Below are 288358 nucleotides of genomic sequence, written 5' to 3' on the forward strand. Positions count from 1 at the left end.
CCGGCCCTCTCCCAGCCCCGCAGGCTCCTCTCCGCCGGGCGCTCCTCGCTCCACGGGCCGGCGCTGGGCTCCGGGCTCCCCGGGAGCGGCGCGGGGCCGCGGTGCTTGGCGGCGGCCAGGGCCTGGCGGTGCTCGCTCAGTCGGAAGTTGCGGTCGGGGCCCTCCCGGGCTGCGTCCAGGCCCGCGGGCTCGGAGCCGTCGGGCCGCAGCAGCTCCTCCAGGAGCCAGGCCGAGGAGCCCCGGCGCGGCGGGACCGGGGCGCCGGGCGCGGGCGCCAGCAGGAGGCAGCGGCCGCGCTGGGCGGGCGCCGCGGCGGCGGACTCGGGCCCGTGCAGCAGGAGCCGGTCGGCGCCCAGGGCCCGCACGGTGATCTGCGCCGTGGACGTGTAGTGCGGCGGCAGCGGCGGCTTGCAGGACCCGCCGGGCGGGCCGGCGGCGGCGGCGGCGGCGGCGGCGGAGGAGGGCGCGGCGGCCCCGGACACCATTTCGAAGCAGGAGAAGGCGGGCATCTTGGCGGCGGGGGCGGCGGCGGCTTCCCGGGGCGCGGCGGCCGCGGCGGGCTGGCACTCACCGGTCTCGGGCTCGGGCGCGCCGCTGGCGGGCCCCGGGGGCTGCACGGAGACCCTGAAGGGGGCGGCGGCGGGCGGCGGAGCGGGCGCGGCGGCCGTGGGACCCGGGCCCCCGGCTGGGTAGTGGGTGCAGACGCTGCTGTAGAGCTGCATGTCCCTGCCCGCCGCGCGGCCCCTTATAGGCGCGGAGAGCCCGGGTGCGGGGGACACACCCTCCAGGCCCGGGGGAGGGGGCCGGTCGGGCGCGATGACCCAGTGCCCCTAGAATAGAAATTATCCAAGGGCCGCCGGACGCCCGCGCGCGAAGAGCCGCAAATAGCGACCGGGTCCCCGCCAAATTCCTGCTGCGCCACAGCGCGCGGTGGGGGCGGGGAGGGAACGCGCGCCCGACCCCTGCCGGTGTGCTGGGCCAGCAGACTCGGGGCGCCGCGCCCGCTGCCGCTGCTCCGGGCCCGGCGGCCGCTGGGGACTCGGAGGAAGCCGCCCGCCCCGCAGGAGCGCGTCCCGCCCGCGAAGAGCCGTGCAGGGCGCGCGGAGGGGCGGGGAGGCGGGGCCGCGGTTGTTTACCTCAGGCCGCGCGGCCGCGTCACGTGGGCCCGCTGGAATGTGTGGCTGGTCAGGGCGCCCATTCAGCCCCGCAGGCTCGCCCCGCCCCCGCCCAAGCCCCGCCCACGCTTAAGCCCCGCCCCCTTCGGGCGTTGTCTAGGACTGGGACCCAGGCGCTAGCGACGGCACGCGGGCGGGGCGCCCCGGGGAGAGCGCGGAGGCTCGGGCGCCTGCGCAGTCAAGGAATTCCTGGCCCCAGCCTGCGGGACTCCGCGGCCGCTTCCTGTTTCTCAGCCACAGGTGTCCGCGCCGCGCTCTTGCACGCAGCTGCAGGGTCTTGTGGCAGGTTGGGCGCTGCTTGGGACGAGGTAGAACGCTTTGCAAGCTTGAGTCTCTAAGGAAGCTTTCGGGCGCCGTATGGAGGTCGCAGCGCGGCCTTAAAACCTGCCTGACCCACCGTTCCCATTTGCCACTGCTGTCTTCTTTTCCGTTAAGATCAGAAGGTTAAAAGTCCTGTGACACCACCCATTGTCCCCAGCACCTTGCTGCCCTGCTAAACCGAAACTTTTGCACCCCCTAATCTATGTGACTGGCATATATATGTCTGGGGAGGAAGCAAGCCTTTCAAATGGCCTTTAGAAATACCAAGAGTCTAAGGACCTCCGGCCTTTTGAAATTAGGCGCGGCTGTAACCTTATGTCCTTGGCAATGTAGAGGGCGTCATGCTGCACGCCAAGGCCGGGTAACACAGTTCTACCCAACTGCATTAATTGCACCTTACTTGTAAGGGAAAGCCAGACTATTCATATGATCAACCATGTATCGGCTATAGAGAATCGAGCAGCTTTTGCGACATTCCGAGCGGTGATCAAATGCTAAATTAGCAGGTCTTATCCTAACACCATGTTAGAGATGGAGAAATAGCTGTAGGTTATGGTATACACCTTTCTCCACCCTTCAGCTGAAATGTCAATTCCACGAATAAAAAGAGTTTGTCTTGTCCCCTATTATAGTTACATCTCCTAGCACAGTGCCTGGCACACATAGTTGGAGGTAACTACTATTTACTGAATGAATTAATGGAAAATGAATTCCCAAGGTTTCTCAGACAGTGGTAGGGAAGCCAGAATGATGAATCCCAGTCTCCGGATCCTAACCAGGGCTTCTAATTTTCCATGAGGGGTGGGGTGTGACTAGCAGGATCCCACAGGTAGCCCCTTGCGTAGGTCACTCCAACCTGTTAGGTAAGTCAACTCAGAAGATAAAACAACTGTCATTTCAACTTCTGGTGATTACCCTATTGGGAGCTTGTTAGCTCCCTTGGCTCACTAGAAAAGGAAAATTAGATTTCATCACTACTCATTTTGGGTATCTATTGCTCTCTGATTAAGCACTGAAACTGAACTCTTCCTTTAGTCTTTCTGTACCTGGTGTTCTGAAATAGAAGACAAGACAATTAAACAATAAAATAATCCTCAAATAATATTTACTGAGTATCCATTGTGTGCCCAGCAGAGCTAGCATAACAGAAGCCTGGAGGGAGATAAAGAAACTATTAATATTTAAAATCTAAAGCAAGAAGGCATTTTAACAGGTTGGGGTCATCACAGAAAAAAATTAGCATTAGAGGCACAGAGGACAGACCAGGTCTGATGTAACAAATGGGTAACAGACAGGTATACACAGAAATGTGAAGATTCAAAACTTGAACATACATTAAGGCTTCCCGCGCTTTTAAATTGTGTGGGGGACGTGGACTAGGTAAAACTGCACATTCACTATGCGAACCAGTGCCCACCCTATATCGTAATCTGAAGGGTCTTCCTGGGGGAAATGGTAATTCTGGAACTCAAAGCAATGTGTCGCCAGCCTTGGACATGGGAGTTGTCTCCTGCCCTTGGAGTCTAAAAGAAGACAAGGCTTTACACGCGATCGCAAAGAGATTAGAATGAGAAAGCGCAAGAGAGGAAATCTGATTCTTTCATGCTCCGTCTGAAAAGAGTTACTTATGATTCCATTCTGGAAAATCATCTGTCCAGCATATTTTGGTGGTGTGCAGAAATTTGGCAGAAGTTTAGAAAAATAGGATTCTAAACCAAAGTTGCAGAGTTATTGAATAGGCTAGAAAAACGGGGAATTCAGCAGTTATCAACCAAACAGTAAGGGCAAGACAACCAATGTTTAAAATAAAAGGGATGGCCCTGACTGGTTTTGCTCAGTGGATAGAGCGTCAGCCTGCAGACTGAAAGGTCCCAGGTTCGATTCCAGTCAAGGGCATGTACCTTGGTTTCGGGCACATCCCCAGTGGGGGGTGTGCAGGAGGCAGCTGATCAATGTTTCTCTCTCATCTCTCTTATCAATGTTTCTAACTCTCTATCCCTCTCCCTTCCTCTCTGTAAAGAATCAATAAAATATATATTTTAAAACAAATTAAACAAAAAGAATGGCCTGGCCAGTGTGGGCCAGTGGTTGAGCATCCACCCAGGAACTAAGAGGTCACTGGTTTGATTTCTAGTCAGGGCAGATGCCTGGGTTGCAGGCTCAATCCCCAGAGAAACAATGAAGTTTCTCTCTCATCAATGTTTTCTATCTTTCTATCCCTAGCCCTTCCCCTCTCTCTAAAACATATTTTTTTAAAAGGACAAGGTATTTAATGTATGAATATTTATTGAGTACCTGCTATGCTCCCAGCATACTGTCAATTATAGAAAATTCAGAAGCAGATTCTGTCCTGCAGCCCAGATAGCAGAAACCTAAGACATCTTTATAAAAGAATACCAGCCCGGCCAGTGTGACTCAGTGGTTGAGCATCAATCTATGAACCAGGAGGTCACGGTTTGATTCCTGGTCAGGACACATGCAGGCTCAATCCCCAGTGGGGGCTGTGCAGGAGGCAGCTGACCAATGATTCTCTCTCATCATTGATGTTTCTATCTCTCTTTTCCTCTCTGAAATCAATAAAAATATATTTTAAAATAGGACTAATCCTGGTATGTTTTTTTTGAAGTTACATTTATCTAAAGACCACTTTTTCTTAGTTACCATCCCTTTAAAGATACTAAAATTCCCAACCTCCTCACCTCCCCCCAAAATAAAACTTTTTTTAAAAAATATATTTTATTGATTTTTTACAGAGAGGAAGGGAGAGAGATAGAGAGTTAGAAACATCAATGGGAGAGAAACATCGATCAGCCGCCTCCTGCACATCTCCCACTGGGGATGTGCCCGCAGCCCAGGTACATGCCCTTGACTGGAATCGAACCTGGGACCCCTCAGTCCGCAGGCCGACGCTCTATCCACTGAGCCAAACCGGTTTCGGCAATAAAACTTTTAAAAATGAAAACATTTATCCATTTTTTCACTCATTAAAGAATCATTTTTATATAAACCTAATATGAAAAACAATATTGAAAAAGAAGTATGGAGAACTCATACTTCCCAATTTCAAAAGTTACTACAAAGCTACAGTCATCAAGACCATGTAATACTGGCATAAAGATAAACACATAGGTCAGTGGGATAGAATTGAGAGCCCAGAAATTAATCCGTATGGTTATGGTCAGTTGACTTTGACGGGGTGCTAAGACAATTCAGTGGGGAAAGAAAAGTCTTTTTAGTGAATGGTGCTGGGGCAACTATATATCTGCATACAAAAGAATGACGTAGACCTCCCTTCACAATTTTTACAAAAACTAACTCAAAATGAGCTAAAACTATCGAATCCTTATTAGAAATTAGAGACAGAAATCTCAGTGCCCATGGATTAGGCGACAATTTCTTAGGTGTGACACCAAAAGCACAAATGACAAGAGAAAAAAAGTAGATAAGTTGGACTTGACTAAAATTAAAAACTTGGTGCTTCAAAGGACACTAAAGTGAAAAGACAAATTGAACATTGAGAGACTATATTAAAAATTGTATTTATGTTAAGGGACTTTGAAATATATAAAGAATTTATTAAGAAATATTACAGTTAAACAATAAAAAGACAACCCAATTTATAAAATGGACAAATAATTTGAATTGACATTTCTCCAAAGAAAATATACAAATAGCCAATAAGCACATGAGAAGATAGTCAACATCATTAGTCATTAGGGAAATGCAAATCAAAACTCACAGTGAGATACACTTCACACCCTATAGAATGTCTATAATAAAAAAAAAAAAGACAGACAATAGCCAAGTGCTGATGAAAATGAAGAGAAATTAAAAGCCTTGGACATTGCTGTGGGATTTTGAAATGATACAGATACTTCATAAAACAATTTGGCAGTTTCTCTATGATCCAGCAATTCTACTCATAGGTATATAACCAAGAGATATTGAAACAATGTCCACACAAAAACTCATACATCAGTGTTCATAGTAGCATTATTCATAATAGCCAAAAAGTGGAAACAAACAGGCTACCTTTCAACTGATGAATGAATAAACAAATATGTGATATATCTACGCAATGAAATATTGTTTAGCCATAAAAAGAATGAGGCACTGACACATTCTACATGGGTGAACTTTGAAAACAGCCTAAGTGAAAGGAAGCAGAAGCTTACTAAAAACAAATTATTTATACCAGATGAAAGGGATATTTGAAGAGCTGGGCTAGTGAGATGCTTTTTAAATTTATAATGTAATTACTTAAACTTTTTGTATAATCATAATAATATAAAAATTATTTGACATTCTGTTCAGCAAACATTGAGTATAACTATGCCAAAAGCATATCAGAATGTGCTCCAGCTTAAACATATATACAACCAACCAAATTTAAATATATATTGTGGAAAAAGGATTCTGAAAAGGGCCTCAAACATAGACTCTCAATAAATATTTTCTGAATTTTATCAAGTAAAATTGAAATATAAGTAATAAAGACAAAAATCTTGGGAAGTATTGTGGATTGATTGCTATTTAGTCTACTAAATTCACAATTTTAAGTGAACAAAATAAATAAATAAAGGCCACCACATTATGCAAACAATTCAATATTCTTTCTCGGGTACATTTATCACACTGCTGACATGCCACTGACTGAAAGTGAAATTTCCAGGCAGCAGTGAAAGCTCCTCTTAGTTATTTAAATCTTATGGTTCTTCTGAAATTGTAGTCATCAGTATCACTGAAAATCCTATTATCTAAATGTCTCTTAATTCCAGGAAATCTAAATTAATTTATGATAACTAGATCAAATAACCAGTAGGTTTTTTGCTTTTTGTAGGAAAAAGAAAAAAAAAAAAAGATAGGACAAAGAATGGAGAAAAGGCTGGGAAATAATGTGTAATCATTGACTCCTAAATTTAGGCTTAGAAAATGTTCAGATCCTTTTGATGACTACCCCAACAGTGATTAGATTATGGTTCAAGTTCCTGCTTAGATGATGGCAGTTTTCTTTTTAGGGGTTTAATGAGAGTAAGGAATTAAAGTTAGGGCTGTTATTCATTGGGAGGTTCAGATGACATAATCTGAACAGAATAATCCATTCCCATGCACAATTTTGAATCATTCTAGCATGAAGGGCAGGAGCCTGAAAACCTCATGTGCTCTGAATTCCGCTCATCAGATTTGTATTATATTGAAAAAAGAGTGTGGGTAGACCAGAAACATTTTGTTCTCTGTTACCTGCTTCTGGTTGCCTTAACCAATGTGATGGATGATCAGGTCTACTAATAATAACTAGGGCTGCTCCTTGCAAAGGAGAAATCGAAATATAGTCTACCGCCCCCGCTATGATTTAAGTGTTTGTGTCTCCCCAAAATTTATGTATTGAAATCCTAACCTTCAAAGATGATGGTATTAAGAGGTGGGGGCTTTGAGAAGTGCTTATGTCACAGGGGTGGGGCCCTCATGAATGGAATAGGTCTCTAGCCCCTCCCACCAGGTGAGATCACAAGGAGATGTCTGCAACCCCGAAGGGGGCTTCCACCAAACCCAACCATGCTGGCACCCTGATCTTGGACTTGCAGCCTCCAGAACTGTGACAGATAAATTCCCGTGGTTTATAAGCTTCCTGGTCGGTGATATGTTGTTACAGCAGCCATATGGACTAAAACAGCCCCTGTTTGTAAAGTAGGAAAATCAAAACACACCACAGCACACACAGTCTGGCTCTCACATTAAGTAACAGGGCAGTCAATATAGTAATCTGTTGCCATGGGTGATTCTCACATAATTCAGTTGTCTGTATGCCAACATTTTAAATATCCACAATCTTCAAACATTGACATAGTAGTTAAATATCTTCAAATAAGTAAACATAACAACACAGTTACGCCTCCTAGAGACATACAGGGTGCGAGGAGGCACTTCACACCCCTCTCCCTCTATATGGGTTGAAGGCCATTTAGTCACCCTTAATGACTAAAGTGTAAAATTGCCCAGCCATTATATAAGTATTTTGCCAAGACTTAAGAACAGAGAAAGATGGGAAATAGATATTAAGTTACTTCAAAGTCACTTTTTATTTTTTAAATGTGTTTTGTAAAATATTAAAGCAATGCAAACATAAAAATAAAAGTGAAATTTCCTTTCATCTCATTTCCGCATCTCTCACTCCAGAGGTAAACACTGTTAACAATTTATTATAAATAGTTCTAGAATTTTTATAAACATATACATTATATATTTCCTATGCATATGTGTGTGTAAAAATTTTATAATATTATGCTGTGCATCTTTTCTTTGACCTATGCTTTTTTCCTTTACTAGTATATACTGAAAATTTTTGATGTCACAGTATATAGCTCAACCTCATTATTTCAATTTCTACAAAAGAATTTCAAAGAATGGATGTGTGATAATATATTTTAGTGATATTTTGATTGCTTAAACTTCACCACTAGTCAAGCAATGTCGCAGAATGCATCTTTGCACACATATTTTCACCTTTATCTGCGGGTACCCAAGACACTTTCTTCCAAACATTTTAGAAGGTGATCTATGAAAAAGCTTACCAACTTGAGGAAGTTTTGAATGCCAATGAACCTGATTTGTTTTGGAAATATTGTATTTACAAATATCAGGGTGTCCCCCCCAAAAAATGTGTACACTAACAGCCAATAGCTATAGATTCTATTACATTTTCAAATTGAAATGTACACTGCCTTTAAGGTATGTATACATTTTTTGGAACACCCTGTATTTAATGTCTTTTAATTAATTTATTTATTTATTTTGCTGACACCTACTCATTTCTCTATCATACCCATGAAAATCTAGCATCTCTTATATTTGGCATATGAATCTTACAATTTACTAAATAAGCTAGAATCAGGAGCTATGGATTCTACTCTCAACTTCAAAACTAAATGATTGCCTTTGAACAAATCTTTACATCTCCCTTCCCTTAATTGCTTCATCTGTAAAATGTGTTCAATGATCATTATGATTCTTTCAAATTTTTATTGGTTGATTAATTTTAGAGAGAGAAAGGACGAGAGAGAGAGAGATCGATTAGTTGTTCCACCTATCTACACAATCATTGATTCTTGTATATGCCCTGATCGGGGATCGAACCTACAACCTTGGTGCATTGGGACTATGCTCAACCATCCAGGGCATACAATTCCTTTCAAAACTTAAAATTATATGGCTTTATGCCATAGGAGGAAAGATGCAAAAAAGCCTTTAAAAACTTACAGTATAAATGTAATTAACTTTATTAAAATTTAATAATTAAATTAAAATTTGTAATAGCCTTCCCCCAAAATACAGTTTCTTAGACCATTTCAACACAAATGCCTGAATAGAAATACCGGAGCTGGGCTCAAAGAGTGAGTAGCAAATCCATAACAGACTTGGAGATCTCCAGAGGTGCCCTTCTGGCCTGACCGACATGGCTCAGTGGTTGAGCGTCCACCTATTATCCACCTATTATCACGACTGGATTCCCAGTCAGGGCATATACCCGGGTTGTGGGCTTGATCTTGGTGGGGGATGTGCAGGGGGCAGCCGATCAATGATTCTCTCTCATCATTGATGTTTCTATCTCTCTCTCCCTCTCCCTTCCTCTCTGAAATCAATAAAAAATATATTTTTTTAAAAAAGAGGTGCCCTTCTATCCACCCAGCCACAATTCCAAAAAAGATAAGGTGATTAGATAAGAGTAAGTTTCTCAGATGAAACACAGAAAACATATATAGAAAGAAGGGGCCTGAAGAAAACTAGGCTGAGGTTAAGTGAGAGGTTAAAAGCCACAATTTTGTTAACAGTTTCTGTTTAATATCATGGTTGCTAAATAAGTTAATATTCATAAGGTTACTCAAGTTGAATAAAACAGCACACATGGTTTTAAGAGTTACTGACTATAGAGGGCAGGTTTCATGTCTTTCACTGCCCAGAGTCTTTTTAAACACCCTTTCCTCCATGAAAAGTCCTCCCTTCCTAGCTAAAATCCTCGATTCATTCTCCCAGCCTCCCTTGACATGAGGTCCAGGATTTGACCTAGGCTCCAGGCATCACACACACCCACAGGCCCACGACTTAAATTCTGGAGGAGGTAACAGGAGCAAGCAAGGGCAGAGTGAAGCCGTCTTCTGCCAGGGTCCCCAGCATGCCCTGCAAGCTGTGATGTTCGGTGGGAGCGCTGGCGGGGGTTGCTATCTTCCCTGGAAAAGCCACCCATAACAATGTAGATGATTCCAGCTCAACTCTGACTCTCCTCAGGTATTCTCTAAACCTCTAAGGCTATTTAATGTATTTTTAAACTACTGCAAAAGCTGTTGTTTGCAACTAAGAACACAGGGACACCATACCTAGAGTCTGTTTGCTCTAGTAAAGTTTTATTAAGGCGATAACGGTTCATTTGGTCCTAAAGGATAGAAGTTTGGTCTGAGACCATGAAGACCCTGTTCCGGATGTGAAATACGGTGGAAGCGGGGGAGGAAGGGGGCTTGCTGTGGGAAAGTGGCCGCTGCAGACACGGAGTAGTGACAGGGGCCGCCAGTGTAAGACTTTGCAACCTAAACAAGCCTAGATACATGTTTGTGATTTGGAGAGCAACAATGAGTCATTGTAGAGATTTTCTTAAATGTGAAGAGATTAGAGAGGATTTTAGCAGCAAAGACATGCACATTTCCACGACTGAGTTTAAACACTTAACTTCAGTGGTCTTAATAGTATCATTTCATTAGAATTCCAGAAAGCTACAGCTAGAAGGAAATTAAAAAAAATAATCATAATAATAATTGGGGGGGGGGGGAATAAAGAGGATGTTGGGAAGAAAAGTAAAAGAAAGAAAAAGAATTTTTAGAAGTTCAGATATAGGCTGTTGTGCTGTGCAATCAGAGCTGCGTGTAAAATTATCATGACCAAACTGATTATTTGACTGTGTTAATAACATGTATCATCAAATGATTGTTTCAACTCTATAACTGATGCTTATGATATTACTAGGATGCCTACAGTCTGGTTTACTGATCTTATATACATACTGTCCATGCATGATGACTCACTATGGATGGAAAAGATAAAAGGCATACAGGAGAAAGTGCATTTTGTATGCAAAATTTAATCCATCTGTTCTGAGGATGGGTTCTCAATCACCTATATGTCTGTATCTCTCTCTCTCTCTCATCTATCTATTATCTATCTATCTATCTATCTATCTATCTATCTATCTATCTATCTATCTATCTATCTATCTATCTTGGCATATATAACTTTCATAAGTGTTACACTCCCAGATATATACTGAGATTTTTGGGGGGCGGGGGGGGTGGAGGTGTGAAGAAGTAAAACATGGACATACACTTTTTACCCTTACAACTATTAATGATGCAACTACAGCTGTTCTTGTTGACGAGGTAGGACACAACTCAGGAGGACTTCTATCTGCAGCCTGTACCAAGGATCCTTTCCCGCCCATTTATAACAGTAAATTGGGATGAATGAAACAAGAGAGTATATGAATAACGTTTAATTCACTCTAATTTACATTTTAAAAGAAATAATTCCTAAGTTAAAGCAATGTAATGGCATTAACAGGTGATTTACCGTGCGTCAGTGTGCATCGTCGGGCAGTTGAGAACCGCTTTGCACTCCACTCACTCTGACTGAGGAATCGTAAAGATTCACTCAAGAAAACGCATGACAAATACAGTGGGAAAAGATCTGAGAAGAGAAGTGCATTGCAATTCCCCGAAATACATAGATCTATTGCTGTGTAACAAATGACCCCAAAACATAATAATGGTTTGCACCAACACTTATTGGGCCTTACAGTGTATATAGATCAGAAATTCACAAGAGAAACAAAAGAAAGACAGCAATAACAAATAAAAAAATAGATCATAAATCCAGAAATAGCTTGGCTTAGTGGTTCACGAGGTCAGAGTCAGATGTCAGTGGGGGCTGTGGTCATCTGAAGATGGGGATTGGAGGCTCTGCTTCTCAGTAGGCTCACTACAGGCGTGGCAAATTGTTGCTGGCTGTTGCCACATGAGCTTTTCCCAATAGGCTTCTGCATGTCTTTATGACATGGTGGCTTGTGTCCCCCAGAACAAGGAATCCAAAGAGAAGCAAAGCAAACACTTCAGTGGCCTTTATGACATAGCCTTGATGTCACTCACCATTACCTTTACTCTCTGTGGGTCGCATGGATCAGCCCTTGACTGAATGTGACAGTAAACGAGAGACTGAATGCCATTTGGTAAGAATTATTGGGGGCCATCTTGTCGTCTACACACTATAAAAATAAAGGAGACAACATTAGGAAGGGAGCAGTCATTTTCCTTTAAGGAATGAGAGATGACAGAATCTTTAAGACTGGTATATTGAGGCTATTAGGAAGAGTGGAGACATAATTATAAAGAAAATGTATCAGGAATCTAGGACCTTGATCTGGGTAGAAGAGAAAGGATGATGGCCCCAGTAAAGCCTAGCTCCTTTAAATATATCTTAGGAAAGTAGACTGGAGGAGAAATAGCCGAAGGGCAGTAATGTAGGATTTGTATTAGGCTCTTGCTCAGAGCTTAGAGCCCAAAGGGACCCTTCACATCTCCTAGAGATGCTTTCTTTATGTCATTAAGCTCATTTCCTTAAAATAGAAAGAGAACCAGGGGCTCAAGGAGATACTATTTAATAGTAAAACTTGTGAACACATCTTCATGGTTGTGGCACAGGATGAAGAGCAGTAACTGGACTGGCCCCACATCACTATTTCTTGTACAGGTCTGCACTGTTACCTAGCTGAGTTCTCTATAAACAAGAACAAGAATCCTATGAACTACCCGGGCCACCACTACAATGAAGACAGGGAGGGCAGAAACTAATTACTATTGAGCACTTAACATGTGCCGGCACCAGGCTAGGTGTTTACTACACACTGATCATTTAATACAATTCTCCACATTTCACAAAAGTGAAACTGAGGCTTAATGTAGTTACAAGTGGCAGGGTCTGCTAATGTTCCCCAATATCCATGTTTCCCTTTTATGCTAGAACTTCCATTGTTTTTAGCTGAGTGCATGGCTGGCTACCTCAAGGCTACAATTCTCCCTTGCAGCTAAGTATGGCCAAGTGATTCAGTAATCATCAATGGAATGTACCTAAAATTGATACGTGCAACTTGTAAGTCATGCCTTTGAAAGGAGTGCCTTCCACTGCCCTATATTTTCCCCATTCCCAGCAGGCAGGAGCATAGGTGTAGTGTTGAGTCAACTTCTACAATGCAGATAAGACAGTACCTCATGGCACAGCAAAACGCAAGTCATCAGGTGATTACTGAAGCTGCCTGCCAGCACAGACTGCCTACCAGCTTGGACTTTTAAGTGCAAGAGAAATAAAGCAATGTATTTTATGTAAGCCACTGTTATTGTGATCTCTGCTGAAGTGATTAAACCAGTATTTTAATATGTTAATTTGTCAGAGGTCATCCAGCAGCAAGTGGTAAACTTGAAAGATCCTCACTTTCCAGCTTCCACTCTATCACCTCCCGTCACAGACGTTGACAAGGAAGATTCCTTATTAAAGGAGAATGTTATTTTTGTTCTCGATGCACTTGTGTATTCTAAGAGTTAAATTATCTGTTCCAATATTTTTTTGAAAATGGAGTTCATTCTAACAATTTTGTTCTTATTCAGTGAAGAGCCAAAACTATGGTTCCCCCAATGTTGAGCACAATCTATCTCCATTATGATGAATGTAATACATTTAAAAGTTGGGTTTTGCTTATGTTCTATCTTGAGGTTCTGACTCATTTTCTTTGGAACATATGGCTATTTGAGGGATGTTAAATTTACATTGTTTTCCAACTCAGTGTTCTTTGAGCTTGTTATTCCTGTACCTTATACAGATGCTGACCATCTTGCCATCTTTATATAGATCTTCCTATTCAGACTAAAAATAGAAATACGTACAGCTAAAATTAAGCCAATATCTATTGGTAAGGTCATAGTGATTGGTAATAAAATACTGAAATAGTTCCATATTCTTTGGTAAACAGCCAACACCTTATGGCCCCTGACGTCTCCCAGCGGTTCTAGCACCTGTGGTCCCTCCTTTAGCATCCCTGCACATCCTCAGCAGCCAGGGATCTGCTGAGGAAGCTTTCACCTCTATGGCCTGTGCTTGTATGTTCCAGAAGCATGTCCAGCTAGGGCTTGCAAAGTAGCTTAATGATAGTTTATACGTATCGCTGTTAATTTCAGCAGTGCCTTTGAGAAACCTATCAGTATAAATGTGCTATCCTTCTGATGGTTTTACATCTTTTCAAAAACTTTACCTATACTTCCATAATTCAAGGCCCACATTTGTAACATTCTTTCAAGGCCTTTCTACTAAATTCCCACTTACCGCAGTAAGTACACACACACACACACACACACACACACACACACACACACACACACACAATTTTAAGCTAAAACTGTGCTGTGGGGAAATTAAATTAAATGTAATTCAAACTTTTTATTCAAAACTACTCTGCAATTTAACCACTTCCCCAAATAATTCTATATTCTCCAAGTGAAAGGTATCTTGTTTACTCTGTCAGACTATGTTCTCTAAAGCTGGGGTCCACATTTTACATAGAGCTTCTCTTGCCCTGGTAATTATGGAACAAAGCCTTGTTTAAGTAAATGAAAATGTTTTTCCTTTCCATTTTCTCACAGTCATAACATAACATACGTAGCTTTGATTGTCAGCTACAGTAATCATGCTTGAAAAATATATTGGAAAGTGGATGATAAAAAACATTTATAATACTGTCTGGCGTGTTAGCAATACAATAAATACTTGCAATCATGAGTATTGTTGTTATCACTATTATTATCAGTCTGCAAGTATCGTCCTGTTACCCTCCTCTGCTTAAGATCCTGTGTGGCTCCCCATTGCTTTTCTTAACACAGTTTAGTGGGCTTGGTGGTCAGGCTTTTGGCTTCCTTTTCTGCCCTCATCTCCCAACACTCATGGTTTGCTTCCCCTTTGTGTTCATCATAGGGAACTGTGTTAAGTCCCCTACCTGGACTCTGTCTCTCTAATCTCTAGGCTTGGACACATATTGCTCCCTTTGCTTGAACACTTCACCTGGGTAACTATTATTCATCCATAAGGTCTCAATTTAGATGATGCTTCTCCCATGCAAGTCTGAGTTCAGTGCCTCTTCCCTATGCATTCATACTACCCTGTGCCCCATTGCACTAATGTACTTTGTGGTTATTTACACATTTCCTGGCTTACTAGCTTTGTAAAGGTAAGGACATAATAGGGCCCCTTTCCCCATTGAATATCCATTTAGACTATTAATACTATGATTGTTGATTAAATCAATGTTTAAAGAGGAACATGAGCTTTCCTCATAAAAATAACATATTCTTTCAGTTTGAGGAATTCACATACATCTAAAAAGACTAAAATCAAAACAGAAATCTGTATTTATATTTAATTACTATGTGTAAACATATGCATGCCTCTGCATCTTAGACTGCAGCCTATGTTCTAATTTCATGGCCTATAAAATAAGGAAATGATATTTACTCAACTGTAATGACTCTGAGGATTGTGGAACAAAAACGAGATGATAAATACTGTTATTATAATTAATTTTAGTACTAGGTTAATAGGCATCTAGTTATATAAATTTTATGTCCTTTCTCCAATTAAGCACATCTTCAACAAATATTTTTAAGATTAAAAAATACCCAAAGTAGCCGGGCCAGTGTGGCTCAGTGGTTGGGCATCAGCCCATGAACCAGGGGATGGCAGTTCAATTCCGGTCTGGGCATATGCCCCAGTTTTGGGCTCAATCCCAAGGAGGGGGCATGCAGGAGGCCCCTCTCATCACTGATGTTTCTATCTCTCTCTCTCTCTCCCTTCCTCTCTGAAATCAATAAAAACTTATTTTTTAAAATGCCCAAAATATGACTGAATTATATTATATTTAAAAAATGATCCAGCCATAGTTGGTGTGGCTCAGTGGACAGAATGTCGATCTGCAGACCAAAGGGTCTCTAGGTTTGATTTCGCTTAAGGACACTTACCTTGGTTGCAGGCTCCTCCCTGCCCCCGCCCTGGTCAGGGTTCATGCAGGAGGCAACCAGTCTATGTGTTTCTCTCACATCGATGTTCCTTTCTGTCTTTCCCTCTCTCTTCCACTCTCCCTAAAAAATCAATGGAAAAAACATCCTCGGGTGAGGATTAACAAAAACAAAAACAAAAGATCCATATGTAATTTACCTCTTTCCTAAATGTTATGATTATAATATCCTTAATTAATTTTTGGTGTAGGTTTTTTTTTAAAAAAAAACCAAGAACCTGTAATCAAATCTATCTTGTCATAAGAGAGAGACATATTCATATGTACATTTAGAACTAAAAGGAACAAATGTATCTTAAACCTTAAAATAAATTCTAATAATTACCATAATTAATTACAGTATATTATGTTTAATTAGGAATTTTTGAATTAACTCATATATACCATACATAGAATTAGATTTCTACTCTAGAATGGTAAATATTATTGCAAATTCTTGATGAAAACAGTGTTACAAGCACTCAAATAATGACTTAGCTCAAAATTAAAGCTTGAAAAGGAGAAAGGGGCCCTCAGCCTTCTAAAAAACATTTGAACCAATATTTGGAACCTTTCCCAAGCAGAAATTGAATAAATTCCTTGTTACAAATAGAGAAGCGTGTTGCCTTTAGACAATGTTTCACACTTTGGTCTGAGATTACATTTTCTGAAGGAAGCTATGGTTTAGAGCAGGCAAACTGACCAGAACCACTTTCTGTTTACCTCTTTTAGGGGGGGGGGAAATAGGTATGGGAATGAATTAGTAGACTTCCTGCTTGAAAAAAATGTGAAGGGCTGCAAGTAAAGATGCTGGAGTTAGATGAAGGAAGAGGAGTCAGGTCTGCAGATGTAGCCTCAAACTGGATTGAAGACATGGAGTTTCCAGGAAGAAGGTGTGGACAAAAGAATAAGTGACTAAGTCAAAAGATAACCCACAGGATGGGAGAAAACATTTGCAAATCACATATCTAATAAGGGACTTATCCAGAATGTGCAAAGAACTCTTAAACTCAACAACAAAAAGACAACACATTTTTTTTTAAATAGGCCAAGGAGTTTAATAAACATTTATCCAAAGGAAATATAGGAGTGGTTAATAAACACCTGAAAAGATATCAACCTCCTTGGTCTTTAGGGAAATGTAAGTGAAAACCACAGTTAGATAAAACTTCTCATTGCCCGACAGTCTTTAATAAAAATAAACACATCTAGAGAGACAGAAAGCAGATTGGGCCTGGGATCCTGGAATGAAGGGGAATGAGGAAGTGGGAGTGACTGCTAATGAGTAGAAGGTTTCCTTTGGGATGATGAAAATATTCTAAAATTAAATGATGGTGGTGGATGCATAACTCTAAATATATTTTTAAACATTGAATGTATGCTTTAAGCTGGTGAACTTGTGAATTTATACCTCAATAAAGCTGCTACAAAAGAATGAATTACTAGGCATATTATCAACATTAAGTTTTTATCCTCTTTACTTTTCTTTTTCAAAATGTGTTCATTCCTTTAATTGTTCATATTTCTTGAATAAAATATATTGTTGTAGGTGGCGGGAACAGCACTGGGTGTTGTTAGACCAGTGGGGTCATGCTGAACCTGGGTTCAGCAACCTTGGTTCTTGAGTTCTGTCCAGGAAAGAATTCAGAGCCAGTGCTCCAACTATAAAAGAACATTTATTTATAAAATCACAGAGGTAGAAATAGTAAATCCTAGAAGAAATGGGCTTAGGAAACAAGTTATAGAGGCCAAGGAAGGGACCTTGGAGCTTGGGAGTGAGGAAGCTAATGGTAACAAGCCTGGTTGTGGGGGGTGGAAGGGGGGGGGAGGAAAGAGAAAGAGAAAGGCTCAGGCAAAGGGAAAGGGAAAGGGAAAGGGAAAGGGAAAGGGAAAGGGAAAGGGAAGGGAAAGGGAAAGGGAAAGGGAAAGGGAAAGGCTCAGGCAAAGGCAAAGGGAAAGGGAAAGGGAAAGGGAAAGGGAAAGGGAAAGGGAAAGGGAAAGGGAAAGGGAAAGGGAAGAGGCTCAGGCAAAGGCAAAGGGAAAGGGAAAGGCTCAGGCAAAGGCAAAGGCAAAGGGAAAGGGAAAGGGAAAGGGAAAGGGAAAGGGAAAGGGAAAGGGAAAGGGAAAGGGAAAGGGAAAGGGAAAGGGAAAGGGAAAGGGAAAGGGAAAGGGAAAGGAAAGGCTCAGGCGTGCTCCCAGAAGGGAGAGTATGCTGAGTCCTCCATCCTAAGGGTTTTAAGGGTGGAGATTTTAGGGGAGGTCCCAGGGGAAGATCTGAATAGAATATTCAGCAGTTTTCCAGGCGTGTTCTTTTAGGGTCTAGGTCTCCACTGATTGATTGGCCGCCCAATCTCCAGAGAGAATTTTGAGTAATTCCCCAAGTATGGAGAAGTTATTCTTATGATCATTTCATAAGACTCCCTAATGTACACTGGATTAAACTTGCTTGCACTTCAAAACTTCCGTTGTCCCTTTGTAAATCTTCCTAATGTAAGGATTTGCCACTCATTAAAATAACTTCTGGTTAACATTTTTGGATTGCTAAGCCTATTTTTTTTTTTTAAGTCTGATCTCCACTTCCCATTTCAGACACTCACGCTCCTCCTGAGCTAAGCGTAGAACACAAAAGAACACCAGGATAAGGAAACTGCACAATCTCAAAATAGTTGGTGGAAAATAGCAACTTCTCTTTTTCTAGAGGGCTGTGTTTAACTGTACCTTTCCTTTTTCTTTCTCTTATTTTTTTTTTCCAGAGAGAAATTTCCTCTATCTCTGGTTTTTGAAGCAAGATCAGAGCCTCAAAAACTATCACTTATTTGGACATTTCCTCAGAAGAGGATTAGCTTGGGGAACAGTTTGGATGGTTACAAATGAGTTAGAGAAATAAAAGATGAGTCAATTGCTAAAACTGCGTTCCCTTCACTGCAACCTGGATACTGGATTTCTCTGCAGCTTGGCAACCATCAGCACACATTGATTAGTTTAATGGATTCTTTCTGAGTATGATAGTAAAAACATAGGCGGAAAGTTCTTAGTATATCAATAAAGTCTATCCATCATTATTTGATATGTGCATAAAAGACTAGACTCAGGAAGCAAGATTTTAAACACATACCAATTTTTGCATTACTGAAAAACCTTGTAGGAAGAAGGGCACTCTTGGTTGGATCTCTGTTTACTCAATAATACACCAAAATCAAATGACCTTTATTTTAAAAACAAACAAATTTTTTAACTTCAAGGGGGCATAAAGGCGAGGGAGTCCACCTCTTCTCAAGCCACTACTTGAGAACTTATCTGATTACCTTCACCTCACAAAATATTTTTAACAATACTTTTGAATAAAACCACATAGTAATGACTAATATTGATCCTGTAGTGCAGTCCAGACACTATTTAGGGATTTTTTATGGATTTGTCCGTTTCAACCTCACAGTCATTTTATGAGATAGGCATTATCATTTTCACCGTTTTACAGATGAGGAAATCAAGGCAGAATATACAGTGACAGGGTAGAAACTTGAACCCAAGGCAGTCCCACTCCCGAGCAAACACTCTGCTGCTGAACCTACTGCCTTTTAGGTCCAAAGTCTTTCCTGGGGAAAAAGGAAATTCCATTTGGTTCCATGAATCAATCTTTGTGATGAAGACCAATCTATTTAGTGCTGATTCTGAAGTTCTTTTTGTGCATTTATTTATTTATTTATTTTAGTGAAATTCTAGGACCAGATCAACCATGACTTGGTTTTGTATTTGTCTACATTTTTCAAAGTTTCAAAATACCAAATTCCATACACTGAAATAGATAGGTATCACTTTTGTAATTAGAGAACAAAACAATAAATCATTAAAAAGAAATAGACTATAGAAGGGCGAGTAAGCAACTATCTTCATAGCAGTTCTGAGGAACAGTTGAAATCCAAACTTTGGAAGAAGATTTTCATTACCACCAAGACCAATGTTATGGTAAGTATAATTTACAAAGTGCTTTTACATGCATTTTCCAGTGAATGTTAGCAATTAAGAAAGGCCCAGTTCCTCCCCTCAGGTTTCCACCTAAATGCTGGCCTCCTTGATAGATAAGAGAGGTGTGAGAAATCCAGGAAGCCAGTCCCAATTTTCATCCATATTCATTAATTTGTTCAGCAAATACTGAGCATCTATTATATTTCAGATAAATACCAAGTACTTTGAATATACAAGAGGATAGAATAGACATGGTCTCTGTGCTCCGGAAACCTAAAGTCTAGTGGAAGAGATAGGAGAAAAAGTAAACATATAAAATAATGAAAACATTTAGTCCATGCTATGGGGGGGTTCAAGTCCCCCAAGCCAAAAACCACCAGGAGTACATTTGTGTTGAACTAGTTATTTTATTGCTAATTGCAGTGAGGAGAACACACACCACATGGAACTGGGGGCATCTCCGCGACAGGGTGTTAGGGTGAGCCTGGTTGGGTGATTTGGGGGAGGACCCAAGGGAGTGGGGGTTTGCTCCATGTTGGACACTGCCAGAAAGGAGGAGGGGCAATTCTATGATCCGCACAGAAGCAACAGTCACTCATTTAGGACCAGATGGAAAAGTTCGGTGCTTTGGGGCTTGTGCGTGGCCTGGTTTTGCCTGCGCTTAGACAAAATGATGAAGTGGCCTCACTTTGACTCATTTTATCATAGTCTCAGAGTGATCTTGTCTGAGTTTGATATTTTTTTATAAATATATTTTATTTGATTTCAGAGAGGAAGAGAGAGATAGAAACATCAATGATGAAAAAGAATCATCCATCAGCTGCCTCCTGTGCACCCCCTACTGGGAATTGAGCCCACAATTTGGGCATGTGCCCTGACTGGGAAATTGAACCGTTTTCCTCCTGGTTTATAGGTCAATACTCAACCACTAAGCCACACTGACTGGGCTGAGTTTGATTTCTGTGAAATTATTTATGTCTCAGAGCAAATAACATAGTCGAGTTGTGAATGCCAGCACAACTTCTGAATATCAGTGGCTTCTCTCTTTTTTCTTTTCTCAGGGGAAACAAAGAAAAGATTGCAACAGCAAACAACAGGAGATAAATCTATATTTATTGGGGGTATTCAGAGGTTGCTATTATCTTCCTCAGAACTGTAGCATGAGGAATGTATAGAGGGGCTTCTAAAAAGACACGGTAGTCAGTGATACAATTGGGTATCTCTTCAGGTCTTGTAGAAAGAGGCAATGTGTGTGTGTGTGTGTGTGTGTGTGTGTGTGTGTGTGTGTGCACATGTGTTGAAAGATCTGGGCTAGGTGATTTGAAAGTCCTTTTAGCTCAGCTAGTCTGTGGTATTCTCTTCTGGGCCCTTGACAAGACAACACAGGCCTCTTCAGTGACCAAGTTGTGGCACTGTATAACTAATCAATAAGCCGTTTTAAGGATCATCTATTAAAGCTCCCAGTAATCCAGGCCTAATTAAACAGAGGCATGCCAGTAGTATGACTGCCTATGATGACTGCTGTGATAGTGACTGGAGTTTAAATGATGCCGTTGAAGACAGTAAAAAAAATGCAATGAGGTATGTTTTATTTTTTCAATCCCCTACCCTACTTAAGCTCACTGCTCCCTCAGCTTTTTCTTTTTTTTTTTATGAGAAAAACTATAACAAGATGTTTGTGTGCCGTGAATGCTGCCTTGACTGCCATGGCAACAACTTGTCCTTAGTCACGTGTTCGATGTCTAGATTATACATTTATTAGTTTTTAAAATAATGCTTAAAATGATGGGTCTATCTCTAAAGTAGCAACTTTAGACATAGAATTCTTGCTCTGAGAAACACAAAATTAAAAGTTAGTGAGAAATGAGGAAATGAGGATGCTTATGAAGAAAAGCTGTGTCTTTCACCAAAAACAGGAGGTTTACCAACATCTGTTGGCAGATACACTTTCCATCGCCACCACACAAATGTCTAAAGCATACAGACAAATGGGAAGCAACTGGCCTGTGAGTCTGGAAACCCTGCTTCCACACTGTAGCTCAGCTACTAAGCATGTGACTAAATGCTGTGTGACTCAGCTTCCCTGTCTGGACAGTGAGGAGGCTGGTCTAGAGATAGCTAAGGTCGACACTCACCACTGAGCCATACTGGCTGGGCTGAGCCGAGCTGAGTTTGATATTCTCTGAAATATCGAGCTTCATGCTTCTGTGATTAGGGGTTTTCCTTTGTGAGGCTGTTCTCTAAGGACCTCTTCTTTGTATTTCTTCATAGACACAGCAGCATGGCTAAGAGTTCAGGCTCGGAATGTAAACAAACCTGAGTCCGAACCTGGCTCTGCCCACTTGCTACGTGCCCTTGGGAAGGTTCCTTCCTTGTGAAATGGATCTTATAATAGTAACCGCGTCATAGGATTGTTGGAAGATTGACATGAGTTTAATATTAGCATCTGCCTCATATGCTGTGTGGATTATATAAGACAATACACATAAAACTTACTTAGTATTATACTTGACCCATCAGAAACAAAGGGTAAACATTGACAAATATCAATAACTCTAAAACATTTAGAGCATCCTTCAGGCATAGTCTGACAGCCATGTAGAATTAAAAATATACAAACAAAAAAGCTTTAGGATAAAATAATAATGTCTTGAGTTACAGAGCATTTGCAAAATTGTGGTGCATATTCACATTCCTGGGACTATCTTGAAACAATTTAGCATCCATTTCCTAAAGCTAGCTGATTTGTACCTCTAAACCCACCATTGGGATGGCTCAGGCCTGGATTTCAGGGTCAAATGGTTTTCTGCGTAGCCATTTAATAAAATTGCTCTGTGTTGTATCCAAGGTCCACGCCTTTTCAAGCTAAATCGCCTCTGGTAAGTGAAGGTTTACCTGCCAGGCTTGCCAGTTTTTACCCGATATCTTAATCTTACTGAATATTTTTCTAAAAGCAGCCTTCGGTCTGCATCACGCTCCTGCACTAAGTTAGCTGCACACATGGATGAAGTCATATCTGTTTTGATCTCAGTTGTATATTTCCTGTCAATCAGTTATAATAGCACTCTATGTTAAACTCATATTAATATCATGATTGATCCCTCTGAATTTAATTTAAGAAGACAATTTAAAAATATACATGTGTATATATTATTTATCAAGTCACAAAATTATAACTAATCATTAAAAATTCAAAAATTGTAGTGTTAAAGAAAAATTGATTCATGACACTTGTTAGAGATGGTAAGGCAGACTGTTTTTCAAGGAGGGGGTTACTACGATGGGACTTGATAGTAGGGGAGACTCCACTCCAACAAAGACAAGGGGAGATTTATATGCAAGGAGCAGGCTGGACGGAAAATTAGTAAGAGGGAATGTCTAGGGTAAGGGTGATTCTTTTTTTTAAAATATATTTTATTGATTTTTTACAAGAGGAAGGGAGAGGGACAGAGAGTTAGAAACATCAATGAGAGAGAAACATCGATCAGCTCCCTCCTGCACACCCTGCAACCAAGGTACCTGCCCTTGACCAGAATCAAATCTGGGACCTTTCAGTCTGCAGGCTGACACTCTATCCACTGAACCAAACCGGTTACGGCAAGGGTGATTCTTACTAGACCCAACAGAATTCTGAGTGAAGACAGGACAGAATGATAAGATATTGAGGGTTGTGCATGAAGAATTTGATCTGATAAACAAGGGTGGGCACTTTTAAAAAAAACTAACTTTAGCCCAGCTGGTGTGGCTCAGTGGTTGAGCATCAACCCTGGAACTAAGAGGTCACAGGTTCTATTTCTGGTCAGGGCACATGCCCTAGTTGTGGCTCAATGTGCAGTAGAGGGTGTGCAGGAGGCCGCCCATCAATGATTCTCTCTCATCATTGATGTTTCTCTCTCTCTCTCCCTTCCTCTCAGAAATCAATAAAAATATATATTTTAAAAATAAAATAAAATAAATAAAAAATTAACTTTAGCAGGGTTCTAATTCAAACTGGATTCTTCAAGGACAGGGAGGAAAACCCAAGACCAGGTTTAGGTGAACAGAGGCTTAGAGGAGGCCTGATTAAATTTAAGCCAAGGAGAAGACCTTTGTCAGTAGAAGTAAACATTCTAAAGTAACAGACTCCCATAACCCCACCCAGGGGCAAAGTCTCTATTAATGTAGTGCACAGTCTTCTGAATTTGCTCTATGCCTATTCTAACTTCATTTGGATAAAGATTAAAAACTGCTACTGCAAAGGGATTGAGTGACTATAAAAACACAGAGGCTTATTTTACTCTCACCTAAAAATGCTAATGTGAGAAAAGACTATCTGCTGCATGATTCCAATTATATGACATTCTAGAAAAGGCAGAACTATGGGAACGGAAAGAAGGTCAGTGGTTGTCAGGGGTTGGAGGGGATGGACAGGGGAAAGGATGAAGAGGTGAAGTCCAGGGCATTTTTAGGGAAATGAAACTATTCTGTACATATTGTAGTGGTGTATATATATATGTCATACATTTGTCAAAAGTCTTAGAATTTACAAAACAGAAAATGCACTCAAATGTATCCTGTGGACTTTAGTTAATGATAACCATCCACTGTAACAAATGCACAACACTAATGTTAATAACAGATGTTAATAACAGATTGTCAGGGTGTTATTGGGAATTCTCTATACTTTCTATTTAAATTTTCTGTAAACTTAAAACTGTTCAAGAAAACAAAATCTTTTATTTTTTTTAAATGCTAAGGTGAGAATTCCAACCTATTAGGGATATTCTGCTCCATATGGTCATTCAAGGACCCATGTTTCTTCAAAGTCATGGCTGTGCCACCCTCATGATAAACTAGTAGTCATTGTCTGCCTAGTTAGAGAGAGGTCACCATCAAGTTCAGATCCCAATTGGTGGGAAAGAAGAAGAGAAAGTTGAGGAGTGTGCCCACTGTCAAGAACCCTAGACCTACACTACTCCAAGCCATATTCTGTTAAAGAAATTAGTCAGTTGACTACACCTAACTGCAGGGAAAGCTGAAAAATATCTACAAAGGTGCCCAGGAAGAAGGTTAGAATAGTTATGGTGAACAGCCAGCCATACACAAATACACACACATATTCATATTTTATATTTTATTATGTATTATATATAACTAGGGGCCCAGTGCATGAATTCATGCACCTTGAAAGGAACTGTGGGCTGCAAGGCTGCAGTGGGCACAGAAGCAGGTCTATCCCATCCTCTGCACCACCACCCAGCCCCTCCAGCCGTGGCCCCTGGTCCCCTGTCTGCCAGTCCCCTGTCTGCCTGCAGCCCTGGTCCCACTGCCACCGTTCCCATGCACTGACAGTGCGGAGTGACTGGGGCCGGTGCCAGCAGCGGGTGGGAGCGGCGGCTGCTGCCCTGATCGCCCCTCAGGAGTGGGGTGGGGGGAGGTTGAAGAAGCCCCCAGGGGTGATTGGGACAGGCAGCTGCTGCTCACACCTTCTGACAGCACTGAGTGGTCTGGACCAGTGCCAGGTGCCAGCAGTAGGTGTGAGTGGAGGCTCTGGTGCCAGCTGTGGGTGCATGTGGGGCTGGCGCTGGCAATGGGTGCGAGAGCCGGACAGGACCGCAGCTCATGGGAGCAAAGAATTTTCAGTAACCATCAGAGGCTCGCTCCGATGACAGTGACTGGCACCCCGCCTTGGTCTGGCACCCCCGCTTACCTGCTCCACCAACCCGCCACAGCCGACATCTGCCATGTTCCATGCTCTGCCACCTGCTGCCAACGCCCGTCATGTTCCATGAGTGCCCCCTGGTGGTCAGCACACATCATAGTGACTGATTGTTCGGTTGTTCTGCTGTTTGGTCTATTTGCATATTAGGATTTTATATAGAGAGAGATTGTATGTTATATTATTTTTATTTACAAAAATATAGGATAATGCCAGAGAAGATACTATTTTGCAACTGGTTTTTCAAGTTTAGAATTTAACTGGGACATATTTATACCCTTTTCAGCTACCTAATTCTCTTTTTGTTTGTTGCTCCTGTTTTTTAATATATTTTTATTGGTTTCAGAGAGGAAGGGAAGAGGGAGAGAGAGAAACATTAATGATCAGAGAGAATCATCGATCAGCTGCCTCCTGCACATCCCACACTGGGGATCGAGCCTGCAACCTGGGCATGAGTCCTGACTGGGAATCGAACCGTGACCTCTTGATTCAGAGATCAATGCTCAACCACTGAGCCACACCAGCTGGACAGCTAGCTAATTCTTTATGATGGCTATATGTGATTTCACTTACAGACTGCCATAATGTATTTACTGATCCCTAAACTTTTAACCTATCATGAACTTTATCTTGTTCCAAATTTTTTTCTATTTCACTTCTCCAGACTCGTCCACACCTTTAATTACATGTTCTCAGGCTGTCCTGTACTTCTTCTTTTAGTGGGATTAAATAACACTTAATTAAATAAATTTAAAAGTTTGTCCCTTTTTTGCAATTTTAAATTGAAGTGTAAAAAATCACGAATAGGGTGACTTGTTTAATATCTATGTGCTCTTTGGGCGCATAAACTTTGTGAGAGTCCTCCATCAATGCTGGACTGCAGCTGTCTTGTTCACTAATATGTCCCCAGAACCCAGCACTACACCTGCTATAAAGTCGACCCTCCATAATTGTATGTCCATTGAATGGTGAGTGTATGAATGACTCAATTTCAAAAATGTTGCAGACTTCTCAGTGTGTTTCTAGGATAATTCATAAAGCAGAGTTGCTTAGTCAAATTCATAAGCATCTTGTATGTTTATAGATCTTGCCAAATTGCCTTGCAAAGAGTTTGTACCAGTTCATACTCCCATCAATAAAGAAGGGGAGGGAGTATTTTCCCACACTTTCAAAAAATGTGGAGATTTGACAATAAAAACACATAAGAGCAGAGAGGAGTTATATCATATGAATTTATTACATCTTTATCATTGTGCGGGATGAGAAATGCTATTTTTGCTCTTGGGGACTTTTTTTTACATTTTTAAAATCTTTATTGTTGGAAGTGTTACAGATGTCCCCTTCTACCCCCTTTGGGGGACATTTTTCAGAGATAAAAGAGAGCCTCTTTTAAATGAAAGATTTAAGTGTATTGAACTTTGTGAAATTTCTAAACATTACTTGACCTTTGACCCAGCTCAAATATGTATTCATATGTCTATGGTATGCTATTGCAATTGCTCAATTTTTTTCCTCAAAAAATAAGATTAAGTATTTTAAATATTTAAAACTGCTTATTGAAATATAATATAATATAGAAAACGTGCATATCATAAGTTTTCAAGTCAGTGGAATTTCACAAACTAAATACACTCATGTAACTAGCATTCAGATAAAAAAAAACCTGAACACTATCAGCACCCCAGAAGCCCATTGAATAGCAGTATTCATCTAATTATGTCAGTAAATTGACTGTATGCACAGTAGTAATAGTATTAATATGCTTTTTATATTAATATATTTAAAATACATTTGTATCTACCTACATATATTATTGGATAGGGGTTCATACTGAAGTTTTCTCCTGAATTTCTTTCATTGTTACACTGTGTATTTTAAAGATAGGTCAATAGAGACAAATAGATCTATCACGTCATGCATGGTTAAAATTAAAGTCACTGATTACCCTGCACATTCCTAGAGTTTTCCAGGTAATGAGTGCTGAAAGCCAACCACGCAAGTCGTGGAAACAGCTGAGGACTCTATGTGACATGCGGTGACGCAGGATGATTCCGGTCCATGGGCTATCATTAGAGCAAGCAAATGTTAGACATATAAACAGACTATTAAATGATCCCCTTGGAAGAGGACGGAGAAAAGGAAAAGTGAATCAGAGTCCCTGGCACTTTCTCTCTCCAAACTGTACTAGTCACAATCCAAATGTAGTGTCAGCTGGTGTCCCCGTAGCTTTGGTTCTTGGAATCTGCGTGTCTTCGGCTTGGTACTTGGGCAGAATTCTTATGGGCTGAGTCACCCTCTGAGTGAACTCAGGGTCACTGCTCTTCAACTCTGATTGCTATCCTCTCAGGCTTTTAAAAAGTGCCAGAAATGACAGGGCATTTTATGATTTTTGTTTGAGTGGTAGTTATCTTACATTTGAAGGCCCAAGTATGAAAGATAAGCATCTGTTAGCAGTATAAGTGGAATCAAAACAAAAGCTAATACCACTCTCCAATAAAAATAAAACCAATTATATAACAACAACAAATTTAGAAAATAACTGTCCTAAATGTGCAAATGATTACACACAAATTTGATTTTCATTTGGCAAACCTCATCAGTATTCAAAATATATCAGTAATTTAGAGAAATGTCCTATGAATAAAATTCAATAAAGTAATATTATATTAATGAAATCAATATGTTTGAGGTATAACTTTAAGAAGATAACTTCTTATGTGACCGCATTTTTGCTTTTATATTTTTTCATTTAATCCTTAGAATGATGCAATGAACTCGTCACTATTATTATTGTTATTTTATAGTGGGGGACACAAGTGTCACAGAGAGGACTTGCTCTCAATTCCACACCTGGTAGGGGGTAAGGAGACCAGAACTCAGGTCTGTTTGTCTCCCAAGGTTGTTCTCCTAAATATTTGGTTCTATAACATGATTACATAGTCTTTCAGCTCAATTATTCTACAGCCTTTGGCCCTAAAAAGATGTCAAAGACAATTGTGGACTTAGGAGCCACTTACCCCACCACTTTCACTATTTGTTATGTCACAGGCACAAGGCACAACACTTTTCATGGATGTTCCTATTTAGTTCTACGTAGACCAGTTTCCAGATGAGGCTTAGAGTGGTTGAGAAGCTTGCCCAGGTCAAGCAGGTAAGGGGTGTGACAGTGGGGTTTGAACCCAGAATGTCAGTCTGACCCCAGACCATACAGCTTCTAAAAATGGATTTTTATGCAGATGAAGTGCTTCCCTCAAATCAGGCCCCATCTTTCTACTTAAATGATACAGCTTTAGGATAATCTGAAAGGCCAGGTTTCATTTCAGATCCTCACACACCTTAGCATTAGAAGCCGGAGGATTACTGCACAGCGGCCGGCCGACGCTTGCCCTTCTCTACCCACACAGTGAAGGGTCTCGTGCTGTGCTTCTGACCCACTGGAGCTCTGTGGGCTCTGCATCACCCACCGGGGCCCTGGGTGCACACCTGGCTCACAGTCTGTTCTTGGGGAATGGGGCCCAAAGATGAAGCTGGGACAAGTTCTCTAAGTCAACCCAGGGCCATTTGGGCAGAGAAATCCAGGGTCCTGAGTACTTTGGAGCATGATCTAGGACAGCAGGTCTCAACCTGTGGGTCGTGACCCCTTTGGGGGTCGAACGACCCTTTCACAGGGGTCGCCTAAGACCATCGGAAAACACATATATAACTACATATTGTTTTTGTGATTAATCACTATGCTTTAATTATGTTCAATTTGTAACAATGATATTGGGGGTCACCACAACATGAGGAACTATATTAAAGGGTCGCGGCATTAGGAAGGTTGAGGCAGGGATGGCATGTCTCTGGCCCCATCTCTTCTCCTAGAGCCTGCAGCTGGAGGAGATCAGAGGAAATCCCCCCACATATAGGACCCCTCCTGCTGGGGCCTGTGGGCAGGAGGCACTGCTGGTTCTCAGAGCCACTTACAAAGAAGCATCCTTCAAAGAGCCCACATTGACTTTTAAAATAGATTCCAGTCACTTAACCTTATCTGAGTTCTAAAACATTAAAGGCCTCCCAGTGCATAGCAATAGCTCCTTATTTTCTTGCCATTGCAATTTTCTACCTCCTCACACTAGGCCAAGCCCCACCAACCATACATCCCCCCCAAGAACCCAGTTCCATTCCTCTGGCCTCCCATCCTCTCTTCTTCCTTCCCTCTTTCCTTTTGCCCCTTCCTGCCTTCTTTTTTCTTTCCGCTTCCCTTTTCACTCCCAGCTACTTAATATGTAAACTCATTTAGCTTTTCTTAAGAAACATTTCTTCCTCCTTTTCCAGGTCAGGTCCCACTCATTTCCAGATTTTACATCACGGATGTAAAAGAGAGGATCACTTGGAGATAATGGTGGGGGTGGGGAGGGGATATGAAAAGAAAGTGAGTGGACAAAGATCAAATTCCCTGGGATAAGAGGTTGAGTGAGGCACAGAGTTAATACGGAAAGAAAGACCAACTCTCTTGACTGGGACCTAAAAAAAGAAACCTGAAAATGAGACTCAGGTATGTTGGAACTAAATTGAATATATTTTGTTTGTTTGTTGGAGGGGGAAACCCCTAAAGTGTACACTGAAAATCTGACTTGCAACATTAAAATTCAAGTAGATCATTAAAAGATGTATAATGAGTTTCAGGTAATGTTATTTTTTACAGCTCAATTTGAACTCTTGCCAACTGTATGTTTTAAAAAAAACATCAGAAAAATAATTTTTGAAAGCCAAATGTACCCCTAATTCTTCAGAATGCAACACCTGGACAACCAATGTACCTATTACCAGCTACACAACGGGGAGAGAAGAGCGGTGACTAGAGGACAGTAAGATATTTTAAGAGAGACAAACCACATTCACATAACTTTTATTGTAGTACATTGTTATAATTGTTCTATTTTATTGTTGCTTATTGTTATTAATCTTTTACTGTGCCTAATTTATAAATTGAACTTTATCATAGGTATGTAGGTATAAGAAAAAAAACATAGTAACTATAGGGTTCAGTACCATCTGTGCTTTCAGGCATCCAATGAGGAGACTACTATAAAGTGGCTTAAATCATTTTTTTTTTAATTCTCACTCACATAAGAGTTCCAGGTTTGCGGGGAGGGGAGGAAGGACACAGCTTCAGTCTTCATGAAGTCATTGAAGGACTTGGGCTGATGGTGGTTCTAACAATTAAACCCCAAGGTCACCCCAAGTATGGTTCCCAGTCAGTTAGAAGGGAGAAGAGCTTGGACAGCAGGGCAAATGTCACTGCAGCCCCATTGCACCAGTGAGAACTTAGTCACATGGCCGGAGTTAGCTGTAGGAAAGGCTGCTCAACGAAGCCTAAGAAAAAGGGGAGGCGAGGTTAGGTCAGTGTATGTCTCTACTCTTGTGTCACCATGTAGAGTTCTAAGTGCTGCAGAGCAATGGTTTTTAAGGGGTTCTCCTAGGCCAGGAACCTATCTAAAAGTACAGGTTCTTTCTTCTGACTTTACACATGAATGCTATACATCTTCAGAGAACTTCATTTTAAAATAAAGATGAGTTCCACTTTTATAAACTATAAGATTGCTGAAAGTTAATATTTATAAGTCAGTATAACATAGTAGTTATACTTGGTCAAAAACACTTGGGTGTGAATCTTCACTCTGCCACTCACTAACCACGTTACTTTGGACCTCAGTTTACTCATCGCATATAGTAAGCGGTCAATAAATGATAGCTTGGCTGATATTATTATAAGGAAAATTAACATAATGTTAGAGCTTGCCAAAGGAAGTCCTCAGTAAACCATGCTATGAAATGCATGGCAATGATGCAAAAGCTCCCACTGCAAATATTTACTTGCAGATAATTGGAATTTTCACAATTTTCAGGTGAATTTGTTGTTAAGCCATGATCAGAATTTGGAGTTACTGTGATGTTTACTTTCTGGTTATCTTCCTTCTGAATATAAAATAGTGTAGTGTAGCGTCATCAGAATGAGTGCTGTTGTGGGTTGTTTGGGTAACTCTAGAGTAAGTAGTAATGGAAATTTCCATCAGATATTTTGGGCCATAACTTTGTAATAACTAAACCTTGGGACATGAATGCATTGTGGTTCAAATATAAATTATCCCTACACTTCTTTCTAAGCTGTTTCGGCAGTTTTGAGAACATATCCCACTAAAAGTGAGATTAGGTGAGCTTTGAGGTCTTTGTGCCACTCAAGTCGACCAGTCAAAAGAGTTTTAAAACGTGAAAAGAATTATATTCAAGACTACTCAGAATCTTTGGGTTTTTTTGAAAAGTAATATATATATATTTTTTTATTGCTTAAAGTATTACAAAGGGTATTACATATGTGTCCATTTTATCCCCCCGCCCTAGACAGTCCCCTAGCCTCCCCTACCCCCCAATGTCTTATGTCCACTGGTTATGCTTCTATGCATGCATACAAGTCCTTTAGTTGATCTCTTACCCCCCTACCTCCTGCCCCGCAACCCTCCCCGGCCTTCCTGCTGCAGTTTGACAATCTGTTTGAGGCAGCTCTGCCTCTGTATCTATTATTGTTCAAAAGTTTATAATGGTCTCTATTATCCATGAATGAGTGAGAAAAGTAATATTTTTTTAACTATTAACAAATCTTAGAGCACAAAATGTAAAAACTATGCAGTAATTGTCCTCTAAATTTGGTACTAGGCCTATCTTTTTAAGTGTTATACTTAATTTGGGGCTTTGTACTTAAAAGGAGACTTGGAGAGAGTTTAAAGGAAAGCCATGAAAATGATTAAAAGCTTGGGAAACAAAGGCCCATGAGGAAAGGCTAAAGAGACTGTTCTTTCTGCCAACAACACAGAGCTTGAGCCCAAATTTGAGAAAAGATTTCAACTGAAGGACAACTATTGTCTCTAATTTACCATACAGAAAGAATTTAAGTTAAATGTGAAATATCCTGACACTAGAAAGGCAAAAGAAAGGCCATAAGGCCATAGAAAACCCCTGTGCAAAGGGTTTTTCAATTTACTTGATATTATGGCTTCTCCAAAATTCTGGTGTATCAATACTTTAAACCACTTTGGTTTAAAAAATTATATTATGTAATAAATAGTGTGATGCTACTAGCCAACACAGCATATGTTTCTTTAGTATATTTTGTTTTTGTGAGGATAGAGGTTATATTTTCAATTGCCAGACAAGTGAGTTTGGGCCTACCTAGCGATTAGAAATGTATACAACATCCTCTGGAAATTTCTTTCAGTCTCATGATCCTAGGATCATTTCTGTTTCTGTAAGCAAATAGCTAGTGTTAAGTTACAAATGGTGAGATACAAGTTGTGTTTAAGATCTCAATCAGACCTTGATGATCTGGATGAATAATAAACCTCTTGGTAAATCAGAAAATATGACTCAATAATTGTAATAACATTATTGATGAAGGTAGGAATCCAGTTCTGTTGATGTGTAGACCAATTCATTAAGTATTAGAAGATTTAATGTTCCTAACTACAGCCTTGCTTCACTGATAATTCTAGAAATGTGTGTGTGTGGGGGGGGGGTGGGATTATAGAGAATTTTGCTTATTCTATATAAGGCTTAATTGTGAAGACTTATAACTCAAATGCATTTACATGGCATTTTTAATAATTGAGAAAAATTGGTTAAGATCAGGATGTCATAAGCAAAGATGTACTGTTACCTATAGATCTCTTTTAAAATATTTTTATTGATTGATTTGAGAGAAAGAGAGAGAGAAATTTCAATTTGGTATATCAGGATGACACTCTTACAAACTGAGCTACCAGCCAGTGCTATAGAGTTCCTTATGTGATATTTATTTTGACCACGGACACTCTCAAGAACTTTGTAAACTGACTCAGGTACAGATGATAAGCTGTATAAATATGCCCACCAGAGTTAGGAACTATGTATACTGAATATTTGCTTAGTATTAGGAAGGTTTAAAATGAAAGTTTGCAAGACACATCCTCTATCCTCACAAAAACAAAATATACTAAAGAAACATATGCTGTGTTGGCTAGTAGCATCACACTATTTATTACATAATATAATTTTTTAAACCAAAGTGGTTTAAAGTATTGATACACCAGAATTTTGGAGAAGCCATAATATCAAGTAAATTTAAGATTTTTGATTTTAAATATTGGTTTGACAGCAACTTAAGTATATTTGCCAAACTTGATTAACCTAAATCTAATAATGAAAAAACAAGTAAAGAAGGTGGAATATTGTTCAAGATTAATGGGGGAAAAGGGAAAAGTTATTTTTTGAAGGCAAGGAAATTGCTCTAAATTAAGAGCTAAAGGAGAATAACCAAATGTAATGTACAGATCTTGGTTAGAACCCAGATTAGGAAAACAAAAAGCCCAGCTATAAGACATTTTTTGAAACAATTGAGGAAATTTTATACAGTTCATTTTCTTAAATGTGATCACCCTATTGTGATTAATTATCTAAAAGAATGCCTTATTCTTATGTGAATCTTCCTCCCTCTCTCTCACTTTATATGATATGTGTATGTGTGTGTATATGTATGAATAACCACCTGAAGACTTTTTATTTTGCTAAACATGAAACAAAGAATTTCATTGATGAAACAAGTCCAAAACATTCCAGATATATATTTGTATGTATATGTACATAGATAGGTAGATTAAGCAAATGTGACAAAATATTAAAAAGTGGTACATTTAAGTGAAGGATATATATGTTTATTGTCCCATTCTTTCAACCTTTCTGTAGATGGTTTTTTAAAATTTTATTTTTATTGATTTCAGAGAGGAAGAGAGATAGGAACATCACTGAGAGAGGATTATTGATCAGCTGCCTCCTGCATGCCCCCTACTGGGGACCGAAACCCAGGCATGTGCCCTGACGGAATCGAATTCTGACCTCCTGGTTCATAAGTCAATGCTCAACCACTGAGCTACACTGGATGGGCAGGGTTTTTTTTTGTTTTTTTTTCCAAAATAAAAATAGTGGGGAGAAGCATGGAATTGCTTTAAAACAGTGCAGTTAACAAACCGTAGTATTTGAAATAAGAGAAGTGAACTTTTGGTGGTCGTTATTTTCTTGTAGCCTCTCAATTTAATGATTGCCATTAAAGAAGTATTTGCTTTAGCCCAACCAACATGGTTCAGTGGTTGAGCATCAATCTATGAACCAGGAGATCACAGTTTGATTACCAGTCAGGGCATTTGCCCAGGTTGCGGGCTCGATCCCCAGGAGGGGGTGTGCAGAAGGCAGCCAATCAATGATTCTCTCTCATCATTGATGTTTCTATCTCTCTCTCTCTCTCCCTCTCCCTGCCTCTCTGAAATCAGTAAAAAATTTTAAAAAAAATACAAAAAAACAAAACAGAAGTATTTGCTTTAGCCCTGGCTGGTGGTTAGAGCATCAGCCCATTACCTAAGGGTCTCAGGCTCAATTCCCAGTCAAGGGCACATACCTGGTTGCAGGTTGATCCCTGGCTTGGATCAGGGTGCGTATGAGAGGCAATCGATTGAAGTTTCTCTTTCACAACGATGTTTCTTTCTCTCTCTCTTCCTCCCCCTCCCTTCCACTCTCTCTAAAAATCAATAAAAATATACTCCGGTGAGGATTAACAAAAAAATAAATAAATAAAATAAGGTCTAAATTAGTATATAAACAAAGAAGTAGTTGCTATAAATATAAAAAATTACACAGCTGAGTAATTAAGTGCTGTAGAAATTAAATACAAAACAATAAGTACTAAATTATTTCATAATATATGTATGTCATCATTATGTGGTCTATATCAAACTTATACAGAGCTGTCAATCAATTATATCTTAATAAAATTGGAAAAAGTAAGTACTATAGAAATTAAAATGTATAACCATTGTCTTGTGATTCACAATTCTCTTTATCATTGAGTTTTCAGAAATTCCGCCTGTTTGCCTTTGTAATCATATCTAATAGTGAAAAAAAAGTGAATAACAGCATAATTATAAAAATGCTTTGAATTCCTATTTTTCAAGATGTTAGACTATAGATCAGTGATGGCGAACCTTTTGAGCTCGGCATGTCAGCATTTTGAAAAACCCTAACTTAACTCTGGTGCCCACTATTTTTATTTTAAATTTTCATATAGAAATTTTTTGATATTTGCAACCATAGTAAGAAAAATATTTATATTTTTGATATTTATTTTATATATTTAAATGCCATTTAACAAAGAAAAATCAACCAAAAAAATGAGTTTGCGTGTCACCTCTGACAAGCGTGTCATAGGTTCGCAATCACTGCTATAGACCATAGACTATAATTTTTTTTAATAACCTTAATTGTGCATGGAATTTATTTAAGAAGATTATCTATTGAGTTGATTCTATTAATCCAAACTGTCACAATTTTTAAATATCTTTATGTTCTGATTTTGTGAAGTATAACTAATTGATGAAACTAGCAAATTCAATTGAATTTGCCAGCATCAGCCTTGGTCTATTACAATCTTCCCTATGTTCATTTGTGATCTGCCCAATTAGTTGTAACTTGCATATTTGATATTTATATGAGAAAATCCTTCTGGAATGCTACAAGCGTGTTTTGCTTTGTTGATTGAATTCTTTGTTGAATGCCTTGCAAAAAAGGATTCAGCTGGATCATAAAGGGCTACACCCAGTAAATGCTTCAGAAACACAGGTTGGACAGAGCATTTTGTTTTCTGCTCAGTAGTTGCCTGAGTCATCAGATGACTTGTTGAATCTTGAGAGCCTGCTTCAGTAGAACTGGTTTGAGGCATGAATCAGAGCAACTGTGGTGTGCTTATTTCACATCAGGCTCAATAAATGGGTTGCTGACTTTTCCCTTGTAATATTCATGTTACAAGATTTCTTATGAAGCAGTTATTATTGAAATAATTGTCAAATTATTTTGTGTTATACTAAAGGTTTTAAACATTTTGAGGCATGCAATCTATTCTTACAATGAGAGGCAAGACATTCTACAGTGGCATGGGAGTGTTCTGTTTTCTGCAAGGCAAGTTCAAAGGTCTCAGATTAATCATCAAAGAGAAACCTAGTAATTATAATGTATTTTCTTTCTGGGTAAAATCAAGGTTTGTGACATGGATACATTTGTAGCTAATCATTTGTTACATAATATATGTAATATATGATAATATGTGGCCAAATATGTAACAAATGATATGGATCAGAACAATTTTGCACAGAAATATGTTCAGAAAGGGCCACTCTTGCCCACATCAGGTTTTGTTATTGCATTGAAAGGTTGCAAGGAATCGGTTCATTCATTGATCATTTCCCCACAAGAGTCAATTTCACAGTAGTTGATTAAGAACAACTCGGAGTCACAGCACATATATTTCCCCAAATGTAATGTACATCCCCTGTCATGTTTTATCCAATGCTAGGGGCCCAGTGCACGAATTTGTGCACCTTGAAAGGACCTGTGGTCCACAAGGCTGCAGTGGGCACAGGGACAGGTCTCAGCCCATCCTCTGCGTCCCTCCTGGCCCCACCCACCATGTCCCCCCCATTCCCACTGCGGCCCCTGGGCCCCTATCTGCCAGCAGTCCCACTCCCGCCACCTGCCACCGCTGCTCCCACATGCTGATAGTGCCAGCCCCACTTGCACCCACTGATGGCGCAGAGTGACTGGGGCTGGCGCCATCAGTGACTGCTGCCCTGATCGCCCCTCGGGAGCAGGGGGAGGTGGAGAACCCCTGAGGGGCAATCGTGGCCAGCAGCTACTGCTCGCACCTGCTGACAGTGCCGAGCATTTGGGGCCAGCACTGGGCATCAGCAGCAGGTGCAAGCACCAGGTGGGACTGCGACACACGGGAGCAAAGAATTTTCAGTAACCACCAGAGCTCACCCTGATGACAGCAACTGGCACTCTGCCTTGGTCTGGTGCCCCCACTCACCTGCTCCACCATCCTGCCATGGCCAATGCCTGCCCTGTTCTGTGCTCTGCCGCCTGCTGCTGACACCCACCATGCTCCGCGCACACCCTCTGGTGGTCAGCGCACATCATAGCAACCAGTTTTTTGGTTGTTTGGTTGTTCCACCGTTCGATCTATTTGCATATTAGGGTTTTATATATATAGATTATCTTTATCACAGAATCTTATACACTACCTTGTATATAGGAAGGACTCAATAAATGTTATTGATTATTAATTATTAGGAGGAGAAGGAATGAGAATGTGAAAGACAATAGAATTCCAAGTAAAATGTGTTGCCTGGACAACTAAGACGAAGTTAGAGCAGGATAAAATCACCTCGGAACCACTTTCATTTCATTCTGATTACTTATGAACAAGTGAAACACCCCTTCCATCTCTTGCTCCCTTCACTTTGAAGTTTGTATCCTGTGAAAGCAGTTGGCTACTGAGTTTCTGAGGCTGCAGGAAATGCTCAGAAATGACTCAATGGCAATCCAAAGGGAGCCACTGGAAGCCCTCTGGAGGAAATGTTTTATCTATGTTCTTAAAAACAGTTGTTTTCCATTTAATCAGAATTCTAAACTATGTTTTGAAAACTCTGAGCTGGATTTCTAACGTAAAAACTTGCTAAAGGCATTATTGCCCCCACTCGAGTCACCTGATCCTGAAGCATTTTCTGAGTGTCAGCCCTGGCCCTTCTGTCTAGTTTTCTTGTGGAGTCAGGGATGAATCCAGAAGGAAGATGTAAATGAATAGAAAGTTTCTTTTTCCTCTTCACACCGATTCTTCCACCTCCCATCTGGTTTTGCAAGAGGCCTTTTTCTGTGTCCTCAGACAGTCTCCCCACACTACCATAATTGGCCCCAGACAACCCACTAAAACCTCAAGTAACCACACACATTTTAAATGTTATTTTTTTTTAACAATACCTGCCACTTGGATTAACTTTATGATATCAGAGGCAACATCCTATCTAATAATAGAGAAACATGGTAATTAATCATTACTTCGCTACAATTCCCATTGACTAATCAGGGTGATATGCAAATTAACTGCCAACCAAGATGGCGGCCAGCAGCCAGGCAGCTGAAGCGAACATGAGGCTTGCTTGCTTCAGTAATGGAGGAAGCCAAGGTTCCCCACCTGCCGCTGCCGGCCTCTGAGTTGAAGTCTAAGAAACAATGTTGCAATTATAGAAACTAAACAATCCCCAGAGACCTGCTTTCAGCCAGCTGGGCCTCAGAGCTGGAGTTGCAACAGTGTTTCAATTATAGAACCCAAACAAACCCAGATACCTGCTTTCAGCAGCTGAGGTCTCAGAGCTGGAGCTGAGCCTCAGAGCTAAAGCTGGCTCTCAGCTCCAGTGACAGCCATAGAAGGTGAATAAATCCCAGAATAAAAAAAAGAAAAGAAAAAAAGAAGAGGTTGGGAGCTTCAGTCACCTGCCAGCCTGAAAATGGCCCTCAGCCCCTCACCCAGACTGGCCAGGCACCCCAGTGGGGACCCCCACAATGAAGGAGGTGTGACCAGCTGCAAACAGCCATCATCCCCTCATCCAGGCTGGCCAGGCACCCAAGTGGGACCCCCACCCTGAAGGGGGTGTGACCAGCTGCAAACAGCCATCATCCCCTCATCCAGGCTGGCCAGGCACCCAAGTGGGACCCACACCCTGATCCGGGACACTCTTCAGGGCAAACGAGCCGGCCCCAACCCATGCACCAGGCCTCTATGCTATATAGTAAAAGGGTAATATGCAAACTGACCCTAACAGCAGAAAGACTGGGAATGACTGGTCACTGTGACACACACTGACCACCAGGCGGCAGACTCTCAATGCAGGGGCTGCCCTCTGGTGGTCAGGGTGCTCTCACATGGGAGAAGCTCTGCTCAGCCACAAGCCAGGCTGATGGCTGCCAGTACAGCGGTGGTGGTGGGAGCCTCTCCTGCCTCCTCAGAAGCACTAAGGATATCTGACTGCAGTTTAGGCCTGCTCCCTGCTAGCAAGTGGACATCCCCCAAGGGCTGCTGGGCTGCCAGAGAGATGTCTGATTGCCATCTTAGGCCTATTCCCCCGGGGCGTGGGCCTAAGCCAGCAGGTGGTCATCCCCTGAGGGGTCCTAGACTGCGAGAGGGCACAGGCCAGGCTGAGGAACTCCCCTCCCCCCGAGTGCACAAATTTTTGTGCACCGGGCCTCTAGTCCTATCTAATAATAGACAAACATGGTAATTAACTGTACCTCTGACACACTTCCCATTGGCTAATCAGGGCAATATGCAAATTAACTGCCAACCAAGATGGCAGCCAGTAGCCAGGCAGCTGAAGCGAACAGGAGGCTTGGTTGCCCCAGTGATGGAGGAAACCAAGGTTCCCCGCCTGCCGCCGCCTGGCACTGAGCTCCTGAAGCAACAGCTCCAAAAGATACAATGTTTCAATTATAGAAGCTAAAAGATGGCGGTTAATTTGCATACGCAGGCTCCAAGAAGTGGAACAAAGCCAAACAGCCCCAAAACTGCAGAGCAGCGAGGCCTCACCACCTGGGATCAGCAGAGCCAGGAGGCCTCAGGGTCCCGGGATCAGTGGAGCCGAGAGGCATCCCGGCCCTGGGATCAGCAGAGCCGAGAGGCGTCCTGGCCCTGGGATCAGCGGAGCTGCGAGGCCTCCCAGCCCCGGCATCAGCGGAGCAGAGAGGCCTCCTGACCTTGGGATCAGAGGAGCCGCGATACCTCCCAGCCCCGGGATCAGTGGAGCCACAAGGCCTCCTGGCCCCTGGAACAGCGTCATGGGGGCAGCGCCACAACCCCTTGATCGGCCCTGCTCTGTGCGTGACAAGAGGCGGCACCCCAACCCCCGATCGGCCCTGCTCTGTGGGTGACAGGGGGCGGCACTCCAACCCCCTGATCGGCCTTGCTCTGCGTGACAGGGGCAGCACCCCAACCCTCTGATTGGTTCTGCTCTGTGAGTGACAGGAGGCGGTGCCCAACCACCCCCCCCCCATCAGCCCTGCTCTGTGTGTGACAGGGTGGGGGTGCCACAACCTCCTGATCCGCCCTGCCCTGAGCATGACAGGGGGCTGCACCCCAACACCCCCCATCGGCCCTGCTCTGTTCCTGACAGGGGGCAGCACCCCAACCCCCTGATCGGCCGGCTCTGTGTGTGACAGGGGAAGGCGCCCCAACCCCCTGATCTGCCCTGCTCTGTGCGTGACAGGGGGTGGCGCCACAACTTCCCCATCAGCCCTGCCTTGAGTGTGACAGGGAGCAGTGCCCCAACCCCCCAATCGGCACTACCCTGAGCATGACTGGGGGTGGCATCACAAACTCCCAATCCGCCCTGCTCTGTGCATGACAGGGGGCGGTGCCCAAACTCCCCAATAGGCCCTGCTCTGAGCCCAACCAGGGGCTGCAGGACAAGCACCTTGGGATTGGGCCTGCCCTCTGCCACCCAGGAGTGGGCGTAAGCCAGCAGGTCGTTATCCCCCGAGGGGTCCCAGACTGTGAGAGGGCACAAGTGGGGCTGAGGGACATGCCCTCCTGCTAGTGCACAAATTTTTGTGCACCGGGCCTGTAGTCTAATCTAATAAAAGAGAAACATGCAAATTGACTGCACCTCTGCTACACCCCAAGCCATGCCCACCAGCCAATCAGAGTGACTATATGCAAATTAACCCAACCAAGATGGCGGCCAGCAGCCATGGAGCTGGAGCAAGCAGGAGGCTTGGTTGCCATGGTGATGGAGGAAGCCAAGTTTCCCGCCTGCCCTGGCTGGCTGTGACCTCCACTCAAGGCAACAAAGTTTCAGTTATAGAAGATAAATAAATCCCAGATACCTGCTTCCAGCCAGCCTCCACTGGGAGCTTGGGTGGCTGGGGGCTGTAGCCAGCCTGCAAACAGCCATCAGCCACTCACCCAGGCTGGCCACACCCTCATGGGGTGAGGGTACTTGCTGGGGGACTTGGCCAGCCTGCAAACAGCCATCAGCCCCTCACCCAGACTGCCCAGGCACCCCAGCAAGACCCCCCACCCTGAAGGGGGTGTGGCCATCCTGAAAATGGCCCTTAGCCCCTCACCCAGGCTGGCCAGGCACCCCAGCAGGGACCCTACCCTGAAGGGGCTATTGCCAGCCTAAAAACAGCCATCAGCCCATCACCCAGGCTGGCCAGACACCCCAGCAGGACCCCCACCCTGATCCAGGACACCCTTCAGGGCAATCCAGCCAGCCCCAACCCGTGCACCAGGCCTCTATCCTATATAATAAAAGGGTAATATGCAAATTGACCCTAACAGCAAAATGACTGAGAATGACTGGTCACTATGACACACACTGACCACCAGGGGGCAGATGCTCAATGCAGGAGATGCCTCCTGGTTGTCAGTGCATTCCCACAGGGGGAGCTCTGCTCAGCCACAAGCCAGGCTGATGGCTGCCAGTACAGCGGTGGTGGTGGGATCCTCTCCTGTCTCCTCATCAGAGCTAAAGATATCCGACTGCAGCTTAGGCCTGCTCCCCGCTGGCAAGTGGACACTCCCTAAGGGCTCCCGGGCTGCCAGAGGGATGTCTGACTGCCAGCTTAGGCCCAATCCCCTGGAGAGTGGGCCTAAGCCAGCAGGTGGTCATCCCCCGAGGGGTCCCACACTGCGAGAGGGCACAGGCCAGGCTGAGGGACCCCCCCGCCCAGTGCACAAATTTTTGTGCACTGGGCCTCTAGTTTTACACATAAATGTAAAGTTCATCAATGTAAACACATCAAGTTCCCAGAGCACCTCCAGATAATTATTAGAACCATGCTGTTCCTCTCTTATTCTAGGACCATTCAGAGAATAATAATACTCCCATTTTAAAAAATGTATCATTTCCAAGCACTGGCGTATAGTGGATGCTACAGTGTCCTGCTGAGATCCTGCCCACCATTTCAGGACTGAGTCATTTCTGGACAGTGTCCTTGGTGGAAGAAAGAGAGACCTGCCCTGGAAAGATAGTTCAGTTGGTTAGAGTGTCATCTCAATATGCTAAGGTTGCAGGTTTGAACCCTGGTCAGGACACATAAATAAGTGAAACAACAAATTGATCTCTCTCTCTCTCTCTCTCTCTCTCTCTATCTCCTTCTTCTTCCCTTTCTGCAATCTATACTAATAATAGAGGCATATGCAAATTGTCTGGGATGCTGTCACAATAACAGTAATGACCAGCAGGCTGCTTAGGGCAATAAGGCCGGCAGTGGGGTTAGTGAGGGACGACCCAATGACTGAACATCAGGCTGTGTGGGGCGACCAGGTCAGCAGAAGGGGCAGTTGGGGGCGACCAGGCTGGCAGGGGGAGAAGTTAAGTGTCAATCAGGCCAGCAGGGGAGCGGTTAGGGGCAATCAGGCAGGCAGGCAGGTGAGCGGTTAGGAGCCAGTGGTCTTGGATTGTGAGAGGGATGTCCGACTGCCGGTTTAGGCCCAATCCCTGTGGGCCTCAACCAGCAGTCGGACATCCCCTGAGGAGTCCCAGATTGGAGAGGGTGCAGGCTGGGCTGAGGAACACCACCCCCCATGCATGAATTTCATGCACCAGGCCTCTAGTTAATGAATGATAGATAGATAGATAGATAGATAGATAGATAGATAGATAGATAGATAGATACTAAGAGTTCAGGCTCCGATGCCAGGCTGTCTGCATTTGAATCCAATTTTCCTCATCTGTAAAATGGGAATACTACTAGTAAGTCTTGACCAGATAGGGTTGTTGTGAAGATTAAGGGTCTCTATATGTAGAGCACTTAGAATCTTGTCCAATAACATTATTTGTCATTTTTGTTTCCCCCAAAATGTAAAGATCTTAACACTTTTGTAATTAAAAAGGAAAAGTAAATACAAAGTATCTTTAACTAAAAATTTGGCACACACAACAAAAATTACCTGTAATCCCAGAGATCACTGTCACTACCTTCCACTCTTTTTTTCTGTCTTATGCATACATATGGTTATCTTTTTCCAAAACTGGAATTAAATATACATATTACTGTGTAGCCTCATTTACTTTAACTCTGTGATATGTGAAAGGTTAAAGTCGGTGGTGTGCGGGTAGGCTAAATAGCAATCTTAAATGATGAATAAAGAAAAATTGAATTTATTTAAAGAAAAGGACATGGGGACAGAGTTATCCAAAGGGAAGGGCTACACAGCACTGAGCCAAGGAGTATGAGGTTGATGATGGCAGCTCCTGGGAGCTGGCGTCTTGTTCTTTTCTGCAGCTCCTGTGGGAAGCTTTTGTCGTAGGTGGGTTTGGGGGGCGTGGCTGGTGGGCTTGGGCTGTGGGGTTGGGTCAACAGGAATGCAGATGTGCAATCAGGTGCTTCTTGGCAGTTTTAGCTTCTTATATGGTTTGATTTCCTGTCCGACGAGTCTTCCTTGGTCTTTGTTGCCCTGTGGCAGGGCAGCTTACAAAATGGCCATTAGGAATTATATTGCCCTGTAAGTCCTAACAGTATGAATGGTTTTTCACTGTAACAAAATCATTGTAATACCTATATGTTATTCATGGGCAAGAGGTATAATGCAACTTCATTTTTTAAAACAATTGGGATTCTAGTTTTTCAATCTTATAAAAATATGGATATAAACATCCAATGGTGTATGCATTTCTATAGGATATATTTTTCACATCTTTTTCTCTATATTCTATAAAATATAGAGGATATATTTTTTGTTTACTCTTTCTCCCAGGCTGTATCTGATAACTCAAGATTTGTCAATTTATAGATTTATGGTGGGTTCTTTTTCTCTAATTGTATTACTTGTCGTTTGCCCGTAATAAAGGTGATGTCACTTTTCTGCCACAAATGTGGCCTCAAACGTTTTTCCCTTTATTGATGTGTTAATTCTCTGCTCAGTGAGTTTACTGTGTCCACAAACCTCAGAGGTGATGGCATACTTGCTTTTTCAACCCACTATACCACTATTGAAGTTTTTAGCTAAGGAACTGAGGCTGTAGATGATTTTCTATGTCCTCTAATTAAGTAAGTGCTTTCTAAAACACAATTCTCTGTGATGAACCCTACAGCTATAAAACATTCTAGCTTAAGGGATTCTTGCAGATCTTATCAAAAGCTTCTTACTAGAGGCCCCTGGGATTCAGACAAAAGATAAATTATCTCTATCATTTCTCCTTTGTCCATACTTATTTACCATCTCAAAGAACTGCTTTAAATTATTAAGACCTGATTTTCCCTTATCTTTGCTTCAAGAGGTCAAATGCCCCTTTCCCATTTCACAAAGTGGAGTTATCTCTGAGGATGTGACTATGTGTGTGTGTGTGTATGTGTGTGTGTATTTGATGTAACAAGTGGCATAAAACATTTGCATTTCTTAAGTACTTGGAAATACATATTTTAAACAATAAAAATATATTAATATGCCATGATCTTGTCACATGATCTGGCTCCAAACTCAAAAGGCAGCTAGACTAGTTCCTCTTCAAGTTTGTCTATTGAGGAACCTGGACTAGTTCTGTTCCCTGGGTCATAGAGAAGCTGATAAACTCACACAAAGCTGTGAGTGATTCAGTATTAGGGACAATGTGTCAGAAAGCACGTCTTCATACAAATGATGAATTGCTCATACTGGAAACTGGGCCACTGGCCAGAGTAGGAGGTATTTCCAAGTTTCACGTCAGTCATTAATTCAATAAGCATTTATTGATTACCTTTTATGGCACTCTACTAACTGTTGGGGATACCCAGAAGCCCTCGCATTCAAGGACCTTGTGATTTAGTAGTGTTAGAGTAGGTAGCTAGCTAAACATGAGCCTGATGAAGGGACAGATAGGAAAAAGAAATATTAATATTAAACATAACTGAGGGGACAAACAGGGAAAGTAAATACCAACCTTAAACATAACCGTCAGCTGATAACCAGATGGCTGACTGTGGTTTCAAGTTCCTGATACGGTCGAGGGCAGTTACACATGAGGAGCATGAGGCCTAGAGCAGCGGTTCTCAACCTGTGGGTCACGACCCCTTTGGTGGTCGAACGACCCTTTCACAGGGGTCGCCTAAGACCATCCTGCATATCAGATATTTATATTATGATTCATAACAGCAGCAACATTACAGTTATAAAGTAGCAACGAACATAATTTTATGGTTGGGTCACAACATGAGGAACTGTATTTAAAGGGCCAGAAGGGTTGAGAACCACTGGCCTAGAGGCTAACAAATAGGGTAATGATCACCATATGACCTAACACTGGGGACTCTAGATGTAAAAGGGCAAAAATGATAAAAAGAACATGCATAGGGCCTCAAAACATGAATAGCCCAGGCATATGACTGCCCACTCCTGGCAGAGATGTTCATATTCGATGGACAGGAACACAGGTAGGGGTAGGGGGGAGGTTAGGGGGTTAAGGAGCCAGGAGGTGGTGGGAAATTTGAGCAAGCATAAAACCCTGCTCATAATCGAGAGGGGCACTCAGTTCCCTCTGAGTCCCCCTCTTGGAAATCTCCCAAGTGTATTTTTCCTTTGCCAATAAACCGCTGTCTGCTTTGCCATCTGTGTCTATGGTCTGAAATTTTTTTTTCCACAAGACAAGAACCGAGGTCCTCAGAACACTACTGCTGTTCTGGTGACAGTAGGGCAGACAGCAAAAAGACAATTATATACATTATAATAGGGGAAAAAAACAGGTAAAAAATAGGCCTAAGATATGGGATGTCAAGATAAGAGAAGCTCAAGAATCAAAATTTTTGTAAATTGAATTTATGGCAGTGACATTGGTTAATAAAAATTATATAGGCTCTAGATATCTCATATAATAAAGAGGTGATAGGCAAATTGACCATCACACCCTCACAGGATGGCTACCTACAACCAGGCCAGCAGGGGGGGTTAGTGAGGGACGACCAAACTACTGAACAGCAGGCTGCGTGGAGCAACCAGGCCAGCGGAAGGACCGTGAGGGGTGACCAGGCTGGCAGGGGAAGCAGTTAGGGGTGACCAGGCCAGCAGAGGGGATAGTTGGGGGTGACCAGGCTGGCAGTGGGGGCAGTAAGAGGCAACCAGGCTAGTGGGGGGGGGCAGTTAGGGGTGATTAGGCTGGCAGGGGGGACCCCCCCACACACAAATTTTGTGCACTGGGCCTCTAGTAAATTCTATAATACATCATTGGTATATATATATATATTTTTTTAAATATGTTTTATTGATTTTTTACAGAGAGGAAGGGAGAGAGATAGAGAGTTAGAAACATCGATGAGAGAGAAACATCGATCAGCTGCCTCCTGCACATCTCCTACTAGGGATGTGCCCGAAACCCAGGTACATGCCCTTGACCGGAATCGAACCTGGGACCTTTCAGTCCGCAGGCCGACGCTCTATCCACTGAGCCAAACCGGTTTCGGCATCATTGGTATATTGTATTAGGCATTTACCACCCCAAATCAAGTCTCCATCCCCATTTATCACTGCTTTACCCTTTTCCACCTCCCCCACTCCACCCCTCTGGAATTACCATACTGTTGTCTATGTTCTTGAGTCTGTTTTCTCTTTGCTTAATACCTTCACACTTCTCACCTGGCCCCCAACCCCCACCCCTCTGACAGCTGTCAGTCTGTAACCTGGGCATGTGCCCTGACGGGAAATCAAACCGTGACCTCCTGGTTCATAGATTGATGCTCAACCACTGAGCCATGCTGGCCAGACTGTTTTCAATTCTCTTGGGTAAATACCTAGGAGTAGAATTGCTGGGTTATATGGTAAATCTATATTTAACTATTTGAAAAACTGCCATACTGATTTTCCAAAGAAGTTATACCATTTTACATCCCCACCAGCCATGTCTAATTTCTCCACATTCTCAGCAACACTCGCTATTATTTATCTTTTTAAATATAATTATCCTAGTGTGTGTGATGTGATGTCTCATTGTGGTTTTAATTTGCATTTCCCTAATGACTAATGGTGTTGAGCTTCTTTTTATGTGCCTATTGGCCATCTCTATACCTTGGGATAAATGTCTATTCAAACACTTTTCCACTTTTTAAATTGGGCTATTTGTCTTTTTTAATTTTTTTTAGATTTTTAAAATTTATTTTTAGAGAGAGAGATAAAGAGAAAGAGAAAGAGTTAGAAACATTATTGTAAGAGCAAAACATTGACTGGCTGCCTCCTGCATGTGTGCTACCTGGGATCAAGCCCACAACCTGGGCGTGTGCTTAGACCTGGAATTGAACTGGAAACCTTTTAGCACATAGGACGATGCTCAACCAACTGAGCCACACCAGCCAGGTCTGGGCTATTTGCCTTTTAATTGTTGAGTTGTAAGAGTTCTTTATATATTCTGGATACCAAACCTATGATTTGAAAATATTCTCCCCCGTCTGTGGGTCTTCTGAGCTCTTTTGAAAGAACCCTTGCATGTGACCCCCTCTCCCTCTGCACATTGATGTAACTGAGGCCGCATGGCTATGGCCATCTTGCCACTGGCCTGAGCATGAGCTGAGAGAACTGCAGAGACAGGGAGTTGGGGCTACTGAATGGAGCCAGTCCCGGGGAGAACTTTGTATTTTATCTCTCAATTCCTAAATTCATGAGCCATTGTATTTATTTGTTATTTAATTGTGATGGTCAGTTACCTGCTACTGAAAGTTTCCTAAATGACACAGGTACCAGGTACCAAATCCAGCAGAAGTCTTGGTCATTTCTCCTCCTTCAGTCAAACCATGGACTGTAGGAAATAACCTTCAACAACAACATCTGCCTCAAATGTCTCTACAGCTTACGTGTGTATATCCACAGAATGACTAGAAGGATACTTACCAAATATTAACAATACTGTTGTTATATTTGGACGGTAAAATAATGGGTGGTTTTTATTTCCTTTCTTGAACTTTTCTATATTTCACAAATTTTCTATGATAAATACAAGTCACTATTGTCCTCAAAAAAGTTTGTTTTTTAAATGTTCTATTAAGTTTGATGTGGGAGACCAGAAAATAACAACAGTGTCTGAGAGTTTATTCATACACTACAAGAGTTGTGAGTAGTGTCACCTCATAGACAGGGAGAAGAAGATGTCTTCTCAGAGGCAGTGCTGTAGACGTTGCTATTGCCTTGCTAGTTACTAGTAAGTGTTAGTTTAATAAACTTTTACCTCTGCGTCCAGTTTTCTGAGATAAAATCTGTATTTTAGTGGTCTTTGGGCAGATCAACAGGGGAAAGACTGAGTAGGTAATTTACCTCCCCAGTCAGGGAATCACTCTGACTGAACGGTCTCTTAATAAAGCGCAGTGTCCTAGCCAACCTCTACTTCCTTTCCTTTGGCACAAAGGAAGTGCTCAGCTGTTTTGTTCTCAAAAACCTCAAGTTGTATCAGTTAGCCAGCATCCTGAACGTGGCCTTGCTGGTTTGTGTAGTGATACTGAATGAATTACAAAAGGAAAAAAGAAAGAGAACGCCGAAAAAAGGCAAGCCAAACCAGGTAAGGAGTGGAGAGAAGTGATCACAGTAAGGGGTCCAGAGCACCCATGGGTGCATTTCATTCTTATTTAGAAACTAGTGAGCGCAGACGCCACTCAACACCTACTCGATCTTTACTTTTCAGAAGAGAACACCTCTGCTTTAGGAATCGAAACACCTAATTAGTCTCACCAAAACTGTGTTCTGTGGATCTTTCTCAGTCCCTTTTCTCACAAGGATTTAGTAACAAAAGTTCTAGTTAGATAACACGTTCCCAAGGCTTCGCTCTTAGAGTCAGGTGATCTAAGTGCTGTACCTGCCCCCTGGGCGGCAGTGGGACCTCTGAGGGAGATAGATGCATAGATCCTTCTGGCAAAGTGCCTGCTCAGTGAGCCTTGGCACCAAACACTAAAAAAAGAAGAAAGAAAGAAAGAAAGAAAGAAAGAAAGAAAGAAAGAAAGAAAGAAAGGAAGAAAAGAAAGAAAGAAAGAAAAACACATTTCTTGCCAAGTCACAGGGAAAAAGACAGCACATCAGTTGATCTGGGTATACATAAAATATTCTATTCTATTTTTATTTTTTAATGACTCACAGGTACATTTAGATAGTGACATTGTATACTTTGGTTGCTGCTGCTTCCCAGAACCATGCAGCAGGGGCCACTCCAGAAAACTGGCCAGCGTCAGAGCAGGGGTACTTCAAGGCTAACTTACCTCAGTGACCCCAAAGTTTACAACCACCACCACTGTGCTGTGTGAAATGACCTCCGTGGTCTTTTGCTGCCTTCTCCAAGCCTGGGCTTGTAAGAAGCTTTAATAAATGCTTGCTCTGATTTTTTTCTGCTCATATCCTTTTAATTGAATTATTTAATAACTAGTGACCCAGAGCACAAATTCATGCACATTGAAAGGAAATTAATTAGAAGAAATATCTTAATATCGTTATTCGCCTTTTCTCTATAATAGAAGTGTCAACCAAATTCACAATCGACAATGACAGATTAAAACACACGCTTGCTTTTGGCACCAGAGAGCTTTATATGTATTGTGCATGTGCGAGTCAACTTAGCCTTCTATATATAGAGAATAAACTTGCTTATATTAGACCTGCTTTCTGATTTAGCTAAACTTTTTCCAGCCCAGTGAAGCACCCCAACTTCTCTTTCAGGAAATTGTCAGCAACATAGCAGTAAATAGCAACATGAAGCAATTATTGTAGATCACGCAGGGAGAACAAAGGATAACATATTTAACTGGAGCAGTGTTTGACTATATTCTGCGCAGTGAGAAAACCTGAAGCCCTTTTCAAGGCCCACCATTTCTTACTTCTTTTCAGTTGGATGAAATTTCTAAGCTTTCTGAATCTCTGTTTTACGGCTAATGAAAAGAATATAGGATTCCACTGAGTCTCCTATCTACCACTCCAGGACTTCTGTGAGGATGAAATGAGATGAGGCACGGGAAAACTCTTCACAGACATTTGGTTAAAGTGTAAACTGTTTGCACCTGGCTCCCAACTCTGTGGCAGCACAACTGAGCAGCAGCGGCAGGCACAGTGGGCTGGGATGAGCACTAGCTGCAGGGTGCCCGGCCCAGCCTGGCTCGGGCTCCTCCCTGGCCGCCTGCCGCTTGGCACACTGCTACATCCCCTGAGGGGTCCCGGATTGTCAGAGGGAGGGCGCAGGCCAGGCTGAGGGATCCGCCCTCCCACCCCCACCTCCAGACCTCTATAAATCAGAGGTTCCTGCAACCCCCAAATAATTTGCTAAAGCAGTTCACAAAACTCAGAACCACAATTTACTTACCAGATTTCTGATTTATTATGGAAGAATATAACAGCCAGATGGAATAGATAGGGCAAAGTACCGGGAAAGGGATGTGGAGGCCCCATGCCCTCTTCACAAGCACCATCCTCCCGGCATCTCCACAGGTCCACCAACACGGACGGTCTATAAGCCTTTTTCTGGGTATTTATGAAGGCTTCATTACATAGGTGTGATGGATAAGGTCAATTGAACCAAAAATGAATTTCTAAAATCAAAATATTGAGGCCTCAACTCTACCCTATCCATGCTAAACCCCTTCCTTTTTAACAAAGTCCCTTAATCCAACCACTGCTCCACCATGCAATAGCCAGATCCACATTGCTATGACAATCCCCTATGTTCCTTGATCTCTCTGTCTTGATTTCTTATTCCTACTGATCTGCCGGCCACCTTTCACTCCCTCCTAAAAAGTCACTGCCATGATAATCTACTCCTTACCCAGCCAGTTTCTTCTCAATATTTCCAGTTAATCCAGCCCGCATCCCCATTCATAGAGCAGCATTGACAGTTCTGATATTTTATTTTATTTTATTAATATATTTTATTGATTTTTTTTTACAGAGAAGAGGGAGAAGGAAAGGGATAGAGAGTTTGAGACATCAATGAGAGAGAAACATCGATTCAGCTGCTTACTGCACATTCCCTACTGGGGATGTGCCCGCAACCAAGGTACATGCCCTTGACCGGAATCGAACCTGGGACCCTTCAGTCTGTAGGCCGACGTTCTATCCACTGAGCCAAACCGGTCAGGACTGATATTTTATTTCTGACCCTGTTGGAAGTTGTGGGACAGTGTGTATAAAGCCTACAGTAGTGTACAGTGATGTCCTGAGCCTTCACATTCACTTACTCAATGACTCACCCAAAGCAATTTTCAGTCCTGTAAACTCCATTTATAGTAAGTGCCCCATAAAGATACACCAATTCCTGTCTTTTAACTGTATTTCAGTGCTTTTTTTCTATGTTTAGATATGTTTACATGAACAAGTACAGGATGGGGCCAAAGTAGGTTTGCAGTTGTTCATATGAAAAATAATTCAATAATTAATAAATAGTAACACAGGAATAAACTGTTTCATGGACTCACAACTGTAAACCTACTTTGGCCCTAGGCTGTACTTACCATTGTGTTACAGTTGCCTGCAGTATTCAGCACAGTAACAAGCTGTACAGGCTTATGTCCTAGGAAAAATAGGCTCTTCCATATAGCCTAGGACGGTGTATAGCAGGTTACACATTCTAGGTTTGTGTAAGTGCATTCTGTGAGTTACACACAATGGAATCTCCTAACAACACATTTCTCAGAATGTATCCCCATCATTACTCAATACATGACTATCAAGGCTAATGGCCCTTTGTCAGAAAGGCAAGTCCTTGGAGTGGAGAAGCCAGTAGTTGCACTTCATCCCTTCACCTAACCCAGCACTTCAGCCACATTGAGGCAGGATAGAAAGAAGTTAGAAAAACCCTGGCCTGGCAACTCAGGTTGCAGGTTCGATCCCCAGTCAGGGCACATATAGGGATCAACCAATCCTATATAATAAAAGCCTAATAAGCAAATTGTCCTCTCAACCGGGAGTTCAACCAGGGGGCAGGGCCAGGAAGGGAGGTGCCCTGGTCAGCAGCTGGTAGCTGCTAGGGACCCTACCCATGCACGAATTTCATGCACTGGACCTCTAGTGAATGTATAAAAAAGTTAAACAACAAATGGATATTATGCATTCTCTCTTTCTCTAAAATATTGGAGGAGGAGGAGGAAGAGGATGAGAAGGAGGAGGAGGAAGAGGAAAAGGGGAAGGGGAGGGGGAAGGGAAAGGGGAAGGGGAAGGGGAAGGGGAAGGGGAAGGGGAAGGAGAAGAGGATGGGGAAGGGAAAGGGGAATGAGTTAGGAGAAAATCTGGACAAGTGGAATGAGGAAGTAGGACTGACATCCTCTCACTGAAGCATAGTAACAATCCCTCTTTTGGGAAAACTGCTGTTTGAAATTGCTGTTTTAAAGTTCTCTGCTATTTCTTGCTAGTCCCTTGTTCCATAAGTCAACTCTGTTATTTTTAGATGGTCTCTTATTCTGTAAAAATAGCTTTGTTTTTTTAGCTTGAATAATAGAAAAGATAAACTTAATTGTCTGACCTTGCAAGCTAGCCATCTAACATAAAGCGCTGATATGCTGATACTGATAATATTCCCATGCGAGGTGCCTGTATAGATATGTACTCAAGGTTACAGGTGTCTGTATAAATATGATATGTACTCAAGGTTACAAGTTGTCTGTATAGATTTGACAGGTGTTTGTTAGATATGATATATACCCAAGGTTACAAGCTGTCTGCAAAAATAACTTACACAAAGATCTATAAGGATATAAAAAGGGAATACTCCTTCCTGTGTTTGTTCAGAATTTGACAGAGATATTCTGCTCTGAACCCACACGCAATAAATGACTCCTAATTAATTGGCTTGTTAAGGCATCTTGTATCTAGCTCGCTGATTGACAATACAACATCACCAGAGCCCCACTTCCAGGAATGATCAAAGGGAAAGAGTTAATTGCAGGAGGCTCCTGCGTGGTCCTGAGAGTCCACAACAACAACACCCTCTCCCAACCAGAAGGCGGAGTCAGAATTTGACACCACAGTTTGGAGTCCATCCCCTCAACCACACCCTTGGAAACAAACTTCCAATAACTAACTGCCCAGGAGTGCAACTCAGTCTCAAGTTGGCCCCCATCCACCCTGACAGACGCATGCTGTACTTTTTGCTTCTTTCATAGCGGTGCCCGCGCCCTGGCCTCTCTTTTCCTCTACTTGACTAACTTGCTTTATTCTCACTCAGATTCATCCTTGAAATATCTTTTCTGGCTGAGTCAAGGACCTGCAGGTCACCTGACACCCAAAAGGCCCCAGAGAAGAAGCCCTCTGGTGGCAACAAGATCATTTACATACATTTAGAGATGGGAGTTAGGAGGTCTATAGGAAAAGCACACTTCTGTGTGTCTCCTCCATTCTCAAAACTACCCGGTAGTACTTCACTTCTAACACAAGTTGTGTGGGTTTGCTATGCATCAAGCCATTCTGCAACACCAGCTATGTGTCCCATTGTTTAACTCGATTCTTACACTATGCATCAGAGCCCAGGTTAAGAGCTCAGCCCCACAGGACCACTCCCCTTCAAATGCCAATCTTAAGACCAGGCTGTCACCTGGGCTTCTGACCAACCAACCCACTATAAATCAGAGGTTCCTGCAACCCCCAAATAATTTGCTAAAGCAGTTCACAAAACTCAGAATAACAATTTACTTACTAGATTTCTGATTTATTATAGAAGGATATAACAGTCAGATGGAATAGATAGGGCAAAGTATGGGGAAAGGGATGTGGAGGCCCCATGCCCTCTTCACAAGCACCATCCTCTCAGCATCTCCACAGGTTCACCAACAAGCCTTTTTTTCTGGGTATTTTATGAAGGTTTCATTACATAGGCATGATGGATTAATTCCCTGGCCTTGGTGATTAATTGGACCTCCAGACCCTCTCTGCTCCCTGGAAGTGAGGGGGTGGAGCTGAAACTTCCAGCCTTCTAATCTTGATTTGTTCCCCTGGCAACCAGCCCCCATCCTTGGGGCTTTCCAAAGTCACCTCATTAATAAGCACTGGTGTGGTTGAAAGGGGTTTGTTATGGATAACTAAAGGAACCTTTATTTTTCTTATCACTTAGGAAATTCCATGGGTTTTAGAAATTAGCAAAAAACAGGTGAAGACCAAAATATATATATTGACAATACTTGACAATATCTTGGAGGGTCAGAGGGGCAGTCTGTGGCCAAGGAAGAGAGAAAGCAGCACAAGCTAAGCCCATGATCTTGAATACATTCGTCTCATTAGCTTATTCACCGAGCTAAGCAGTCTGAAAAGACAAAATTAAAACAAAACTACACGCCCAGGTCAGGTAGCTCAGTTGGTTGCAGCGTCGTCCTCATACAAAAGGTTGTAGGTTCGATCCCAAGGGCACATGCTGGAAGCAACCAATGAGTGCTAAAGAAGTAAAACAACAAATCAATCTTTCTCTCTTTCCCTTTTGTTCTCTTTCTAAAAAACAAAAAGGATAAAAATAAAAAACTACAAACTGTTTCAAGCTTTGGAAGCTGAAGAATTATTCAAAGCAATCAAAATCCTATATAATAAAAGCCCAGCGACCATAACAGCATAATGACTGGAAGGACCACTCAACCAGTCACTATGAGGTGCATTGACCACCTCTCAGCCTCTCCCTCTGGCCCGCAGGCTCCAATTGCAGCATGGTGAACGGGAAACCATGGGGAACCGGGTGGGTGGTGGCAGGGTGGGGTGGGAGTGGGGACTGGAAAGTGGTGGAACAGTTGACCTCTTGGTCCCTCTCCCTGGCCCGCAGGCTCTGATCGCAGCATGGCGAATGAGAAAACACAGGGAACAAGGTGGGTGGTGGCAGGGTGGGACTGGGGACTGGTGAGAGCAGAAGATGGCCCTGATTGCAGGCTAGGCCTAGGGACCTTACCAGCACATGATTTCGTGCGCTGGGTCTCTAGTACAGTAATAAAAAGGGCAGTGTGATGTCAATATAGGGAGGGGTACAATTAAAATGCATTAAGACACAATAGGAAACACTAGTCTAGGCCAGTGGTTGGCAAACTGAGGCTCACGAGCCACATGCAGCTCTTTGGCCCCTTGAGTGTGGCTCTTCCACAAAATACCACATGCGGGTGCACACATACAGTGCAATTGAAATTTCGTGGCCCATGTGCAGAAGTTGGTTTTCGGCCTGGGCGAGTCTATTTTGAAGAAGTGGCATTAGAAGAAGTGGGGGTACGTTCGCTGAGGTCAACCCCTCAGATTGAGGACGTTTTTAGCAAAAGCCAGCTTAGGAGTACCCTAATTAAGTTAATAACAATGTACCTACCTATATATAGTTTAAGTTTAAAATATTTGGCTCTCAAAAGAAATTTCAGTTGTTGTACTGTTGATATTTGGCTCTGTTGACTAATGAGTTTACCGACCACTGGTCTAGGCTTGTTGCAGGTGAAAGGGACTGTGCCAATGCATCATTCAAAGAGAAATGAGCCGAATAAGGGAATCTTCTCTTGGTGTGCCAATAGTTCAGACTTAGTTAAAACTTTCTTCCCAGGTAATAGTATAACAAAAAGTAACAAAGAAGCATGTTCAATTGTTACTTGAGCACTTACTTGCCTGCAGTACAAACCCCTTGGCCTTAGTCCTTCTATTAGAGTCTGTAGCTTTCATAGTCACCTAGGAAAAAGAACATTAGAAATGTAATATTTTGTTTTAAAATGAATGACAAAGAGGTTCCAGAAAAGTGTGGAACCATGTAGGTATTTTTTTTCCTACTATTCTAAGCAAAAATTTTAAACCTTATCAATTAAACAGTTTTGAGCACCTCTTCTGTGCCAAATGCAATGTCTGCTCCACTTATACGAAGAAAAATAAGGCCCTTTCCTCAAGACAATTATGACTTGGTGGGATGGAGATACACAAGCACAACTAAGGATAATGCAGCCTGGTGTGCCACAACCGGGGGAGGCGCTTTACCAGGACCACAGCATACCCAGCCTTTGCTCATGCTGCTTCTGAAATGGATTCTTTCCTCTCCATTTATCCAGATCATATTCAGGCTTCCAGTCCTGGCTCAGCTTTTGCATGAAATATTCACTGGGTATTCACTGGGTTGTCTCCCTTTTCCTTACGTTCTTCACATTTCTAATATCATTTGAAGTTTTCATTACAAAAATATAGCTCTTTATGATAGATTGTTTTGTAAGAACCTGTCATTTTACATGCATTTGTTTTGTCTTCTCGACTAATGCATGTTTCCAGAAGACCAAACCATTTGATAACATTATAATAACCTGGTTATTAATTAACTAGAGGCCCAGTGCACCAAATTCGTGCACAGGTAGGGTCCCTAGTAGCTGCCAGTGGCCAGCTGGGGCCTCCCCTCCCTGGCTACTGGCTGCTGCTGGGGCCTTCCTTTGTTCGGTGCTGCCCCCTGGTGGTCAGTGCACGTGATAGAGAGTGATCAAATTCCCAGTTGTTCGAACTCCTGAGGGGACACTTTGCATATTAGGCTTTTATATGTATAGATAACTGGAAAGGAACAAAGGGAAGCTGCAATTTAGATGCATGCCCAGTAAAGTCTGGGTGATGTGGGAAAGTGCGTTTATGTCAGTCACACTGGGAACAAGCCATTGGCTAGAATAGGCGAGGCCACTGCAAGCAAGGGAAGATTTGATACTTAAACTCCTAACAAAGGGAGTTCTCTCTCTTGGCTCTCTTGCTCCCTTGGGACCCTTGTTGCAAGGGGTGTGCTCTCACGCTCTGCACTTACCCACATGGCCCACACAATGGAATAATGGACTACAACTTGCCTGATGCCATGCCAGACTTAACTCTACCACGGAATGGAAACTCTGGACACTGACCTTGCTTTTGGCTCTGCTGAATCCCCAGCTGCACATTTTCCAGGCCTGGTTTATGGGAAATGGCACTTTGGAAACTGAGGGATATAATTTCATGCAAATAAAAATCACTCATTTTTCTTTGTGAGTCTTAGAAAATTCTTTTTCTCAAGATAGCACAAGAACCTAACCCCCAGCTCCCGGTGGGGGAAGGGGTACCCCACTCCCACTAGCATCAGAGAAGTTCCACCTGTGCAGTTTCTCCAATAACACTTGCATTTGTATTCTGTCCTGTGCCTAATTTAACACTAAACACTTATTGTGTGATTGGGTCTGTCATTCTCATTTGGTTATCTTGCTTCTAAAATCCTAATTGTTAAGTTGTCCCACGGATCAAACAGGGTCAACTTATCACACTATTGTAATTTATTTTTTTCACATATAGATTCAGTAAGTTGCTGCCTTAAATTTCTAGCCTATATATGATAATTCAAATACATACCACCTAAGACGTTCTATGAGGAACACGTGGTTTTTACATTGTTTTTACATTAATACTGTTGACATAAGAAATGTTCAAACCTGTAGAGAATTTTTATACAGGAGCAAGATATCAAATGCTCTGCAAAATAAGTTTTGCAGCTTCTTTTATGCATTTGAAATTAAGGAGAAGTTACATGGTGGTGGGGAAAAGCAAGTTGGAGATTAGATGACTGGAGAGTTAAGAAGATGTGCTTTCTTGAGAGTGGTTATTTCAAAGGTGTGTTTCTAGAACCACAGAAACAATGGACAGGGCTTGCTGAAGGCAAAGATAAACCTTTTACTAAACAGTTATATGCCTGGGTCATGACTACCTACTATGACCTGCCCAGTTAGGAATTTCTGATCAAACCACTCTGTGAGGTTACTTTACAAAGAACCCCCCCCCCCGCCCCCCATCCACGATACAATAAATATCAAGTATCTATACTTAATGCGCCAAGCATGTTTTGTTGTAAAATAAAGCCTGCATTTGGTTACAGGTAAGGAATCACAGTTAGAAACTAGTTGCACTATTTTCTTTACTTTTATTAACCCTTGTGCTTTAAAGCACTTTGCAGTGAATTCTAAGAATGGCTTTCTTCTGTTGGCCTGTTCCTGGGTTATATTCCTATTTCACTTTTCTCCTCAGGTCCTCTTCAGCTGTGACTAGACTTTCAGTATCATCTCCTCACAGAAGGATGAGTGGTAACTGACTTAGAAGACATGACAAAGCTAAATCTCAAGCTAGGAGAGGGAAAAACCCAAGAAGCAAAATGGCTGTGATTGAGAGCCTTCAAAAAGTTCAGGAGTTGGCAGAGCAGAGGAGGTGGGAGTGAAGAGGAGAATACTGAACATTCATTTCAGAAGCAGTTAGACCTCCGGATCTTCTGTGCTAGGCCATACAGATGGGACATTGGCACTTCCATACTTTGTCATAAACTAGAGATTAATTCTTGGGGAGGGTAAAAGAATGTCTAAACCAGGGGACTCCAGGCATAGTTGGGGGTAGTTTTTGTACTAAAAAAAAAAGAGAGAGAGAGAGAGACTGCCATAGTGCAGTGAAGGCCTGGGGAAGAGGCAAGGTAGAGAGGAGAGGGTCAATGGGGGGGGGGGGGAAATGGGGAGACATCTATAATATCTTACCTAATAATAGACAAACATGTAAATTAACTGTCCCTCTGCTACACTGACAAGCCAATCAGGAGAGTATGCAAATTAACCCAACAAATATGGCTGTTAATTTGCATATGTAGGGGCGATGTGGTGGAGTGAAGACTGAAGATTCCATCCGCAGCTGCAAAGACTGAAGGCTCCATCTGGAGCCACAAAGATTGAAGGCTCCATCCAGAGCCGCAAAGACTGAAGGCTCCGTCCGGAGCCAAGGCCTGGGTCCCGGGTGCCAGCAGCCAGAGGAAGGGAAGGCCTATTGCATGAATCTCTTCATGCAACAGGCCTCTAGTCCTATATAATAAAAGCCTAATATGCTAAGTGTCCAGTCATCTGTTTGTCCATTCAACCAATCAAAGCGTAATATGCTAATGATATGCTAAGGCTGCTCAACCGCTTGCTATGACGTGCACTGACCACCAGGGGGCTGACGCTCTGATCGGTAGGTTAGCTTGCTTCCAGGGTCCAGTTGATCAGGACTGAATGAGATGGGATGGACATGCCCTGGAGCCCTCCTGTGGACCCTCTCTGGCTGGCCAACCTCCCGCATCCCTTCCTGACCCCAATTGTGCACCTGTGGGGTCCCTCAGCCTGGCCTGTGCCCTCTCGCAATCTCAGACCCCTCAGGGAATATCAGAGAGCTGGTTTTGGCTCGATCCCACTCAATACAGGAACTTCCCCCTGGTGGTCAGTGCACTCCCACATGGGGAGCACCACTCAGCCAGAAGCCTGGCTCATGGCTGGCAAGAGCAGTGGTGGTGGCAGGCGCCTCTCCCACCTCCACGGCAGTGCTAAGGATGTCCAACTGACTGCTTAGGCCCAAAGCAGGCCTAAGCCATCAGTCTGACATCCCCCAAAGGGTCCTGGACTGCGAGAGGGCACAGGCCGGGCTGAGGGACCTCCCTCCCCGAGTGCATGAATTTTGTGCACCAGGCCTTTAGTTTTCAACAATGAAAAAATAAAAAAGACTGTCTACACATTTACTGTATAGATTAACTAAACCTCTACACAGTAAATGTTTGCACCTCCAGCACTTCCTTGCAGCTTGGCTCTTAGAGTGCAGGCTGCTGGACTTAGAGAGACTCATTTGTGCTATCCTAAGCAAATCACTCCATTCAATTGAACTTTCCTTGAGCTTAATTTTCTCATGTAAAGAATGAAGATAATATTATTGTGCAAAGTAGAGTTAATAGTGTACATGAGAGAAGCATTTTCTGGACCTTCAGGACCTGTGCAGATTTCAGATATCATCATTGTCGGTTTCATCATTGTTACTATCTCCATCATGGTCTCGTAATTTATGAGGTTGTTTCAGAAGGATGATATGAAGGAAAGGATATGGTAGGTCATACTAGTGTTCACTAATGTTAGCTTCCTCTTCTTCCCAAGCACTTGAAAGAGTAGACTTTCTAGCTCCCTTTGGAGTGGTGAAGCCACGTGACTTCCCGATCAATGTAGTAAGTGGAAGCATATTTCATTGATGGTGTGATTCTTTCTCCTTCTTCATCTTGGCAAAGTGGGTCAAGAGGTCTTTTGCTGCTGCTACAAGACAAAGCCTCTATCATCTGGATGCCTACAGAGTTGTGTGGAGCAGAGCTTCCTGGCAACTATGTGAGACTTGTAGTGTAAGTGAGAAACTGACTTTTGTTGTATTGAGATTTGGGATCATTGATTACTTTCAGCATACCCTGACATGACTAATACACTGTGATGGACCAAAGGATAAAAATATCCTAGTTCCAGCAATGGCCTAACTACTCATAGACCCTTGAATGGGTGAACTAAAGTATACCATCTCTAAGGTCCCTTCAGCCTCAAAAACTCTGATGTTACAACAACACAAAATGATCCCATTCAAGTGACAAACAAATATTGTCCTTCGCTTAAAGGATGAAATAAAAATGCAGCTATATCAAACCACTTTAAGAGAATGAATTAAGCTAGAATAACCGTTAGAATCAAGACAATATTTTTCAATTTTTTTATACATATACTTGCCCTTTAAAGAGAGTGTGTTAGACATAGTTGCATTAAACATAATCAATGATTCGTGGTCATTATTGTGCCAGGCGAGCACAGCCAAGGATTCGGTGAGCCTGAAGAAGGGTGGCGAAGGATGTAGAAAAGACAGACAAAGAGAATAAGCTGGATCTAGGTGGATCTCCTGTGCCTGGCTGAGGCCACAGAGAGAGATCCAGAGGCAAGCTGAGCCTTTATTTTATAGCCAGAGGTAAACAAGGTAGTGGTCACCATAGTTATAATGTTCTTGTGGTTTCACTTGTTTTGGCAGCACTTGCTGCATCTCCCTCAGCCCATTAGCTACCCAGGGAACTAGGGAGCATCATAAGGTCAAGCCTAATTATGCTAAGAGGGATGTGCCCTCTAAGCTGGGACTTGTTTGTGGCTTTGCCAACAGGCCAGTCTGAGGCTTAATCCTACAATATGAAACCACTCCCTACAATTATTATGAAACTCGGCTATTTTACAGTGATGTTCTCAGATCATCTTTGTTCCTCCCAATGGCCTGACTTTTTGTTTTGGACTTTTGTCTTTCTATGCCCTTATGCCAACTTTCCATTGCTGTCAACGTGCTGTTCATTCTCAGAAGCCCATCTCCCCACTTGTATTGGCTGTAGAGAAAGAAAGCAGATTTCAAACTCTGTTAGAATTACAGTCAACCCTTGATTTCACAAACCCCAATTTAACAGACTTCCGTCTTTAATGGACAAAATTTCCAGTCTATAACTCATATGTGAAAATTAGCACCCTGTTAATTTTAAAGTGCTTTTAACCAAGATTTGCTTATAATTAAATTAACAGGTTATATTTTGTCATTAATTCACTGTTATTTTTAATCAGTTTTAGCAACAAGGCCATATGTTGGAAAAAACACTGCAGTAATTTTGCTGACATAAATATTACATATCTACAACTATAGCCCGTTTATTGAAATGCATCATTGCTCATAAACAATGTTTGGCGAATGATTAGCAGGTAATCACACTACATAACCACATGCACTAAGCCGTGCCCAGCTGTGTGCATTTGTTTACTCTCAGGGACTGGTGAATGCACACATTTACTAGACTTATTCAGTATAAATATAAAGTTACAGTAATACATATAGAAACCTTCTCTGTGAAATTAAATTTTTCATACATACTTAATTTTAATTATACAAATGTGTCTGCAAAAGTAAAAAGAGGTAAACTAATTTGTCAATTTTTTGACATACCTATTTGGAAAACCTAGTTTATTATATAACAGACTTTTGGCTTTCATGGACACCCCCTCACCTGAATTAGTCCATTATATTGAGGCTTTCCTATAAAATAATGCTTAGGATATCTAGGGTCCAGGTAAGAGGTTAAAACACTTTCCTAAGATTAAAACAAATAGAGTTTAGCCATGAACTATGTAGCCTCTATGGGTACATATCTTCTTGCTTAATTTCTTGTTCTCACAAGTTTTGCACAAAGGTGAATATCCCTGATAATTGGGCTCTGGTTAGACAGCATGGTAATGTACTTAATTTGGTACAGCAGCCCCACCAATACAGATTCATAATTAAGTTGCTAATAAGTACCTGATAACTTTAAAATACTTCGTAGGTCATTGCCAAAACTAACATTGTGGAAAGAACTGAAGCAATTTGTTTCTCATGACAGTTTGCTGAGGCAATGCAGTATAATGATTAAGTGTGTAGGCTCTGGCACAATAGCATGTTCTGAACCCAGTTTTATCCCTTGCCATCTGTGTGAACTTGGACACGTAAGTCAATTTCTTGGTATCTGCATTTTCTCACTTGTCTAGGAATTTGTCCATTTCATCCAAATTGTCCAGCTTGTTGGCATATAGATGTTCTTAGTATTTTCATACACTCTTTTTATTTCTGTGGTGCCAATTGTTACTTCTCCACTTTCATTTCTGATTTTATTTATTTGGGTCCTTGCTCTTTGTTTCTTGATGAGTCTGGCTAACAGTTTATCATTCTTGTTTATCTTTTTAAAGAACCAGCTCTTAATTTCAATTATATTTTGTATTGTTGTTTTAGTCTCTATGTCATTTATTTCTGCTCTAATCTTTATTATTTCCTTCCTTCTACTTACTCTGGGCTTTTCTTATTGTTCTCTTTCTAATTCTTTAAGTTGGAGGGGTTGGTATTTTATTATTAATTTTTCTTGTTTTTTGAGGTAAGCCTGTAGTGTTATGAACTTCCCTCTCAGGACTGTTTTTACTGTGTCCCAGAGATTTTGGGTTGTTGTGTGTTCATTTATATTTGTTTCCAGGAAGTTTTGATTTCTTTCTTGATCTCATTGGTAACCCATTCATTGTTTAATAACATGATATTTAGACTCCATGTGTTTAAGTGTTTGAGGTGTTTTTACTGTACTTTATTTCTAATTTCATTCCATTGTGGTCTGAGAAAATGCTTGATTTGATTTCAATTTCCTTAAACTTGTAGATACTTGTTTTGTGTCCTAACATATGGTCTCTCTTTGAGAATGACCCATGTGCATTTGAGAAAAATGTTTATTCTGCAGTTCCTTCAGGACTTCAGCTCCTGTCTGTGGGAACCTGGCTAGCCCTTTCGCATCTCTGCACTTCCTACTAGCCTCTATACCAGTGATGGCAAACCTATGACACACGTGTCAGAGGTGACCCGCGAACTCATTTTTTTGGTTGATATTTCTTTGTTAAATGGCATTTAAATATATAAAATAAATATAAAAAATATAAATCTTTGTTTTACTATGGTTGCAAATATCAAAAAATTTCTATATGTGACATGGCACCAGATTAACTTAGGGTTTTTCAAAATGCTGACACACCAAGCTCAAAAGGTTTGCCATCACTGCTCTATACGGTCTCAACTTTCTATATTGTCCATGGTTATCAGTCCTCTCCAACTAGTCTTTAGTTGATTTTTCAGGGTGGTTTTTCTGTATTTTAGTTGTATTTCCAGTTTGGTCCTGAGAGAGTGTCAGTTTAGCTTCCACTTACTCTACTACCATTTTTAATCTCCATTTTCTTATTTTTAAATTGCAGTTAACCAGTTAAATGAGTAATGTGTTAAATGCTTATAAAAGTTTCTGGCACACAGTAAGAATTCATTCAATAATATTAGATTTGTTAATAGTTATTTTCTCAGATCCTATAATATATTTATTGTATTAGGGTTCTCCAGAGAAACAGAACCAATAAGATATATAGAAAGATTTATTATTAGAGATTGGCTCATGTGATAATGGAGGCTGAAAAGTCCCACAATTTGCCATTTTTGACCTAGAGGCCCAAGAAACTTACCCTTGCTTCAGTTTTTTGTTTTATACAGGCTCTCAACAAATTAGATGATGCTCACCCTCATTGGTGAGATTTTCCTTATTCAGGCTACCTATTCAATGCTAATTTCATTCAGAAATATTCTCACAGATACACCCAAAATAATGTTTCACTAGCTATCTGGGCATCCCTTAGCCCAGTTAAGTTGACATATAAAATTAACCATCACATGTATTATTATCCTATATAATATGCAAATCAACCAAATGGCAGAACAACTGGTCACTATGACGTGCACTGACCACCAGGGAGCAGACGCTTAATGCAGGAGCTGCCCCCTGGTGGTCAGTCCACTCCCACAGGGGGAGTGGCACAGAGCCAGAAGCCAGGCTCATGGCTGGCTAGCGCAGCGGGGGTGGCAGGAGCCTCTCCTGCCTCTGCTGCAGGTGGGCTATAAGAAGCGAGGGGTCCCAGACTGCGAGAGTCCGGGACTGCAAGCAGGCAGACATCCCCTGAGGAGTCCTGGACTGCGAGAGGGCACAGGCTGGGCTGAGGAAACCCAGTGCACGATTTTCATACACTGGGCCTGTAGTTGATAATAAGATAACCAAAGCTGCCAGAGTATAATGGTATCCTCTGATTAATTTATTAATTGTCCATTGGGCACTGTGTTTCAGGATTTGCCAGAGAAATAGAACCAATGGGATTGTTTTAGATAGATAAGAGAGAGGTTTATTATAAGGAATTGGTTCAGATGATTATAAAGGCTGGAAAGTCCCAAATCTGTGGTGTGGATGGGCAGGCTGAGACCCAAGGGACCACTGGTGCTGCAGTTATAATCTGAAGGTCATCAGGCTAGAGAGAGAGCCAAAATTGCAGTTCAAGTCTGAAGGCCATTTGCTGCAGAGTTTCCTCTTGCCTGGGTGAGAACAGCCTTTAATTCCCCATCAGCACCCACTCTATAGCATAACCAATGAATTACATTTATGCACCTCATACTGATGCACAAATAGGAAGGTGGTCCCATCCTATATAATAAAGAGGTAATATGCAAATTGACCATCATGCCCTTGCACAAGATGGCCACCTCCATGTGGGCACAAGATGGCCACCACAAGATAGCTGGCAGGGGAAAGCAGTTGTGGGCGATCAGGCCAGCAGGGGAGGACAGTTAGGGGCGACGAGGCCAGCAGGGGAGGGTAGTTGGGGGTGACCAGGCTGGCAGGGGAGCAGTTAGGCATCAATCAATCTGGCAGGGGAGTGGTTAGTGGGCATTCAGGCTGGCAGGCAGGAGTGGTTAGAGGCAATTGGGCAGGCAGGCAGACAGGTGAGCGGTTGGGAGCCAGCAGTCCCAGATTGTGAGAGGGATATCCAACTGCCAGTTTAGGCCCGATCCCTGTGGGGTCCCAAATTGGAGAGGGTACAGGCTGGGCTGAGGGACATCCTCCCTCCCCCCAATGCATGAGTTTCGTGCACCAAGCATCTAGTAAAATAATAATAGAGCTGAAAAGTTTGATTCTCTAATGATGTAGTTGTTCTAACAGCATAGCACAAAGGTTGCAAAAACCAATATCAGTGGTTGAAATGACAGCTGTAACCTGGGTGTGGTTGAGAATGACACTGAGGAGCTCCTAGAAGTGGTTCCTGGAGAATTAACTAATGAGGAGTTGTTGGAATTGGAACAGGAATGCATGAGGCAGATAGTAAGAAGCTAGGGAAATTCCTTGACAAATGGAATAAGAGAAACTGAGACAAAATAATTAAACAATGCCAAAGAATTTGAGCAATTTAGTCAGCTAATAAATCACAAGGTTTTATCTTCCCTAACCAAATAAACTTAGGGGCAAATGATTTACACATTTCAGACCATCCTGGGACAGATTGGTCTTAGTTCCCATCCCTCTTTGATGATGTTCTTTGAAAATAAAATTAACCAGTAAAAAACACTGAACCCTCTATAGGCACATTTTGATAAATCAACATATCAAAGGACACACTTGAACAGCTAATAAATATTCTGTAAAGACCCTCCCCTGAGACCTTCCCTAGGATTCCTGACAGCTAAAGAAAGTTAAAAAGCCTCAACACAAGGACCTACAGTGCCTAGAGCACACCTATACCTTGTATCTCTGCTCTCTTTCTCCTAAACTCTAAGAGTCCTCATAAGACTTGCAATCAGGGGAGTGGCAGGCAGCGGCAGCTCATCCCAGGCCTACCCCCTGAACCTATCTTCCAGGCCCCCTTTTTATCTGACTTTCCAGTGAGCTAACAAAAGCCCCACCTTGGCTCACTTCTGTCACTGTGACTTACTTCTCAGTGAGCCAATGCAGCCCCACCTAGGCTCTCTCCTGTTGCTTCTTCTACCCTAAGCCCTTTCCTTGTTTCATTGTCTCCAGCTTTAATAAAAGACTCTCAAAATCACCTGGATTCAAGTTGGGAAATCTTCCCTGCATGAAGTCAAGAAACCACACACGACCAGCCAGCCCAAGGCAGACCCAGACTGGGCCCAGTCCCTGTCTAGTAACAAACATAGTTGAAGAAAAGTCAAGAGAAAAGGAAACTGAAGGAGAAGAAAAAAGAACTCCCAAGAAAATTCATAGTGAAGGGTTTAGCAGCAACTTTGGTGTTCTTAACAAGGTCTTTAAAAAGTTTGAAAACATGGACCCCCAATACAGAAAGCTTTTCATTAACAGAGAGAAGTATTCATGGTATAGTGCAGTGATGGTGAACCTATGACACGCATGTCAGAGGTGACACGTGAACTCATTTTTTTGGTTTATTTTTCTTTGTTAAATGGCATTTAAATATATAAAATAAATATCAAAATATAAGTCTTTGTTTTACTATGGTTGCAAATATCAAAAAATTTCTATATTTGACACAGCACCAGTTAAGTTAGGGTTTTTCAAAATGCTGACACGCCGAGCTCAAAAGGTTCGCCATCACTGGTATAGTATCTGCTTACAAGCACATCTGTGAGAAGAAGAAGGAGGAGGAGGAGGAGGAGGAGGAGGAGGAGGAGGAGGAGGAGGAGGAGGAGGAGAAGGGGAAGGGGAAGGGGAAGGGGAAGGGGAAGGGGAAGGGGAAGGGGAAGGAGAAAAGGAAGGAAGGAAGGAAGGAAGGAAGGAAGGAAGGAAGGAAGGAAGGAAGGAAGGAAGGAAGGAAGGAAGGACTCAAGCAAATCATGTGAACATATTTCTGAAGAGTGACACCTCCTCAAGGCCTCAGGCAGGTCTGTGAGGAGGTAATCCAGAAGAAGGCATTGTTATCATAGGACATGATAGCTTCATGAGGGTTACTACCCTTGAATACTTTCCAGTGGGAAAAAATATGGATGTGAAAGATCACAGTGATGTTGACCACCTTCACCCTGTGTAGGCTTAGGCTAATGTGTGTATTTGTGTCCTTGTTTGTAACAACAACAACAAAAACATTACAAACAATTTTTAATGGGAAGAAAGCTCATAGAATGAAAATATAAAGAAAGGTAATATTTATGTACATCTTTAGAAGGTCTTTGTGTTTTAAGCTAAGTGATATTACAAGACTCAAAAGTTTTTAAAAAATTAAGAAGTTTATAATTATAGTAAGCTAAGGTTAATTTATTATTGAAAAAATAATTTTTAAATAAGTTTAGTAAAACCTAAGTGTACAGTGTGTATATAATCTATAGTAGTGTATGATAATGTCTTTGGCCTTCATATTCACTTCCAACTCACTCACTGACTCACCCAATACAATTTCCAGTCCTGCCAGTTCCATTTTTGGTAAATGTCCTCCCCATACAAGTGTACCATTTTTTAAAAAATCTTGTAACAGTATTTATACTATACCTTTTCTATGTTTAAATGTGTTTAGATACACAAATACTTACCATTGTGTTACAAATGCCTACAGTATGCACTACAGAAACATGCTGCACAGGTTTGCAGCCTAGGAATGTTACAGGCACCTCTCACAGACACCAGGCAGCCCCTGAGTCAGAGGGAAAGGGCCGTCCCCACCTCAATTCTTGTCTTCTCATATAAATGAATTCAAATGGTGGATCCAGATGATTGTGTTGCGATAAAGCCAATTTTATTTAAAAAAAAAAAAACTGAAGCATGCACATTTATTAAAGAAGCAAGGCAAGCAAATTTATCATCTGGCATAACATGCGGATGGGGTCTTTTGGCTAATCTGGGGAGCAAGTGGAGTGGGGGTGTAGCCAGCATTTAAATACTTTTCTGTCTATACATTTAAAATTCCTTTGCTAGATATCCTGGTACAGGTTAACTCTGAAGGTCTCTCTCCCTCTTACTTTGTTATGGCTTTTTCAGAATTTATGAGAAGCACATGGCAATTAAATCTCGAGACTGCTGGCTTCTCTGTTTAAACAGTAGGAGGAGACTGTACTCTTCCTTCCCTCTCCTCCCTCCTCTCTGCTTCCTTTTCATTAGTTTTAGGGTGGTTTATGCTATGTATCCTCTAGTTGCATTAAGATTCCTCTTCCTTCCCCCCTTTCTCCCTCTCTCCTGCTGCCTTTGGAGAGACAGTAACCATTTGCTGTCAAGTGTCCTTGGCTGGGGGAAGGTAGGGGCTTTCTATATACAAGCTGGCTGCAGTCTGCCAAACTGACCTTGTTTAATTTTCTTATCTCAGTTTCCCTTATTTTCCTGCCCTGGAATTTTTCCTAGCTTCTTACTATCTTATAACAGGAGCAATAGACTATACCATATAGCCAATCTGTGTACTAGGCTACACCATCTAGGTTTGTGTAATGACATCCCCATAACAGTGAAATTGACTAATGATGCCTTTTTTCAGAGTATGTTTCTGTCTTTAAGCGGTGCTATGACTGTATAGCATTCAACTGATTGGAAGAGGCCTACTCACATTATAGAGGGTTATCTGCTTTACTCAAAATTCACCAATTCAAAAGTTAATCTTGCTTTCTTTTCCACCATCATGGTGCATGAGGTTGACTCTTCTTAACCATGTCTCCTCACAAGACTTTCAGGATCAAGAGGTTCCTGGAGAATTTGGCTGAATAGGTCAGTTGGTTAGACCTTCTTCCCTGTATGCCAGGGCTGCGGGTTTGATCCTCAGTTAGGGCACTTACAAGAATGAACCAGTGGCCCTGGCCAGTGTTGCTCAGTGGCTAGAGTGTTGGCTCATGCACTGAAGGATCATAGATTTGATTCCTGATCAAAGGCATGTACTTGAGTTGCAGGTTTGATCCCCAACCCCAGTTGGGTCTTATTCAGGAGACAACCAATCGATATGTCTCTCACATCAATGTATCTCTCTCTCTCCCTTCTTCCTCCTCCTCCTTCCCTCCCTCCACTCTCTCTAAAAATCAATGGAAAAAATATTGTTGGGTGAGGATTTAAAAAAATGTTTTTTAAAGGAATCAACCAATGAATGCATAAATAGATGGAACAACAAGTAATCATTTTTCTCCAAAATCAATCAATCAATAATAATAAAAAAAAGAAGAAACAAGGCCAGCCTGTGTGGCTCAGTGATTGAACTTTGACCTATGAACCAGGAGGTCATGATTTGATCCTCAGTCAGGGCAGATGCCTGGATTGTGGGCTCAGTCCTGATGGGGGATGTGCAGGAGGCAGCTGATCAATGATTCTCTCTCATCTTTGATGTTTCTCTCTCTCTATCTCTCCCTTTCTCTCTGGAATCAATAAAAATATATTTTTTTAAAAAAATGAAACAAAAGCAGAGTCAGCCCTTTCCCCAATGGATTTGGATGAAAACTGGTAATAAAATCAGGTAGAACCGGAAGAGGAGACATTGGAGAAGAAGCAAGCTGGGTCAGGAATCACACGTGAACTGTCTCACATATGAATGCAGTGTCTGGGTTGCCCGCATCCCTGAAAAAGATCACTACTATCTGGACAATTGGATGTGTTTTATTTGTAAATTATTGGAAGAATGATTTTTATCTTTGTTAATATTTTTCTGCAGTAGTAGGTTAGTTCAGTAATAAGTAAGGCCTTTTAAAAATAAATAAAAGTTAATCTGATCCAAAAACACTCCCATAGAAACATCCAGACTAAAGTTTGCCTACATGTCTGGGCACCATGGTCCAGCCTAGTTGACACATAATATTAACCATCCCAGTCACATATAACTTCCTAACTAGGCAAATCTCTTCATCCATTGGTGGCTTGAAACTAGATCCAGAATAACCTGATGGGAAATTCTTACTTGGACTCCTTCTTCTCACTTCACTGATGGAAGATTCCTTCTTCATAAAGAATGTGACAGCAGAGTATTAAGGTCTGAAATATCTGCCTCTTCCCTGAAAGGCATGGTTTCCCAAAGCATCAAGTATTGACAGCTTGGATTAATCTCTCAGTCTCCCTTCTAGTAAACACACAGAATTTTCTTTCCTAGTTCTCTAGTTCTAACTACTGAGGCCCACAGCTCTTTAGGAAAAGCTATTTTAAGAACTTATTTAGGGTTAGTCATTGACTCACTTGATAATTACTTATTGAAGACCTACTATGTGGGTAACATGAGTGGGGCTGGGGATACACAAATAAGACAGATACAGATTTTGTACATCGAAGTCAGTTATTATGGAAGCTTTTATTATTTTTTCTGGCTTGTAAGGAAACTGACCTAATTGGCCAAACACAATTCTTAGGTTTCTTTGGGTTGATGTTGTATCCTTTAAAGAAGTTTGAAGATGAAGATGAGCTATTTCCCCACAATCTTGCTCTCAGCTTATAATGATAGCAAGTCTCAGACATTTATTTTAAGAAGCACTCATTAGCAAGCAGGCCCCAGTTTATGCAACCTATTCAGTGAGGTAGACAAGATCCCACCTCTCTGTCTTTTCAGGTGTTCTAACTGCCACCAGGGGTGAGAGGTTCTTTTAAAGCAGATGTAATAACATTTCAGAAGCCAGATCCTAGTTCTTTTCAGAAGGCATCAGGCAACTATAAAGCAAAAGCTGAACAGAGGAGTGGTAGGGGGTCAAGTCCCAAGCTCTGTCCCTCAGGGTTTAAGTTACACCCTTTATGGGAATTTTTACTGTCTCTGCAATGGTAGGAGGATTTCTGAGCTATTTTAGCTGACCTACATATCTTTTTAAAAATATATTTTTAAGTTGGTTTTTAGAGAGAGAGGAAGGGAGAGGGATAGAGAGAGAAAAACGTTGATGAGAGGGAAACATCATCTATCGGCTGCCTCCTGCATGCCCCCTGCTGGGGATCGAGCCTGCAACCTGGGCATGTGCCCTCCCTGGGAATGGAACCAGGGACCTCTTGGTTCATGGGTTGATGCTCAAGCACTGATCCACACTGGCCAGGTTGATTTACATGTATTGAACAGTTTTAAATGTATCCATTCGAGTCCACTTCTAATATCTAGTTAACAGGCCACTACATTCACCAATAAAAACACATGGCTAATATTCAGTATATTAACTGGCACAGTGTGGCTTGTTGATCTAGAACAGGGGTGGGCAAACTTTTTGACTCGAGGGCCACAATGGGTTCTTAAACTGGACCTGAGGGCCGGAACAAAAGCATGGATGGAGTGTTTGTGTGAACTAATATAAATTCAAAGTAAACATCATTACATAAAAGGGTACGGTCTTTTTTCTTTTTTAGTTTTATTCATTTCAAACAGGCCAGATCTGGCCCGCGGGCCATAGTTTGCCCACAGCTGATCTAGAACCATTAACAGCAGAGATTGGAGTAAGTAGTCTCTTCTGTGTTTGGACTTTCTGATTTGAGCAGTGGTGGGTGGGCCATCCCTGGACTGTGTGATCCTGATCAGCACCTTGGCTATATGCCTGGTCCTAGTATAACCTCTGGAACATATGCATAATAATGCTCAGTGTACACTGAGGGAACCCCAAGTAAATAAACATAATACTATTAAGCCTGGTTTTCACACTACCATATTCTCCCATGTGCAGCATTCCCCATTAGTTCTCAAAATTGCTAACGTAGAATATTTTTGTGTCACATTTCCAGGATAGGATGTGAAGCTGAAGGACAACGAAAGCTGCCTAATATCACAGCTACAGAATATTAAAGAGAGAGCTGAGCTTACTGCCCAGGCAAAGCCTGAGTTGGTGATTCTTTGTGGTGATTCTTTGTTGGTGATTCTTCGCCTCTAGGTCTCATCCTCTGCAGGCAGGTCTAAGTGTTGTCTTTATCAATTCGTTTACATCAGGCTACAGGATAATTCTCACGCTAACCAAAATCACACGTTTGCTGTCTAGATCAAGACTTACTTGGGAATCTGTGTACCTGAGAATTTGAATTAGTTATTGACAAACTGCCTTGTGACACTGGAAAAAGAACAAAGAGAACCAGATGGTCCTATGTGAGCACTTTGTGCAAGTTATGGAAAAGCTTGAGACATCTCTATGGTCTGATGAAATGGAAACTCCCTGAAAAGGTTTTTGTCTGATAAGTTCTTTTTTTTTAATGTTTTATTTTTCACCCTCACCTGAGAATATGAGAGAGAGAAATATCAATTGGTTGCCTCCCATACACACCCCAATTGGGGATCAAGCCCCAAACTCAGGGTATGTGCCCTGATGGGAATCGAACCAGTGACCTTTCAGGGCATAGGACAATATCCAACCAACCACACTGGCCAGGGCTGATTAATTCTTATTATCTACCTTATTTCACTGATTGTAAGATTCACTTTTTAACATTATTGAATGAAATCTTAGATTGCATGAAATATGGTAATTGCCCTTCTATTATTGTCAGGGCTGTACTTTTCCTGAGCCACCTCACCATGCACTGAAATGTATGTGTAACAGATTTCCCAGGTCATATTCCGTGCATGAAGATCCACTCCGGTCACTTGAACAGACCTGGAAAGGTTCCAAATTTCCCTCAGCAGCAGGTTCACAAGTCTTCCCTTGGGTGGACTCACTTCTGCATATAGCTAAGCTGTACCACTTTCTTCCCATTTTTACTATCTCCCTTTTAAAGATCTAAAATTTAATTCCAAAGAGATGAAACCCCCTTTTACAGCATGCAAAGACATTTGGCAGTAAGACCCAAATTCTACTAGCACATCAAGGGTGCTCCTGGCCAAATTCCCTGTTGAGCTTATCTTGATTTTCAGCTTTAGCCAAGTGACAAACACTTGTAGGTGGACTTTTCTTTTTTTTACAAGAATGGATATGTAATCTCATTGCAGCAAAATGTAAGACATTAAAATGATCTAATCTCAGGAGTTTTTCCATAAAGGATTTAGTAATGTGATATTGCCCTGGCTAAGGGCCTTGCTATCTCCTTTTCCAACCCTTTATTTCAGAATGTTGGTTATGGATAAAGTATGACATAAAACAAGTTTACATAACAGAGCCTGCACCACATAATCATAGATTACAGCTGGTGATAAAAGAAAAATAAGCACTTTACATATGACGACTCTAAAAAGAATTTAAATTACAAACCTAAACTGAAACCTCTTGGCTTTTATTAGACTATAGAACTGATAATATCCAACTGGACTATATAAATTACTATGTTTAGAGTCAGCACTTGACTCTTAATCAAATCTTCATGCTATTTAATCTAAGATGTTATCATTTTTAATAATTGGTAGGTGATATTTTCATATAAACACACATTATATATACATGAGTGTGTGTTTCAGAGAAGCATTTGAAATTTTAAAATTGTGCTCTAAGTCCTGTTAATTTACCCAGTAAAAAATATTTTAGCTTCTGAAATATTCAAAATTTTAAAAATAGAAAATTTCCAACAATGTATTCCTTAGTTGAGGTTTAGAAGGGAGGAACATGGTCCTTGAAGGCCTGGTTAGTATTGTCTCCCAGTATGCTGCGTGCTTTTCTCACAGTATAGAGTACTCCTCCCATCCACCCTGAAAGGTTCATTGTCCAGTTTTTACTGGTGAGAAAAGAGAAGCTCAGAGATGTTAGCCCAAAGTTCTAAAGCAGCGGTTTTCAACTGGTGTGCCACCACAATTTTTAAAACATGTAATACCTGACTATTTAGTCAGGGCTCTGACCTGTTTATCCTTAGATTGGCAAATAAAAAAATGGCAACAGCCAGCAATAGCCATCCAGTGTGAATGAATCAAAATTATACCCATTTTTTGTCAGATTGACAAAAAGTATATTTATTTAGTGTGCTGCAGAATTTTAGTAATTAGTTTATATATGCCATGAGATGAAAAAGGTTGAAAATTGCTGTTCTAGAGCAAGTAAGTTTCAAACCAGTTGTGGTTTTTTAAAAATATTAACTCCAAAGCTCATGAGGCTACCACTAAAAACCACCAATTTATTCAACATGTCATACAAGAAGCTTGGATTTACTCTGACAAATGCTTTGGCAATGCCAACCCCACTTTTTATAGTTGACAATATGATCTGAAATGAACAATTTTATAAGGAATATACCTGAGCAATAAATGTAGGTAACTGACAAGAAGAGAAGAATTATGGAGTTAATACTTTCAAAAACAGGTATGCCCTGACTCCCCTCTCCTTCCCCGCCCCCGCCTTCTCTCTCTCTCTCTCTCTCTCTCTCTCTCTCTCTCTCTCTCTCTCTCCCTCCCTCCCTCTCTCCCTGCACTTTCCCCCTCCTCTCCTTCCCTATCGCATGTTTTCCTTGCTTTTCTTTCTTTCTCCTAAGCTCCAAAGGCCCTTCTTTTGCCTCTGTAACTTGTTTTCTGAGCCCACAAACCACACTGGCTCACTGTTTCTACTTCTGTAAATAAACTTTTGCAAAACAACAAACAAAACAATCATCCTTATTACGTGGTCTCCTAGACACTGACATCTGACCTTCTTGATATACTATAGCAAGGTTTCAAACAAAGAGGTTTTGTTCAGTACCTGTTTTTGTGGGATGGTGTAGCTATGCAGTCCATACCAGTCAACAAACACCGCACAGTGCTGACCAATGACTCATGAAATCTACTGTGAGATCTCCCTGCTCAGTTTCAAAATATTCATTTAGCATTGCATTAGTAAAATAGCCAACAGCTTATCACAGTCTTTTCACTATCTTGGCATAATTCTAAACAGATCAGATTTTTAATTTTAGCTTGGAATTTTACTCTTTAAGTTTAAAATTTTATCTGCATTGTGGTATAAAAAAAGCACTTAAGGAAAGACAATGCCTGGCTGGTGTGCTGAGTGGTTGAGCATAGACCTATGAACCAAGAAATCACTGTTCGATTCCTGGTCAGGGCACATGCCTGGGGTTGGGGCTAGATCCCCATTAGGAGGCATGCACGAGGCAGCCAGTCAATGATTCTCTTTCATCATGATGTCTCTCTCTCTCTCTCTCTCTCTCTCTCTCTCTCTCTCTCTCTCTTCCTTTCTCTCTGAAGTCAATAAAAATATACTTTTAAAAAAGAAAATAATGTATTATAGGTATATACATTTCCTTTTTAAAAATATGTTTTTTAAAAATATATTTTTAAATTTATTTCAGAGAGAAAGGGAGAGGGTGAGAGAGAGAGAAACATCAATGATGAGAGAGAATTATTGATTGGCTGCCTCCTACATGCCCTCTACTGGGGATCCAGCCCACAACCCAGGCATCAAACCAGAACTGAACCTGGGACACTTCAGTTCACAAGACAACACTCTATCCACTGAGCCAAACCAGCTAGGGCTTAAATATACTTCCTGATTAAATAATAAAATGTTCTGAAGTAAACTTAGAAGTTAGATTTCAAAAATAAAAAACCTCTGGAGTAGAAGTAACTTCTCCTCTGTTCATCTCTTTAAAGGAAAATAATCTTTCAGAAAAGATTATTTAGGCATTGGTTATGGTTTTTGTTTGCTATTTGTGGCTCTTTCTCTCTGTATGTAAATGTGAGTGGTGATTATTGCTACAATGATTTCCTTTATCTACTTTGGGCTTCTCATATCAAAATAACTTCTTTTTCACATAGTTATTATAAGGAAGAGAATAAAATACTTTGTTTTCCTATAGACAATATACTGAAATGGAAATGTAGTATACTTAGTTCTAAAACCAGGCAATGATATATTGATGATATTAGGATCAATGTCTCCTATTAACTGTCAGTGAGTGACACATAATTTAAAACAAAGATACTAGCTCCCCTGGTGTGGTTCAGTGATTGGGCTCCATCTATGAACCAGGTGGTCACAGTTGGATTCCGGTGGGGACACATGCCTGGGTTGGGGCTCAGTCCCCAGTGGAGCATGCAGGAGTCAGCCAATCAACGATTCTCTCTCATCATTGATGTTTCTATCTCTTCCTCTCCCTTACTCTCTGAAATCAATAAAAATAAATAAAAAATGAAACAAAGCCTGGACAATAGTTTTCCTTTTTAAAATTTTCTCTTATTGTAGAAACAGTAAAAAAATGAATTACACACCACACGGTACTGCTTAAAGCCTAACATCTTAGTTCCAACCTTCATTTTTAGGAATGTAGGCCTATTTAATCTTTGCAAATAAATTTTTTGTCCACAGACACTTACGTCTGTGGTCAAGTGGCAAGTGTAGGCAATTCAGCAGACCTCCTGCTTCCTTCTTGTGCTGGCCTTGCTCTGAGAGCCCAGGGCTCCTTCGGGCTTGCGCATCCTTACTAGATGGGTGCACTGTTTTCCACCCTCCCTGAGGGTGACCTTCAGCCTAGGGCAGAGGCCCGGAAAGCAAGGGCCACGGAACTACAGGTGGAGAAAGACAGCAGGAATCCAACCGCCTCACTCCTAAGTGCGCGGGCCTCGCAGCAGGCAGCGCGCAGGGCCTTGGGGGAAGAGAAGGCACGGAGAGCTGAAGGAGGTGAGATTGCAGAGTCCAGCTCCTGGCGCTGTTTCAGCGCCGGCCGGGCTCCTGGGCGTCCAAGGAAGACAGCGCCTCGTTGGAAAGCCCCGAGTGTGGCCGGCAGTGGAAGCGGCACGGAGGCGACTCCAACGGCCTCCCAGCCGCACCCTCCACGCACCGCCGCGTCGCCAGCCCAACAATTCCCGAGCCCCTCGGTTCCCTAGGAGTCGCCATGGCAACGGACGCAGGTTCTGGACTCCCGGACCCACCGGTGGGAATCTCGCAGGAGGCGCACCACCGAGCGGCAAACTCCCAGGCTCCGATGGAGAACTGGGAGGACCCGTCCGAGAGCGAGAAGTGCTGGAGGAGCCTGGAAAACCTCGAGTTCGCGATTGAACAATGCCAGCTCGTCCCCAGGTGACGGCGCGGGCTGCAGCGCCCGCGCGGCGCCTCCTTCCCTCCGCCGGGTCCCGCCCGCCGCCCCGCGGCCCCTGCTCCGCCAACGCCCCGCCCGCGCTGCACGCCTTCGGGCTGTGTTTTGATTTCTTAAATCTATTACTGTACACCAAGGGCGCGGGCTGTGGAGCCAGACTGCCTGGCTTCAGCCCGGACGACCCCTTACAGGGCCCTTGAGTTGGGCCGATTACTTCTCTGAGCCTCGACCACCCCATGGGAACACCGCCATGATGATGATCAATAGGGCCCGCTTTCTGGTTCCTGGCGAACATGTAATGAGTCCACCTGGTTAACGTGTTTAAAAGAGCACCATATACATAGCACCATCTGTTATTCTTTGATCCTTTTTCTAGTTTTTATCCTTCACACTTCTTTGCCTCCTCTCCTCCAGTTTTGTTTATTTGGATAATGCAGAGCTGATGTTGCTGGGGAAAATATATATTTTTTTAAATCTTTAAAATTGGCAGGTGGCCAGCCATAGGTTAGCCTCTGTGGGAATACTTAAAGTTCTCTAAGACAAGGGCTACATGGTGCCAGATGGCCTAGCCCCTCTCACTAAAGGAGAGAGAGAGAGAGAGAGAGAGAGAGAGAGAGAGAGAGAGAGAGAGAACGCCACAGGTCAGTCTTCCCAGCTCAGCTGTATTAGTGGGTGCGCTTGTTAAGATGAATCAGGCTACACACAGGACCTGGTTTATTGGTGGTTGCGAAAGGCACAAATAGGTGGCAGTGCGTGGTAAGCACCCTGGGCACACAGAGTCTAACCTGTTCCAGCTGTTTACTGACAGGAATGACTTCCTGCCCTGGACTCCCTGGCATTCTGTGGTGGGTAGTTCTCCCACAGAGGCACCGGCTGGGCTCAGTGAACAGACGGACAATGCCAGGTGCTCAGTGAGTGCATGTTGCCTGAACAAAGGAACCACTGAGACCCATGTTCATTTCTCTTCACTCACAGTGCTAGGGACACGGTGCTAGTGCCTGGTATGAGCGTGTGAGGGAGCTAGGCTCCAGTACTGACTGCAATCCTGGGATTAAGGCAGAGTTAGGCACTGGGAGACCGCAGTCTACCCGTGGACAAAAGACCTGCCTTTGTGAAGTTTACAGGAAACCAATGGCAAACAAGCAAACTATATAATAAGTAAGTTAGATAATAGTGGTAACTACTAAAGAAGAAACAGCAGGAGAGAGCAGAGGGAATTATGTGTAGAGTGTAACCTTAGATACGTGGTCAAGGAAGATTTGGCTGAGATGAGAATGAGGTGAAGACTGCTGGCTTGAAAGGGAACCATGCGGCTATATTGGGACTGAGTGTTCCCGACAGAGTACAGGAAGTGGAAAGGAGTGGGCCTGGTATTCCAGGACCATCAAGGAGGTCAGTGTGGCTGGAGCAGAGTGAGAGGGGAGAGCAGTGGAGATGAGGTCAGAGGTAAGAGGATGGTACCAGATTACTAGGTGTGGAACCTAGATTACTGAAAGGACTTCAGCTTTGACTTTGAATGAGATGATTCTGTTTTCAGTCGGGAGCTCTCTGTGTCCCACCAGTTGCTGGTGGAAATGGGCTTCTTGTGATGTCAGGAGAAAAGGAATTTTCTGAGACTTGCACAGGACAATGGGTGGTATTTATTTGCATGGAATTAAATCCCTGAGTTTCCAAGGTCCACTCTCCCTCCGTCCCACCATGGAAGAAGTCCAGAGCGAGGATTAGAACTGTTGCCCAGAGTTTCTGTTCCATATTTGCACAGTCCAGTCTAGCATCAGGCTACCTGAGCTTGTGTTCCCAGCTATAGCCCATTCCATGTGGGGTTTCTAGGGCCACATGGCTATTGAGGGAACATGGGCAAGTGCAAGGAAACTGGAGCAAAGCCAGAGGAACAAGAGAGGGCCAAGAGAGAGCACATTTTTTTTTTTTTTGTCTGAGTAGTTTAACTTCCTCAAATTCCATGTGCTTGCAGTGGCTCCACCCCTTCTAGTCAATTATCTTTCTTCCAGGCTAGACTGACAGGCAAGTATTTTCCCTACCTCACCCCAACTTTACTGCTTGTGTGTTCATCTTTCCTTTGTTGGGCCCCTCCCCCCAGGGATCTGCAGGGCATGGAGCAGGGGTTTCCTGGGGAGTGCAAAGTTGCAGCTTCCTAGTAAAGCTGCCCTGATGGTCATGCTTATAATATCTGGCCCTTCTTTTGCTTCTTTCCTATCTACACTAATAGAAGAGAAACATGCAAATTGGTGTCACTCCACTATACCCACCAGGCAATCAGAGCAACTATGCAAATTAGCCCAACAAAGATGGCTGTTAATTTGCAGCAGAGAAGCCAAGCCTCACTGCGACCACAGCGGACCAAGGGCCTGGGTCCCGGGTGCTGGAGGAAAACCGATGCCGGCAGCCAGGGGAAAGAAGGCCTATTGCGCGAATCTTGGTGCAACGGGCTTCTAGTCAATACTAACAAGCCAATTATAACAGTAACAATACAATGTGTTTTTGCAATACTACCAAGCAATTCTCCAAATTCTCAGTGGATTCTGACTGGGTATTCTACAGTTTAACTCATTTCTGACACTGGCTACCTGAAGGTAACATCAGATCCCAGAGGTTAGGGCAGTGATGGCGAACCTTTTGAGCTCGGCGTGTCAGCATTTTGAAAAACCCTAACTTAACTCTGGTGCCGTGTCACATATAGAAATTTTTTGATATTTGCAACCATAGTAAAACAAAGACTTATATTTTTGATATTTATTTTATATATTTAAATGACATTTAAAAAAGAAAAATCAACCAAAAAAATGAGTCCACATGTCACCTCTGACACTTGTGTCATAGGTTCGCCATCACTGGGTTAGGGGCTCAGTCCCACAGGGCTGCCTTCCTTCTTCTTCTTCAGATGCCAATTGCAAGACCAGGTTGTCATCTATGCTTCTTACCACCAGCTATAAATTGGAAGTTTCCAAAACCCCTTCCACAGGTTTGATTAACGTGCTAGAACAGCTCACATAAATCAGGAAACAAGTTTTCTTACTAGGTTATTTGCTTACTACAAAGAATATTAAAGGATACTTATGAATAGCCAGATGAAGAGACACATAGGACAAGGTCCAGAAGGTTCTCTGGCACAGGAGCTTCTGTCTCCATGGAGTTTGAGGTGTACCAACTTCTTTGTGCATGGATACGTTCTTTTTTTTTAATTTTTCAAAAATATATTTTTATTGATTTCAGAGAGAAAGGGAGAGGGAGAGAGAGAAAGATGAGAAAGATTCATCGATTGGCTGCCTCCTGCACGCCCCCTACTGGAGATTGAACCCACAACCTGGGCATGTGCCCTTGACGGAAATTGAACCTAGAACCCTTCTGTCCACAGGCCAATGCTCTATTTTCTGAGCCAAACTGTTTAGGGCAGTGGTCGGCAAACTGCGGCTCACGAGCCACATGCGGCTCTTTGGCCCCTTGAGTGTGGCTCTTCCACAAAATACCACGTGCGGGCACGCACATACAGTGCGATTGAAACTTCGTGGCCCATGCCCAGAAGTCGGTATTTTGTGGAAGAGCCACACTCAAGGGGCCAAAGAGCCGCATGTGGCTTGTGAGCCGCAGTTTGCTGACCACAGGTTAATGCATAGATATGTTCTTGTTCATCAACCTGTAAGCTCTCTAAGCTCTCTAAACCTCATACATTAGGGATTTTATGGATGCTTCATTATGTAGGCAAGATTGAGTAAATCATTCTCTTTTGGTGATTAATTCATCCTCTACCTCCTTTCTGGTGGGAGTGGGGAGTGGGGTTGAAAGGTCCAACCTTCTAATAGTGGCTGGTTCCTCTGATAATTGCCTCCATCCTTAAGGCCTTTCTAAAAGTCACCTCACTAACAGACTCGGGTGTTGTTGAAAAGAGTTTGTTATGATTGGCAAAAAGCCCCGTTCACCTTTTTCCATGCTGAAGCTATTTAGGAACTGAGGACCAAAGACAAATATTATAACAAAATATGTCCCCATTGCTCTGTTGTTTAGGAAATTACAAGGGTTTTGGGAGCTGTGAGGCACAAAGACCAAAACATCTATTTATTTTAAATCACGCTATCACAGATGGGAGGTCATGAGGGGATTGGAGCAGAGAAATTACATAATCTGACTAATCTTTCCTTTTTTAAAAAAAGCATATGTTTTGATTACTTTTAGAGAGAGAGGAAGGGAGAGAGAAACATTGATTGGTTGCCTCCTATAGGCTCCCTACGAGGGATCAAGCCCGCAACCCAGGCATGTGCCCTGACTGGGAATTGAACTGTGACCTCTCAGGCAGGACTCAGTGCCTGATGCACAGCCACCAGGGTGATGTACTAATTAGAGATGTACTAATCTCTCAGTAGGATTTCTCTGGTTGCTGCTTTGATTATAATGAGGATACGGGCTGAAATGGGGAAACAGGGGATGGAGGGGAGGAAATAATATTTATTGACTCTTTTAGGATCTTGGCTGAACATCCTCCACTACCTATACCCCATAATAAAAGGCAGATTAACAGGAGAAAAACAGAAGTTTAATAACATATATATTTCCTGTATTCATGGAAGATGCCTAGCAAAACTAAGTAATTCCCTGAAATAGCTAAAGCCACCACCTTAAATGCCATTTCCACACCCAATTTAGCACACTTGTTACCTAACCCAAGTTTGTGTGCCTGATGCTTCAAAAACCAAAACTCAGCCCAGCCCAGCTAAAGACAAAAGGTGTTATGGGGGTTGGGGGCTGGGGGGGAGTGGTGGGGGGTGGGGGTGGGGGGAGGCTGGAGGGGATCAATGAGGGAAAAAGGGGGACATATGTAATACCTTCAACAATAAAGAATTATTTACAAAAAAGGAAAATAATCGATCTTATAACTCTAGCCAAAGGCCCAGATTAATGAATTAATGTAAACATAAAAGAAAAATTTCAACACTTTGTTTCAGGGTCTAGCTTTGGCGGTCCCCTGTAGAATGTATGTTATCAATTAATGTATTGAATAATAATAACAGTAATAATGGATAGTAATCAAAATTTTAGAAGACTTAAAAAAGGTGTAATGGGAGGTTAGCAGGGAAAGTGTAATACACTGAGGTTTGTCTTGCAGATTTAGGTCAGTGCCTTCTCCATTGATAAGGCCCTCTTCCTATGATCTAGTCATTCTTCTCTTCCTGGTACAGAGGAGACCCTTAAACTGGAGATTTCCTTTATATATGTAAATTTATTTTACAAAAGGGCAACCTCTGCTGTTTTCAGAGCTTCTCCTGTGTATGCAATTAATTAGCTCAAAATAATTAGCTAAAAAAAAGCATATTTTGGTGCCATCCACTACTCTTCTAAAGTTCAAAAAAGAGGTCTAGACTGGCTATATCAACTTGGGAATAATATCAACTTGGGAAGGGTCCTGGGTTCAATTTCTGTCAAGGACACATACCTGGGTTGCGGGCTCGATCCCCAGTAGGGGGTGTGCAGGAGGCAGCCAATAAATGATTTTCTCTCACCATTGATGTTTCTATCTCTCTCTCCCTCTCCCTTCCTCTCTGAAATAAATAAAAATAAGAAAAGGCCAAAACTCAGAACACCAGAGTGTGGAGTAAGGAACGATTTACTGATTGAGAAAGTGCCAACTGAGAACATGGGAGACTTAATAGTACCTCAACTCCATCTTGCTCATTGGACTGCGTTAAGGGCCTTTTAAGGGGTTGGAGGAATACATGTGCGGAAGTGCTGGTGGGGCAAGTTTTTTGTTAAAGGGGCGTCAGCACTGGATCTCCCTGCACCATGAACCCTTCACTTCGGAAAGGGTTCTGGTGTTCAGGTTCTGGTTTGTGCCTGGCCTTTCTTTTCGGGGAGCGGTTCCTGGTGCAGCAGCTGGAGGTCAAAGTTCTCTCCTCTGCACAAGCTTTGGTTTTGGTTGGTCTGTTGTCTCTGAAAAGTAACTCAGTATCTTGTTAAACAGATAGGACCATTTTGAGCTGGTTCTGTGATTACACTGATGCCATTTTCTTTGACTCATTCATTAATGAGTATTTATTAGGCTAGAAGTTTCTAGGATTCCATGAGAAGTGTCATGTCAGTCTATTAGTAAATATTCATTGATCTGTTTTCAATAATAAGCACATTAATTTTGTATCTAGTTTATTAAAAAATGATAATCATTATTTTTCCAAGACTGTATTTTATGCATAACAGCCAAGCTATTATTTAGAAATTAAATCACTGAGATTATAAATAAAAACTGTGTAGGAAGCACTTACTAAATTTGTTGTGATGTGGGTTTTAATTCTAGGCAGCAGGGTTGTCATCTATAATTAGAGACATTAGGATTTAATGGGAAACTGAAAAATGACGCTTCATGTTTCACTTAGATTCTGAATGAGCCATATCTTTCTGAATCAATCATATAGTAAGTTAGGACTCAAGGGACCTTAGAGCTACAGATTTGTTCTCACTAGGTATGGAGATTAGGAACCTGTCACTCCAGGCTTATAATGTTAGATGACTTATTTACTCTCTTTGAGCCTCAGTTTCCTTAACTTCAAAACAAGAAAGTTAATATCTCTCTTAAATTGGGAGGATAAACTGCGGGGAAAATGTGTGCATTGATGCATATATCTTAACAAAGCATATTGAACAAGTTAAGTACTCAATAAATAGGCACTAATATTATTTTAGATGCTTGAGGAGGTATCTGTAAAATTTTTGGACTTAACTTTAAAATATTGTATTGTAGCATTATAGTATTACAGCACCAGAAGGAATAACTGAAAACATTGTTTCACATTTTAAATCATATCCTGAAAATATTTGGGGAGTTTTTTGTACTTATATTGTTTTCAAGCTTTTTTGAGATGTCCTTCCTATCTAATAAAAGAGAAACATGGTAATTGGCATATGACCGCTACCCTTCCCATTGGCTAATCAGGGCGATATGCAAATTAACTGCCAGCCAAGATGGCGCCCGGCAACCAGGCAGCTTGAAACTAACATGAGGCTTGCTTGCTTCGGTGACGGAGACTCCAACGTTCCCCGCCTGCCGCTGCAGGCCTCTGAGCTGCAACTCTAAGCAACTATGTAACAAATATAGAAGCTAAACAAAACCCCAGAAACCGGCTTTAGTCCCAGGCTTCAGCCAGCAGAATCGAAACATTGTAAACAAAGGCCAGAAACCTACTTTCAGCAGCGGAGGCCTAAGAGCTGGAGCCAAGCCTCAAAGCTAAAGCTGGCCCAGAATAAAAAAAGAAAAAAGAAAAAAAGGAGCGGTTGGCAGCTTCAGTCACCCCCAGCCTGAAAACAGCCCTCAGCCCCTCACCCAGACTGGCCAGGCACACCAGTGGGGACCCCCACCCTGATCCAGGACACCCTTCAGGGCAAACCAGCCGGCACCCACCCATGCACCAGCCCTCTACCCTATATAGTAAAAGGGTAATATGCCTCCCAGCACCGGGATCAGAGGAGCTGAGAGGCCTCCCGGCACCAGGATCAGCATGACAGGGGGCAGCGCCCAAACCCCCTGATCGCCCTGCGGCTCTGTGTGTGACAGGGGGTGGGGCCACAACCTCCCTATCCATCCTGCTCTGTTCATGACAGGGGAAGGTGCCCCAACCTTCTGATCAGCCCTGCTCTGTGCCTGATAGGGGGGAGCTCCACACCCCCCTGATCACCCTGCAGCTCTGTGTGTGACAGGGTGCGGCCCACCCCCCCAATCGGCCCTGCCCTGAGTGTGAGAGTGGCAGCACCCCAACCTCTGATCGGCCCTGCTCTGTGGGTGATAGAGGGAGGTGCCCCAACCCCCTGATGGGCCCTGCTCTGTGCGTGACAGGGGGTGGCGCCATAACCTCCCCATCAACCCTGCCTTGAGTGTGACAGGGGACGGTGCCCCAACCCCCCAATCGGCCCTACCCTGAGCGTGACTGGGGGTGGCATCGCAACCTCCTGATCCGCCCTGCTCTGTGCATGACAGGGGGTGGCGCCCCAACTCCCCAATCGGCCCTGCTCTGAGCCCGACCAGGGGCTGCACCTAGGGATTGGGCCTGCCCTCTGCCACCCGGGAGCAGGCCTAAGCCAGCAGGACGTTATCTCCCGAGGGGTCCCAGACTGCGAGAGGGCACAGGCCAGGCTGAGGGACCCCCCCCTTCCCCCCGAGTGCACACATTTTTGTGCACCGGGCCTCTAGTAATTGATATATTAGATTATATATTTGTAACATTAACTACCCACATTTCATGTACCTACTGCCCACAACAGATTTTTTGCTTATAAAGAACAGGAAAGAAAGAACACACACATTCAAGCTTAATAAAAACTGAAGTTGAGTGAGGCCTCCTAGGGGCATGGCCACTTGAATCTCCGTTTCCAGTGAATTTTCTTTCTCCTGAACTCATGCAAGTCCCCATGAGACTTGCACCCAGGGCAGCAATGGACAGCCACAACTCATCCGGGCTGGTCCCCGGACCTGTCTCCAAGCCCCTTTCCCTGACTTTCTAGTGAGTTGACAGCAGCCCCGCCTTGGCTCACTTTTCCCCAGAACGTTTCTAGAGCCAAAGCCGCCCCACCGAGGCGCTCTCTCCTTGCTGCTTCTCTCCTAAGCCCTTGCTTGTTTCACTGTCCCCAACTTTAATAAACATACTGTCAAAAACAAACAAGTTGAATGGTAAAAAGGTGCTGTTTGGCACCGCGGAGGCAGAGGGTTGCATTCATAGGCAGGAAGGTGAATCGCAGAGCTCTGTCAAAGGCGCAGCACTTGGATAAAAGGAAGCAGGTAAAGCTGAGGGGGCTGTTTGTTGGGACACGCATTGCCCAGCAGTGGCACCCCCGCCCACGTTTATTATAGTGATGCAGCAGCACTCAGGGCCCAGAGAGGAGGCAAAACCTCACCGGTATTTGAACACAGAACATCTCCTTTTCTATACTAAACTTTAACGAGGATCTTTGACTAGTAAAAGGAAGTAAAGGGTGAGGGTGGACGGGAGGGGGTCAAAGGGGGAAAAAAGGGACATCTGTAATACTTTCAACAATAAATAATTATTAAAAGTAATAAATATTTATTGGGGCTGAAGATAATAGAATTTACCTCATAGGTCTGGAATGAGGATAAAAGGCATGCAGACATGAGAATGTTCAGAGCAGTGTGCAGCATCGGATTCCAGTTTTATTGACTACTTTTTTTATGAAACTAATGAAACAGATGTACTTGAAGTTTATGTAGTGAAACTGGAGGATAGTCAAGATCAGATATTAAGTGAAAGAAGGCAGTTAGAATGGATCCCATTTTTGAGTGTTTGTATATGTGCATGCACACGTACATGTGCATATATATGTATACATGTAACTTGTTTTTCTTCTTGATCCTTTTAACATTTTTTCTTAAAAAAACTTTTTTTTAAAGACATGGAAGACACATCTCAGTGCAAGAACACGAGCACCTTCCAGCCCACCTTTTGTTGGTTGGTGAGGACTTTTCTGGAGTCTTCCCTGAGCAGCAGGGCTCCAAGCTATAGTCATTTTGATGTGACATGGAAGGCAGTGCAGGCTGCTCCATCTAAAAATAGGCAGAAGGAGTAAACAAAAACAACAAAAAACAACAACAAATAAATAAATAAAAGTAAGATGGTAAAAGAAGACTTACGCAGTATTGTAGTTGCAAATGCAGAATGTAGTTGTGACCCCAAAAGGCTGACATTAAGACCTCTTGAAAGAGTGTTACCGAGCAGAGGACCTAGCCCTGAGTGGGTCTGTCTACAGGGCTGGTAGTGTGTGGGTTCCTGACTTTGTGCAGAAAAAACTTCACAACATGAGTCCGGGTGACTATGAGAGAAAGTTTATTAAAACTGGGGACAGCAAAACAAGGAATTGTTTAGCATGGAGCAAGCAACAGGAGAGTCTAGGCAGGGCTGCCCTGCCTCCCTGGGCAGTCTTAGGGACAGATTCAGGGGATTAGCCTGGGACGAGCTGCCGCTGATCATTGTTCGCCTCTTTGCAAGTCTCGTGGGGATTCTCAGAGGGAGGAGATGTGTGCCTGTGAGGGAAGAAGAGAGGGAAGAGGGAAAAGGGAAGGGCGTGGGCTGCTCCCCAAAGGGAGAGCACTTGCTGGGTACTTTGTCTTGAGGCTTTTATCTCTTTCCAGCTGGTGGGGATCTTATGGGAGGTCTTAGGGGAGGGTTTCAGCAGAATATTCATCGGTTTTCTAGGTGTGTTTCTTCTGGATCGTGGTCTCCACTGATTGGTCAGTGTCCGGGCAGGGGGTGATTAGTCCTTGCAGCTGGTCCTGGTGTCACATGCCAGGTTTTGCTGCTTTTCTGGGCCTGGAGCTGAAATACAACTGAGGCCCAGATGCTCTCTCTAGGAAGGTGACCTTCTGTGTCTGCTATAAGTTGCTCTGCCAGTTTGTTCCTATAGTTTGAAAAAAAAATTAAAAACATATATACCTTCTGTATACATGGACAATACCCAGGAAAACTAATTCCCGAAAATAGTCCAAGTCAACACCTTCAATTCCATTTACGGCTAAAGACTAAAGAAGATGTTGGGGGAAGCAGGGAGCCAATTTTGGGAGGTAATTAGGTGTGGTTGTTATGCAGATTTGAGCCTGAGCCTTTTTTATTGGTGAGTTTCTAGATATTGAATCACCCTGTTCTACTTGGTACCTAGAGATACCCTTGCAGATGGAGATTGTCTTATAAATGCAAATGTCCCTTGCAAAAGGGCCACTTCTGCTCAGTTAGCAGAGCTCCCCCTGTGCCTGCTGTTTCTTAAAAACAACCAGCGCAAGATAATGCCCAAGAGCTATGCCCAAGAGTTATATTTTGGGGGCAGCACGTTCTGCTCCCCTTCAGCATGGAAATGATTGGAGGCATTCCAGAGCCTCTCCTGGGTTCCAAACATTGTTTCCCTGACGTTGCTGTCTACCAGTCACCCACGTGCCCCTTGGTAACAGGAAGCACTCACTCCAGTCCTTAGAGCGACCACTTTCTCTGCCTTTGGTTACGTGTTTCTGGGAGGGAGCATTCTCCCCTTGAGAATGAAGACCTCCGAGCTAGCAGATCACAAAGATGTTGGGACAGAAAGCAACAATTCCAGGAGTAGGTTATGAGGTGTATTGGCAAGAGAAGTCACTTCCACTTCTGCTCTTTGATTCCTAGACCTATAATGTGGGTCCAGGAATCAACCTGCTACCAGGTGGCTGGGTACCCTCCCCCTCCTCTCCTCCCCTTCTCCCCCTCCCAGCGCACACACACACACCTCACTGGTTAATACTACCATATTGGGGACTTAGTAGGGACTCAGCACTGATCTTTGCTGTTGACTAATTAGACACTTAATGCTTGCCTCAGCCAGGCCTGCCTTGGAAAGGGGAAGACCATGTTGTTGAGCTCCATCCCTGACACCATAGACGCTTTGTTTTGCAGAAGAAAAATGTCATCTCCTCACTGTGCACACAACTCTGGAGAATGGCTGCAGAAAGCACCGCCAGGGTTTTGCATTCTTGGCATGGCCAGAAAGAATGCGCAGAGACACTCAGGGCCCAAGATTTCCTCTCCCAACAGCACTGTGTTATTGAGAAAAACACAGGCCCCTGCAATGAATTAAACCAAATCTAAAATACAGTTTTCTGTGGAAAAACACTAGAAATTTTCACTGACATTAAGAGGTACATTACTGATGCTCCCTCCCTGCCCAGATGATACTGGTGATGAGGTCTAGCATCAGTACGTATATAGGTGTCCCCCAAAATGTATACGTTCTACAACAGCTGATAGCTCAATTTTGAAAATGAAATGTATTTTAATAAACACTGCCTTTATAAGCATTCAAAATGTGTGTATACATATTTGGGTAATATATATATATATATATATATTTCGCACCTAAGGATATATTTTTATTGATTTTTACAGAGAGAGTTGAGTCAATGGCTAAACAGAGTTAACAGTCAAAATTATTTCCATCTTTTTATTTTTATTTTTTTAAATATATTTTATTGATTTTTTACAGAGAGGAAGGGAGAGGGATAGAGAGTTAGAAACATCGATGAGAGAGAAACATCGATCAGCTGCCTCCTGCACACTCCCTACTGGGGATGTGCCCGCAACCAAGGTACATGCCCTTGACCGGAATCGAACCTGGGACCCTTCAGTCCCCAGGCCGACGCTCTATCCACAGAGCCAAACCAGTTACAGCTATTTCCATCTTTTTAAAAACAACTCATCTATGCCCTGGCATTGCCCCACTGGCTGTACCCTCTAGATGACCGTGGCAGTTCTTGGCATCATTTCCACATGTGGCAATGTCCAGAGTCACACAGGAAACCTCTTCCCTCTTATCCCTGTGTAGGACAGAAGCGCAGACACCCTGTCTTCGGAGGTGGCACTGAAAGTCTGATAATTCTACTGGGCGTTTATTGATTTATTTTTTAGCCGACATTTTATTTTATTTTTTAATACATTTTTATTGATTTCAGAGAGGAAGGGAGAGTGAGAGAGAGATAGAAACATCAATGATGAGAGAGAATCATTGATTGGCTGCCTCCTGCATGCCCCACACTGGGGATCAAGCCCACAACAAGATATGTGCCCTGACCAGAAATCAAAACCTGGCCTCCTGATTCATAAGCTGACGCTCAACTACTGAGCCACACTGGCAGGGCTAGCTGACATTTTAGAAACGGATAGCTGTGGTAAGTTTGATCAGCCTCTAAAAGAGAGGTTGCACCCAGAATATTGGCCTTCTGGTTACTGTCTGAGGTGCCTGTTGTTAAAGCTCTGTAGGATGAGTGTTCAAATGCTTGCTCCTGCCCTGCTCAGATATTTTAAGAATTGAGTTTGAAAATCAAATACAGTACAGTTACATGATCATTGCAAAGAAGCAGCTCTCAAAGTTTGGGTTTCAGGACCTCTTTATGGTCTTATAAATTATTAGGGACCTCAAAGAGCCTTAATTTAGGTTCTCTCTATTCAGTAATCATATTACACATCTAAAAGGAGAAATTTATTTAAAATAATGATGTCAATTCTGTGTTAATATAAGTATTTTTAAAGGAAAACATGTATTTTTCAAAACAAGACTTTAATGAAACTGGTGTCACTTTTTTTTGAAACATTTTTGCAAGTCTTTTCAATATCTGGCTTAAGGAAAGATAGCTGAATCCTCATTCAGTCCGCCATGCAGTCGCATAACCTGTAGCCTGGGAAACTCCACTCATCACTGTGAGAGAATGAAAATGGAAGAAGCAAAGAAAATCTTAATGTTTTTATGATAATAATTTTGACCTTGTGGATTCTCTGAGTGTCTTGGAGCCCCAGGGGTCCTCAAACCACAGAATCACTGTCTTACAGTATTTTCACTTGATATTCCTGTGCATAATTTATAATGGCTTCAAGTGGTAGCACACACAAAACAGTAGATGGTATACTAAAAGGGGGCTTATAAATCGAAATGGTTATCGGTGGAAGTGGAGTTCTTAGAGTGCCACAAATAAAATAATGTCCTGAGGCTGCCACAAGAGGATGGGGTTTCATGTAAAGCTCTACTGATGATGTGAAGTTAAGGGGGTTCCCCTTCAAGGTCCTATCTCAGCCCCTCTCACCATGGAGGAAGTCCAACTGTGTCTTTAGCAGGGCGGGAATAAAGGCCACTGCCCATAGTTTCTGCTCCATATTAAAGTCCAGTCCAGTGCAGCATCCTGTGGGTGGAGTCCGCATGGCCCTGGGTCATGTGGCTGCATAAGGCCACATGGCTATGGAGGAAGCATGGGTGAACACATGGGCAAGTGCAGGTCACAGAGCAAGCAAGAACAAGAACAAAGGCAAGAGAGAGAGAACTCTTTGTCTGGAGATTTTAACTAGTTTTTATGCACTTCTGATGGGCTCCAGCCAATTCATTGTTCCTCAGGCTAGGCTGACAAACAAGCACCTTTTGGATCCCTTTCCCCAGTGACCTGCAGGGAGTGGACCGGGGTTCCCCTGGGGAGCCTGAAGCCACAGCTTCCTGGTGAAGCTGCCCAGACGGCCATGCTTATAATGTCTAGCCTCCCCTTTGCTCTCTTCCTATTATAAATATTAATAAATTAGCTAAGTATGATTATAACAATATCTCAGAAAATGGAAATGAGTTTCAGTGGAGCAAAATGCTACAGTCCAGAAAATTGGGTAATCCAACAGAGTCTTGATGAAAACCTCAAATTATCAACAGATAATTCAGAGGTTTCCTCACTTTATCAACCCTTTTGAATCTTTAAAACATAATACGATTTACACAAAAATATACTCACTAATATATATTTTAAGAAAATATCTACTACATAAAACACATTTAATATTCTTTTTTTTTCAGACTTAACATATCAGATGATTTGAAAGTTGGCTTTTTCAGCACAGACCATGCTACTCAAACGGATTCCAGTGAAATTTTGCCATTAAAAGAGCTATGCTCATCTACACAAAAACTAGTGAAGGTAATCTGGATTAATTTGAAACTTCTGGGATGATTTTTAAAAGAATTCATTGCCTTTAGGTCTCTTTCCTTGACAGAATTGAAATGATCAAAATTTAAAAATATTAGCATCTTTTACAAACTGAGTTAGATGACAACTGTGCTTTTAAAAATTATCGATATGAACCACAACTTATATTTATGTCATATTCATGTTGTGCATATATATATATATTGTTTAATGAGATGTTTTGTTACTCTCTCTGGAATTCTTTTTACATCCGTGAACATTTGCTATGTATAATACTTTTTAAAAATTGTAAAAGGCAGAGAACAATATAATGAATAACTGTGTTACCCAACATACAGTTTTATCAAGTAGTTCCTTTGGACCCATTTTTTGGGGGGACCTTTTTTGATTGTAAGGAAATAAAGCATTTGCCCTAGCGGGTTTGGCTCAGTGGATAGAGCATCAGCCTGCAGACTGAAGGGTCCCGGGTTCCATTCCAGCCAAGGGCACATGCCTGGGAGGTTGTGGGCTCGGTCCCCAGTGTGGGGCCTGCAGGAGGCAGCCGATTAATGATTCTCTCTCATCATTGATGTTTCTATCTCTCGCTCTCTCTCCCTTCCTCTCTTAAATCAATAAAAATATATTAAAAACCAACAAACAAACAAAAAGAAATAAAACATTTCATATATATCAGACATCAAGAGTTAATATTAAAATCGCTAGTCAATAAAACTGTCACATGGGGTAGCATACTACTACTATAAATACTCTTATGTATTTTGTTTCTGTTTTTTCACTTAACAATAGAACTTGAAAATCATTGCATATTTCACAAGTACATCATATTATAAAATGCATAATTTATTTAGCTATTCCCCTATTGATGGACATTTTTTAAAAATATATTTTTATTGATTTCAGAGAGATGAAGGGAGAGAGAGATAGGAACATCAATGATGAGAGAGAATCACTAATCGGCTGCCTCCCTGGCATGTGCCTTTGACTGGAATCGAACCGGGGACTCTTCAGCCTACAGGCTGATGCTCTACCCACTGATCCAAACCAGCTAGGGCATGGACATTTTAAAAACTATGTTTTCATTGATTTCAGAGAGGAAGAGATAAGGAGAGATAGAAGTATCAATGATGAGAGAGAATCATTGATCGGCTATCTCCTGCACACCCCACACTGGGGATTGGGCCGGCAATCCCGTCATATGCCCTGACCGGGCAAACCATGACCTCCTGGTTCATAGGTATCGATGCTCAACCACTAAGCCATGCTGGCCAGACATGTGGTGTAAATTCTTAAAAGTGGAATTTCTGAGTCAGAGGATGTATGCATTAGTCGTTGTAAGGATATTGCCAAACTGTCCTGCATAAAGATTGCACCTATTTGCACTCCCACTAGTAATTTCTGAGGCTGTCCCTTTTCCTATGTAATGCCAATTTGTTGTCTTTTTTAATGCCTTCAGGAAAGTTTATAACTGTATTCTTTTGCAACTAGGGATGTCCAAACGACTAAGTTCTGATCAATAGAATTGAGATGGAAATGTTGTGTGGCAGCTTTTGGACACCTTCTTAAAGACACAGTTCACATGCACTGTCTGCCACTTTACTTCTTCCTCCTCCTCCTGCCCACCCCCTTCCTTTTCATTCTCCAGCATCTTCGAGTTGTTGGTTGTGTTTTGGTCATATTGTATCTGAGTTTATCGTCTCTATGGGAGTCTGTGGTTCAGCAGCAGTTTGACTGACCACACCCGGATCCCTGTGCCTCCTTTCTTCAGAACAAGTAGTCTATAAGGGCTGTTTGTTTGTTTTTTAACTTATTTCCTAATTAAATTTATTATTCAGGAGAGCACACCTGGGCTGATTTTTAAGACAAAATCATCTCAACTTGTTCCTGCAATTTAAGGAGTTTCTTAAGACTTCACTTGCTCTAGGATATATTTTTAACGATTCCTCAGCATAGTACCCTTTATAACAGCTGTGGGGAATCTTTTTACTGGCATGGACCATTTGGATATTTATAACATCATTTGCAGGTCATACAAAATTATCAACTTAAAAATTAGCCTGCTGTATTTGGCCGAGCATCTCATTAACTCACCCCTAGTGCCTTGGCCGGGCCAGACCACATGCTGTGTAAGTTGACAGCATGATATAAAGAGAAAGGAATATGAGTCAGTGTCTGTCCAAATCTGGGCCTCCCACTTACTGGCCACATAAAGTTAGACTAGTTAGTCACCTAACCTCTCGAAGCCTTGGTATCCTCACCTGTAAAATGACCCCTTGCACAGAGTATGAGGATGCTTAAATGAGATTCTTCCCAAGATGCTAGTACCAGGTGTCAGATTCCAAAGTGAGTGTGAGTTAGACCCCGTTTGTAGAGGTTACAAAGGAAGTGTTGCACATAAGATCAGTGACTCTTAGCTCTTGAATCAGATCAAGGGCAATAAAAAGGGGGATCAGGAGGTGAAGAGGAAAACTTGTTGAGGTGGTTTCCTAAGAAACCACTATTGCTGTGGCCTTTGTGGGGGAGAGGGTAACAGAGGTGATCTTCCTCAGCTGAGAGCGAGTAAGACAGGCTTCAACGGAACTTGAAGTGTTTGCTGCTATTGTGCTTGCTCCGTGTGTAAGGAGTTAAAGTGGGCTGTGACAACAAGATGGCATGGCTAAGTTGCGATCAGTCTACACTTCAGAGTGGTTGAGGTGAGGGATGTGTGACTATTTTCCATGGACCATATGTGGTCTATGAGAGAGAGAGAGAGAGAGAGAGAGAGAGAGAGAGAGAGAGAGAGAGAGAGGGAGAGGTTAGCTAATGTGGGGTCATTCTGGGTCCTATCCAGAGGGGTGATCTAGAAGGACAGAGGACAGCCAATAGCAGGGAGAGGGGAAAGGAGAACTCCAGATTCATAGGAGCTGAAGAAGGATTAGCAATGATTACCAGAGTAGAGAAGCATTTGCTTAGGTCAACCTGCATCCACAGGAGAGAGGGTCCTGGCCATGGGAATCTCTAGAGAAGCTATGTCAGTGCCCAAGGGAAGGAAAGTTAGTTCCCCCTACCTGCCAGTCCTGGTGACCTGCCAGCCACCCCACCAGGGAGGAGTAGCCCTGCTTCTTTATTCCTTCTGCCTTGTCCATGTTGGAGACACAGCAGCTGAGTGTGGGAGGAGAGGTGAGGGAGAGCTCAAGAGTGAATCACACTCTTTTCCTCGAAGACAGGCAGCTGCCAATGACTGTCTTTAGCTTGGAGTACAGGGAGAAGCCTTCTCTGTGAGTGAAGTTGAAGTGGTCATGTTAACTCATAGTGGTCATATCCCAAAAGCTACTTTGAGGCTGTGATTTGGGTGATGGTAGGACTTTCTATTCCTAAGGATGAACAAACAGTCATGGAATTGCCTAAAGTTTTCATTCAGGGGCAGATGACCTAGGAATATATTTTAAATGGACTGTGGAAAACAAAAATACATTGTGTTTTGGTGATCACATATCATAATTAGCCCTAGCCGGTTTTGCCCAGTGGTAAGAGCATCATCCGCCCCCCCTTCCCTCAGTCACATACCTGGGTTACAGGTTCAATCCCTGGCCCCATCAGGGCAGGAGGCAACCAATCGATGTTTCTCTTTGTGTGTCTCTCCTCTTTCCACTCTCTCTAAAAACGAAATCAATGGAAACAATATCCTCAGGTGAGGATTAACAATAAAAAACCCAAACAACACCAACAACAAAACCCAAATGGAAACTAATCAATATACTGGATATATATTTAAGTGGTTGGCTAGTGGATTCATAACAAATGTGGATTTTGCCCATCTTTTCTGATCCAAAAATCACACCTTGAGAATTATACCTTTGGGTTATAACAGAGGATTATTGCACTTTATTCTGTATGAGAGTAAATTACTAGTGTTACCTAGTGAGATAAGGAGGCCTTGGTTTTAGTCTTTTTATTTTTCTGTTAATCCTCACCCAAGGATGTTTTTCCATTGATTTTTTAGAGAGAGTGAAAGAGAAAGACAGGGAGAGAGAAACATGGATGTGAGGGAGACACATCGATTGGTTGCCTCCCACAAGTGCCCAGAACAGGACCAGAGCCAGGGATTGAGCCTGCAACTGAGGACCCTTCAGTCCGCAGCTCTATCCACTGAGCAAAACTGGCTAGGGTGGTGCTCGTCTTCTTGAAGGAAAGATTTCAATCAAGGGACAAAGTATAGAAAAGCAAGCATGAATTTACTGACCAGAGCAAAAAATATACTTAAGACAGTGAAAGAAGGAAGGGCATAGAAGAAGCTTCGGGAGAGCCTAGGCTGGGCTGCCTTGACTCGCTGGGAAGTCTGAGAAAAGGGGGCCTTGGAGACAGGTTCAGGGGGCTAGCGTGGGATGAGCTGCTGCTGCCCATTGCTCCCCTGATTTCAAGTCTTGTTGGGTCCCTTGGAGTTTAGGAGATACATGCCTGTAGGAGAAGGAGAGGGAGAAGGAATGGCACAGAGTGTTCCCCCTGAGAGAGAGCACACTGGGACCTTCATTTTCAGGGGTCTTAAAGGCTGAGCTTTTAGGGGAGGCCCTAGGGATGGGGCAATAGAATATTCGTCAGCTTTATGCTGTTGTATCAGTAGGAAATTTATTCTCTTAATTTGTTTGTCCTTGGGTGTGGTTGGCAGATGGCACTTAATTGGGTTTCTGTTATTGAGTTTTCCTGAATAGGGTGATTTAACCCTCTGGTTGGGAAGAAGTATCCTTGGTTTAGGGAAGATAGGATTTACTAGGTGGCTGCAAACTGCTGTTTAATTATCTTAGTTTCCCTATTCCACTTGTCCCAGAATTTTCCTAGTCTCTTATTATGTTATAACACTAGGAACCTCTTCTCCCTTATTCCATTAGTAGATTAATTGGAATTCCCAATATAAAGAGTATTTGACAGATAATCTTAAAAGGCAGGACAATCCCCTGACCAGGTACCCAGGTTGTATGCCCAGAACCAGGCATGGCGTCACAATCCTTTACTCCCTACAATAATTATGTTTTTCTATTTTTAGATTATTAGATCCCTTCAGGTAGATTTTGGGTTCCTGAAACAATTGCTTCAGTTGAAGTTTGAGGACCGTATTAAAGAGGAGTCTTTCAATCTCTTTGCTGTTCTACATGACAGGATCCTAACAGTCGAAAGACATTATCAACAGGTAGAATTTCTCTAATTTCCTTTGTGTGTTTTTTTGTTGTTGTTTGTTTCATTAGTGATGGTATCTTTCATTGTTATCCTAATAGAGCTGGTTAAATTATTTGATTAATCAGAAAATAAGTAGTTTATGGATTAGTGACTCTAGATTTTTTTTACAAGAGTTTGTCTGATTCAAAAAGTAGAAGGAGCAAAAGAGGATATGAATTGATAATAGATTTTACTACTTTTAAAAAATATGTTTTTATTGATTTTTAGAGAGAAAGGAAGGGAGAGAGATAGATAGAAACATCATGAGATGAGACACATCATCATTCAGCTGCCTCCTGCACGCCCCCTACTGGGCATAGAGTCTGCATCCCTGACATGTGCTCTGACAGGGAACCAAACCCATGACCTCTTGCTTCCTAGTTCAAGACTCAACTGCTGACCCATACTGGCTGGACAGATTTCACTACTTTTAAAAGCAGTTATAGGAAAACACGAAAAAGACTTTGATATGTAAAATGAAATAAAATCTTCAAATTATCCAGAGGTACGCTATTGCTTTTGGTTAAGTGTAAGTAAAAATGGAATGTGCTATAAGAGCTATAGCATAAAAGAAATAATAATAAAATGAAGTTCTTAAGAGACTGTGATGATCTGAATGATTTTATACTGAGCTCCTCCCTAGTAGGTGTAAGAGTTGTTTTTGGAAATACATAATGGTGCTCCCTGTACTTATTTCTGGTTTGCAGAATGAAGAATTAATAAGAAAATGTTGCCATCAGCAGTTGGCAGATGCCATAGCTGTAGTCCGAGGAATGTACAAGGTAGGTCTTAGGGCGGTCCTGGGCAAGACCAGCTTTATATCTTGGAAGTGCATATAGTGGGGCTCACTTTGACTTCCCAGTCTGAGTTATGTCAATGTGAAAAAGTTCAAACCTGTAGATAGTTTTTATAAGGGTTTATTTGAGCAAAACTGATGACATATGCCAGGGAAGTAAGATCTCAAATGCTCTGCAGCAAAACAGTTTTGCAACTTCATTGCATTTATTGGAGGTGAGAAAAAGCAAGGTGGGGATTGGATTGCAGGATAGTTAACAAGATTATGTGCTTTCTTGAGGATGATTAAAGTTTACTTCAAAGGTGTGTTAACCTAAATGCACAGAAACAATGGACAGAGCTTGCTTAAGTTATAAAAGCCTGGGGCATGACTACCCGCTATGACCTGCCCAGTTAGGAATTTATGATTAGATCACCCTGTGAGGTTACTTTCCGTGAAACCCCTTTTGTTGTCCAGTTTTTACCTTTAAAGATCTGTTTTCTCAATTTTCAGGCTCTGGAAGAGGGATTAGGCCTAAGATTGTTCATGTTCACATTAAATTTAACAAAACAACGCTTTATGGTAGCAGGTAAAACTTTTCAGAGACTGGAGAAATCCAATCTGTTATCCCAAGTGCCTGGACAGGTGATGAGTAATCCAGATTATGTGGTGAGCACGCAGTTGGACAGAAGCAGGTCAGATGGTCTTAAGAGAGAGTTCATTGGGCCATAGCAAATCCCAGTGAACAGTCTCTGACTCTTGATGGAGTAACTTTTCTAACGACAAGGACACTCACTGTCTGCCAGACTGCTTCACGCCCTGACGTAATGGAAAAATCATAATTTTCAATGATCACTTTTTAGGTTTAGTAAAGACCTTGTACCTCTTATGGTAGTTATTAATCTTTTCTTTCATTTCAATAGGATTCTATAAAGAAACATTTATTTGCAGCAAATTGTGCATTTCTCATAGCACAACACATTTGTGTTTAATTGTATAATGGCTTGTTATAAATCTCTGTTCTGTGCCAGACTGTAAGCCTTATGAGGGCCAGATGTGGTCTGTCTTACTCACTGCTATGCCCTGCCTCTTAGCAGTGTGCCTGGTATGTAATTAGCAATCAGCTCAAAATGGCATATAGGCCTTGATTGCCCAATTTGCCCTCTGGTCTCATACTCTTATGGGACTTCCATATGTACATGTGTAATAAACTGGCTATTTTCTCTTAAATAACTTAAGAAGAATTGCAAATGAATGGACGGTTGCCTATATTTGTGGCAGATGCTGGTCACTCAGCAGTCATTTTCCCTCCTCCATTTATTTACTTATTTATTTATTTATGTATTTATTTATTTATGTATTTATGTATGTATGTATGTATGTATGTATGTATTTAAATCTTTATTGTTGAAAATAATACATATGTCTCCCCTTTCCCCCCGTTGATCCCTACCCCCACCCCACCCCCAACCCCCTCCCAGGCCTTCACCACTCTATTGTCTGTGTCCCTGGGTTATGCATATATGCATATCAGTTCTTTGCATATATGATCACCTTTATCCCCCCTCTCCTCCTTCCCCTCCCTTCCCTTTGAGATTCTGCACTCTGAATCTCCTTTTTTTTTTTTTAAATTAGCAGAAGCCCTTCTTACTGTACAAGACAAAATGCTAGATCATTTCTTTCTCATCTTCCTTTTCAGCTATGGTACACTCATGGACAAAGTCAGGTGTCCGTGGACCTGAAGGTAAGTTGGCTGTGACATTTGGGAGCAGGTTGTTTTCTCTAGTTAAAGGAGACTCATGGGAGGAAATACCCTTCCTTTTCCTTTGTGTGACCTTGTTACATCTCCTTCTGATGCTTGGAATTGATGCAGCCAACCTAAAACCAAGGACTGAGACATTCACACCAACAAGCAATTTCTTAAATACATTTGTGGGATAGATGACTCCTTTGGGTGTGCTAAGGACGGCAGAGTGGAAGACTGCTCTGTCAACATTCTCTGAGCCTATGCCCAACCGTGTTTCCAAAGACGGTCTCGACACTATCTTCCCGCACCTGCTCTTCTGCAATGCTACCTGGCTCCTCCCCCACCAGAGGTGGAGCATAACCCCCTCCCCAGAATCCCGCTGGACCCAGTGACTTGTCCTAAGCACAGAACGTGGAGGAAGTGAGGCTGCACGACTTGGGAGGCCAGGTTGCAAGAAGCCTTGCAATGTATTCGTATACCTTTGGAATGTTTGCTCTCCGGATTCCCCTTTCTGATTCCAGCAGCCATGGTGTGAGAATCTCTAGCTATTTTGAGGGTCTACATGGGGGTGCTGGGTGCACAGGCCCAGCTGAGTCCAGCCTTTAAGTCATCCAGTCTCCAACCATTCATTTTTCCCATCCAGACATTATGAAGCAGAGAGAAGCCACCTGTGGTGCCTGCCCTAATCCCCTGACCCACAGTGTTCATGAACATACTAAATAATTGTTTAAGCTGATAGGTTTGGGGAGATGTGTTATGCAGCAATAAATAGATAGTTGGAACAGTATCCTTACATTCACATCAACATGCAGTGTCTTAAGTACATTTGTTGGATAGATTATTCTCTAATGGTTCTGGCAGAACAGTTACAGCATTGTGGTTGACAGCATGATGTAAGTTTTAGAAAAAGGACTCTGAAGTCAGACCACGTGGGTTCAAATCCTGACCTTGCACTTAATTGCTATGTGACCTCAGGCAAAGTATTGACTCTGTCTACCTCAGTTTCCTTATCTGTCAAATGAGGATCACAAAAGTACCTGCCTGATAGGCCTGTTCTGAGGATGAAATGAATTGATCTTTGGGGAGCACTTAAAGAGTGCCTGGCACATCATATTCCATTATTAGCATTTGTTAAATAAACACTTCCACATATTCATAGCACTCCTTGGTGTTGGGATCTTTTTCTGTCCCTTAATTATTCTATCTTAGTTTTTAAGTGTGTAGCTTTCTGTCTCTTGACTGCAGATTTCAGATATGATAAAGTGCCCTTAAGACATCTGTCATTATTATCACATTTTATTATCGACCCTTATGATATTGACACTTTGGGAGCCAAAAAGGTCAAATGTCAGCAATTTCATAAAAGTGATGACAGCAAGCATACTTACTTTATATCTACTCTTACAGGGAATGACTACAGTGTTTCAACATTATGCATAATACTTGCTGTAGATACTCCCTGGCTATTTCTTTTGCGAAGAGACTTTTAAAGAAAATCATGACTACATTTCTGTTTTATGAAATGTGAGTTTTATGCATCTACTAAGAGGCCATATGATTTTTTTCCTTAACCTATTTATAATTAATACTGTGGTGAAATGAATTTATTTTTTTTAATGTTAAATCAACCTTTCTTGGTATAAGCCCAACTTAGTCATAATATGTCTTTTTTATTAATTTTTAAAATTGATTTTAGAGAGAGAGAAAAAAGGAGAGGGAGAGAGAGAGAGAAACATCAGTTTGGTGTTCCACTTATTTATGCATTCATTGGTTGATAATTCTATGTTCCCTGACTCCAAAACCTTGGTGTATGGGGACAATGCTCTAACCAACTGAGCTACCTGGCCAGGGCTTTAAACACACACACACACACACACACACACACACACACACACACACACACTTTGAGTTTAATGTGTTAGTATTTTGCTTAGGATATTTTAAATCTACATTTATTAGTGAGGTCACTTCACTTTCAACCCCCCCCACACACACACACACCCGCCCGTCTTTATTGGGTTTGTTGTCAGGGTTCTGACAGCTTCACAAAATGAGTTGGGGATGTTATGCCCATTTTGTTCTTTGGGAGTATTTGTGTAAGATTAGAAATTTTTCTGCCAGAGGAGCCAGCTGGGCCTGGATAGATTGATTGATTGACATAGTTTGGACTTATTCAATTTCCTTAAAGGTTATAAGGCTAGTTGGGTTTTCTATTCCTTTTGATTTAGATATACTGAGACATTTGTCCAGGGCCTTGTCTGTTTCATTTAAACTCAAAAATTTGTTGGAATAAAGGCTTAATAATATATGCCTTGTTGCTGTCCTATATTTAAAACCCACTCCATATTTTTTATTACTATTTTATTCATTTTTACGGAGTTTTTAAATATCACTTATGCTTTTTATGACTAGGAATTCTATTTGACTCTCTATGCTTGGTTGTTTAATTTTTGTTTTTATGGCTCTTATTCTTTGCTCATAATTTCAGTGTGGTTATTTCTAAAAACATTTTTAAATATTTTTGATTTATATTCTGTGTTTCACAATTTCCATAACTTCCATCTTTGAGGGTCTGATAATGCTGGCTGTCATTCATGATATGTCTTTTACTTTTGGGTTTCATGATTTTTGTGAACTCATATTTTTGTGGGAATTTCTTGGAGGCCTAGAATAGAAGTGAGTTATAGTTTAGAGAATATTTATATTTGCCTTTGTGAGACTCCTGAATCTGTAACCGTTTTAAGCTAATCCTCAATCTGAGGTATTTTAAACCACCCAGAGGAATGAAGTTGGGCCGCAAAACTGTGTGGGCCATCTTATGCTTATAAAACGCAAGAGATTTTCCCCTCCCTATATTTGGACCCAGGTTTCCAACAGAGGCAATTTCACTTTCAGTGGAGTAGGAGGGGTACAGCATCCAAGGTGGTTACTTCTAGTTTGTTTTTACATCGAAATGGTGGCCCTTAGGTGTCTCAGTCTTACTTAGAGCTGACATGCTGAGGAGGACCCGGGTAATTTTTCTTCTCTGTGCCTGTAAAGAGGTGTAAACTAAAGTTGAAATTTACTTGGTTTAGTGATGCTCGAAGGCCAGTTTCTGTCAATGTTCATACTTCCCTGGATTTCTACATCCACTTAATTTTGGCCTTAGCATCCCTTACTTTGTCAGCTTCTAGGCGCATTTTACTAATCTTACCCAGAATTTTTGTTGTTTACAGTGGGAGGGTAAATCAGAGTTCCATGAATTTTTGAATATGCTTTCGTAGTCTTTTGTCTTCAACAATTTCTGAAATACTGATATACTTCTAATGTGAATCAAATGTTCTAAAAATATGGGTAAGTGACTTTGGTTCTTTGTATATACTTTTTGTACTTACAGGAGTAGAAAGTCCTAAAATGATTTCAGTACTTTATAGTCATCAGTTTTTCATATTAATATGTGCTGGTTAAGTATGCTTAGCCAACAGTATACTAGTTGTGGTTAGTTGGTTTATCTACTTTAAGAATTGGTTTAATGACACGAAAGGGATTATTTGAATCCTTGCTTTGGCTTTTTAGCATGACCTCAGACAACCTCCCTAATCCTGGCCACCCAGTTTGTTAATTAAGGCTTAGTCATAAGAAAGAACAGAAGAGTATTGAAAAAAACAACCAAAGTGTACACTTTTGGTTAAGATGTAACTTTGGGGTGCATGCTAGAAGAGGTCAATGGGGAAAAACAGGGACACCTGTAATACTTTCAACAATAAAGGTAAGTTTAAAAAAAAAAAAAAGACGTAATTTTTGATTGCGTGAATAACTCTCTGCTGCCCCCTAGAGTCCAGTTAAGGATACAGGTACGCGTACTTTTTCAGCTATGGAGCAAGTGTCTAAATACATTTAACTTTAAAAGCAATTTCTTGTGTGGTATTATAATATTTACACTTACAGATAAAAGAAAATATTTTTCTAGAAATGTATCAGTTTAGATTCAAAAAAGATAACCGAAAATATTCTAGGTATTTCAAACAAGGATTTAATAAAGGGATTTAAGAGCTTATAAAAATCTCTTGGAAAGACGGGAAGAGTAAAAGTCAGGGAGAATGTTGCTAGCTTTCAAATTAATAACCAGTTTTCCAACATCACTCAGTGAATATCTTTTCCTTTTTTATTGAGTTATGATGTTTTTCTAATCTTTAAAGGTAAGTCGAGTTGGGCATATTAAAATTTTTAAGAGTTTACTGAGCACAAAGCTATTTGAATCTGGCAATGCCCAGGGGAAGTGGCTAGGAGTGCTCCACAAATAGGAGCTGTGGGAAGGACTTACGTAGAGAAAAGGTGGGAGCAAAGCAAGGGAACTTTGGCAGGAGCTTGAGTGTTTACCTTATTTGGCAAAGCCTAGGTGCCTGTTTGCGATTGGTTGCCCTTAGTTTTTCACTTCTTAACTTTAAGGCCTTTACTGGCTTTGGCTTGGTTAGGCTGCTAAGGTACTAGAACCACCTCGGTCTAGGGGTCTCCTCATCATATATCAACAATAAGGTTTATCTCAAGGCTACTTGTGCTATTCTGTTGCTCTCCGTTAACATTATCTATGCAGTGTTGTGACCCTCCATTGCATTTTTGTATTTAATATTTTTAGAATTATAATATGTTTTGTTTTAGAATTATAACATTTTAATATCAAATAAGTTTAGGTCTTTTTTCATTATGTCTCTCAAAAATATATTTGCTTTTTAAAAAAATATATTTTTTTATTGATTTCAGAGAGGAAGGGAAAAGGAGAGAGAATCATTGATTGGCAGCCTCCTGCATGCTTCCTACTGCAAATTGAGCCCACAACCTGGGCATGTTCTCTGACCAGTAATTAAATTGTGACCTCCTGGTTCATAGGTCGAAACTCAGCCACTGAGCCACACCAGCTGGGCATATCTTTGCTTTTTTATTCTTCCAGATAAACCTATTTTTTTTACTTCCACTTAAAATATCCCTCCCTTGGCATCTTAAATATATATATTTATTGACTTTTAGAGAGAGAGGAAGGCAGATGATGAATATTTGGCGAACTGAAGGAAGATGGGAGGAAGACAAGGAAGTGTCCTATTTGACAGTATAGAGCAGCGGTTCTCAATCTGTGGGTCGCGACCCCTTTGGCGGTCGAACGATCCTTTCACAGGGGTCGCCTAAGACCATCCTGCATATCAGATATTTACATTACGATTCATAACAGTAGCAACATTACAGTGATGAAGTAGCAACGAAAATAATTTTATGGTTGGGTCACAACATGAGGAACTGCATTTAAAGGGCCAGAAGGTTGAGAACCACTGGTATAGAGGCATAGAGTGCAAGGTCAAGTCAGTCAACTGTAAGTGGTTGGGTATGTCTGGAAGACGAGAGGGCTGGAGAAAGTGGTGAGAAGTGACACAGGAAAGTGAAGCTAAGGAATTAATATTTTACCTTGAAGACATCGAAGACTTCTAAGCAGTTTTCACAACATGCTTAGATTTGCAAACTTGAAAGATAAATATTCGGAGCAGTGATGACACTTAATAAATAACTCCCTGCTTTCCCACCCAGGTTCTGGACCAGTTGAAAAATAAAATAAAATAAATAAAGATCATCTGTTTTACTGATAAAATAGGCTACTCAGTGCCAAACCCCAGAATCGGGCCGACTTGACTCCCGTCACAGGCAGCAGTGGCGGGACAGGTCTCTTCCTGCCAGGACAGGGCATGTGCTCCTGCAGTGCTCATCCCAGAAAGAAGGGAAAAGAGGGGATGGCCAGGATGTGACCAATTTTCTTCTCTCAAGATCATAATCAGATAATTGAGTGGAGGATGTCACTCCATGTCGAAGGAAAACAGTATTCCTAGATTTTTCTTTTTATCTTAACTCACTGAACTTAACCATTTAGTCTATGATCAACTAAGTGTGTGTCTGAGCCCTGGGAGGAGGGCTTTCCCAAACCAACCACTACTCCTTTGGGAATCCTGAGACCCCTGGTGCCCCGAAGGCTCAGCCTGGGGTTAAACGAGTAAATTATTTACATTTAACGACTATGTCACTTTGTATCCAACACAGAGTTTACTTCCTAGTCGATTTCTCACCCCAGATTATGGTCAGCTATGTTGTCTGATATTGCCTACCAAGAGGTTTTGCCTAGGAGAATGGGATGGTCCAACATATGTGTGGCTTTTTTTTCACTCAGGAGGGATATCTCAGCGGTAGGCAAGGAATCTCAGTCCCACACCAGACACACGGCCCAGGGTTCCAGAGCTGGGAAGAGAAGATCCTGTACCTTTGGGCTGTACAAACCAGCAGGGCTAGTGTCTGAGTGACACCGAGGCTGCTGGAGAGCCAGGCAGTCCCTCTTAAAGGGCCAGCACATGAACTTACACAGTCCAGCTCCCTCTGAACTCCAGTGCTGGGCAGTGGCATGGAGGAACCAGGGACATATGGGGAAAAACTGGATTGTCTGGCATTGGGGCAGGAGCTCTGGGGGTGGCTCTCTCCCAAGTGGAGGTGCTCACAGGTGTCTTGTTCCTGTGCTGAAACCTCCCCTGTCCCAGAGCTGACTGGCAGCCATATCTGAGTTTCCACCAGTGTGCCTCACACTGTTCGCTCCCCCCTGGTGATTACCCCATCCAACTTGCAGTCCTACCCAAGCTGCTTGCAGCAGCTTTTCTGTATGAACGGCCTGTCCTGGCTCAGGCTTCACACTTTCCTAAAATGTCTTAAACAAACATCAGTTGGCATCAGCATGCCATATACCATTTTAATAAGAGGCCTAAGACCCAGTGCTAGCTCCATCCTGCCTTGCTTCACAGTTTGGCCTTGCTGGCCACTTCTAAGCCCAATACAAACAGCAGCCATCTGCAGATAGCTTGGCAGCTTCTGCCAGGTGGCCCCAGGCAGTGGCTGACTTTGCATCTCTCAGGAGGCCCCAAAGCCAGTGCACCAGGAAGACAGCTTCAGAACATACCAGATTATAACTCTGCACATCCACAAGCGACACACTCAAGGGGAAGACTCAGTGAGCACGCAAGCCCCACTGAAGCGAGTCCTGCTCCGTAGCGGTGTCTCCTGCACAGCTGCTCTTCCACTGTAGTTATAGCTGGTCCTCACAGCCAATTGGCCTGTAGGTCAACTCCTCCCAGTGGCACCAACAGCAATCAAGGCTCAACTACAACAAGATGGTGCACACAGCCTACACAAGGGGGCACCTAGAGTGCTCAGCTCAGGTGACTGGGAAGGCTGAGCCACTGGGCCCTACTACATACACAAGGCCACTCTACTAATTCCAGGAGACATAACAGCTCTACAAAATATATGGAAACAAACACAGGGAAGCAGAAAAAATTTGGAGACAAAGAAATATGTCACAAATGAAAGAAGGGAAGAAATCTCCAGAAAGAGAAATAAATGAAATGGAAGCAAGCAAACTACTGGATACAGAGTTCAAAACAATGGTTATAAGGATGCTGAAGGAATTTAATGAGAGCTTTAAGGGACTTTGTGAGACTTTTAAGGATCTTAGAATTTCAAAGACATTAAAAAAGGACCACTCAGAAATGAAGCATACACTAACTGAGATATAGAATAATTTACAGGGATTCAACAGTATATTAGAGGATTCCAAGAATCAAATCAACAATTTGGAATATGAGGAAGCAAAAATCACCCAATCTTAACAGCAAAAAGAAAAAATATTCCAAAAATATGAAAATAGTGTAAGGAGCCTTTGGGACAACTTCAAGGGTACCAACATTAGCGTTAGGGGGGTGCCAGAAGAAGAAGAGAGAATGCAAGATATTTAAAACCTCTTTGAAGAAATAATAACAGAAAACTTCCCCTACCTGATGAAAGCAATAGAGTTACAAGTCCAGGAAGCACAGAGAGTACCAAACAAGAGGAATCTAAAGAGACCTACACCAAGACACATTATAATTATAATGCCAATGATTAAAGACAAAGATAGAATCTTAAAAGCAGCAAGAGAAAAGCAGCTAGTAACCTATAAGGGAGTACCCATACCGATGTCAGCTCATTTCTCAACAGAAACTTTGAAGGCCAGAAGCGAGTGACAAGAAATATTCAAAGTGATGAATAGCAAGAACCTACAACCAAGATTACCCTACCCAGCAAAGCTATCATTAAAAATTGAAGGTCAGATAAAGAGCTTCACAGACAAGAAAAAGTTAAAGGAGTTCACCACCACCAAACCAGTATTACATGAAATGTTAAAGGGTATTCTTTAAGAAAAGAAAGAAAAAGAAAAAGAAGAAAAGATTTTTAAAAAAATGGACAATAAAATGGCAATAAATACATATCAACAATTTAATCTAAAAATCAAAATAAATGAACAAGGAATCTAATGAACACAAACTGGTAAGTAAAATAAAACCAGTCATGGAAACATGGAACAGACTGACAAATCTCAGAGGGGAGTGGGGGAGAGGCATGGGGAGAGATTAACCAAAGATCTTATATGCATACTAGAAGCCCTTGGCTTGACCTGCGCCCTCTTGAAATCCAGGACCCTTTGGGGGATGTCGAACTGCTGGTTTAAGTCCAATCCCCATAGGCCAGGCTAAGGGGGCCCACCAGTGCATGAATCCATCTGCCCCTGATGGTCAGTGCACATTACAACTACTCACCAAACAGTCAAACAGTTGAACGGTCAGACACTTAGCATATTAGGTTTTTTATAGATAGATAGATAGATAGATAGATAGATAGATAGATAGATAGATAGATATGCATTACATATGAACACAGATAATAGGGTGGTGAAGGCCTGTGGTGGGGCTGGAACTGGGTGGAGGGAGGCAATGAGGAGGAGAGGGGGATATCTGTAATACTTTCAACAATATAGATTTTTTTAAAAGAGTTTTTGCCCATAATATCAAAGGACAGCACAAAATTATTATAATAAGAAAAAGCTGACAGTTATGCCCCAGATGGGAATATTAACCTCTTCTCATTTTCAAATGCCAATGGCAAAATTAAAAGATAAATGTTAATTCTTCTTGAAAGACCAAAGAAATTAAAGTCCAAAATAAATATTCTTGCTTTTGTGAATGAAAAGACCAAAGATATGCTCATGCCTCCTTTCTCCTCTCCTGCATTCTAGCCCACTGTCAGTAGCAGAGTGTGGTCAAGAGATCAGTTACATGAAGGGGGCTCCAACAAATACATACATCCGTGCATTGAGCATAACAGGAGCCAGTTTACTATGGAAAGGAGATAGGCCATACTAAATAAACACTGTGGCCAGCCATGTGGCTCAGTGGTTGAGAGTTGACCTATGAATCAAGAGGTCATGTTCAATTCCTGGTTAAGGCATATGCCCGTGTGTGAGTTCGATCCCCAGTGTGGAGCGTGCAGGTGGCAGCCGATCAATTATTCTCTCTCATTATTGATGTTTCTATCTCTCTCTCTCCCTTCCTCTCTGAAACCAATAAAAATATTTTTAAAAATCCTATATAATAAAAGCCTAATATGCTGTGTTCAGTCATCCATTCAACCAATCAAAGCATAATATGCTAATGATATGCTAAGGCCACTCAACTCGTTATGATGTGCACTGACCACCAAGGGGCAGACGCTCCAACTGGTAGGTTGGCTTGCTGCTGGGGTCTGGCCAATCAGAACTGAGAGAGATGGGCCAGATACACCCTGGAGCCCTCCCGTGGTCCCTCCCCAGCTGGCCAACCTCCTGTGTCCTTCCCCAGCCCTGATCATGCACCAGTGGGGTCCCTCAGCCTGGCCTGCTCCCTCTCACAATCCAGGACCCCTCAGGGGGGCACATTGACTTTCAGATAGTTCCTATATAATAAAAGCCCAATATGCAAATAGACCGAATGGTGGAAATCAAACAAACAGCAGAACTACTGGCTGCTATGACGTGCACTGACCATCAGGGGGCAGACGCTCAATGCAGGAGCTGGCCCTTGGTGGTCAGTGTGCTCCCACAGCAGAAGCGCTGCTCAGATGACCGACCCATCCCAGGGGCCCACCAGCCTGCTCAGCCAGAAGCTCTGAGCAGGGCTCATGACTGGTAAGCACAGAAGTGGTGGTAGGAGCCTCTCTTGACTCTGCGGCAGTGCTAAGGATGTCTGACTGCCGGTTAGGGCTCCTGGGCAGCAAGAGGGCACAGGATGGGCTGAGGGAAACCCCCCCACCCCAAGTGCAAGAAATTTGTGCACCAGGCCTTTAGTAAATAAACACTGTGGTCTTGGCTTGGAATTGAAGGTGTAGGTGTGAATTTAGGGTCTTTAAATGTAGATATTGTTAGTTAGGATTCTCCAGAGAAACAGAACCAATAGGATATGGGAGAGAGAGAGAGGAAAATTATAAGGAATTGGCTCATGTGATTCTAGGGGCTGACAAATCTGAAATCTGTAAGGCCAGCAGGCCAAAGACTAACAAAAGAGTTGATGTTACAGCTCAAGTCTGCTGACAGGATCCCCTCTTTCTCTGGGGATCACAGTCTTTCTCTGAAGGCCTTAAACTGATTGGATGAGGCCCACCCACATTATGGAAGGTAATCTGCTTTACTCAGTCTACTGATTTAAATGTTTATGTCATGTTAAAAAAAAAAAAATACCTTCACAGTCACATCTAGATTTAACCAAATCTCTGGATACTAGAAAAGCCAGGCTCAAACCCTTATCTCCCACAGGCTGCCAAGAGTAAGAGAGGCCAGAGCTGGGGAAAGATAGGAGCTTTGATGGGTAGGAGTAGGCTGGATTGGGATTTGGGATTTTTGTTTTTGTTTTGGTTTTTGCTTTCTTCCTATCTTTATTTCCTTTATAAATTTTTTGTTGTTGTTATCTAAAAGTTAAAAAAAAAAAAGCCAGAGCACATTCCTGAGAATTTTTTGAAGAGTTAGGAGATAGGAGACAGGAGGCCTGATTTGAAGAGGTGGGAAGGAAAATAGAACTGTTTTCCACTCATCTTGTCTTGAGTCCAGATGGCTCCATAAACACCAGTAAGACATCAGAAACATTCTTGGAGAGGAAGAGAAATGAACCCAATGTGTTTGGGCCTTACAGTTACTTTAGGAAATGTCAGAAGTAAAACTTTCTGTTCTGAAGAACTGTGACCCTCTCTGTCCTGAAGTCCACAGAGATCAGGCACATCCAAAAGGCAGGCTGGCTGAGCTGTGCAGTAGCTCCTGGTGGGATTTTAAATGAGCTCCCCAGGGTGGTTTCTGCAGTGTTTTGAAGATGACTCGGCCAGCCTATCGGAACACATTGGTGGAAGGCAAGTGGGCAGGAGAGAGGTGTTAAGGTTTCTCAGAGCACGTAACATCTGGGTTGGAATGATAAACAGTAACAACATTCATAAATACTAAGATATAATACTTACTGGGAGCTGAGTGTGTTATAGACACTCTTCATAACCTTTTTAAATTCTTAATGATTCAGGTACTATTAATATTACAGACTAGAGGCCTGTTGCACAAAGAGATTCATGCAATAGGCCTTCCCTTCCCTTGGATGCTGGCACTGGTTTGCCTCTGGCACCCGGGACCCAGGCCTTCGCTCTGGCCCGGCTCTGGCAGGAGCTGGCCCCGGAGCCGTCTGGCTTCGCTGCTCTGGCCCCAGGGCCATCCGGTTTCACTCAGCTGCTTGGAGCCTATGTATGCAAATTAACCACCATCTTTGTTGGGTTAATTTGCATACTCTCCTGATTGGCTGGTTAGCATAGCAAAGGTACAGTCAATTTACATGTTTGTCTATTATTAGGTAAGATGATAACACTGAGATAAAAAAGGTCTGAGAAACTTGTTCAGGGTCACAAAGCTACGAAGTGACTGCAGAGCTGGTCTGCAGACTCAGGCTAGCCTACGCTAATGCTATTCTGTTTGATTGACAAGTAGAAATTGTTGGGTGGGGTAGGACCTCCAAGTGCAAGGGCATAGAGACTTGGCAGCATGGTGTGTCTGAGAACTTGCATGCTGAGTATCAGTACTGGTAAAATGCCCAGTTTGGATCGGGGAGCAGGAAGAGAAGACTAGCATGAGTTAGTGGCCGGGTAAGCTGGCAGCAGATTGTGAACGGTGCTATTTTGTGCACCGTGCAAAGGGAGTTGGATTTTAGCCTGTTAGAGATGGAGGGAGTTGCATTTTAGATAGATCATTTTGGTCACAGTGTGGAGATTGGTTGGAGAGCACAAAAGGGGAGGGGGGGGAGGCAAGTAACAGGCTATTACAATAGCCCAGGCTAGCAAGGCAGTGGGATAGGGAAGGAGAGGGTGGGTTTAGGAGACATATAGGAGTGGACTGAATAGATATGGTGAGATGGTGAGGGAGTAGAGGGGCTTAAAATGACAGAAATAGGTTTCAGGCTTGTGCTTCTGTTAATGGGGGAAGACAGAATGGATGACAGTGAAGATGGTGAACTGTGTTTGGACTTGTTGCATTTGAGATGCTTTTGTAGCACCCAGGGCACTAGTGGGGCAATGTGCCTTGGCTCTGCAAAGTGTTTTATTTGTAGGTATAGCTATGAATAAATGGGAAGAATAGGTTACATAATCAATGCTGTTCTTTAAAAGTTACCCAATTTAGCCCTGGACAGTATTATTCAGTAGTTAGAGCATCAGTCCACACACAGAAGGGCCGCAGGTTCAATTCCTGGGTTGCAGATTAGCTCCTCATCCCCAGTTGGGGCGAGTGTGGGAGGCAGCCAGTTGATGTGTCTCTCTCACATCGATGTTTCTGTCTCTCCCTCCTCCCCTCCCTTCCACTCTCTCTGAAAAGCAATGGAAAAAAATATTCTCAGGTGAAGATTTTTTAAAAATCACCTAATTAAAAAAGAAATTATTACCATATAGATTATTGTTTTTACTTTTTTATGTCTACTGCATATTTATATACTGATTTTTTTTTTTATTAGTGGCTGTGTAGACTATGTCAGTGTTATGTTCCTGGCTGGACTCTTAATTCCACCTCAAAATAATCTTCTTCTCAGTCTACTGGTATTCATTATATAACATAGAGCAATTTATTTATTTTTTTAAATCCTCACCCAATGTGATTATTGTTTTTAGGGAGAGAGGGAGAGGGAGAGGAAGAGGGAGAGAGAGAAGAAGAGGGAGAGGGAGAGGGAGAGGGAGAGAGAGAGAGAGAGAAAGAGAGAGAGAGAGAGAGAGAGAGAGAGAGAGAGAGAGAGAGAGAGAAACATCTATGTGAGAGAGAAAAATCGATTGGTTGCCTTCCATACACACCTGACTGAACCCATAATCTGTGTATATGCCCTGACCAGAATAATACTCTGCTATAGTCCACGATACTTCAGCATATCAGTCAACATAAATATTTTTACTAAAAATTGTGTACACATTACAAAAATAAAATAACTTACAAGGCAGTAACTTAAATAAAACATGAAATGGTTTCTGGTGGCGCTAGATGTCTGATTTTTAATGCTGCTTCTTCCCCTTCCCCCCTGCAGCAATTCTTTGAGGTAGAAGAAGGGAGAAGTTCTCTGCATGACATAACTACTGACAAAATAAGTATTTTGTTACTAAAGCTGAAGGACCAGGAAGAAGTGATTAAGAAATTAAAAGAAGAAGTAGAACATTATGAAGTAAGTTTCAAAGCAAAGAATAAATAATTTAAACATCTGTAAATAAAGTTATAACTATCTAAAAGCTCGGATTAAGAATCAAGGAAATACAAGTAATGTATCTTGGGCATCTCTCTACAACATAAGCCAGTCCAACCCTTTTCTGCTCAATGGCACATTCTAGAAAAGCCGTAATAGTTATAAATAAGAGCAGTAAATTTGTTCTCGATTTTTAAAACTAATATATTTTTAAAATAACCTATCTTCCACTGCAAAGAAATGTTCCCACTCTAGAGGAGCCTGTAGATAGACTTTTGTTTTAATTCTGAAGATTCCCACCCTGTTTTACAAACCAGATAGTTTGAAAGTCACAAAATATCTCCCCAAGTCAGAGGCTTCCATGAAGCCAGCTTGGAACAGGATGACCTTAAGGAGAAATGTCAAGAAGGAAACTTCTCAGAGGTTTTTCCCCCAGTTCTTCCTGTTGAAGTGGGAGCCAGGAGCTGTTTCACTGCTCAAAAGACTGATGGGAACAAACTGGAAAAAGAGAGAGAGCAAAAAAGAGAGCCTAGACTTCTGTCAAGGAGAATAATTTTAAGGGCTGTGGAAAGTGTGGACCCTGAAGATGACTTCATTTTCATCTCAAGTCAGCTCTGAGCCACTGGGCTATCCTGGCTGAACCACAGTCCAAGCCATAGAGGGGTTTTATTATTCTGTCTAAGAGCAAGAACCTGATCAGGTGAGTAGGAGAGGCTTGCAGAGAGGCTGGGGGAATAACAATCTGTTGAATATCAACTAGCACATGCTAGGTGCCTCATTAGTGGTACCTCTTTTTTCTTTTCCAATTGAATTTGTTGGGATGAGTTTGGTTCACAAAACCATACAAGGCTTTAAGTGTACAACTCAACCAAACATCATCTGCACACTGCATTGTGTGCCCATCGCCCCAAGCAAACTCTCTGTCCCAATTCCCATACCCCTTTGCCCACCTCCACCTGCCCCAGCCCCTTTCCCTTTGGCTATCACCACACTATTGTCTGTGTCTGTGTGTTATATTTTGCTTGATCCCTTCTCCTTCTTTCACCCAGTCCCCCAAACCCCGTCCTCTCTGACAGCTGTCACTCTGTTACATGTGTCCGTGCCTCTGTTTCTATTTTGTTCGTCATTTTATTTTGTTCATTAGATTCCACATATAAATGAGATAATCTGGTATTTGTCTATCTCTGACTGGCTTATTTCACTTAGTATAATACTCTCCAGGTGCATCCATGCTGTTACAAAAGGTAAGATTTTCTCTTTTACGGCTAAGTAGTATTTTGTTGAGTAAATGTACCACAGCTTTCCTAACCACTCATCTATTGTTGGGCACTTGGGCTGTTGTCATATCTTGGCTTTCATATATAATAAAAGGCTAATATGCAAATTGTCTCCTCGACAGGGGGGCGGTGCCAGCTGGCCAATCGCCAGCAGCCCCTCCCCATGGCTGCCCCCCCAACCCCCCCCTGCTGCACCCCAGATCGGGGTGGGCTGGTCAGACCCCACCTATGCACGAATTCATGCACCAGGCCTCTAGTTATACTAAATAATGCTGCTAAGAACATAGGGGGAACATATATTCTTTCAAATTAGTATTTTGGGTTACTTTGGATATATTTCCAGAAGTGGAATCACTGGATCAAAAGGAGATTCCATTTTAAAATTTTTGAGCAAACACCATACTGTTTTCCACAGTGGCTGCACCAGTCTGCATTCCCACCAATAATGTATGAGGGTTCCCTTTTCCTCACATTCTTGCCAGTGCTTGTTTGTTGATTTATTGATAGCCATTCTGACAGGCATGAGGAGATGTCTTACTGTACTGTGGTTTTAATTTGCATCTCTCTGATGATTAGTGATGTGGAGCATTTTTCATATGTCTCTTGGCCATCTATGTGTTCTCTTTGGAGAAGTGTCTATTCAGGTCCTTTGCCCATTTTTTAATTTGGTTGTTTGTCCTCTTGAGGTTGTTTGTCTTGTTGAGTAGTATAAGTTTTTTTATACATCTTGGAAATTAACCCCCTTATCAGATGGGTCGTTGGTAAATATGGTCTCCCATTCAGTGGGATCTCTTTTCATTTTGTTGATGGTTTCTTCTGTACAAAAGCTTTTTAGTTTGATATAGTCCTATTTGTTTTGTTTTTTTTTGTTTCCCTTGCCTAAGGAGATATATCTGCAAAAATATTGCTGCAAGAAATTTCTGAGATTTTATTGCCTATGATTTCTTCTAGGATTTTTATGGTTTTGTGACATATTTCAGTCTTTAGTCCAATTTGAGTTTATTCTTGTGTATGGTATAAGTTGGTGGTCTAGTTTCATTTTTTTTTTTGCATGTATTTGTCTAATTTTTCCAACACCATTTATTGAAGAGACTGAGACTCCACCAAAAATTACTAGACCTAATAAATGAATCTGGCAAAGTAGTAAGATATAAAATTAATATTCAGAAATTGGCAGGAGTGAGCTGGGAGAAGTCAATGGGGGAAAAGGAGACATATGTAATACTTTCAACAATAAAGAATTTTTTTATAAAGAAATGTGGCATTTTTATAAATCAATAATAAACTATTACAGAGAGAAATTAAGAAAACAATCTCACTTACTATTGCAACAACAACAGCAACAAAAAGGTACCAGGAATAAATTTAGCCAAGGAGGTAAAAGATCTGTACTTGGAAAATTATAAGATACTGAAGAAAGAAATTGAGGAAGATACAAATAAGCAAAAGCATATACCATATTCATGGATAGGAAAAATTAACACCATTAAAATGTCCATACTACCCAAAGAAATATACAAATCCAACACAATTGCTATTAAAATACCAATGGCATAGCTCACAGATCTAGAACAAAAATTTCAAAAATTTATACAGAACCATGAAAAACCCGGAATGGCCTCAGTAGTCTTGAGAAAGAAAAACAAAGTTTGAGGTATCACACTACCTGATAATTAAGCTATACTACAAAGCCATAGTACTCAAAACAGCATGGTACTGCATAACAATAGACATATAGATCAATGGAACAGAATAGAGAGCAGAGAAATAAACCCACGCCTTTATGGTCAATTAATATTTGACACAGGAGGAAAGAACATGGAATGGAGTAAAGTGGTACCTCTTCTCATCTCACAGATCAGTTTACAAATGAGGAAGCAGAGACAGGGTGGTTAAGTAACTTCCCACTAGACACACAGCTAGTCAATGGTAAAGATGGCATATGAGCTTGAGGTCCAGCTGAATCCACAGCCTACAGAAGGAAGTGGAGCTCTGTGCTCTACAGTAAGAATTAAAGGCTGTTTTATACATACATATACATATGTCTATATATATAAAAGCCTAATATACAAATTGTCCCCGCGGGAGTTAGACTGGGAGACCGATCCCTCACTATGATGTGTGCTGACCAGTAGGGGGCGGTGAAGGACAAAGGAAGGCCCCAGCTGGCAGCCAGAAGAAAGGCCCAAGCCAGCCGCTGGAGGGCCCTGATCGGCCCTGATCGGCTAGGCCTAGGGACCCCAGCCATGTACAAATTTTGTGCACCAGGCCTTTAGTATAAACACATATACTAGTATATGATTATGTTATTACTAGAGGCCTGGTGCATGAATTCGTGCATAGGTGGGGTCCAGCCAGCCTGCCCCAAACTGGGCTGATTGAGCCAGTCTGTCCATGGGGAGGGGATGCAGGAGGTTGGCTGGCCAGCCCCACCCCCAATTAGGGGAGGGCAATTGGGGGCGGGGCCAGCCAGTGGGAGGAGCTGCAGGCAGTTGGAAGGCTGGCCCCACCCCCTGGTCAAACTCCTGGTCAAGGGAACAATTTGCATGTTAGCCTTTTATTATATAGGATAATGTATATTTCTATTATAATGTATATTATTATAATTAATATAGTACACATGTATATATACATGTAACTATTGACAGTAATAAAAATATGAGAAGTTACAAATAAAATCACTAGGAAGAAACACTTATGAGCTGGTGGTCCCTTTAAGTGCAATCTTAAATTCCACACTTAAAACTTTGAAGTTAGAAGAGACAAGGAATTGAACGTGCATCCTTCTAAAGGACTTTGCTTACTAACTGGCTCAGATTGGTGAAGGAGTGTTTGCTTTGTTTAATCAAATAGAGTTATTTATGCTCTAAAAAAAATGATCATCTTCTAAGTAATGTAGTGTTGTTATTAACACAGACCTAATAAAATTGAATATTGTCTTTTTACATGTTCTGATGGCCTTGGAGGAGAAGGGAGAGCCAGTTTTTGCATTTACTTTTATGAACCTTTTCATGGGTCTATATTACCCCTATTTTTTAGGTAAAATTATTCAATATAAAAAGCTAAAAAAACACCTGTTTGGGTTTCGGCTTTTAGTTTTGCCTTGGCCAAAGAAGTGCAGCATCAATTGGCAAGGCCATTTTGATTCATTTATTTTCCATTTGTGAACTGGAAAGTGATACCTGCCTGGCTAAGAGAAAGTGATGAGAAGGATACCTGTTGTACTGGATATGAATTGCTTTGAGTTCTTTGAAAAAAGATAAGCCTATGAATTCTCGTTATCATTATGAGGAAGCGCTGAGTGTATGTGCCCTTCTGGTTGACATTCCATGAAATGCACTGAACAGGCCTCTGGACTGTTGGTAAGGTCCCAACTTCCTAACTGAACTCATTCCACTAAAACATGAGGTCTAACTGGGAGTGTTTACATCTCTAAGTGTTGTCAGCTGGTTACCTGGTCTGTCTGAATGTCCTGGATGAGGATGGAGGTGGCTTTGTGAGGAGGACAGGAGGTGGGAGTTTCCACGCTGTTGTCCTGTAAGCAGGGTCTTCTTTGGCTCAGATTGGCATCCCAGAGACGCTGGCTAATCCTCTGCAGTTTTCCCCCAAGGAGACCACACCCACTTTCCTGTGAACACCCTCAGATTTGAGGAAAATGAGATAAATCTGATTAGCTGGGTCCATACGTTTCTCCCAGCTTCACCAGGAGTAGTGTGCATTTCAAGAACACGGAATAAATGCCACAAAAACAGATCACGTACTATATAAAATAACTCTCTGGAAAAATACTTTTCAAATACTCCTCTAAAAACTAGCTTTCCTAAAACTCCATGCCACTTAAATTCTAGATGATGCCTCGTTTTATTTAAAATTTCATCTTATACACCTGCTCCCTCTAGTGGTATAAAAAAGCTTGAGTTGCCAAGGATCTGAAAACAGATTTGGAAAACAGAATTTAGAGAAACAATTAGAAAGTTCCAAAGCAGCAATGGAAATAACTTGAAAAAAACTTGAAACAAGCAAATTGAATAATCAGTGGGAAAACACTGTAATTAATTCTTACTGATAGTCAAATCACATAGACAGCTTTACAGTTAATAAGTAGTTCTAATATCTCTCCAGGGCTGTTTTTGAGAGACATCTGTCAAAAATGTAGTATTATGACCTTAGAAGAGTGAAAAGTGAAAGTTTAATAAACAACTAGTTTTATTTATATTTATAAGAAAAGGAAAATTAGAAAAGGAAGCTCTTCAAGTTCAGAAGCCTCCTCTCTCCAGGTCACACATCCTTAATGTTGAATTTTCCTGAGAATAACTTCATTCAAGGACTGAACTTCTTTTCAGGTTTAGTTCTGTAGGAAACCATTGTGACTTAACTGCATGCCCTTGGAGTTATCAGGTTGCCAAGCTGTACGTTGGTAAATCCCCTTGAAAACTAAAGCAGGCCAGTTTGTCAGGGTATTTGTGCATGTACATGGATATGTGTGCATGCGCATATGTGTTTTTTTAAAATATATTTTTATTAAGAAACTGTGGCACATCTATACAATGGAATACTACACTGCTGTAAAAAAGGAAGGAACTCATACCATTTGCAACAGCATGGATGGATCTAGAGAGCATTATGCTAAGTGAAATAAGTCAGTCATAGAAAGATAAATATCACATGATCTCGCTCATTTGTGTATTATAATGAACAACATAAGCTGATAAACAAAAACAGATCCAGAGACAGAGAAGCGTCAATCAGATCCTCAAACCTCAGAGGGAAGGTAGGGGAGTTTGGGGGTAGGGGGAGAGATCAACCAAAGGATGCGTATGCATGCTTATAAGCCTAACAAATGGACGCAGACAACAGGGGGTGAGGGTGAGGGCAGGACTGGGGGGAGGGGAGGCAATGGGAACATATGGATACATATGTAATATCTTAATCAATAAAGAAAAAATATTTTTTATTGATTTCAGAGAGGAAGAGAGAGGTAGAGAGATAAAAACATCAATGATGAGAGAGAATCATTGATCGGCTGCCACCTGCATGCCCCACACTGGGGATGGAACCCGCAAACCAGGCATATGCCCTGACTGGGAAGCTAACCCTGACCTCCTGGTTCATAAGTCGATGCTCAACCAGTGAGCCACCCCACCCGCCACATATGTGTTTTAATTGCAATTGAGTTTCTTTGAAAAGACCTTTCCTTTTTTTTTTCTTACCCCAACACATATGAGCTGTGCAGCCATCACTCATGCACCCGCTCCACCCCCATAGGTGAACATAACTGCTTGTTGCTGACAGTTCTGAAACAGAGCTGTCATTCAAGAGTGGCAGCTCTGCAGGGCGTCACTGCCCCAGCATGCCACTTTCCTGGTTGTCACTCATTGGAAAGCACCTGCTTTGCTCTGTGACCGTCATGCAGCCTGGGCACGCATCAGAACGTACTCCACCCCCAGCATCAAATTGAGATGTCCAAGTGGCGTGCATGGAGCCTGCAGCATCGAGGCACCCACATGGCAGAAGGGAGACTGCTGAGGAGGCACAGGCGGTGCTCTAAACAGTGCTTCTCAGACTTCATTGTGCATATGGACCACCTGCAGCAATTGTTAACACACAGCTTCTGGTAGTCGGGCTGGGCTGGGGCCTGAGATTCTGCATTTCCAATAAGCTCCCAGGTAGTGCTTCGGCTCCTGGTCCATGGACTACACTTTGAGCAGCAAGGCACTAGAGTATACCAATTTTCAGAAATTATTCTTTCAAGAATAGTTTAGAATTAAAAACCCTGGGAACCGTGAATCTGCACATCTTGCGACTGTTTACAAGCAAAATAGTGCGTAAGCCACCACCGGAAGTCCTACTTTTCACATAATAGGAACATTTTAAATTGGCAAGTTCCTTTATAAACTTAAAATTACAAGATGGTCACGAATCACACACAATTTCTCATCTATGACAACATGGCTTTAAATTAGCAACATCTAGTTAATCACCTTTTAATGATCTTCCTAGCCCTAGTTTATTAATGCAGCATATTTTAAATAAGTCCCATGATTTAAGTAAACCAAAACTAGTGATGTGGGCAGATGGTAGAAGGAGCACCATCACAAAACCTGCCACTCAGAGTGTAACAGATGACCGTGGCAGCCCAGAACTATCCCTTTGTTCATTTTGCTAATGAGTGTCCTCATTGCTGTGAGAGTCTGAATAGTTAATTACTTGCAGTTCCTACAGTGAACAGATGGTGGGGACAGAGCTAAAGGTTAAGCTTATAAGAACAGGAGCTGTAGATGGCTATGTGGAGAAAATAAATCTGAGTTAAATGTGTTTTCCTTGTTTCCTACTTTTAAATAATATTTTTTAGAAAATGAACTTAGGTATTAGCTTCTGCCAGTTACAAATTTTAGACTTCACCTGATTAATTCAAATAGTTCTTGTTTATTTTATGGTAATGGCACTCATGTAATCCACTGTGGGTGTTCGTATTTTGTCACTGTTAGGAAATGTATGCGTAAGCCTAGCAAGGCAAATATTATTTGTTTGTTATTTAAAAACCCTTTTAGACCATAACTCAATAAATTCCTTTTTAGTCTATAAATATATTCTGTAATCATTTCAAATTTAACCCTGTGCGACAAGACATTAATAACTGGATTTCTCTGCTAATAAGAAAACATAACTATTAGATATTTAGTTAAGAATGAATCAAGCTCAAATAATTTAAATGAAATGGTGAATCAATCTCATGAAGATTTGTAATTGGGCTTAGGCAAAACTTAACATTATTTTAAATATTAACTCTGACCTAACTACTTCACTAAAATGCTTGATTTGTAAGAAATTATTGTTATACAAGACATTATATACACTTATTTTTCTTTTAGGCCATTATGAGCACAGAGGAAAATATTTTTTGAAACTATTTTAATAATTTACTCCCAGGTGTCTCTAAAGTTAAGTAAAAATACAATTCCAAAAGGAAAGCAGCACATCGGGAGGAATGATTTTGGTTTTGAGGGGAAACCTTATTCTTATGTATCTGCAGCCATGACATTGCTATGGAAAGATAAGTTAGAATTCATCTAAAGATTACTTTAAAGTTCAAAAGTATTTCTAGTGTCTATCGATTTTGAAGCAAGGCATATAGGAACCTTCTATCTCTTTTAGCCTAATATAATGACCTGTGAGCATACCCTTTAATATTTTGAGATGGCATAATCAGTTTAATATTTTACCACCATGAAGCATAAAGTTCTGCACCAGCTTCCCCAATCCATTATATCTTAATTTTAAAAATAATGTGTGGCAGTAAAATGTAGACAGCCGTGAGTATATTCAGATGTCTCCAATAGCTTTGAAACAAGACAAGGAGAAGAAGAAAAGAAGAGTCGCTGTCCCAATAAGCTTCTATTGCGTAAGAAAAAGCCTCTCCCATAATGGACGTGGCAAGATTTAAACAAAAGACTCACATAATAAAAATGTAAATGAGTGTGCTTTACTAAAACTATAACTTTAAAGTCTTTTGTTGTAAGTTATCCTGAAACCTTCTTACAAGGTAATCACTGTTTGCATAGAGATTTAAACCGAAGTCTTCAATAGCATTCAACGCCTGCACAGCCCCAGTGTGACAGGCATGCAAAGCCATGTTAATGTTCAGAATATGAATTGCCTCTGGGTGGCTCCTCCACCAAGCAGAAAACCAACTGTGTGGATATCCGAGTGCCTGATGGACTCCATGCGGCTCCCAGCCTGAAAACGTCACCACTTTGACATGTGATGTGCTCCTCATGACACCGGCAGCACTGACACTGGGAGATGCCACAAAGGCAACAAGCCTCCCTCCTTCACGGTGCACTTTGCCACCCCCTGCCGCTGCCCGTCCACGGTCCCCCCAGCCTGCCTAGTTACAGGCAGACAGCACTTCAGACACACACAGGGGGAAATGTGGGTGAGGGGCCCCAGCTGCCTCCCCGGCCATAGGCTCCATAATGAATTGACCTGAATGATGAGGGCACACAAACAGTATGATATGCATTATTCCTGTCAATAAAATGTCCCCATGTGCTGTGGTCTTTGTACAGAATGTACTGCAGCCTTTCTTCCAGCAAGCTCTATTTAATCCCCTTCCTTTTTGCTATTCATATTGTAAGTGTGTAATAGAATTCAGAAAATTATATGATAGCTCTTCTGTATCTGTCTTGTCTTGTGCTGCATATTTAAATTCTTGGCTCCCTGCTTACAAATATGGAATTCCCCATCTTTCAGGAAGCTTTGGCAACAGAGGCCAGCCAAGAAACAGCTTCAGTGAAGGAACATTTGGAGTACAAAGTGGAAAATGAGAGACTGCTTCAAGTCGTTGCAGAACTCGAAGAAGTAGCCCAACTCAATCTAAAAGAAAATGCATTTTTAGGTAATATTTTAAAGTCATTTTTAAGGGAAATCTATATATTGGGCACTTTATAAAATTCATAGCTATGTTTGTCTTTTCCAAACACACATTTATCTGGTTATTTACATTTGAAAGATCAGTTTGATAGCCATCTTTGATTTTCATTAAAAATGGCATTTCTTGCTTGGGACAGGGAATATATGTAAATATTGTAATTATACTCCTGAGCCATGTCATTTTAACTCAGGGCTTTTCTAAGCTTTTTTCTTTCAAGCCAAGCATTGACCTTTGAAAATAATGTGCTAATCCATGCTTTATTTTACTTAGAAATGTTATAAAACAGAAACCTTTGCCAATTTCTGTTTCTTATGCTTAATTAGTTATGTAAAATTTATAACATTTAAAACTTATAAATACATATTGAGATATGGCTTGTGGCAAAACAGCGTTAGCCCTTCAGAAATATATGCTCTGACTTACTACTTAATTATCTTCAGTTTTTGGTACAGATTTTAAGTACAAATGTTCATTTGTATCCCCTTTTTTACATACCATAAACATTGGTGAGAGCTTTATTTTAACCTCCAGAGTTATATTGCTTTAAGCAGTTTTTTTCACTGACTGTTATCTTTGTATTTATGTTAATTATATAATGTTGCTCTTAATCTGCAGTATGAAAGGTATCGAGTAAGCAATAAAGAAGTCACAGAATATGGATAAAATCATTTCTATTACAATATCTCTGAAATATACAGTTGTACTGTGCCAGCGTAGTTTGGCTTTTCTTCTGATGTGGTGTAATAGTGCTTTTTTAGGTTCTGGTGGTGCTGACTGAGTCAAAACGTGCCACCTGCTGAAGCACTTTGCATAGGCTGTGACTAGCAGCAAAAGTGTCCATGGCGAGTATTGATGAAAAGCTTTCAGCCCTCGGCCACACTTGGATCTTGAACTTAGTTCTTAATCCCTATCTGACCAGCCTTCTTAACAGCAGGAAGAAGGCTGTGAGTGTCAAGGGCAGTTGTGAAGGTCACAGTCCTGCTAGGACTTGCGTCCACCATGCCTGCCAGTGGTGTACAGCCTGCCTGGAAGCAGGAAGTTTGAATACAGGGCATAAACTTGTAATTTCATGGTTGGTCTCTCTCTCTTTTTGTTTATAGAAGATGAAATTATGACTCTGAAAGAGACGGCAGAAAAGGATCAGAAAACCATTCAAAGGGTACTGTAACTTCTTTACATTGATGAATGACTCTTTTAAATTAAAATATCAGCCCAATTGGCGAAATAACGCTGTGCCCCACTTGTCCTGTGATGTCAAGTCGATTTCTCATTATTCGGGAAGGTCTTAGTAATGAATAAGGATTCTGTCTTGGTATTGAATTAATGTATAGATACTCCTTTTATTTGGGATAACTAAGAGTCTCTCTTGTTGATTGTAAGGAATCGAAAACTTGCAGGGCAGGGAGGCCAGAGATGTGTCTGTGGAAAAATTATATTGTTAAGAGTGAGCAGTCGGATTCTCAGGTCAGAGGGTGGTTTATGTTCATTTTTCAGTACATGAGTTAACTGGGCTTATGTTACCCAGGAAATTTGCATTTAGAACAGGGAATTCTTTGGTGTCATAAAGATCAAGATTTCCTCGTGCACTCAATGCAGCAGGACCCAGGTCAGGGCTCTGCTTTGTGCTTTCTTAGCCCAATGTCCTGCCCCTACTGCAGCTCCCAAAACACCCTTCTGTGAGGCCCGTCTTCTCTGCGGTACCTTAGCCCCACGAGGGCAGAGACTGCGCGCTCTTGGTCTCTGGCACAGTCCCAGGGCTGAGCACAGCGCGTGGCACACTTACTCACAAATACCCTTGGAGCCTTTCATAGAGTGAGAATGCACTTAGAATCCATAACATTTACAGAATTTACAGGTGAAAAAGTGGATTTACCGCCCTGAATTATTCTAAATAAACATACCTGCTTTCTATGAACTGAATCGAGTATCAGTTTCTAATTAAAAATTAATTAAAATTAGATAAAATTAACAGTTCTTCTACATTAACCCCGTTTCCAGGGCTCATGGGTCTACGTTTAGGTTCAGTTTTCAACCTGATTTTGCAGTTTAGGGTATTCTTATGTTTTAGGTAAAATTACTTCAAAAAACTATATTTTAAAGACATGGCCACCCTGACGGGTCAGATTTGGGAGATGTTTTCTCTGGTAACTGAATCTGTCATACTTTTTCACAAAGTGCTTTCCTGTTCTTGGGCTTCACCGTGTTTGCAGTGGTGGCGGCGAAATCCCCTTCTCACAGAGCTAGCAGAGTCTGGACACAGACAAGTCTAATCTTGGCATCAAGTTCTAAGGTGGAAAATAAAATCTCAGCTTGCCAGTGTCACTTAAGAATCTACAAGGGAACAGTCTCAGTTCATTTAAACGTTTCCCAAAGCTATTCTGTCTACCTGTCATGTAGAGATAAGGACTATATGGACTATAATAGAAGTCTGCACATAGAGAAGAGATGCCCAGAAGGTTCTATGAAAGGTTTGCAAACAGTTCCACATCCGTCTCACACTCTTTTACTTGAGCTGATTTTTCCGGGAGGTAAGAGGGTAGAAGAGCTGAGTACATCAGAGTGTGATTACATCATGAGTGAGAGATGTTTGTGGGCCTGTTTGTGATTTGGTATGGCTAGGTATGAGGCAGGAATCTGGGGAGACCATGTGGTGAGAATTTCTGGTGGGGTAGGAAGAGGGGAAGTTGGGGTGTGGGGTGTGGGGAAGAGGTAGGCAGGAAATGGAGGAATGGAAAGGGCAGCTCGGAAACCTCTGGATAAGTCACATGCTCCCTTTTTTCGCCGTGGTTGCAATTAAATGAAAGTTGAAAATGGGACTGAACTTGGGGAGGCTGACCTCTTACTGCCTGTCAGAGCTTAAAATTATCCATTATGTAGCTTCACTGTTTTAGTTCCAATAATCTAAATACAGCTGAATCTGTATTCCAGCTGTGGCCACAATAAGAATTTCTTTCTGGGAGGGAGACAGAGCAGCAGTCGAGATTACAGTCCAGGGTGTGATCGGCTTCTGGAGGCAGGCACCACCGAGTGCACAGTGGGCACGCCCATCCTGAGGAGTACGGGGCCAGGGAAGGTTGGAGGAAGGGCACTGAGCTGACTCCTGAAAGAGAGGTTAGAATTCCAAGCAAGGATGAGGGGGAGGTGGCCAGGGTAAGAAACATGCCAAAGGGAAGTAAATGTGTGAGGTTTGCAATAGCTGAAGGGCACCTGAGAATAAGGGGTGTTGAGGAGCAGGGCACATGGTAGAGGATTATGATTCATTCCAAGAGGTTTGAATGACTTTCCTTGTGCACTGAGGGACTCTGAACATTGGGGCAGGATCCGATGTGTGTTTCCTAAAGAAAACACATGGGAAGGAGGAAAATCCAGAGCAAGAGAGACGAATTAAGAGTTACTTGGAGAAAGCATGGAAACTATATGATCCTGAAACAAAATGAGGACAGTGACATTGGGGATCATGGGAAGGGATGCACTCAAAAGATGATTCGGCAGCCATGGCTCTGGTCACGGGTAAGGTTGGAGGTGAAATGATAAAGGAGAAGGAGGAGTTAAGGCTGGATAGCATTTAGATGAAAATGAGAACAGGGTGGCACAGCAGGGGGAGAAGCAGGAGAGGGCACTTCAGAAGCCATCAAGAAATTCTCAAAAAGGAAGGACACACTCCCAGTGTGTCAAATGCTGCTTAGAAGCCAGGGGTGCTGAAGGCTGACGGGGAAGACTGGGCCATTTAGCTTTGGTCACAAGATGACCCTGGTCGTGTTAGCGAGAGCCATTTTCCTGGAATGGCAGAAGCAGCTGTGAAGAGAGGTGAGTGCTAAAGGGAGGCAGTGAGCATGGACACTGTCTCGAAGTTTGGCTGTGGACGGCCAGGGAGTGGTGGGGAGTTGTTGGAGGGCAACAGGGGTTTGAAGGAGTATCTTTAAATAATGTCAATGGAAAGGAGAATGAGGGTAAAAGAACAATAAAGAGGATATCATTGATGAGGAGAGATCACAGGGGGCAGGCAGGATTGGGGCCAATGTCCTTGGTGTTGGCTGGTAATTGACACCCACTGGAAACTTGGTGACACTTCTCTTCAGGCTAAGTTATGAAGATTCAACAGAAAATCTTTGCCTTCCACCCTTCTCATTCTTTTATTTTTTCTAAGTCTGATGTCTACCCCCACATCTTCAACTGCACCCCTTACCTCCTGAGCCTCTCATCTTGCCAGTCCCCAGTGTTCACCAGCCCTGTTTGGGGACTGCCCTGTGCTACTGGAGACAACCCAATCCTTGCCTTTGGGCAACATTGCAAATATATGAGGTTTTTTTTGTTTTTGTTTTAAATATATTTTATTGATTTTTCACAGAGAGGAAGGGAGAAGGATAGAGAGTTAGAAACATCGATGAGAGAGAAACATCGGTCAGCTGCCTCCTGCACACTCCCCACTGGGGATGTGCCCGCAACCAAGGTACATGCCCTTGACCGGAATCGAACCTGGAACCCTTGAGTCCGCAGGCCGACACTCTATCTGCTGAGCCAAACCGGTCAGGGCAATATGGGAGGTTTTAATCCAGAGTAGCCGCACCCTTCCTCTGTCTATCGTTTCACACTGATCTGATTAGTACCCTTTCTTACTACCTACCTACTACAGCTCTTCCAATTTTCACAATCTTTCTCAATTCCAGCACTCCATTTCCCTGCACTACTCCGTAACGCACAGAGAACATGATGGACATTGGGATTTTTTTTCCTCCTCGGCACTCTCTTACTCTGTCACTTAGCTTACATTTACTCATTGTCAGCAGAAGAGGGGACATCCTTCTTTTCCTGGATTCTTCCTTCCACCTGTTGGCCTGACTCCACCTCTTCTTTATTCTCTTCTGGGACCTTTCTTCATCAGTCTTTTTCTCTCTTGTGCCTTCCAAAGCCATTGCCATTTGCTGTTCTTTAAATATCATTTCAAAGAAAACCAGACTCTTCTCCTCTCCCCCGATGCTAGTTGTCCTGTTGATTGGGTTACGATGAGATCCATATTGCCCTTAATTCTCTCCCATCTTTTTCCTTCTTGAATTTTCTACTGTAGGTGACAGAACTGTGCCTCACATCACAGGTGTCTTCTGCAGTAATGCTTGCTTCTGACCTTTCACACACTTCTTCATCCTTTTCTAAGCAATGTCTGTCAGAAGCTTCTCTCCCTCCATCTCCCCTGAAATACTATTCTTGGGGCCTTGGCTTTATTCTTTTTTCTCTGGCTGACCTCAGATGCTCCCATAACTGGCACACCTGTTTACCAGTAACTTCTAAACCTTTCTCTCCTGCTTTAGATTTTCCCTAAATGCCACCTCCTTAATTTTCACTCTGTCCTCATCCTCAATTTTTTTTTTTTTGCAAAATTTGTTTATTGATTTTAAAGAGAGATGAAGGGAGGGAGGAAGGGGGGCGGGGAGAAGAAAGAGGGGTCGATTTTACTAGAGTCATTCTTTACTGCCATAGTTATCCAGTACCCTAATCTAATGTGCTAAAACCCTCAATGGTTTCCCATCGCCGTCAGTATAAAACCAGCCTACCCTAAAATGTACCCAGTGATTTTTAATATCAGCAACAATTAAGCACTTTCATATTTGCTATCTCAAATTCCTCCCACGATAACTTTTTATTATATGAGACAATTAAAGCTTAAAGTGGAGAATTAACTTGCTCACACAGAAGTAAGAAGCAGAGCTTTGACTTGAACCAACTACTATTCATTACATCATTCTGCCTTCCCCTCCTAACTGTGGCGAGCAAGGCCCCTCATAATAACACCCTGAATCTCCTTCTGCCTTCATTTCCTGCCATTCCTCTGTGTAAGCACCTAAGTCATATAACACCAAAGGTTTCCCAATTCCTCCCTTACTCGATGCTTCCCTCTGTCTACACTGCTGTTTTGTTGGCTGTTTCCTCCACCTTCCTCCTTCTCCAGCTTGTTGAATTTCTGCATCTTCTTCAAGACCCTTGTCGATGGTACTACTCTTGTGAAGTTAAAACCTGGAATAACAGACCTTATTATAATTACGGTTGCTGTGTTATGTGGATTTTTATGCTTTTCGACTACCTGAAGATTTGATGTAACATTTGTCTTTATGTTCTATAGTGATTTCACATTACTCTCCTACCATACTGGATACTACAGGGGAAGGGATCTGCTCTAGCTCATTTTTATACTTCCATAGCCAAACAAAATGTTAGGCATCTAAAGGGTGTCCCCTACATGTTTATTAAATTAGTGAATATATGAATTAATTGAATTGAACGGATATCAAAACCAGTGGTCAGCCTGCACACTGAAGGGTTTCAGGTTCGATCCCAGGCTCGGTCCAGGCTCATGCAGGAGGCAACGAATTTATGTGTCTCTCTCACATCAATGTTTCTTGCTCTCTTTCTTTTTTGTTTTTAAGTATATTTTGATCGATTTCAGAGAGGAAGGGAGAGGGGGAGAGAGATAGAAGCATCAATGATGAGAGAGAATCATTGATTGGCTGCCTTCTGCATGCCCCACACTGGGGATCAAACCCACAACCCAGGCATGTGCTTGGATCTGTAATCGAACAGTGACCTCCTGACACTCAACCACTGAGCCACACTGGCTGTTTTTATTTTTTATTTTTTTTATTTATTTATTTTTTAGCTGGTCCAGGGGAGCTGAGAACATTCCCCTGGGAATCTTGGGGGGATGCTGGGGAAAGGGGACCTTAGAGACTGTGGGCCTGGAAATAAAACTCCTCTCTTTACCGTCACCACACTGTTCCCCAGCCCGTGCCTGGCTTACCTCTGCAAGGTTCAGCTTCATAGCGGCCCCTCCTGGGGTCTCTGCACTTCATCCCTGAGAGCACACTGGCTGTTTTTAATTGGTATGAAATATGGCTATATATATCTATAATAATAAAAGCATTATATGGTAATTAGACCATATGTCCTTCTGAATGTCCTTCCAGATGACCTTCCAGATGAAGCCAGGGCTGTGAGGGAAGCCCGGGTCCTGGGTGCTGGCCACTGGGGGAAGGAAGGCCTACTCTGAAGTGAATTTTGTGCATCGGGCCTCTAGTATACATATATATAACAAAAACCTAAAATAAGAAATGGGTGATAGAAAGAGTAAATCACTCTTTTTGACTAATTAAGACTTGCTTTATTATGTATTGATATCACATTTTTGGAGATGACGAAGGTCGTAAATAAATTGATATTTTCTGTGCATATTTTGTTTGCTTATATGATAAAAGTATCTATACTAATAAAAGGGTAATATGCTAATTAGACTGGACATCTTCCAGATGACCTTCTAGACATCTTTCCGGACAAAGCCATGGTGGTGGGGCTGAAGCAGAGGTGGTTAGGGGCGATCAGGCCCAGCAGGAGAGAGCAGTTAGGGGGATCAGGCTGGCAGGGGAGAGCAGTTAGGGGCATCAGGCTGGCATGCAGAGTGCTTAGGGGTGATCAGTCAGGCAGACAGGTAAGCCGTTAGGAGCCAGAGGTCCCGGATTGCAAGAGGGATGTCCAACTGCCGGTTTAGCCTCAATCCAGCACTGATCGGGCCTAAATCAGCAGTTGGACATCCCCCGAGTGGTCCCAGATTGGAGAGGGTGCAGGTTGGGCTGAGGGACCCCACCTATGCTCCCCACCCCCCGCACAATTTTTGTGCACTGGGTGTCTGGTAATAATTATGTGGTAATATGTTATTAGTACATGGTAATCTGTAGACATTTAATTTTTATTGAATTTATTGGGGTTATATTGGTTAATAAAATTATATAGATTTCAGGTGTACAATTCTATAATACATCATGTATATTGTGTTGTGTGCTCACCACCCCAAGTCATGTCCCTTTCCATCACCATTTACCCCCCCTTTACCCTCTCCTGCCTCTCCCACCCCCATTTCCCTCTGGTCATCACCATACTATTATCTGTCTATGAGGTTGTATGTTTTTTTCTTAATTCCTTCGCCTTTCTCACCCAGGCCTCCTACCCTCTTCTCTCTGACAGCTATGAATCTGTTTCTATTTGTTTGTTAGTTTATTTTGTTCATTAGATTCCACATATAAGTGAAATCACATGCTATTTGTCTTTCTATGATTGGCTTATTTCACTTAGCATTAGACATTTAATTTTTTTCTTTAATCATATTGGGATCTGTTTTTCTCATATTCAGAAACAAAATATATTTCACTAAATTCTTTTGTGGTCTGTTTTTATAATCAAAATGTAATGTTCTTCTCTTTCAGTTAACTGAAGGTAGAGATAAACTAAAGGCTGAACTTAATGCTGAAAAAGTATTAGTTCAAGAAATGGTAAGGTGATTTACATTATTTCCTAATAAATTTGAATTCAGGAATTTAATTTAATCATGAGAGTTTTCTAAACTGTCTTTGTACCTGTTTATTGTGAACTATTCCCTTTCCCTTTATAAATAATCTAAGTGCATGCATAATTATAAACATTTTAAAATGATCATTTAACTAGTATTATAACAAATATACTTATTATGTAGAAGAGTTTTACATAAGAAATAGTATTATAATTTAAAGTAGTGTATGAAATTTTTGAATTTTATTATAGAGAGCCCAGTATTTTGAAGGATTTTCTATTTTTAGTTACAAATTGCTCTTAGTGACAAAAAAAAAAAAAGAGCCAAGTTAGATATTTTGGCATTCTGTGTTAGTTTCATAAGAAAACACTGCCTTTTTATGTTCTTTTAAGAGAACTTTCCAGACGGCTGGTCTTTTATTTTATCAGTTGACTACCCACCCCCGGGTCCCCCCATCCTACCCCCCGCCCAGCTTATGGGGTTGTATTTTGGCTTTCAACTGATCACCACTAGTATGTCTTTGTTACAGTAAACTGACTGTGTTTATTATAATCAAAAATAAAACACAGCTTGACTTGCGTTCTAAATGTGCCTGAAAAGAATATGATACTGTTTAGAAGAGAAAAGGTTGTTCATAGGAAATCCACACCACTTCAGATATTGAAACATGCCTCTTTTTACAGCTTGTCACACTTTGTGCCAAGTCATGACTGTTTTCCTAACTCTGTTTTGTTACTCTCGGCACCATGTGTTTTGGGTTCCTTGTCATAGAAATTAATGCAAAACAATGCTCCCGGACTACAATACAGCCTTCTATGAAACCAACTTGTGAATGCAGGCAAAGAAAAAAAAAATGATGGCTAGCTAGTCACAGAAACCATGTATTAACAAATACGTTATTTTGAACTCTTTACCTTTAAATACCTGCATATAAAAAAAATTGGCTTAATTATTTGCGTATACTTGGTGAATCTCTTCTGCCCCACCCTACCCCACCCTCTTCTTTCCAAAGTCCAGGAGTTGCTTCTGAAAACAACTAAATGTTGTCATTGAAATGGAAAGTGCTATTATAGAGTGGGAAGCAAAGGTTATATTGCCCGCCCGTTTGTTAGCAATGTTAGACAAGAAATTAAACTACTCAATCAGGAAGTTTGTGCCTGTATTAAGAACAGTCCCCATAGTTTTTGAATCACTTTTCCTCTTTATTTGAACTGTATGAGGTTAACCGGTGCTATTCTGTTGCCCCCGGGGGAACCAATCACCTTTTATTTCGTTGTTTAGAAGTTTGTTGAGCACCCACTTGTTGCCAAGCAGCAAGATCTTTTATCACAAACCCCACAACAGCATAAGAGCCTCAGTCCCTCAAAACTAGTTTGGGATCCATGTTTTCAGTGGAGGCAGTAAGCTTCAGGTTCCTCTTACAACCAAGCTTTCCATGGCATACCGTTGGGCACAGCAAGGTCACTGTTTGGCACCCCTCGCCCCCCCGCCAGGCATTCTGTTATTCACCGGGAGGGAGGCTGGCTTTGTGGCTACTTGGGCTTCCTTTGTTTCTTGCCAGAGTGCTTTTTTTCCAGAAATGAAGGTTTGTGATTGCACCCAGATGGAGGAGTGGGAGAAGATAGAGGGACCAGAGTCAATTTGTAAAACTTAAGAACGTTCTCACTGACGGTTTTTTGTTCCATGCTTGCTTATACAGTTTATTTTCTGGCCTAGTTAAAGCCTCGTTTTAAAAGTCATAGAGCTGATAGTAAAAAGTATAGGTAAGCAACAAAATATGGAGCAATTGTATCCTTACATTGGCTTTAAGGGAAGCATATGAAAAAATGTCATATTTTCCTAAGATGCCTACGCTTAGTGGCATTCTTTTACTTTTAAATATAATTGTCATATAACATTGTATTTTAGGTGAACAACGAAATGATTCAATATATGTATATATTGCAAAATATTGCCAGGATGAGTTTCGTTAACATCAATCGCCACACAGTTACAAACTTCGTTTCATGATGAGAACTTTTGATTTATTCTCTTAGCAACTTTAAATATATAATCCAGTGTCATTAACTATAATCACCATGCTGTACCTCACATCCCCAGGACTTAATTTGTTTTATAGCCGGAAGTTTGTACCTGTTGACCACCCTCACCATTTCGCCCCTCCATTCCTTGCCTCTGGCAACCACCAATCTGCTCCTTGTATCTATGAGGTTATGAGGTCATTTGTGTGTGTTTTTTTTAAATATATTTATTGATTTCAGAAAGGAAGGGAAAGGGGGAGATAGAAACATCAATGGTGAGAGAGAATCATTGATTGGCTGCCTCTTGCAGGCCCCCCATCGGGGTCGAGCCTGAAACTCGGGCTTGTGCCCTGACGGGTAATTGAACTGTGACCTTCTGGTTCATAGGCAGACACTCAACGACTGTGCCATGCCTGCTGGGTTATGAAGTGTGGGGTTTTGGTTTTCTTTTTAGATTTTACTATAAATAAGATAATATGCGATTTTTTTTCTGTCTGATTTATTTCACTTGGCATAATGCCCTTAAATTTCATCCATGTTGTCACAAATGGCAAGATTTCATTCTTTTTTATGGCTGAGTAAGATTCCATTACATATATATATATGATATCATCTTTATCCATTTGTCTATTGATGGACACTTAGGTTACTTATATCTTGGCTATTGTAACTAATACTTCAGTGAACATGGTAGTGCACATACCTTTTCAAGTTAGTGCTTTTTTATTCCTTTAGATAAGTACCCAGAAATGGAATTTCTGGGTCACATGGTAGTTCTATTTTTAATTTTTTGAGGAATCTCCATAGTGTTTTCTATAGTGACTGCACCAATTTACATTCCCACCAACAGTGTACAATAGTTCCCTTTTCTTCACATCCTTGTCAACAGTTGTTATCTCTTGTTCTTTCTTGTCCATTCTAACAAGTGTGGTTTGGTTTACATTTCCCTGATGATTTGTGAGGTTGAGAACCTGTTGGCCATTTGAATATCTTCTGGAAAAATGTCAAATCATCTGCCTATTTTTAATTGGATTGATTGTGCTGCTTTTTGCTGTTGAGCTGTATATTTTGGATATTAACTCCTTATAAAATATACTAGAGGCCTGGTGCACAAAAATTTGTGCACTGGGGTTGGGGGGAGTGGTCCCTCAGCCCGACCTATGCCCTCTTGCAATCTGGGACTCCTTGGAGGATGTCCACCTGCTGGCTTAGGCCGGCTCCCTGGCAGTCAGACAGCCCTCTGGCAGCCCGGCAGCCCTCGGGGGATGTCCACTTACCAGCAGGGAGCAGACCTAAGCTGCAGTCAGACATCCTTAGTGCTGCTCAGGAGGTGGGAGAGGATCCCGCCACCACCACTGTGCTGGCAGCCATCAGCCTAGCTTGTGGGAGTGCACTGACCACCAGGGAACAGCTCCTGCATTGAGCATCTGCCCCCTGGTGGTCAGTGTGTGTCATAGTGACCAGTCATTCCCAGTCGTTCTGCTGTTAGGGTCAATTTGCATATTACCCTTTTATTATATAGGATAGAGGCCTGGTGCATGGGTGGGGGCCAGCTGGTTTGCCCTGAAGGGTGTCCCAGATCACGGTGGGGGTCCCCCTGGGGTGCCTGGCCAGCCTGGATGAGGGGCTGATGGCTGTTTGCAGGCTGGTCAAGCCCTCCCCAGTGGGGACCCTCACCCCATGGAGGTTTGGCCAGCCTGGGTGAGGGGCTGAGGGCCGTTTTCAGGCTGGCCAAGCCCCCCCGGCGACAGAAGCTCATAGTTTCTCCTTTTTTTTCTTTTTTTTTTATTGTGGGATTTATTTACCTTCTATAATTGAAACTTTGTTGCTTTGAGAGGAGCTCAGAGCCAGCCAAGGTGGGCGGGAGGGAAGCCTCCTGCTCGCTCCAGCTCCATGGCCACGGCTGAAATCAGGTATCTGGGGTTTATTTATCTTCTACAATTGAAACTTTGTTGCTTTGAGTTGGGCTCAGAGCCAACCGCGGCTGGGATGCTTGGCTTCCTCCATCATTGGGGCAACCAAGCCTCCTGCTTGCTCCAACTCCATGGCTGCCAGCCGCCATCTTGGTTGGGTTAATTTGCATATAGTTGCTCTGATTGGCTGGTGGGCGTGGCTTAAGGCATAGCAAAGGTATGGTCAATTTGCATGTTTGTCTTTTATTAGTGTAGATAATTTCCAAATATTTTCTTCTAGCCTATAGATGCTTTTTCATTTTGTTGTTCCTTTTGCTATTCAGAAGCTTTTTTGTTTGATATAGTCCTAGGGACTATATGCCAGGGAGCCGGCCTAAGCCAGCAGGTGGACATCCTCCAAGGAGTCCCAGATTGCAAGAGGGCATAGGTCGGGCTGAGGGACCACTCCCCCCAACCCCAGTGCACAAATTTTTGTGCACCAGGCCTCTAGTATATTTTATAAGGAGTTAATATCCAAAATATACAGCTCAACAGCAAAAAGCAGCACAATCAATCCAATTAAAAATAGGCAGATGATTTGACATTTTTGCTTTTGTTGTGTTTTGAGCATCATATAAAAAAATTATTACTAATACCCATGTCAAAAAGATTTTTCTCAATGTCTTCTTCTAGGAGTTTTATGGTTTCCAGTCTTACATTTAAGTCTTTCATTCATTCAATTTAATTTTTTGAGTGGTATAAAGTACGGCTTTAGTTTCATTCTTTTAAATGTAAATATCCAATTTTCCCAGCACTATTTATTGAAGAGCATTTTCTTCATTGAGTATTCTTGGCTACTTTGTCAAATATTTGTTGACTACACATATATGGGTTTTTTTCTGTGCTCTTGATTCTGTTCCATTGGTCTACATGTCTGTTTTTTATGCTAGCACCATATTGTTTTTTTGTTTGTTTGTGTGTGTGTGTGTGTGTGTGTGAGAGAGAGAGAGAGAGAAAGAGAGAGAGAGAGTGAGAGAGAGAGAGAGAGAGAAAAATCAATGTGAGAGAGATGCATGGACTGGTTATCTCCCCCACTCTCCCTCACCTAGGGTTGGGACAAAACCTGTTACCCAAACCTGAGACTGTTTGCCTTTGACTGGGAATCAAACCTGTGATCCTTCAGTGCTCTGGCCAACACTCTAACCACTGAACAATACTGTTTTAATTACTGTGCTTTATAATATGGTTTGACATCAAGAAGTGTAATGCCTCCAGCTTTCTATTTTTTTTAGGATTTATTTTTAAACCATTATCATGGAAGTTAATTATAACATTAGCCTTGAATTTAAACCCACTGAGATAACCTAACACAGTTCTTCACAGACATCAGTTACTATCTTCCCAGACCCCAAGATGTCATGAGACAGTTACATTTTATTGAATTCTGATCTATCAATAGGGAAGAGATAGTTTTTACAAAATCTTTATTGTTGAAAGTATTACATATCCCCACCTCCCCCCCGATTGGCCCCTTCTAGCCCTCACCAACCCCAGGCCTTCACCATCCTATTGTCTGTATCCATGAGGGAAGAAATATCTTTGAAAATATATTATAGCTGATGTTTAGACACCAATGAAATTAATGGTTAGAGGTATTTTTCATCATTGTTTACTTTCATAATAAGATTATTCAGATTCAGATCACTGGCAATACTTACAAATTCATATTATTAAAACTTGTTTATTGAAGCATGCATTAATAATATATTTTTTTTGACATTTGTGACAACGTGGATGGACCTTGAGGAAATTATGCAAAGTGAAATGTCAGAGGAAGACAAATACTATATGATCTCACTTTGTGTGTAATCTAAAATAAAAACAAAAAACCAAACTCATAAATACAGAGATTGGTGGTAGCCAGAGGTGGGAGGTGAGGGTGGGCTAAACGGGTAAAGGGAATCAAAGGTATGAAATTAAAGTTACAAGATAAATAAGTCATGAGGATGTAAAGCATCCCCACTGTATCATATGTTTGAAAGTTGCTAAGAGAGTAGATCTTAAAAGTCCCTACAGGAAAAAAATTATAACTATGTAGTGATAGATATTAACTAGACTTTTTGTGGTGATGATTTTTTAATAAATACAAATATTGATGTACAACAGTTAATGCAAGGTTATGTGTCAATTACACCTCAATTTTAAAAAATATTAATAAAATGCCTTTAATGCCTAGAAATTAAAATTGACTTTTTTTTTTTTTTTGAGAAACAAAATCCAAGTTTATGTATTAATTTCTTGCATGGAAGTACGCCTCAATGATATCCTTTGCCTGAGACTGTTTGCCAAAGTCCTTAACCACCACATAACTGCAACCAACCACTTGACAGGATTTTTCCTCTCTGTTGATTTTACAGAGGCTACCCATTCCCCTAGTTTCTTGTTTTTTTCCATTTCATTTTGGTTGATATCTTGTTCAGCACAAAGGGCCTCCACCAACTTGGCATTCATGGGCTCATCACAGTTGGATGCACGCACACAAAGGTGTGTTTGGTGCTAAATTCATGTAAAAGTACAGATACTTCTGCAACAACCTTAAAATTCCATTAAGTTAACTCAGTGCTTTAGTTTTGCAAACTACTACATGAGGGTCTCTAGACTTTCTGAATTAAAATCGCATTCATATTGCCCGGCCGGGTGGCTCGGTTGATTGGAGCATCATCCCCTACAACTACAGGTTGCAGGCTCAGTTCCTGGTCAGGGCACATACCTAAGTTTCAGGTTTGATCCCCGGTCATGGTGCACATGGGAGGTAACTGACCCATGTTTCTCTTTCACATCAATAATTTTGTTCTCTCTCCCCCTCCCCCATCCCTCTCTCTCTAAAATCAATAAACATATCCTCAGGTGAGGGTTTAAAAGAATAATAATTAAAACAAATAAAATTACGTTCATTACATTATTGAAGTTTGACTATTAAATTATCTGAATTTTCTCAAAAAAAAATCGTATAAGGCCTGAGATCTATAGCTAGTTTAATAACATATGAAACAAATTATCACCACACCAGCAAACAGTGCATGTTTCTCTATAATCTCTATTATGCTTAAAGCCATGGATAAATGCTAATAATTATAAATACTTACAATTTTGTCTATTTCTGTTCACTTTTTTAAATGCTTTTCTTCCTAGGTACAAATTTATTTTCTCTTCTAAATCATATTCAACATTGTAACTTATTTTCCCATAATAGTTTTGGCAGTCACATGGTTTAGGATGCTACTCTTTCATTGCTAAAGGTAGTTTTATAGAAAATTCTCCCTTCTCATCTTTGCAAACAATACCAAATGACATGGGCCTTTCATTTCACAGGTTAGTAAACATAAAGAAGAAATGGAAATGAGAAAAAAGTGGGACATCGTAAGTGGCAAGGTTTGCATTTTAGTTTTTTTCTTTTCTTCTGTGCTTCTCTTGTTTTGGCATCTTGAGTTTGAAAGAGAAGATGCTTATCAGTGAGGCAAGAAGTGTGAATGGGAGGCCAGGAGATGAGTGTAAGCAGTGGAGAAAGCGGGCCTGGCATAAGTGAAAGGGGTCATCCTGGCGTGCTGATGCTCAGGCTCAATGGCTTGTCTCCACATTCTGTCCCTTCACACCTACCTTCTGTTCCCCTGCCTTCTTACTAAGATACAGTCCTCAAGCTACCACCATACTCCACTCCTTTTCCAGGTGACTCCAGAAACCATTGATCTGAAGGTATGTTATTCTTTGTACACTAGCATTAATTTGCAAGTTAAATTAGGCCTGGAGGGGGATTGCAGGACTGGGAGCAAGAACAGATCCAGGCCCTTGGGACTGAACACTTCCACTCTGCTACTTCAGCTCAGGGCAAGGGAAGAAAATAAAGGGACACGAATCCGAAGAAGGAAGTGAGAATAACAGAGCTGGTTCTTTTTGTGTGCCAGGGCTCAAGATCATTGAAGGGGAAAGAGCTCACGTTTTCGCCATGGTCCTCACAACACAGGATAAAGCCATCCTCTTTTCCCAGCACTTCAGGGTCTAAGACAAAAAGAGGGAAGACTTCAAGGAAGTCTTTAAAGCAAAAGCACTCTGAGGTAAGACCTGCTCCAGTGGCCACGTCCTGTGACACCTTCTTCTGCACAGGGGCTCCTGTGCTGTTAGCAATAGCGAAACCGCGATCATACCTCACACCCAGCATCAACAAGGTCGCCAGTCTCAACACACCTGATTCTCTTGACTCCCTGCACACATCTGGGCAGGGGCTCTGGGTGCTTTTCTCAGCACCAGTATGTCTTTGTTAGGTACCTTAACTTACCCAAGAAGATGCCACCGCTATCCTCAGCTCAATGGCTTATTTAACTTAGTCAGTAAGGCTTCGTAGATCTCTATTAAATTAGCAAGATTTGGAGAATCTATATGCCAAGCACTTTCTAGGCTGTATAATCTCTAACTCATTACTGCCCAATAGCTATCAGAAGCTTAACGAAGCTTCCCTCAAGGACAAGCAAGTATTCAGAGTGCTTGCTCGTAGTATTCTAAATAGACACCTGGGACTGGCTCACACTATCAGAGCCGTGCATGCAAGAATTAACTTCTATTGTCATCTGTTTGCACAGCCCCTTCCCCAATGATCAGAATTGCTTTTGCTGGGTCTGCGGCAGTACAGTTCATCTCCATAAATGGCATGTCCAGAAGTAGCTCTGTGATGTTCAGTTCGACCTTGGCTTGTTATGTGGACGTTGCTGAGGCACTGCTCGTGGCATTACACAATGCCTCCCTTCATGTGGTCTTTTGGGGAACTTTCTTCTGCCCTTAGTTATGGGACCGGTTGTCTTTCTCTGAGCAATTGGTCCTTCCTGTGAGCACTGTGAATTGGGTAACTGGTCAAGGCTCCTTTTCCACACTGGCTCTCAGGAAACAGAAGTCACTTGGTGAGTCACCTGGCCAACGCACAGCACTTCATGAAGAGTCTCTCCGCCTGCATGTTTGATTCCCATACTCAGTTTTTTTCTCCACATGTTCCCATGTCCTCCCTCCTGCTCCCACAGTGGGCAGAGCTGCCTCCCTAACACGCAAGGCACGAGGGGCTGAGCAGAACCCTGCGTCTGTGTCGTCCTTGTTCCACTGGGCAGAGAAAGATCTGGGCATCTCATGCCAACTCCCAGGCAGATGGCTCACTGCTCGTAGCCAGCGGAGGAGTGAGACAACAGGTAGAGAGAGGCCAGGGGTTGAGAAAAAGCATTGTCTTCTAAAAATATTTTCACTTTGTAGGAAGTCTAGTCAACTGGAAACTAATGTAATTTCTCAAGGAGGAGAATGACATTTGGGGGAAAATTTGGCACATGACTGGTCCATGTTTGGGTTCTAGAAGTAAGATTTTTAGAATCCAGGTCTTGGGAAGCTTTTGTTTTTGATTCACAAAAGAACAAAAAAACAAAGACACAAACAAGGGAGAACCCTGCCTGAGTAGGTGGTGCTGCCTGCTGACGGGGCAGAAAGACCAGCCATACTGGGTGAGGGGCTCTAGTCCACGCCTTGGACTTAGTAAGCCTGTGGTCAAGCCCATATCCTGTTCCAGAAGGCTCTTCCAGCTGCCAGAAATCAAGCTGAAGGGCCGGCTCTGTGCATCAAGGCTCTGAGATGAATGTGGACAGGGCTGCCCAGCAGAGTTAGCAACTGGACAGAGTGACGGGTCCCGGAGCCGGAGATGACAGCAGCAGGGGGAGCTGCCCCCATTCCCACAGCAAGCCCAGGGCTGTCAGTCCTAGAATTCCAGTTTAGAAACTCCTTAATTTACACATCAAAATGGAGTTTCCAAAATCACTGCCACAGGGGACAGGAATACTGCCTGTCCTCACGGAACATACACAATAAAGGAGAGACAAAGGTAGACAGGATCTCTCAGAAGATGTCATTTCAATAGGATTTTCTCGTAGGATAACAGTTTTTCCTTCTAACCACTATTACGGTTATCTTGCTGTTGCCAACGCATAATAGTACGTTTTGTTAGCTGGATAGACTCTGAAGTTAATGTGTAACAATAAGTGAAAATTGGACTGGGGGAGGGGAGAGATGACGTAATCTGGTATTCCATCTTTCTATTAATTAACTTGATTTTACAGCGTAATGTAGTTTTCTAGTTCACCGTTATTACTAGCATATGTACTTTTGTTGTTAATAATAATTTTGTTACTATAAGGGCTCCCTTATATCACCTTCCCATGTGGTCTATTCTTCACCATAGGTTAACTATAGACACCCTGGTTATAATTTTTCTGTTTCTCTCTTTTAAATATTTTTATTATATTGAGGTAGTTGGACACCTTAAAAATGATCTTTAAAGGTTTAATAATACTACCACGTGTAAATGACCAAACGGAGAGCTTGCTGCAGGAACTTTTAACTCAGTCATTTAACTTATCCAATTAATCATACTTATTTTTTGAAATCTGTGTCATTCGGTGGGAACAGCACACATGTCTCACTCTGGAGTACACAGTGATAAACTGAGTGTTTAGCCAGTCTGAAAAACGTGATATGAACATTGCTGTCTGATTTCTATTTATGAACGATTTCACAACTTAAAATTTGTATTTGGACAGTGTTTTGTGCAAAGTTTATTTTTTGATATCTGTAAAGCATTTCAAACATTAAGGTTTCACAGAACAAGGTTAAATTGGATTTCCAGGTCCCCCTACCCCACCCCCCAGCCAGGGTAATTCGTTAATTGAGGTTGCACCCAGTGAATGCTTCCCTGGAAGATTTCTGAGCGTCCGTGGGGTAACCTGGTCTATGCTGGCAGAACATATGGTGTGTGCTCAGATCCGCAGAAAGCAGTAGGACCCTTCTTTGTGGGAAATGGGACATGGGACAAGGTCAGTTATGTTCCCATTCTTAAAGTGCATGCAACACAAAGCAATTTGTACTTGATACGAGACTTTAATTAAAGCTCTAGAACATGATTCTTTTCATTCCAGAGTTGTTAGGTGAAATATTTTTTTTTGCAATAGTTTTGCAATTGTGACCATAGTCACAATTCAGGTTAGTATTTTTTAAAAAGTTATTATTATAGGATATAGAATTGTTATTATTATAGGTATATATATCATAGGCTACTTGGGTGAAGGAAAAATCTTTCTTTCTGAAACTTCCCATTCCTTTCCTCTACAACCTTTTTATTTGACTAAATTGCACATGAAGTTTAAAATAAATGACACCTGAGAAGAAAATAATATAACCTGTTCATTGTTTCATTCTTTTTTCCCGTGGCTTGGTTGGATAAAGCAGACACTTAATAGTTCCACAGAGCATTGTGGCAAAGTCAGCATTGTGCTCATTGCTGATCTGACCCCAGGGGGTGGTGCCGAAATACAGCGATAGCACCATTCTGGACACGTGCATGGTCTTCAGATGCTGTCAAAGAATATTTACTGTATTTTGATAGATTGTGTTGACACAGAATTCTTCCCCTTATGCTGTATCTCAATCTCATATTATGAATAACTTTAAAATATAGAGGTAAATGAAGTAATATACCAGTACTACAATTATTTGCTTTATTTTGAAATCAAAATTTTCATTTACCGTTATAATGAGTTCAACTTTATATTCTGTTCTCAGAGAACTGAAATAGAAAATCTCCTATTTAAAATTCAACTGAAAGGGGGCTTTTACTTTCTATAGCATATTTAAGGGATTATAAATTTATTAGGTCATCTGGAAAACCAGATGGGCTGAGCCCCAAAATGGCACCAGCTCCTACCGCATTTTATTCTGAATAGTTTGATGACAAATTGAATACTTTCCATTTGTGTTTGGAAAATAAAATTTTTGAAACTAAAAATATTTTAGTGAAAATAATATCTAATACTTGTTGCACAAATAAATTGTATTGCTAAAATCAATTGAAGGGTTTTATACTTTGTCTCTTGTGTATTTGTTGGAGGATGATTATAAAATTTTATTTATATTTCAGTATCATGTAACTTAAATCCTAAGATATTACCATAAAAACCAGGAAAAGATAAATCTGAGATTTGCATCAATTTCTAGTCTTCCTTAGACATTTTCAGTCATGGGGTGAGATGGCAGGTCCTGACCACATGTAATATCATCCTTGACTTTTGGGAGCACACAAAGCAGCCATCTTACCCCCGACTGCTTGGTGTTGCTTCATTCTATCTGCCTGGTTTCAGCTGTGGTCTTCTCTCCAGTTCCCACTGGGAGTTGAGGCCAGTCTTGAACACCAAGTCATTTGGCCAGAGTCCTGACACTGCCCAGACTTGGGTCTTATTCCTAGAAGACTGAACACTTTGAACTGCTGTCACTCATCCTAATTGCCATGATTAATTCTGTTGTTTGATGCTATGAGTTATATTTTAGAACTGCTGACACTCAAGGCCAGAATCAAGCCCAAGGTACCCACACCCTTTTGGACACTGGCATTGGACTGTCATCTACCCTTTTTGCATCCAACACTAGCAACTTGTTAGTTTCCCCAGCCCTGATTTCTTCAGGCCTAGGGTCTCCAGGTCCCAGCTTTCTCCTCAAACCCTAAGGACGTTTCTGTAAATTACAATACATAAATTTTTTTTCAGGAATGTATTTTCACGAAGGGTGGTATTTAAACTTTTCCTCATTTGATATCCTTTGTTTTCTTCTCCTCAGTGTAATCCCTTCTTGTTCATCAAGAAAACCTTAAATAAAACAAAAAAGTTAATTGATCCTGTCCTATGTGGCTTAATGGTTTGAGTATCAGCTCGTGCACCCAAGGGTCTCAGGTTTGATTCCTAGTCAAGTGCATGTACCTGGGTTGCAGATTCGATCCCCAACCTGGTTGGGGCCCATGCAGGAGGCAACTGATCAATGTGTCTCTCTCACATTCATCTCTCTCTCTCTCTCTCTCTCTCCTCTCTCTCTCTCTCTCTCTTTCTCTCTCTTCCCTTCCTTCCACTCTTTCTAAAAATCAATGGAAAAATATATCCTCAGGTGAGGATTAACAAAAACAAAGTTATTTGTTTTTTCAAATTTACTCATGTATTATATATTACTCCTACCATAACTTGCATATCTGCTCAAACTTAATCAATGATATATCACTGAATTGATTTAGTGCTAGCCAAATCTAAAGAGTTCTTAAGTTTTGTGAGCTTGTGCAACCCTTACAGAATTAAAATACACTTTTATTTAGGCTTTTAAAACACTTGAAAATAGATTGAGGATCCTCTTCATCAATATTAAGTGGGGATTCATTCCTTTGTTGAATATATAAATATATATAAATATCAAGAAATGAAAGACAAGTTACCTACAACCCATGTTATGGAGTCCAGTTAATCTGAGGGTTGAGAGCATATGGTAAACCCACATTTGGTTTTATGCCACCAGAATTGGTGAGCATGTGTCTAGGCAACCTAGAGTGCAATTCTGGTTGTCTGTTTCTCTAGTTGAGAATATGCAAGTGGATTTTGATTAAAATATGTAGCATGTCTATCTAGTTTACATTAAATAAGTCATAAGCACATTTTAAAGGTAATTTTTATTACCTTTAGAAAGATTTCAATACACGGTTTCAGATTCTTATACCACCATTGGAAGAGCTAGAAGAGTAAGTATTAGGAAAACAAGAAAGATTTCAGATTAAAGCACCCAAGCAGCTGGTTGGTAAGAGATTAATAAGAAGTCAGTACCATCCTAGGTACCTTTTGAAATCTCCCACCAAGTAGTTTTGTCTCAGCAATAAAGAGAGTGTTAATAGAATGCTCTCCAGAAAGTCACTATGAAATTCATATAAGCAAGTCCATTGGTCTTGATTTAAATGCCTTTGCATAGTCTTTCTAATGTTTCCAACAAAAGTACAGCTTTTTAAGTTCCTGACACGTTGTACCTTTCAAAATTGTAAAGTTTCATATGTAAACAAAATTGTAAAGTTTAATAATAAAGATGTAGATACACGTTAACAGCTGATAGCTCAATTGATGTTTCTTTCTTTTCAGATTTAACCCATTGGAATTAATAATGTATGATAAGTATATATACATTTTGGGGGGACACCCTGTAGATATTTTCATGTAACAATAACTGATATAATTTATTACAGCAAGATTTGCATTTGATATCTTCATTTAAGCCATTTCTGGAGCTTTCATTTCTTTATGTAGACCTAAGTTTCCATGTAGGATTATATTCCTCCTTCCCGAAAAACTTTTTCCCCCCAAGTTCTTATAGTACAGATCTGCTGACAAAGAGTTCTCTCAACTTTTGTTTGTCTGAAAAAAAATTTATTTTGTCTTTGTTTTTGATAGAACTATTCCAAGTGTAGAAGTCTGGATTGACATTTTTATTTTAATGCGTTGAAGATGTAATTCCATTGTCTTTTTGTCTTGCATAGTTTTTGACAAAAAAATATCTACTGTAAATTTTCACTTTGTTTCTCTAATGTGTCTTTTACTTTGGAATGCCTTTAAAATTTTATCTTTGCTTTTCAAAAATTAAATTATAATGTTCTTTGGGTGTTTGTTGTTTCTCTCTCTCTCTTTTCTGAGTGAACTTTGAAATTCTGAAATTTGTGGTTTGACATCTTTTATTAGCCTTTGACCATTATGTCAATTAATTAGACCACTATTTCTTTTGCCCCATTCTCCCTTCTCCTTCTGAGACTCCAAGTGCACCTATGTTCGGCTGTTTGATATTGTCCCACAACTCATGGATGTTCTGTTTAGTAATTCTGAATTTTGTTTTCCTCTTTGTTTCAGTTTGGGGAATTTCTGTTGACTTACCTTCAAATTCACTGATTGTTTTCCTCAGCTGTGTTGAGTCTACTGATGAGTATAACAAAGAAATTTTGAATCTACTGATGAGTCTAACTAATAAATATTTCATTTTTGGTATTGTCTTTTTTACTTCTAGTATTTCCATTCGACTTTTTTTCCATTGCGTTGTTTTTTGTTTATTATTATTTTTTGAAATATATTTTTATTGATTTCAAAGAGAAGGGAGAGGGAGAGAGAGGTAAAAACATCAATAATGAGAGAGAATCATTGATCAGCTGCTTCCCGTGTGCCAAGCCTACAACCTGGGCATGTGCCCTAACCGGGAATTGAACCATGACTTCCTGGTTCATAGGTCGACGCTCAACCACTGAGCCACACTGGCTGGGATCCATTTGACTCTTATGTTTTCCATCTCTATGCTGAAATTCCCTATCTATTATGTATCATGCATGTTATTCACCCTTGGTCTAGGTTCTTGAACATTTGAATTATAGTTATTTTAAAGTCCCCATCTCATAGTTCCAAAATCTGGGTCATCTTTGAATCTGTTTTTTGTTGATTGCTTTGTCTCCTGACAGTAGGTTCTTCTCTCCTTGCTTTTTTGTGTGTTTCATAATTTTTTTTGAATGGCAGACATCATGTGTAGGCTAATAGAGACTGAAGTAAATAGTGTTCATACCTGGAAATGGCATGCTTCTTTTTTTTCTTTTTTATCCCCACCCGAGGATATGTTTATTGATTATAGAGACAAAAAAATCTATGTGAGAGAAAAACATTGATAGGTTGACTCTCACATGCTCCCCAACCAGGGCTCAAACACATAGCCTAGGTGTATGTCTGTCCAGAATCAAACCCACAACCTTTTTGGTGCACAAGATGATGCTCCGACCAACTGAGCCATCCAACCAGGGTGGCATGCCTCTTCTTATATCAGGCTATAAAGCACTGAGCCATATAGCCAGAAGTTGTGTTGAGGTGAGTTTGCTTGTTGCTGTGGTTCATTTTAGTGGACCACAGCCTAGATATTCCTTTTGTGATAGGCATGTGTTTAGAGTGGGAGTGTGTGCTGTTCCACCCTTAGCTTTCAGCAGAACCTGTCCACCTGTACCATAGAGTGGTTCTCTCTTTATGTATCTGTTCCTCCTTTGGTAATAGACTGCTATTGCCTAGTACTTCATAAGTGAGGGGAGAGATGGTTTTTTCCTTATTCTAATCAAAAGACAGTCTCTGGAAAGTGCTATATGCTTGGCCCTTAGAGGTGATCTTTCTCAGGATTCCTATCCCTCTTCCCTGTGGCAGTCTACCTCTGCCTTATGCCTAAACTTGACCTTGGTTAGGTGTTCCTATCCCTGCTGCAATTCTAGGAAACTCCAGTTGGTATTAGCACAGTCTCTAAGGCATAAGACCATCACCAACCCCTCACCCAGAGGAGGAAAGTGCTTCTTTTATTTCGCCTTTGTCATATGTGTTTATCTGTGCTATGTAAGCAGGAGTTCTGATGCTTTCCCCAGCCTTTTGCGAAGGGAGTAGGGCTTGGTGCCCAACACTTCTCCACTGATCACCTTCTTTGAGTCTGATTGGCCAGAGGGTTAGCTTCCCCTCTTCCAGGAACTTAAGTCTTTTGTTTCCTGGGATAAAAGGGCTTGGGAAGATACTTTTCTCTTAGCAGCAGCTGATCCCCTCCACAAGCCTGCACCATCATAAGCCTCCTGCCCTGCCCTCAGTTTTTCTCATGAGCATCTTGTAAGAAACCGTGAATGAAGCTGTGAGCATGAACTCTTCTATAAGCATGTGCCCCCAGCTACTTCAAACTGCTCTCCTAGCCCATAATGCTCTTTAGTAGTTCTTTATATTTTAGCTTGTTTTTTTTGTATCTGCTTGTGTTGCTACTGGGATGGTACTGCTTCTGCTGTAGGTAAGACTCTTCATGTGTCATAACTCCCCTTGGAAAGGCTCGCTCCCCTGGAATGCAGGTCACCTGGTTGTGACTTTAATTCTCTGATAGGTTCAAGAAAAGTTGCCATTTTGTAGTGTATCTGAATTTTTCTTGTTGTTAGTCTTGGAATGGCATTTCTTTTCATCCTATGTGAAAGCCAGAAATCTGAATTTGTTATATAAAACAGATTTATACTTATCCAAAATAAAGTAAGAAAGAATCTGCCACCTTGAGATAATCATTAAAAATCCTTTGTAAAAATCCTTTCAGACAAAACTTGATGAAGATTTGCACATACGACAAGATATGGGGGACTTCATTCAATACCATTGAATATATATATAATCACTCATGTGCAGTATTTCACGCCATAGAAGTAGCACAGTTTAGTTAACCAATTTCTATCAATGTACGGTGCCTTCCTGAAATACTGTTTCTCTTCCATTGCTGTTATAAACAATGACTTCATAATATTTAATAGGGGCATTTCCATCTTGGAAGTGTTCTGATTACAAATTTTTTTATATTGAATAATTTCATAGATGCGAAGCTGCTTCTATATACTGATTTCCCACAGTGAACATAAAGTCTAGATAATCTGGAGCCAGGTGAAGAGGCCAAGCCCCACAATGATTTAGGTGGGCTTCCAGGCCTTTGAGAAGATATGCCTGAAGTTTGCATATGGCCTGGATCAACCTGGATTCCATAGGGCTTCATAGCTCAGTCACCTGCCAAAATGTTTCGGAGGCCCTGGGCAGACAGGGAGCAGTAGCACCCTTGAAGTACATCAAATGAGGAAAGCCTTGTCATATTTTTTAAGAAGTTCTCTAGCTTAATGTTCTTGTTAGAAGCAAATTTACTAGTGTTATATGTAGATAGATATTTTGTTTTGACTTCTGATCTACACAGTGATTAGTGCTCACTTGCATAAAGCCTTATGTTTTAGTCTCAATGTTCCTAATTTTCAAGCCTCTTCTCTCCAGATTATAAGGACATGAGGCTAGTTCTCCTCTCTTCATGTGGCTTTGTCACTCCCTCCTCCCACTAACCACCACCCACTGGCACATTACTGGTGTTCAAAAAGAGTTGTTTGCTTAGGAATTGAAAAGAAAAAAATATGTTAATTAAAAGTCAAGATTAATGAAGTTTTAGAGACAGAAGATCACCTTCAGAATGCATTAGAAAGATTGTTTTGATAGTAATATGATTTAAAGGAGAAAGAGGCATTAAGGCCAGAAAGAATGGTCAACGTTTCAGAAGAGGTATGTTTGTGGAAATTAGAGGAAATGACAGAATGTAATGACTCTTTCATTGACAAGGAAAAAGAGAAAGAAGACATGATAAGGAATATGGTTGCTCTGTGTTCGTTAATATGCATCATTGTACTTCTGTTATAATAAACCTTGGCTGTTCATTCCTAATTTATATGATTATATTTATGAAATGTTTTCATTTAAAACAATGTTAAGTACTTAAAATGGAAAACAAATTTAAGAATTATAACTTCTGTTATAAAGAAATGTCATTTCTTAATTTTATGAATTTTTAGTTATAAATATATATAAACTTAAAAGAAAGTGAGAAATATTTGTAAGAAATTATTTCTAATCACAACTTTTGATTACCTTTATAATTGTTCATTTACATTTTCCTACTTAGGAAGCTATCTACTTTCATATTGATATTACCGTTCATTTCCACCTCTAGCTATTGTTCAGCCATCCAATATTTGTACCTGTCAGTGCAGTAGCCACATAAAGACCAGCGTGTGTGTTCCAGAGAAAGTGGAATGTCAGCAGCTGACAAAACAAAATGACAGTTTAATGTGGACAGAGCCAGTATCCAATATAACATGCTCTAGCAAAGCTGAAAGTTCAACTCAAACTAGAGAGCAAACACTCTCGTCTACTGTGGTGCTTTTTTTCCCCCCTGAAAAGAGAAGCTATCTTTGTCATTATCACTGTGAAGAGTATTGTCTGTTGGAGAGACTGAATGATTGTTTGCTTTACAGAAAATATGCTTTAGCACAGTCTTATCTCTATCATAGAAGCCGTCATTTTATGAGAGTCAGGAAAAGGGAGCCTTGAAAATTTTTACTATATGTGAATTTAAACACAGAGTTGTTTTTTAATAAACTTTCAATTACTGATATGACTTTGGACATACTGAAATAAATAAATATAAATGTCTTTCTACATGGAAGCTTATTTTGTTTTACCAACTTGTTTTTCTAACTTTCCATGGATTAATTTTTCAAATTTGAGTTATTTTTTTCTCTGTTACCATACTGGCAAATGCCCTCCAAAGCTTGTGGCCCTTTCCCCAGTGATTCCCTAGGTTCCTATGAACCAGATGGCAGTGAACTCACTCTCAGCCTGTGCCCTGGGAGAGAGGCATTTGAGGTGGATCATGCCCTTTATTTGAGGAGAAATAGGTGGCATGGCCCCCAAAGGTGCGTGCCTTCAGGGACCTCGGGGACCCCAGGTTTTTGAAGCCAAGGAAGCTAATGATAAAAAAGACTTCACGTTGTTTTTGTCAAATTGGTGTTGTTGTGCCTTAGACTTTCTGTTTGATTAGCTTCCTGTCATGTGAGCCTTGGAAAGACAGTCACTATACTGGTGGTGGTAGGTGGCAGTTTCCTCTAGGAAGTTTGAGATATAGTGTAGACAACTAAGGGGAAAATTATTGGGGTCGTTCTAGGATCACCAAAGAGCTCCCCGGGACTGTAGGAACTGATGGAGTAGGAGTTAGAGTTTACAAAACTAAGTAAGAGTAATGGGTTAGGGCCCAGATTAGGATTAAGCCAGTCCTGAGAACTCTATCAGCCAGGGATGAATCAGAACTACAGATCAGCTGTGCCCAAGCACAGCCTTCTATCCCTGACCTTATGCTTTTCCATTTCTATAAATTTCATGAATGCCCTTATTCTAGTCTTTAGCTGGTGACTCCTGATTCTATCTCTAGAACTGATCCCAGTCAAAAATCCCAGGCCCTTGTCCCAATTGCCTATTGTGGGTTTTTATTTGATTGTGCCATGGGTATCTCAAACTGTGTCTGAAACTGCATTTACCAAATTCTTCCTTAATAAAAGGTGAAGGAGGAAGAGGAGGGGGAAGGAGGAGGGAGTAAGGAGGAGGAGCAGGAGGAGGAGGAGGAGGAGGAGAGAGAGAGAGAGAGAGAGAGAGAGAGAGAGAGAGAGAGAGAGAGAGAACTAGCACACAAAATTGTCCCTATTTCTATTAGTTTTTCTTATCATAGTGAATAGTACCATTCTCCATCTAGTTGCTCATATAAGAAATTATAGGCAGTTCTCTTCTCACTCAAAATTGCCCTAAATTCTATCTCTTTCATAATTCCTCTCAAATATATTTTCTCTGCTTCAGCCCTGTTTTCTTTTCTATTGTATCTTCAGTGCTTCAAATGTTTCCTGGCACAAAGTAGTAATTCAGCAAATATTTAGTGAGTTAAAAAACAAAGAAAATAAACAAAGCCATTAGCCCTGTAGGAAACAGTTAATTTAGGAAACAAATACAACCTTTAAAAATAAATACATTTTGGAAAACATTCAAGAGAAACTTTTATCCATTAAGCAGGACAGGCTGCTATGAAAAACAAAACAAAAAACCTGAGGAAAAGAATAATTTATTGAAGGTAACAAATTTTTTAAAATAGCAATGGGCAGAGTGAATAATAAAATTGACACAGCTGAAGATCTAATTAATTAAAGTGGAAAAAAGTCTCAGAAATAATGTAAAATAGCAGACATAAATTATGAGGAAAGTTAAACAGTGGTTGCTACAAGAAAATAAAGTATTCAAAAGGAAAAAAAAATGTTTGAACCATGAATCTTATATTCAGCTAAAAACTAAGTATGAAAAGAAAACAAGATATGCAGGGTGATTTGCACACAATAAAAGGGAGAAACTAGGTCTGACTCAGAAGTCAGGGAAGCTAGAAAAAAATAAAAGTTGAAACATTAAACTAACACTTGGAAGAGACTTTATTCAGTGGCAAAGTTTAGTAACAGGTTTACACTTCCTTCTCTATGGCTAGTTTCAATTACTTAGGCCTGTAATAAGTGGTATTTGCATAAACACACTGTTAATATTATTTACTAGATTTCAGTTTTTAAGAGTCAATGTGTAGATAAAGCATGGAGGATTTACTTATAGTTAGAGAACAATCTTATAGACATTGACAATATAAAAATAACATTCCTTCTAAAAACTTGGAAATTAGGTGAGTGAATATGTGGGAAAACATAAAAGTCTAAATAAATTTCCATTTTCACAGGGAGGAGTTAATATATCAAGTATACAAGTTTATATATATCAAAATCATTATAAGAGCAACAACAAGCAGGTGGGAGAGAAGGTGGAAGGTAATATGAATGCTCTAAAACAGGGGTGGGCAAACTTTTTGACCCGAGGGCCACAATGGGTTCTTAAATTGGACCGGAGGGCCGGAACAAAAGCATGGATGGAGTGTTTGTGTGAACTAATACATGTTAACACTGCTGCTGGTGAAGGAGCGGAGGGGAGAGCAAGAGAACCCTCCACTCTTTCGGCTCCGCGGGCCGGATAGAACAGCTGAACGGGCCGGATCCAGCCCGAGGGCCGAAGTTTGCCCACGGCTGCTCTAAAATCTTAATCTTTATTTGTGGGGAGCCCAAATCAATAAAGGCTATTATCCTATATAATAAAAGCCTAATATGCTAAGTGTCTGACTGTTTGACTGTTCAACCAGTCACTATGATGCGCACTGACCACCAGGGGGCAGACCCTCCAACCAGTAGGTTAGCTTGCTGCTGGGGTCTAGCCAATTGGGACTGGGTGAGATGGGCCTGACATGCCCTGGAACCCTCCCACGAACCCTCCCTGGCCCCGATCATTCATCAGTGGGGTCCCTCAGCCTGGCTTGCACCCTCTTGCAATCTGGGACCCTTCAGGGGATGTCAGAGAGCTGGCTTTGGCCCGATCACCACAGGTCAGGCCAAGGGATCCCACTGGTGCATGAATTCATGCGCCGGGCCTCTAGTTTATTTATAATGATAACGATGAGAAAAACTAAAAAACAAGAAAACAACAATACCTTAGCTTCTGGGAAGTAAGAGTTATATGTTCATGCATACTATTCTATTTGCAGTTTTTTTAAATATGTGCATACATTATCATTTAAAAATCTAAGGTAATATGAATGAAGAAGTCAATAGCTTAGTGTATGTGAAGTGTCTGACACAGAGTAGGCACCCAATTATAGTTTTTTATGGCTGCTATTAAAAATTTTATTTTTATATGTGGTAGCTGATGTCAGCTGTGTTCTCTCTGTCCCTTCAGATACAAATAAATTTGGGTCAAACCAATTTTGTGCTTTGTGGTAGCCTAGAGTGTGTCCTCTGGTGTCTGCAGATGCCATGGTATCATGGTGGTTGTCGCTGTGAATGGGCTCCTCCCACCGAACTAAAGCACATTCTGAGTCTCATTGTGCCCTGCTTGCCATCCCAGTTCACACTTTGTTTAATTAGATGCTGAATTCAATCCAGTCCTGTGATTTCTACTAAAAGCATCCACTTACATGACAACTTTGCATTTGTAAGTTTGAGGAAGTTGAAGAAGGTTAACTGACAGGGACAGTTTATATCACGAAGATGCTATTTCAAATTAAATATTGCACATCACCCCTGGCAAATGGTCAGCTACAGCTTCACCACACATTCACATCTCTAGCTCTGTGGTCTTGCCTAGCCATTTTCTCTTTCTCTAGCTCTCTTCTCAGCTTCCACCTCTGATAGCTTGGGGGAGCTTTGGAGGTCCCTTTTATTTTATTTTGCAAGACTCTCTGACTCCTACTCCCATACCTGACTCCAGATGCCACTTGGCAGAGCCTACCCTATGGAGATGGGCAACAGATCAAGGGACTTTTGGGTCACAGAATCCACTAAAGAAGTTAGTGGTGGCAATAAGGGGCACTTTTTCTGTCGATTGTTTTGGAATACAGCAATAACTAACCAAGCAGATTATTATATGCAGTATATTTTCTGCCATCTACTCTTATCATCAGAGAGAGTAACAAAAATTCACCCTGAGTATCATCTAAAATAAAAGATTGTTTTAAAGCTTATGTCTTCACAGGTAATAACTGCCCATTTCATTTTTAGAAGATATAATGGTAAAATTTGATCACTATATAATGACAGAGTAATGTATTTTTTAAAAAACTATAGTGGGAAAGTTGGTCTTAATGGACCATAATTGCCCAATTGCAAATCTATCCTATCTAATAATAGAGAAACATGGTAATTAACCATAACTTCGCTACCCTTCCCATTGGCTAATCAGGGTGATATGCAAATTAACTGACAACTAAGATGGCAGTTAACCGCCAACAAAGATGGAGGTTAATTTGCATATGTAGGCACAATGCTGGGAGGCGAAAGGGAAAGGATGGAAGAAGCCCACTGCCACTGATGGTGATCAGAAATCCAGGGGGGAGCTAAGAGTCAGGGGGCAGGGCAAAGGGCCGTCTTTGCCCTGCCCCCCAGCCGTGATCGGAGAACTGGATGCCTTTGACACCCGGGCCAGTGATAGCGGGAAGCAGGGGTGGAGCTGGCAATGGGAGCTGGGCAGGGGTGGAGCCGGCAGTCTGGGGAGCTAGGGGTCCCTTGCCCAGGCCTAAAGCCTTGGCCAAAGACGTTAGGCCTGGGCAGGGGTGGAGCCTGCAATCGGGGAGCTGGGGGTCCCCTGCACAGACCTAACACCTTGGCCAGAGGCATTAGGTCTAGGCATAGGCGGAGTCAGTGATCATGAGCAGCTGGGGGTCCCCTGCATAGACCTAACACCTTGGCCACAGGCGTTAGACCTGGGCAGGGGTGGAGCCTGCAATCGCAGGGAGCTGGGGGTCCCCTTCCCAGGCCTAATGCCTCGGCCAGAGGCGTTAGGCCTGAGCAGGGGCGGAACCAGCCATCGTGGTGAGCAGGGGCAGAGTCAGCAATCGTGAGCAGCTGGGGGTCCCCTGCCCAGGCCTAATGCCTCGGTCAGAGGCATTAGGTCTAGGCAGGGGCAGAGCGTGAGATCGCGGGGAGCTGGGGGTCTCCTGCCCAGGACTAATGCCTCAACCAGAGGCCTTAGGTCTGGGCAGGGGTGGTGACAGAGATTGTGGGTAGCAGGGGCGGACCCGGGGATGGTGGGAGCTGGGGGTCCCCTGCCCAGGCCTGATGCCTGGGCCAGAGGCATCAGGCCTGGGTGGGGGGCGGAGCCAGTGATTGGGGGGATATGAGGGTCCCTTGCCCAGGCCTGATACCTGGGCCAGAGGCGTCAGGCCTGGGCGGGGGGCAGAACCAGCTATGGGAGGGAGATGGGGGTCCCCTGCCCAGGCCTTACACCTCTGGCGGAGGCATCAGGCCTGGGCAAGGGGCCAATCTGGCGATTGTAGGGTGATGGGGGTCGACGCCTCTGGCCAAGGCATCAGGCCTGGGCAAGGGTGGTGCCCGTGATCGGGGGAGATGGGGTTCCCCTGCCCAGGCCTGAAGCCTGGGCCAGAGGCGTCAAGCCTGGGGCGGGAGTGGGTGGGGTGCCAAGCCGCCAATTGGTGTGAACTACAGAGGAAGCACCTTTTCTGACCGCTCATTGGTTAAGCTCCCTGTATGCCACTGGTAATATTCTTAGTAACTTGGGTAATAAGAATCCAAAACGGTGATCTAGGATTTTTCACCACACTCCTGGTGACAAAAATGAAGGTCCGCTGCTGGAGGGCTAAGAAATGTCATATCCTGCCCTAGCCACTTTGGCTCAGTGGATAATGCCTTGGCCTGCCGATGTCAGGGTCTGGGTTCAATTCTGACCAAGGGCATGTACCTAGGTTGCAGGCTCCTCCCTGGCCAGGGCCCAGGTCAGGGCTCATGCAGGCGGCAACCAATCAAAGTGTTCCTCTCATTTTGATGTTTCTCTCTGTCTTTCCCGTTCTCTTTCACATTCTCTAAAAATCAATAGAAACATATCCTCAGGTGAGGATAAAAAAATAATAAAGAAATTATTATTATATGAAAGACACATCTTGAAAATGCCTAAAGAAAGTTGTCATTTTTTCATGGTGACGGGACTGGTGTCCGTGTTGATGAAAACACCTTGGTGGCTGCGGTGACTGGCAGTGGCTGCAGCAGCGGGGTTATGGGGCTGGTTCCTTCCCCTGATCAGCCCGGTCACCTCCCACAAAGCAAGGCCAGACTGCAGCTTAGGCCCGCTCCTCAAGGGGAGCAGGGAGCGGGCCTAAGCCGTCAATAGGACATCCCCTGAGGGCTCCCAGTATGTGAGAGGGGGCAGGCTGGGCTGAGGAACACTCGCCCCCCCCAAGTGCACGAATTTCGTGCACCGGGCCCCTAGTATATATATAAAAGCTTAAGCGACCAAACAACCAATCGACCAGTTGCTATGATGCGCACTGAGCACAAGGGGGCAGACACTCAATGCAAGAGCTGCCCCCTGGTGGTCAGTGTGCTCCCACAGCAGGAGTGCAGCTCAGCTGATGGACCCATCCCAGTGGCCTACCAGCCCAACAGCAGCCACTCACTCTCTCAGTAGGCCTGCAGGTCCAATCTCCAGAGAACAGGCCAGGCACTGATGGACCGGCACTGCTGGCATGATCTTGACAGTGCAGCAGGTCTCCTGGAAGTTGGCCTTGGGCACCGCTGCTACTTCTCCTCCCTAGATGCTCCACAAGAAAGGAACGATATAAAATCAGCCGACAGGTGGACGCTGACAAACTGCACTAACGTCAGCAGCACGGATCTGAATCCCAGGCTGGTGAGGGGATCCCACCGCTCACCCAGATTGCCAATCGTGTCCTCCCCCCGCCCCCCGCCCCCGCCCTGCTCCTCAGGATGGGCGCCAGATGCAGGGCTTATGGCTGGCGAGTGCTGCTGCTGCTGCTGCTGCTGCTGCTGCTGCTGCTGCTGTGGTGCGAGCCTCTCCCAATTGGGACTGACTGAGCACGAGCCCGTGGCAGGCGCAGTGGAGCTGGGATGAGTAGGAGTGGCAGGCAGGAGCAGCAGGCAGCATTGGACTGCTGGTTTCAGCCTGATCCCCACAGGCCACCCCAAGGGAACCCACCTGCACGAATTTGTGCACCAGACCTCTAGTGCAATATATAAACACTGAACTTTATAAATTGGATAAGGCAGAGAAGATCCCTGTGGGACTCTGGTTGACATATTTAAATCTCAGTTTCCTTTCTCTAAGCTACAGAGAAGACACATCTTTATGCATTAATTTGAAATGTTATACAGGGTAGGGCAAAGGTAGGTTTAGAGTTGGAAAGTAATACAAACATTAATAAATAATAACACAAGAATAAACTCTGTTTCTTGTATTCACAACTGTAAATCTACTTTGTCCCACACTATATTTACCTTGGTTTATTTCCTTTCCAGGTTGCAACTGATAAATCTGTTGAGACACATGAAGATGAAGAGGCGAAAATTCAACCTGAGTATCATCTAAAATACTCAGTGGTCCAGGTATAATATGACTATTATGACCATTATTATTACACTAATTATTCTTCATATTGATGCTGGTTATTCTTAGAAAGTAGCAATGACTTTGATGGAGAATTAGTTTTGTTTGGTGTTTTTCCTCTTAAAAAAAAACCGTTGTTGAGAATATTACAGATGTCCCCCATTTCCCCCTCGTTGTCCCCCTCCATCCAGTTCCCACCCCACTCCAGACCTTCACCATCCTACTGCATGTGTCCATAGGTAAGATCTTTGGTTAATCTCCTCCTCACCCCCCTACCCACTTCCCTCTGAGATTCATCAGTCTGTTCCATGCCTCTGACTCTATTTTACTCACCAGTCTGTTTATTAGATTACTTGTTAACTTATTTTGATTTTTACGTTCAATTGTTGATAGATATGTATTTGTTGTCATTTTAGTCATATTTTTATCTCTTCTTCTCCTCCTCCTCCTCCTCCTCCTCCTCCTCCTCCTCCTCCTCCTCCTTCTCTTCTTCCTCTTTTTAAAGAATTCCCTTCAACATTTTATATAATACTGGGTTTGTGGTGATGAACTCCTTTAGCTTTTTCCTGTTTGTGAAGCTCTCTATCTGACCCTCAATTCTAAATGAGATCTTTGCTGGGTAGAGTGATCTTGGTTGTAAGACTTTGCTATTCACTACTTTGAATATTTCTTGCCACTCCCTTCTGGCCTTCAAAGTTTCTGTTTGAGAAATCAGCTGACAGTCATATGGGTACTCCCTTGTAGGTAACTAACTGCTTTTCTCTTGCTGCTTTTAAGATTCTCTCTTTGTCTTTAATCCTTGGCATTTTAATTATGATGTGTCCTGGTGTGGGCCTCTTTGGGTTCCTCTTGTTTGGGGTTCTCTGAGCTTCCTGGACTTGTAAGTCTATTTCTTTCACCAGGTAGGGGAAGTTTTCTGTCATTATTTCTTCAAATAGATTTTCTTGCTCTCTCTCTCTCTTCCCCTCTGGCACCCCCCATAATGCAAATGTTGGTATGCCTGAAGTTGTCCCAGAGGTTCCTTATACTATCTTCATATTTTTGGATTCTTTTTTCTTTTTGCTCTTTTGCTTGGGTGTTTTTTGCTTACTCATATTCCAAATCATTGATTTGATTCTCTGAATCCTCTACTCTAACTGTTGATTCCCTGTAAATTATTTTTTTAAATAATTCTTTCTTGTAGAAAGTCCCACTATTTCGCCATTGACCCCTACCAGCCTGCTCCCATCCCCCGCCCAGGTCCTTACCACCTCATTGTCTGTGTCCATGGGCCATGCATATATGCATACAAGGACCTTGGTTGGTTACCTTACAGTCCCCCCTCCTCCCACTTCTCTCCAAGATTCCACACACTGTTCCATGCTTCCATATCTCTGTATCCATTCCATTCATCAGTTTATTTTGTGACTTTCCACATATGAGTGAGATCATGTGATACTTATCTTTCTCTGACTGACTTATTTCACTTAGCATGATACTCTCCAACTCCCTCCATGCTTTCTCAAACGGTAAGATATTCTTTTTTACTGCTGCATAGTAATCCATGCTGTAAATGTACCACAACTTTTTTATCCACTCATCTACTGATGGGCACTTGGGCTGTTTCCAGATCTTTGCTATTGTGAATTGTGCTGCTGTGAACATACTGGTGCATACATTCTTTCTGACTGGTGTTTCGTGCTGCTTAGGATATGTGGCAGTTCCATATTTAATTTTTTGAGGAAACTCCATACTGTTTTCTATAATGGCTGTACCAGTCTGCATTCCCCCTAACAGTGCACTAGGGTTCCCTTTTCTCCACATCCTCGCCAACACTTGTTATTGATTGATTTGTTGATGGTAGCCATTCTAATAGGTCTGAGGTGACACCTCATTGTCATTTTACTTTGCATCTCTCTGACAATCAGTGAATTTGAGCATTTTTCATATGTCTCTTGGCCATCTGCGTGCCCTCTTTGGAGAAGTGTCTATTTAGGTACTTTGCCCATTTTTAGTTGGATTGTTTGTCTTCCTTCTGTTAAGTTATATGAGTTCTTTACATATTTTGGATATTAATCCTTTATCAGATGTATCATTGCCAAATATGTTCTCCCTTTTGGTTTTGTTGATGGTTTCTTTTGCTATGCAGAAACTCTTTATTGTTTGTGGTGGTGTTTTTTTGTTTGTTTTAAATATTTTTATTGATTTCAGAGGGGAAGAGAGGAGAGATAGAAAAATCAATGATGAGAGTGAATCATTGATTGGCTGCCTCCTGCATACCCCCTACTGGAGATAGAGCCTACAACCCAGGCATGTGCCCTGACTGGGAATCGAACCATGACTTCCTGGTTCATAGTTCTATGCTCATTCACTGAGCCACCTTGGCTGGGCCAGAAGCTTTTTATTTTGATGTAGTCCCATTTGTTTATTTTCTCCTTAGTTTTCTTTGCCCTAGGAGATGTATCTGTAAACATATTGCTATGACGGATGTCTGAAATTTTGCTGCCTATGGTTTCTTCTAGGGTTTTTCTGGTTTCACAACTTACATTTAAGTCTTTTATCCATTTTGAGTTTATTATTGTGCATGGTGTAAGTTGGTGGTCTAGTTTCATTTTTTTGCATGTATCTGTCCAATTTTCCCAACACCGTTTATTGAAGAGACTGTCTTGACTCCAGTGTATGCGCTTGCCTCTTTTGTCAAATGTTAATTGAGAGTAATGACTTGGGTTGATTTCTGGGGTCTCTGTTCCGTTCCATTGACCTATATGCCTGTTCTTGTGCCAGTACCACGCAGTTTTGATTGCAGTGGCTTTGTAGTATAATTTGAAATCTGGTATTGTGATCCCTCCAACTTTGTTCTTCTTTCTCAAGATTGCTGCAGCTATTTTGGGTCTTTTTGATTACATATACATTTTTTGGATTATTTGTTCTAGATCTGTAAAATATGCTGTTGGTATTTTAATAAGGATCACATTGAATCTATAGATTGCCTTGGGTAGTATGGACATTTTAATGATGTTGATTCTACCAATCCATGAGCACAGTATATTCATCCACTTATTTATATCTTCTTCTATCTCTTTTTTCAATGTCCTGTAGTTTTTTGAATATAGGTCTTTTGTCTCCTTGGTTAAGTTTATTCCTAAGTATTTAATTTTTTTGTTGCAATGGTAAATAAGATTGCTTGTTTAGTTTCTCATTCTGAGAATTTATTACTGGAGTATAAAAAAGCCATTGATTTTTGGGTGTTGATTTTGTATCCTGCTACATTGCCAACTTCATTTATTAAATCTAATAGTTTTTTGGTGGAGTCTTTAGGGTTTTCTATGTACAATATCATAATGAGATTTTTACTTCCTTCTTTCCAATTTGGATGCCTTTTATTTCTTCTTGTCTGAAGGACTAGGACTTCCAGTCCTACATATGTTGAATAAGAGAGGTGAAAGTGGTCATCCCTGTCTTGTTCCTGTTCTTAGGGGAAATGGTTTTAGTTTTTGTCCATTGAGTATGATGTTTGCTGTAGGTTTTTCATATATGGTCATTATCATGTGAGATATGCTCTCTATTCCCAATTTGCTAATAGTTTTAATAAAAATGGGTGTTGGATTTTGTCAAATGCTTTTTCTGCATTTATTGATATAGGTGTTTACCTATGCCACCATCTTCGAGAATTAGTTTTATGAAGAGTCAGAGGACATGATTGCCTCCATAATATGATTCTGGGGTATAACCCTGACATACTCAAAGAAATACTTCAGATTTATGGAGAAACAGGGTGTATTGTTCATGTAATTAACTTTGTGATGTATTTTCTATTGAAAGGTTGAAGAGAAACATACTTTGGAGAAGGAAATAGAAATGTTAAAGAAAAGTTTGGAGAATGAAAAAATGTTGACAGAAAGGTACTGGAAATAATGATTAATAACTACTCATTTGTAACTAATACAAAATTTAACTATCTATAAATTTGTTACAGGTTTAGGAAGGAAGCAGAACGGATAAACAAAATATGGGAAAAGAAATTTCTTATTCTCAAGAACAGGTATAGTGTGGTAATATATAAAAATTATAGTTATAGAAATGTGACCTATCATCTTTTAAGGAAATGAGGCGAAATTTTTCCGTATATATTAATTAATATTAGCAAGAAGTTCAAAATAATTGGCCTAAAATAGAATGGTAGTCAAAGTCACCTCAAAGAAAAAATAATTTAAAACTTTCATTTCCAATGTCAATGTTTCAACTTTTAATGGATCAACAGGACAGGCAGTACCTATTGATTCCTGGGTTAATCAGACCTGCATAATCATCTCTCTTCATAGGGCATTAAAATGTTTTCCTGCTCATTTGCACATATTCATATTTAACTGGTCTATAGCTTCCTTGTAAAATTGCTTTAAATACTAGATCCCCTTTCTATTTTTAGACAGGCAACACCAACTCCTTAATTCTCAGATCTAATTTTTATTCAGATAATTATTTTAATTTCTCTTCCCCATGTCTTCTTAAATATGGAGAAAGTAAAAAGAAATGAATAAAGTGACACTAAAATTCTGAAAAAGCTGAAGGCATTGCCAATTAAAAAAAAATGCTTATTTTTTTCTTGTCCTAACATGTTAGTATTAACATTCTATGTTCTGTTCTCTCGGTTTCTGCCATAATTTCCACTAGAATTTCTTTGCATGTTGGAAATTTCTTTGCAAGATTTTCTCACAGTGAAGCATCTACAGGATAGATTCAATGTTGGTCTGATGTCGTAGGTCACACTTGAGGCTCATACCTGACTTCATGGGGTGATAATGCCATACATTTGCACTGCACTTCATAAACATGCAGTGTGTGTGTGTGTGTGTGTGTGTGTGTGTGTGTGTGTGTGTGTGTGTAAAATTCTGAACATTAGCACTGAAAAATCCCAGGTGTCATGTTGAGAATCTACATAACAGAAATACCACCAGATGATGAGTAAAGGATCTCCTCCTTGTGGTAAAACGTTCTGCTTTCCACTCCGGCTTGTGTTTCACATCTGTGATGATAACTATTTTGTGCTCTGAAAAAATGGGCATATTAATACTTCCCCTGTCCCTTCACAGAGTCATTATAAGGATAGCATATTGATACAGGTGAAACTAGAGGATGAGAACAAAGGAAAGTTTAAACACCCACCTAATTTCATTTCCCCACACAGGGAATTGGAGCTATCTCTGAAACCGAATAGAATGTCTTTCCCTTACTTATTTCTGTGGGGTTTACTTTCATCCTTAAGATTTATCATGTATCTGTCCCTATGGAATTCATTCTCTACTCAATGACCATTTACAGGAATATCTCAGTTTTACTTCAAATTGATTTGCTGTTAACCAAGATGTTGACAATCATATCTATCAACTTGGTCTCTGAAGACTTTATGTTGTTATCTAAATATTTAGAACAACAGGAAGTATTATTACACACTTTCTATATGTTTTCTCATTTAATTAACTAACTAGAATATAATGTTGGGACATAATGCATTTGTTCATAATGGTTTGGTTGCATCACCAAGGGCTAACTCAAGGTAATACATGCAACAACATAGAAAGTGCTGTGTCATGGTGTGGTATGGAGATTAAGTGGGCTAAAATGGCTATTTCATTTTGCAGTAACAGGTCGGAGATCAGGAACAATCATTTTTGTTTAGTAGAAGAAAAACTTCACCTTAGTCCAGGTGACAGTTTAATCCAATAATTTCTCAGCCAATTCATGGTTTATATTCAGTCCCAGTTGAATTTGGAGCTTCTTCTCCAAGCTCCTTTTTCATTTTTACTGAATTAGCTCTATTTCCAGGAACATCGAACTTATATAGTGCTGACAAGAGCAGGGACTAGTCCTTTTTCTTAACAAGGCATGCCTGGCTCTGCTGCTAATGTCATCATTGCCTTTTCTCTTGGCACAATGGTGCACAGGTGTGCCACATCAGCTCAGGAATAGATCACTACCTGGGTGTTGTCACTGTGATGGAGCCACTCCCACCTCAACTCCAGGAGTTGGTCCGTAGGAACCCTTCTGAGCCAGGATACAAAATCAATATACAAAAATCAGTTACTTTTCTTTCTTTTATTTTTTAAAACATCTTTCTATACACTAATAACAAATTATCAAAAATTAAAGAACAATCCCATTTACAATTGCATCAAAAAGAGTGAAATACTGCCTGGCTGATATGGCTCGGTGGTTGAGCATCGACCCATGATTCCTGGTCAGGACACATGCCTAGGTTGTGGACTTGATCCCCAGTAGGGAACATGCAGGAGGCAGCCAATTGATGTTTCTCTCTCATTGATGTTTCTCTCTTACTATCTCCCTTCCTCTCTCTCCAACACCAATTAAAACATATTTAAAAACAAACAAACAAAAACTTCATAAAAAAAAAAAACAGAACGAAATACTTATGAATAAATGAACCAAAGAAGTGAAAGATCTGTATAGTAAAAATTATTTAGTTGATGAATAAATTTGCAGAAGATGAAAATAAATGGAAAGATCCTCTGTGCTCTGGATTGGAAAACTTGATATCTTAAAATGTCCATACTACCCAAAGCCATCTATAGATTCAATGCAATCCCTATTAAAATCCCAACGGAATTTTTCAAAGAAATAGGAAAAACAATTATAAAATGTATATAGAACCACACATACACACACAAACACACACACACACACACACACACACACACACACACACAAAACCAAAAAAAAAAACAACCCAAAAACAAAAAACATCCACAAATAGCCAAAACAATCTTGAAAAAGAACAAAGCTAGAGGCATCATGCTTCCTGATTTCAAACTATAGTACAAAGTTATAGTAAAACAATAGAGTATTAGCATAAAAATTGACATGCAGATCAATGGAAAATAAGTAAACCCACATATATGGCCAATTAATTTATGACAAGAAGCCAAGAATACTCAGCAGGAAAAGGACAGTCTCCTCAATGAATGGTGTTGGGAAAATTGAACAGCCACGCCCCCCAAAATGAAACTGGAACCCTGTCTTACCCTGTACACAAAAGTCTACTCAAAATGGATTAGGTCTTAAATCTAAAATCTGAAACTAAAATTCCTAGAAGAAAACATAAAGTAAACTTCTTGACATTGGTCTTGGCAATGATATTTTGGATTTGAAACCAAAAGCAAAGGCCACAAAACCAAAAATGAACAAACAGAACTACAGCAAACTAAAAAGCTCCTGCACAGCAAAGGAAATCATCGTCAAAAGTAAATGGCAACTTACAGAATGGGAAAAAATACTTGGAAATCATATATATATTAAAGGGTTAATATAAAAAAATATAGAAAGAACTCACAGCCCTCGCCAGTTTTGCTCAGTAGTTAGAGCACCAGCCCGTGACTGAAGGGCCAGGGGTTTGATTCCAGTCAAGGATTGCAGGCTCCATCCCCAGGCACATGCTGGAGGCAACCAATCTATGTGTCTCACATTGATGTTTCTCTCTCTGTGTCTCTCCCTCTTCCACTCTCTCTAAAACAATCAATGGAAAAGAAGCCTCAGGTGAGGATTAACAAAAGAAAAGAAAAGAACTCACACAACTCAATAGCAAAACAACAATAATAACAAATGGCAAAAACACACAAAACAAACAATCCTATATAATAAAAGCCTAACATGCAAATTGTCCCCTCTACTGGAGTTTGGCTGGGAGTTCGAAGGTTCAACCAGTTGCGATGATGTGCACTGACCACCAGAGAGCAGATGCTCCAACCAGTAGGTTAGCTTGCTGCAGGTGCTTGTAGGCTGGACTGGAAAGTGAAGTGTGGGGTGAGAGCCATCAGGAAGCTCCCAGAGTTTGGCCTGAGCCATTCCCCCGCCTCCCCATTGGGCAGAAGCCGGTAAGGGCAGAAGCCAGGAGGGACTAGGTGGCACGGGAGGTTGCTACATGTGATCCCAGAGCTGTGGATTGCACAGCCCTCCACAGCCTGTGGTGTTCTCAGTGCACAATTTATACTCTTCAGAGCTGCTTCTTTTTATTTAAGTTTCACTAACTACTCCAGGAGAGTGGATAGCACCATTATGGGGGGATGGGCCAGGCACAACTGCCAGAGGCCAAGGGGTTGATCCCCAGTGTGGGGCGTGCAGGAAGCAGCTGGTCAATGATTCTCACTCATCATTGATGTTTCTATCTCTCTCTCACTCTCACTTCCTCTCTGAAATCAATAAAAATATATTTTAGCCCTAGCCGTTTTGGCTCAGTGGATAGAGCGTTGGCCTGCAGACTCAAGGGTCCCAGGTTTGATTCCGGGCAAGGGCATGTACCTTGGTTGCAGGCACATACCCAGTGATGATTGTTTTATGACTCGGTATATGGTCAATTTTTAAAATGTTCCATGTACACTTAAAAAGCATAGAAATTCTATCATTGGTGGGTGCAGTGTTCTATATATTTCAATTACATCAACTTTACTGTGTGGTTCATATTTTTTTATATACTTACTGATTTTTTGCTGCAGTTACTATTGAGAGAGGAGTATTACATTTCCCACTATGTTTATAGATTTATTTATTTCTCCTTTTAGTTCTGTCAATTTTTCTTTTAAACAATTTATAGCTATGTTGCTAGAAACCTAAAACTTTAGAATTCTTGTATTTTCCTGTGAAATTATCATTCATATGTGTCATTATGAGACAGATGCTCCTCTTTATCTCTATAATGCTTCTTGGCTTAATGTCTCCTCATCTAATATTATAACTATATCACTATTCTTCAGTTAAGGTTGCATGGTGCACTTTTTCCAGCTTTTTAAAATCAACTTACCTTATTTTTATATATTTTTTTATTGTTGTTGTTTTTTTTTTAGTTTAATGGCTTTTTTATTAAATTGTTTTATTGCTTAAAGTATTACAAAGAGTATTACATATGTCTCCTTTTTTCCCCGCCCTTGACAATCCCCTGGACTCCCCTACCCCCCCCCCCCCAGGGTCTTATGTCCATTGGTTATGCTTATATGCATGCATAAAAGTTCTTCGGTTGATCTCTTACCCCCCTCCTGCCCCTCAACCCTCCCCGGCCTTCCTGCTGTAGCTTGATAGTCTGTTTGAGGCTTCTCTGCCTCTGTATCTATTTTTGTTCATAAGTTTATAATGGTCTTTATTATCCATAAATGAGTGAGATCATGTGGTATTTTTCCTTCATTGACTGGCTTATTTCACTTAGCATAATGCTCTCCAGTTCCATTCATGCTTTTGCAAATGGTAAGAATTCCTTCTTTGTTACAGCAGCATAGTATTCCATCGTATAGATGTACCACAGTTTTCTAATCCATTCATCTACTGATGGGCACTTAGGCTGTTTCCAGATCTTAGCTATGGTGAATTGTGCTGCTATGAACATAGGGGTGCATATATCCTTTCTGATTGGTGTTTCTGTTTTCTTGGGATATATTCCTAGAAGTGGGATCACGGGGTCAAATGGGAGTTCCATTATTAGTTTTTTGAGGAAACTCCATACTGTCTTCCATAGTGGCTGCACCAGCCTGCATTCCCACCAGCAGTGCACGAGTGTTCCCTTTTCTCCACATCCTCTCCAGCACTTGTCGTTTGTTGATTTGTTGATGATAGCCATTCTAACAGGTGTGAGATCGTACCTCATTGTAGTTTTGATTTGCATCTCTTGGATGATTAGTGACTTTGAGCATGTTTTCATATGTCTCTTGGCTTTCTGAATGTCCTCTTTTGAAAAGTGTCTATTTAGGTCCTTTGCCCATATTTTGATTGGATTGTTTATCTTCCTTTTGTTGAGTTGTATGAGTTCCCTATAAATGCTGGAGATTAAAACCTTATTGGTGATAACATTGGCAAATATGTTCTCCCATGCAGTGGGCTTTCTTGTTGTTTTTTTGATGGTTTCTTTTGCTGTGCAGAAGCTTTTTATTTTGATGTAGTCCCATTTGTTTATTTTCTCTTTAGTTTCCAATGCCCTAGGAGCTGTATCAGTGAAGAAATTGCTTTGGCATATGTCTGAGATTTTTGTTGCCTTTGGATTCTTCTAGTATTTTTATGGTTTCCCATCTTATATTTAAGTCCTTTATCCATTTTGAGTTTATTTTTGTGTATGGTGTAAGTTGGTGGTCTAGTTTCATTTTCTTGCATATATCCGTCCAATTTTCCCAACACCATTTATTGAAGAGACTGTCTTGATTCCATTGTATGTTCTTGCATCCTTTGTCAAATATTAATTGAGCATATTGGTTCTGGTAGATTTCTGGGCTCTCTATTCTATTCCATTGATCTATATGTCTGTTCTTGTGCCAGTACCAGGCAGTTTTGAGAACAGTGGCTTTGTAATACAGCTTGATATCTGGTATTGAGGTCCCACCTACTTTGTTCTTTCTCAGGTCGCTGCAGCTATTCGGGGTCTTTTTTTATTCCAGATGAATTTTTGGAGAGTTCGTTCTAGGTCTGTGAAATATGCCATTGGTATTTTAATGGGAAGTGCGTTGAATTTATAGATTGCTTTGGGTAGTATGGACATTTTAATGATGTTGATTCTACCAATCCAAGAACATGGTATGTTCTTCCATCTGTTTATGTCTTCCTCTATCTCTTTTTTCAACATCCTGTAGTTTTCTGAGTAGAGGTCTTTTACCTCTTTAGTTAAGTTTATTCCTAGGTATCTTAATTTTTTTGGTGTGATGGTAAATGGGATTGTTTTTTTAGTCTCTCTTTCTGAAAGTTCACTATTTGTGTATAGAAATGCCATAGATTTCTTGGCATTAATTTTGTATCCTGCTACATTGCCAAATTTATTTATTAAGTCTAATAGTTTTTTGATGGAGTCTTTAGGGTTTTGTATGTATAATATCATGTCATCTGCAAATAAGGACGTTTTACTTCTTCTTTTCCAATTTGGATGCCTTTTATTTCTTCTTCCTGTATAATTGCAATGGCTACTACCCCCAGTCCTATGTTGAACAGGAGTGGTGAGAGTGGGCATCCCTGTCTTGTTCCTGTTCTTAGGGGAAATGGTGTTAGTTTTTGTCCATTGAGTATGATATTGGTTGTGGGTTTGTCATATATGGCTTTTATTATGTTGAGGTATGATTCTTCTATTCCCACCTTGCTGAGAGGTGTGTTTTGTTTTTTTTATCAGAAATGGGTGTTGGATTTTGTCAAATGCTTTTTCTGAATCAATTGATATGACTATGTGGTTTTTTTCTTTCAAGTTGTTTATATGATGTATCACGTTTATTGATTTGTGGATATTGTACCATCCTTGCATCCCTGGGATAAATCCTACTTGGTCATGGTGTATGATCTTTCTGATGCACTGCTGGATCCTATTTGCTAAGATTTTGTTGAGGATTTTGGCATCTATGTTCATAAGTAATATTGGCCTGTAATTCTCTTTCATTGTGTTGTCTTTACCTGGTTTTGGTATTAGGGTGATGCTGGCTTCATAGAATGAGCTTGGAAGTGTTCCTTTCTCTTGAATTTTTTGTAGTAGTCTGAGGAGGGTAGGTTTTAGTTCTTCCTTGAATGTTTGGTAAAACTCACCTGTGAAGCCGTCTGGACCTGGGCTTTTGTTTGCTGGAAGCTTTTTGATGACTGCTTCAATTTCTTCCATAGCTATTGGCCTATTGAGATTTTTAGATTCTTCCTGATTGAGTTTTGGAATGCTGTATTTTTGTAGTAATATGTCCATTTCCTCCAGGTTGTCTAATTTGTTGGAGTAGAGTTGTCCATAGTATTGTTTAACAATCATTTGTATTTCTGTGGGCTCTGTTATTTCTCCTCTATCATTTCTGATTTTGTTTATTTGGGTCCTCTCTCTTTGCTTCTTGGTGAGCCTGGCTAGAGGTTCATCAATTTTGTTTATCCTTTCAAAGAACCAGCTCTTGGTTTCATTGATTTTATGTATTGTTTTTCTGGTCTCTATGTCATTTATTTCTGCTCTAATCTTTATTATCTCCTTCCTTCTGCTCACTCTGGGCTTTTCTTGTTGCTCTCTTTCTAATTCTTTGAGTTGTAGAGTTAGATGATTTACTACCATTTTTTCTTGTTTGTTGAGACAGGCCTGTAGAGCTATTAACTTCCCTCTAATGCCTGCTTTCATTGTTTCCCATAGGTTTTGGATTGTTGTGTTTTCATTGTCATTAGTTTCCAGGATGTTTTTAATTTCTTCTTTGATCTCATTGTAACCCAATCAATATTTAATAACATGCTATTCAGCTTCCAAGTGTGTGAGTATTTTGGGTTGTTTTTATTATAGTTTATTTCTAATATTATGCCATTGTGGTCTGAGAAGATGCTTGGTATGATTTCATTCTTCTTGAATTTGGGGAGACTTTGTTTGTGACCCAATATGTGGTCTATTTTTGAAAATGTCCCATGAGCACTTGAGAAGAACGTATATTCTGTGGCTTTGGGGTGAAATGTTCTGAAGATGCCAATTAAGTCCATCTGATCTAGTGAGTCATTTAGGATTGCTATTTTTTTGCCGATTTTTTGTCTAGAGGATTTATCCAGTGATGTCAGTGGTGTATTAAAGTCCCCTACTATGATTGTATTGTTGTCGATCTCTCCCTTGATATCTTCCAGGAGTTTTTTTTTTATGTATTTGGGTGCTCCTGCATTGGGTGCATATATGTTTATCAGGGTTATATCCTCTTGTTGTATTCATCCCTTTAGTATTATGAAGTGGCCTTCCTTATCTCTTATGGCCTTCACTTTGAGGTCTATTTTGTCTGATATAAGTATTGCTACCCCAGCTATTTTTTCATTTCCATTTGCCTGAAAGATATTTTTCCATTCCTTCACTTTCAGTCTATGTGACTCCCTTATTCTGAGGTGGGTCTCTTGTAGACAGCAAATATATGGGTCATGTTTTTTTATCCATTCAGCCACTCGATGTCTTTTGATTGGAGCATTTAGTCCATTTACGTTTAAAGTTATTATTGAAAGGTACTTGTTTGTAGCCATTTCTATTTTTTGTGCCTGTTTTCTTTCTGAGCTTTTTATTTCTTCTTTTTACACCAGTCCCTTTAGCATTTCTTGCATTGCTGGCTTGGTGGTGTTAAACTCCTTTAGCCTTTTTTTGTCTATGAAGCTTCTTCTTTCCCCTTCAATTTTGAATGATAGCCTTGCTAGATAGAGTATTCTTGGATTCAGTCCTTTGCTTTGCATCACTTTGTAAATTTCTGTCCATTCTTTTCTGGCCTGATGTGTTTCTGTTGAGAAATCATTTGATAATCTAATGGGAGATTCCTTGAATGTAGCTTTCCATCTCTCTCTTGCAGCCTTTAAGATTCTCTCTTTGTTCTGAACATTTGCCATGGTAATTACGATGTGTCTTGGTGTGGGTCTTTTCGGGTTCACCTTGTTTGGGACTCTGTGCTTGTGTGACTTTTTTCTTCCCCACCTCAGGGAAGTTTTCTGATATTATTTCTTCAAATAGGTTTTCTAACCCTTGTTCCTCTTTCTGTTGTTCTGGCACCCCTATTATTCATAAGTTGTTTCGTTTCATGTTGTCCCATAGCTCCCTTAGGCTCTCCTGTCTTTTAATTTTTTTCTCCAATTGCAGTTCAGTTTGGGTGTGTTTTGCTACCCTGTCTTCTAATTCTCTAATTTGGTCCTCTGCTTCTCCTAGTCTACTGTTGATACTTTCAATGGTGTTTTTTATTGCAGCTATATCACTCTTCATTTCTTCTTGGTTCTTACATAATTTATTGATTTTTTCATCCATTTCTTTTTGATTATTACATAAGTTGTTAATTTTTTCATCCATTTCTTCTTGATTCTTGCGTAAGTTGTTGATTTTTTCCTCCATTCGGTTTATGCATTCTAGGAGCCTTAATCTGAATTCTTTTTCTGTCATGTTGCATGCCTCTTTTTCACTTAGCTGCTTTTCTGGTGAGTCCTCCTTTTCTTTCCTTTGGGGGTTTCTTTGCCTACCCATGTTTAATCTCACCAACATATCTAGATGTTGAGTCATTCAGGGGCTGCTCCTTGGGTGGCAGTGGCTCCTTGAGCTGTGATTGCTCCTCGGGTGGTTGTGGTTGCAGCTGCTCCTCTGGTGGGTGCTGTTCACAGCTGTGGTGGCTCCTCTGGCTGGTGCTGGGAGGCTTCACACACAGCTGCTGTTCCTTAGACAGAGGGTGTGCTGATCACGAGGCTGCTGTTCCTTGGATGGGGGCTGGATGCACGCTGCTGTTGTTCCTCTGATATGGTGGGCTGCCTGTGGGGCTAATGCTCCTTGGACTTGGACAGGTTGATTGCATGTCTGCTGCTCCTCGAATGGGGACCGGCCACTTCACAACTGCTGCTCTTCAGATGGGGGCGGGCTGCTCATACAGCTTCTGTTCCTCGGATTGGGCAGGCTGCTCGTGCAACTGCTGCTGCTTGGATGAGGGCAAGATGCTTGCGCAGCTGCTGCTCCTCGGACTAGTGCAGGGTGCAGGCTGTGCGCAGCTGCCGCTCCTCGGATGGGGGCGAGCTGCGCAGGACTGCCGCTCCTCAGACGTAGGTAGGCTGCTCATGCAGCTGCTGCTCCTCGGACAGGTCAGACTGCTCGCATGGTTGCTGCTCCTCAAACGGGGAAGTGGGCCACTCACACAGCTGCTGCTCCTTGGACAGGGACAGGCCACATGAGGCTGCTGCTCTTAGGCCCGAGGCAGGCTGCTCATGGGGCTGATGCTCCCTGGACAAGAGTGCACCGCTCACGTGTCTCTCTTATTTTTATATTTAAATATGTCTCTTGTAAGCTGCATAATTAGATTTTAAATATATTTTGCCAATCTTTTATTTTATTGACATACCTCATTCATTTACATTTAGTGAAATTATTGATAGAGTTAGGTTTGCATCTAACATTGTTTTCTCTCTTTCTCTCTTTTCTTTTTCTAAATCTTCACCTGATGATATTTTTTCCATTGATTTTTAGAGAGTGAAAGACAGGGAAGAAAGAAAGAGGGAAGGAGGAGAGTGAGAGAGAGAGAGAGAGAGAGAGAGAGAGAGAGAGAGAGAGAGAAATTTGAGAGAGGCACATCGATTGGTTGCCTCCCACACATGCCCCAACCGGGGCCCAGGAATGAACCTGCAACCCTTTGGTGTGCAGGCTGACATACTAACAACTGAGCAACACCAGTCAGAGCAATATATTGTTTTCTATTTAGCTGACCTGATTATTTTTCTCTTTTTTGAACAAATCAATTTATTTTTATTCCATGTTTTCTTCTATTGTTATTTACTCTTTTCTCTTTTTCAAACTTTAAACTATATTCTTCACATATAACTCTTCTATGAATTTTCATTTGATGTAACTTCCCCAATAATTTTAGAACCTTAGGATATTTTAACTCAATTTAACCTCTCACATTTTTATTGTAATTTAATATAAATTTTTATTTTATTGGACATTATGATTGTTTGGCATAGTCAATATTCACTTATATTGACCCATATTTTTACTGTTTGTTAAGCATCCATTTCTTCCTGCTCTTAATGTGTTTCCATCTAGTATCATTTTCCTCCTGTCCGAACAGCTCTCTCTACTTTTTCTGTTAATATAGGATTGCTGGCCAATAGTTCTGTCAGTTTTTCTTCATAGGAAGATGTCTTTATTTTACCTTCATTGTTGAAGAATATTTTCTCTCAGTATAGACTTCTGTATTGGCAGTTATATGCTTTGGCATGTTAATGGTACCAGTGCATGGAATGTTGGCTTCCATTGTTGATGGTGAGACATCAGCACTCTGTCTTGTTGCTCCTTTGAAGGTAATGTGTTTTTCCATGTCTGGGTGCTTTAAGATTTTCTGGAATATTTTTTGGAATATTCTTGGATATTATCTTCCCATATATTACTTCTGTCTCATTCTCACTTTTTATTGGATTCTAATTATATGTATGTTGTTCCTTTTCACTGTTACCCATATGTCTCTTATGCACTTGCTTTTTTTTCCCTCACTGTGCTTCATTTTTGTATATTTTCTAATTGATCTGCTTTTGAGATTAATAATCACGTGTTTTTCTATATCCATTCTGCTATTTAGTCCATCTATGGAATTCTTAATATTATATATGATGTTTTCAGTTCTAAGGTGATTTATCTCTCTCTTTTTTATTTTGTTTTCTTTTATTAATCCTCACCTGAGGATATTTCTCCATTGATTTTTAGAGAGAGTGGAAAGAAGAGGAAAAGACAGAGAGAAAGAAAGACATTATTGTGAAAGAGACACATTGACTGGTTGCCTCAAGCATGCACCCTGACCAAGGATGGGGATACAGCCTGCAACCAAGGTACATGACCTTCACTGGAATAGAACCCAGGACCCTTCAGTCACAGGCCAACACTCTATTCACTGAGCAAAACCAGCTAGGGCGGGTTACTCTTTTAAAAAAATAATCAATTCAATTTCTTTACTGAAATTCCCCATCTTTTTGTCTATTTTATTGATCTCTTCCTCTATTTTCTTTTTTAAAATTAATCTTTATTGCTGAGATTATTACAGATGTCCCTCTTCCTCCCCACCCCCTATAGCTCCCCTCCACCCAGTTCTCACCACACTCCAGGCCCTCGCCACCCTATTGTCTGTGTCCACAGGTAATGCATACATGCATATAAGATCTTTGTCTAATCTCTTCCCGTACCACCCTCCACACCTCCTTTCCTCTGAGAATCGTCAGTCTGTTCCATTTCCATGTCCCTGATTCTATTCCATTCACCAATTTATTCTGTTCATCAGATTTTTCATTCATTTGATTTTTAGATTCAATTATTGATAAATATATATTTGTTGTCACTTTGTTGTTCATATTTCTTTTTTAAAATACATTTTTATTGATTTTTTATTGATTTCAGAGAGGAAGGGAGAGGGAGATAGAAACATCAATAATGAGAGAGAATCATTGATTGGCTACCTCCTGCACGCCACCCACTGGGGATCAAGCCCACAACCTGGGCATGTGCCCTTGACTGGAATTGAACCTCAGACCCTTCAGTCCATAGGCTGACACTCTATCCCCTGAGTCCAACCAGCTAGGGCTGTTGTTCATATTTCTTATCTTTACCTGTTTCTTCTTCCTCCTCCTCTTAAAGAATACCCTTCAGTATTTCATATAATACTGGTTTGGTGGTGATGAATTCCTTTAGCTTTTGCTTGTCTGTGAAGTTCTTTGTCTGACCTTCAATTCTAAATGATAGCTTTGCTGGGTAGAGTAATCTTGGTTGTAGGTTCTTGCTATTCATCACTTTGAATATTTATTGCCACTCCCTTCTGGCCTGCATAGTTTTTGTTGAGAAATCAGCTGACAGTCATATGGGCACTGCCTAGGTAACTAACTGTTTTTCTCTTGCTGCTTTTAAGATTCTCTCTTTGTCTTTTGCCCTTGGCATTTTAATTATGATGTGTCTTGATGTGGTCCTCTCTGGTTTCCTCTTGTTTGGGGTTCTCTGTGCTTCTGGACTTGTAAGTCTATTTCTTTCACCAGGTAGGGGAAGTTTTCTGTCATTATTTCTTCAAATAGGTTTTCAATATCTTGCTCTCTCTTCTTCTGGCAACCCCACAATTTCAATGTTGGTATGCTTGAAGTTGTCCCAGAGGCTCCTTACACTATCTTCATGCATTTGGATCTGATTGGGTGTTTTTTGCTTCCTTATATTTCAAATCATTGATTTGATTCTCATGATCCTCTAGTCTACTGTTGAATCTCTGAATATTATTCTTTATTTCAATCAGTGTATGCTTAATTTCTGACTGCTCATTTTCCATTTCTTTTTTTTTTTTTTTTTTTTTTTGGCATTCTCACTAACATCCTTGAAAGTCTCACTAAGTTCTTCAGAGGTTTCTAGAAGATTCTGAGTAGCCTTATAACTGTGGTTTTGAACAATATATCCAATACTTTGCTTTCTTCCATTTCTTCCATTTGTGACATGTTTCTTTGTCTCCACATTTTGGCTGCTTCCCTATGTTTGTTTGTATATATTGAGTAGCTGCTAAGTCTCCTTGAGTTGATAGAGTAGCCTTGTGTATTAGGTGTCCTATAGGGCCAAGTGGCTCAGCCTCCCCAATTACCTGAGGCAGACACTCTTTGATGCACCCCTTTGTGGGCTGTGTGCACAGTTTTGTTGTTGAGCCTTGATTGCTGTTGGTGTCACTGGGAAAAACTGACCTCCAGCCAATTGGTTGTGGGGACCAGCTGCGATTACAGTGGGAGAGTTTCTGTGCAGGAGATACCCTTATGGAGCAGGACTTGCTTCAGTGGTGCTCACTGAGTCTGCCCCTTGAGTGTGTCACTTACAGATGTGAAGAGTTGTAATCTGGTATGGTTTCACACTGACCACTGGGTATACTGGCTCTTGGGTCTCCAAGGAGATGCAAAGTCAGCCACTGCCTGGGGCCAGCCAGCAGGAGCTACAGAGAGATCTCCATAATCCTCCTCTTTGTATTGGGTTTGGAAGTGTCCAGATGAGGCCAAGCTGTGAAGCAAGGTAGGGTGGTGCTGGTGCTGGTTCTTGAGCCTTTTATTGATAGGTTTGGTGCTCACTGACCCTGCTGCAGCTTGTTTGACAGCTTTTTAGCCTGAGAAAGGATAGGTCATTCATATGCAAAAGCCATTGCACACAGCTTGGGTGGGGTTGTAAATTGGGTGGAGTGGGGTTTTAGGGAATCACCGGGGCAGAGCAAACAGAAATGGCTGCCAGTCAGCCCTGCACCGGGCAGGTCCCAGCATGGGAACAATGACTGCTGTGAGCACCTTCATCTGGAAGAAAGCCACCCCTGCGTTCCTGCCCTGATGCCAAACAGTCCAGTTTCTCCCTGTATGTGTCTGGGTCCCCCAGAACCTTGCCCGGCACTGAAGCTCAGAGGATGCAGGAGCTTGTAAATTCAGTTCATGGTGTTGGCCTTTTAAGAGGAGCAGCTTGGTCTCCCGCAGCCTTTGTGACACTCAGCCCCAATCCGCACTGGTTTTTACAGTCTGCAGTTCTTACTGCCATAGGGACTTCTTTCCCCAGCCCTGAGCTGGAGGTCTGGTGTGGGGCTGGGACCCTTTGCTCCTCCAGGGGGTGGGGGTGGGCTCCACAGAGGTGATCTCCCTCTGGATTAGAAAAGATACACACCTGGGTGCCGGACCAGCCCTTTCTGGGCCTCCACACCTCCTTCCAGTCTCAGTGTGCTTTCTTCTTTACCTCTCTAGTTGTAGTCCTTCCATTCAGCCAGCTTTCCGGTGGTTCTGGATAGTAGTTGCTCTGTGTTTTAGTTGTAATTTTGATGTGGTTGTGGGAGGCAGTGAGTACAGGCATTTACCTATGCCGCCATCTTGATTCTCTCCTCTATTTTCTTTTATATGTTTATTATGATGATATTAAAGTTCTTGTTTGTTACTCTACTTTCTTCTTTATTCATAGGATTCCATTTTTAGCACACACAGTAATTTACTGTATAATAACTTTATTGATACATAGTTTACATTCCATAAAATCACCTTTTTAAAATGTGGATTTGGTGTATTCAGAGTTGGGCAACCATTACCACTTTCTAAATCAGAACATTTTCATCAACCCGAAAAGGAACCCCATACCCATTAGCAGTTGCCTCCCATTCCCCTTCCTGTCAACAACTAACAACCACTAATTTGTTTTCTATTGCTAAGGATTTGCCTATTTTGGACATTTCATATAAGTGGAATCATAAAATATATGGCCTTTAGTGACTAGCTTCTTTCACTTGGCATGTTTTCAAGTTCATCTATGTTGTAGAATACATCAGTACTCTGCTTCTTTTGACTGCCAAATAATATTTTATCGTATGATTATACCACATTTTTATGCATTCTTTATTAGACATTTGAATTATTTCCACTTTTTGGCTACTATGAATAATGCTATTAACATTTGTGTACAAGTTTTAGTGTAAGCATATGTTTTAAATTCTCTTGTGTATACACATAGGAAGGAATTACTGGGTCACATGATAATTCTTTTTACCATTTTGAGGAACTACCAAAATGTTTTCCAAAGTGGCTATACCATTTTACAATTCCTCAATAAATGAGGGTTCCAATTTCTCTGTCCTTTTCAACATTTGTTGTCTGTCTTTTTGGCTTTAGTCAGCCTTATAGCTCTGTAGTGGTACCTCATAGTGGTTTTGATCCATGAGTCACATACCAAAATCTCTTCTAAGAGTGCCTTGTGTGACTGAATACTGTAATTTTTTCTTCCTACTAGCTTGCCAAAGGCTGTCCAGCATACACTTGGCTTCCTATACAGATCATGATTTCTTGATAGTGAATCTCCTAATTTTAGCATTATTTGCAATATAGATAGACTGAGAATTTCTTAAAGTTTTAATATATAAGTTTGCTTCAATACATTATAATCATTATTTTTATGCTTAATTTCTCCAATCTTAAGTTAATTGTAGCCCTTTAAAATTAACAACTTTGTGGTGTGTGTTTTAGATAATTTTTTATGATTCCCTTAACAATAAAATGCTCCAGACTCATCTTGTCTATTTATTGCTTTAGTTCTAGAAAGAGCCATTTCTGAAAGATGCCCTGATTCGTTTAGGGAGAAATGTTTTAAAGCCATAGCCTGGGCCCTCGGGTGGCTCATTGAAATGGTATTGCCATTGCTTCAGTGTCTCTCAAAGCTGGAAAATACGTAATTTTAAAAATAAAAAAAGAAATATGTTCATACTCATATTTTGAAATTTTTACTCCTATTTCTTTGCTCTAACACTGAAAATTTTAGTTCCTAACTACATAAACATCATACTGATTTGCTTTATCCTATGATATCTATATATTCTAATTTTACTGTTGTTTTCTTTTTTTTTTTTTTCAGTTTTCATGTCCTTAAGAATGAGATGTTTACTAGGCACACATTGTACCGTCAGTTTGCAGTGGTTGCTGATACATCCTTTAATTATGTTGTAAGTACATATGATGTTTAGATGTTATGTTTTGTTTATATCTGTATGTGTCTTTCTGTTCTTATTTAACATATATTGAACCCCCCTGCCTTTACAGGCTTGGAGATAGTACCTGACAGTCATTCTTCTGGATACTAAGGGCGTAAGACGAGGGCCTAAACCCAAATAGCCCAATCTAGTGGGAGACACAGATGTGTAAATAAATTGTTACAATGTAATATAGTTAAGCTATAATAGAGTAAAGTGAAGATTTCAGAAGAGTGATGACTCATTCTAGTGTAGAAGTAACTCAGTCTGACCTTATGTGGGCATGGAAGACTGTTGGGAAATATCAAAGCTCAAGATCCAAGTAGTCAGTCATTTCCAAAGGGAAAAAGGAGATTAAGGAATTTGTCCCTAGTACCATAGAATTCATTTTTACACTAAAAGTCACTTGTAAATAAAGCCCAATCCTAGCATAGACTAATTTTTAACCTGTTACCTTAATGATTTCATTTGAAGATTGTAATTATAAAGGTAAATGATGCCAAGTATAGAAATATTTTTAATAAATTTCAAATAATAAGTAAATTAACATGCTACAAATACTGTGATATAAAGTTTTCTGGGGACAACTAAAGTTTCTGGGAAAGGACAAAAAACATATAAAATATGATCTCTTGCTTCTAGAGACTTACAATCTAAAATCACTATCTTTTAAAATTTTTCAACTTTTTTTCATTTTAAGACTATTTTCTAAACTTATGAGGCTGCAAGAGATCAAAGAACTTAGGGCCATTGGCAAGATAACATTGAAGTAATTTGAGTTTTTTAATTTTTAAATTACAGTTGACACAATATATTAGTTCAAGGTGTACAATCCCATGATTAGACATTTATATAACTTTCAAAAGTAATCAACACAATAAACCTTGTACCCATCTGACACCATATGTAGTTATTAAAATATTTTTTACTATATTCCCTATGCTGTACTTTATATCCCCATGATTATTCTGTAACTTTCAATTTGTACTTTTTAATCCCTTCACCTTTTTCACCCATTCCCACAAACCCTCTCTCATCAGGCAACCATTTGTCAAAATGTTCTCTGTATCTATGAGACTGTTTTTGTTCTGCTTGTTTATTTATTTTGTTTTTTAGATTCCATATATAAGTGAAATCATCTGACTTTATCTTTCTCTGTCTGACTTATTTCACTAAGCATAATACCTTTAGGTCCATCTATATTGTTTCAGATAGCAAGATGTCATTCTTTCTTATGCTGAGTAATGTTTAATTGTATATATGCACTGGAAACTTCTTCTTTATCCCTTCATTTATTGATAGAAACTTAGGTTGCTTCCATATCTTAGCTATCTATACTAATAAAAGGGTAATATGCTAATTAGACCAGGAGGCCTTCCAGGAGACCTTCTGGACATCCTTCCGTACAAAGTGATGGTGGCAGGGCTGAGTTAGAGGCGGTTAGGAGTGATCAGGCCAGTGCGGGGGGGGGGGGCATTTATGGGGGAGCAGGCTGGTGGGGGGGGCAGTTTGGGGCAATCAGTCCAGTGGGGGGGCAGTTAGGGGTGATCAGGTTGGAAGGCGGGGCACTTGGGGTTGATCAGGCTGACAGCAGAGTGGTTAGGGGCAATCAGGCAGGCAGGCAGGCAGGGAAGCGGTTAGGAGCCAGCAGTCCTGGATAGCAAGAGGTATGTCCGACTGCTGGTTTAGGCTTGATCCCACAGGGACAGACAACCCCTGAGGGGTCCCAGATTGGAAAGGGTGCAGGCTGGGCTGAGGAACAGTCCCTCCCCCATGCATGAATTTTGTGCACAGGGCCACTAGTATATATAAAAGCCTAAGTGACTGAATGACCAAATGACCAGTCACTATGACTCGCACTGACCACCAGGGGGCAGACGCTCAATGCAGGAGCTGCCCCCTGGTGGTCAGTGTGCTCCCACAGTAGAAGCACCACTCAGCTGACCAACCCATCCCAGAAGCCCACCAGCCCAGTGGCAACCACTCACTCCCTCAGTAGCCCCACAGGTTCAGTCTCCGGAGAACGGCCCAGGCATTGATGGACCAGCGCCACCAGCATGATCCCAGCAGCGCCACTGGCTTCAGGTACTTCCGCAGCTTGCCCTCCCTAGATGCTTCACAAGAAAGAAATGTTGTACAAGCGGCTGCCAGGTGGCTCCTGAGAATCGACCGAAACGCCAGCAGACCGAGTCTGGATCCTAGGCCAGCAAGGGCATCCTACCACCTGGATAGAGGGCCAGTCACGTCCCGGCTCCCCCCACCACCCTCGAGACAGGTGCTAGACACTGGGCTCACAGATGGCGAGTGCCGCTGCAGTGGTGCGAGCCCACAGCAGGCGCAACGGGGCCAGGAAGAGCAGGAGCAGCAGGCAGGAGTGGCAGGCAACGACGCTGGACTGCAGGATTCAGCTCAATCCCCACAGGCTACCCCGAGGGACCCCACCCGTGCATGAATTCATGCACTAGGCCTCTAGTTATAAATAATTCTGCAATAAACATATACATGTATATATCTTTTCTTTTTAGTGTTTTAGGTTTATTCAGATAAATACCCCAAAAGTGGAGTTGCTGGGTCCTTCTTCACCTTTTCTAAAAAATTTGCTTTTTATTTCAGAAAGGAAGGGAGAGAGGGAGAGAGAGAGAGAGAGTGAGAAGGAAATGGTGATAGAGAATCACTGATTGACTGCCTCCTGCATGCCCCACATTGGGGATCAAGCCTGCAACTTGGGAATATGCCCTGACCAGGAATCGAACCATGACCTCCTGGTTCATAGGTCAATGTTCAACCGCTGAGCCATGTTGGCGGGGCCTTATTCATCTTTTGTTATAGCCTTTGTTTTAAAGTCAATCTGCCTGGTGTAAAAATTTCTACCCAACCTTTTTTTTTTTTTTTGCTACCTCAACTTTTTTGTTTATTTGATTCTATATTCAGGAAATATCTTCTTTCATTATTTCACTTTCAGTCTGTGTGGTCTTTTAATCTGAAGTAAGTCTCCTTGTAGACAGCATATGTAAGGGTCTTGTTTTATTTTTTATTCAGTCACTGAATGTCTTTGATTGCAGCATTTAATCATTTACATTTAAAGTAATTGTTGAAAGATATGTATTTATTGCCATTTTATTATTCATATATTTGATTTCTTCTTCTTTTTAACACCTTGTTATTGAGAGTATTAAAGACACTCCCGTTCCCCCTCCCCCCATTGCCTCCCTCCACCCAGTTCACACCCTGTCTCAGGCCTTCACCACTCTATTGTCTGTCCATAGATAATGCATATCTATAGTAATAAAAGAATAATATGCCAATCGACCAAACAACCTTCCAGATGACCACGCTATGACATCCACTGGTGCCAGGCCAGCCAAAGCTGGTGCGATGTGATTGGTCAGGGTCCCGGTCATCGCCCCATGATCGCCCTGCAGAGGGAGGCCCAGGCCACCAGCAGGCAGGGCGATCAACTGGGGGGCTCCATGATCACCCCAAAGAAGGAAGCCCAGGCTACCAACCAGCGGGCTTCGGCAGGTGGGCGGGGCCTCCCTCTGTGGGGGTGATCCATCAAGGAGCCCCAGCTAGGTGGGCAGGACCTACCTCTTTGGGATGATCTCTCAAGGAGCCCCAGTTATGTGGGCAGGGCCTACCTCATTGGGGCAATCAATCACGGGGTCCCCAGACTGTGAAAGGGCACACACTGGGCTGAGGGATGCCCCCGAGTGCATGAATTTCATGTATTGGGCCTCTCGTCCCATATAATAAAAGCCTAATTGACTGCTTGAAAATCAACCAGTTGGTGGAATGACCGATTGGTGGGGAACGGGGCCAGCGAGTGGGTGGTGCCAGGCCAGCCAAGGCAGGTTCCAGCAGGCAGAGGGAGGGTACAGGGATTGGGGGTGGGGCTGGCTGATCACCAGCTGTCTCCAGGCCCCAATCAACCCACTGGTCGCCTTCCACAGAGGGAGGCCACTGGGGCATCAGCAGGGTGATGGGGGGGGTGGGGCCAGAGCTGCCCACTGGTGATTAGTGCGCTCCCTTAGGGGGAGTGCTGCTCAGTTACAAGGCAGGCTGGTGACTGGCAAGCACAGCAGTGGTGGGAGCCTCTCCCACACCCACAGTAGCGCTAAGGTTGTCTGACTGCTGTCAGACATCCCCCAAGGGCTCCCGGACTGTGAGAGGGCACAGGCCAAGCTGAGGGACCCCACCAAGTGCATGAATTTTCATGCACCAAGCCTCTAGTCTATATATATAAAAACCTAAGCAACTGAACAACCGATCGACTGGTACTATGATGTGCACTCATCACCAGGGGGCAGATGCTCAACACAGAAGCTGCCTCCTGGTGGTCAGTGTGCTCCCACAGCCAACCTCCCATGGCAGCCAACCTCCCTGAGATGGCTGACCCCGATCAGCCCAGATCAGAGCAGGCCAGCTGGCCAACCTCTCATAGTCCCTCCCCTGGGCCTGCCGGGGTGGGGCCCAGGCCAAGGGACCCCACCTGTGCACGAATTTGTGCACCAGGTCTCTAGTATGCATATAAGATCTTTGATTAATCTCTTCCCACACCCCACCACTTCAAGATTCATCAATCTGTTCCACATTTCCATGTTTCTGTTTTATTGTATTCATTAGCTTGTGTTAATTAGACTTCTTATTCATTTATTTTGATTTTTAGATTCAATTGTTGATAGATATGTATTTTTGCCATTTTATTGTTCACATTTTGATTCTTTTTTTTTTCTTCTTCTTCTTTTTAAAGAAGACTCTTCAACATTTCACAAAATACTGGTTTGGTGGTGATGAACTCCTTTAGTTTTTTTTGTTTTGTTTTGTGTGATTTTTTTGTCTGTGAAGCTCTTTTTCTGACTTACAGTTCTAATTGATGGCTTTTCTGAGTAGAGTAATCTTGGTTTTAGGTCTTTGCTTTCCATCACTTTAAATATTTCTGGTCAGTTCCTTCTGGACTGCAAAGTTTCTGTTGAGAAATCAGCTGACAGTCTTATGGGAGCTTCCTTGCAGGTAACTGCTTTTCTCTTGCTGCCTTTAAGATTCCCTCTTTGTCTTTAACCTTTGGTATTTTATTTATGCTGTGTATTGCTGTGGGTCTCTTTGGGTTCATCTTGTTGGGACTCTCTGCACTTCCTGAACTTATTTGTGTATTTGTTTTACCAAGTAAGGGGAGTTTTCTGTCATTATTTTTTCAAATAGGTTTTCAATTTCTTGCTCCCTCTCTTTTCCTTGCAGCACCCCTATTATGTGAATGTTGGTATGCTTAAAGTTGTACCAGAGGCTCCTTACACTGTCTTCATACTTTTGGGTTCTTTTTCCTTTTTGCTCTTCTGATTGGGCATTTTGTTTTGTTTTGTTTTGTTTTGCTTCCTTATAGTCCAAATCACTGATTTGTCAGTGTTTTCTCTTCTACTGTTGATCCTTGTAAATTAGTCTTCATTTCAGTTATTGTATCGATCATTTCTAACTAGTCCTCTTTTATATTGTTGATGTTCTCACTAGGTTCCTTAAAATTCTCATTAAGTTCCTTGAGCATATTTATACCCACTGTTTTGAACTCAGTATCTGGTATTTTGCTTGTTGCCATTTCCTTTAGTTCTTTTTCTGGAGATTTCTTTTGTTTCTTTTTTGTTTGTTGGCTTGTTTATTTGTTTGTTTTTGTTTGTTTGTTTTTCATTTGCGACATGTTTCTTTGTCTGAATATTGGCTGCTTCCCTGTGTTTGCTTCTATTTACTAAATAGAGCTACTATGTCTCCTGGAATTAGTAGAGTGACCTTATGTAGTAGATGTCCTGTAGGGCCCAGTGGCACAGCCTCTCCCATTACCTGAGCTGGGAACTCTAGGTATGCCCCTGTGTGGGCTGTGGGCTCTATCCTATGGTAATTGAGCCTTGATTGATGTTGGCATCACTTGGAGAGACAGGCCAATCAGCTGTGCAGACCAGCTGCAATTACAGAAGAAGAGCTGCTGTGCTAGAGACACCCCTGTGCAGCAGGACTTGCTTCAATGGGGCTGTAATGCTCACTAAGTATTCCCTTTGAGTTTGTCACTTGTGGATGTGGTAGGGTTGTAATCTGGTATTGTCTGAAGCTGACTGCCAGATGTACTGGCTCTGGGGCCTCCCTGGAGGTGCAAAGTCAGCTATTGCCTATGCTCTGCCTGAAGCCACCCCACACAAGCTACAGAATGATCTGCAGATGGCTGCTACTTTTGTTGGGTTTGGAGGTTCCCAGGAGAGGCCAAGCTGTGAATCATCACAAGCTGCTGCAAGTGCTGGGCCTGGGACCAGTTAACAAGAAGTATGGACACCCTGAGGCCAGCTTCTCCTTTTCTAAGAGATTTTAGGAGAATCTGAAGCCTAACCCAGGACAGGCCATTCATATGGAAAAGACACTGCAAACAGCTTAGGCAGGGCTGCAGATTGAGTGGTATGGGGTTTCTTGGAGTCACCAGGAAGGGTGAAAAGTGTGGGACAGGTTGATGGAGTCTCAGATATGGCGACTGCTTGTCAACTCTCTGGTGGGGAGGTCTCAGCAAAGGAACAATGGCCTCTGTCAGCACTTTTTCTGGGAGAAAGCTGTCCCCCATTTTTGCTCTGATGCCAGAAAATTTAGTCCCTCCCCGTATGTCCTTGGATTCTTTCAAGCTGCTGCCCCAGCTCTGGAGCTCAGAGGGAGTGAGTCCATGTAAGTCCATGCACCAGCCCTTTAAGAGTAATTGCCTGGGACTTCAGCAACCTTCTGTGCCACAATCCCTTCTGGTTTTTACAGGCTGAATTTATGAGAACTTGTCTTCCCAGCACTGGAACCCTGGGCTGGGGGTCTGGCAGGGGTGGGACCCTTTGCTCCTCACAGGAGCCTCCATAATCAAGATATTTCTCCTGATTTAAAAAAAAAAAAAAGTCACACATGGGTGTCAGACCATTTTATCCCACACACCTGGCCCTCCTACTAGTCTCAATGTGGCTGCTTCTTTAATTCTCTAGTTGTCAGATTTCAGGTGGTTCTGAATGATAGTTTTTATTTGGTTTAGTTGTAATTTTTATGTGGTTGTGGAAGGATGTGAGTACTGCATTTTCCTACACTGCTATTTTTTCCCCTTCTTGTTCTTCATTTTGTTCTTGTTCTTATTCTTTAAAGGAAAAAGAAAAAACTTTAACATTTCTTGTAATACTGGTTTGATAGTGATAAATTCACATTATCTTTTTCTTGCCTGGGAAGCTTGTTATCTGTCCTTTGAGTCTGAATGATAGTTTTACTGGGTAGATTAATCTTGGTTATAGGTCCTTACTTTTCATCACTTTGAATACTTCTTGCCAATCCCTTTTTACCTGTGAAGTTTCTGATGAGAAATCAGTTGACAGTCTTATGGGAGTGCCCTGGTAGGTAACTAATGGCTTTTCTCTTGCTAGTTTTAAGATTCTCTCTTTATCTTTAACCTTTGACATTTTAATTATGATGTGTCTTGGTGGGGTCTCTTTGGGTTTGACTTGTTTGAGGCTATCTGCATTCCTAGACTTGTATGTATCTCTTTTACCAGGTTAGGAGACTTTTTTGATATTATATTTTGAAATAGGTTTTCAATTTCTTGCTCTCTCTCTCTTCTCCTTTCAATATCCCCATGATGCGAATATTGGTATGCTTGAATTGTCCCAGAGGCTCCTTACACTATCCTCATTTTGGGGGGATCTTTTTTCTTTTTGTTCTTCTTATTGGATGTTTTCTGCTCCCTTATCTTCCAAATTGCTGATTTGATTCTATGCTTCATCTACACAACTGTTGATTTTCTGTAATGTTTTTTTTTTAATCCTCACCTGAAGATATTTTTCCATTGATTTTTAGAGAGAGTGGAAGAGAGAGGGAAAGACAGAGAGAAATATCGATGTGAGAGAAAAACATCGATTGGTTTCTTCCTGCAATTGCCCTGACCCAGGTCCGGGCTGGGGAGTATCTGCAACTGAGGTATGTGCCCTTGACTGGAATTGAATCCTGGACCCTTTAGTCTGAAGGCCAACACTCTATCCACTGAGTTTAGCTGGCTAGGACTAATATATTTTTCATTTCAGTTACTGTATTCTTCATTTTGGACTGGTTCTTTTTTATGGTTTCTATGTCCTTTTTTATGCTGTTGAAGTGCTCACTGAGATCATTGAGCATCATTAGAAGCATTGTTTTGAACTCTGTATCTGGTATTTTGCTTGCTGCCATTTCATTTAGTTTTTTTCTGGAGATTTCTCCTGTTCTTTCATTTGGAACCTGTTTCTTTGTCTCCTCATTTTTGGCTGCTTCCATGTGTTTGTTTCTATGTATTAGGTATAGCTGCTATGTCTCCCAGTCTTGGTAGAATGCCTTATGTAGTAGATATTCTTTAGGCCCCAGTGCATAGCCTCCCATGTCACCTGATCTGGGTGCTCCACTTGCACACCCCTCCCACCCACACACACACCCTGTGTTGGCTGTGTGCACTCATTATAGATGAGTCCTGATTGTTGTTGGTACCTCACTGGTATAAATTTATCCATAGGCAGATTGACTTAAGGACTGGCTTAGACTGTAGCAGAGAAGCTACTGTGCAAGAAATGATCCCAGGACTAGCTTCAGTGGGACTTTGGTGCCTGGCCATGTCTGTGCATTGAGTGTGTCGCTTATGGAGATGGTTGAGTTGTAACCTGGTATGATATAAAGCTGTTCACTTGATATACTACTGGCTCTGGAGCCTCCTGGGAGGTCCAGGCTAACCACCGCCTGTGCCTGGCTCCGGGCCACCAGGTATAAGCTACAGAGCAATCTGCAAATGGCTGCTACTTATATTGGGCTTGGAAGTGCCCAGGAGAGGCCAAGCTGTAAACTGAGGCTGGCTCCCTCTACTGCCAGGCCTGGGACCACTTAGCAAGAGATACGAGGTATGCAGAGGCTAGCTACTGCTTAAGAGATTTTTGGAAAATCCAAAGAATGAGCCAATGAAGAGCATTTGTATGGAAAGGCCAAAGGAAGTAGCTTGGATGGGCCCACAAGCTGGGTGGGGCCAGGTCTCAGTGAATCACCACAGCCAGGCAAACAGTGTTAACCAGGTTAATGGAGACTCAGATATGGTGCCTGCTCTGTGTGTGTGTGGGGGGGGGGGGGGGGGAGAGGGGGGAGGGAACGGGGAGGCTGCTCAAAAAAGGATCAATGGTCTCTACCAGCAATTCTCTCTGGAAGAAAACTGTTTTCCTGCTCTCATCCTGAAGTCAGAAAATTCAGTTCCTTCCTGTATGTCCCCGGTGCCTTTTAAACTGCTGCCCAGTGCTGGAGCTCAGATGGAGTGAGTCCAAGTTCATACATGGGCCCTTTAAGAGGAACACCTGGGCCCTGGTTGGATAGCTCAGTTGGTTAGAGCATCATCCCAATACACCCAGGTTGTGGGTTTGATCCCTGGCTGGGGCACATACAAGAATTAACCAATGAATACATAAATAAGTGGAACAACAAATGATGCTTCTCTCTCTCTCTCAAAAATCAATAAAATTAAGCATTAAAAAATAATATAAACGTTTTAATTAAGAGTGCCTGAGAAGATGGCGGCTGGCAGGACGGAGGTGAAGGATAGGAAGTGAGTGAGTGAGGGGATGAATGGAGAGTGTGTGGATGTGTATGGTGTGTGAGTGAGCGAGGGACAGTTAAATCCAGCAGGAGCAGCAGAGGCTTGCAGACCAGGCTCTCTGGGACACAGAAAGACTCCCACCGCTGCGGCACTCTCTGGACTGCAGGACCGACCGGGGCACAGAGCCCACGCCATCTTGAAGGGGAGAGCGGCCTCTTCTAGGAACTCAGCAACACCATCACCCAGACAGGCCTTGGACACTGCCAGTGACCTGGCAGCCACTCCAGCAAAAATCCTGCAGCCACACCCCCAGACTCTGGGACTCTGTGCCAAAAGAGCAACGTGCTGCCAGCAGCAGTAAGTGCAGTCTCCCCCTCCCCAGCAGCAGACCTCAGACATTGCCTGCGCTGACGCGCATCTCCAGTGCACAGGTCTCCGAGGCACACCACTCCATAGACTCCCCTTAGGAGTCACCGGGAGACTAAGCTGGGTGTGATTTTGTACAGACACAGGCTTACTGCCCCCCAGTAGAAATTCTGAGTTCCCTCTGCCTGAATAACTGCCCCCACACACCCAGCTGCGACTTAAGCGCCAGGGCCCCTCAGCGCCAGGGCCCCACAGAGTGCGTCAGAGCTCAGCGCCCGGGAACTGCACCTGCGAACTGCACCGCCACAGTTGCTCACTCCCCCTCAGCCCATCTGTCCACAGGGCACTTTGGGGACGCCGTGGTGAGCCTCTGCTGGGTCCGATCTTGGACTAATAGGGACGCACTCCCCCGGGCAGTAGAAATTCGGAATTCACCCATCCTGGATACCTGCCCAAAGCGTGCCAGGGCCCTTCAGAGTGCTTCAGTGTGCCTGCGCTAGCAAACTCACTGTGGGTGCTGTGTGCCGCTATGCAGAACGCGAGCCTATCCACCACAAGTGCACCAGCAAAATCTGAGTTTCCCCACCCCACAGCTGCAGAACTCTGGACACTACAGGTGCAGGCTTTTCCAGCGTGCAGGTTTCCCAAGACCACTGCTCCACAGGCAGCCCTGGGGCCCCGCTGCGAGCCCTGCTGGTCATGCACTTAAACAAACAGGGGTGCACTGCTGGGCTGTAGAAAAGCAGAATTCCCTCTTCTGGGATGCCTGCCCACAGACACTGCAATCCAGTGGTTTCAGTGCCAGGGCCCTTCAGAGTGTGTCAGTACACCCTGCTGGCAAACACACCACAGGTGCCTCTGTGAGCTGCTGCTGGAATTGCGTGTATCCAACCACGGAGGCAGCAGCAAAAGCTGAGTCTACCCACCCCACAGCGACAGAACTCTGGACACCACAGTCACACTTTGCCAGAACACAGGCTTTCTGAGCCCCACCGCCCCAATAGATGGTTCCTGGGTGCCACTGTGAGTCCCTGCGGGTCACGTGTGATTTCAATCAAGGGCATAAGACAGCAAAAATTGGAACACCCCCTCCACAGCTGCTGACTTCCAAACACCTCAGTTGCGCCTTTCCAGCTCACAGGCCTACATCAAGAGAACTCAAATAGCCCAAGTAGGGAGCTACACTGGACTACCAAGCCCAGGAGACCTGAGAGGTCACACCAGCAGCACCACACCCTAAAGAAACTGGGTAACAAAGCAATCAGAGCTACAATTAAAACATTACAGCAAAACATGGGAAGACAAAAAAGCAACCCAGAAAGGAAAGAAAAAGAGGAGTCACCAGAAAGGGAGTTAAATGAAATTGAGGCTACTAACTTATCAGAGAAAGAATTCAGAGTAATGGTTATAAGGATGACAAATGCACACAACTCAATGAGAATTACAAGGAGCTGAATGAGAATGTCACCAACGTGAAAAGGATCCAGGAGGAAATGAAGAACGACATAGCTGCTATAAAGAACACAATGGAAGGCTTAAACAGCAGACTAGAAGAGGCTGAGGACCGCATCAGCGAATTAGAAGACAAGGTAGGAAAAAACACACAAACACATCAGCAACTGGAAAAAATAACTTAAAAAACAAGAGGAGAGCCTAAGGGAGCTTTGGGACAATGCAAAATGAAACAACATTCACTTAATAGGGATACCAGAAGTAGAGGAGGCGAAGCAAGGAATAGAAAACCTGTTTGAAGAAATAATGACAGAAAACTTCCCTGATATCGGCAAGAAAAAAACTACACAAGTCCAAGAAGCACATAGAGTGCCAAACAAGATGAACCCCAAAAGACCAACACCAAGACACATCATAATTAAATTGGCAAACACCAATGACAAAGTAAGAATCTTAAAGGCTGCCAGAGAGAGACAGAAAGTTACCTACAAGGGATCTCCTATTAGAATATCAGCTGACTTCTCAACAGAAACACACCAGGCAAGAAGGGAATGGAATGAAATATACAAAGTGATGCAAAGCAAGGGAATGAATCCATGAATACTATACCCAGCAAGGCTATCATTCAAAATTGAAGGTGGAATCAGGGGCTTCACAGACAAAAAAGGACTAAGTGAGTGTATTACCACCAAACCAGCAATACAAGAAATGCTAAAGAAACTTCTGTAAAAAGAAGAAACAGAAAGGCAAGAAGAAACACAAACATTAAGAATAAAAATGACCAGAAGCAAGTACTTTTCAATAATAACATTAAATGTAAATGGATTAAATACTCCAATCAAAAGACACAGGGTAGCTGAATGGATATGAAAACATGACCCATATATTTGCTGTCTGCAAGAGACCCACCTCAGAACAAAGGATTCACACAGACCGAGAGTGAAGGGATGGAAAAAACTTTTTCAGACAAATGGAAATGAGAAAAAAGGTGGGGTTGTGATACTTATATCTGAAAAAATAGACCTCAAAGTAAAGGCCATAACAAGAGATAAGGAAGGCCACTACATAAAACTAAAGGGAGCAATTCAACAAGAAGATATAACTCTGGTAAACATATACACACCCAATACAGGAGCACCCAAATACATAAAACAGCTTCTGGAAGATATCAAGGGAGAGATCAATAGCAATACAGTCATAGTAGGGGACTTTAATACCCCACTGATACCACTGGATAAATCCTCTAAACAAAAAATCAGCAAAGAAACAACAATCCTAAATGACTCACTAGATCAGATGGACTTAATTGACATCTTCAGAATATTTCACCCCAAAGCTACAGAATATACATTCTTCTCCAGTGCACATGGGACATTTTCAAAGATAGACCATACATTAGGACACAGACAAAGTCTCTTCAAATTCAAGAGAATAGAAATCGTAACAAGCATCTTCTCAGATCACAATGGCATAAAATTAGAAATCAACTACAATAAATTCATTGGGAAAAAATCAAACACTTGGAGGCTAAATAGCATGCTATTAAGCAATGACTGGGTTACCAGAGAGATCAAAGAAGAAATAAAAAGAATCCTGGAAACAAATGACAATGAAAACACAACAATCCAAAATCTATGGGTCACAATGAAAGCAGTCCTGAGAGGGAAGTTCATAGCTCTACAGGCCTACCTCAAAAAACAAGAAAAACAGGCAATAAATGATCTAACCCTACAACTCAAAGAGTTAGAAACAGAGCAACAAGAAAAGCCCAGAGTATCCAGAAGGAAGGAAATAATAAAGATCAGAGCAGAAATAAACAACATAGAGACCAAAAAAGCAATAAAAAAGATCAATGAAACCAAGAGCTGGTTCTTTGAAAGGATTAACAATATTGATGAACCTCTAGCCAGGCTCACCAAGAAACAAAGAGAGAGGACCCAAATAAACAAAATCACAAATGAAAGAGCTGAAGTAACAACTGACCCTACTGATATACAAAGGATTGTCAAAAAAATACTACGAACAACTCTACTCCAACAAACTGGACAACCTCAATGAAATGGACACATTACTAGAAAAATGCAAGCCTCCAAAACTCAACCAGGAAGAATCAAAAAACCTGAATAGGTCAATAACTACTGATGAAATTGAAACAGTAATCAAAAAGCTTCCAGGAAACAAAAGCCCTGGACCAGATGGCTTCACAGGGGATTTTTACCGAACATTCAAAGAAGAACTAAAGCCAATCCTTCTCAGGCTATTCCAAAAAATTCAAGAGGAAGGCACACTTCCAAGCTCATTCTATGAAGCAAGCATTACCCTAATCCCAAAACCAGATAAAGACACCACAAAGAAAGAGAATTACAGGCCAATATCCCTGATGAACATAGATGCTAAAATCCTCAACAAAATTCTAGCAAACTGGATCCAGCATTACATTAGAAAGATCATACACCATGACCAGGTGGGATTTATTCCAGGAATGCAAGGCTGGTACAATATCTGCAAATCAATAAACGTGATACATCACATAAACAAGTTGAGAGACAAAAATCACATAATCATATCGATTGATGCAGAAAAGGCATTTGACAAAATCCAACACCCTTTTCTGATAAAAATGCTCAACAAAGTGGGAATAGAGGGATCATACCTCAACATAATAAAAGCCTTACATGAAAAACCTACAGCCAACATCATACTCAATGGGCAAAAACTAAAACCATTTCCCTTAAGAACAGGAAAAAGACAGGGATGCCCACTTTCACCACTCCTGTTCAACATAGTACTGGAAGTGATAGCCAAAGCGATAAGACAAGAAGAAAAAATAAAAGGCATCAAGATTGGAAAAGAAGAAGTAAAATTGTCATTATTCGCAGATGACATGATACTGTACTTAGAAAACCCTAAAGACTCCATTCAATGAAGGAAAAATACCACATGATCTCACTCATTCATGGATAATAGAGACCATTATAAACTTTTGAACAATAATAGATACAGAGGCAGAGCTGCCTCAAACAGATTGTCAAACTGTAGCAGGAAGGCCGGGGAGGGTTGCAGGGCAGGAGGTAGGGGGGTAAGAGATCAACTAAAGGACTTGTATGCATGCATATAAGCATAACCAGTGGACATAAGACATTGGGGGGTAGGGGAGGCTAGGGGACTGTCTAGGGCGGGGGGATAAAATGGACACATATGTAATACCCTTTGTAATACTTTAAGCAATAAAAAAAAAAAAAAAAAAAGACTCCATCAAAAAATTATTAGATATAATAAATGAATTTGGCAATGTAGCAGGATACAAAATTAATGCCAAGAAATCTATGGCATTTTTATACACCAACAGTGAACTTACAGAAAGAGAAAGTAAAAAAAAACAATCCCGTTTACCATTGCACCAAAAAAAATTAAGATACGTAGGAATAAACTTAACCAAGGCGGTAAAAGACCTCTACCCAGAAAACTAGAGGACATTGAAAAAAGAGATAGAGGAAGACATAAACAGATGGAAGAACATACCGTGTTCATGGATGGGTAGAATTAACATCATCAAAATGTCCATACTACCCAGAGCAATCTATAGATTCAACGCACTCCCCATTTAAATACCAACAGCATATTTCACAGATCTAGAAAGAACACTCCAAAAATTCATCTGGAACAACAACAATAAAAAGACCGAATAGCTGCTGCGATCCTGAGAAAGAAGAACAAAGTAGGAGGGATCTCAATACCAGATATCAAGGTGTATTACAAAGCCACTGTTCTCAAAACTGCCTGGTACTGGCACAAGAACAGACATATAGATGAATGGAACAGAATAGAGAACCCAGAAATCGACCCAAACCACTATGCTCAACTAATATTTGACAAAGGAGGCAAGAACATACAATGGAGTCAAGACAGTCTCTTCAGTAAATGGTTCTGGGAAATGTGGTCAGACACATGCAAAAAAATGAAACTAGACCACCAACTTACACCATACACAAAAATAAACTCAAAATGGATAAAGGACTTAAACATAAAACAGGAAACCATAAGATTATTAGAGGAATCCACAGGTAGCAAAATCTCAGATATATGCCAAAGGAATTTCTTCACTGACACAGCTCCTAGGGCAATGGAAACTAAAGGGAAAATAAACAAATGGGACTATATCAAAATAAAAAGCTTCTGCACAGCAAAAGAAACCATCAAAAAAACAACAAGAAAGCCCACTGCATGGGAGAACATATTTGCCAATGATATCTCCGATAAAAGTTTAATCTCCAACATTTATAGGGAACTCATACAACTTAACAAAAGGAAGATAAACAACCCAATCAAAAAATGGGCAATGGACCTAAATAGACACTTTTTGAAAGAGGACATACATAAGGCTGAGAGACATATGAGAACATGCTCAAAGTCACTAATCATCCAAGAGATGCAAATCAAAATGACAATGAGGTACCATCTCACACCTGTCAGAATGGCTATTATCAACAAATCAACAAATGGCAAATGCTGGTGAGGATGCGGAGAAAGAGGAACCCTCATTCACTTCTGGTGGGAATGCAAACTGGTGCAGCCACTGTGGAGAACAGTATGGAGTTTCCTCAAAAAACTAAAAATGGAACTTCCATTTGACCCAGTGATCCCACTTCTAGGAATATATCCCAAGAAACCAGAAACACCAATCAGAAAGGATATATGCACCCCTATGTTCATAGCAGCACAATTTACAATAGCTAAGATTTGGAATCAGCTTAAGTTCCCATCAGCAGATAAATGGGTTAAAAAACTTTGGCACATCTACACAATGGAATACTATGCTGCTGTATAAAGGAAGGAACTCCTACCATTTACAACAGCATGGATGGAGCTGGAGAGCATTGTGCTAAGTGAAATAAGTCAGTCAGAGAAAGATAAATATCACATGCTCTCATTTGTGGATTATAATGAACAACGTAAACTGATAAACAAAAACAGATGTAGAGACGGAGAAGCATCGATCAGATGCTCAAAACTCGGAGGGAAAGCAGGGGAGGGTGGGGTGAGGGGGAAAGATCAACCAAAGGACTTGTATGCATGCATATAAGCATAAGTGGTGGATGTGGACAACAGGGGGTAAGGGTGAGGTCAGGATTTGGGGGATGAGGGGACATTGTGGGAATAAGGACACATTTGTAATATCTTATTCAATAAAGGAAAAAAAAGTTATAATTAAGAGAAACACTGTGGACTCCAGCAACCATCCATCTCATTCAGCTACCGTCCCTACTGGTTTTTACAGCTAGAAGTAATGAGGCCTTCTCTTCTCAGCGCTGGAACCCATGGTTAGGGTGCCTGGTGTGGGACTGCGATGCCTCCCTCCTCAGAGGGAACCTCTCTGCAGCCAAGATATCTCTCCCAATTTTTACCTGCTACATGTGTGTATGAGATCAGCCATTCTGTGTCTTCGTCCTTCCTACTAGTCTTGATGTAGGTTTTTCTTTATATCCTAAATCACAGGGTTTCTGTTTGGCTAGATTTCAGGTGGTTTTGAATAATGGTTTTCTATAGTTTAGTAGTAATTTCAATGTGGTTGTGTGAGTACGTTTACCTATGCCACCATTAATTCTAGCGTTGTTTGTTTGTTTGTCTGTTTGTTTGTTAATCCTCACCCAATGATATTTTCCCATTGATTTTTAGAGAGAGTGGAAGGGACAGGGAGAGAAAGAGAGAAACATCAAGTGAGAGAGAAACAAATATATTAGTTGCCTACTGTACTTGTCCCAACCAGAGCTAGGTATCAAGCTTGCAATCAAGGTAGTGCCCTTGACCAGAATTGAACACAGGACCCTTCAGTCTACAAGCTGATGCTCTATCCACTGAGATAAATCAGCTAGGGCTAATTCTAGTTTTTAAATAAATTTATATAGTAATCTGAACCTTGCTAAAGATTTTAATAATCAATTCCCCTAAAATGTTCCAAAACTGATCTATATAGATAGGAATATATATAGTCTCTTTCTTTTCCTTTTCTCAAATAACTTATGGTGGAATAATCCTCATTTTAGATATTTAATCAGCTGGACAATAAAATATTGGATTACCAATGAGAATGCTATACTGCTCAAAATCAGGCTTGTTTTAGGATTATCTGGTAAATTTTCTCTAAATTTGAATTGCCTAAGCTTTATGAAACAGACTTCTAAAATCTAAAAACTATACCATAAGGATGTAAACTATAGCATAGAGGACATATTTAATAGTATTGTAATAACCATGCATGGTGCCAGGTGAGTACTAGAAATATCAGGGGGAACACTCTGTAAAGTATATGATTTTCTAACCACTATACTCTACATGTGAAACTAGTAAAAATAATATTGAAAGTGAATATAATTGAAAAAAATAAAATCTCAAAATTATACCAGTCCAAGCACATTAATAGATCACATATTTCTTTTGAGAATCATTGCCGGGGTCCAACCCCAGCAGGTCCAGGGGTCCCCAAAGGTGTGGACGGAGTCAGCGAAGAAGGAATGACATGGAGAGGGCGTTCAGATGATCATCATAGCAAGGTTCTCTAGCCACGTTCTGGTCAGGATCTCCAGAGAGGTTCTGCTTAGGATCTCCAGCCAGGATATGTGTCCATGTTCTCTTGCTAGGTTCTCCAGGTCCTCCAGCCAGGTTCTGTAGCCATGTTCCCTCGCTAGGTTTTCCAGCCAGGTTCTGTCCAGGTTCTCCAGCCAGGTTCAGTCACCAGGTTCTAGTCAGGTTCTCTTGCCAGTTTCTGTAGTCAGGTTCAGTCCAGGATCTTTTGCCATGTTCTCTCCAGCGAAGTTCTTCTGTCTCTAGTTCTGTGTAGGTTCTGTGCCTAGGTTCTGTCTCTCAGTTCTGTGTTCTAAGTTCTGTGTCTTGCTGTCTTACTACATCTGTATTTATACCAGTTGATTCAATCCTACCAATCTCTATTACAAAGGTTAGGGCATTTCTTATCTCCATTCCAGGGAGTAAAGATTATGTAGCTTAAGCATGATTGTTCGTAGTTAAAGTGATTAATTACCCACCTGGCACTAGTTAAGAGGTTTTATTCCCTCCCTAACTTCAGGGGAAAATCCCTACCTGGGGAAACAACCTTTCTCAGAGAGGAGACCCTGGTTAAAACACATAGTGCCAAGAAGGTGAGAAAACATTTTAAGAACAGTATGCCATATATGCCAGGTCCTTTGAAACAGCAAGCATGGACCGGCTCCTGACAAATCATCTTGACCCTGCCCTCAGATATTCATGCAATCTATCTTCCTAAGGAGGTGTGATGGTTCTCCGTTGACTTTAGAGTATGTCTATGTGTCCCTGCTTATCTGGGGTTCCAGGCTCCTGACTCCTTACCTAGACATCCACACCATATGTAGGTGGTTGAGATACTCATCAGAGTAGATAGCAAATCTATATGTATCTGTCTATACTAAAAAAGGCTAATATGCTAATTAGACCAGACATCTTCTGGACATCCTTCCGGACAAAGCCATGGTGGTGGGGCAGAGGCAAAGGTGGTTAGGGGTGATCAGGCCAGCAGGGGAGAGCAATTAGGGGGATCAGGCCTGTAGGGGAGAGCATTTAGGGCATTCAGGCCACAGAAGAGAGAAGTTAGGGTGATCAGGCCAGCAGGGGAGCAGTTAGAGGCATCAGGCAGGCGGGCAGAGTGGTTAGGGGTGAACAGCCAGGCAGGTGAGTGGTTAGGAGCCAGTGGTCCCATATTATGAAAGGGATGTCCCCCAAGGGGTTCCAGATTGGAGAGGGTGCAGGCCAGGCTGAGGGACCACCCGCCGTGCACGAATTTCATGCACTGAGCCTCTAGTATATTCTAATAAAAGAGAAACATGAAAATTGACAGCACCTCTGTAACACCCCATGCCACGCCCACCAGCCAATCAGAGCGACTATATGAAAATTAACCCAACCAAGATGGCGGCCGGCAGCCACAAAGCTGGAGCAAGCAGGAGGCTTGGTTGCCCCAGTGAAGGAGGAAGCCAAGCTTCCTGCCTGCCCTGGCCTGCCCCAAGCACCGCTCAAGGCTACAAAGTTTCAATTATAAAAGATAAATAAATCCCAGATACCTGCTTCCAGCCAGCCTCCACTGGGAGGTTGGGTGGCTGGGGGCCATGGCCAGCCTGCAAACAGCCATCAGCCCCTCACCCAGACTGGCCAGGCAGCCCAGCAGGACTCCCCACTCTGAAGGGGGTGTGACCAGCCTACAAATGGCCCTCAGCCCCTCACTTAGGCTGGCCAGGCATCCCAGCAGGGACCCCAACCATGAAGGGGCTGTGGCCAGCCTACAAACAACCATCAGCCTCTCACTCAGGCTGGCCAGGCACCCCAGGGGAGACTCCCACCCCGAAGGGGCTGTGGCCAGCCTGCAAACATCCATTAGCCCTTCACCCAGGATGGCCACACCCTCATGGGGTGAGGGTCCCCACTGGGGGGCTTGGCAAGCCTGCAAACATCCATTAGCCCTTCACCCAGGCTGTCCAGGTACCCCAGAGGGACCTCCTCACTCATTCAGGACACCCTTCAGGGCAAACCAGCTGGCCCCCACCCATGCACCAGGCCTCTATCCTATATAATATCCTATATAATAAAAGGGTAATATGCAAATTGACCCTAACAGCGGAACAACTGGGAATGACTGGTCACTATGACACACACTGACCACCAGGGGCCAGATGCTCAATGCAGGAGCTGCCCCCTGGTGGTTACTGCATTCCCACAGGGGGAGCTCAGTTCAGCCACAAGCCAGACTGATGGCTTCCAGTACAGCAGTGGTGGCAGGAGCCTCTCCTGCCTCCTCAGCAGCACTAAGGATGCCCAACTGCAGCTTAGGCCTGCTCCCCGCTGGCAAGTGGACATCCCCTGAGGGCTCCCGGGCTGCCAGGGGGATGTCTGACTGCCAGCTTAGGCCCGTTCCTCAAGGAGCGGGTCTAATACAGCAGGTGGTCATCCCCTGAAGGGTCCCAGACTGCGAGAGGGCACAGGCCAGGCTGAGGGACCCCCCTAAGTGCACAAATTTTTGTGCACCGGGCCTCTAGTCTACTTATATAAAAACCCTGGGTGGTGTAACATTATGACCAGTCTGGTGACCAAGCAGAAGGAAATCAGTCCTGCAGGCATTGTCTTGGAAAGGGCTGCACCCTCCCCTGAGTGTTTCCTGGAGCTGTTTCTGGTGAGGGCGGGGTTTGAGGCAGGAACCCGCCCTCGGAGCATGGAAGCATATCTTTATAAAGTGTGCCATGCCAGCACGGCCAAGGGTGAACCTGAGTGGGGGCGGCTGAAAGGCTTAGAAAAGACAGCCAAGAGAATGAAAGCCAGGTCTCGGTGGGATGCTGCCTCTCTGAGAGAGAGCGACCACGCTCACAGCCGTGTCTTTATTTTATAGCAGATGCCATGAGGCAAAGTAAGGGTGTGACTAAGAAGTTTACAACATTCTCCTGGGTTTCAATCCTACTCAACTACATGCACCTGAACTCTATCAAGCCTACATCACTCAGTCACATGGGGCCACGTTTTCGGACCATAGGTTCAAGCTTACAACTATAGCTGTTGGCTGTAATTGTGCTTGGAGGGCTCTGCCCTCTAAGCTGGGACTTGCACGTGGCAATGAGAGGAAAGTGCCCTCTCATCAGTCCAAGGCTTGAGCCTGACCAAAACACTGTAGCAGCTCCCCACAATAAAGTTTTAATCTACTTATATAAAAACCCTGGGTGTAACATCATGGCCAGAAGCACATCCAACCAGAAGGAAGTCAGTCCTGTAGCAGTCATCTTGGAAACAGCTGCGCCCTCCCCCAGCTGTTTCCTGGAGGGCGAGGTTCAGGCAGGAACCTGCCCTCAGGGCGAGGTTTCAAGCAGGAACCTGCCCTCAGAGAGGAGCGTGGAGGTGAAATGATTTGTAATGGATCTATTATTGAAGTTTACTTTGGAAATTCTATATCTATAGATCAGTGGTTCTCAACCTTGGCTGCACATTAGAATCACCTGGGAATCTTTTTAAAATCCTGATTTCTGGGCCTCATCCTCCGGAAATTCTGTTTCTTTGTTATGGGATGGGGCCACAACATTAGTACCAAAGAAACAGAATTTCCAGAGGATGAGGCCCAGAAATCAGGATTTTAAAAAGATTCCCAGGTGATTCTAATGTGAAGCCAAGGTTGAGAACCACTGCTATAGATAATATTATAAATATATTTAATAATGCAATTCTTTGCCCAAAAAAATGAGCATGTTCAAAAATTAAATGAAGAAAATTTGGATATACTTGGAGATTTTCACACATATTTGAGTGATGATTCCATTGATTCCACAGATGATGCTGAAAAGGAAAATTTTCCCATCGAATTTCCTAATAGTATTACTCCTTCAGGAATGCCGTGTCATAAATTAAAATTGAAAGTGGGTGCAATCATCATGCTATTGAGAAATCTCAATAGTGAATGGGTCTTTGTAATGGTACCAGATTTATTATCAAAATATTATGACCTAACAGTATTGAAGCTGAGGTATTAACAGGATCTGCAGAGGGAGAGGTTGTTCTGATTCCAAGAATTAATTTGTCCCCATCTGACACTGGCCTCCCATTTAAATGGATTCCACAATGGTTTCCCGCAATGCCAGCATTTGTGATGACTATTGATAAATCACAAGGACAAACTCTAGACAAAGTAGGCATATTCCCACCTGAACCCGTTTTTGCACATGGTCAATTATATGTTGCTTTCGCTCAAGTTTGAAGAGCATGTCATGTTACAGTTAAAGTTCTAAATACTTCATCACAAGGGAAATTAGTCAAGCACTCTGAAAGTGTTTTCACTCTTAATGTGGTGTACAGGGAGATATTAGAATAAGTTTAATCACTTCATCAGTCATTGTTTGCATCACTGTTTTTTTTATATAATGTTTTTGTTGTTTTCATATCATATTTTTGTCATTTTTATATCGTGCCTCTGTTATATCCTTTTGTTACTGTTTATTTATTAATAAATGTATACATTATTTTCATATACATTTTACTAATTTCTTTTTATCTCTCACACTTCTATTATAGAGTAAGGGCAAATAGCAATATTAAAATATCTCTGCTCATTAATTCCCTTTTTAAATAAATATATATATATATTATTGATTTTTTACAGAGAGGAAGGGAGAGGGATAGAAAGTTAGAAACATTGATGAGAGAGAAACATTGATCAGCTGCTTCCTGCATACTCCCCACTGGGGATGTGCCCGCAACCAAGGTACATGCCCTTGACCAGAATCAAAACTGGGACCCTTGAGTCCACATGCTGATGCTCTATCCACTGAGCCAAACTGGTTAGGGCAATAAATTCCCTTTTAGTGTGCATGAATTTCATGCACCAGGCTACTAGTATATATATAAAAGACAAGCAACCAAAACACCAGAACAACCGAAATGACCAGAATGACCCGGTCGCTATGACATGTACTGTGGCAGCCAACCAGCCTGGTCAGGACCACGATTGGCCTCCCTCAACCTCCCACGGCCCCTCCCCCCAGCTGGTCCCACCCCCAATTGGCCTCCCCCTTCCCCCAATGGGGAGCAGAGCTGGCCGGCCAAACTCCTGTGGCAGGCCCAGCCCCGATCAGCCTCAATTGGGGTGGGCCGGCTGGACCCCACCCATGCACGAATTCATGCACCAGGCCTCTAGTATTTAAGAAAAATAAAGAAGAGAGGGATAGAGAGTGATGAGTGAGTTTCGGGTACACTAACATTTTCCCTTGGTTTCCTACACTTTAGTCACTCATCCACTCCACAAATATTTATTGAGTATAAATATGTACCAAGCACCATGCTCTGTGCTGGGAACAAGGTAGTATACATGCAAATATGGTTCCTTCCTTTATAGACTATATATTCCATGAGATCACTGCCATGTCTGTCTTATAAATTGTTTTACCAACAGAGGTTAAAATAACCTACAGTGTAGAAAAGATAGACATTAATAAGGAAACATCAAACTTTAAATTACATATTTGAATAAATGCTATGGAAGAAAAGGTTTAGTACAGCTGTGGGCAAACTACGGCCCGCGGGCCAGATCCAGCCCATTTGAAATGAATAAAACTAAAAAAAAAAAAAAAGACCGTACCCTTTTATGTAATGATGTTTACTTTGGATTTATATTAGTTCACACAAACACTCCATCCATGCTTTTGTTCCGGTCCTCTGGTCCAGTTTAAGAACCCATTGTGGCCCTCGAGTCAAAAAGTTTGCCCACCCCTGGTTTAGTATTTTCTTAATATTGAGGTATATTTTTATATAATAAAATACACAAATATAACATTTTGAAGACTTATGACCTGAGTAGCCATCACCCAAATGAAAGCATAGAACATTTCAATCATCCCTAAAATCTCCTCATGTCCCTTTCCAGACAATAGCTCACCCAGATTCTCACGCCAAACAAACATTGTTCTGATTTCTATCACTACAGGTTGGTTTTGCCTGTTCTTAAAATGTATATATAGATATAATATACAGTGTGTATTCTTTTATATCTTATTTTATTCATACAGTGCTTTTAAGATTCATCCATGCTATTGTGTGTTTCTTTGTAATGCTGCATAGTATTCTACTGAGTGACTAACCAGGGGTCCTCAAACTTTTTAAACCGGGGGCCAGTTCACTGTCCCTCAGACCATTGGAGGGCCGGACTATAGTTTAAAAAAAAAACTATGAACAAATTCCTATGCACATTGCACATATCTTATTTTGAAGTAAAAAAACAAAACGAGAGAGAAACTAAGATGGCGGCATAGGTAAAAACTGGGAAATTGCCGCCTCTCACAACAATTGAAAATTACCACAAAGGACAGAGCAAACATCATCCAGAACAACAGGAAGGCTGGCTGAGTGTAAATTCTACAACTAGAAGGAAAGAAAAGCACGCTGAGAGCCAGAGGAGCTGCAGAGGTGAAGTGCAGAGGTACAGTGCAGAGGTACGGCGGCTCACGCGCGCGAGTAAAGGGGGTGGCACCTGAGGACGTGGCTGTCTTTTTGAATCACAAGCTCCCAACTGCTCTGAACTCGGTTCCGGGAAGTCTCTGGGGACCCAGGACTCATACGGGGAGAAGCTGGTCTGTCCAGCAGTGGGCGAACTTGAAGGCGGCTTTCCCTCAGAGGTGCTTGCAGCAATTAGCGGGTCACTGAGACCCGCGACTCTGGGGGGAGAATCAGCCATAGCTCCTTGATCCGCCCTTTGATTCCCTGAGACCCCGCCCCACCCAGGCTGCGGCAGAGGCTTTTGCATGTGAATGTACCTAACTGCAGCCGAGCCAGGCAGACCCGGAACTTCCAAGAGAAGGCCCAAGGCCCCGCAGCGGCTTGCATTGCTTCACAGCTGAGCCTCTTCATGGCTCCTGCTGTGTGGCCTCAGGCAGAGGCTGAATTAGCACCTCCTTAGATCCAGGAGCCACTGTACCCAGTGGTCAGAGGGGGACCATCCAGATTGCAACTCCTCAGATCCATAAGGGACACACTCAGGGAGCAGACTCAGTGAGCACCAAAGCCCCACTGAAGCAAGTCTTGCCCCAGAAGGGTGTCTTCAGCACAGAAGTTCTCCCACTTTAGACACAGCTGATTCTCACAGCCAATTGGCCTGGAGGTCAATTCCTCCCAGTGATCCTACAACAACCAAGGCACCAAGAGTGCACCAAGAGTGTCCACCCCAGGTAACTGGGGAGGCTGAGCTACTGGGCCCTACAGGACACCTGGCGCGCAGGGCCACTCTATCAACACAGGGAAGCTGCCAAAATGCGGAGACAAAGAAACAGGTCACAAATGGCAGAAATGGAGGAAAGCAAACGACTGGATATAGAGTTCAAGTTCACGTTTATAAGGTTTTTCAAGAATTTTATGGAAACCGCCGATAAATTTAATGAATCCCTCAATAAGTATAGTGAGACCATGGAGGACATGAAAAAGGACCAACTAGAAATTAAGCATACACTGACTGAAATAAAGAATAATTTACAGAGATCCAACAGCAGACAAGAGGATCCCAAGAATCAAGTCAAAGATTTGAAATACAAAGAAACAAAAAATACCCAACCGAAAAAGAAAAAAGAAAAGAGATTCCAAAAATATGAAGATAGTGTAAGGAACCTCTGGGACAACTTCAAGCGTACCAACATCAGAATTATAGGGGTACCAGAAGGAGAGAGAGGGCAAGATATTGAAAACCTTTTTGAAGAAATAATGACAGAAAACTTCCCCTACCTGGTGAAAGAAATGGACTTACAAGTCCAGGAAGCTCAGAGAACCCCAAACAAAAGGAATCCAAAGAGGACCACATCAAGACACATCATAATTAAAATGCCAAGAGCAAAAGATAAAGAGAGAATCTTAAAAGCAGCAAGAGAAAGACAATCAGTTACCTACAAGGGAGTACCCATACGACTGTCAGCTGATTTCTCAACAGAAACCATGCAGGCCAGAAGAGAGTGGCAAGAAATATTCAAAGTGATGAATAGCAAGAACCTGCAACCAAGATTACTTTATCCAGCAAAGCTATCATTCAGAATAGAAGGTCAGATAAAGAGCTTCACGGATAAGAAAAAGCTAAAGGAGTTCATCACCACCAAACCAGCATTATATGAAATGCTGAAAGGTATTCTTTAAGAAGAGGAAGAAGAAGAAAAAGGAACTCTTACCATTTGCCACAGCATGGATGGAACTGGAGAGCGGATAAATACCACATGATCTCACTCATTTGTGGAATATAATGAACAACATAAACTGATGAACAAGGACTGATCCAGAGATGGAGAGGCATTGATTGGACTGTCGGGACTTGGAGGGAAGGCAGGGGAGGGTGGGGGTAAGGGGGAAAGATCAACCAAAGGACTTATATGCAAGCATATAGGCCTAATCAATGGACATGGACAACGGGGGGGTGAGGGCATGAGCGGGGGGGGGGGGTAGAGGGTAACGTGGGGACAAGGACACATATGTAATATCTTAATCAATAAAAAATATATAAAAAAAAGAAAGAAAAATTTAAGGTAAATCTTCGGGAGCAAAGGCAAAAAAAAAAAAAAAAAAAAAAACAGGAACAAATACAATATTTGTATTTGCATGTGGCCCACGGGCCATAGTTTGAGGACCCCTGGAATAAACCATACTTAGTTTTTCCATTCTCTTCTTGATGGGCACCTGGACTGTTTCCAGTTAATGGCTATTTTGGGGAGTAGGGGGAGTTTCTATAAACATTCTTGAGAAACAAAATGGCGACATAGGTAAACACTGGAGTTTACTGCCTCGCACAACCACTTCAAAAATACATCTAAAAGACGGAACGGACATCACCCAGAACCACAGGAAGGCTAGCTGAGGGGAAATTCTACAACTAGAAGGAAAGAGAAAAGCATACCGAGACTCAGAGGAGGCACGGTGCGGAAGTAAAATACAAAGGTGCGGAAGTAAAATACAAAGGTGCAGAAGTAAAATACAAAATACAGAGGAGGTGCGTGCGGAGCGGGCTGGTGGCTGAGGGCGCGGTTGTCTGTTTCAATCAGGAGGGAGTCTCAGGCTCTGAGCTCCAGTTCCGGGCGAGTCTCTAGGGACCCAGACTCATACGGGAGAAGCGGGACTGTCTGGCATCCTTCGGAACTCGAGGGCAGCTTTCTCTCCAAGGTACTTGCAGTGGTTGCTATAGCACTGAGAGGCAGAGCCTCTGGGGACAGGACTGAGAGCAGCCAGAACTGCTCGCTCCACCTGCCCTGTTGATCCCCTGGGACCCGCCCTGCCCAAACCTTGCACAGAGGCATTAGCTGGATAGCCTCAGGCAAAGGCTAGATTAGCACCTCCCTAGAGGACAGAAGTTCTCCCACTGCAGACACAGCTGATTCTCACAGCCAGTTGGCCTGGAGGTCAAATACCCCCCAGTGTTACCTACAACAGTCAAGGCTTAACTACAACGAGACTGCGCACAAAGACCAGTAGGGGGTGCACCAAGAAAGCATAAAAAATGTGGAGACAAAGAAACAGGACACAAATGACAGAAATGGAGGAAAACAAAATGCTGGATATAGAGTTCAAAACCACACTTTTAAGGTCTCTCAAGAACTGTCTAGAAGCCGCCAATAAATTTAGTAAGGCCCTCGAAAAGACTGGTGAGACCGCCGATAAATATAGTGAGATCCTCAAGAAATCTAATGAGACCCTCGATGTTGTGATAAAAGACCAACTAGAAACTAAGCATACACTGACTGAAATAAAGAATATTATAAGGACTCCCAACAGCAGACCAGAGGAGCGCAAGAATCAAGTCAAAGATTTGAAATGCAAAGAAGCAAAAACCACCCAACCGGAAAAGCAAAATGAAAAAAGAATCCAAAAATACGAAGACAGCCCTAACCGGTTTGGCTCAGTGGATAGAACGTTGGCCTACAGACTGAAGGGTCCCAGGTTCGATTCCGGTCAAAGGCATGTACCTTAGTTGTGGGCACATCCCCAGTAGGGAGTGTGCAGGAGGCAGCTGATGGATGTTTCTTTCTCATGGATGTTCCTAACTCTCTATTCCTCTCCTTCCTCTCTGTAAAAAGTCAATAAAGTATATTTTAAAAAAAAAATACGAAGATAGTGTAAGGAGCCTCTGGGACAGCTTCAAGCGTACCAACATCCGAATTATAGGGGTGTCAGAAGATGAGAGAGAGCAAGATATTGAAAACCTAGTTGAAGAAATAATGACAGAAAACTTCCCCTACCTGGTGAAAGAAATAGACTTACAAGTCCAGGAAGTGCAGAGAACCCCAAACAAAAGGAATCCAAAGAGGACCACACCAAGACACATCATAATTAAAATGCCAAGAGCAAAAGACAAAGAGAGAATCTTAAAAGCAGCAAGAGAAAGACAGTCAATTACCTACAAGGGAGTACTCATACGACTGTCAGCTGATTTCTCAACAGAAACTTTGCAGGCCAGAAGGGAGTGGCAAGAAATATTCAAAGTGATGAATAGCAAGAACCTACAACCAAGATTACTTTATACAGCAAAGCTATCATTCAGAATTGAAGGTCAGATAAAGAGCTTCACAGATAAGGAAAAGCTAAAGGGGTTCACCACCACCAAACCAGTATTATATGAAATGCTGAAAGGTATCCTTTAAGAAGAGGAAGAAGAAAAAGGTAAAGATACAAATTATGAACAACAAATACGCATCTATCAACAAGTGAATCTAAGAATCAACTGAATAAATAATCTGATGAACAGAATGAACTGGTGATTATAATAGAATCAGGGACATAGAAAGGGAATGGACTGACTATTCTTGGGGGGGAAAGGGGTGTGGGGGATGCGGGAAGGGACTGGACAAAAATCGTGCACCTATGGATGAGGACAGTGGGTGGGGAGTGAGGGCGGAGGGTGGGGTGGGAACTGGGAGGAGGGGAGTTATGAGGGGGAAAAGAGGAACAACTGTAATAATCTGAACAATAAAGATTTAATTTAAAAAAAACATTCTTGTACAAGTCATTTGGGGAAATATGTTTTTGTAACTCTCAGGCTGGGACATAAGAGTGTTTATTTATAAGAAATTGCAATATTCTAAAGCGATTGTATCATTTTACTCTCCCACCAGCAATGTTTGAGAGTTTCTTTTGCTCCACATTGGGATACCAACTTGATATTGTCAGTTATTAAATTTTAGCCATGCTAAGATACTATCTCACTGAAGTTTTAACTTGTATTTCCCTGATAATTAATGTTGTTGGGCATCTTTTCATGTACTTATTGGCCATTCTTGAATGTTCTTCTGTAAAGAGACTATTTAAGACTTTTAAAAAATTGTAGTAAAATGCACATAAAATAAATTTGCCATCTTAACCATTTTTCAGTGTACAGTTCAGTAATTTTAAAACTTTTACATTGTTGTAGAACAGGTCCCCAGAACCCCTTCTTGCTTATAAAACTGAAACTCTGTGCCCATTAAACAACAAATCCCAACCCCTATCAATTTGTCTGTTTTTAATTATTTTTGGGTTTTTAAATATTTTCTTGAATTTTCTCTCAAAGTAGCCTGAATAAGGAAAAGGTTTATTCTATGGGTTTAAAATAAAGGATTTTCTCACCCATAATTTGAGCAAATAAGTTAGGAACATAGTTTTCATGTCTTGGTTAACTAGGAGCTGAAGAACATTCTACATTCATTTTATTTGATAATTATTTCCCTTTGACAACATAGTACATACCTTTGTGTCTTTCAGAAATTAAAACCTTTACTTGTGCATTCTAAAACGAACTTGGTAGCAGATTCTGTATCTTCTGGAAATGATAATCCTTCTTCGGTAGGTATATTATTTTTCCCCTATTAAACATTTAATTAGTCAATATTCAGCTGCAATAATGAAACTTTTTGGTTTAATATTCTTCAGACAGAAAACATAGGCAGTGATCAGAGATCCTTTTCAAGATCACCAAAAGGTAAAAATCTTTATTGTTGGAAAAAAGTTTCACACATAGAATGAATGGGTACTTAGTTTAGAATAACATTGCTTTTCTTTGTTAACTTGAGGTGTTTGGTATTCTCGGTGAATGTATGACTTTTTTTCAGATAATTTATAAAACTAATACATAGATATGTTGAAGGAAAAATGCTAGTGTGTATTTCTGAATATTGTTGCTCTTACTTGAAAATGGATTGTCATATTTCAAAACTAGAAACTGTCTCAATTGAATCCTGTTTCTTTTTTATTAGTTAACTGCCCAACAACCTAATGCTCTTGTTAAACTTCTATTTTTCCAACTTAATAATTAAAAATATATATATGACTATTTCTAGCATGCTTTATCTCTGCTCAGTCCTTACAGGGCTTCAAATTGGAGTTTTTTTGAAAATGGAAGTATGTTTTGTTCATAACTTTATATAGGTCTTTGAGGATACAACCATACTTCCTTTTATTTAAACTTGGAAACCAAAATACAAACCCTAAGTATTACACCTTTCCTTAATTGTCTGTGTTATAAGCAGTCCAGCTGAGGGTGTTGAGTGGCAGGGTGATTAAGTAAAATTAAAGAAATTCATCATTGCCGAAACCGGTTTGGCTTAGTGGATAGAGCGTCGGCCTGCGGACTGAAAGGTCCCAGGTTCGATTCCGGTCAAGGGCATGTACCTGGGTTGCAGGCATATCCCCAGTAGGAGATGTGCAGGAGGCAGCTGATCGATGTTTCTCTCTCATCGATGTTTCTAACTCTCTATCTCTCTCCCTTCCTCTCTGTAAAAAATCAATAAAATATATTAAAAAAAAAAAAAGAAATTCATCATTTAAAGGTATTAGTACACTCTACTAAACAAGTTAGGTTAACAAAATATGGCATTATTAGTCTGAATACAAATAATTATTATCTTAAATATATTTTTATTGATTTCAGAGAGGAAGGGAGAGGGAAAGAGAAATAGAAACATAAGTGATGAGAGAGAATCATTGGCCAGCTGCCTCCTGCATGCCCCAAGGCTGGGGATGGAGCCGGAAACCTGGGCATGTGCCCTGACTGAGAATGGAACATGACCTCCTGGTTTATAGGTTGACACTCAATCACTGAGCCATGCCAGCTGGGCTTTAATAGTAAATCTTTATATAAGGCAGAAGTGTGTGATATGAGTTTAAATCCTGGACACCAATTTTAAAATCTACTTTTTGTAAGCTAAATTATTTTTTAGCAGAGAGAAACCTCTGCTAGAGATTAATTCTGGACCTCCACGCAATGGAGAGGCTATTTCTGTAGTGCTTATATTGTATCGGCAGTATCTGTTCCGGAGGTGCCTTGCTCCGGCTACATAGGACTCTTTCAGCAATCACTGGTTGCCTCCTGGGCTGGCATTTAAATTACAGTAAGGCTCAGACGGACTCTATAGTGCATGACTACTACCTTTTAAAGGTATTGGCATGTGAATAAATTATTAGATCTGTTGAGTTATCAGAAATTCCAATCATACAGTAAATTTCTGTGGTTGGCCTGAAGTTTTAATTACAAAATTTAATTAAATGCAGCATTTCATCCCACAAAAATCTCAATTGAGAAGTTCGCATCCAAAATTGATTTTCTTCAGCCAAGCAAACCATTTTTCAAAGGTCCATTTGAAGTAGTACAAATCGATAGCTGAAACAAATATCACTCCCTTTTCTCAGTCCTGCAAATGCAAAATGTGGAATTATTTCCACCTGGCCTACTCAAAACCCTCCTAAAATTCATTTGTCCACTTTTTTGCCTTACTAATTAAACTGAATGTAAATATTTTCTATGATCCATAACTTTGCAGTATGCCACAGAGCTCATCATTCTGAATATGAATCCACATTGCATAGAAGACATAGGTGACAATGTTCATACCAACGGCCTCTGAACATAACCCTGGCATTTCTTTCTACCAAATCTCACACACAACTTTGACAGGTCTTGGTTTTCCCTCTGAAGTTAGAGGAAATAGTCCTGTTAACAAAAGTTTCTGGTTAATTGGGTTCCAGTTAATCCAAAGTTTACTAGAAATGAATTTTTTGTTCTTAATAAATATAAACAAATAAATGAATTCCAGGGAGAATTTTAATGACAACTTTGCCAATTTGGGGAATAAATGAATCATAAATTTACTAATTTGGGGAGAAATGAATCTTTTCATTAGAAAACACAGCTTTTAGTGGTTATGACTACTGAATGGTAGTCACACTAGACATTCAAAGAACCAAATTATCTTCACTACACAAGTCACTAGCAGGCTCTCAGATATTTTGGAAGATTGAGTCCCCTCTTTAGGCCCCTAGGAAATAGTTTAATACATTATTGCTGTTTTTGAGCACTAATTCATAAATACATTATTAAAGAGGTATGTAGTTATGTGGTTAGTATGTACGTGACTTATAGACAAATCTTCATTACATTCTATTACAAGGCAGTGGGGAGGGGCATGGTTTACTATAACCCATCTCGTAACAGAAGCCAAATTGAGCTCTTTAAAGTCACTATTGTATTAAGTTCCATTTTTAGAATATGTAAATAGAATATTAATATTGTATTCTATTTTTTTTAATCCTCACCCAAAGGATAAGTTTTTATTGATGTTTAGAGAGAGAGAAACATTGATTGGTTGCCTCCTGTATGCACCCTTACCGGAATCGACCCAAAACCTTGGCATATTGGAATGATTCTCTAATTGAGCTACCCAGCCAAGGCCTCACAAGATACTGTTAATGAGTGTAGGTCCTCTTCTAAATTCCTTTCAGGCTGTAATTTCAGCCCTCTAAGAGTTTGATACTCTTGCTTTCCCTCAATTTAGAAAGGAGACAACTGGATAAAAAGGGGTTTAGTAAGCTGCCAGGGTTACACCACAAGTAAGTGGAGCAGCTTGAATTCAAATCCAGACAGGGTAGCCCCAGAGCCCAAACTGGCCGTCACTCAGTCAGTTATACTGACTTACCCCAAGGCTCCTGCTTGCCTTGTGGTCCCGTTTGCAGCAATGCAGTGGGAAATGTGATGTAACAGGAAGGCTTCGGCAGTGGACAGTTTTGGTTCTCATCTCAGTTCCAGTCACTCACTGGGTGACTTCAGCTCAATTTTCTCTGCTACATAAAATGGAGATGGTGACCTCACCCCAGCTTTGTGATGAGGATTAAGTGAGATAATACTTGATGTGCCTAGCTAACCCCTTACCTTTCCCCTCAAGCTATTGATAATAGAATCCCCGGTCCCCAAAATAAAGTCTGTGTTTTGACCTAAGCAGTAGATTAATGATTTAAAAGAGCTACTCTCTCTGTTAGTTTTTCAGTAACTAATTTTCTACCAGACATAAGTATAAAAATAAAATCCACCATTAGTGTTAATATTTATAATAGCTATGCAAAAAGTGAAATAAACATATTTTACAATAACATTATATCAGGTAATAAATCTTTCCTAAGCAGATTGAAAATAACTTTGTATGTTGCAAGTTTTAATTCAAAAATCTTTAAAGGGAACAACAGAGAGTCATGCAACATAGAAAAAGAGATAAAGCGATAAATAAATCTTTGTTAATCACAGGGAATAAAAAATGAGGTACAATACTATCTGCAAAATTTCAAAGCAGTTTTTTACTCAGTCGTAATTATCCTGAAAGAGCCCAGGTAACATTATTAATTTGTTTGCTACTTAAGTGTGATAAAATTTGGGATCTGAGCTGCCCATTGTGTACTGTGCACAGCCACAGATTTTATGTACTCAAGAAGACCTTTCTCACAGTCCAGAAATTAGGTGCTATTGACATTGTAATCTTTGTAAATGTCCTTAATGAGCCCCAAAGACACAAATCTCATAGATAAAACCTCAAAGTAACAGTGACTCTTTAAGTGGCTTGTCTGTGAGGGAAAGCGCAAACATAAATATCTTAAACACAGGAGGAACCCAAATTCAAACCTAGATTACATTGTGTTGTTAATTCTCTGAGATATTAGGGAAGAAACATCCAAGAGGTGATTTAAAGGCTTTTAAGGAATAGTAGGACAATCTCAATATATATGAAAGCATTTTAAATTCTTTCTTTTCATCCTTTGAAATTTTGGACCTGAAAATTTTTGCTTTGTTTTTACTAAGTGTAGTTAAAAATGTATAAAAATAAATATTGATTGAAAGTATATTTGTTTTAAACACAAAAATAATTTTAACAGTAACAAGAAATTGGAACTTGGCAGATAAAAAGACAAAAAATATTTTGGGCATAAGTGTTAGAATTATTTTACATATTGCTTCTAGACTTCAACTATAATCAATATAATGTAGTAAGGCTTTCAAATTCATATCCAAATGCATATTTAATAATATTAATACATATACTATAATATATAACATTATTTAGTATGAATTGATGGTATAAAAATGGTAGAAGAAGGAATTAATCAATGAATTATGAGTTAAGTACCAGAACTAACCTGATTGACTAAATATAATTTATTAAGGTGTTTGTAAATGTTAATATTACTGCCACCAACTTGTCTACTACTTTTTTTATTGTCACCAACTACCTATTATTCAAATGGTATATTTCTAAGCTATAGATGTCATTTTTGTCTTTGAGACTTAAAATGATTCTCAACCAACTTTTCCTAAGAATTTCCTTGTTCTGTATATCTATATTCTAAAAATATTTTCTTTTTAAATATTTTCCAACATTTAATTATGAAATTTAAGTTATATTTATTAGGGTGATATTGATTAATAACATTATATAAGTTTCAAGTGTACATCCTATAATACATCGTCTGTATATTGCATTGTATGATCACTACCCAAAGTCTAGTATCTTTCTGTTACCATATGTTTGTCCCTCTGTTCTCAGGTAACCACCATACTATTGTCTGTGTCCATGAGCTTGTTTTGCTTGTTTGTTTACTGCTTTCTGTTTCATATCTCACAGATGAATGAAGTCATATTGTTTTTATCCTTTTCCATTTGACTTATTTTGCTTAGTATAATACTCTCAAGATTCATCCATGTTGTTGCAAATGGCAGTATTTCATTCTTCCTTATGGCTGAATAGTATTCCATTGTATATATGTACCACATCTTCTTTATCCAATTATCCATCGTAAGACACATTATTTCCATGTCTTGGCTACCATGAATAATGTTGCAGTGAACATAGGGATACGTTTATCTCTAAAGATATTTTCTACTTGAGGCATGGAATTTACAATATTAGATGTAAATATTAAATGATAAAACCTGGAAGATCAGCGCCATATCTCATAGTATGCCTTTCCAAATACAGGGAGTATTCAAGAGCAAAGAAAAGAGCCAAGATTATCAACTGAGGTCCAGAAGAGGAAGAGACTTATATCCAGGAAGGAGAGAAACTCCCTAGAGGCTGGTAAGAAGGGTGAGGTGGTGAGAGGGGCTGACCTCCTCACAGGCGTCAGGCCCAGAGTGAGGAGGGAACTCTTGGCTACGGGAAGATCTTTTCCTTCAGAAGTTTGAGGCCTAGAACCCAGGCTGGGCACCATATTCATCTGTGAGATATGAAACCAGAGCTGAGACCAGCAGCGCACATTACATCCAGCCGTGAAAGGTGGCAGGGTTGTTTGCCACCAGGTAGCCTGCCTGGAGCCAGTAGACTGGAGCTGGTTGGAGAGAAAACCTCAGTTTCTGGTTTTTGTTTGTGTGGGGTTTTTTTTAACCCAGGACACGGGAGTTTCATTTGCAGCTACTCACCTGAGGCTTTGGTGTAGGGAAGTCAGTCGGTGCGGGCTCGAGGTGCCTACGGAGAGGCTGGGGCAGGAAGCATTGGAGGAAGATGTGGAAAAGCAGCAGCTGGGAGTCCTGGATTCAGCTGTATACCTCCACACTGAAATGGTCATTTTTCCTGAGTGGAGCTAGCCACTCCCAGAAGCCACAGCTCAGGAAAAGGAGAAAACCCTGCCCTAAGTAATACAGACCACCACACCCTCAGGAGCCCTGCCTGCCCACCCTGCATCTTGACCTTTGCAAAGGATTCAGGCATAGAGGCCAAGCCTGCCGATTTGATCAGTCTCAGGGAGAGTCTGAGTTGGGGGTGGGTCTGTCCTGCCCCACTATCCTGGGAACCTGGCTAGTGCCTCCCTTGCACCAGGAGAGCTGATAGAAACTCCAGGTTTCCAACTGATCCCACTAGACTGCATATGAGGATCTCCACCCAGTCGAGGGCAGAGTAATATTCTGGGCCACTCACAGAGGAGTAGCTCAGGGAAGGGAAACTCACCCACCCCTTCCCCGGAAATCCGAATAGCATCTCCCCCTCATGGAGACACACAGGTCTAGACTCCAGATTCTATCTAAAGCCCTTTCAGAAACAGACTTTTGAGTGATTAAGATTGACAGCTGGCTGGCAAGTGAAGACCTCTGAGGCAGAGCCCAGGGAACCTGGGGAAGCTTACTGACCCAGCCCAGGTCCCTATGTTTAGAGGGTAGCTGGGCCCCTCCCACATGCAGTCAAGTCCTGTGGAGACAGCCACAAACTGTTGATCACTTGGAGCTTCAAGCAGGTTGCTGGAAACCAAAGGAGGGTAGTTTCTGACAGTGGTTAGTAGCACCCATGTACCTCATGGGAAGCCCAGAATTGGCAGACGGAACAGTCAGTCACAGTCATCAGAAAAGCAGGATCCAAATGGAGCTCCCATGAAGCACTAAACTCTGCTGAGACAAATGCCATTTCACTGTATTCTTTCCTTTTTCATTCTTCCCTTTCTTTTTTTTCATTTATCTTCATCCCTCTGCTTCATTGATCTGTTATTATTCTAATCTCTACTGTTTTGTTCATATATCTAATTTATCTCTCCCATTTTCCTACTCATTTTTTTCTTTGTCACCTACTTTCTCATATATATTTTTTCCCTTTTCTTATTTTGGGTCTATTTGCTTTCTCCTCTATTCTCCTTTATAAATGTTTTCTTCCTCTTTTATTTTAAACTGTTTTCCTTCCCCTATTCCCCTATTCTTTGTTCTTATTTTCTTTATTTTATCTCTGCCCCTTCATATTCTTTTTTCACCCCCCACCCCCACCCCCCCCCCCGCCCATACCAGTTTGGTTTTGGCTTGCTTTTTTTCTCCTCATATTTTCTTTCTTTTCTATAATTCTTGCTCTCTTTTCTCTTTCCTAATTTTCTCCTCTCTGGTGGTTATTTTTGTTGTCGTAGGGGTCTTGTTTATGTTTTGGTTTTGTTTCTTTGTTTCGTGTTTTGTTGTGCTGTATTTGTTCTGTTCTGTCAGCACCTCCACAATAGCTCTCATGACATGATTGGGGATGAGCCTCACAGTCAGCCAGCCTGAGAGAAGATCCCATCCACAAACAAGACAACAACATTCAAGATCCAATTAAAACAGGAGAACCCACAGAACACAAACAAGGGGCATTTCTAGAGTACCCAACTCAGGAGATCTAAGAGACTGCACTACCAGGTTCCACAAAGCATCTACTACATTATACCACTCCACAAAGTCTGGGAGGCACAGCAGTTTGATCTAATATATAGAAAGAAACACAAAGGAACAGTAAAAATGTTGAGACAAAGATACAACCCCCAAGTAAAGAAAAGGAGGAATCTCCAGAAAAGAAACTAAATGAAATGGAAGCAAGCAATTTGCCAGACGAAAAATTCAAACTAATGGTTATAAGAATACTCAAACAACTTAGTGATAACTACAAGCCAACTAATGAGAACATTATGGAACTTAATGAGAACTATAGCAGCATAAAGAAAAAAGTAGAAACCATCAATGAGAATCAAGCACAAATGAAAAATGACAATTGAATTAAAAATACCCTGGAAGAAAACAACCATAGACTAGTAGAAGCAGAAGACCAGATCAGCGAATTAGAAGACAATTGGAAAACAAAAAAACAAAAAAACAATTTTAAAGCAGGAGGAGAATATAAGAGAGCTGTGGAACAACATGAAATGTAACAGCATTTGCATTATAGGGATACTAGAAGGAGAAGAATCTGAGCAAGGAATAGAGAACCTATTTGAAGAAATAATGGCAGAAAATTTTCCTAACCTGGTGAAGGAAAAAAATCACTCAAGTTGAGGAGACACAGAGAGTCCCAATCAAGAAGAACTTCAAAAAACCCATACCCAGGACCATCATAATTAAAATGGCAATCATTAAAGACAAAGCAAGAATCTTAAAGGCTGCAATATAGAGACAAACTCCTGCAAGGGAGTTCCCAATAAACTGTCAGCTGAATTCTCAATAGAAACACTTCAGGCCAAAAGGGAGTGGTATGGCACATTGTGGTGCAGGCTCAGGGTCGTTGCAGGGCTGCGGGCGCTGCGAGTCACATGGGTGCGGCGTTTCCTGTTCTTTCCCCCCCGGGGAGCTGTGGCTCATGCCTTGCCTACCCAGCCCGACCATGGCTTCAGCTGTGGAGGAGCTACAGAAAAATCTTGAAGAAGTAAAGGTGCTGCTGGAAAAGGCCACTAGAAAGAGAGTACGTGATGCTCTTATGGCTGAAAAATCCAAGATTGAGACCGAAGTCAAGAACAAGATGCAACAGAAATCACCAAGGAAAGCGGAACTTGACAATGAAAAGCCAGCTGCAGTGGTTGCTCCCATTACTACGGGATATACAGTGAAAATCAGTAATTATGGGTGGGATCAGTCAGATAAGTTTGTGAAAATCTATATTACCTTAACTGGAGTCCAGCACGTCCCCACGGAGAATGTGCAGGTGCACTTCACAGAGAGGTCATTTGATCTTTTGGTAAAGAATCTAAATGGGAAGAATTACTCCATGATTGTGAACAATCTCTTGAAACCCATCTCTGTGGAAGGCAGTTCAAAAAAAGTCAAGACAGATACAGTCATTATCTTATGTAGAAAGAAAGCGGAAAACACACGGTGGGAATACCTGACTCAAGTTGAAAAAGAGCGCAAAGAGAAAGAAAAGCCCTCCTATGACACTGAAACAGATCCTAGTGAGGGACTGATGAATGTTCTAAAGAAAAATTTATGAAGATGGAGATGATGATATGAAGTGAACCATTAATAAAGCCTGGGTACAATCAAGAGAGAAGCAAGCCAAAGGAGAGACAGAATTCTGAGACTTTAAAGTTCTTTCGGGAATTGTGATGTGGAAATAATGATGTTTCCAATAAGGACATGTTGGTGAGCTGCAGATACATTTAACAGATAATTTCACAGAGCCTTCTTCTAAGTAAAGGCAATGAATTCTCCTGCTGGAGGATTTATTTAAATAAAATATGCTTATTAAACAGTTCCTCTAAAGATGGTTTCCTTAGTAAACTGGTCATTTTGTTCAAGAACGATTAATGTTTGCATTCTCATATGAAATGTAAAGAAGCAAGTCTTGCCTAATGAAAATGCCATATTGTGTGTATTTTTGTTCAGCTAGGAGGTAGGGGAAAATGTTACCGCTTGTTAAGTTCTTGACATCAGTTCTCACCAATGTAAGAACAAGTAAATAAAACTTGAATTTTTTCAGAAAAAAAAAAGGGGGAGTGATATGAGGTATACAAAGTAATGAAAAGGAAGGAACTGAATCCAAGACTACTCTATCCAGCAAGGCTATCATTCAAAATGGAATGTAAAATAAAAACCAAAAAAAGGCTAAAAGAGTTTATTACCACCAAACCAGCACTGCAAGAAATGTTAAAGGGGCAGCTATAAGATGAAGAAATAGAGCAAGAGAGAGAGGCACACAAGCATAAAGAATTAAAATGGCAACAAATAAGTACCTATCAATAATAACCTTAAATGTAAATGAATTAAATTGTCCAATAAAAACACATAGTGTAGATGAATGGATAAGAAAACATAACCCATATACACTGAGTGGCCAGATTATTATGACCACCTGACATTTGTAGGCAAATTAGCTATAATTTGGCACTGAAGTTGCTAGAGGGCCAGACCATTATAAATAGGGAAGCAGGTTGTTTACCATGACAGTGGAAGTGGTTTTTCTCTGAAGATATGGGTAAACAACACGATTTAACAGCCTTTGAACGTGGGATATATATATACACATACACACATACATACACTGAGTGGCCAGATTATTATGACCACCCATCACACCCCATCAGTACTTCGTTGGGACAACTTTTGCCTTCAATACTGCGGCGATTCTTCTTGGCATTGACTCCACAAGATGTTGAAAGGTGAGGCGAGGAATCTGACACCATGCCTGATGAATAGCACTGTCCAGTTCTGTGAGATTTGATGGTTGTGGAACCAGCTGCCTGATGGCTCTTTTAACTTCGTCCCACAAATACTCAATTGGATTGAGATCTGGTGATTGTGGGGGCCACCTAAGCAAGGTAAAGTCTCCCTCATGTTCTTGAAACCACTCCTGCAAAATATGAGCACTGTGGCATGGCACATTGTCTTGTTGGAAGAAGCCATCTCCATTGGGATACGTCATCAAAATGATAGGATCAACTTGATTAGCAATGATACTTAGGTATGTCATGCTATTCAGATGTTGTTCCACATGAATTAAAGAGCCCAAATCATGCCAGGAAAGCATGCCCCAAACCATAACACTGCCCCCATCAGCTTGAAGGGTTGTACCCATGCATATAGGGTGCATGCTTTCATGCTGTTTCTGCCAAATTCTCACTCTGCCATCTGCATGATGCAACTGGAAATGTGATTTGTCGGACCACATGACTTTTTTCCAATGCTCTACTGTCCAATCCTTGTGTTCCTATGTGAATTGGAGACGTTTTATCTTGGTAACTGCAGACAACAAAGGTGTTCATACAGGCCTTCGGCTTCCATATCCCATATGATGCAGTGTACTGCTAATTTGCCTACAAATGTCAGGTGGTCATAATAATCTGGCCACTCAGTGTATATACTGCCTACAAGAGACCAACCTCAAAACAAAAGACTCTCACAGAATGAGAGTGTAGGGATGAAAAAAAAAAATTCATGCAAATGAGAATGAAAAAGAAAAGCTGAGGTAGCAATATTCATAATTGATACTTAGAGCACTTCAAAGTATGAAGCATGAGACAAGAATGCTTTCTAGCCGAAACCGGTTTGGCTCAGTGGATAGAGCGTCGGCCTGCGGACTGAAAGGTCCCAGGTTCGATTCCGGTCAAGGGCATGTACCTGGGTTGCGGGCATATCCCCAGTAGGAGATGTGCAGGAGGCAGCTGATCGATGTTTCTCTCTCATCGTTGTTTCTAACTCTCTATCTCTCTCCCTTCCTCTCTGTAAAAAATCAATAAAATATATTTAAAAAAAAAAAAAAAGAATGCTTTCTAGTATGTGTTGTTATTCAGTTGTTGGGCCATGAGTTAGACTCCACCAGACTCTCTGAATCTTGCAGCTACTGATTTCTTCCCAGACATTAGCTTCCCTGTTGCTGCCCACTAATTTAAGAGGCACGATAAACCATATAAACCTTTATGGTGATGATAAAATATTGAGAGAGGTTTTAGTTATTGTAGATACAAGTAGGTATTAATTTTTAAATTTAGCAATGGTTCTGTTTTAGAAATGGCAAGATGTCATAATTTATTGTGTATGGGTTCATGCAAATTCATGGACATGTCAAGTGCACCCTTAATTGAGCTTGAAATGACATCCTTGTATATGAAAGATACCATATATTTATTTCTTTCAACTGGAGGAACCCCAACTTTGAAACCTGAGGGAATAAGTTGAGATTATAAAAGTAGGTTTATAAATTTCAGTGTGCAGAAATGTCACTGGACTTTAATCCTCTACCTATCATATTCCTGGCTAATTCAACTTCTTTAATGTGGGTTTCTCATCTTGAAATAAACAATCACATGGAAAAAAGTAGGTCATTGGAAGAACTACATTGTCAACTATTAAATTCTACACAAATGTAAGCTAGAAGGGGCCAAAAATAGTAATAATTTTATTATTTGTGCTTTTACATCAGTAATAATGAATTGAGAAAAGGCTTAATTTCCTTAAAGACATACTTAATGTAGAAAATATTTTTATTATGAAATATTTCAAACATTCAGAAAATACATAATTAACTGTTAGATTTTTGTCATGCATGATTCATAAAATAGTCAAGCACTGAAGCTAGAGTTGAAGCTTCCTGATAACCATATCTTTCCCTCCCTGATTTTAGTGTTCGTCAATCTTGCATATTTTTAAATATTTCCATAAACACATACACACATATATACTACATATATACATATATATAATTATGATATATAACACATATATAACATCATTAGGCATGTTTTCAAGCATTATATCAATGATAGTTGAATGCAATGTATACATACTTTTTCCCATAAATATTACATCTTAAAATTTAATTACAGTATTTTGCTATATGTAGCTTGAGTTCACTTATTTTGCCTGTTGTGTAGTATATTCCATTGAGTGAATATACTACAGTGTATTCATTCTCCTGTTGATGGGAACTTAGAATATTTTTAATTACTTACAGTCATAAACACAGCTGCTATAAACATCCCTGTATATTTCTCATAGTCATATGTGCAAGTGTTTCACTAGTAAATACCTACAAATGGAATCGCTGAGTCGCAGAGTATATACATCTTTAACTTTGCTAGATACTGTCAAATTGTGCTACTAAATGTTACACTAATTTACACTCATAGTAGTAGTTTATGAATTTGAATTGTTCCATATTCTTATTAACACTTGAGGTAGCCAAACTTTTGTTTTTTGCCAATCTGGTGGGTATGAAATTCTATCTCATTTTCATTTTGAAAATTCTTGGTACCTAGTGAAATAATTTTTTTATATTTATTCATCATTTTGGTTTTCTCTTCTGGAATAGTTTATTATTAGCAATTGATGGTTTTTATATTATTTTGTTGTTCTTTTTATTGATTTATAGGAATTTTTATAAGTTCAGGATATTAACCCTTTGTCAGTTATACATTTCACAGATAGCTTCTTACTGTCTTCAGTATGTCTTTTAACTTTGCTTTCCGTGTCTTTTGTTTAACCAAACATAAAATCATTGTATATAGTTATATTTTTCAATATTTTAATTTATGAATTATTCTTTTATTATCTTTTTTAGATAAATTTTCCTACTCTAAGCTTATAAAGATCATCCTACATTGTCTTTTCAAAATATTACCAATTTGATTTTCACACTTAGCTACTTTATGTAAACATCAGAATTTAGTTTTTGTATATGATATGCTTTTTTGGAGCCTAACTTTCCTTCTCTTTAGAACAGCCAATTATCCTATCACCATTAATGTCTCCCACCTCATGATGTGAAATGCTATCTCTGACATATGCCAAGCTCCCATGCCAGTATGGACTTTTTCTGGGCTCTTCATTCTCATTCTATGCAAGTAACCTGTCTTTTCTGCTCTAATACCAGAGTTTTAATTACTTTTGTTTTAAAATAAAACTTGATGACCAACAGACACATGAAAACATGCTCAACATCACTGAATCATAAGGGAAATGCAAATCAAAACAACAATAAGATTTCACCTCACACCTGTCATTGTAGCTATTATAAAAAAGTTAACATAGAATAAGTGTTGCCAACAATGTGGAGAAAAAAGAATCCTTGTGCACTTTTGGTGAGATTGCAAAGATGGTACATCCATTATGAAAAACTGTACAGCTATTTCTCAAAAAATTAAAAATAGAACAACCATATAACCCAGAAATCCCACCTCTGGGTATTTATTTGAAGAAATAACAAAACAATAATTTGAAAAGATGTATGTACCCCTATATTCACTGCAGCATTATTTACAATAGCCAAGATATGGAAACAACCTAAGTGTCCATCTATGGTTAAAGAAGTGATGCATGCGGAGAGCGCTGTCGGCTGAGGACACGATTATCTTTTTCAAACGGGAGAGAGTCTCAAGTTCTGAGCTCCAGTTCCGGGTGAGTCTCTGGGGACCCAGACTCATATGGGGAGAAACTGGACTGTCTGGCATCAGTCGGAACTCGAGAGCAGTTTTCTCTGGGAGGCGCTCGCAGCGATTGCCGGGGCCTCTGAAGGCAGGACTGAGAGCAGCCATACTGCTCCCTCAGCCTGCCTTGTTGATCCCCTGGGACCCCACCCTGCCCAAACCATGCAAGGAAGCTTTTGCATATGAAAGGCCCGGCCCTTTGTAATCTGAAAATTACTTAACAAACTGCAGCTGGCCCAAGGCCCCAGGGCAACCTGCATTGCTTTACAGCTGGCTTCTGCTGGGTAGCCTCAGGCAGAGGCTAGATTAGCACCTCCTTAGATCCAAGAACCAGTGTACCCAGTGGTCAGAGTGGGACCATCCAATTACAACTCCTCAGATCCATAAGGGACATACTCAGGGGCCAGACTCAGTGAGCACCAAAGCCCCACTGAAGCAAGTCTTGCCCCATAAGGGTGTCTTCAGCACAGAAGTTCTCCCACCGCAGACACAGCTGATTCTCACAGCAAATTGGCGTGGAGGTCAATTCCTCCCAGTGTTACCTACAACAATCAAGGCTTAACTACAACAAGACTGTGCACAACGCCCACAAGGGGGTGCACCAAGAGTGTCCACCTCAGGTAATTGGAGAGGCTGAGCCACTGGGCCCTATAGGACACCTAGCACACAAAGCCACTCTACCAATGCAGGGAAGCATAAAAAATGCGGAGACAAATAAACAGGTCACAAATGACAGAAATGGAGTAAAGCAAACGACTGGATATAGAGTTCAAAACCACACTTTTAAGGTTTTTCAAGAATTTTCTAGAAACCGCTGATAAACTTAATGAGACCCTCAAGAAATCTAGTGATACCCTCGAGGTTGTGATGAAGGACCAACTAGAAATTAAGCATACACTGACTGAAATAAAGAATATTATACAGACTCCCGACAGCAGACCAGAGGAGCGCAAGAATCAAGTCAAAGATTTGAAATGCAAAGAAGCAAAAAACACCCAACCAGAAAAGCAAAATGAAAAAAGAATCTGAAAATACGAAGATAGTGTAAGGAGCCTCTGGGACAGCTTCAAGCGTACCAATATCCGAATTATAGGGGTGCCAGAAGAAGAGAGAGAGCAAGATATTGAAAACCTATTTGAAGAAATAATGACAGAAAACTTCCCCTCCCTGGTGAAAGAAATAGACTTACAAGTCCAGGAAGTGCAGAGAACCCCAAACAAACGGAATCCAAAGAGGACCACACCCAGACACATCATAATTAAAATGCCAAGAGCAAAAGACAAAGAGAGAATCTTAAAAGCAGCAAGAGAAAGACAGTCAATTACCTTCAAGGGAGTACCCATATGACTGTCAGCTGATTTCTCAACAGAAACCATGCAGGCCAGAAGGGAGTGGCAAGAAATATTCAAAGTGATGAATAGCAAGAACCTACAACCAAGATTACTTTATCCAGCAAAGCTATCATTCAGAATTGAAGGTCAGATAAAGAGCTTCACAGATAAGGAAAAGCTAAAGGGGTTCATCACCACTAAACCAGTATTATATGAAATGCTGAAAGATATCTTTTAAGAAGAGGAAGAAGAAGAAAAAGGTAAAGATACAAATTATGAACAACAAATACACATGTATCAACAAGTGAATCTAAAAATCAAGTGAATAAAAAAATCTGATGATCAGAATAAACTGGTGATTATAATAGAATCAGGGGCATAGAAAGGGAGTGGACTGACTATTCTTGGGGGGGAAACGGGTGTGGGGATGCGGGAAGAGACTGGACAGAAATCGTGCACCTATGAATGAGGACAATGGTGGGGGGTGAGGGTGGAGGGTGGGAGGGGAACCGGATGGAGGGAAGTTGTAGAGGGGAAAAAAGAGGAACAACTGTAATAATCTGAACAATAAAGATTTAATTAAAAAATATAAAAAATAGAAGTGATGCATATATACAGTAGAATGTTACTCAACCATAAAAAATAATTAAATATTGCCACATAAGAAGGAAAAGAGGGTATTATACTAAGACAAATACCATATGATTTCACTTATATGTGGAATTAAAAGAAAAAAACCACAAAACAAAACATACACAAACCATAGATAACAGAGAACAAACTTGTGGTTGCCAAATGGGACTGGGGAGATGGGTGAAAAAATGGGGGACTCTAAAAAATACAAACTGCCAGTTATAGAGTAAGTCAAGGGAATGTAATGTACGGTATAGGGAATATAGTCACTAATAGAATAACTATGTATGGTATTACATAGTTACTAGACTTATGGTGTTGATCACTTCATAAAGTACATAAATGTTGTCACTATATTGTACATCTGAAACTAATATATTGTATGTCAACTATAATTTTAAATTTTTAAAGATAAAATAAAACTTGATATCAGGCATAGAAAGTCCTTCCATCTTATTTTTCAAAGTTGTTTTAGCCTGTCTTGGTTCTTTAATTTTTCATATAAATTTTAGGTTTATCATTTCAAGATCCATGGAAAAATCTGTCAGTATTTTGTTTTAAAGATTGATCTAGAAAGAATTAAAAATTTTAAGTCATTGAGTCCTCCCATCTATGAATATAACATTCCATTGATTTGGAGATTCTTATATCTTCTTCAACAATGTTTTGTAATATCCTTATAAAGGTCTTGTACATCTTTTATTAGATTTGTTTCTAAGTAACTTTAGGTATAAGTAACATAGTTTTGTACTATTATGAATGTAATGTGTTTCTATGACATTCTAAATACCTATTACTGTGGATTTTGTATTTTAATCTTGGTTACAGCAAACTTGCTGGGCTCTATTGGTTCTAATAGCTTGTCTGAAAAGTCTCTTGTCATTTCTATAATTTAAAACACTTGTCTCTTACAATCTATAAGTACAGCTTATTTTTTTCTTTTCTTGTTGCACTGGCTTACCATTGTCAGTAGAATGCTGAATAGAGCAGTCAGTGGCAATTTGTCTTGCTTCTCGCATAGTAGGGCAGTTTCTAGAGTGTTACCGTTAAATAGGATGTAGGCTTGTCAGTTCTTCTTTATCAAGTCAACAAAGGTATCTTCAATTTGCAGATATGAATTCTATAATCTCTGCAATTATGTCCCTCTTTCTGTCCCTAACATTATTTTTAAGTTTTTATATATTTTCAATCTTTATTATTGAGATTATTACAGATGTTCCTCTTTTGTACCCCCCCCTCCATTGTCCCCTCCACCCAGTTCCCACCCCATCCCAGGCCTTTGCCACCCCATTGTCTGTGTCCATAGGTAATGCATATATGCATATAAATTCTTTGTTTAATCTCTTCCCATCTCCCCACCCCCCTTCCCTCTGAGAATCTTTAGTTTGTTCCATTTCCATGTCTCTGATTCTATTTTAACAGTTTATTCTGTTAATCGGATTTCTTATTTATTTATTTTGATTTTTAGATTCAATTTTTGATAAGTATATATTTGTTGCCATTTTGTTGTTCATATTTTTCATCTTTTTTTTCTTCTTTCTCTTCTTAAAGAATGCCATTCAACATTTCATATAATACTGGTTTGGTGGTGATGAACTCCTTTAGCTTTTTCTTGTCTGGGAAGCTCTTTATCTTACCTTCAATTCTAAATGATAGCTTTGCTGGGTAGAGTAATCTTAGTTGTAGGTCCTTGCTATTCATCACTTTGAATATTTCTTACCACTCCCTTCTGGTCTGCATAGTTTTTGTTGAGAAATCAGCTGACAGTCATATGGGCATTTCCTTGTAGGTAACTAACTGCTTTTCTCTTGCTGCTTTGAAGATTCTCTCTTTGTCTTTAGCCCTTGGTATTTTAATATTGATGTGTCTTGGTAGAGGCCTCTTTTGGTTCCTCTTGTTTGGGACTCTCTGTGCTTCCTGGACTTTTAGTCTATTTCTTTCACCAGGTAGGGGAAGTTTTCTGTTATTATTTCTTCAAATAGGTTTTCAATATCTTGCTCTCTCTCTCTTCTTCTGGTAACCCCATAATTCCAATGTTGGTACGCTTGAAGTTGTCCTAGAGGCTCCTTACACTATCTTCATATTTTTGGATTCTTTTTTCTTTTTGCTCTCCTGATTGGGTGTTTTTTGCTTCCTCATATTTCAAATCATTGATTTGATTCTCAGAATCCTCTACTCTACTGCTGAATCCCTGTATATTATTCTTTATTTCAGTCAGTGTATGTTTAATTTCTGACTGGTCCTTTTCCATTTATTTGGAAGTTTCTAGAAGATACTTGAGTAACCTTATAACCATGGTTTTGAACTCTATATCCAGTAGGTTGCTTTTTTCCATTTCTTTCATTTGTAATATGTTTCTTTGTCACCGTATTTTGGCTGCTTCCCTGTGTTTGTTTTTATGTATTGGGTAGAGCTGCTATGTCTCCTTGAGTTGGTAGAGTGGCCTTGTGTAGTAGGTGTTTTATAGGGCCTGTGACTCAGCCTCCCCAGCCACTGGAGCTAGGAGCTCTAGGAGCACCACTTGGTGAGCTGTAAGCACAGTCTTATAGTTGAGACTTTATTGCTATTGCTGTCACTGGAAGGAATTGAACTCCAGGCTAATTGGTTGTGAAGACCAACAGCAACTACAGTGGGAGATCTGCTGTACAAGAGATACCCCTATGGAGCAGGACTTGTTTCAATGGAGCTTTGTTGCTCATTGAGTCTACCCCTTGAGTGTGTCACTTATGGATGTCTAGAGTTGTAATCTGGTATGATCTGACATTGACCACTGGGTACACTGGCTCTTGGGTCTCCAAGGAGGTGCAAAGTCAGCCACTGCCTGGGCCAACCCAGCAGGAGCTACAGAGAGATCTTCAGATTCCTCCTCTTTGTATCATGTTTGGAGGTGCCCAGATGAGAACCAGCAATGAAGCAAGGCAGGCTGGTGCTAGTGCTGGGTCTTGGGTCTTTTATTGATAGGTTTGCTGCTCCCTGACCCAGAGTTAGCTTGTTGAAAGATTTTAGCCTGAGCAAGGACAGGCCATTCATATGCAAAAGCCATTGCACAGAGCTTGGGTGAGGTTGTAAATTGGATGAAGCAGGGTCTTAGGGAATCCCTGAGGCAGAGCAAACAGAAATGGCTGCCAGTCATCCCTGTGGCCTGGAAGATCCCAGCATAGGAAGAATGATCCCTGGAAGCACCTCCATCTGGGAGAAAGCCGCCCCTGAATTCATACCCCCGATGCCAGACAATCCAGTTTCTCCTTGTATGTGTCTGTGTTCCCTAGAGCCTTGCCCCGGTGCTGTAGCTCAAAGGAAGTGGGACCTTGTAAATTCAGTTCCTGGTGCTAGCCTTTTAAGAGGAACAGCTGAGTCTCCAGCAGCCTCTGTGTCACTGAACCCCAATCTGAACTGGTTTTTACAGCCCGTAGTTCTTACTGCCCATAGGACTTCTTTTCCCCCCTCTGGGACCCTAGGCTGGGGGTCTGGAGTGGGGCTGGGACCCCTTGCTTCTCCAGGCAGCCTCCAAAGAGATGATCTCCCTCCAGATTATAAAAGCGGCACACTCAGGTGCCGGACCAGCCAGTTCCGTGCCTCCACACCTCTTACCAGTCTCAGTTTGCTTTCTTTACTTCTCTAGTTGGAGGACAGCTTTCAGGCAGTTCTGGATGATGATTGTTCTGTATTTTAGTTGTAATTTTGATGTGGTTGTGGGAGGCAGTGGGTACAGGCATTTACCTACATCACCATCTTGGTTCCTCTCCTAACATTATTTTATATATTTACCATTTGTTGTCCTCATTTCAGCTAAAGATTTTATAAATTTTAGTTTTTCTAAAATACTAATTTTGGGTTTGTTTATTTGATCTATATTTTTTGTTTTATGATTTAATTTACGTATTTTATCTATTATTTCCTTCTATTTTGAAAGACTTTTCTGTTCTTTTTCTCTATTTTACTCATTTCTTTTTGTTTTTACTATATTTTAATAAATGCATTTATGACTATAAAAAGTATTTTAGTTGTATCCCATAAATTTTGGCATATGGTATTTCAATTGTTGCTTAGTTCTGAATATTTTATTACCATCATGATTGCCTGTTTAACATGTGAGTTTTTAAACTGTCTTTATTAAAGAGATAGATTTACATTTTTTGTAGTGTATTTTATTTTATTTATTTTTTATTTTATATTGAATCTATTGGAGTGGCATTGGTTAATAAAATTATATAGGTTTCAGGTGTACAGTTCTATAATTCATTGTCTTTATACTGTATTGTGTGTTCACCAAGTCAAGTCTCCTTCCATCACCATTTATGCCCCCTTAACCCTCTTCTACCGGCCCCCCATCCCCTTTCCCTGTGGTAATCACCAGTGTACTATTTTCTGTGTCTATGAGAGTTTTTTCCTTTCCTTAATACCTTCACCTTTTCACTCAGAACCCCACCGACACCCTTCCCCTCTGACAGCTATCAGTCTGTTCTGTTTCTATGACTCTGTTTCTATTTTATTTGTTAATTCATTTTGTTCATTAAAATCATATGGTACTTGTCTTCCTCTGACTGGCTTACTCAGAGAAAGCAGAATACTATTCAAGTCCATTTGATTGCTTTACTTTTAACGACTTCTAATTTAATTTCATTTAAGTCAGAGGTTGTGATTTGTAAGACATTGAAAATTTGTACAGACTTCCTTTGTAAAGTATTTTATAAGTATTTATATTACCTTGAAAATGGTTTTATTTTCTATATTTTCAGTGCATATTTTCATATCTATTAGGTCATTGTATTAATTTGAGTATTTTCTATTATTCTAACCTATTTTGTCCTTAATATCTTATTTTCTGAAAGAATGTAAAAATATCTCACTATGTGTAAGAATTTATCAGCTCCTCTTAGTAACTGTTAATTTTTGTTTTCCCTATTTTAGGTTATAAATGAATCCTAATTTATTATATTTTCCTTGGTGAATTATTGCTTGCAGTGTTCCTCTTTATTTCTAGTAATTCCTCAATGCTTTAAGCTCTGCTGTAAACAACACTGTAATAGCTTTTGTTTTCTTAGTATTGCATTATGCCTCTTTTTTCATCCTTTTATTTTCAATCTCTTTTTAAATTTTTTATCCTCACCAAAGATATGGTTTTTTTATTGCTTTTAGAGAGAGAGGACCAGAGAGCGAGAGAGAGAGAAATGAAGAGAGAGACAGAAGAGAGAGAAAGAGAAACATTGATGTGAGAAACATCAATCAGTTGCCTCTTCTATGTGCCCCAACTGGGGATTGAACCTACAAAACAGGTATGTTCTCTGACCAGGAATTGAGCCCACAACCTTTTGGAATATAGGTCAAAGCTCCAAACAACTAACCCACCTGGCCAGGCTATTTTCAATCTTTTTATGATTTTTTATATTTGCTTTTCTCTTTTAAGCAACTTAAAACTAGATATTTTTATTTTAGTTCTCTCTGATAAGATCTACATTTTTAACTGTTCTATTTATAACAATGTATTCTATTTACAACATTATAATTATTGATAACTTTAGACTTATTTCTACCATATTTTTTTATTTTCTGATCTTTTGCTTTACTTCCTATTGTGTGTTTTTTTTCATGCTTTCTTTTGGATTGTTAGTTCTATATTTTTTTATTTTCCTGTCTGCTGGATTGAAAGCTACAAGCTCTATTTACTTTAGTGCATATGTATAAGTTTATGTATATGTTTTAGTATGTATGTATATTAAAAATATTGTTACTTTGATAATTTGTTTAGTGAGGACCAATCATTGGTAAATTGTTTATTTTAATTTTTCTACACTTTTATGGTAGTTTAGCAAGATATGAAATTCTAAATTGGCAATTATTTTTTCCTCCATATTTTGTTATTGTACCATTAAGTGAGCCTCTGCTCATGGTTATTTGAAGTTTATTATCAATTTTTCAATCACTTGTGAACATTTTATGTTTTCTTTATGGTATCTTTTAAAGTAGTAGTAGCTTAGTTTTCATTCTTGATGATCTATAGTTTTATTACAGCAAATTCCATGGCATATTTATCTTTATTAATATTCAGAGTATAATTTGCATCTAGTGATTAGTTTACTTCTACAAGTCTCTCAGCTACTGTCTTTGTAGTATAGGTATTGCTTGTACAAACATTCTCTACATTATTTTCTTCTTTCTTGTCAGCTTCTTCTCTAGGCCTCTAAATTTTCTAAATTAGTCTTCAAATACTACCTTCTAATTTTCTAATTTTCTCTTCAGCAGTACCCACTTTATCCTATGTTTTTCTTTAGTGATTTTTTTCAGTTGGTTCTTTTTCATAGCCACTAGTCCTTATTTTATTCTGTCCTGTTTTGTATAATAATTTGTTTCTTTTTTTAATGGATTATTAATTATTTACTTGAGTACTAAGCACAGACATTTAAAAATTTTAGTCAGACTATTTCATCAACTTACATTTATTTGGAGTGAATTCATGTTCTAATGACTTATCTTGTTGTTGTGTTTCCAAGCTTTCTATTATTTTGTTCATATCAAACCTTTGTTTTACAGACTCAAATATCTCTCATTCTATTCTATATGTTTTAGTATATATGAATATTAAATACATACTTTCTCTCTCTCTCTCTCTCTCTCTCTCTCTCTCTCTCTCTCTCTCTCTCTCCAGTTATGTGACTGCTTCTATTTGTGCCAGTCTCACTCCCAATCCACAACCCATTCTTATAAGCTTGAAGGTGCCTGATCTGCTATAACATTAGGGTCTTGAAGTCCTCAAGCCATCAAGTGGCTTGACTCAGTTTCTAAATGTAAAGTAAGTTTTTGCCCTAGAGCCTCCCTAGTCTCATAGCTTTTTATAAAACCATAGCCCCATATTAGAAACTGTTCTTGTTACCCCCATGTCAATTTCCTTTAATTTCAGCTTCTGGCTTCAAAGAGTGAATTTGTTCTTCACCCAACATGAAGCATGCTTAGCCTCTGTTATCAAAGAGCTTTATTCCTGGCTCTCAGTATGAATTTCTGAAACAAACCAAACAGCCTGTGGTTTCAGCCTGTGGGAGGGAATTACTGAGGTCATATATACCAAGGGGCCACAATGCTTAACCTTCTGGTTTCACCTTTTCTTTATCAATCCATCTACTCATTCAACAGACTTTATGAACACCTACCAGAAGCAAATCCCTGCACTAGGCACTGCAGAGAGATTTCTCAGTTCTGGGAAGTTATTTTCTAAGATGGACACTCATAGACTAGCACATTCAATAAAATAATACCAGGATTTACAGAGGTCCCTGAGAAGGGTGGGCCTGAGGCCTTTCTGCATTCTTCACATTACTGCAGAAATTGCTACCTCATTACTCAGGATTGTCTTTTAATAGCCTCTTCCCCCATAGGAAGGTGGGGGAATTGGATGAAGGTGGTCAAAATATATAAACTTCCAGTTAGATAAGTAATGTTATATACAACACGATGACTACAGGTAACACTGCCATATGGTATATTTGAAAGTTGTTAAGAGAGCAGATATTAAGAGTTCTTATCACAATGGGAAAAAATGTTTTCTCTTTTTTTTGTATGATATGTATGTTAACTAAAATGTTTATGGTAATCATGTCACAATATATGTAAGTCAAGTTATATTTTTTTTAAAATATATTTTATTGATTTTTTACAGAGAGGAAGGGAGAGGGATAGAGAGTCAGAAACATCAATGAGAGAGAAACATCGATCAGCTGCCTCCTGCACATCCCCCAATGGGGAAGTGCCCGCAACCCAGGTACATGCCCCTGACCGGAATCGAACCCGGGACCCTTCAGTCCGCAGGCCGAAGCTCTATCCACTGAGCCAAACCGGTTTTGGCGTCAAGTTATATTTTATACTTAAATTTACACACTGCTGAGTGCCAATTATAGCTTAATAAGACTGGGAAAGATCGATCAAAAATGAAAATGTAGAAACAAAAATCTAAAATGTTTTCAGTGTGTATATTTTAAAAATTGTACCTGAAAAATTACTGTATTTCTTTGGTAACATACTCAAACATGAAATTATGTAAAAACAGCACTTCTACAAAATATTCAAACATCAAAGGTAGGTTATACAGTAGCAATTAAAACTTTAATCATTAGGACACAAGTTGTTTGCTTATAGGAATGTATAGGTGCTATGACTTCAAATTCATCTTTGTGCAAATTACATAGACCAAATGAAAATCCCCTTAAGAATAATTATCTGAAGCTTCCATATTAAAGTATATTTATTTTTTCCCTAGGATTAAAACAGATTGCATTGGGAGCCCAGTCTTTCATAGAGAAGGGGGTGGGGACAGAGTTGGGCCTTCATTTTCTCACAAAAGGCACAATGTGAAACGCATCTGTGAACATTGCATAATTTGTTATGTTCTACAAAGAGGTGGGTTTTTGTTATACACATACCAAAGCTATTTGGTACTGTTTCACCAATGATCTCTATTCAGGTCCAGAAAAGAAATTGGCCTCAGAAGAGTGAAAGGAGAGTAAATTTTTCTTTAAAAATTAGATACAGATTATCACTTCAAAATACAGGAGGGAATTTTACAAGTGATGGTGCACTGATTAGCTTTCCAATGGACATCCAGTCCTTTATGAAACGCATACTAGCTGTGGTCAGCTGTGACCAATGTGCTTTATTACTCTCCAGAAGAGCTGCACTGAGAATACCCATCTAATTTAATTGAGAAATGTTGGGTGAACTTGAACTACTTCATGGACATGAATAACCAGAGAATTTATTTGATAAGACATTAAAGGCTGAATATGGTAACTATCTCTTTGATGGTTTGATACAATCATCTATTTAGTTAATTAGCATGTCTTTCATATTTTTTGTTATTACTATTCCAGTAATTACATGAGCAGCTTAAGAAAGGGAAAAACATTTCAGTACAACATCATTATGACAAATTATAACCATTACTTATTAAACCATTAAATATTCATGACAGTTTTTATGTAGTTCAATCTTTAAAAAGTGACATCAGTTTTCAGGTAAAGGAGTCTAACAATAATTAAACTGTGGGAAAATTAATAAATTTACTCTTTTTTATATAATAGTCTCTAAATTATTTTTAAATATTGTTTTCTGATTTCATTAAGAAAAAAATGTCAGGAAGTTGACATGCTATTCACTAATCTCTTGCATTTTTTATTTACTTTTTTTGTAAACTGGGCAGTGCGAACTATCATTATAGTAACTTTATCAATAGTATGGCACTCAAGGTAGCATTAGATGATAAAGTACTTTTCCTTCATATGTCTGCCAACATTTAAGAGAAAGTCTGTTGTATCCCCATGACTAATGCTAAGGTATGATTTGGATACATGAATTTTTTCTTACTGTGTTTAAATAGTATACCTTTTAAACTATTCACAGAAATGCAGAGAGAGAAACTCTAAAAGTAAATTACAAAATCACACTTCATGTACTAGTGACTCTTTAAATGGAATTTTTCATTGAAACTTTGTCATTAAAATAGAAAGGCCTTTTGGTTGTGCCCATACAAGCATAATAAATTGTATATGTTTGTGATACTGAATGACTCTTGCCCATATGCTGCACTGCAAAGCTACATGAATGAGGCATTTACCAAATCAGGCCCACCACATTAAACAGAAAAACAATCTTTATTCATGGTAACTTATCAGTTTCAATTAATCAACCTCAACAATGGAAATTCTGATGTGTTCAAGCAACTTGAAAGCAATAGGTCATCTCCAGGGCAGCCATGTTGTGTCTTTGTGCCTAAGGTTTCAAACAAAGCAACATCTCCAATAAATAGACATACATATACATACATACATGTGCATATATATACATACCAATGGTTGGCTACAGCTATGCCATGTGGTGTCAATAAAAAAGCATGTTTCTTGTTGATTTTTATCATAGCAAATGTAATTGTTTTCCTTCAAGTATTACTTTTTTGAGCTTGCAAGTTTAAACAAAAGGAAAGAAATTTCCATTGGATGACCATCCTTTCAGTTTCTGTGCTGCTATGTGAATAGCATTGTGCAAACCATTCCAATGGTTTTGAAAAGGGGTAACCATTGGTTTGATTTGGTTACACGGTTTAGTAAAGAGCTCCCTCCCACTGCCTTAGGGTCTGTGAAAGGTCTGTGACCTGTTTAGAACAGCCAAGTGAAATGTCATGTCGCCCCTCCCAAATGGGAGTATCTGCATTCATTTGATCAGTATAAAAAATGATTGGGGATGGTGAGATCAGTGCTTTTGAATTGCAATTTATAGCAGTTTACAAAAATGCACATTGTTGGAAAAGAAAACATGGAAGTGTTTCTTTCTAAATTGCATTACCTGTGAAATGTCATTAGTCTTTTAAGGATATTTACATCCTTTTTTAAAAAATTATTTAGGAGACTTATTTCAACTAAGGAAAACTAGAATTTTATGACATTATGATTTTGTAAATTGTATTTTGGTTTTAATAGCAGAAATTAAGGAAAACAACGTGTCTGAGTTCTTGGGATAAACATGGTTTGTCATTTCCATCTATTAATTCTCTAAGAGAGTCTTTGCTAATCAGTTGCATTAGCAGGAGATGCCCAGTTATCTTTCCAGATTATATAGGAGATTCATTTGCAGATAAATGCCTTTTCTGCTGATTTCTATTAGTGAGTCTGAAATCACAGGCATACTGAATCCTACCAGGTTTCCATTATTCTTTCAACTTCTTTGTCAGATGAATATATTCTAAATCATGGTACCATTAGACTCATCTATGTGTAGGCATCATTTCATAAAAGAGAAAGGTTATTTCTTATTAACTTCATATATAAATAATACATGAACTTTATCCAAAAAGTTGAGGCAGGCTGTCCAAGTTCATAAAGGCTTAATGCAGCCACCTGGGTCTCTGGGGTCCAGAAAACAATGCCCTTTATTCCATGTCCAGAATCTTCAAAGCTCCATCCCTTCACCTTAGGCAGTGGGAGGAACTGGGTATCATTTTAAAGAATTCTTCCTTTAGTAAGAAAAGTTACCTTGAGAAAAGGCCTTCAGAGCTTCCCTGATTGATGCTTGACTAGAAAAAGAAAGTCCCTGCTTCAGAAAAGACTTGACCCAGAGAGTCTTCCCAGCATTCCACTTGGAACCTCCCAACCATTGAAAGCCGAGGTTGTCACGTTTTTATCTTTGTTCATGTTAAGCCTTGAAATGACAGCCTGGGTCTGTGTTCCTCTCTCCCACTACCCAGGCTGTAAGTGTCCACATTGACACCTACCGGTGACCGCAGGCTGCAATTCTTTGTCGCCTTCTCCACGCCTCTGGCTTTCACTGGGATTAGCTCAGGGCCTTTGTTCCCCTTCAAAGCTGGAACATCACACCCCATGTTGTGGCTTTCCTGTCTCAGACCCCCAACGCTTTCCTCACAATTTATACACCAGGTAAATGTTCCTCCCTACAGAGCAGAGACCCCAGCCTGTGGGGATGGGGGGAGGGCCAAACCTCCTCCCTTCCCCAGCCTCAGAACTCTGCCAATCTGGTCTCTTTCCTTCTCATTCATAATTTTCTATTTCATATGAAGGGGAGATTGAATACACAAATGGAAATTTAAATCTTAGATTCCTGGACCTCAACACAAGCCAACCCCTCCCCTTTAAAAAAAAAAATGTTACAGTGGCCCCTAATTCTAGGGAGGGCACTCTCGGCAGAAGTTATTTACAAGCACCTAAGACCATTTCTATGGTCTGGGACAGGGGAAACTGCCTCAAAAACTTGACTGACACATGCTATGTTGAAGGCAGTGGTGGATCTGAGCACCTGACCTCCCTGCCCCAACCCCACCCCCTACACACACACACACACACACACACACCCCTCCAGGTTCCTGAAGAGGCCTCCATCCTCTGCCTCCTGGGGCCTTGCCTGGGAGAACCCCCTAACAATGATGCACAAAGCCAAGGGTGAGGAGTGGGGAGTGGCTTGTGTATAGTAATTAAAACAAATTAAATATCTCTTCCTCTTTCCCTATTTTTAGTGAGGTTGTCACACAGAGAAGAGGCTTTGCAGAGGCATTTGATGCTCCAGTACAGCCCTTTGGAGAGGCCTTCGATACCGGAGGACGGCCTTTTGCAGAGGCCACGGATACCGGAGGATGCCCCCTTGAAGAGACAGTCCACAGGGACATCGGAGGACATCCTTTCTGAGAGGCCTTTGATACCCCGGAGTGCCCCTGAGGCAAAGGCAAAGGCGAAGCCATCAACACCCAGAAAACCCCTGTGAAGGATATGGATGCTGTTGAGTAGACCACTGGGCTGCCTAGAGCAGGACCACGGAAAGAGGCCCCTCACCATCCTGGCCTGAGGACTGTCTCCCTGGCAAAGGATACTATCTCCACAATTTTTCTAAAATTACTGTCTCTCGCGATTATGTCTACTAACTGGAAGAGAACGCAAAGTGCTCCAGCTAGGCTCACCTCTCCAAGCCCTTAAAGGAGACTGCTCACTGGTGTTGGAGCGGCAGACAGACTTGAGGGGCTGCCAATTTTTGTTTGTTTGTTATGTTTTCTGGGCTCAGCGGAGTGCCCAGGCACCTTAGGGTGGGAAGGAATAAACTTCAATAAAATGTTTGGGGCACTAAACTCTTGAATCCCTCCAGTCTTTCTGTAACACAAGTCAAACTGGTATGCTGCCTCGCCTGTCCACTGGTCCCCAAGAAGGCAAACAGTAAAGACTGGAAAGGGATTTAGAATGTTCTCTAAAGGGGTCTTCCCTTGTCTTACATGACATAGGCTCCTGGCCTTATCTTAAAAGCCATAAACAATTCAGTAAGTGGGAAAACTCTTTGGAGTTTTGCTTTCTGGGAGGTTTCAAGATGAAGATTCAGGCATCTACTCTTTCTGAAATGTCAGGTATCCATTTCCTGAGCGGCAGCTTCCCTTTCTTCCATGCGTGCGTAATGTTCAACTCGGTCAAGTTCCCCTGACACGTTAGGTCCTCTCTGTAGGCCAGTTTCAGAATCATAGGTCCTGGGTTACAGATTTCTAAAGCTATTTGTTAAGTCCCAAGAAATATGTTTGTGGTAGCTGTCACATAAAGCCGTTACACTCTGGTGCAAAAGAAAGCTGGAGAGGCGATTTATTTGTGCGTAAAAGGCACAAGATTTAATTGGAGAGAGAAGTGCTATATTCAACGCAAGTACATGGGGTGGCATGGCGCCCTGGAGCATTATTCGAGCTTCATCTACTATGCACTATATGCCACCGTCTCTAAAGGAGTGTTGCCCTAGAAACTTGTTTTAAATCTGCTGCTATATATCAACACCTTGTTTTAGCAGTCCTTGGCTGAATTACAGTTACACAGTTTGGCGCTTCTTTCAAATTTCCTCCCATCAGTTTGGCTAAAGAAAGGAATTTTTCTCCTTTAGAAATGAATTGGCTTAATTAGTAAGTAGATTAATGGCAATTGCTGGTGAGTTGGTTTCCAGCAGAGTTTCACCAGAGAGGGTTAATCGGAGTCAGGTCTGGAATCTTTCCCAGAACTGGCTGCCAGCCATTTCCACCAACCAATCAACCCTACCAGAAACAGAGGAAATGAAATAGAATTTATATTCTCTGTGCTCTTAGCCTAGACAGAAATCCCTTGGAAGCAGCATCCTGCTTGGGTGCAGGACAGACTGTTTCACTTCAAAAATTTCACACAAACCTTGAAAGGTTCCACCTTCAAGATTCCTCTGGGTACCAAAGCAGAATTTCAAATGACACAACAGCATCGCCACAAAACACTGAGTGTGCGTTGGAAACGCCTGGGGCTCTTAGTGAATTTCAGATTTTAGAAAAGTTGCAAAAGTCTTGCAAGTCTCTCACTAAATCTATTATCTACCAGAAGCCTTTAAAAGGCTTAGTTGTATGTTTTGCAGCCGTTTCACTAATTTTTTCCATAGTGATAAAAATGCATTCATAGTTTAACTTGCAGCTGCATTAGTCTTGCAAAAAAAAAAAAAAAAAAAAAAGTCCCTGCTGAGAAATGCATATAATAGGAAAAACAGATCGGCTGGACAGCAGTGTAATTAATGCCAGAAAGGGCTGAGGCCGGTTTCATAGTTTGTCTTTTGAGGATATCAAGACGAGACCTGGTGAAAAATGACGCATGCTTTAGCATTTCAGAAAGCTGGCAACTGGCAGCGCTTTGCCTTTTTTCTTTGACTTTCTGCCTCGGAACAAAGAGGTCGGCAGAACTAGCTAGGTTGTAATGAGTTCTATGTCCCTAGCACATTAAGTGCATCATGGAAACATATTGTATCGAAATAGTTTGGAGGAGAATACCGGGGATGAAAGAGAATGGGTGCTTTGATCAGCTCCCTGGGGTCCTGAGCACGCACAGACTGACTTGCAAGGAGTTATTCAGCTCCAGCTAGACACACTTACAACGCCATTCAAAGGAATTTGCATATCTGTAATTTATCACATTGGTCCAGAACATTTTTGCAAGGTAAATAAAAGTTGGCTGAATTAAAAAAAATCAATCATCGCAGATATAGAGGAAACTGTGAAACCAGTCTTTCCATTAAAAACATGAATAAATATGTCCAGAAAACATGACGCCTTGGAGGCTGACCTTATTTTTAAAAGTGTCCTTAGAGCAACAGGTTAAAAGCACTGACAACACAACAGTGACTACTTCTTTGTACTTCTACTTTAGGGGAGTGTCCTTGCAGCTTCCCACTGGAATAAAGGCTTCCCACTGGAATAAATGAGATGCATGTGGCTATAACCAGCCCGTGACATGCAGAGAAAAATTAGTAGACACTTTGAGGAGATGTGAAGATGGCTTAATCTCTTTGGCATCTGCAAGTGCTAAGGATAAATCTCATTTCTTCTCCTATGGATTTCACTGCCATGTCCTGGTTGCTGGGGCTCAACAGGATGAAATACCCTCATCCCTGGTCAATAGGAAAACTTGTTTTCCAATGCCCATGAGAACAAGTGAAAATTTAACAGGCAGGCATTGTTCAGAGTTTTTAAACAACCCAGTTAAACAGCAAACAAGAATCTTCAACTTGACCTTGGAAAAGGCTGTGTGCCTGCGGATAATCTATCAAACAACTCCGGATGACAATGATATATTTCAAAGTATTGTCAGATGAAAAGATTGATAAATTTGCTGCCGCAAAGAGAAAACTTTGGAAACAGGCAACAGGCAATTTAGCGCGCCGCTGCCTCTGCCACCTTCTTCTCTGTCCTTGCTGCCCCATCCCCACCCCTCCACCCTCGGCCTTGGGGCCAACTCAGTGGAAGAGGCCAGTAAATCAGCTCTGTAATATTTCTTAAGGAGCACGGAAAAGCTGTGAACAGTACTTCTCATATTAAACGCAATATTTCTTTGCTTTCGTGGGGAACAAAAGTCATAGCAAGACGTCTTTATGGCTAATTCAGTCAAAGGCACATCTCGGTTCCCCCCGCAGAAAGGTCAGTGTCGTTGTGTTTGGTCCACCAAGGGGGTGTTTTCACAGTGAAAACTGAGCCAGCTGTCCCTGTCATCCCCTCGCCATTGGAGAGCGCGCCCTAGCCATGGTTATTAAGCACACTCTACACCTGCAAAATATACCAATTTCCAAGACTTTTCCAGACCCCTCCCTGTTCTCATGCCCCCTCCTTTTTCAGCTACTAAACTTTGACAACACAATTCAAGCCCTGGATGAAAGCGCTGCACGAGAGAGGAGAGCTTGGGGAGGGGGCAGCTCAGCTAGCTTCTCATGGTGTCTATTGAGCAGCCATCAAAGAAATGAGGTGTCAAGTGTGTTTTCAAAAGTAAAGAAAAACTCCCAAGTAATTGCTTAGAGGCATCACACATTTGCTATTGCCACAAATGAGAATTGCTGAACCCTAATATTTAATTTTATGCACCAGTGTTAAAGGTGGTGCTGCAGCCAGGCACCCTTCATTTCGAAGCGGCTCTTTAAACTTTTCTTTGTACTTAGCATGTCACTGACCAACATCAGGGGGTAATTTTTTTCTGAGTTGTTCCACATCTTTTAAAAAATCTAAGTACCGACACGCTGTTGTTATCCATTTTACAACATTAGTCCAACTGGATTTCATAATAAAACTCCTTTTGGAAACATCCACCAGCTAGCCTCCTCACCATTCCAATGCCAAAGGCTTGCATCCAAAGATAGGTGACAACCTAACTGTCTGCCGGACGTTTAGTAGCCCAAACAAGAAAGGAACTATGCAATGGCTGAGAAGAAATTGTAAAATTAGAAATAATTCAGGAAAAATACTTTAAGAGTGATCATTGCCCCAAGGACCAGTTCCTCTAAGACAGAAGTGCAAACGTAACTAGCTTTCTCTAGGAGCACTTGAGGGTGGGGGTGGGGTGGGGGATTAAGGATTCCTATGGGGTTGGACTAGAAGGAGAAGAGAGAATTTAATTTGGCTGTGGTGCCACTAATCCCGATCTTTGTTCAGTCCTTTCACCCAAAGTGCCAGTAGCTACCCGAGAAGTCCCCAGAAGTGGGCAAAGTGCAGGAGTGCCCAGGACGCCTGGGGTCCCTGCGACTTTGGCAGGGGGTGAAGCACACTGCCCGCCACAGGAGACGTGGTGGAAGTGCCTCCTACCAGTAGGGAATCCTAAACATTTTTTTTCTGGCGCCTGGGGGTCTCCACACAGCCCGCCAGCAGCAAGCAAAGCGCCCGAGCCTCTCCAAAGCGGTGTCAGCGCAACCTGTTGTTGGAACAGGTGCTGACCGCCGAGGGAGGGGTTGGCGTGAAGTTGCCAAGGGACTAGAAGCAAGGGTAGATCGCCCTCCTTCCCCCGGAGAAGCAAGGATAGATCCCCAAGAGCCGGAAAGTAGGAGCGAGCTGGAAACCTGTGCCCCAGCCATTGCCACTGCTCGCGCTGGCGCCTCGGCCCAGAGGCAAAACTAGCTCGCCACAGCTTGCGCCCCAGGCCACGGGGCCCTCTGTGGGCGGCCGTCCGAGTGCTACCTGCCCAGCTAGGGGACGTAGTTGCCCCGGGCCTCCCCAGAGGAAACTTTGGGTTCCATCAGCTGCCCTTGTTCAGGCCGTTTTCCCTCCTCTCTGCTCGCCGCTTCCTAGAACCCCTCTTGGAGACTTCCATGCGCAAAGACAGCAAACTGCGGAGAGCCCGGCGCCAGGCAGCCACTTCCAGCTTCCAGGAAGACACACAGCACCCGAGCCCCGAGAGCCCGGGGAGTTGGGGATAGGCGGGCCTCCGGGGATACTCCACCGACTCCACCCCGGCTCTCAGGAGCCCTGGGAACGCGGAACAGCGGGCGGGGCGCATGCGCGCCTCCAGCCCGGGTCCCTCCCCAGCCGGCCGAGTTTGGGGAAAGTTTGGCGAGGTTTGCCTTGGCAGTAGCAGACGTCCCAAAGGCCAGGCTGCCCTGGAGATACGGCCAGGAGTCTCCTAGAGTCCTCGGAGCCAGCTCGGCGGGGACCCAAAAGCTGAAAAGCGGCAGAAGGTGGGGAGAAGGAGGCCTTTTGTGTGTGGCACAGGAGAGTCACTTGCGCACAAACGCAGCAGCGCGCTCCGCCGCCGCCTGAGCCTTCTCCACTGCACCTCCGCCTCCGAGGCGCTTCATTACAGCCGAGCCCTTCCCCCGCCTACCCCCTGGCCCCGGCCTTTGTTCGGTTTGAAAGTAATGCTGTGAATTAAAAGAAATGACAATATTTTCTGTCTGCTTGAAAGTCCAAGAGAAGAGCCCTTGAGCTTGGCAAAAATCAGGCAAATCATTCATCATGCCACCCCGCACCTGTGGTCTTGGCATTGAAAACCCTCCAGACCTATTCCTATTAAACTTAATTATTCCCTCAAAGCGCACAATGGTTGAAATGGAGCAGGTTGGAGTCTGTTTATTGGTGGTAAATGTTTTTCTGAAGATCTTCTGAATCTCATTGTTAGCTCGTTGTTTGAGGCTGCCCTCCTTCTTTCAGACTAGAGTAGCCTTGGACTTTTCAATTTTCAATCGTAACATCTGCTTAATCGTACGGATCAAAATATGGAGACACAAAACATATGTAATGGTTGATTTGTTAAATCCTGGTAATGAGTTATTAACAAGGGAAAACAATAGGCCAGGATGGTGAGAGCCTTATGGTAACAGAGTCACTTTATGTAACGCTTGACGTTTCCCTTCTTGATAAATGGAACTGAGGTCTGAGCGCCAGGTGATAGCAAGAAAATCAATGTCTGTAGGGCCGGCACGGAGACTTTTTCTATGTGAAAAATTAGGAGACATAAAATTTAATTGGCTGATCAGGAGGAGGGGGGAGACAGTGGTCTGAAGTTTAATTGCCAGTAGGCTCAGCGAGGGAGACAAAACAAGATTTGGGCCTGTTTGTTTGCAGCACCCCAGCCTCAAGTCCAAGTGTATCATTGAAAATGTGTTTTATTATAACACATGTCATGCTTTACAGTTCCCATATTGTGTAAAGACAATAGTTAATGGTACATTAAAGACAGGCAAACCATGCCAACACGTCTTGGAGACATTGTAAGGGCCTCTCTCTTTGCTTGCTGTAGGCAGCTGCAGCCCAGGACCCAGAAGCACAAAAAGAACAAGTTTGAAATACCAGGTGCATCCTAGAGAACCACGACAGGGATTGATATGTTATAGCCCAGGACATGAACCTAGCAATAAAGATATCATTTCGATTGTCTGCGGCTTCCACGGCCTGTAAAGCCGGGAGGCCCTGGGCAGCCTGCTTTCTGGCAGGCCTGTCTCCCTCCCTGGGTTTCCCCATCTCCCTGGGCCAAATCCGAACACCTGTTGGCCAGACCCCACAGCCCATCGTGGGAATCGCTTCCTACCAGTGATTCCAGGTCTCAAAAACGCAATTGGTTGTGGAATTATTTAGGACCATTCCCACAGGCTGCAGAAGGCTGTGGAGGGGAGGGTGAGGGAGAGAGGGAGGTTCGCCAGGGAGTGCTCAACTGGTGTTTGTTCAACCTTGCAGCTGGTACTCGGTGCCACTGCAAAGGCCCATTAATAGAAATGGGATGAGTTTATGGATTTAAGAGGCTTCACACCCTCTCCACGGAGGGGCGTTAATCCTGGTGCTGGCAGATGAGCAGTCCTGGGAATCCCCCGCAGCCGATTTCACAGGGGTTCCGAGGAGATGTTTTATGCGCGCTGCTCCCAGCCTGGGGTGGGAGACTTACTCTCCTTCCCACCTACTTTTTCTGCCTTACAGGACCTCCAGGCTTCAAAATTAAACTTGTATGAGGGTTTTTAATCAATCCATAGTGCCTCCTCCTTGGGAAGTAGAGGTGCCACAAGTAGGCTCCATCCCAGAGGCCACCAGCTCAGGATGAGAAATTGGTTCCCCTCTCCCCTTCACACACACCTTCTCCTCTCCCCTCAGGAGCTGCCCCACCTACTCTCACCTCCTAACTGACAATCCCCCATGAAACAAAAGGGGAAGGTATGGTGCCTCAGGTACCCAGCCTCTGAAAATAGGAAGAAGCCACCTTTTGGTGACACTAATATCTTTTAAGGCAGCGATGAGAAGACCCTAACCCTAATGCTCACCAGAAATGTAGGGGAGAGAGATGGATGGGGAGAAGGGGCTTTTAATAAGTAGAGTCACTGGCACTTTGACACCAAGGCAGAATGGCACAGTAACCTGGGATGGGCTGGAATTAAAGAAGTATATCTGGTGGGAGGAGGGGGTGAGTTGTAGGGGGAAGGGGGGGCACTGTACCCACACTTTCTTCTCTCTTCTGTCCCTCCCCCTATAATTGATAACAGTGACGGGTTAAGTGACCGCTGAAGAATGATTTAGCCAGCTCACTGGGTTGAGTTCATAAAATGCACCAGTTCAGGGACTGCAGCTTCTTTATTATGCTAAATGGACCAAGGCAGCCATGAGGACTTTAAACTCTTTGCTCTGATGGTTCAGGCTGGCTTTCTAGCAGGAGCTGATGGGTGTTCAAAAGAGCAGGGCTCAGTAAAGGGTCTCTGTAGCCATTGAGGATAATTGATACATATATAAATATCAATTCTTTTCATACACTTTTTTTTTTTTTAGTTGGAAGAAAAGTGTTGACTTAGAAGGACTCTTGAATCAACCTGCCACTCAAAGAAAGTGCCCCCATACTGATCCTCCCAGTGCCAGGCTGTGGTACTTGCTGGCCAGGGATGGCCGGGTCCAGAGGCTCTTGGGCCTGGAGCTGCTCCTAGGAGAGCAGCTCCTTCACCAAGTGCAGCTTAGGCCTCTCTGACGCCAAAGGAGACTCTGAAATGATACGTTTGTTCTGCTTTTACTGCCGCATTTTTAAAAGAATTGCTACACTAGAATGAATGGATTATGAGTAAATAAAAAGAAGCTGTCAGTCTCTTTGAAGGTTGTGTTTAAAGGGACTTGCCAAGTCAGGACAGAAGAGTGACAAGATAGAGACCCTGGTGTTTTACAAGCTCAGCCCAACTCTTCCGCTTCATCTGCACCGCACTAAAGGATGTGTTGGAGCATTGAATCACAAAAAAAGTGGCACGCAAAAGAAAAGGTGCCACATCACAATGGTTGTAGTGTTTTAACTGCGGAGTGCCACATTACCCATTCTAATTGAAACGCAGGTCTACACAGCCCAAGGAAAAGTACAATACTTACATAACTTATAATTAAGTAGAAGTCTGCCTAACATTTGACTTTCTAATGAGTGTAATGAGATTACATGCCTGATAGAAGCATTTGTGCAAAAGCAACTTTCGTGTTTAACGAGACCCTAATACAGGACAAAATCGAATTATTTTCTCTGATTTCCAAATTCTGACTCCAGTGTGAAATCTCCATCTTTTAGGGGGAGGGACGGGAGAGGCTGCGATGGCTGGAAGGAGTGAGAGTGTCCACGGCCAAGGGCCTCCTGGGAGCTTCGAGATGCAGAATCTCCCAGTGTCTGGGGTCGAACTCGCGGCCTCGCTTTAATTGCTCTTGGACGATGTCCATAGCACCCGCGGCGCGCGGGGAACCCCTCGGTGGGTCTGAAACTAGGTTAAAGCAATTAGCATGCTGTCGACAGGGCCGGGGTACCGGGAAAATTCCTGATTATACCCTGGAGGACCGGGCCGGTCCTGGTGGTAGAGCAACAACTTCCTCGGTCTGGCTTTAGCTGCACTGAGGTGCGGGTCCGCGGGAAGGTGCGCTCCTGCCGCGCGCGGCCCCGCCCCGCACTTTCCCTTCGCGCCCGCCCGCGGGGTCCGAGCGCGCGCCGGGCCCGGGCCAGCCGCCGCCAACCCGGGCTTGGGCACACAAGGGAAAGCACCCGAGGGCCGCGGAGGTGCGGGTAGTGGCGAAGGAGACCTCCCGCGGCCCGGGTTTTTCAGGGCTTTCCGGCTGAGCGACCCCGGCCGCACCGTCGAGCCTCTCGCCATCGCTAGGGGGCGGCCCTCCGCTTGAGGCTCGCCTGCCTCCCAGATCAGGCTGCTTGAAAAGGAAGATGAAATTCTGTTGGAAGCGAAACGCAGTCAGTTTTAGAAATAACCCATTCGCAGAAGTGGCTGAGGAAGGGTGCATGCGCCTTCTCGCCTTACCTAAAAAGGACCCTGGATTTTGTTGGGAGGCATTCGAGCCCACAGTCGCCTGCCCCATCGCCTTTAATAGGAATATGTTTAAGTTCCATGTACCCGATGCTGCAGCTGCAGAAGGGATAGACCACGGAGAGGCTCAAGAGCAACCAGCCCATGGAAGCAGAAAGACCCCTTCCAATGACCAAGCCCGAAACTAGCCTCCCCTCCCCTTACCCCCACCCCGCCCCCTCCCCGCCCGCCTTCCCACTGCACACAGCGAATTCAGTTCATATACTATGATTAGGCAGGGAAGGGGTGACCTTGGTTAAGCTAAACATCATCTCTAAGCCTCAGCTTTCCTCTCTGAAAAATGGGTATAAATACACCATAGAGTGTTTGAAAGGTAGGATAAAAATACAGACAAAAGTCACTATTTAGGGCAGGGGATGCAGAAGAAGAGCACTCTTAGAGCGTTGGGGCCTAACTCTCCAATCCACTGCCTTTCAGCTAAGTCTCACTAAAATGTGGTTTCTGGCTAGATAGCTACGTTTTGAGTCTCTGGTTCGGTTATCGTTTACAAAGTCAGTTATTCTTCTTTCTAGATATTCTTCTTTCTAGATATATAGCTACCCCGGTCATGTATTAAACAAATAACTTTTAGAAAACAAATAAATTTATTAACATCGCTTAGAAATAAACCACATCTGTCAATAAATTAGCACAGTTTTCTAGACAGAGTTCTTCCAACAACGTTCTGCCAAAGGTGCTGGGGGTGGGGGTAGGTATCATAGGCTATTGCATATTTTTAGAAAATCAGGATAAATTATATAAATTATATATTTAAAAAGAGAACTATTTCATTAACTTGACAGCATAATAAATAGATAAATAACAAACAGTTGATTGCCCTTAGAAAAATGTGATTCTTAAATTACATTTACATTACAGACTTTACATGGACAATATGCACAGAGACCTAACCAGGCGAGTCTGATTTCTCAGGACACAAACTCAAAGGGCGGTTCGTTTTCTATGTTGTTGAAGGAAGACTTGCTGTTGAGTTTTCTGGGGTCCTCCGGGGTCCACACTTTGGCTGTCCGAATAATATTTTGTTCTTTGAGCTGTTTTTCATCAGTCCATGAGAGAGAGTGCCCTGCCAGGGGAGGGAGGCCGTAATCCGGGTCGCGGGGGGAGGGGCACCCTGAGGAGGTGAGAAGAAACAACAGTGTGAATGTCCGCCTCTATTCCCAGCGGAGCCCTCCAGTCCTTGGGGCCTATTCCCGGGCGCCTTCACGGAACGGGCGCCTTAGGTGACATTAGAAGGACCCTTTCTCTCCACTGCACAAGCCCCCAGCGCCCCCTCCCCGGAATCCCAGGAGCTGCAAGTCCTTTGTGGCCGCGCGCCCTCTGAGCCGCGGTCAAAGTGGAGGAAAAAGAACCCGATGAACGCCAGCAGGCGCTCAAGGTCGCTGGTGCCCATGGACCATCTGTCCGTCCGTCAGTCGGCTTGTCAGCCTATTCACCCAGCCCCTCCAAGACCTTCCCGCTTGCGTCCCCGTCTCCCTGAGCTGGGATGGGACCGCACTTACGGGTGCCCCGATGGCAGATAATGACTTTCTGGGCCTGGCTGCCGGGGATGTCTCCACCCAGGCGCCCGCCACAGCCAGGCCCGCGTCCGACGCCCGCGCTGCCACCGCGCAGTGGCATGTCAGCTTGCACCAGCTCGCTGAGGAAGTTGATGTAGCCGATGGCCAGGCGCAGCGTGTCCACTTTGGAGAGGCGCTTCTCGTAGGGCAGCGTGGGGATGTGAGAGCGCAGCCCCTCGAAGGCATCGTTGATGGATTGCATGCGTCTCCGCTCCCGCACGTTAGCCGCCTGTCGCAGCTGCTGCAGCTCGGCCTCCGAGCGCACCCGCCGCCTCCGTCGCGCCGCCGCCGCCCCGCTCAGGCCGCGCAGCCGGGTGCCCGGGGACAGCACAGACACCCCGGCGCACGGGTAGGCCAGGCACGGGGGTGGCGAGTCGGGCGAGTAGGGAAAGTCGCCCGGGGGTGCCCCCGCCTCACAGCAGTAGCCGCCGCCACCCTCGTCTGGCTCTCCAAGGCCCCCCGAGGGTGGCGGAGCCAGCGCGTGCGGGGCCGCCGAGGGCGCGGGCGGCAGCAGCAGGCACGCCCCGTCGCGGTAGTAGTATTCGTGCAGCTGGTGGCTGAGGAACTCCACCTCCGCCTGCTCGTCCACCAGCAGCTCCTCGCCATCCTCCAGAGGGTCCCGAGAGGACTGGTCTGTGAAGAAGTCCTCCTCGTCAAAGTAAGGAGACGGGAAGGCGTCCAGGCCCCCAGGGAAGTGCTCAAGCAGCACCGCATCCATGCCCTGCGCTGCCGTGGGCCCGAGGGAGGACTCTGTAGGAGTTTGAGGTTGCAGTTTTGGCCTGTCTGGCAGTCCCCTCCCTGTCTCCCGGGTTCTTGAGCGAGAGGCAGTGGGAACGGCCCCACAGCCCTCCGCCCCCGGCCGCCCTGGAGTGCCCAAGGCCCCTGCGCTAAGGCCGCACCAGCGCTGCGCTGGGGAGGGCTGTGGCCAACTTGCTGCAGCTGAGGGCCGGCACGCGAGGATTCTTATAACTACATCCACAGGCGCGTGCCAGGGACCCGCGGCGCCAGCCAATCACCGAGCCGACGGGGAGGGGGGCAGGGGGCCCGGCCGGCGGCGCGGGCCGGAAAGGCTCTCTTTGGGTTGGGAGCTCCTGAGGTGGAGAAGAGGCGGGGTCTACGTTGCCTGGGGCTCTTCCTGCTCCTCCCAGCCCTCTCCTGCGGCTTGTACCTGTGGGGCGCAGCACTCCAAGGCACCTGCAGCGCCCGCTGCGTGCCCACTTGCGCGCTGCACAGAGCTCCCCCGCTCCCCCCACTCTGCCCCAGGCCTGGGGTAGCAGCACAGCTACAGAAAGGCCTAAGGATGCGCGCGGACACCGACCGCCCAGGCGGCGGGAACAGGTGACCCGCGGAACTCGCTCCTCCTCGGGGGTGGGCGCAGAAACTGCCTGCAGCCCGGGGTGTCAGGGTTGGTGCATTTAGCCATCACCACATCCGGGGCGCGCCGGCCTCCAGCCGGGCTCTAACTCTTCTCCGAACCTTTCCAGGATTTTTGTAAAGTTGGCTCGGTGTGTGCCAGTGGGTTTCGAAGGTAACGCTCCCAAGGCGTTCCAGACGCCCTGCGGGGTCTAGAGGCGCGAGCCTTCGGGTCGCCAGCACAGAAGCCCGACTCTGATGCGATATCCGTCCCCAGCGACGCCCCCTCTGGACTGGCCTCCCCTCGACTCCCTTACGCGGCCCGGGAAAATGACTGGCAACACAGGAGGGGTTGCTTCGCAAGGCAGCTCAGTGGGGCACGTTTCTTCGGAAAGCAATTTTATATTCTAGGGGTTCGGATCAATAAAACTTGGTACAAAAGGAGTTAATTGAATTGTCTGCTCCGGAGCTGCCCGGAGGGAGGCGGGACGTTAAAGGGCAGAGTGTAAACATAAGTTTCTCACCTTTCTGACTGGCCACCAGGACCATCCTTGAATTTTTTTTTCTTCCCTTTTTCGACCTTTAAAAACAACAGCAGTATGCGCTCTGCCCCACGACACACTTTATCACAAACTGCGATGTAACAAGAATCCCTCCGTTTAAGAGTAACAAAGAAACACTTTCAAGGTCGGGGCAATTCCTGGTAAAAGCCAAGCTCAGCTTCCACCCCGCAGAGTTAAGTGCAGCCGGTGGCGCGATGGCGCGGTTCTCCCAATAGCGCACTGAGGCGCCGTCTTCCCAGGTCAGCCGCGTCCTTTTCCTTTTCCAGAGCCTTGTCCCACCAGAAGCTTCTTATCTCAACCCCACATCCTACTCATCTCAACATCCAAGTCTATGCCTCTGAAGGACTAAGATTTAAACACACGTCTTGGTTTTAGACATTGCATTGTATTTACCTGAACTCTGAGATCAAAACATTAAGGGCAAAAGATGTGTAAGATTAGGAGATCTGAGATTACCCAATTTGCAGCAGAGAGGAGGCAGAGTCAAGAACCCCAGACAATTTCCGCACATTCTGTCGGGTGTTAGCTTCTTAGTCCCGCCCCTTCCTAGTGAGGTGATTGCTCTTAAAATGATGCAAATGTGGACAGGTTCCCTGTGCGAGACCCCCAACTGCAACATCCTGCATTTAGATTTATCTTTCTCGTCTCAAAAAGAGGGAAGCTGTTGTGGGTGGAGGGTCAAAACCAGGGATGTAGCCAGGTGGTGGTGGACATCCGTTTTCTTTACATTGAAAAGGCCTTCCTCCGCTCCCCTCAAATGGTTAGATTCAAGCCAAGTGGAAACATGGCCTTGGGTCAACCTAATCACTTGGGGGGGGGGGGGACAAATGACCAGACTTCAATGCCATATCCAAAACACGGATACCCATTCAATGAAAGACCGGATCCCAGTCTATCAAGGTTCTCTTCAAGCTCTATCTCTGGTCGATCTAGGTGGCTCTGGAGAAAGTGTGTTTGTGTCCTGGATATGTTGGGGGGCAGGGTGGCTGGGGGACATGGGAGTCAGCGAGTCCCTATATGGGTATCTTTTTACCCCGTGTGATTTTAAGTCAGATTCCAATGAAAATCATCTTACATGTGCTTGACGAGTTTGTGGAAGAGTACAGAAATGTATTTGGGCACCCAGGAGAGCTAGTGGAAAGTCGGCTGTGGCAGGGAGCCTTACTGTCCTATGAGGCTGAGCAGAGCTAGCATGGGCATTCTCGGCAGCTCCTGGACTGTATGGATGAGCATGGAACAGGAGGAAAGAGAAGACAGTCACTTGTGCCAGACAGCCCTCCTCACTCTTTCCCTTCCTACCCCCACCATTTTTCCCTTAGAGCAGCGGTTCTCAACCTGTGGGTCGCGACCCTTTCACAGAGGTCGCCTAAGACCATCGGAAAACACATATATAATTACATACTGTTTTGTGATTAATCACTATGCTTTAATTATGTTCAATTTGTAACAATGAAAATACATCCTGCATATCAGATATTTACATTATGATTCATAATAGTAGCAAAATTACAGTTATGAAGTAGCAACGAAAATAATTTTATGGTTGGGGGGTCACCACAACATGAGGAACTGTATTAAAGGGTCGCGGCATTAGGAAGGTTGAGAACCACTGCCTTAGAGGATTGCCGGGTGGCTGCAGACTGGTCCCATTGGGAAGTGAGGGCTAGGCCTACAGTGCTGATACTGGGGTACTAGTGTGTGCACACATGTGCACAAACATGCACACACATTCTGTCCTTAAGTAAGACAAGATTGCTCTTCAATAAAAAGAAGAAAGACTTCATCACTAATACAGGAGATTTTCTCTGGATTACTGGCGTTAGCAATAGTGTGGACAGAGGCCCTCTGCCTCTTGAAGTAACAGGTTGGTCAAGGCGATGGCTGGGCTCTCCTTGTTGTGCCAGGCTGGACACCCAAATTCCCATTCCAGCCCCACCTTCTTCACTCCCCGGATCCTCTGGGCAGTGGGGGCACAGAGAGAGGGACAAGATCAAAAGGTCCCAGGTATTTCCTGGAGAGCAGGACACAGCTTAAAGTCTCTCTATGCTTTGTCTTCAGGAGAAGTGTCCCTTAACCTTATAAAGAACCTTTGCCTCATTATAAAATAGCATCATCCCCTAGGCAGTGGCAGGGGTGCTTGGTTCTTTTTAGTGCCAAATTCTGCTGAAGCCTCGAGATACTTTCAAGTCTTTTGAAAGGAACTCAGTGCTGGACCCAGTAGACTCCCACCACACCTTCAGGGCTGCTAAGAAGTCTGCCATCTTTGAGGTGCTCAGTTCCAGGAGAACTTCTGTAAAAGGCCACTGGGCATAGAGAAAGCCTTGCCACGCCCCCTCTCTCTCCCTTGGCCTTTTTTTCTTTCTCTCCCTCCCTGCCTCCCTCTCTCCCATCAGTCTCAAGGACCTGAATACTTGTTCATCTGTTTCCCATTATACATTTCAAAACTCTTTCCCCAGCTTCTAGAAACAGTGACTGGAGGCTTGGATCACAGGTCCCTGGCCCCTTCCCAGGATGAATTTCGGGCGGAGCCCTCTAATGTAGAGTGCAGCATCCAGGCTCTCCTCCTTCTTCAGCTTCCCCTGCTATGTTCCCATAGTGCTCAATGCCTGGCTGAGTCCTCCCTGCTGGAGCCTAAATGCCACTGAAACTGGGTGTCCCCAGAGTACCCCACACCTCGCTTAGTGCCTACAAGCAGGTACTTGTGGATGTGACTCATGGTCTACCTCCCAACCTGAAAATGAGTTCATATTAACTCCTCCTGACCCTAACTGTCCCCTTCCCCACTCATAACACAGAGGTGACGCCAGGCATCTGGTTTGTCCTCTTCTGTGTCTGCTTCCCCTGTCTTGGCTATTCTCCCTCCCTCCCTTGTTCTGTGAAATCTTTCTTCTCCTCACTTGGGTGCCCGCATCAACCCACCCTTTATCCCTTTAGCCTTAGGAAAGGATTTGAGAACTAGAATCACGTGTTAATGCTGAAAGATCTCTCAGTGACTTTCCTAAGGTCCCACAGCGGCTACCATCAGTCCTGAGCCATTTCAGCTCTGTGCCAGTTCCACTGGCTGCTGAGCGTGGATACCAGCGCTGCTTCCACTCACTCATAAAAGATGTATTTATATTAATATGCAATGTCGTTAGGACAGGCCCTTTTGTAAACTGGCCCAGATTACCAAGTACCATCTTCCTGGTCTCCAGCCCCGACTCTCCAGAGTCCTGGCTGCATCTCCTGATGTGCTGAGGAAGGAAACACTGAATGGTGCAATTCCCAGCACAAGACAAAGTGTGCAACATTCAAGATGGGGTTATAGGACTTTCTCTGGTTCCCAAAGTCATACTATACAGATAGATTATGGATTTATTTATTTATTTATTTATTTATTTATTTACTGAGAAGGCCCACTGTGATCATGTATCATTTTATGCCATCTTGGAAGTGACTGGCCTAGAAGATGCCAATCTCCTTGACTCAGCTTGAAAGGCCTCCCTCTAACCACCTCCTCTCCATTCTCCTGAGGTGTTTATGTCATCATTAATTGACGTTCCAAGTCCTCAGATGCCATGCTGATCTCTCTCTGGTCTTCTTTGTTTCCCTCCTACTCTTCTTTCCACTAGTCTGAGCTCCTTCATTTGCTTTGAGGTCTTCTATTTATTCTATCCTAAGACAGGTACAAGGAATAAGGCTAAAACTAGGAGAGATGGGAATGAGCATTAGAGAGAACTTTCAGACATGCTTATCATTCACCCTCCTAATTCTGCAAGCTGAAGGGCATCTTATTTCAACCAGTGAATGAATGAGATCCGGCCTTAAATCCATGGCTGCACAGCCAAATAAGAGAAAAGATCATAGTTAACACCAGATTGGGTGGTTCCTTATCTCATATGTGTCACATAGCATCCTTCCATCCCTCTTTTGTCTCTACACTTAATATAGATGATTAAATATGATTTTCACATGGATTGGCTCATTTGCTCCTAATGCAGCATTGTGAGGTTACTGGGCATATTTTTATTGTTTGCAAATAGTAAGATTCAGAAAGGCCAAGTAACTCTCCTGGAGTGACACAGCTGGCACCACGGAGCCACGAATAGGAATAAGTGGATTTCCAGCCCAAGGTGGTGGAGATGTAGGCATCACTTTCCAGGGTTTCCCATTAGACACTCCTCACTCTGAGGCTACTTAGTCTAAAACACGAAACTGGGCCATGTCTCATCTGGGAACAAGGGCAGGAAGCATATGGTTGCCATGAAACAAAGGAAATCCGAGTGCCGAACACCTACCACCTCCCTTCTTGCCTGTATATTTCCTGTTGTTAAATATTAATCTTCTGAGGGAGAAACACTGAAATGCTGATAGAGTTATCCAAATAAGTGGTTTCTGCCAAGGTTTATTTGGCGACTAGCAAAGCTTCTGAGCTTTACCCTTCAATTTTGTTATTTCGAAAGGTGTTTGACCTTCAGTAAGGTAAACACCACAGTCATCATTACCAGACTTCTGTGTCTTGGCCTCCACAGTGAGCAGTGAAATGGAAAAAAAAATGAAGAATTTAATACAAACATGAACTGGGGGCTTTTTTCTGTTTAATTTTTTTCAAAGTTACATGCGTTTTCTGGCTTTATGCCCATCTGTATGGCCTTACATGAATTATGGTTCATTTATATAATGGAATATTCAACAGCCATAAAAAAGGAGAATGCTTTTAATGTAGTGATGTGAGATGATCTTCAAGATACATTATGAAGCAAAAGAAGAGTGACTCGTATGCTCTCACTTGCATTTAAAAAAACAGGACAGTGAGTATATGTGAGTGCATTTGTTTACAGAGCCATCAAATATTTCAAAATGGATACACAAGAAACTGATGCTGTTTGTTGCATTGAGAAAGGACTTTAGTGGCTAATGAACAGAATTTTTCATTGTATACTTTTGAATCTTTTGATTTTTGAAATACAATATTCCTCCCTTATCCGCAGGGGATACAATTCTGAGACCCCCCAGTGGATGCCTGAAATCAGGGACAGGACCAAACCCTATATATACTATACTACATACCTGTGATAAAGTTTACTTGAAAATTAAGCAGAGTAAGAGGTTAAAAATAATTGCTACTAATACAATAGGACAATTATAAAATATATTATAATAAAAGTTATATAAATGTGGTTTCTCTCTCTCAAAATACCTTATCGTACTATAATCACCTTTTCACTTAAAGGAAGTACCTTTGGGCTTCTCTTTGGCACATCCTAATTGCCAACATCACTACTCTTGTATTTTGGGGCCATCATTTAGTAAAATAAGGGTGACTTGAACACAAGCACTGCGATACCTCTATAGTCTATCTAATAACTGAGATGGCCATGAAGTGACTCACGGGTGGGTAGTGGATAGAGAGTGGAGACAAAGGGATGATTCACATCCTGGACAGGATGGAGCTGGATGGCATAGAATTCATCAAGCTACTCAGAAGAGAGTCCAATTTAAATGTATGTATTGTTTATTTCTGGAATTTTCCATTTAATATTTTCATGCCATGGTTGACTACGGGTTAACTGGAACCATGGAGAGCAAAACTATGAATAAGGGGTGCTATATGTGAACATATATGCAGACATTTTTTTTTTTAACTTAGTGAACTTATTTTTAAAGAAAAATTTTAGAGTGTATGATCCCCTCATATAGCCCCACAGGAGCCCTCCAGAGAGCTTGGTTATTAGCTTGTGCCATCTTCAAGTCTTCAAAAGTCAGCAAGATCCCTCTGGCAGATGGGCCCAGTGAGGGCTGGCGGGGGCTCAAGTCCTGAGTGAGCCCTTTCTGCAGCTTAGTCTTGCATGCAGTGCAGTTACAATGGATGGCACTGGGTGGAGTGCTCCTTCCTGTGTGAAATCAATATCCAAGGAAGTTCAGAGGGCTTCACCCATACAAAGAAAATGGAAAACTACTAAATGCTCATTAAAAGCACCATGTTGTCTGCACTGTCCACAGTCCCACAGCCTACAGGTGAAACTGTTAACATTTTGGTCTATTTTCCTTCCATGTGTTTTTAGTTTTGTGTATTGCATTTTTCCTTTGACCCAATCTCAGCAGAATTTCCCCCTATCTTTACTGATAGGCTCTGTGTGTGATGTTCCTCATGTGGCTTTACCCATCAGATCATTTTATTTTTACTTGAGCACCACTCAGTCCTTGGAGCTCACAGTTCAGGTCACATTTCCTGCATCTCTTAGAAGGACTTAGTATTTTGTCTGTGGTCTGACTGTATTCCTTGCTTGGCAGGCCAGGATTTTGATTCCCTTAGAATTTTTTCAACTTCCTATCAATCATAATAGTTTTCACTCATATCAGTGGTCCTGTAGATGTTGGGGTATTGCAGTAACACTTTTATTGTTGTTCTCGTAAAATTCTGTCTAGAACAAAAGCTCATCTTCATTTCAGCTGGGTTCATCTGTGCTTGAAGAAGTTGATGCCAGACCATGCCTGGTTCAAGCAGGGAAGTGCCTTGTGTTCATCGAGGGAAATCAGTCATTTGGGCAAGCTGCCTGGAAATGCAGCTTTCATGCTGGTACAGTGCACGCAATAAGCACCTGCGTGTACCCACCAGGCCTCAGGTTGCGCACACAAGACCCCACTTAGAGATTTGAGCATATTTTTGTCAAATGGGAAGCAGCACTCCACTTTCTGCTGCAGTCCCCAGGCATCCAGCCAGAGAGGCTGGGTAGCACAGAGCTCAGGCATGTGGGCCCTGGAGCCTGCCGGCCTGGAGCCCCATGGCTCTGTTTGGGCATGTTCCCTAATCTCTCTGCCAGGAGTTGGGTAGCAGTCTGCTTTCTCCTTTTCCATTCACACTGGCCTTGCAGAGAAGCCAGAGGTCTTTCCTCAGCTGGAAGGGAAAATAATCTGGGCCTGTTATCTGATACAATCTTCCCATGCTTCAGAAATCAATGGATTGTATTTATGGCCCTTTCCCCCTTCATAACAGAGGGAGTTTCCATACCCAGGAGTGTGATGCTCCTGATGAGGGCCCATCTTGGACCACTCTTGTCCACGGACCTCTGATTTTCTGGATCCATATTTCTTAAATTAAGGCTTCACAAGTTAATTATGACCCCCCCCCAATTTTGTGATGTTGTTTAGATGATAATCTTAAAAACACTATGACAACAAAGTATGAGTACGTTTTGGTACATCTGGACAACCACCTTATAAACTGGCCCTGTCTTTGAACTTAAAGCCTGAACCTGAGTTTACATCTGTGTTTAAGATTATGGTGGTGCCAAACAGGCCGTTTCAATTGCTTCACACTAAAGAAAAGTCACTGATGCTATGGCTGTGCCAAGAAAAGACCAACAAGCTAGAGAATCAAGGTTATCGTGATAGTTTAGTTAATCTGGAGGGTTGGGGGAGGGGAACAGCATCATCACAGGCCACACAGCGGACTGAAGCGAGGGACCACCATCATGTCAATTCCACAAGTGGTAAATGTTATTACAACAGTCATATCGTCTCTCACATTAAATTAAGTTTCATTTGAATTTCACTGATTTATAGATTTAATTATTTATTTGTTGTTTCTGTAGCTATTTAAGAACAACACACATGAAGAATTTATACCAACCTTTTATTTGTAAATATTTAAGCAATTTTATATTAATAATCATTTAAACTGAGACGCAGGGCCTACAAAACCTTTTATTGGTTGTTGCCTTTTTTTTCTATGAAAAGGATAACAATTTTATATGTAAGTATACATATGCATATATGTGTATTTGTAAATACGTACATACCTATAAATATAGACCTATATTAAAAGTCAAGTTTGAGAAACACTGTTCCAAATGATTATCACAATATGCATGTTTGGCTTCAGATGAAGATTAGATAGCAGGGAGGAAAAGGGACAGGAAAGCAAAGGAAATAGGAAATGCAGTAAAATGAGAGAGGAGAAAAATCAAGAGGAAGGGTTTGAAAGTGAAAAGAATAAATTTTTGAAGAATGAAAGAGTGGAGAATGGAAAAACATGGACATTTGACTCATGTAAATCTGAATTCAAATTCAAACATCTGCCTCCACTCCCCATCCCCATCCCAGCCATGCAGTGGCCTCATGATGACCACATATATGCCCCACCAAGACCCGTGTCTTCAAAGAATGCCCAGTGCTCCAAATTATCCTTTTTGCCCTCTTTAAAGGCCGATTACTTCAGGGCCATTGGTCTCAGCTAGAGGCCATAAAGGAAAACATCTGCTCCACTAAGGTGTGAGCAGCACATAGCAACCAAATTGTCCTGTCTCTGGCATTTTATTAGTGCCCTTGAAAGGTAGAGCCATAAACCACAGGAATGAATTTTTTTAATGTGGCGTGTGTGGCCTTATTGTAGTCTTTTGAAAGAATTTTGAGAGGAATCAGAAATTTCCTTATGCCCCTTGAATCTTACCTTCATTTAGCCTTTGCCAGCCTTGGAAGCCAATGTCCCTGTATTTGCCTCAGGGTGGAAGAAATACCAGCAACTTAAAATAGGCAGATGACACCATCTGACTGGCAGAAAGTAGCACTGATTTGAAACAACTGCTGATGACATTGAAAGAAGAAAGTGTCAAAGCAGGATGGACCTGAACATCAAGAAGACATAAGTCATGACTACAGAAGAAATACACTATTTTAACATAGACAATGAAGACATTGAAATTGTTAATGATTTTGCTTACCTTGGTTCAGTGATCAATTCAAATGAAGCCAAGAAATCAGGGGAAGACTGAGACTCAGAAGAGCAGCAATGGAAAAATTAGGAAAGGTCATGAAGAGCAAAGATGTGACATGAATTCACCATCAGATGATGTTATTTCCGCTTGCACACCACTCAGGCCTGGGACTTCACAGTTCAGGTCAGACCTCCTGCATCTCTGAGATCATCAGCACACTCATATTTCCAATTACTATGTAGGGATGGGAAAGTTGGACAGTGAAGTAGGCTGACAGAAAAAAAATAATGTATTTGACATTTGGTGTTGGAGAAGAGCTTTGTGGATACCCTGAACCACCAGAAAGATGAACAAGTGGATTCTAGAGCAAATGAATCCTGAAACATCACTGGAGGCAAAATGACAAAACTGAAGGTACCTACTTCGGGCACATGATGAGAAGGCAGGGTTCTTTGGAAAAGACAATAATGCTGGGGAAAATAGAAGGCAGCAGGACAAGAGAAATACCAAACATGAGACGGATTGACTCCCTAAAAGAAGCCACAGGCATGCATCTCCGGGAACTGAGCAAGGCTGCTGGGACAGGACACGGTGGCCATCACTCATTCACAGGGTCTCTAGGAGTTGGAGCTGACTCAATGGCAGATAACTCACACATCCTCTTGTTTTCTCATATGCTCCTGGTCCTTGTATTTATTTTTTATTTTTAGAAGCTTGGAACCTACCAGACCTGAGTATAGACCAGTGATGGCAAACCTCTGACACGCGAACTCATTTTTTTGGTTGATTTTTCTTTGTTAAATGGCATTTAAATATATAAAATAAATATCAAAAATATAAGTCTTTGTTTTACTATGGTTGTAAATATCAAAAAATTTCTATATGTGACACGGCACCAGAGTTGAGTTAGGGTTTTTCAAAATGCTGACACGCCGAGCTCAAAAGGTACGCCATCACTGGTATAGACCCATTGTGAAAATTCAAGATAGAGTCAGGAATATACACAGAGACTCCTAAGAGTGTTAAGGGATAGCCTCGGTAGAACCAAAGCTATAAACATATCATCCATTTTATGACCTTCCCCCATTCTGATTAAAATGATCTGAGGGATTTATGTTGTCATTGGCCTTAGAAGTCCCAGTACTTAAGGGAAATGTAAGTGGCTGGGTAGGTTTAAGTAGACTGGAAGGAAAGGTGCAGAAGGATCAGATTATGTTTTCTGGGTGCTTTACAAATAAGAATTAACCTGTGGTTTGATTTGCATTTCCCTGGTGATTACTGATGTTAAGCATCTTTTCATATACCTGCTAAAAATATCTATTCAAGTCCTCTGCCCATTTTTAATCAGGTTTTTGATATTCTGGAAGTTCTTTATATGATTTGGATATTAAGCCCTTATCAAACATATTTTTTATATTTTTTTTATTGATTTCAGAGAGGGAGAGAGAGAGAGAGAAACACCAATGATGAGAGAGAATCATTGACTGGCTGCCTCCTGAACGTCCCCCTCCCTCCCCCCCGGAGGTTGAGCCCACAACCCAGGCATGTGCCCTTGACTGGAATCGAACCTGGAATCTTTCAGTCCGCAGGCCAACGCTCTATCCACTGAGCCAAACCAGCTAGGGCAGCCAAACCGGCTAGGGCTATCAAACATATTATTTGAAACTATCTTCTCCTATTAAGTAGGTTCCCTTTTCATTCTGTTATTGGTTTCTTTTGCTATGCAAAAGCTTTTTAGTTTGGTACAATACCACTAATTTATTTTTTATTTTGTTTATCTTGCCTGAGGAGATCAGTCCCCCCAAATATTGCAAAGACTGATGTCAAAGACTTTACTGCCTATGTTTTCTTCTAGGACTTTTGTGGTTTCAGGTTTTACATTCAAGTCTGGCTATTATAAAAAAGACAATAAATAACAAGTATTAGTGAGGATGTGGGGAAAGGAGAACTCTCATATACTGTTGATGAATGTAACATGGTGCAGCCACTATGGAAAATAGTATGGAGGTTCCCTTAAAAATTAAAAATAGAATTATCCTACAATCCAGAAATCCACTTCTGGGATTTATCTGAAGAAAACAAAAACATTAATTAAAAGACACATATTGTTAATTGCAGCATTATTTATAATAGCCAAGCATGGAAGCAACCTACGTGTTCATTGATAGATGACTGGATAAAGATGTAATGGAATGTTACTCAGCCATAAGAAAAAGAGGGAAATCTTGCCATTTGCAACAAGGTAGATAGACAATAGACATAGAGGATATTATGCCAAGTGAAGTTAAGTCCAACAAAGAAAAACAAAATCCATATGATTTCACTTACATGTGGAATCTAAAAACCAAAACAAATGAACAAACAAAACAAAACAGAAACAGACTCATAGAAACAGGAAAAAAACTGGTGGTTACCAGAGAAGGGAAGGATTGGGGGTGGTGGTGGTGAAATAGATGAAGGGAATTAAGAGGTACAAACTCCCAATTATAAAATAAACAAGTCATAGGGACATAATATATTCATAGGGAATATGGACAGTAATATTGTGATAACTCTGTATGGTAATAGATGGTAATTAGACTTATTGCAGGGATCATCCTAGATAATAAAAGTGTAATATGCAAATCGACCGAACAGCCAAACAGCAAAACAACCATCCAGAAGACCATTCGGAACCACGCAAGACACCCACTGGCACCAGGCCAGTCAAGGTAGGTGCGATGTGATAAGTCAGGGCCTGGCCATCGTCCATGATCCACCAGCCAGCGGGCAGTGGTGGGTGGGTGGGGCCTTCCTCTGGGAGGGAAGCTGGTGCTGGCAGCTGGGGGAAGGAAGGCCTACTCTTGCCTCTAGTTTAATATACTTGTATATAAATATCAAATCACTATGACATACACCTGGAACTAATAAGATCTTGTATGTCAATTATACATCAACTTTATAAAACTGAAAAAAAAAAGAATTAACCTGAAAAGCTTCTACCATAGGTAGGCACCCATGTTGTGGTTGGTGGACAGGCCACTGGAGCTTGCCAACAAGCTAATGGAGAGTAGAGGTTGAAATAAACATGAAACAAATAGAATGATTATCATGGCATTTCAAGAAATAAAATAACTTTGTGAAAGATGAAGTAAAGAGAAATGATTAGAATGGGAATGTGGGAAGGATCTAGATCAAGAAGACCTTATAAGCTGTGTTAAGGAGTTTGACGTAATATAGAGCAGTCATTTCCAGAATGGGTACGAAGATGTACTGGGGTATAAGAAGAAAATATGAGAACTATCATCTATATTTTGTCTCATTCTTATAAAAATTTGTATGTCTTATACATTTTATAATGTATGTAAGTGATTAATACAGTAGCACTACCATAGCACATCCTTCCAATATATAAATAATTAATCACAGAATGGAGAGCCATTGAAGGGTTTTAAGCAGTGGGTAGCATAATCAAGTTTGCCATGTAGAAAGGATACTGAGGTGGCAGTCTGGAGAATGGATTGGAGCAAAGCGGGAATACAGGCAGGGCTACTGACCAATCAGAAAGCTGCAGCAGTAGAACAGCTGAGAGATAATGAAGGCCTGAACTGGGTGGAGGTTCAGCAGACTGGAGAGATATTTTGGGGAGAGAATTGCTAAGTCTTGGTGACTTACTCAATATGGGGCTTGGAGAATCCAGAGAAACAGATGGTAGCAAGGATGCTGATCTTGGTGTCAGGATGAATGGTGGGCCTATTTACTGCAGTTTTAAACAAGTTAAGGCATGGAAATTGTCCTTAAATTTGGGGACAATGGAAGTTACTGGTGAAAATGACTAAAGAGAGTTTCAGTGTGAGAGTATGGGCCAGAATGTAGTGTGCTGAAGACTGAATAAAAGTGAAAAAATAGAGACACCTATTTTGGGCAACTTATTTAGTTGGGAATGATAGAGAGAGCAGGGGTGATTTATTTATTTATTTTTAGGTGGGAATGCCTTTCTTTCCTTGTAAGGAATCTATCTATTCTCTCCTTTTTATTCTACTTTCAAACTATTCTTTTCAGAAACGTACCCATCTTCATCCTATTCACCATTGTTTTCTCACCTTCCCTGTTACTTTAAGAAAATCACTCAGTTTTACTAAGTCAAAGCTATTTCTTATAATAGATGACTCATATAAAAGAAATGATGGCGATGCACCTGCAAGAAGGGAAACAAAGTTTCCAGGCAATATTAGATAAGGACACAAGCCAGGCAGCCTCTAAAACCTTTGGGAGCACTTAGATGGTTCCTCCAGTGGTTCTCAGCCTTCTGGCCCTTTAAATACAGTTCCTCATGTTGTGACCCAACCATAAAATTATTTTCGTTGCTACTTCACAACTGTAATGTTGCTACTGTTATGAATCGTCATGTAAATATCTCATATGCAGGATGGTCTTAGGTGACCGCTGTGAAAGGGTCGTTTGACCGCCAAAGGGGTCGCGACCCACAGGTTGAGAACCGCTGCTAGACACACATACCATTTCCACCTGCCTACTCCCCTTTTATATGTTGGCCCTGAAAATCATTAAACACCACTTTAAAAAATTGTCTTGATATTCATTATTTTTTTGTGCTCCCATCCCCCCCAGTATTTTGGCTTTGTGCAGGCTTTTGAGGGCCCACCTAGGGAGTAACAATCTTCCCACAAAGGGAAAAAGGGAAAGGCGTTTTGAGGTTTTGCTTTATACAAGCCAACCTGAGGGGCTTGTGAAACCTCTGGGAGCACAGGGGCCCTGGGAAGTGACCTACTGGGGGCTATAGGCGCCTTCCTTGATTTCTTTTGGGCAGGGAGTGACTCCCACCAGTGAGGAGAGGTCACTGCTTTAACCAAGAACATTTGTTAAACATCACTCAGACTCGGGACCAGGGGGAAGTTCAAGTCAAATCCAGGCAAGCAAGCCTCTGGGGGCCCAAGCAGCCCAACACCCAAGCCTCTTCTCTCCCCACCCCCACCCAAAGCACCGGCCTCTACTAGGGTGTTCCAGCCTCCAGCGACCTCCCTCTGCTCTCACCCTTGAAACTGGGTTGGGCTGTGCAGAGGCCCAAAGCTTCCCCGACTTCCTTCAAAGTCCATAAATAATACACTGTAGTTCCCTGGGACACTCCCCCCCCCCCCCCCGCTTCTTTCTCTGCCCGCCCCTACGACCTGGGTCTGCACCCTAGGCTGGCTGCTCTCGCAGCAGCGGAGAAAGAGCGAAACGGGGCGAGTGGCAGCGGCGACTGAACACCCCTCCTTTGTCCCTTCCACAGCGGCCCCCCTCCGGGCGTTTGTGTAGTTGACACCTGCAGCACGGGAGGCCGCCGGGCCTTCCCGACACAAGGCGCTGGTACCTGAGCCCTTGACTGGTAATGCACCATAAACAGCTCCTTTCAGGCTCTTTCAGATCGGGAGCGCGGAGGTCACCGTGTCTACAAACCCCTCTGTGTCCGCCACGTCTCCTGGGCCCCGGGTGCCCGGGCCTCCAGCCGCGGAGCACGCCGATCCGTGGGAATCCCAACACTTGTGCTCCTGCCGGGCGGGCGGGGCGGGTGCGGGGAGTGAGCCCGCCGGCCCTCCCCCCCCGCCCCCCCCAGCCCCGCCTCGCCGCCTCCGCCCGCCCCGCCAGCTCACAGAGAGCAGGAGTGGAAAGAAAGGGTGTCTGCGTCCTCGCACGTTCTCGGAAATCAAATGATAAGGCAGAAGGGGGTCCCACCTCCCTTGGCCGACGCCCACGCGGCCCCCGAATGTAGCACGCGGGCACTGGCCCGGACACGCCACGCCCTTCCTCTCCCCCCTGGGGCAGTCCGAACCCAAGGCCCGTCTGGAGGAGGCGCGATCCCGGCTCCAGGGAGGCCCCAGCTCGGCGCTCGGAACCCTTCGAGGGCCGAGAGCCGTAGGTTTGGGGAGGGGAGTTGTAGGTGTGGCCCAGGTGGCCCAGTGAATGAGACCTGGGTGGATGCTACCGGCCGCGAAGGGGTTGTCAGCGGCCAAGGTGGCGAGGCAGCTCTTGGCCATCCCAGGCCAGCTTTAGGCCACGAGCTCAGAGCACGCGGCCCTGAGACTGGGAGGCGGATAAAGAGAAAGTGTCCCCATTGTTCCCCCTAAACATTGTCCCAATGTGTCCCCGAAGTGGGGGAAGGGCAGAATGTCGCGTAAGGGAGAGAACCCACGCAAACCAGACGGCTACAGCACCTTCTTTTGCCAACTACGCTTCCTCTGCCCGGCTAGTCTGGCAATGGGGAAAGAAAGCCAAGAAGGGGGTGCAGCGTCCCGCCGGGCCGCGCCCCGGGATCGTGGGCGCCGGCGACCGCGGTCACCCAAGCCCCATGGGCGAGCCGGCGGCGCATTGGAGAGCCCGTGCGAGGGCGGAGGGACAGCGGCGCCGGAGGAAACGAAGGGCCGGAGGCCTGCGCTCGGGCTCCGCGCGCCCCCTCCCGGGGCTGCAGGGAACGAGGTTACCTGGGGAGCCGGGCTTTGTCGGCCACTCTCGCTCTCCGCGGTCCCAGAACTAATTAAACGCCTCTTTTGGCCGAGGGAAGCCTTTCGTTCGCCGGGAGTGGGGCGTGTGGGGGCGGCATGTGGGCACGGGAATAATCAGCCCCATTCTTGCGCATCTACAAAACCCGACGCGCAGCGAGAAGTGAACAGCGGCCTGCTGGATGGCGGTTTCAAAAGGCGACACCTGCAAGCGCGGCCGGTTGTGAATTGAATGGAGTCAAACGCGGCGCCCGCCCATACCTGAGCCCCGAGCTATTAGTGTCAGGCGCGCCCGGTCGCCTGGGAGGGGAGCGCGCGGCCGGCCGCCCGAGCTGAATGCGACAAGCTGCGGCGCGGCCGCTCCATGGGAATGTCGCCACTTGTGCCGCTCACGATCGGGAGGGGGTGCGCTGCCCTTTCAGAGACAGACACAATTAGGCAAAATGCTCAATGAACATTATAAATGATGTGCGATCGCTCTGCAGATTGCCTGGCAAATCAAATTATATGGTCGCTCGCGGGCGATTTCCATGTGCTTTTAAAACTTAAAACAGGTATTCGCCGATTTAAAAGGGGGGAAGGAGGCGACTCAGGGATTCCGGAAAATACGATTGAAAGACTCGGTGTTGAATATTCACACTTCCCCTTTGTTAGAGATTGACTTCACAGTGGGCTTGGGGAGGGGGTGCGTTTGGACGAGACACATTTTTTACTGTCTTACATACTGCAGTGGACGGCACCAGAAGTTTGCATTTATTACAACTCACAATTACAGTGGGACCCTGTTTTTCTTTTAAGCCTAAAATTTCTCTCATAATGAATGACTTGAGAGCTACTGTCATTCTAATCAGATGGAAGCTGGCCCGGGTGGCCTTGGGGAGGGGTTGAGGAGAGACCCGAGCTTCTCCCTGGCACTGATGCTAACGCGGAGGGAGCTGGCTGGGGGAAGCCATCGCTCCGCGCTCTGTACAGGCCCCGCGGCTCCCTGGCTGCCCAGTGGCCTCCCTGCCGCCCGCTGGGCTCAGGGACGAGCAGCGCTCCGGCTGAACAAGAGCAAGCAGCGCCCGGGGCAGTGCGCCCAGGGCGGCGCAGGCAGCAGCATCCACGCGGCCATCCCCCTCTCTCCCCCACTTTGGCGCTGCGCTCTGCGGCTGGAGACTCTGGGACGAGAAGGGGCAGCTGGAGGCGCGCAGATTGCGCGGAACCCTGGCGAGGCCAGGAGTCGCGCTGCAGGCCAGGGGCTGCCTGCGAGGAAGAGCAGAGGGGATTTTAGCTTCTTAAAAAGGAAGCGGCAGCAACCCGCTGCCTCATGTTCCTCCGACCTCCATCTCATTTTCGATTTTCTACCCTTTTGGTTTTCAGATCATTGGGCCCGAGGGAGGGGTACAGAGTTGTGGATCCTGGAGACAGTTGGGCAAACATAGGGACTGCATCTTACTGAGGGAAAACCAGCAGAAAGAGAGGATGGAAATCTAGGTTTTGGGCTCGCCTTCGTCACTGACTCACTATTTTATCTTGGACGAGTAGCTTAACCACTCAATTTCCTCATCCATGACATGAAAATATTATACACAAAACTCAGGGATTAAAAAGATCTTAGAAGAACAAACACTAGAAAACCAGAGTTTAGACTTAGAGCCTTAGCACCTCTCCCGTCTCCCTTTTCAGTCCGTGCTCAGGAGTCTGTCTCTCCTTGTCCAGACAGGAGACAAGGAATACTCTTCCCAACAGCTTCCCTGTGCAAAGAAGTGCTGAGAATGACACTAGCGGAACTCAACCAAGATGCAGCTCATCTGGCTGTGTGTGTGTGTGTGTGTGTGTGTGTGTGTGTGTGTGTGTGTGCCTGTGTTCAAAGGGAGCAGGTATCCAATAAATTGACCATTTTCATCTCTCATTGTCAAAAAAGTTTCCTGCTGATACCAGAGACCATGCCATGAAGAGCAATCTATAAAATGCATTTTAAGAATTATGAAGGAGTGCTTCATTTACAAAGAACATTTCTTTATTGCAGTTACAGGCCTGAAAGTATCCAAAGGAGGAAGGGTCCAAGACCCTAGACAAGTCACGTGCGCTGGCCTTGGTGCTGAAGGTAAAGGCCATGGCTCTTGAGGCAACCTCCCTCAAAGCAATGACCATTGTCAGGGCCTGCTAAAAGAAATGCGACCACACCCTTTTAATACCTCCCTTATTCCGTGTGTGTGTGTGTGTGTGTGTGTGTGTGTGTGTGTGTGTGTGTTGTGTGAAATGGAAATAACATGTGAAAGCCACTAATACAGTGCCTGGAACATAAACAGTTGCTCAATAAATTTTAGTTAATTACTTTGGGGGGGGGGGTGGTCCATGGTGCAATATACAGAACGTGTAACATAGAAAGCCACACCTGAAACCTATATGTTCATGCTGATCAATGTAACCCCAATAAATTTAATTTAAAAAGTAAATTTAGTTCATTGAAAGGATATTTTGATATCTTTCTCTGAATCTCTTCCATTACTTATTTGCCGGGGTCCAACCCCAGCAGGTCCAGGGGTCCCCAAAGGTGTGGATGGAGTCGGCGAAGAAGGAATGACACGGAGACGGAGTTCAGTTGATCAGCCGCCTAGCCAGGATCTCTAGCCAGGATCTCAAGCCAAGTTCTGGTCTGGATCTCCAGAGAGGTTCTGCTTAGGATCTCCAGCCAGGTTCTATAGCCATGTTCCCTCGCTAGGTTCTCCAGCCAGGTTCTGTAGCCATGTTCCCTTGCTAGATTCTCCAGCCAGGTTCTGTCCAGGTTCTCCAGCCAGGTTCAGTCACCAGGTTCTAGTCAGGTTCTCTTGCCAATTTCTGTAGTCAGGTTCAGTGCAGGATCTTTTGCCATATTCTCTCCAGCAAAGTTCTTCTGTCTGTGTAGGTTCCTTCTTCTGAGTTCTGTCTTCTTCATTCTGTGTTCTGAGTTCTGTGTCTTGCTGTCTAGTTACAACTGTATTTATACCAGTTGATTCAATCCTATCAATCTCTATTACAAAGGTTAGGGCGTTTCTTATCTCCATTCCAGGGAGTAAAGATTATGTAGCTTAAGCATGATTGTTCGTAGTTAAAGTGATTAATTACCCGCCTGGCACTTAGTTAAGAGGTTTTATTCCCTCCCTAACTTCAGGGGAAAATCCCTACCTGGGGAAACAACCTTTCTCAGAGAGGAGACCTTGGTTAAAACACATAGTGCCAAGAAGGTGAGCAAACATATTAAGAACAATATGCCATATATGCCAGGTCCCTTGAAACAGCAAGGATGGACCGGCTCCCGGCACTTATTAAATTCAATGTGGGCAAATTTTACTAAATAATAGTCACATAATGTCTTAAAGGTACCCAAATTTTTTCTAGCTTTCTTTCCACCATTTCATGTAAACATTATTTAGGGAAAGTTTACTCAAAACTGTGCTCCCTGGTAGTATTTAGCTTCTGTCCTATTTCTGGGCCCAGCATAGGGTGATTCCATCTCAGATAAAGAAATGAGGACAGGGACAGAGTGATCTTGAACTAGTACATCTGCTTTTAATTAGTAAATCTATTCTGAGGTCTCTGAAGAAACTCTGTTGATACGAGGTTAAATGAGTGACCAGGCTTCATGATGTCATTTGTGGGGAACATTTCCCTTGGGTTAAAACATGGTCAAAAGATCAAGGACCACTATTTCTGTTCACTTTTCTGTCATAGATCATAACAATTATAAACCTATTTCCACAACCTGCTCATTCAAAATAGATATCAAATAGCATATGCAAATATGTATACTTAACAAGATAAGAAAAAAAGTAAATGAGAATATTTGGGTTTAGCATAAAAAAATAAGATAGAACTGGGATAAAGTTCTGTACACTTGCTAGATATAGTCTAAAGTTTTGCCTCCAAGCTTCCCAGCAACCAATGCAAAGGGGAAGCACAATAAATGTCATGATTCAGAGTGTAAGATACATGTAAACTGGTTTCTCATAGAAAAACAACTATGTATGATACTGAAAGCTGAGAGAAATTTCTCCCATGCTTCCCCATAAAATGATGTCTTGAACAGTGACCTTAACAATGTTCCCAAAGCAAATAGATTTGAGCTGTGTAGGCTGGTTCCTAGTTGTGTCGCTAAGTGTAACTCTACAATATCCCCTGAGTAAGAATAAAACTTCTGAGAAAGGATCTTGCAAATGCCATATTACCCATACTCTTAATGGGATGTTGCATTCTGAATGTTGAGGGGAAAGCATTCCAGTTGTCATAGCTTCTGAAAGATTTGTAGAAATACTCTGGGTACCCAACCTGGTATCTGAGGTAAGACCAACGAGGGGCTGCCCTTGGAAAAGTGGTATTAGCCTGCACAGGAACCATCAAAGGCATCTCTGGGCCAGTGCTTCAGTTTCAGTGCTCATGAAAATATCTTTTAAACTCCACATTCCTAGGCTCCAGAGATTCTGATCCAGTTGGTCTGGGTAGTATCAAATACGTGTATATGTGTGTGTGTGTGTGTGTGGTGTGTGTAGCCCAAAAAAATATACACACTTAAATAGCTGATAACTCAATTTTGAAAAATAAATGCATTTTAATAAACATTGCCTTTGTAATTATTCAAAGTGTGCATATACATGGTGTATTATATATGGTGTGTTATATATGGTGTGTTACATATATAGTGCATTATACAATATATATACACTAGAGGCCCAGTGCATGAAATTTGTGCACTCGGGGGGAGGGGTGTCCCTCAACCCAGCCTGCACCCTCTCCAATCTGGGACCCCTTGGGGGATGTCTGATTGACAGTCCACAGGGATTGGGCCTAAACCAGCAATCAGACACCCCTCTCACAATCTGGGACTTCTGCCTGCCAGCATGATCACCCCCTAACCACTCCCCTGCCAACCTGGTCAACACCTAACTGCTCCCCTGCCAGCCCAGTCGCCCCCAACTGCCCTCTCCTTCCAGCCCAGTCACCCCCAACTGCCCTCCCCTGCAGGCCTGGTCGCCCTCAACTGCCCTCCCCTGCCGGCCATCCTGTGGCTGTGGGCGCCATCATCTTTGAGGGCGGGGCAGTCAATTAGCATATTCCCTTCTTATTGGCTGTGGGTGTCGCCATCTTTTGAGATGGCGTGAGGGTCAATTAGCATATTTCCTCTTTATTAGATAGGATATAGTGATATATATATATATATATATATATATATATATATATATATATATTCCCCAAAACATGTATACATACTTTAACAGCTGATATCTCAATTGATGTTTCTTTCTTTTCAGCCAGACTAAGCTTTGAACAAAGGAAATTCATCCTAAAATGCTACTGGAAGTTTGAAAACACAGTTGGAATACAAACACTGCCTTTATAATTATTCAAAGTGTGTACATATTTTTTGAATACCCTGTACCCCCTAAAAATGTATACACACTTTAACAGCTGATAACTCATTTAATTTTTACTGCTTTTCAGGTTTAACTGATTTAAAATAATGGGTGAAGCTAGACTACTAGTAAGCTCTGAACAAAGAAAATTTATCCACTAGACTTCTTTATGGGGATACATAAAAGATAAAGTTTACAGTACAAAAATGGCAACAATTGGTGAATTGAGGGTGTACAAATACCAAACAAAATTATTCTTTTTAAAAAAACATATATTTTATTGATTTCAGAGAGGAAGAGAGAGGGAGAGATAGAAACATCAATGATGAGAGAGAATTATTGATCGAGCCTGAAACCCAGGCATGTGCCCTGACTGGGAATTGAACTGTGACCTCCTGGTTCATAGGTCGATGCTCAACCACTGGGCAACACCAGTCGCACCCAAAATTATTCTTGATGTTTGCATTTCCATTCCTTCATATCATCAACAATGCCAGGATGGAATTTGAAAATAGGCATTGACAAAAAAATTATTCATTTCTGTAGATTCTTTTAAATTTTGAAACTAAACTATATGTTAATAAATACTGATTTTATAATCATTTAAAGTGTGTATACATGTTTTGGAGACATTATATATATTATTATGTCTACCATATCATATGACATATCCAGACCTACTGAATATATATATTTACAGGCATGTTACAAATGTGTGTACTGAAGTCTGTATGTTTACAAGCAGCCCAGGGTGTGCAATGAGATCGCCAAAGTTGTTTCCTTTTCCTTTTAGATAGAGCAGCTGTGTGAGAATGCATAACTGAGTCCTGACTAATAGAATGTAGGCAAAGGTGATATATGTCACTTCTAGCTTTGGTCTCAAAGTGACTTCAGTCTTCTACATTGTTTTTCTCCTCCTGTTATCTGTTAGCTGGATACAGAGGATCCATCAGAGGACTCTAAAGCTCTGCATGATGCCAGAGGCACTAGGTGGAAAGAACCTGGGCCTCTAGATGGGCAGATCAGCCTTTACAACCTGCTAATGCACAATGAACTATGAAATAAGCAACAACTACATCCTCATGCTGTTAAGCAACTGAGATTTGGAGACTGTTTGTCCCAGCATCTAGCTTTGCTTGCCCTAATATACCAGGTGATTCTAATATACCAGGTGTATTTGGAAAAACACTAACCTAGACAAAACTATGAGGAAGCAAATGATTCAGACTTCTTTAGCTTATAAGAATGACTCAAACAGTAAGATTCCCAGGTGTGGTGGCAGTCCAAGTGAATGCAAGGTTTGGGATAAGTGCTTCTCTAATTACATTCTCTAAATGTTGCTGCCTCACAAAATACACCTGGAAGTCATGACTTCTACAGTATTTGTTTGTTTCCTGAATATTTACCTCTTCTTCCCTTTTCTTCTTTGATCCTGTCTGCATTAGGGCGAAAGATAAACCCCAGGAGGAAAAGAAGGAAGGGCACTCAAGTCTGTAGACAGGCTGTTATGTGCCAGACACTATACTTAATACATTTTATGCATTTATACTAACACATTCCTTCAAAATAGGCATTAGTATTCTTATTTTCTGATGAGGACTCTACAACTCTGTTGGAATTGCTGCACTAAGCATTTAGAGACTTTGGCTGATGAGCTTATAGCTCTGCTCCTTTAAGGAATCTGACGGAGTGACCTAAGTACACCCAAACTATGCAACTCACTGGGAAGGTAGAGAAAGGGACATGAACTCAGTTTGAGGGGTATCATTGGCCTGGAGCAGCAGTTTGGGGAGAGCAATAGACCCACTGACCCAACTAAAAGATAAAGTTTACAGTACAAAAAAGATACATAAGAGATAAAGTTTACAGTGCAAAAATGGCAACAATTGGTGAATTGAGGGTGTACAAATACCAAACAAAATTATTCTTTTAAAATATATATATATTTTGTTGATTTCAGAGAGGAAGAGAGAAGGAGAGATAGAAACATCAATTACGAGAGAGAATTATTGATCGAGCCTGAAATCCAGGCATGTGCCCTGACTGGGAATTGAACTGTGACCTCCTGGTTCATAGGTCGAGCTATATGTTTTTTACACTGTACAACCCCCTTCATTGCTCCCAGCCCACAGGTAAGGAAGCTGGGCAATGGTTCGAGGTTGCAATTTACCTTGGCATGGATGCACTATGAGAGGCCCACAGAGAGGGGCCCAGCATCAATCCATTGTCTTGCTCTGGGAGGAGCTATTCTAAATGCCCTAAGGTGGGCCAGTTCAGACTTATTAAGCTCCTTGAACTCTGACTCTGGAAAAGAGACAGACTTTGGATAAAAAGCCTCAAAAAGGTACTATTTTAGCCTTTAGAAACTCCATTTCCAGGGGTGAATCCTAAGGAAATAATTTGAAATATGTAAAAAGCTAAACACAAAGTTCTGCCATAATACTATTTATAAATAGAAGGAAAAAAGAGTGAACAGCCCAAATGCGGTGCGCTATGCGATCAGTGAGATGGGCGTGTGCAGTGCTTGTAGTCACTCTGGACATGTTTACGGGGTAATGTTAAGTGAAACATATAAATTTACATAAAAATGGTCCTCTCCAGCCACAAAGAAAAATATTTAAAAACCAATCATAGAAAAGGGTTAAAAGGAAGTATAAACATATCAAAATGTTAACAGTGTTTTCCTTTGGGAGAAAGAATTAGAGGTGATATTTTCCCCAGTTTTCTGATTTTCTTCAATGTTCTCTTAGGCTCATTAATATGTGTTATAATGAAAAATCAAAAGTAAAAATAGTTCAAATGTAAGGAATTTGCTTTTAGAGAAATTGTTCAGAATAAAAATTTTAAACTTCCTTTGAAAAAGTGTGAACTAGGAGACCTGGGGAAGTGGGACGGGGCCTATAAGGGGTCAATGGGAGGAAAAAGGGAACATATGTAATACTTCCAACAATAAAGATTTAAAGCATTTTTTTAAAAGTGTGAACTATAACACACAGACAGGAAAAAAAATGTATCAAATATACAACCCAGGGACTTGTCACAGGGCAAGCACCACCACTGTGAAGAAATAGAACATGGCTAGTGCCCCAGGAGTCGGCTCGTGTCTCCTCCCAGTCACCATCCTTTTCCTGGTCCCCAGGAGTAATGATTATTAATCTTCTGTGGTTACTATTACTTTCCTTTTCTTTACAATTGTGTCTCCTAAGTCTGAATCCTTAAATCCTGTGATTCCATCTGCTTTGGGAATATTACGTAAATGGAATCAGAGAACATTCCTTTGTGCCTGCTTTATTTATTTAGCGCTATAAATATGAGATACATCTTGGTTGCATATAGCAACATTCATTCATTGCCTTTATGAGCAAACACACCTTTAGGACGCATTCTCCCATAGATGTTTCCAGTGTGGTCTGTTATAAATAATGCTGCAATGAGCACTCTTGTACACATCTCTTAGTGCACGTGAAAAGACATTTCTTTGAGTATAAACCTAGAAATGAAATTTCTGGGTCATAAGGTATGTAAGTCATTAACCTCAGTAGATAACGCAGAGCTGTTTCCCACAGTAGTTCTAACAGCTTACACTCCCGGGTGCAGGAGGCCTGTGCTTTAACTCTTTCTGGAGTGTGAGCATATGGTCCCTAAAAAGAGATTCCAGCGAATTTGTTTTCAGCACCTTCCTTCCCAGGGACAGACTGGGGGAAAACTTCTGTAACATATTATGGGGTCCCCAAGGTTCACAATGATGCCACCATTACTGAACAGATCAGAAGCTAAGCTGACCTTAAAGTGAATCTCCCAAACAATGAAAAAAGTGTTCCACCCACAGAGCTGAAAGGCATCCAGAAAGAACACTTGGGTGAAAGGAGTTAGATACTGAGAAATGAAGTTCTGGATCTAAAAGGATCACACAAAAAACATATTTGCAATGTTTCCAGAAGGGTGGGGGAACTAGAAATATACGATGAAGGAACTAAAAATGCTAGCAATCAACAAGATCATAAGAACATCAACGAAACTTCTATGTTTCAGATATCAGGAGTAAACACTTTATCTGCATTGTTTTAATCTTTGTAAAGTAGGTATGATTATTATGAAATCTACTTAGAGATGAAGAAAAGAGACACATAGCCTGTGCCCTTAACCATCCCAATCCCACAGTCATGACCAAGTAGAGAAATCCAGGAAGAGTTGGGCACATCGGTATCTTTTCTCATGAATGCCTGTCATTCTGAAGGAGGTTACTTTTGGGTTGTGCTTTCTCAGGTTTGCTTAGCAACTCTGGCACATATGGCTGTCGGTGCCTTCTCCCTGCCAGCCTGGCTAATGGAGGCAAGAAGTTGTTACATTTCTAATTGAGCAGATTAAAAATGCCCGTTCCCAGGAGTGCATGGCAGACTTGCCCTGGGTGCCACCTGGCTCTTGAGGCTGCAGCAATGCTGAGGAGGGGGGTTGGACTAGGGATTTAGGTCTCTTTTGTCCCCAAACTCTCTTGTTTGGGTAGGGTTGCATCTGTTGTGGGGGAAGGCTGTCCTGTAACGAGGCTTATGGCGTGGCGTTTCTGTGACCTGGCCTGGTTGGCACAGGACCAGCCTTTCTGGGTGGGTGTGAGCCCCCTGCCCTCTTTATGGAGGAGGCTGGTCAGAGCTCTTGGGAGTGGGTTTCCAGACCTTCATTCTGACCTTTTTGATTTACCACTGTGGTTCTCATTGATCTCTCCTTCTGGAACTCCCACATAACAAGGTAAGGTCCCTGCCTGCCACCCACCTTAGTCTCTACGTTTCTACTGTTTCAGATTTCAAACCATTTCCTGAGTATTGTTAGCACCCAATGAAGTTTCTAGAAGACAAATACCCTTCTCATTCTCTGGTTTCTCTTCTTTCATTCACTCCAATGCTAATACATAAGAGGTACATAAATAATTGCTGGAATTTTTTTTTTTTTTGTGTGTGTGTGTGTGTGTGTGTGTGTGTCTGAATTATAGCAGAAATTAAGCTGTTTAAACTGATTTCTGACCCATGTGGAACTCTGGTAGAAATAATAAAAAGATCAGGAACCTCTCAGCAACACATATAATTATAAAATAAAGTTTTATTTAAAACGGATTTTTCTCTATCGAGATTTTAACCTCTTATAGATGCAGGTCAGAAAATTCTGTTAGCTGCGGTACCAGTAAATCTTTTATTTCTTGAAAATGTAGTATGTTTCCTCTTTTTTGAATATGAAAATTATTTGAGTAATTCAGTTTTCTCTGTCAAGGAGCCCAAAGGTAAACTCCAGATCCAGCCCAGGCAATGGCAGAAGGTCCTATCCACGGCTCTAACTTTCCATTCTGTCCTCAAATTATTTATGGTGAGGTGTGGAGTACAAATGAACAAAAGTAAAGCTGACATTTTAGGATGTATCGGGAGTGAGAGACTGGTTTCCTGATAAGAAAAATAATTGGGGAGATTTTTAAGATATCTTACCTGCCATGATTTTGATTTTCTTCTTTTCAAACCTGTTTGGTTCCTGGATACCCCACTTCCCTTGTCACTGGTGCCAGGGAGCCTGGCAACAGGACTGCAGGGCAAGCCCCAGCCAACAACCCTGTACTGAGGGAGCTTTGCACTCAGGTCTGGGCAGCCCCCACTCGGACTCTGGTGGGGACACATGGAGACATGAGACACAACAGGCCCTATACCGGTGAGTCTGATGACCAGAGGCCTGAGACTCTGACATGGAAGCCTTAGCAGTAACTACCTTTACAATTCAGTTGTTCCTATTCATTCTTCCTAAGAGTGAGTTTAGAGCTGTGAGTGTTGTCTTTGTTGACTGTTTTCCAGAGCACTTTAAAGCTCATCACCATCCCTGGAACTTTCCGTGGGAGAGGACAACCTCCAGCTCAGCATGTGTTATGGCTCCGGCAGTCCCGTCATGCTGTTTGTACATATTGACTTTAGGATGTGCTGAAATCCTTACCCCCGTCCCTGGCATCACTGTCAAGCCTGTTGCCCCTGTCCTGCATGTGGGCAGCAGATTTCCAAAGTCTACAAGCTGGTCATTACCTGGAGCTACAATACATCTCATCTTGTTAGTGTGCGCCCTTTGTTCTGGCTGCATATCATTTTTAATAGCTTTATTGAGGATTAATTAACATTCCATTTACAAGTCAGTTATCTAAAATGTGCAATTCAATGTGTTTGGGTATATTTAGTATATTCACTGTTCACTATATCCATCACCACAATCAATTTTAGTACATTTTTTGGAAGTTTTTAAAGATTTTATGTACAAAGAGATAGCATTCTATCGTAAGGTAGATGCTCTGAATGACCCATTCATGGAAGTTCACTTAGTCCAGCTTAATGAAGCCTGTGTCCTTGGTGTACAGACGGAAACACAGGCACACGTGTTGAGGCCATATTTCTGGATGAGACCCTGGCAATTTGAGCAGATGCGGCAAAAGCAAGAACCCTGGGCCAATTTCCTCGATGGCTCCAGTAGTGTTGCTGGTGACCCATCTTGCTTTCTCTGTAGCAACAAGGCAAAAGGCAAAAATGCCCTTGATTGCTGGATATTAATTTTGTATCTTGCTACATTGCAAATTCATTTATTAAATTGAGTAGTTTTTTGGTGGAGTCTTTAGGGTTTTCTATGTACAATATTATGTCATCTGCAAATAAAGAGAGTTTTACTCCCTCCTTTCCAATTTGGATGCCTTTGATTTTTTCTTCCTGTCATATTGCTGTGGCTAGGACTTCCAGTACTATCTATATACTAGAGGCAGGATGCACGAAATTTGTGCAAGAGTAGGCCTTCCTTCCCCCAGCTTCCAGCACCGCTTACCTGTGGCACCCAGGACCCGGGCTTCCCTCCGGCCCTGGCTTTGTATGGAAGGATGTCCGCAATGATGTCCGGTCTAATTTGGAATAGTTTGAGGAGGATGGGTGTTAATTCTTCTTTAAATGTTTGAGAAAACACTCACCTGTGAAGCCATCCTGTCCAGAACATTTAATTACTGGGATTTTTTTTATTACTGCTTCAATTTTATTAGTTGTTATTGACCTAATCAGGTTTTCTGATTCTTTCTGGTTGAGTTTTGGAAGAGTGTATATGTTTCTAGGAATTTGTCCTATTGTATTTGGGTCTTGAATGATGTTCCATTCATGGGTGGCATCATTTTGACTGTGAGTCTCAACCTGGACCACGTTGTGCCAACTGTTATATAGGTGCTGACAAGACAAAACCAGACCAAACCAAAAACATCACAAAAACAAACAAAACAGAACAACAATAAAAGCAACAACCACAACATAAAGATTAAAACACAAACAAAAATACACAATAAAAAGAATCTTAAAAGACATGAGACCAAAAGAACTGGAGGAGAAAGAAAAAGAAATGCAAAAAGGAGAGAATATGGAAACAAAGAAGGAAGAGACAAGAAATAAAATAAGTACACACCAAAAAGAAAGAAAAAAATGAAATAATAATTTTAAAAAGTAATAATACTGAATAGAATAGAAGCATATAGAATAGGAAGATAAAAATTGAAAAAGAAAAATATTAAATTAAAAATGAAAAATTTTAAAAGTGAAGAGAAAGAAAATAGACTAAAACAAAAGATAGAAATAAGAGAATATGAAAGAAAAAAGAGAAGAAAGAGAAAGAAAAACCAATCAAAACAAAAACAAAAGACCTTTGGAGCTCCTGTTTGTGGAGCTTGCTGGGTTTTACTCCGATAGTGTTGGATCTGGCCCCTTGGTATGTTCGTCCTGGGCCTCCTGGGAAGTTCTATGGTGCAGGCCAATGTGAGTTGTGGCAGTCCTTGGGTGACCTGACTGAAGCCCTGCAGGGTGGAACCCCAAGTAGTCCAGTGGGTGGGGACTCCCTAACCCAGAGGCTAGGTCTACCTCAAGTCTTGCACCTTGAATGTCCTTGTTTTGAGCTGCTCTTTCTTCCCCCATGGACCTGGGCTCTGCAGGCGTATCCAGGTCCCCATCAGATGGTTTAAACAGACTCGCATGATGAGTGGTGCCCATAGCTTGTAGGAGGGGTGGGTGGGCACTTCCTCTCCTTCCAATGCCTCATCTCTGCCTGAGTCACCGGTACCCCTTTGTCACCACCCCAAGCAAGAGGGGACATTTTTTAAAAATCTAAAAAACAACAGCAACAAAACCCCAGCTTTGCTTTGCTCTCTAATCTTTCAGCATGGCCAGCTCTCACTGGGCAGAGCTTTTGCCCAGGCTCCCTCCAGGCCAGATGTTTCAGTGCCCATGCGCCAGGCCCAGCCGCACAGGTGCAGATTCCTAGTCCAGAGCCATTCCACAGGCCAGGGAAGGGACACCTCCTCTTCCCTCTGGGTGGAGAGGATCGCTCCTCTTCCCCAAGGCACTCTGGCCCCCCGCCCTGCTCTTCATCAAACGTGCTCTTCCAGAGTGCGACTGGGCTTCCAGATTCATGGTGGCTGAACTGTAGAACCTTCGCCAGTCTGGAGTTCTGCTGGTGCCTCTCCTACAAGCACTGTTGGGGTGAACTTTCCAAGCTGGTGCTGTAACCAAGCACTTGCTCTTTGCCTGGGACAGTGCAGTCTAGGTCTCCCAGACGGACCGAAGCGCCACTGATTCCCACTGCCCGATGCTCCCTGGCTCCCCTTCCCTTCTCTGTTGCTCTGGTTTGGGGGCTTTCTTGCCGGCTTCCCAGCCACACTGCGCAGCTGCATGAGTTGGCTCACCCACTTCACTTCTTCTCCTGTCCCCTCCTTGCACTACCCGCTCACCATATTTCAGATCAGCTATTTTTTTAAGAAAATATATTTTTATTGATTTCAGAGAGAAATGGAGAGAGAGAGAGAGAGAGAGAGAGAGAGAGAGAGAGAGAGAGAGACATCAAATGATGAGAGAGAATCATTGATTCGTTGCTCCTACACACCCCCGACTGGGGATTGAACCAACAACCCCCCCCCCCCCCCCGTGTGTGTCCTGATCAGGAATCCATCTGTGACCTCCTGGTTCATAGGTCAATGCTCAACCTTTGAGCCATGCCGGCTGGGCAAGATCAGCTGTACTTCAGCTGTTTTTTCAAGTTGAATGTTCCGCAGTTTAGCCACAAGCCTGGTCAGGTGCTGGGAACAGCTTCCCTAGGCTGCAGCCACCTTGCCTCCCTCTGACCTTTAGGTTGTGTTCACATTTGGCCTATTATGAGTAACACTGCTATGAACATCTGTGTACAAGTTTATGTGTGGATATATGTTTCTATTTCTCTTGGGTAACACCTGGGAGTAGAACATGGGAACTCTGTGTTTAAACATTTGAGGAACTGCCGGACTGTTTCCCAAAGCGGCTGCACCATTTCTCGTGCCTACTAACAGTGTGGGCGTTCCAGTTGTTCCACACCCTTGCTAACACTTGTTATGATCTGTCTTTTCGATTATAGATGCCTTAATGGGTGTGGAACGGTGCCTATTGAGGCTTGATGTGTCTTTCCCTCGTGGTTAATGATGAGGAGAACTCTTCACGTGCTTACTGGCCATTTATGTATCTTCTTTGGAGAAATAGCTATTCAGATAGTTTACCAACTTAAAAAGAAATGAATTATTTGTCTTTTTATAATCGAGCTGCAATCGCTCTTTATGCATTCTAGATCCAAGTCCCTTATCAGATATATAATTTACAAAGATTTTCTCCCATATTGTGCGTTTTCTTTTCACTTTCTTGATGGTATCCATGGAAACACTATAGACTTTAATTTTGATGATGTCCAGTTTATTTTTCTTTTATTGCTTGTGTTTTTGGTGTCACATCTAAGAAACCATTGCCTAAGGTTATGATTTTTATTAAAAACCTCATCTACTACCCAATGTAATTTTTGTTATCTTTTCTGTACTGGTGTCATCCTCTAACTTAATGATCAGGTAACTAATGTCTAGCATTATGAAAGTGATTAACAAAGTGTTGACTGGCAGAGGCTTGGGTACTGAGTGTGGTAGAGACAGCTAACCTCCATCACCATCTCCTTTTGCTTCTTTCCAGGGTAATGGGCTTGTGGCTCTGTGCATGGCTGTCCAGTGAGAGCTCATTTCCCAGTAATTACACGTGGCTATGTGACCAAGTTCTCTCCAAAGATGGGGCATTTAAGACAGTGGGTGTGCCTTCCCCATGCTTTCTTCCGCTTTCCTACTAGGTATGACTTGGGCATAGTGTGGTCCAGCCCCAATCACACAGAGGGCAAGGCTCTTGGGAATGGCAGCACCCAGAATGGAAAAGCCTGATTCCCTGGATGACTACATGGAGCAGAGCTGCTCACTGGCTCAGAACTTTCACCCGAGACTATTATATAAGTCAGAAATAAATGGTTTTCTTAGCTTTAGGCCACTGTATTGAGGGTGGGGGGAAGCCTTGTTACCACAGCTTAGCCTTTTGCTGTACCTAAGACATGAGGTGAGTTGTATGTTACTCTAGTCAAGGTTTCCTCAATTGTGAATTATCCAGCACCCTTAGCACAGTCATGAAGCAGGTACAGATCTGTGGAGCTGCTCTCTCTGGTTTATAGAACCACGGCTGAGTGTACTGGCTCCCAAGTCATTGTCCCAGAGCTCAAACCTCAGGGTCAGTTTATACCACTCCTGACCCTGGGAATGTTACCTAATCCTCCTCCTCAACCACCACAGTTTTCTTCACTTTAAAATGTAGATAACGGCAGTATCTACTACCTACCTTATTGGGCATTTCTGAAGATTCAGAGTTAACACCATCTAGTGCTTAGACAAGGCACATAGTAAATACTTTCTTGTTCTTAGTCTTATTATTTTACACCTTGCTTATAAAGCAATTGTTTATTTCATAAACATTGAGTAACTCTTAGTGTGTGCTTTGCACTTTGCTGAGTTCTGGGGCTATGGAGAAAATTAAGACAAAATTCCTTCCTCGAGGAGCTGACAGTTTAATAGGAAGTCAGGTATAAAATATGTCCTAAGAAACCCTAAACACCAATCAGAAAGAATGTATATACCCCCATGTTTATACCCCTATGTTTATTATTAAATTTATCTTTATTGTTGAAAGTATTACAGATATCCCCCTTTTTTGCCAATTTACAATAGCTAAGATCTGGAAACAGCCCACGTGCCCATCAGTAGATGAGTGCATAAAAAAGCTGTGGTACATCTACACCATGGCATACTATGCAGCAGTAAAAAAGAAGGGTCTCTTACCCTTTGAGACAGCATGGAGGGACCTGGAGAATATCATGCAAAGTGAAGTAAGTCAGTCAGAGAAAGACAAGTATGACATGATCTCACTCATATGTGGAATCTAATTAACAAAATAAACTGATGAACGGAGTGGATCCAGAGACATGAAAGCACGGAACAGAGTGCGGAATCTCAGAGGGAAGGTGGGGGTGGGTGGGTGGGGAGAAAGCAACCAGGGAATTTATATGCATATATGCATAGCTCATGGACACAGACAATAGTATAGTGAAGGCCTAGGAGGGGCAGGTGGGGGAGAGGAGTGGATCAATGGCAAAAAAGGGGGATATCTGTAATACTTTCAACAATAAAGATAAATTTAATAATAATAAGTATATGATGGAATTGGAGCTATAACATAGTGCAAACAACGTGGATGGGATCTTAGAAGAAGAACCCACTGGTCCCAGCTGTGGTCGAACAGGTGAGGGTGGGTATTAAGAACTTAGCTAAAATTCAGACACACCCTTGCCCAGCTGCCCTGCACTATAAGACGCCAGCCCCAGCCATTGCCAACGGGAGAATGCTGCTGATACTCAGGGACAGCCCCACAGGTCTAAAGCTAGACAGAAGCAGGAAACATGTATTTGTCTAGGCGGCTCCTAATGTAGAGCTAACCCATATCATCGTATAAGAAGGAAGATTCACTGTTGGGTAAATTGTTTACAATTACAAAACATTTTCCACCCCCACCCCCACCCCCTAGCCCAGCAATATACTTGACTGGATTTATTCCTCACTGTGCACTCATAATTTTATTGTCTTCCTAAGGCAAGATTTTTAAAAAATTATTCTATTCCCTATTAAGAGGGCAGAGAAGCTTCACATTGCCACCACAGCAGTATTTGTTTAAAGTCTGAGGGTTGTTAAGAAAATACAAAATGTGTATTTCTAGTGCCATGGTGACTTCTGAAGTTCAGAACATCTTAGGAGGAGCAAAACGGCGGGTGGGGGGAGGGGGGGAGAGGGGAATTGGAGGGGAGCTCCATGAATATTCACAAATTCACAAGCAGCCTCCCAAAGAGGAAGCCTGCACGGCATTGAGTAGTTCTAAAGCAGCTATTTGGCTCCCTCTGGTGGAACTTTGCAAAATTACTAATTCCTCCAGGTATAATTTGTCTCAGGTGCCAAACTCACGCTTGTTTAGAAAACGGAAAGACGCAACCAAACTCCCTGCTGTGTGCCAAGACAGGGGGAAGGGATAAGGATTTTAGGTCAATATAGGCGGAACCAGAACTTAATCAAGGAGATAAAATTGATTAAAGTCTACTCTCTCTGCTAAAGGGATATGACACTATAGCATTATTGATATTAATTTTCTAGCTACCAATCCCCTGGTCCCTCTCTGCCACCTGCAGTGCCTTAGTTTACAGCAAAAGCCCATTTAATACATGTCAGTGTTTTGACACACACCACCCCACCTCCCAAAGATTCAACTGTGGAAAGGCTGAAGGATGCCCTCTGTTGGCTTGGGTAAGTCTCATAAATGAGATTTTTTTTTTCATTTGAAATAATCAGAATTTATGGCTACTCTAGAGCAATGTTTATGAGCCTTTTAGAGTTCCATGACACCCCCCCCCCACCCAAACCCACACAATATAACAGTGATGGCGAACTTTTTGAGCTTGGCGTGTCAGCATTTTGAAAAACCCTAACTTAACTCTGGTGCCGTGTCACATATAGAAATTTTTTGATATTTGCAACCATAGTAAAACAAAGACTTATATTTTTGATATTTATTTTATATATTTAAATGCCATTTAACAAAGAAAAATCAACCAAAAAATGAGTTCACATGTCACTTCTGACACTTGTGTCATGGGTTCACCATCACTGCAATATTAGTTCTCATTGATGGATAAACTATATTTAATGATAAAAAAAATCAATGAAGTTAATGCACAATTGGCATTCTGTCAACAGTGCATGTGTGTGTGTGTGTGTGTGTGTGTGTGTGGTGTGTGTGTGTGTGTGTGTGGTGTGTGTGTGTGTGTGTGTGTGGTGTGTGTGTGTGGTGTGTGTGTGTGTGTGTGGTGTGTGTGTGTGGTGTGTGTGTGTGTGTGTGGTGTGTGTGTGGTGTGTGTGTGTGTGGTGTGTGTGTGTGTGGTGTGTGTGTGTGTGTGTGGTGTGTGTGTGTGTGTGGTGTGTGTGTGTGTGTGTGTGTGTGTGTGTGGTGTGTGTGTGTGTGTGTGTGTGTGTGGTGTGTGTGTGTGTGTGTGTGTGTGTGTGTGTGTGTGTGTGTGGTGTGTGTGTGTGTGTGTGTGTGTGTGTGTGTGTGGTGTGTGTGTGTGTGTGTGTGTGTGTGTGTGTGGTGTGTGTGTGTGGTGTGTGTGTGTGGTGTGTGTGTGTGTGTGGTGTGTGTGTGTGTGTGGTGTGTGTGTGTGTGTGGTGTGTGTGTGTGTGTGTGGTGTGTGTGTGTGGTGTGTGTGTGTGGTGTGTGTGTGTGTGTGTGGTGTGTGCGGTGTGTGTGTGTGTGTGGTGTGTGTGTGTGTGTGGTGTGTGTGTGTGTGTGTGTGTGTGGTGTGTGTGTGGTGTGTGTGTGTGTGTGTGTGGTGTGTGTGTGCATGTGTGTGCGGTGTGTGTGTGTGTGTGTGTGTGTGTGCGTGTGTGTGTGGTACGTATACACACATACACTTTCGAAACCACACACGGTTTCTAAACTACAGCCGGTCAGTGGGACATGGATCACAGAGGTTTACCTGCCCTCGCTGTGGGAGGAGACAGACGGGCCTTCCCAGGTTGGGAGGGTCCATGGCTCTCTGGGCTCTGGGAGCCCCTGGAGGACAAGAGCAGGCCCAGTGAGATACTGTGGCCTCCTGGTGTTCCTTTACCTGGGGGTTGGCTTGCCCCTCTTGACTAAGGGCTGTTTCTGCCTGCGTTTTTGTAATGCTGCATCTTTAAATGGGACCCTCGTGCCAGGTCAGGGGACACTAGGGAAGGGACATTCCTTCTTGGCTGCATGTTGTACCTCACATGCTCTCCTGTCCTCAGCCCCAGGCCCATCACCTCTAATCTACAGACAGAGGAGGGTTCATGTCAGATCAAGGTGATCTCTCCAGTGACTCCATTAACCCAACCAGCTGGCTGAACTCAGCTATTCCATCTTTTAAGCAATGACTTTGAAGCACTTTCCACACACAAGGCCCTGGGCTGGATGCTATGGAAATTGAAAAGTCAGTAAAACACAATTTCTGCCCTCGAGGCAGGTCCTTTCTAAGAGGGAAACAGAAGACAGGTGTGTAAAATCGAGTGACCAGCACAAAAGCGGTGTGCAAATCTGGAGTACCGTCTGGTGGTACTGTAACTCTTTGTTTACACCAGTTTCCTTAAGTGAGAGACTGGTTGCTCCTTTTTGCCTCCCTCCCGGCTTCCCTCTCACCACCAGCAACTTGCATATCTTAGCTGTGCCCCCACCCTCTCCTCGGCCGCCCCCTCCCCCAGGCTTCTCGGACAGACACTCAGAGCTTCTGATGTGTTCGTGGCCACAATCAGGACCAGATTCTCCTGTTTCCCACGGTGAGCAGGACACACAGGGCTCTGCACCCCCAACGTTCAGCATCCAGGTTTGACGACAATGTGCTTGACACTGTCATGTCTGGAGCAAATCCGCATCAAGAAAGGGTGACAGCCCTGGCTGGTTTGGCTCAGTGGATAGAGCGTCGGCCTGCGGACTGAAGGTTCCCGGGTTTGATTCCAGTCAAGGGCATGTACTTTGGTTGCGGGCATATCCCCAATGGGGGTTGTGCAGGAGGCAGCTGATCAATGTTCCTCTCTCATCGATGTTTCTAACTCTCTATCCCTCTCCCTTCCTCGCTGTAAAAAATAAATAAAATATATTTTTTAAAAAAAGTAAGGGTGACGGCAGCCAGCTCACACTGCAAGCCCACTGACAGTGATGGCGAACCTATGACACGCGTGTCAAAGGTGACACGTGAACTCATTTTTTTGGTTGATTTTTCTTTGTTAAATGGCATTTAAATATATAAAATAAATATCAAAAATATAAATCTTTGTTTTACTATGGTTGCAAATATCAAAAAATTTCTATATGTGACACGGCACCAGAGTTAAGTTAGGGTTTTTCAAAATGCTGACACGCCGAGCTCAAAAGGTTCGCCATCACTGGCTTAGAAGAATGGCAGTTGCACACCAGGGGATGAGAGCGTGCTGAGGGGCGGGATCTGTGGTTTGCACATTTGTGGCATTCCAGCTGGCCCTCGTCACCACATGCTTGAAGAGCCAGACGAAGCACCCTGATGGCTGCTCTAGTTCTATCCCCATGGGTTGGACTGGCAGTAACTGGCTGCGTCCCCTTGGGCCAGTCACTGGTTCTTGTGAACTTCACTTTCTTCATCCCGGCAAATCGGACTTGACCACAAAGGTCCTTTGCGGTACACACATCCCACTTTATTTCAATTGGACATGAATAGTAGGCATATAATGAATGCTAGATGTTATATATGCCGGACTGTGCTAACATCATCCATTATATTGCATCCTCCTTCTAACAACCAACTTTATGCATGAGGAAATAGAGGCACAGAGAACTTAAAGGACGTTCCCAAGGCCACACAGCTAGGAAGTGGCAGAGCCAGGATTCAAACAGTAGCTGGCTGCAGGCTGAACCCCTGCTGCGCCATGAGATCCTGGAGGATCCATGTTAGTCTCGTCATCTCTGAGGGACCTGCCAACCACTTACAGCCTTGCAGGTCCCCAGTGGCCATGCCCTGCAAGGCTGGTAAGTGGTGAGTTCCAGACTGAAAGCAGGTTTGTCTGAATCTAAAGTCCACCATCGTTCCCACTCTCCTATAGCAGCTCCCACGTGCTGCTAATAACAGCCAAGTCTCAGAAACCTAACTGTAAACCTGTGTATCCTGCTGGAGGAAATACAAACTGGCAAAACCACTTTGGGAGTCAACTTGGCATCTTGAAATATTTATACCCTTCACCCCAGCAATCCCAGTTCTAAATGCACATCTTAAGAAGACATGCCCAAGGAAATTCGTACAAGGGGTTTCCTTGCAGCAATGGTTGCAATAGTCAAATATTAGATACAACCTAAATTTTAATAATAGAGGAGTAAATAAAATGTGACACATTCATACAATAGACTGCATGCAGCTGTTTAAACAAATCAGTTACTGCTCCATATGTCAACATGGACAGATCTAAAAACTGTAGAGTGGAAGTGATAGGCAGCAGGTTATGTAGTCATCACCTTTTATGTAAAGGATGCAGACACACAGGGGACACATACACATACAGACACACAGTAGTCCCTCCATATCTTTGGAAGACATATTCCAAAATCTCCAGTGGATGCCTGAAACCACAGATAGTACCTATACCCACTGTTTTTTTCCCTATACATACACACCTATGATAAAGTTTAATCAATAAATTAGGCACATAAAGGGATTAACAACAATATTAAAATAGAACAATTATAACAATTTACATCACTTTTTCTATAAGTTATGTGATTGTGGTCTCTCTCTTTAATGACCAAGGTGTCTATCAAGTCACTAGCAGGTGGCAGGGGAGAGTCTACAGTGTGAAGATGCTGGACAAAGGGAGGATTCATGTGCTGGGCAGGATGGAGTGGGACCACACGAGATTTCATCACACTACTCAAAAAGTGTGTGCTCTAAAACTTAAGAATTGTTAATTTCTGGAATTTTCTACTTACTATTTTTGGGACCGCAGGTAACTGAAGCCATAGAAAGTGAAACCGTGGGTGAGGGAGGATGGTGTGCATACATACCTATGGCCTGGGAGGATTGATGCTGGGATTACTGTTGGAAAAGGAGGAAGGGGACTGGAACTGCAGAGAGAAATGAAGGGGATGCCAACTTGATGGGGAACATGTCTTCCTACAGACACATGCAGATGTGCACACACAAACCCACACATTATCACCACCAGTTCACGTTTGTCAGAGCTACTGGATTACTCTATACTTTCTGTATTAAAATTGCACCCCCCCAATGTGCTTTCATTTTTATAAAATAAAAAGTATATATTTTCATGGGGGGAAAATGACCTGAAAACATTCATAGTGGTTATTTCTTGGTGTTGGGATTATGGTGATTTAAATGTTCTTCTTTTTGCATACCAGTATTTTCTAAATTTTCCAAATTTAATATTTATTACTTCCATAATAAAGGGGAAAGCAATCTACATGTAAATTCCTGGTGAATCTAGTATCCATGTAAGAAAGGAATTCAGAGTCCTGAGGGAAATATTTCTGCCCCTTCCTCTGGTGGTCAGTACGTCGGCCCAGCCCTTGAGTGTTGGCTGTTGGGAAAAAATAAAATTAAGCCGGACTCCCCTTCCTCTTCAAAAAGAAGAGGTTAGGGTCAATATTGATCTTTACAAGAGGCCTAGGGCAAGGACCAGATAGTGACAGACCACTTTCTGTAGACAAGAGAGAAACAACTTCCATTTTCATTTCCAGCTCAAAGCACATGTCTTAAAGACCTGTGCCGCACTATGTGAAAGTTGGTTCAAAAATACAAATCCCTTAAAATGATTTTGATTTCTCCATTAAGACATTTTTATTTAATAGAAGAATTTGTATGGATTGATACTTCTGCTAGGGCCGTACATTCTAGGCAGGGTGAGGACTCCAGGAAGATCAGAACAGTTTGACCAGTGGAAGTGCTTTGTGCAGTGGCCCCGCCTCCAACATCCATTCAGTGAGGCCAGGAGTATCTACTGAGCACCTTCTGGGTCCCAGGCGCCAGCAGATCCTGGAAAAACAGCTCATCACCTCCGCTGACAGCACCAGCCGTGCCTTTGGCCATGTCTCCACGGCCCACCGCTCCGGAGATGAATAAGGTCAGACTCTGGCTTTTAAGCTACCCATGAGACTTGCATTTAAACCTACATTTGACTCCTCCATGGTGAAGAGTGGTGGTGGGAGGATGAGGACATGGGAGGGGGTCATAGCTAATTACAGGGGTATTTGCAGACCATCACCAGGAGAAGTTAAAGAATTACATAATCTATGAATTGCAAGTATAATAAGTGACTTGCGTCCAGGGTGTAGAACAGGAAGACCTGACCTGGTTTAGGAGCTCCCAGGTTTTCTAAGGAAGTGACAGTAAGCTGAGCCCTCAGGGCGTCATAGGACTTGGGCGGGAAAGAGGGAGGGACGGGGCCCCACGCAGAGGTCCTGTATGTTTACAAGGGAGAAGGGGCACATGGCACATTCATGGATCCAAATGACACTCATATGGCTGGAGCATAAAGAAGGGACATCCATATGTTTGATTTCTTTATTTTTCTAATTTTTTTTTAAGAAAAAATCACATCCAGTTCTTGAAAGCCGCAGGTCACTGTGAGCACTTGACAGCAATCAAAGGCTTTCTGGACGTTTTGAGGGGGACCCAGCCCTCCTCACGCTTCCCGGGGGACAGAGCCCAGAGCCCAGAGCCCACCCCGCTCCGCTCCTGAAGCCAGTGCCGCTGAGCCTGGTGCGCCGGGGTCTCCCATGAGCGGGGACAGCAGCTGCGCTGCGTCAGGGCCGCTCCGTCAGGGTTTTTATGAGCTGATTGGGTCTGATGTCCCAGCTCCCTGCCGCTGCTTCCTGTGACCGGGTTTTATCTGTCCAGGGGCCCAGCCGTCCTGTGTCGGCGCCTCCACAGAGACGGGGCCCAGCCGGCTGAGCTGTCAGTGATGAAAACAGGCTTTTTGCCTCCGTGGGTGGCTCTGCCACGTTTTCTGGGGCAGGACTTT

At 42.1% G+C, this 288358-nt stretch overlaps 4 protein-coding genes, 1 non-coding gene and 1 pseudogene across 5 annotated transcripts in view; 2 read left to right on the top strand and 4 right to left on the bottom strand.

Annotated features, from left to right (window-relative positions):
• OTUD1 (OTU deubiquitinase 1) overlaps positions 1 to 1112 on the bottom strand; it is a 3071-nt gene extending 1959 nt beyond the window's left edge. Inside the window, exon 1 of the mRNA XM_036345053.1 lies at positions 1 to 1112. This exon is cut by the window's left edge and continues 1959 nt beyond it. Coding sequence (XP_036200946.1) covers positions 1 to 722 — 722 coding nt within the window. The 5' untranslated portion in view covers positions 723 to 1112.
• A 75790-nt stretch (positions 1113 to 76902) lies between these two features.
• Positions 76903 to 184283, top strand: CUNH10orf67 (chromosome unknown C10orf67 homolog). The gene is made up of 16 exons (XM_036328118.1): positions 76903 to 77087; positions 91444 to 91564; positions 96591 to 96734; positions 97468 to 97542; positions 112719 to 112853; positions 114462 to 114469; positions 117668 to 117680; positions 122402 to 122546; positions 123683 to 123741; positions 130829 to 130894; positions 138197 to 138256; positions 156975 to 157061; positions 160864 to 160943; positions 161018 to 161083; positions 177875 to 177962; positions 184056 to 184283. The coding sequence occupies exons 1-16, from the start codon at positions 76903 to 76905 to the stop codon at positions 184281 to 184283; spliced, it is 1560 nt and encodes a 519-aa protein (XP_036184011.1).
• Positions 184284 to 216287: 32004 nt separating this feature from the next.
• On the top strand, positions 216288 to 217296 carry LOC118657745 (calcyclin-binding protein-like). Its single transcript, XM_036312272.1, has one exon. The coding sequence runs from the start codon at positions 216288 to 216290 to the stop codon at positions 216888 to 216890; it is 603 nt and encodes a 200-aa protein (XP_036168165.1). The 3' UTR covers positions 216891 to 217296.
• A 28984-nt stretch (positions 217297 to 246280) lies between these two features.
• On the bottom strand, positions 246281 to 247646 carry PTF1A (pancreas associated transcription factor 1a). The gene is made up of 2 exons (XM_036325820.1): positions 246872 to 247646; positions 246281 to 246483 (listed from the first exon to the last, which is right to left on the bottom strand). The coding sequence occupies exons 1-2, from the start codon at positions 247644 to 247646 to the stop codon at positions 246281 to 246283; spliced, it is 978 nt and encodes a 325-aa protein (XP_036181713.1).
• Positions 247647 to 271484: 23838 nt separating this feature from the next.
• Positions 271485 to 271621, bottom strand: LOC118661885. Its single transcript, XR_004969520.1, has one exon. It is a non-coding gene; the product is annotated as a small nucleolar RNA SNORA42/SNORA80 family (small nucleolar RNA).
• Positions 271622 to 275722: 4101 nt separating this feature from the next.
• On the bottom strand, positions 275723 to 275891 carry LOC118657780 (annotated as a pseudogene).
• Between the last annotated feature and the right edge of the window lie 12467 nt (positions 275892 to 288358).

This window comes from Myotis myotis, unplaced genomic scaffold (assembly GCF_014108235.1).
Source record: "Myotis myotis isolate mMyoMyo1 unplaced genomic scaffold, mMyoMyo1.p scaffold_m19_p_1, whole genome shotgun sequence".
In the NCBI taxonomy this organism is placed as follows: Eukaryota; Metazoa; Chordata; class Mammalia; order Chiroptera; family Vespertilionidae; genus Myotis; species Myotis myotis.

Coding starts and splice junctions, on each gene's coding strand:
- LOC118657745 (XM_036312272.1), top strand. CDS start 216,288: ATGGCTTCAGCTGTGGAGGAGCTACAGAAAAATCTTGAAGAAGTAAAG.
- CUNH10orf67 (XM_036328118.1), top strand. CDS start 76,903: ATGGCAACGGACGCAGGTTCTGGACTCCCGGACCCACCGGTGGGAATC. Junction 130,895..138,196: donor AAGTATTAGTTCAAGAAATG/GTAAGGTGATTT, acceptor TTCATTTCACAG/GTTAGTAAACATAAAGAAGA. Junction 161,084..177,874: donor TTTCTTATTCTCAAGAACAG/GTATAGTGTGGT, acceptor TTTTTTTTTCAG/TTTTCATGTCCTTAAGAATG.
- PTF1A (XM_036325820.1), bottom strand. CDS start 247,646: ATGGATGCGGTGCTGCTTGAGCACTTCCCTGGGGGCCTGGACGCCTTC. Junction 246,484..246,871: donor TATCTGCCATCGGGGCACCC/GTAAGTGCGGTC, acceptor TCACCTCCTCAG/GGTGCCCCTCCCCCCGCGAC.